The 254,175-nt window shown below is 39.6% G+C and overlaps 17 protein-coding genes and 2 long non-coding RNA genes across 32 annotated transcripts; 10 read left to right on the forward strand and 9 right to left on the reverse strand.

Annotated features, from left to right (window-relative positions):
• Positions 1 to 6,401: 6,401 nt before the first annotated feature.
• lipg (lipase, endothelial) lies at positions 6,402 to 12,089 on the reverse strand. Its single transcript, XM_044196709.1, has 10 exons — positions 11,790 to 12,089; positions 10,528 to 10,718; positions 10,214 to 10,393; positions 9,060 to 9,171; positions 8,728 to 8,946; positions 8,276 to 8,518; positions 7,940 to 8,060; positions 7,412 to 7,639; positions 7,217 to 7,321; positions 6,402 to 7,102 (listed from the first exon to the last, which is right to left on the reverse strand). The coding sequence occupies exons 1-10, from the start codon at positions 11,878 to 11,880 to the stop codon at positions 7,090 to 7,092; spliced, it is 1,503 nt and encodes a 500-aa protein (XP_044052644.1). The 5' UTR covers positions 11,881 to 12,089; the 3' UTR covers positions 6,402 to 7,089.
• Positions 12,090 to 15,543: 3,454 nt separating this feature from the next.
• LOC122876952 (E3 ubiquitin-protein ligase KCMF1-like) lies at positions 15,544 to 30,976 on the forward strand. The gene is made up of 7 exons (XM_044197959.1): positions 15,544 to 15,704; positions 17,634 to 17,801; positions 22,305 to 22,444; positions 25,423 to 25,524; positions 27,398 to 27,578; positions 28,629 to 28,947; positions 29,432 to 30,976. The coding sequence occupies exons 1-7, from the start codon at positions 15,689 to 15,691 to the stop codon at positions 29,757 to 29,759; spliced, it is 1,254 nt and encodes a 417-aa protein (XP_044053894.1). The 5' UTR covers positions 15,544 to 15,688; the 3' UTR covers positions 29,760 to 30,976.
• A 4,176-nt stretch (positions 30,977 to 35,152) lies between these two features.
• On the reverse strand, positions 35,153 to 91,108 carry slc20a2 (solute carrier family 20 member 2). Of its 7 annotated transcripts, XM_044197955.1 has the most exons (13): positions 85,996 to 86,193; positions 85,315 to 85,565; positions 66,187 to 66,261; positions 58,293 to 58,861; positions 55,523 to 55,663; positions 54,727 to 54,812; positions 52,621 to 52,717; positions 52,267 to 52,386; positions 50,814 to 51,047; positions 49,488 to 50,124; positions 49,034 to 49,219; positions 45,624 to 45,708; positions 35,153 to 40,849 (listed from the first exon to the last, which is right to left on the reverse strand). In XM_044197955.1, the coding sequence occupies exons 4-13, from the start codon at positions 58,579 to 58,581 to the stop codon at positions 40,685 to 40,687; spliced, it is 2,040 nt and encodes a 679-aa protein (XP_044053890.1). In that variant the 5' UTR covers positions 58,582 to 58,861; positions 66,187 to 66,261; positions 85,315 to 85,565; positions 85,996 to 86,193; the 3' UTR covers positions 35,153 to 40,684. The 7 variants fall into 7 exon arrangements, with proteins under 7 accessions (XP_044053890.1, XP_044053889.1, XP_044053888.1 ...); XM_044197954.1 differs by lacking the exons at positions 66,187 to 66,261; positions 85,996 to 86,193 and adding an exon at positions 90,988 to 91,108; XM_044197953.1 differs by lacking the exons at positions 45,624 to 45,708; positions 66,187 to 66,261 and adding an exon at positions 43,985 to 44,069 and having other exon boundaries at positions 85,996 to 86,199.
• On the forward strand, positions 90,306 to 103,896 carry mthfd2l (methylenetetrahydrofolate dehydrogenase (NADP+ dependent) 2 like). 2 transcript variants are annotated; one of them, XM_044197961.1, is made up of 8 exons: positions 90,306 to 90,525; positions 92,501 to 92,685; positions 92,924 to 93,046; positions 93,763 to 93,915; positions 96,260 to 96,367; positions 99,904 to 99,996; positions 102,773 to 102,898; positions 103,411 to 103,896. In XM_044197961.1, the coding sequence occupies exons 1-8, from the start codon at positions 90,308 to 90,310 to the stop codon at positions 103,524 to 103,526; spliced, it is 1,122 nt and encodes a 373-aa protein (XP_044053896.1). In that variant the 5' UTR covers positions 90,306 to 90,307; the 3' UTR covers positions 103,527 to 103,896. The 2 variants fall into 2 exon arrangements, with proteins under 2 accessions (XP_044053896.1, XP_044053897.1); XM_044197962.1 differs by lacking the exon at positions 90,306 to 90,525 and adding an exon at positions 90,558 to 90,677.
• LOC122876955 lies at positions 100,604 to 108,262 on the reverse strand. The gene is made up of 3 exons (XR_006378160.1): positions 106,769 to 108,262; positions 103,441 to 103,514; positions 100,604 to 102,917 (listed from the first exon to the last, which is right to left on the reverse strand). It is a non-coding gene; the product is annotated as an uncharacterized LOC122876955 (long non-coding RNA).
• Positions 108,263 to 108,428: 166 nt separating this feature from the next.
• epgn (epithelial mitogen homolog (mouse)) lies at positions 108,429 to 110,638 on the forward strand. The gene is made up of 5 exons (XM_044197963.1): positions 108,429 to 108,605; positions 108,959 to 109,090; positions 109,551 to 109,671; positions 109,917 to 110,069; positions 110,385 to 110,638. Exons 1-5 carry the CDS (start codon positions 108,572 to 108,574, stop codon positions 110,437 to 110,439), a joined length of 495 nt encoding a protein of 164 aa, XP_044053898.1. The 5' UTR covers positions 108,429 to 108,571; the 3' UTR covers positions 110,440 to 110,638.
• A 965-nt stretch (positions 110,639 to 111,603) lies between these two features.
• Positions 111,604 to 120,878, forward strand: LOC122876702 (proepiregulin-like). Its single transcript, XM_044197331.1, has 5 exons — positions 111,604 to 111,841; positions 115,373 to 115,456; positions 118,187 to 118,313; positions 118,430 to 118,576; positions 119,772 to 120,878. The coding sequence occupies exons 1-5, from the start codon at positions 111,802 to 111,804 to the stop codon at positions 119,836 to 119,838; spliced, it is 465 nt and encodes a 154-aa protein (XP_044053266.1). The 5' UTR covers positions 111,604 to 111,801; the 3' UTR covers positions 119,839 to 120,878.
• Positions 120,879 to 125,470: 4,592 nt separating this feature from the next.
• On the forward strand, positions 125,471 to 133,275 carry areg (amphiregulin). Its single transcript, XM_044195474.1, has 6 exons — positions 125,471 to 125,628; positions 126,497 to 126,673; positions 127,134 to 127,362; positions 127,501 to 127,671; positions 129,394 to 129,507; positions 132,929 to 133,275. Exons 1-5 carry the CDS (start codon positions 125,592 to 125,594, stop codon positions 129,485 to 129,487), a joined length of 708 nt encoding a protein of 235 aa, XP_044051409.1. The 5' UTR covers positions 125,471 to 125,591; the 3' UTR covers positions 129,488 to 129,507; positions 132,929 to 133,275.
• Positions 133,276 to 140,254: 6,979 nt separating this feature from the next.
• Positions 140,255 to 144,115, reverse strand: LOC122875866 (granzyme A-like). Its single transcript, XM_044195478.1, has 5 exons — positions 143,348 to 144,115; positions 143,010 to 143,151; positions 142,082 to 142,220; positions 141,099 to 141,374; positions 140,255 to 140,989 (listed from the first exon to the last, which is right to left on the reverse strand). The coding sequence occupies exons 1-5, from the start codon at positions 143,409 to 143,411 to the stop codon at positions 140,831 to 140,833; spliced, it is 780 nt and encodes a 259-aa protein (XP_044051413.1). The 5' UTR covers positions 143,412 to 144,115; the 3' UTR covers positions 140,255 to 140,830.
• Positions 144,116 to 144,592: 477 nt separating this feature from the next.
• On the reverse strand, positions 144,593 to 152,017 carry LOC122875865. 2 transcript variants are annotated; one of them, XM_044195477.1, is made up of 5 exons: positions 151,871 to 152,017; positions 150,399 to 150,711; positions 147,957 to 148,265; positions 147,256 to 147,378; positions 144,593 to 147,163 (listed from the first exon to the last, which is right to left on the reverse strand). In XM_044195477.1, exons 1-5 carry the CDS (start codon positions 151,955 to 151,957, stop codon positions 147,138 to 147,140), a joined length of 858 nt encoding a protein of 285 aa, XP_044051412.1. In that variant the 5' UTR covers positions 151,958 to 152,017; the 3' UTR covers positions 144,593 to 147,137. The 2 variants fall into 2 exon arrangements, with proteins under 2 accessions (XP_044051412.1, XP_044051411.1); XM_044195476.1 differs by having other exon boundaries at positions 150,399 to 150,767.
• Positions 152,018 to 154,620: 2,603 nt separating this feature from the next.
• Positions 154,621 to 171,130, reverse strand: LOC122875867 (cell division cycle protein 20 homolog B-like). 2 transcript variants are annotated; one of them, XM_044195480.1, is made up of 12 exons: positions 170,973 to 171,130; positions 170,565 to 170,624; positions 165,213 to 165,414; positions 161,482 to 161,591; positions 160,903 to 160,954; positions 160,036 to 160,152; positions 158,479 to 158,696; positions 157,220 to 157,314; positions 156,716 to 156,926; positions 156,202 to 156,327; positions 155,991 to 156,114; positions 154,621 to 155,029 (listed from the first exon to the last, which is right to left on the reverse strand). In XM_044195480.1, exons 1-12 carry the CDS (start codon positions 171,003 to 171,005, stop codon positions 154,932 to 154,934), a joined length of 1,446 nt encoding a protein of 481 aa, XP_044051415.1. In that variant the 5' UTR covers positions 171,006 to 171,130; the 3' UTR covers positions 154,621 to 154,931. The 2 variants fall into 2 exon arrangements, with proteins under 2 accessions (XP_044051415.1, XP_044051414.1); XM_044195479.1 differs by having other exon boundaries at positions 156,716 to 156,944.
• Positions 165,959 to 169,493, forward strand: gpx8 (glutathione peroxidase 8 (putative)). The gene is made up of 3 exons (XM_044195481.1): positions 165,959 to 166,562; positions 166,726 to 166,987; positions 168,809 to 169,493. The coding sequence occupies exons 1-3, from the start codon at positions 166,356 to 166,358 to the stop codon at positions 168,970 to 168,972; spliced, it is 633 nt and encodes a 210-aa protein (XP_044051416.1). The 5' UTR covers positions 165,959 to 166,355; the 3' UTR covers positions 168,973 to 169,493.
• A 3,199-nt stretch (positions 171,131 to 174,329) lies between the features above and the next one.
• LOC122875869 (multicilin) lies at positions 174,330 to 177,458 on the reverse strand. Of its 4 annotated transcripts, none has more exons than XM_044195486.1 (7): positions 177,307 to 177,458; positions 177,163 to 177,229; positions 176,943 to 177,022; positions 176,396 to 176,456; positions 176,003 to 176,229; positions 175,282 to 175,392; positions 174,330 to 175,142 (listed from the first exon to the last, which is right to left on the reverse strand). In XM_044195486.1, the coding sequence occupies exons 1-7, from the start codon at positions 177,394 to 177,396 to the stop codon at positions 174,711 to 174,713; spliced, it is 1,068 nt and encodes a 355-aa protein (XP_044051421.1). In that variant the 5' UTR covers positions 177,397 to 177,458; the 3' UTR covers positions 174,330 to 174,710. The 4 variants fall into 4 exon arrangements, with proteins under 4 accessions (XP_044051421.1, XP_044051420.1, XP_044051417.1 ...); XM_044195485.1 differs by having other exon boundaries at positions 176,396 to 176,471; XM_044195482.1 differs by lacking the exon at positions 177,307 to 177,458 and having other exon boundaries at positions 176,396 to 176,849; positions 177,163 to 177,177.
• A 920-nt stretch (positions 177,459 to 178,378) lies between these two features.
• Positions 178,379 to 181,692, reverse strand: LOC122875871 (cyclin-O). Its single transcript, XM_044195488.1, has 4 exons — positions 181,616 to 181,692; positions 180,385 to 180,994; positions 179,485 to 179,670; positions 178,379 to 179,390 (listed from the first exon to the last, which is right to left on the reverse strand). The coding sequence occupies exons 2-4, from the start codon at positions 180,736 to 180,738 to the stop codon at positions 178,758 to 178,760; spliced, it is 1,173 nt and encodes a 390-aa protein (XP_044051423.1). The 5' UTR covers positions 180,739 to 180,994; positions 181,616 to 181,692; the 3' UTR covers positions 178,379 to 178,757.
• tut7 (terminal uridylyl transferase 7) lies at positions 181,635 to 196,962 on the forward strand. The gene is made up of 29 exons (XM_044195487.1): positions 181,635 to 181,769; positions 182,570 to 182,984; positions 183,314 to 183,462; positions 183,910 to 184,026; positions 184,191 to 184,368; positions 184,552 to 184,640; positions 185,741 to 185,792; positions 185,929 to 185,998; positions 186,261 to 186,387; positions 186,518 to 186,637; positions 186,752 to 186,886; positions 187,522 to 187,699; positions 188,205 to 188,896; positions 189,530 to 189,680; positions 190,499 to 190,585; positions 190,749 to 190,849; positions 191,183 to 191,240; positions 191,479 to 191,582; positions 191,674 to 191,763; positions 191,872 to 191,985; positions 192,437 to 192,511; positions 192,631 to 192,808; positions 193,138 to 193,185; positions 193,317 to 193,408; positions 193,498 to 193,613; positions 193,733 to 193,932; positions 194,168 to 194,241; positions 194,365 to 194,431; positions 195,239 to 196,962. Exons 2-29 carry the CDS (start codon positions 182,588 to 182,590, stop codon positions 195,295 to 195,297), a joined length of 3,918 nt encoding a protein of 1,305 aa, XP_044051422.1. The 5' UTR covers positions 181,635 to 181,769; positions 182,570 to 182,587; the 3' UTR covers positions 195,298 to 196,962.
• Positions 196,963 to 197,813: 851 nt separating this feature from the next.
• Positions 197,814 to 202,698, forward strand: isca1 (iron-sulfur cluster assembly 1). Its single transcript, XM_044195489.1, has 4 exons — positions 197,814 to 197,963; positions 200,379 to 200,432; positions 201,229 to 201,334; positions 201,644 to 202,698. The coding sequence occupies exons 1-4, from the start codon at positions 197,883 to 197,885 to the stop codon at positions 201,790 to 201,792; spliced, it is 390 nt and encodes a 129-aa protein (XP_044051424.1). The 5' UTR covers positions 197,814 to 197,882; the 3' UTR covers positions 201,793 to 202,698.
• Positions 202,699 to 202,844: 146 nt separating this feature from the next.
• kiss1rb (KISS1 receptor b) lies at positions 202,845 to 214,957 on the forward strand. 2 transcript variants are annotated; one of them, XM_044197381.1, is made up of 11 exons: positions 202,845 to 202,953; positions 203,047 to 203,116; positions 204,751 to 205,243; positions 206,252 to 207,409; positions 207,510 to 207,604; positions 207,952 to 208,168; positions 208,924 to 209,048; positions 210,210 to 210,345; positions 211,209 to 211,447; positions 211,555 to 211,704; positions 213,192 to 214,957. In XM_044197381.1, the coding sequence occupies exons 4-11, from the start codon at positions 207,331 to 207,333 to the stop codon at positions 213,426 to 213,428; spliced, it is 1,278 nt and encodes a 425-aa protein (XP_044053316.1). In that variant the 5' UTR covers positions 202,845 to 202,953; positions 203,047 to 203,116; positions 204,751 to 205,243; positions 206,252 to 207,330; the 3' UTR covers positions 213,429 to 214,957. The 2 variants fall into 2 exon arrangements, with proteins under 2 accessions (XP_044053316.1, XP_044053317.1); XM_044197382.1 differs by having other exon boundaries at positions 208,978 to 209,048.
• A 2,858-nt stretch (positions 214,958 to 217,815) lies between these two features.
• psat1 (phosphoserine aminotransferase 1) lies at positions 217,816 to 226,144 on the forward strand. The gene is made up of 9 exons (XM_044196574.1): positions 217,816 to 218,013; positions 219,030 to 219,090; positions 219,475 to 219,544; positions 220,988 to 221,193; positions 222,489 to 222,661; positions 223,339 to 223,508; positions 224,294 to 224,422; positions 225,349 to 225,486; positions 225,721 to 226,144. The coding sequence occupies exons 1-9, from the start codon at positions 217,957 to 217,959 to the stop codon at positions 225,821 to 225,823; spliced, it is 1,107 nt and encodes a 368-aa protein (XP_044052509.1). The 5' UTR covers positions 217,816 to 217,956; the 3' UTR covers positions 225,824 to 226,144.
• Positions 225,842 to 235,826, reverse strand: LOC122876347. Its single transcript, XR_006378065.1, has 2 exons — positions 235,024 to 235,826; positions 225,842 to 228,145 (listed from the first exon to the last, which is right to left on the reverse strand). It is a non-coding gene; the product is annotated as an uncharacterized LOC122876347 (long non-coding RNA).
• Positions 235,827 to 254,175: the final 18,349 nt, after the last annotated feature.

Consider the following 254,175-nt stretch of genomic DNA (forward strand, 5'->3'; position numbering starts at 1 on the left):
GGTATTTAAAACTGAAGAAATGAACTTACAAATATTGTGACATTAAGGCAAGATACTGCAGGCAAAAATGTTCAATTCAATTGTGTTTTGGGCTATTTTTGCTTCCTTTCAGATGAGGGGACAGAAAACATTTGATAGACATTTGGATATAAATTCTATTACACTCTTATCTATTGGAAATCCAGGCATATTTAATCAGATAACACCTCCTTTGCTTATTTTAAATGTACAATTTGGGAAAATCTCGTGGTCATATCGGGTGGTGTGGGGGAAGTGAAAAAATAGCGCTTGCCCCTCCCTCATTACCACCACTGAGGTGCCCCTGAGCTAGGCCAGCTAGCTTAAATCCAACCACTCCAGTGGAGCTGCTCAGTGGCCAGCAGATCAGACTGTGGTTGTACTGGGCAGCTTCCAGGTGTGAATGTATGTAACTGTGCGAATGTGATCAGGGTGTTCCTGCAAAAGAGAGGCTTCCTCTCAGTGAAACCTACCTGAATAAATGAAGGTTAAAAAAAAAAGAAAAAGATATCCAAGAATAGATGGAGTTTCGACAGCTGAGAACCTGAAGCACATCTCAGCCAGTCATAACAGCATAACACAAGTCTGAGCTGACATTAGATGAGCTTCCATTCTGGCAAATGCATCTTTAATTAAAACCAGATAATCCCAAGATACACAACAGACCCCAAACTGTAAATGAAACAGAACATCAATATATATGAATTGTCATTCAGTTTGTTTTTATGACCTGTTTTCTCTGTTTTACCAAAAGTAAAGGATGTTTCACCTGAGACTCTCTCATTATGAACCTGACCTCATGAATTCTTCCTTGGAATTCGTAACAGATGACTTGATGACTTTAACAACAGCTGAGACCACGGAGCATCTCTCAGCCAGTCACAACATTGTATAACACAGCACTGATCCCACACACTCTTGCCAGTTAAGGTAAGCACAAAGGAAACAAATGCGACCCCATAACAGGGGTGTCAAGTTTTGACGTGTGCACCAGTTGCAGCTGAGGAGACTCATGGAAAATTCCCCGCTCTCACACTCCCACAAACACTCACATACATGTACAGTACAGGGACAAGGTGACAGTGTAATTATAGCTGCCTGTAAACAAACATGGTGTGTACTGTCAAAACATGAACATAAACCTCAAAGCATGTGATCTCTGATTGGATGTTCGTTTCATCTTGCTATTGGTTATGTCACATGATAATAATACTCACCTTCCCTCCTAGAAACAGCACTGTTTTCATGCACGTGAACACTGTTCTCTACTTTCCTTTTGACGTCATGACATCCCTCAGATATGTAACATGGGGCAGTGTACAACGGCATGACATTATGTAAGACAGGGAGATATTTGGAAACTATGTAGAACAGGTCACTTCAAATTTAAAGTCCACTGCAGCTTGTGAGTGTTGTTCATCTGCAGGCTAGTTTCACAATGAAATGCAGACGATGCAGATGATTGTTAGCTAGCTGCATGGCTTTATGGATGGCAATGTCGGAGGTTCGGTCAGTCCAACATGTTGGTCCAAATTGAAATATCTAAACCAATTTTTGCACAGACATTCATGGTCCCCAGAGGATGAATCTTACTGACCTTGGTGATCCCCCGACTTTTCCTCTAGCACCACCATGAGGTTAACATTTGTGGTTTTGAGTGAAATCCAAACGGCCCCTCGAAGGCGGAGTGAAAAGAGAGGGGGGAGGGGGACACGGTATTGTGAAAATATGACGATAATGGTGCATATTTTCAGGCAGTCTCTCTAATAGTTTATTCCATCAGTCTAATGCATTGTGACTGACACAGGTCTTCATCAAAGTCATTGTCAGCAGTATACACATTGCCATGTAAAATAAAGGCATTTCAATTTTAATTTTGCATAAACCCTACAGTGTGCCTTGGACTGTTTTTGAAAGAGACTTGCATTTTCCATTTTTGACTGAGACTATATTTCACCTATGCAATGAGCCCTTCACAAGATGGAATAAGCACCTGAAATATCCAAAGAGCACAAACATACAAAATGTGACAGAAATAGTTGTGTCAAGAATGACAAAAGAGAGCTTTAGAGAAAAGTTCAAACCATGCCAACTTTCTGATCTCCGTACAGCTGGCCAGTCATGGCCTGAAGATGGTGTTAATGTCGAAATATCGTGTTTGGAAAGTTACAGAAATGGTTGTGTACAGCCCCCCAGCAGCTATGACATGCACTTCTAAAGAAGCATACTGGCAGCATAAGTACATAAGTAAAGCCTCAGAGAGCAGCTGGCTGTAGAGTCTTAGTCTTGTTTTTCCTATTTGCAGTGGTGGGAACATTACATCAACATGCACAAATAAAATCATCTTATTTATTCATCTCGTGCCAATCTCCTCAAGACAAAAATATGCGATTGCCGTCCAAGAAAACAAACTTCAAGCAAATGGATATTTTGATATCCAGTGTAACCCTCCACCGTTCCAACCTGTTATTATCACAACACGTCTTCAACAAAAACATGATTCTCAGATCAAATATCCAATGGATTATTTGTTCAAATAATCATGTAAGAGCATAGTCCCTGAAAACAAAAGTCAGGTCCACCTTCGTCCCTCTCGCCTCTCACATTCCATCTTACTTGGAAACACAGACAGCCCATGTGACCTCCATGCTTTTAACTCTCGCCAGGCGCTGACTGGCATGCCACAATCACTCAGCTGGCATCACATTGAGTAGACCTACAGTACACGCAGCGAGTGTTCGGAGGTCAGCAGCCAGCTCTGATGAAAGTGTTTCCACTGTGACCACTGTGATGTCATAAAATGTCTAAGAAACACCCTTCAAGTGGCTCCTCTCTCTGATTTACATCAGTGTGTGCATGGACTGCTGGGATCATGTGAGTGGACCTGCCCCGCCTCCCCCTACAACTCTTTACTGTTGATCCGCAGGGCAGAGGCTGATGTGGTGCTTGAGCCAATATTCCAACATGTGGCAATGTGTGCACCACCACCCTTTAATCTGCGAGGCACGTGGCACCAGGGTAACCAGCAACAAAGAACTGCTCATGGCTAGCTGTACCAAACGATCTGTAAGGAATGATAGAGACACTGCATGAAGGACCTCGAAACAAAAACATTTAGATTTGAAACCTTATTCAAGTTTATTTTCCTTCTTCATTGCAAATGTTGGGCAAGTTTGTCTTAAATCTCATTCAATCATGTGATTCGACCTCAGAGGCTTTGTGGTAACAGTGGTGGTGCCTTCTCAGTAGTGCTGAAATAGGTCTTAGAAAAAGATCAATGTATGTGTATGCAACACTTGTTTGTGAATCCCTTGTTCCTTTTTAAATGAAAAGGAACAAGGGGGTCAGTGTAGTTGGAATACAAAACCCTGATGGGTTTTTGTCTACGAGGTTTCAGTTTTCATTTTTTTGTCAGTGGAGTTCCCCTGACTTTTGGGAATTGTCAGAAAGAATCATGAAGCATCAGCAGTTTTACAGTACAATTTTGATTATTTATAGTCTGGCTATGTTGCATACATTATAAGCTTATAGTGTGTATTTATCCTCTCAATACAAATCAGAACAGTTATAGTAGCCAGTGTAGAACAGTAGTCTTTTAAGAGTTAGTTTGACATCATATATTTGAAATACTTTCATAGACATGCAGTAATTAGTGTGTTATGCATGGGAGACCAGCATAGTATTTGAAATCATTAAAATATTGCTTTTATTCTTGTAACTGTGTTAGAAATGTAAACAGACCTCTATCAGCATCAGACACTTTAATAACGTAGATTTAGTTGTCATCTGATGGTAGTCTATAATACCTGTCAATCAAATTGGGAGCAATAGTGGCTTCCAATCTTGTGTTTTGAATTTTGGTTGTGGTACTGTGCTTTTGTTCACATTTTGATATTGAATCGTGCCCTTTAAATAAAATATGCAGCTCTGGATAATCTAAACCCAGGACCCCTTAAAATCTGGAAGGTGGATTGATGTCCAAAGACCTGGTTTTACTCAGCAAAGTTCCCAGAAACTGTGTAAATAACACCATCTCTTGGAACAGGCCTTTGTCCCATAATACATTAGGTTTTGATCATGTCACATTAAACCCCGTTAAACGGCAAATAGTTGTTATTACACTTTGATTTTTGTAGGGATTAAACAATTGAGATATGTGTTAATTGGTGAGCTGTAGAGGTGCTGATAGGTGGGTTTTGTCACCTCTGGACAGAGCTAGGCTAGCTGTTTACCCCTGTTTCCAGTCTTTGTGCTAAGCTAAGTCAGCAGTGGTAGCTTCAATATTTAGCGTACAAACATGAGAATGACAACATCAGCTGTCTGTGAACACCAGACCAAACCCAGGATCGTGTCTAGATGGTAACCCTAGATTTGTGAAACTCTAACGAGATTTGTATGCGTTGTTTCTTGCCTTCTGGGCTTTTCTGGCAGAAAGTCTTTCACAAACACAAGACTTTCACCCAGGAGGCCGCTGTTTGTGTCCCATGTGAAACCTATTATTTATTATTTTAACCCAAACCATGATGTTTTCCTTCACCTAACCAAGTAGTTTTGTTGCCTAAAACATTATCAGACATTATTACAATACAGCCTCACTATTTAATTAGTTAATAAGTCCCCTCCACCAGCTTTAAAGATTTTGAAACGGCTCCCAGTATATCTGCCATTGTTAGCGCGTGCAGAGTCAAGCGTGCATGTGTGAGACCCAAAACCAGTCACAGCGTCGACTGGGCAGGGGTCAAAGTCATCAACCAGGAGTGAGTGGAGAAGGCCATTTACATCCAAGACCATAATTGAACGGAGACACGGATTATGATCTTCTCCCCTAAACACCTATTATTTCATTGAAGCTGAAGTCATGCAATAACAACCGAGCAAACTCCACCCGCTAATGTAGACCTAGAGATGCAGTTGAAGTTCTGTAAAAAAAAAACCATTAAATTAACCTTGAGTTAAGATTTTCTTGTCAAACAACCATCTAAAGCTTTCAAAACACTTTTTAATACTCTGTTAGCATTGCAGTAATAACTAGCTTGGCATTCTGGTTAATACATGCAGAAGTTCCAGTTAAAAAGCTTTACTGGGCAGCCAGAAGGTGACTAAAGAGGTCGTGGTTTGTTATATGTGGGAGGTAGATGGCATTAAAATACTCCATATATGACACTGAAGTGAGTCACCAAACCAACACTGGGTGGTATGTTGGTTTAGGAAAATGGGTAACTGCTGCAATGAGTTTCACACAAGAGTGGAACAGAGTGTTAAAGATAATTACAACCAGAAAATGTACTGAGTACAGATAGCAGCCACAACAACTAAGAACTGGAAGTCAGACAACCACCTGATGTCAAGTGTAGTATGCCTAATCATCCTCTTATGAAACTTTCTATTATCCAGTTTTTCTGTGGAAGAGGAACATGAGGGGGGAGTAAAGCTTTATACAGTAGGTCAGGAATGTTGGTGGCATTCTTGATTTATTACTCACAGTCCAACCACTATATTAGAGAATTTTTACTTTGTTGAAAGACAGGATTACTAATGAACAATGTGAGTACATGTAAACATGTGACAACAAGTACTGTACAAATTAAAAAAAAAAAAAAAAAAAAAAAACTCCATTCAAAAGTTAGTCAATAGATTTCTAGTTAAGCCAAAAAGTGTTGTAACTTGCTGAATTTATTCATAAGCTCTCTAGTTTAGAGAGCAATGTTGAGTTTGGATAAATGAGCTTCTGTTAAATGAGAGCTGACAAGGAGGCAAAATAAATTAGATTTCCAAGTTGGCACATTATTCAAGCAAAATAGAAAACAAAACCATTAGATGTCTAACATTTACAAGTGACCGTCCTAATAAAAAGGTATCTAGAAAAAGTTGTTTTTAATAGTCCTTTTTCCCTGGTGAAACTTTTTAAAGAGCTAGTTAATTGAGATTGTGAGTGATTGTTTAAGGCTGGAACGTGTTTCTCAGGGCTGCATCAAGGCAAACGCTGTTTCTTTTGCAATTGTACAGAGTTTGAGTAACATTGACACGTTTTCTGTTACAAACCCTCGCCCAGACAGGAACTGGATCAACCAGTAAGCTTGCTCGATACTCCGGCAACAGTTTCCAAAGTGATTTGTAAGCACAGCTTACATGCAGATGGCGAACAGTGGCAGTGTCATGTTTCACAAATTATTGTCACTTACAATTTAAGTCCTACAGTGCTCTCGTCTGCTCATGCATGGGTTGCAGGTATTATGCAAATCGTGGCGTATGTATCTTTTGTGAAATGGGCGACCTATGATTACCAATAAACCCGACAGTTTACGTGCATCTCTACCATAATGCCATCTTTACTGAGGCAGATCACACTAAAGATGCTAATAAGTCTTTCAGACATGCAACAGTTTTTACAAATAACAGGTGATTTATTTTTCCAAAAAGTTATTTACATTATGTACATAAACACACCCAAAATAAGCCACATACAGTAACAATATGCACAAAAGCCCCAGAAAGAGGTTGTGCGCAATGAAATCCATATCTCCTTCAGTTACACAGTGTATCATTAATCTCTGAGCAGAAAAGGCACACTTCTCACACACACACACACACACACACACGCGAGAAATGCATTCATGCTTCATTATGGGATGTGCTCTGATAAATAACGTTGGTCTTGCAGTGCTTCCATTTTTATAAATAGAAAATATTCAAAAATGTACAGTACAGTGACTACAATTGCTGGTGTGCATCCACTGGCACAGATCTGTATTCTACGTCACTAGTCCACACAAAGGAACGTTCGGTAACTCCTCGGGTGACCTTAACACATCTAGGACTGCCCCTTGTTTCCAGCCTGCGTGTTGTTTTCCAGTCTCGTAGGCTGGACAGACCCCAGATTCCTTGTTGTTTCCAGAAACCAATTGAAACCTTCCAGGTGCAGTTAAGAGTTCAGTCAAGCACCTACCACCACATGCTGATCCATCTTCCTCCTACAAAAAAGTGCTTAAAGAGAAGCCAGTGCTTCTCGCTGATCCATGCTCGGTCCCCCATGGTGATGGTGGCATTGGTTGTTGAAGTGCTGAGTTAGCTTTACATGGCCAGCCTGTTGATCAAAAACCAGGTTTCATTTACTAATAATCACCATACAACAGCTTCTTCAAATGTCATTTAATGCTACATTCTGACAAGATATCCAACATTTTATCATGTTTCCTACCGTTTTCTTGGTTTCACTTCCCAGCCATCACGACATTTCACAAAAGTTACAGAGTCTCCTGGTGAAATTTCAGTTTTTGCTGGGTCTTGGGCACAGAACGTAAACCTGTGACAAAATAAAGAGATCTCAGTAAATGTTTGTCAAGAAAAACAAATCCTGAGGTGTGGCGTCTTAGACAGCTGCTCCGCCACTTACTTCTTCTGAGTTTCTCCAGCTTTCACACGAATCCGTCGGACTTCCAGTACAGGTTTGGGAGGCTTGGTGTTCCAGGCCCAGAATGTTTTCTTAATGTTCTTCCAGACGGAGTTCCAGGAATCAGATTCTCCTTCCCAGCTCAGACGGATCTTCAGCAGGTCACCAATATCCTCCTCAGTAAACACCAAGAAGGTGTTGGTCAGGTTCAGACCGACAGTGTTCTCATGGCTGGACAAAAAGGGAGGAGAAGTCAGGCCAGGTGCTCAAAACTATACACTGCAGTTTTAGCAGCTTTAAGTCAACCATTTAATTCCGCATTAATTAAAAACTTTAAAGTTACTAAAGCAGACGTCACATGCCAAACAATCTGCACTGCTGTGTCTGGTTGCCAACGTATTGCCAAGTCATGCTTTTACATCTACGGTTGTGACAAATACTTTAAATTAGTTTTTGCACCTATGGAAACTTGAACTGAAAGTTACTCGAGGTCCTCCAGTAAAAGCTTAAGGATTTAGATTTTGTACTTACACGTCGACAAATATGTTTGCTGTATCATTATGGGCTCCGTACAACTTGACGTGGAAGGTGGGATCTGCGTTGTCGGACTGTTTTCTGTTGAACACGTGCATCTTCATCTGGTAGTGGTAGCCTTAAGAAGAAAAGAAAAAAAGTTAATGTTTGATCCACCAATTGTGTAGAGTAGTAGTTTACACTGGCAACTGCGGAATCAGACATGTTAGATATGGAAGTTAAATGATAAGAAACGCAATGATTAACTGAGGTTACTGTAGAAAGTAAACATACTAGTAAGAGATCAAAGTGACTGCAACTGCATTTCAAGGTCACGTCCTTATTGTAACTCACCTCCGAAGGGAGTGTCAGCACGTGTCTTCAGATACATTTTACTGTTGCGCCTCTTGCGCATCTTTCTGGTGTTATAGCCGATGTTGTTGCAGCGATTTTTGCGGCAGCTGAGGCAGATGCCCTTCTTGAAGCGATCGGGGCCGGTGCACTGGAAGGCAAAGCTCATGTGGTCCTTGTTCATCAGGGAGTCTACAAACAAGTGCACGGCGCGCTCGTGCTCGCACTTCATCACCTCCATGAAATCTGGAGAAAGAGGAAGGCAGGTTAAGTATAATGTATACAGTCAAAACAGAACAAAAGGCTAGGTATAATGCCAGGACAGCCATGGTAGCTGAACAAATGAATGTCAGATGGAAATGGCATAAACCTAATAAACAAAAATATAAATAAAATTGAGTGCAAAATTGTTGTGGACAGCTGGAGAGCCAACACAAACCATTTAAAGAACTTACTTCCAGCCACTGCGAGCACGTCACCCAGTGCACAGCCAGGCTGCACGTCACCACCATTGGGGTAGATATCAATGTCCCCAATTGGCTGCTGGATCCCAATGCTGACACCCAAAGCCTCTCGAGTGTATGTGTGCAGAACGTCCACAAAGTCGGCATCATCTGGGGAGAGGCGCCTCCGTTCCTCTACACCTTCAAACATGGGTCCTGCTGGATCTAGACCTATTACAAAAAAATAAAAAATACAACAAAACAAATGGAGACAGAGGGTCAGTAAAATGAGGCAGCACCATCTTTGATGAGTGTTTATTCCCGATACATGTTGCACTACTTACCAGTGATTCTGCCGATGGTCCCTCGAACGTAAGTTCCTGCGTAGCCAGCTACGTGAGCGCCTAAACTGTAGCCAATTAGGTGCACATTTTCCAGAGGCAGCTGCTGCTCATCCTGTTAAGAGAAAAAAAAGTTGCAGCACTCACATCAGCAGCTGCCACCATGAACACTAACTCACACGGAACAAATCCTGGAATTCAGCCAGTGATCAGTTGTGCCTGCAGCTGAGCCAAGCTCAGTTAACCCGGACTGAATCTACTGACAGTCCCTTCCATGCAACAGTGCCTCCACCATCTGTCTCAGTTTGTCTCCATGAAACACTCTGTTTACAACTACGTGGCAGGACGCCTGAATCTCTCCTCACTTGCCAAAAAATAGATAAAAGAAAGAAATTAAGCTACTGCCTTGGGAGTTCTAAAAACTCCCAACATTTAGATATTAAATTGGATATTTAGCATACCATTTCACATCCTCAAACCTGTTTAATAGCTCTGTCATGCTCACGAAAGGCTGTGATCTCTTAAATCACCCAAATGGACAGACAGAAGGGGACCGGTTTTATGGATTTGCAGGTACTCAGCTGCTCTTCTGTCACTCAGCATCACTGGACTTAAACCAGGATAGCTCAGATCACACACACCATAAATCCCAAAACACATGATAATTTATGAGACCCATTTATACATTGCCCTACATACTAAAGATACCTTGCTTTTATAAGACCAAGCACAACACGTGCATGAGGGTATGGTGGTATGCCAATCCATTCTCATTTAGGCGTTTTGTCACGCCCCTCGGAGTTGTTCCCTTTAGCTTCTATTACTTGGATAGTAGTCACGTGACAAAATGTAAACTTTTGGTTACACACTGGGGAACTCCGGTCTAATGGGTGCAAGTACTGTGTTTGTGCCGTTCACCCGCACCACCACCTCTACAGGTGGGACTTTGTATGCATGCATGCATGCCAATGGAGTGTTGCTCACTGGTTCAGTGCCATTGTAGGTGGGGGGTTTTTTTATTTGGAAACATCAATGGAAACCCAGTGGTGCATTTACATTTGATTCAGTTTCAGCAGAATACTGAAGCATGGATTCATAAGAGGAAGCGAAATTGTTTTCACAAGTGTTTAAGGCGCACAAATAACTAGGCTACGCACCTGAAGCCAGTTGAGCATGGCGGCAATGTCGAGGCCCACGCTGTGGGTGTGGTTGACTGCATCGGGGTACAGCTGCTGCGCCATCGCTATCCAATCAACCACCACCACATTGGCCTCGCTTTCACGCCGCATCACTGCAGAGACCAGCTTCTGCATCCAGCTTTCGAACATCCCGCTCATCTGGTAGAGCGAGAGACAACAGGGGTCATTCATTCAGCCAGACTAGTTACCCTTCCCTCAGTGAGAGAGGGACCCAGAGAGAGAAAGAGGTCACTGCAACTAGATAGGGATGATTCAAATTAAGTTCAACTCACCGTCCAGCCGTGTATGATGAAGATGGTCTTGGCTGTAGCGTTAAAGCCACACTCCTCTAGACACTCCTTCTTGCCAGTCTGCAGGTAGCAGCCCTCCTGGTCCAGATCTAAACTCTTTCTCATGTTGTACTTGATGATGCCACTGAGAGCCTTGCTGTCTGTTGACAGTTCATCCAAACCACTGTCTTCACCTGAAGGAAGGTTACACAGAAAGTGGAGAAACGCTTACATTAACTTCATTTCTCTACTGCTTTTCTGATTCCTGCAATTTATTAAAGGGGGGGGGGAGAGAAGGAAAAAACAGTTCAGAAACCATTCAGCAAACAGGGAGCAGATGAAACAATCAACTTCCTTTTGCAGCAAAACATCTGCTACAATAATGCCGGCTGGGTTGCAAGTTGTACCGCAGGCGCAGAGCCAACATGTCACCGCCACCCTTCTCTTCTTTTAGTTCATCTGGTATAATTATATCTGACTTTAACACACCATACTCTCAGACCTGAGGCTAAAAACAGGCTACAATTAAAACTTACTGACGCAAGAAGGCTTTGGAAGCACTTGCTTACAGTTTATCCAAAATCATAATTATGGAAATGTTAATTAAAAAGGGTTATTCTATGACTGCGCTGATTTAAAAAAAAAAAAAAAAAGTATATATATACACGACATTCATTTGGTCTCTTTGCGTTTGATTCTTGATGAAGGGGTTGCATGTATTAATACCAGTCTGCATTAATCCCGCCGCGCAGAGCACACACGTCAGATCTTAATTTAAATGATGAACTCTACAGCCTTTGGTGATGGGCCACACCGACCCAAACCACTTCAGCTGTGTAGTAAGTACGCTGGTGAGCGGTCCGGGGTAAAACGCGGATTCAGCGGAACATCTTTCCAAGTAGTCCACACAAACGTGGCGTTGTGTGTCCTCCACTTGCGTCAAGGCTCCTGCTGCTCTCCCAAAAAAGGACACGTCGCAGTCTTGTCTTTCAAATCCATTCCCGTTTTTCTGGTTCACTCTCCCCGCCACACTTTAGCTTTTGTAAGGTATCCCTAATAGCCTAAAAATGCAGATTAATCAAGCGGGGATGTGAGGAAATTAGAGCTTTAGGCTGCTTATTAGATTGTTTCATTCATAGATTTTCACAAGCGCGTGTTTGCCCTACTTTACACATGTGATGTAAGATTTTGACACTTCGCTTTGAGTCTGGGAAAGAAATAAGTGATAGTAAAGAATGAACAATAGACACAAAGCCATTTCTTACCTTTTATAACAGCGTTTTCCCCAAGAGCGGACGGAAAGAGCGCAGCAGCACACTGTAGGAAAATCCACAGGAAAAGGGCTTTATGACTCATTTCTCAGTCACAGACGAGTGTGGAGGAATTAAAATCTTCCTGGGAATATAAAATGTCTTTTGGTATTGCCGGTGGTAGCGCGGTAGATGAGTGAGTGAGTTTAGATCCAGTGGTGACAAAGAGCAGCAGAGCCGGTGGTGCGTTTTTTGGTGTGGAAGCACCGCTAAAGAAATGTATTAACTAGCACCAAGTGTGTGATTAGAGATTTAAATAGTTTCCCCTTTTCAGTCATCTGATCATCGGCTGATCTATCGTGGATCTTATTGGTCAAGCCCCCATTTGTTTACGTTTAAAGGCGTGGCAATGCTCAATGAAGTCGTAGTAGGCTTCTCACGTTGCGCGTTTTAGCCCTTGTGTGTGTGTGTGTGTGTGTGTGTGTGTGTGTGTGTGTGTGTGTGTGTGTGTGTGTGTGTGTGTGTGTGTGTGTAGGCTTCGACTGACGCAAGCCGCCAGGAAACACTTCCAGTCGCTCGGTGTTGGTATGAAGGTCATCTAGCTCACGCCTTTGTTGCCTAACCGGATTCCAACAATGTGTGTGATGTGTGTGCAATAATCAATAATGCACAAACAGTGCATGAGCCTATAAGACGCACTGACACGGGGGAGGCGCGTCCATGCAGTCCGCATTACTTGTTTGATCTTACAGTAATATAAACAATACAAATATCTGCTTTGCTCATTATCATATATTATCAAACCCACAATCCCCCCTCTGTGCGCCGATGGGAAAAGGCTCCGACCCGTGTGTGGGGGGATGGCGAGGCTCCCCCAGAGCATCGTCCCCTGTGCCTGGCGCGCTGCCAATCCATCAGCTTAGCTCACCGACCGGCTTCAATTGATGAGGCGAAGAATGGGCGCACTCACGCATATGTCTCTGCTACAATTACACCACTGTTTTGTATATATACATCAGCGCCCACTACCCAGTAGGAAAGTGTCACCTGCCACCCCAGCGGCCCCCGGTGCCTGGTACCTAACCAGCTTTTACGCATCTCTGAAAACAAAGTCATGCTGCTGGTTATAATGTGCACTAATTCGGTGGGTTAAACGGCTCTGCGAGCTCAACAAGCCATAACGACATTAAACTATTCAGTGATTGTCTCCTCACGCTCTTTATCATGGTCTCTATTAGGAGCTATTCCTCAGGTTGATCAGCAGTGTATGTATAGTGTATATATTAAAGATTATGGTCCTTCCATTAGCTTTTATCTTATTTTTTCACTTTATTATATTTGTTATTTTATATAATTGGTGTTTTTATGGCATTTTGTTGTTACTTTTCTCTTGTGTGTAGTGTTTTATGTGATTTTGCTGGTGTAACAGTGCAATGTCCCTTTGGGATTAATAAAGTACTCTGTCAAAAGGCATTCTTAAAAAATGCCTTTTGATTAAATGTGCCATATATTATGAACGCATTCTTTATTGGAATTATTTTCTGTTCTTAATAAGTAGCCCCCACCTAAATCTAAGGACAATGACATCGACGCAACAACGGCATAGCGCTTGCCAAATGTGTCATATTGTGTATACACAGGATGCAGATGATGGTACATGTACTATACAACTTTGTCACACTGATAATGTCAAAACTGAATGAGTCATCAGTGTATTGAAGTGCGTTTTGTATCCACAATGTAAATAATGTCAAATGCAGATAAATCCAATCTCTTCCACATTACCAGCTTCATCGTGACTTAGACTGACTTGATTAGAAATGATGCATTTTTTTATCAAACTTTTTCAAAACCAGCACTGATAATAAAAATGTCTTTTTCAAAGAAGGAGAGTGAGGCTGTGCGTGATAAAGGAGCATCCAAAATAACTTGTCCTATTTTTACGCTAGTATTAATAGCCATTCTGTATGCTTGAGAAAACATAACAGGTAAGTGATACTGCATCTGGAGAGGGCACCAGAGGTCAAATGATGAGGTGATGCTTTGCAGCGTTGTGCGTAAAAATCCTTCCTGCTCACTCACTCTTGAAATGATTCCTTCATGGACATCAGTGATCTCTGGTGGGTGGAAGTCATTGCTGCATCACAGGACATAGTGTGTATTCAGAATTTTGAAACACTGGAAGATTTTTGAGGAGATGATGACATTGTACTGTACCAGTCAAGCACACAATTAATTGTAATTCACAAGGAAATATAATTCTAATTAACATTAAGATCTGCCGAACACTGATATGTACACCTACAGTAACACAATTTTAAGTTTTAGAAGGATTCAGTCTGGCTTGGGACAAAACTACTTGCATTTATGTCACGCCCTCCTTTTACTTCTGTTCTTTGTCTGAACATCAGAGTAAGAAAAAGTCTGTAGTTCTTCAAAAAAAAAAAAAAAGAGCCAAACTCAAAGACTTCCCAGAATCAGTCTGTTGGACTGACCTGATGACAGACATTGGCAGTTATATTTACTCAAAAGTTAAAGTCGCTTCTCACGCAGGGGTATTGTTATTCTTTCCATCCACACACCTCAGCCAGCTGACCTGTGTGAGTTCCAGTTTGATTCTGCACTGTGCTGACCTGTCCTGATTTTGCCCTACATGGTCTGTTTGGCAAGACCCAACAATAAGGCACTGTGAAATACTAAAACAATCTACGCAGGCTGCTCTGTGGTGAGAGCAGAAAGAGCGTAATTTAAACATCTTTGTATAACCTTGCTCTGACTCATTCCTCAAGTTATTGTCAAAAACTTCAGGTATGAGCCATGAAGTCAGAACAAAGTTTGCAGTGTCTGCAAACCATTGAGTTTCATATGTGTTAGCGGGAGCTGTTTCTCAAAAGGACTCACACAAAGCTTTTGGATGCCCTGTAATTCTTGGTTTGTGCTTAATGTAAAATCTTCCATAATCTTCCATAAACTTTTGAAATATTTAACTTTTTAAAGCCACTTACGTGTGCACCTTTCATCATGTTTCTCCCTTATCTACTTCATGGGTCAGCACCTGCATACACTTTTTTATAAAGTATCAATATCTCATAAAGAAGCACCCTGCATGTAAACAGCTGTGAATTTGACGAATATGACTTCAGTGTAAATTAACGCTTTCAAAGATGCTCTTAGTGCTATCTGTCTAAAATATTTATGTTATGATTACTTGTTAAATGTTATTTTTAATGTCAGTAAGAACAATTAAGCTTATTAAAGCTTAAGGTGTTTTTTTTAGATTAACAGGTAATGGGCATTGAGCTTATGGCATGTAGGTCTAAGTATTATTTATGTAGCCTACTCAGAGTATGACATGACTGTCATTCAGGTATATTTGTCCTATAAAGATCTATACGCTATTTTTTAAGGCCTGTCTCAATACTGCTTTCCAGTCAGTTTATTAAAACAAACAATAAAGCCTATTTTAGCCTATAGAGTAAGAGAATATGTTTAGTCATGTAGCCCCATCAGGTGACAGGGAAACATATCTAAGATATTCTATGCCTGTTCAGAAAGATGGAGAATTAACAAAATCTGGTAAGTACAATATTTTTTGGAAATTATTAATAACAAAATTACAACATTTTTGGAGCCATATCAATGTCCCTGAGGGGTCACTATATGTTAGCCACCCACCTGCAAAGGGCAACCTTTGCACCAAAAGTGAGACAACACCGCCACCGTGTGGACAGAGGAGCAGTGCACCGGACAGTGACACAGCAGGAGGCGGAGGGGGGCAGTGAGCCAGACCGGATCCTTCATGAGGGAAGAGGCCAGGGACAGCCAGCCAACCCCGGCATCTCTTCTCTTCACTGATATTATTCTGTATTGTACGCTAGGGAGCCCAGGCAGGGGGCTGCGTTAGTGTTTATAGGATGTCCCGTCATGAAGGTAAGAATATACTTCAACACACAGGTGTAAGCAAGTCGGGATTTATAATAAAAATGTTGACGTTGACAGAGCACCGCTAGCTAACGTTAGCTAGCCGAGAATTTCTTGTTTTGCAGCTCATCCTAGCTACCGTTGGCTAGTGTTAGCAAGGTTGCGGTGTAATTTCGTGGGGACGCATTATGGCGGCCACAAAATGTGTATCTAATCCAACGAACCTTGCACTTGACGTTTGTGTTACAGACAATGTACAACAGTCAGCGTTAGTTGACCAAAACAACGCTGACATATAAGCGGAAGGAGCTAGTTAACGTTAGCTAATTGTGCTAGCTAGACTGCTAGCTCACTGGTAACGTTAATAGGTTATATAGGTTAACGTTAACGAGCTGGGGAGCAAGGGGGAGTGCCGATAATAGGAAACCCAAAAGAGCAGCGAATCCCAGATGGCGTTGCAGGGTCGAAGCTTGTCATATCGTTAATGTTAGCAAGTTTTAGCTTTCTTCCTGGTAAAAGTTGGCCTTTAGATTCCAGTTTCGCAAGCTAACATTTAGCAAACCAACATTCACCTCGTCCTTGTGGTCAACCTTGTTGGGCTTGAAGTTCGTTGTTAGTGTCAAGTAGACGTCAGTTAACATTGTCAGTAGATGTTTCAGCTCACCAACCGTTAAAAAGTTGAGTTAGGTAAAGTCTACCACAGCTGTCTAGCTTGTCAGCTAACGGTTAAGCTAACGGTAGCTGGTTTATTCGTTAAATGGTTTGTCAGCATTGAAGGTTAGTCAGGCCTGAATGGCCTTTACTTTGCACGCCTGTGTTGTTGTTGTTGTTGTAAACTTTGCTGTCAGTAGTCATCAAGTTATTTATTGTCTCAGATGTAACACGAAGTGGTTACCGTTATTACTGCCATTAACGTTTCTGCAACAACTAGTCGTCAGCCGTGCACAGCAGGATCAGGTTGGCACTGAGCTTTCACAGCGTACTAGCTATGAATGGAGATATGAGAGAGTTTAGATAGCCTGCTGTCATACAATACACCGAGACTGCACGACTGTCCTAGTCAATCAAGAATAGCCTGGACATGAACACAAGAGGGTCCCCCTATACCCCATGTGAGTGCTGAGGATGGCTTTATTAATGAGTCTGGTGTTATGAGTTTAGTTTTATGAAAAGGTGACTAGGGCAGGCACTAGTCTTTAAGTCTGTTGGGCACTCCTGAGTAAGAGGATTGCCACAGGGGGTGGACACAGTAACATACCTGTAAAATATGATGTAATATCCCTGCAATAAATACACACTCTGTGACACTTAAGTTACATTTTGGCTGGACTGTGTCGAAGAAGTGTCATTTCTACTCCATGCTTATTGTGAAGGCATTTCCTTTTGAATGCATTTTTTGAACATAGCCTTCAAATTGTGTTACAATCAAATAACACAAATGAGACAACGCTGACATCCAATCCACCTCACCAATGTCCCTTCACCACCATGACAAAAGCAAATATACAGCCAAACCAACAAAATACAGAAAGTACTGTATAATGTATAAACAACAATATAATGCATGCCAGTACACTACCACAGCACCACAAAAAGAGTTGAATCAACTTCTGTCACAGCCTCAATTAAAACGTAACATTACTGTACACAGATGTAGTATTTAGTGCAGGACTATCCTATTGGATTGCATTATATTTTGCAGGTGTTCATGTACAATAATACCTTTTTTGAGGAATTTTCATCCTGTAGTGATCTAGGATGTCCCAACACAAAAATGTGGAGCAGCCAGCTCAAAATAGAAAATAATTTGTTCACCCTTTTAGCAGGATGTCCAACAAGACTCCATATTCTTCCAATGCCACTTTTCACCACCATTTATCTATTTTTGATATTTTTGTGTTTGCATTCTCTTATCATGTCTTATCTTTCTTCCTTCAGGCGTGAGCTGTGATGCATGTTTAAAAGGCAACTTCAGAGGTCGACGATACAAATGTTTAATTTGCTACGACTACGATCTGTGTGCATCGTGCTATGAGAGCGGTGCAACCACAACCAGACACACCACAGAGCATCCCATGCAGTGTATATTAACCCGAGTCGACTTTGGTAAGTAGAATTGATATTCACAATTCACATCAGGCTAATTATGGGCAGAGTGCCTATCCAGGTTGTGAAAATATGGAAAGAGGGAATTTGAGCCATATCAGCTCTCTGTCATTCAGTATTATGACATTTTTTGTTGTGATTAAGTGTTTGGTAACACTTAATTTCAATAGACAGATGTTAATAATCATCTGACAACCAGGCAAGAAAATATAGATGTTGAATACAATGTATGAACATTTGCTGCATCTCTACAGTTCAGTTCTAAGATTAACCCCAAAACAGACACACAATATCTATAAACTGATTCTCATAATGGTTTATCACCTGAATGTCAGTGTACTTCTGAGTCAGACATTATCGTAAGCTGAGTATCACACTAAGCTATCAAAAGTTTGTGCATGTGGTGTGATGGGCGATAGACCAGTTGAAAGACTGTCGTGGCAGAGTAGGCCAAAAACAAAGAGAACAAATAGCTTCGTAAACAAACAATCTATAATTTTTAGACCAGGTATTCCAACTTGGTATCATGATTTATTTTAAAATGTAAAGCTACCTTCACAAGATAAGAAATTTGCTCTGTGCTCACTGCGAGGTAGGGCGCAGCACACAGTGCAGACACTTGCAGAGGCAAAGCGCAGTGAAAGTAGATGTCAACAAAAAGTGCGCTAAGCTAACTTAAGCATTGGATTTAGCTAAATTTTGGAAACTATATGCCTATTCACAAACGTGATAATCAATGTTTTCATATTAACAATGACTACTATGTGTAATGTGAAAGGGCTCACTCGTATCCACGAAACTACCAGACTCTGCAGATCCACGCAGCTCTATGGAGCGTTTTTGCATCTTTGAGCCCACTGTTTCGGTTTCACAGCCTGCAATCATTACACTTTTGGTTCAGTCTCCCCACTGTCATCAACCTTGCAGATAAATCCACAGTACGTACTGTTACATACTAGAGATGATTTGTCTACTGCAAATATGTCTGCTCTGCAGTGGTGGAATGTAACTAAGTACATTTACTTTCTTTCTTTTCATGCCGCTTTCTACTTTCTAGTAGCCAGTGAAAACCATGTATCTCCAATTTGGTGATTGTGATTTGTTAATGTTTGTGATAAACTGAAGGATGAAGTGTCCCTTTTATGGGTTAAGAAAATTCTTCTACTTCTTAAGCTAAATAAACGATTTAAACCCCCCCACCCCATGGATTAACTGGAAAATGCATCGTCACAGAGATGAAAACAGGGCTGTTTTTCTGAGCTCATGAAAAGTTTTTTTTAGCGATACGTGGTTCTCACAGGATGGCAGCGCTACAAACAGATGATGATCTTATAGAATATGATGCATTGCTGTAGATTAAACTACCCACCAGTATATAAAGTAGTTAAAATTTGCTCAACCTTAAACATCTATAGCAGTAAAATGCAACATAGACATTAATGCAGCAGTAATATTAATCCAGACATCCAGACACAACAGTGACAGGGAGCATTTTACTGTATAATGAGTACTTTTTACTTTTGATACTTTAAGTACATTTAGCTGATAATACTAACTTACTTTAACTTGTCTGCTCTGGAAAACAGAGCAAGCTTAGCCGCAGTAAGACAGAATACATGTGCGTCAATGAGAGGGACCCAGGTGGAATGGTGAGGTTACAGGGAGCAGAGGTGAAGAAGGTGCAGGACTTTAAGTACCTAGGGTCAACAGTTCAGAGCAATGGAGACTGTGGAAAAGAGGTGAAGAGGCGAGTGCAAGCAGGTTGGAACGGGTGGAGAAAAGTGTCAGGTGTGTTATGTGATAAAAGAGTATCAGCAAGAATGAAAGGAAAGGTGTTCAAGACGGTGGTGAGACCAGCGATGTTGTACAGCTTAGAGACAGCGGCACTGAAGAAAAGACAAGAGGCAGAGCTGGAGGTAGCAGAGCTTAAGATGTCGAGGTTCTCTTTGGGAGTGACGAGGATGGACAGGATCAGGAATGAGTACATCAGAGGGACAGCTCATGTTAGATGTTTCAGAGATAAAGTCAGAGAGGCCAGATTGAGGTGGTTTGGACATGTTCAGAGGAGAGATTGTGAATATATTGGTAGAAGGATGCTGAGGTTGGAGCTGCCAGGCAGGAGGTCTAGAGGAAGACCAAAGAGGAGATTTATGGATGTAGTGAGAGAGGACATGAAGTTAATTGGTGTGAGTGAAGAGGATGCAGAGGACAGGGTTAGATGGAGGCACATGATTCGCTGTGGCGACCCCTGAAAGGAAACAGCTGAAAGGAAAAGAAGAAGAAGACTAACTTACTTTAACTTAAGTAAGGTTTTGAATGCAGGGCTTTTGCTTGTAGTGGAGTATTTTCACAGTGTGGTATTAGTACTTTTACTTAAGTAAAGGATCTGAATACCAACACTGCTGCTCTGGCAAAGCCAAGCCTTCAGCTACCATTCATCAGACTACCGCCATACAGTTTTATTTTCGTTAATGAGAAGGTTGGTATGTTAGCTAATGTGCACTGAATATTTCAGTTATTCAAGTTAAATAGAACTCAATAATGGTGTATACCGTAGTCTAAAGTCATTAAATTTGTACTTTTAAAAATTTGCATATACCCTGATCTCATTGGTTGCGCTTTGAAAGGTCAGTGGCAACCGAGGTCAAAGTTGAAATAATTTGAACTTTGAGTGCATCACTCAGTGGCAATTTTGAGCAGTGCGCCCCGCCAAGGGGCGCTTCCACCTAGTTGGGTGCCACCACTCTCCCCATAGGAAAACAATGGCACAGTCAGCGCAGAGTAGTTTTACTGCTGATCATGTGTGGGGGCCTTCAACAAGCACTGCACAGACACCAGTCACAAATAATCAAGAATTGGCATTTCTTGGCATGTCATAATTAGGATAAACTTCTAAAACTGGTAGTCTTTAGAAACCTCCCTTCAGTGGCTTTGATAAACCTGCACAAGTAAAACTGTAACAGTGTATGTTATTTTTTGCTGACACTGGCTTTTGTTCTCATATGGGAAGGGTGCTCGCAAATGGCTTAGCAGTGACTGATTTGACCCAGACAGCCCGAGGAGTTTTTGGGAGTGTGTTATTGGGCTTCTGGGTTTGATTTATCTCTACATAAATAAAACATTTTGTAGTGTCAGCAATGGGGATAGAGATAGTCCAACACTAACTAGACCATACTGTAAATTCAGTTGCTATTAATAATTGGTAAACTTGGCATTACTGTAGATGTGGTATCATCTCAAATGTAGTAAAATTATGGTTTTGATTGAATGGACTTTTTCTCTTGCTTTCGGGCAACCGCTTCTACTATTATTTCATGCTTTGTTGCTGTGAAATATGTTGGTATTCAGCCTTTCACACATTGGAAATGCTGTTTTACAATCTGTTGAAAAAATACAAACTGTTGCTGAAAACATAGCAGAAGGTGCGAGCACACAAAGAAGTCCTAATTTTTGGGGTTGTGGTTATTTGGTGTATTTTTAGTGTGCCTGTTGGTTCTCCACCAACTGAACCAACTGTTTTATGGTGGATCTCAGTATTTACACACACACACCTCAGTTTAATGGTAGAATTGGGAAAAAATTGTATTGTTTTGGTGGAACAAAATTAGGAAAAGCTGCCATGTTGTCATGAGCTGCCAATTAAATGTTAGAGTCTTTTTACCTGGACTGTAATATTAGCTGCAAGTAAACTCTTGCTGTAGACTGTTTCGGTTTCACAGCCTGCAATCATTACACTTTTGGTTCAGTTTCCCCACTGTCATCAACCTTGCAGATAAACCCACAGTACCATATCTGCCCAACACCAAATGGCAGCAAGACAAAGGCAGCACCTAGCTGGTGAACATAGTGGAGCATTTATCAACTAAAGAACCAGATATTTACCTCAGAAGTTGGTGGAGACCAAAACAGCTAGTGGGAAAGTGAAAATTGGGCTTATAGTCATCAGATGGACACAAACAAATGACTCCAAATGAATGCTAATAGTGCTTGTGTCTGCTGGATGTGTAAATAGGCAACTGTTTGCTAACACGGTCACCATGTCATCTTGTTTCGACTGCGGAAAGCCAAATGCTACACTGTCATCAAAGATAGTGTTGTAATGTCACCCACAGGTTAGCTCTGGCTGTAGACTACTCACAGGTGGATTTATGTGAGTAGACTAGGGAATGTTTTTATTATGAACCGTTTCCTGTAATGTGGGAAGTCTAAAAAATGCTGTGGTTAACTAGGAGGTGTCTTTTATCAACTTAACATTTCTGAATTGAACGGATTTATTAATTAATCTTGTCCAAATGGGATTTAACATGATGTGTGGTTACATCCTGGTAAAATACGCCTTCTGATGCTTAAGTTTTTTATCATGTATGATTCTGTGGCAGCTGTGATAAACCTTCAGTCCCATGTAGGAAGAACACTGCAATCCCAGCACCTGAAGTGGACTTGCAGTTAAAATATGCCAAAAGACTGACACTGAATGCCATGTCCATCTTGATTCCCCTCCAGACCTGTACTACGGTGGAGAAGCGTTCTCAGTGGAGCAGCCCCAGGCCTTCACATGTCCTTACTGTGGCAGGATGGGCTACACAGAGATCTCCCTGCAGGAGCACGTGGCTGCAGAGCACACAGAGACCTCCACAGAAGTGGTAAGTTGGTGCTGAAGCTTTCCACACAACCATCTATGAAACTTTGACTAGATGTTTGCACAGATCTTAACACCTGGAAACATTTACGTTTGTGTTGATTTTTCCTCGCCTGCCTTAGAATGTTTTTCTCGATGGGGTAAATTGAATCAGTGTCTGAGAATGTCCCTCACATTAGAGGACCCTGTTGGTTTTGAAAATATGTTGTAGTATGTTTCCATCTTATTCGTCGTCTTGCTTCACAATGTCACAGTCAAAAACCTAGTTCTGATGTCAGCTTCTGACTCTGCAAGAAAAACTGAACTGCAAGTGATTTCAGGTAGACTGTGCAGCTCTATATATAGATGCTCACTGTTTTTATTCCAACACCAAGAAAACACTGGTTGTTTGAACTGCAGAGAAATATTTTAAAGAACCTTAGCCCATGTACTGTACACTTTATTACTGCTGACCATTTTGACATTTTAGAACCATACGTAAATCAACTTGCAGATTCTTCAAACTTGCTTGAGAGAGGTCCAAACCATTATAATGAAGTGTGTTGGGGTGGCACATTTAAATGCTGTTATTCAGATTGGAGAAATAATGTACCTACTCTGAAATTAGTGTTCATTTTGAAATTCTTTTTGGTTAGTCAAGGCGTATTAATTTACCACAGTGTGACTAATAGTTCTTTTAAACTTTAGTTATTTATTTGGTGTAGTTAAGTTACTTTGAAAATCAAGACCATGTCCCAGGTTTCACTCGTGCATTCAAACACACTTCTCGCTGAGATGTTGTATAATGAACTACTATCTGTGAAATGTTTTCGTGCCTTCCTCTGTAGCGTTCAACAGAGTCATTGTCAGTCAAAGGTGTTGTCAAACTCAGTGAGTATTCATGAGTAAATGACTGTCAGGGTAGCCAATTAATGTCCAAGAGTGAATAACTTAGTTAGCGACTTGTTTCCCACTGCAGCAGACAGGCAGCAAGTGTCGTTTGAAAATCATAATGTAGTTCATGATCACAAATAGTCAAATAGTTTAGTTTGTCATGTTATGCTAGCCTTTAGGGTATGACAGTAAATCATTGTCCTTTTTTGAATGGGGGGGGAAAAAGGATGTTTGGCAAATACTACACCTTCCTGTTTTGTCAACGCGTTCAGCCTTTTAATACAAGAACCTAACAAAATCACATGATGCTTTTCACATGTCCATGGTACAACAGTACACCTCATACAGTGCATATGGAAAGTTTTCAGACCCTTTCAAGTTTTCCACATATTGTTATCTTTCAGTCTCCTCTTAAAATATATTCAATTAATTTTTTTTCTCATCAATCTACACACAGTATTCCACAATGACAAAGCAAACACAGGTTTTTGGAGTGTTTTGTTTAATAAAAATAAAAGACTGAAGTAACACATTTCCATAAGTATTCAGACCCTTCACTTAGTACTTGGTTAAAGCACCTTTGGCAGCAATGACAGCCTCAAGTCTTCTTGGAAATGATCCTACAAGCTTGGCACACCCTATTTTAGGAAGTTTCTCATTCTTCTTGGTAGAATCATTCAGGCTCAACCAGGTTAGACGCGTCGGTGCACAGCCATTTTCAGATCTCTCCAGATGTACTCTATTGGGTTCAGGTCTAGACTCTGGCTGGGCCACTCCAGGACTTTCACAGACTTTTCCCGAAGCAACTCCTGTTTTCTTGGCAGTATGCTTCGGGTCGTGGTCTTGTTGAAATGTAAACCTTTGCCCCAGACTGAGATCCTTAGCACTCTGGAAAAGGTTTTCCCTCAGGACTGTTCTATATATTTTTCTGCATCCATCTTTCCCTCTATCCTGACTAGTCTCCCAGTTGGTGTCGCAGAAATACATCGCCACAGTATGATGCTGCCACCATTGTGTTTGACTGTAGGGATGGTATAAGGTGATTCTCAGTGCCTGGTTTCCTCCACACATGTTGGGAATTGTGGCCAAATAGTTCAATCTTCATTTCATCAGACCAGAGGATTTTGCTTCTCATGGTCTGAGAGTTGTTTTGGCAAACTCCCAGCAGGCTATCATGTGCTTCTGTCTGGCCACTCCCCTATAAAGGCCTGATTGGTGGAGTGCTGCACTGATGGTTGCCCTTCTGTAAGGTTCACCCAGCTCCACAAAGTAACTCTGGATCTCATTCACAGTGACCATTGGGTTCTTGGTTACCTGTCTGACCAAGGCCCTTCGTCTCTGATTGCTCAGTTTGGCTGGGTGGCCAGATCTAGGAAGACTGTTGGTGGTTCCAAACGTCTTCGATTTGAGAATGATGGAGGCTACCGTGCTCTTGGGCACTTTAAATGCTGCAGAATTTTTCTTGTATCCTTCCCCAGATCTGTGCCTTGACACAATCCTGTTTCGCAGGTCTATGGACAGTTCTTTCGACTTTGTGGCTTGCTTTTCACTCTGACATAACACCATCAACTGTGAGACCTTATATAGACAGGTCTGTGCCTTTCCTAATTCTGTCCAATGAATTCAATTAGGCACAGGTGGACGCCAAACACGTTATAGAAGCATCTCAAGGACCATTAGAAGTAGGATGCGCCTGTTTTTGCTTTGTCATTGTGGAGTATTGTGTGTAGATTGAGGAAAAAAATTAATCAATTTTAAGAGTCTGTAACAACAATGTGGAAAACTTAAACTTTATGTATGCACTGTATGTCATTCTGTTTGGCAGCTGACTATCAAACTGTTGATGGCGAAGCTTCCACCAGCAAATTAACTCACCAAACTATCAAACATTTAAAATCAATCCGTGCATCAGCTTCACTTCATACCTGTTTTTACACACTCAGCACAGAGCTAGAGCTTTCCTGAGATTGCATCTCTTCATGTTTAAATACAGCATTTGTACAGTACATATTTACCATTCTCAGTGCTGAGGACCCAGCACCAACGTTGAATGTGCACTGTGTATGTGTGATGATATTAATGTGTCCGCTCTCTCTTCCCGCCCTCTAGATCTGCCCCATATGTGCAGCGCTGCCAGGTGGGGACCCGAATCATGTGACAGATGACTTTGCTGCTCATCTCACACTTGAACACAGAGCACCCAGAGACTTGATATCCTTTTCAAGTAGCAGCCCCACAGACATGACCATAACCTCGCTGCAATATTGACTAAGAGAATAAGTTGAATTTGTGTTTCGGTCAGTTGTGTGAAGAGAAGCAGATATTTCAAGGTTTCTGTGCTGAAACTATTCAGATATTTATGCTTATTCTACGTGAAAAAAAGTGATGCAGTTTGTGTCATCCAGATTGCTTTGTGATTTTGAAGATTAGCGCACCAGGGAGGCGTCTGTTCACTGAAACTGACATTTGTTGACATTTTGTTAATAACATTAAAGCCTCCTTTGGTAGTTTTCCAAATCACCATGACAGGTGAATATCAATGAGGTAAGAATATGCACAGTAATGATTTCATGGCTGTTTTAAACTAAATTATGTGTCTCATGTCATTGCGAAAAACTCAAGTAAGGGGGCTTCACTCAGATTGATCAGTTGGTTGCCACTGGTTTGGTGCATAGAGTGGAGGCTAAGTTGTCCTTATTCTCCTCCTTTGAGATTCACTTGTTTTTGGGCTATTCCCAAGGTGTTAAAGGTACCTAGTGGTCATATTGACCCCCTGTGTTATTGTAGTTCTGATGGATTGTAGGGATGTAGCAGTCCAATCTGGAACCAAACTGACGGTGATACTGACCTGATTAAGCAGATCGGGTATCGGCTGTGATGTGACCAATCCACATTACAAACTTCGTACAGTTTCTTCGTCATTATAAAATTTATTCTTTCCACTATTATATTTATTTAGTCACACCAGGCCACCAACTCAGTTTTAGTGTCTCAACAATCCCTGGCCCCATGCAGAGGGTAAAACTGAGTTTTACCCAGTGAGGTAAACATATTTTAGATTTAGGAAAAAGAGAGCATTGGTACTTGGTATTAACAGAGAGCTGACGTATTGTAATTGGTATCTGGAGAGAACAAGCTGAATCGGTGCATCCCTAATGGTTTGTATTGTTTTTATCACCTGTTCTACTGGTATGTCATAAGCACTGCAGTGAGGTGACGCACATTGCTGCCAACTGCAGAAGGCAGTAACAGTTGGCACAAAAAGTAGTAATGTACCAATAAAAGTGAAGACTGCAAGCAATGTAAACAATGCAGGCCAAAAAACAAACAGTTGGAGTGTTTTATTAGAGAGAAACACATTGACATGTGATTCAGTTTGAATCAAACCAGTTGGGAAGATGGCAACTCAAGCAGAGGACAATTTTCTAAGGGAAAAAAGAAAGAGGAATGGTCTTATATGTTACTAAATTACTATGGAATCTCATTAGAACTTCGGGCTCTGCTGAAGTGTATTAGTCAATTATATTAGATTATATAGAAATGCACACTTCTCCTCATTCCTTTTGAGGTTGAAAATACAGTTCATGTAGGAATTAACCTACATGTAATTACAAGTTGTTCCGGAGAGTGCTCAAGGATTTCTAAGGTAGTGAGCATTAAATTTTAATTATTTATCAAACTGTGTGAAGGGTTGAAATGACAGCATCTGCTTTTGCCTGTCAGGAGGAACCAGCTGACGTACTTTGTGTGAGTTGTACTCAGAGATAGACTCAGAGGACTGACGACAGTAGCCTGGCAGTCTATTTATAGAGTACTTTGAATGTGAAAGTGGAGAAAACAAAAGATGCAAAAATCCAGTTAAATGAAACACAGACAGAACAAGTGCATCTTAAGCTCCACAAAATGAGCTTTTGTTTGTGGGTGTACCCAGTGTGGTGTCTTATGTGTGGGTTCATGGTGAAATAAGAACATCATGCAGATATGGTACCAGATTGCAGCTGGTTCAGAAGGCCTGAGTGTGTAGAGTGAGAATGAGGTGTAGCACCATTGCGCTCTTGACGTGTTCCTTAACGGCAAGCATCACGATGAGTCCAGTGGGGTGCGGCATGTGAGGAGGATGTTTCACCCTGGGCGTGGGCTGGGGGGTCCCCGAGCCCGCAGGTCTAACATGCACTTCACCAGCAGCACCACAGGGGGGCTCTCCACCAGTCAGAGCTCTTCACAGAGCTCCAACTACAGCAGAGAGGCCATGGACCCCATAGCAGGTCAGTCACACAACACACATATATGGAGGAGTCATGGGTACATGGTAAACACATGTATGATACAGACTCCCTCTGAGGGACATAGTTGCAGAAGAAGAGGCTGTGGAGCCTGATGTAGGTCAGACAAAAATTAACTATATTCTTGTTATAAATACAGTCAGGCAGAAAACAGTGATTTTCTTGTTATTTATTTGTAATTCAGTATCACCCAGCTGCAACTACAGGAGGTCCGGCACACACAACACTGGTGCTCAGTACTAAATCAGGTGTGTAAATAGACACATTTAATAAGTTGGCTTCATATAAATTGTTTGTCACACAAACAGATAAATTGCCTGCAGTAGGATAAATATTAAACATGCCTCATCAGTATTTCAGTGTGCACTTACAGGTAGTCTGGGTAGTACAGGAATGTGTGGGCAGAGTTGTTGCTGTGGCAATTCCTCATTTATCCTGTTCCCAATTTTAATCTGGTTCAGTGCTTGGCATTCGCCATGTCAGCTCCAGCTGTGCCATAATGAGGGTCCCTGTTCAGTCTGCTTCACAAACAGGGCACCGGCCTCCCCTCTAGTGACCCGCTGTACCTGCTGGGCCGCTGACCCAACTGGTTGAGTTTTAGCCTAAAACCCTCTCTGCTGAGGGTCTTATCGTACTGTACATGTGTGTCTTTTGAGTTATAGTGCTGTATATTTTTGATCGTGGATCAGAGGCTGCGCAGCTACTATATTGTTCTGGTTTTAGTTCTGTGACAGTATAGCTCATAAAAGCTAGTTTTTAGACATAAACCATGTGACATGTTAATATTTCCTTCTTACTTTAAATTGACAAAACAAATTCTTAAAAAGGTTGTATTATTTTGAACTATCATTAGTTTGCATGATCTGCATTAAATATCGTTATCATGAGAGCCTACTGTCTGGTAAACTAGTGTACTGAGCCTTCTGGTTGGAGTGGAGGTGGTGCAGGAGTGTAGCAAAGGACTGAGTTGACAAACTCTTTGCTCCTTGATTCTGACATTAAGTCCTTGTCTTCTCATTCCTGTTCCTGCAGAGCTTCTGTCCCAGTTGTCGGGGGTGCGGCGTTCGGCGGGTGGCCAGCTCAGCTCAGGCCCCTCGGCCTCCCAGCTCCAACAGCTTCAGATGCAACTCCAGTTGGAGCGCCAGCAGGCCCAGGCGGCGCGTCAGCAGTTGGAGACGGCCCGAAACGCCACCCGGGGTGGCGGCCGAGCCAATGCAATCCTCAATACTAATTCAGCCGCCGCAAACCCCAACCTCAGCGCCAACCACAATACCAACCCCAGTCCCAACCCGGGTCCACCTGAGTCCAACACACAGCATTCTGCACATAGCTCCCAGTTTCTACTCAGCAGGTGGGACTGTAGCTATTATGTTTTGCATCTACTTTAAATGTCTTTACTTTAAAGATCCCCTCCACTCAAAAATGTTTTGTTTATTGCCAATCTCAGTTTAAGGTGTATATCTGCAAGCACGATTTGTGACATCACAAATTTGTGTGATGTGAAAGTTTGAAACCTCCACTACACATACTGAGAGTGGACCTCTCAGTGAAGTACTCATCTTGTGTCCAGCAGTTAAACTTTAGAAATTAACAATATTTGATAGATTGTGGATTTTTCAATGAGGGAGAAGTAGATGTAATTTCTAAAGCATTTTAAGAGTATTTTTATGTCTTAAAACATGTCTGGAGGTAATCTTTAAGCTGTTTTTTAAAATGTATTTTATTTTTTTATTCTCTGTCACCTGATTTGTCATCCATCTGTCTTCCTCTTATTATTATCAACTGTTCCACGTCTCACCTTTTTGTCTCATTACTGTTCAATCGCTCTCCCGCAGGCTGAGCGAACCGCGGCTGTCTGAGGCAGAGCGGCAGGCGTGCGAGGCCCAGTGGGCCGACAGGAGCCTGTTTGTGACGGAGCTGCTGCTGTCCACGCTGCTGCCCGACGAGGATGCCTCGGCCTCCTCCTCCGAGGACGAGGACGACTGTCACGGCTTGTTGCGGAATTTCGCTGACTTCAAGGCCATGGGCTGTGTTGAGGTCATGACCTTGGACGTGGCACTGGAGAACCTCAACCTCAAGGAGACGACCCCGGCTACCAAGACGACGAAAACGACGACTAAAACGGCACCAACGAAGAAAGAGCCTCCTGCACCGCCCCTTTGATGACATGGCCACTCCCTCCCCTCAAACCACCATTGTAACTGGCTGACTGCTGAGTCAGTCCAACTGCCAATGGATGACAAAAAAGACTGCAGTTCTTTTTGGCTTTGTTTTATTTTTTTTTCCAGTGATTGTCATTTCAGCTCTGTCGCTCCCCACTCAACCCCATGTTTATTGCGTTGTGTACATTGAATAAAAGTAGTGAGATGAGAGAATGTGAAAGCAAGCAAGCGTGATAGGTGCGTGAGAGAAAGGAAAAATAACTATATAAATATATTATAGAAAAATCTATATGAAAGTTGATAATCAATTCCACATAACCCGTGTTTCCTCTAGCAGATGAGCAAAGCGTAGTTAGCCATTTAAGAGACACGTCACACTTACCCAGGGAGAGGAGGCAGACAGAAACCTCTCCGATAAAACGCTGCTGTGTATTTATAGTTATTAATTAAAGAAGTGCTTGGATGGTTTACCACAACTTAAGCATGAGCTTAAATCACCATGTGCCCATTTTTAACTGCACAGTCACTATATGGGGAGGTCTTTCTCTTTTGTTCAGACACCTGAGTAACTGTAAATTAACGGTGCTGAGTGCCACATCACTGGCATTACTGCACCACACACACACAAACAGACTGATTGCTGCGTTTGGTTACATTCATGTCCAGTCTCAACCCCCTCCCCCTTGTGTGACATCACCTGTTTTGGGTCATGTGACCTTGCTTTATATCAATTGTGGGCACTTTGGTTTTGAATTGCATATCCAGTGTCCATTTGTGTACACTACAGATGCTCTGCGTAAAGGCGTTACACAACCCGGAGGCAAACAGAGATCAAACAATCTCTTCAGTGTGACCATTTTCAGGCCTTTTCTAATGTGGAAGAAACACAACACATATGGTTGGTTGTTAGTTTATTTGTTTTTGTTTTCCTCTCTCTTTTACGGAAGACCAGACGCTACTTTCTCAAGTTTCCCGTGAAATTAATCTTCTCTCCATTACTCATGAATGCAAAGATTACTTATCATGTGACTTGAAGGAGAGAATCCTGTATTGCTCTTTCCATTATTTCTCTCAGTCAAAAAGATCTTTGTATGCCTCCACTGCTACCTGAAGAAATGCAATGTATGTTTTTGGCTCAGCGAACAAGCCAAATCACAGGGTAAACCTTTCAGTTTGGAGGACAATAAAAATGTTTTGGATGGAAATGAACTAACCCAATCCTGCTCTCTGGTTTGTATTTTTCCTCAGTTGCTAAGTTCTTGGTGGGCATGTACAGCATATGGTACAAATAAACACTACCTACTATCCTACAGGTCAAGTTCAGTCTCAATTATAGCTGTTGCGCAGCTGTGAGTCGGGGTGGGCATTTTGAGGATGAAGATGGAAAAAAAAAAAAAAAGAGAAGACAAATGCCAGTTCATCAGCAGAACAACCCGAACCAAAGTTATTAAACTTTGTTTTTTATGCTTCACAGCACAATTAATTACCCAGGACTCAAACTCACAACCTTAAACACTAAGGGCAAGTCATGATCTTGCTGAGCTACCTGCCAAGCGGGAAATCATTTGTTAGTTTGGTGTCAATTGAGCAACAAATGTGTGAGGAAGCAGCTGAAGCTTGTCAAGGGCTGGATAATGAGTTAATAATCAGAATCAGGTGTGTTAGAGTGGGGAGCTACCTAAAACATGCACGGCAGTAGCTCTCCAGGAGCAGCGTTGACGACTACTGATATAAGATGTCATTGTACATCACCCTGGTCTTGAACTCAACCTTTGTCTCTAATGGCACGTCGTGATCACGTTGCTGCTACTCGCAGAAACTGGAGAACTTCAAGTAAAAAGTACGCATTAAAACTACTCCAAGTACAATTTACTCAAAAAAGTGACTTAAGTACATGTAACGGAGTAAATGTAACTCGTTACTACACGCGTCTGCAGTCCAACCACCATATTTCAGATGAGAGAAGTTGATAAAATGTTTGATATTGTCACTGGAGTCCAGTTATTGTCGTAAGCTCTACAAGCAGCTGCGAGTGGGGCAAGAAATGCACCGCGGACCCCGGGTTTCACCTCACAGGCCACATACACAGTGCCCTAACTTATTGCTGGAGTTTGTTGGGACCTCATGGAGACTGAAGGGAAGTACTTCACTACCTCTGCATGTTTTATTTTTTGTAACAATTAATAGCCTCCTAAAAAGACGCTAGAATTGAACGTCAGCCAGGGCTCTTTGTAGTAAAGATGCAGCATAGGTTTACATAGCTTTTTTTTTTGTTACTATTTACAGTAGCCAGTTTCATCATAATTTAGCCTACCCTCCTTGATATAAATGGGGTGGACAAAACAGAATGGAAACACCTGTAAGTATAACACACTGACTGTTTATATACAGTCTATGGTATATAGCATTACAATTCCGCTGAACAGTAACACAAACTATGAACTTTTACCCGAACTGCGCTGACCTTTGACGGCGCAGCCAATCGCTGTTGACCGCTGCTTGAACTGAAAGATGGGCGAAAAACTAAATAGCCTACTTGTGTTGTTGAATTTGAATTTCCAGAGCTGTACAATAACAAACAGACAAAAAAAGATATTCGGCTACCTACCAGGTTTGTTACAAAAACACTCCGCGAGTCTGTGAACGTAGCGATGTACTGCTAACAACATTAGCATTCTAGCTAAGGTGGCGCCGTTTAGTAACGTTACAGCGCCACCAGGAGTTCCGGAGTGGTAAGCTCAAGCTGTAATGCGCATACGCCTTTAGACATGAACCGAGCTGTGTTTTTCCTTACAAGAGGTACATGATGACTCATTCTTAAAAAAAATCAAGAGGTATATGTGATATGCCTCACTGTGAACATTTAGTCATTTATGAAAGTCAGATAATCAGTAACCTACCATATCACATAAAATGCCTAAATTAAGCAAAAATAACCATATATTTGCCATCCAAACAGTTATTTCAGTATTCCATATTTATGTAGTTGTGTCATGGAAACAGACCATCGGGCCTAAGAATCTCCTGGAATAACAAAACCTTTGTTGGTTTTTGAGCATGTTCAAGGTTCAATGTTCACGGGACATTTATTTGTCATTACACAACACAAGGCTGTGCAATTAAATTAAAGTTGTAAATTAAACATGTAAGTTATTAGTAGTTTTTAGAGATTAAAACCTCATGGTGTTTTTAAGAAGCATTTAGTCCAAATATAAACAACCCAGATAACCCAGTAAATTTATTTCTTTGGGTACAATTTTTTTCTCAAAGGGGAGGACAGAACTTGTGATTTACACAGCAGATATGTATATGCTGCAGCAGAGGAAGAAAGATGCAATTTAATTTCAGATGGACTTGAAAACATGCCGAAATCTCGCAGATTTGATTTTCAGTCTTTACAGAGTATGCCAAAAGGCATCTGACATCTGGATGGATAGATTTTAAGAACCTGCTGTCAGCAACATGCATGCTTGCTAAAGGAAGTGGTTCAGATTCTCCATGCAAGAGAAAAATCTGTCTTCAGTGGTTGTGAATGTCACTCAGAAAGAGAAGGGATATTACATTTGCTACATACTACAAATTACACTGAATGTTTAAAATTTAAAGAATGTAAACCAGACAAACTGCTGCATTAATTAGTATGGAATGACAACATACAACATTTTTCCTTTTTACATCCTAAAGTGAAGCTGTTTTTTCAAAAGTCACTATAAACCTTGAGCTTGGGTTTAAGTGGACTTCCAGCCTGATCCCTGATGAGACGTTTAATAGTGTGCAGGAGCCAGAGTTTCTCACAGCTTAAGGACTTTCTGTTGTCAATTAAGATGAACATCAGAACCACAAATAAAGAAATCAAGATGAACAAATACCTTTCACAAACCAACAGTATCACTGTTCCTGGGGCACTGCAAACCCCTGACTGCAGGGAGGTTATGGTTTCCATTTCTTGCTGGTTACTGATTCAACCAACATGAAATGGAAACCATTATCCCATTTAAATGGTGTCACTTGCTGTGTGCCAGCATCAAACCAACATTTTTCAGCGTTACCGTAGAGACGTCTTAAATTAAACCCAGCGCAGACAGCCACAGTGCTGGGAACTTAAAGGTGCGATCTGTGCCAAGTCACTGAATTATTATCTGAGCTCAAAACCCTAAATAACAGCAGCCTGAAAAGATGTGGCAGATTAATTCAGTCTTTAAAGAGGTCGGTCGCTGTAGGAAACCAAATGAATGCAAAGTGGGGTGGAAATGAGCAGAGACACAACCACGACATTAAATGTTGCAGGGCACAACAATATATTGCAGATATACAGTTACAAAACCAGAAAAAAAGTTAATAGTACATGTCTTGAAAACTATACAGGTTATAAAGCGAGTAAGAGTAAATATTTCAATAATAAGAGTCTCTCAATTGTAAAAAATGAAATAAAATGAAAATACAAAACAGCAAGTGCTATTGTCAGTAATTTAAGTTCTTGTTAAAGTAAGCCTAAAGCTCATTCAATCAAAGTACGTTTCATAAGAAAGCATTTTCTGGGAGTTACATACATTTGGTGCAAGTTTAAAATTAATCATTTTGATCAGGACTTTTAGAAGCATCGTTCAGGTTGTTCCAAACTGTTTGCCAGTCAATATGGTAAGTGTCATAACCAAGATGACTACTCTAGAGCTGGTGTAGAGAGATCTATTTCTGTGCACCAATCACGATTTTGCAACATTTGAATGAAGATGTGGCGACAGTCGTGGGGTTCTCCGCACTGCCAGTCAAGTCTCATCGAACGGCACCAACACAGTCCTGAAGATCAGCTGAGTTTTTGAGCGTTAAACTCTTTTTAAATATTACCTATCAATGTTTTTTTTCTTCTCCAAACTTTAATTCTGGTTTTTGCTTATTTAGTGATGAATATTTAATGTTATAGAGAAAGAATTTAGATCAGAGGTAGATTTGAAGTTTTCAGGCTCTTTTAACATCTAAATAGCACTGCTGCCTAAATATTTGCCATGCAGCCTTTAAAATATGGAAATGCTCCACAAGAACTTGGCTTCCCCATAAGTTCGAAAAGCCTGTCTTAGACAAAGATTAAAACAAACAAAAAATAGTAGTAGTTCTTGTAAAATTGTTCAGCATACACAAGTAATTGAACACTCAATCTTTGTCATCCCATATATCTGATAAGACATGGGTACATACAATATATATGTTGATAAAAGGCTAAATTATATCATCTTGCTGTGCCTGTACAGTGTGTATGTTTTAAAGGATGTAATAAAGCAATAAAATGATATTTTCCCCCCTAAAGGATATGGAAAAAACCCTTTCCAGCTTGCAGTAAGAATCATGTCTTCAGCTCACACACATCTTTACAAAAATAAGACACACAACTCAGTGGAATTTAGATATTCTTTGTAATTTTAATTCCCATAATTTAGTTTAAATGCAGACATTTTTTCCACTAAAATCTTAAATAAAACATTACAGTACGATATATGCAAATCAGAAGAGCTTTAAGATTTTGTAGAAGCAGGCTACAGTTTCTTTTGATTTTTTATTAATGTTATTATTTTTATTATTTTTTTTACTTTTGAAGGACCGGACATTTAAATAGCAGTAAACAGTAAAAAGACAACACAGAGCTGTAAAGCCTGCAGGCCGGCCAAGGAGCACATTCTATTACAAAACAGACCAGAAAACTAGAGACAGCACGCCACATCCAGATGAAGGTCTGAACTGATGCCCCTCCACCTCTGTGAGGTGGTGCTAGTTCCATAAACAGGAGAGGGCGCTATTACACCAGGGCAGGTGGAGCAACACGACCACTGGGTGAAAGCAATGGTAGTTGCACCCTCACAAGAAACAGCTTGTATTGCACATTCAGGGAGAAAGAAATGGCACGTTGTTTCTCTAGTTTTTCTCTACAAAACAGTTATAATGCAATAAAAGCACAGTAACTCCCTCAATGGCAATCACACCATTCATTGATTTATACTGATCAGTTGAAATGGACTGGTCTAAAATGCTGTCCCTTTCTACGGGGACGGAAAGTGTCAGACTCCGCCATCTAGTGGCTGCGTTCATACCTAATCGATTCTTTTAAAAGATCATCCCAAATTTTACCTGCACAATCATTGGAATTATTGGCTCTCAGGATACAATATAAACTAAACAATTAAACTCAATGTCTGACTCATTTAAAGGCCCTGAAAACTCATCTTGTCAATCAGCTTCTTACATAAACATAAATTTAGAACCCTTTTGGTTATTTCACCAGAGCGATTTCTGTATTTGTGTTTCTGTCTGCGCTCTCCACACTGGTTTGAAGTGGGCGGTGCTCTGTTGGAAAAAGGTGATGTCACATCTTTTCGTGCACCAATCAGGGTTTAGCAACATTTGAATACACACATGATGACATCACAGGGTTGTTTGCTGATGTCTGATTAGTGTTTAACTTAATAACGTAATAAATAATACCTACAGATGAGAAAACCAAGTTTTCAGGGGCTTTAATATATAAATAGCTATTTTATGCAATTTTAAATAAAATTTGACATGGGCAAGTTTGAGCCCTTACTATCAGATATGTTTAACGCTGCCACCAGAGAACAATTTTCACTTCCCCTCCCCAGCTTGAGCAGTGCATCCCTTTTGGCCTATCAGGACTGAGAATGCATGGAAAAACAAAAATGACAGTGTGAGTTACAAAGGAGAGCCTGCAGCGCACGGTGATACAACACAAACCAGATATCTGAAGTGGGCTGGCTGACCTCAGACCATTTACAAATAAACCTCATAATCCAACATGAGGAAAGTGGATTCAGTTTCATTTAATTGTTTACTTAATTACACACGAGCAACAAACGTCCACCAGCTGCAGCCAGACAATACAGTGCCTTTCATCAGTCCTCTAAAAAGCCGAAATATTTATCTTAAATGGGTTTCTACTACTGTCCTATACAGTAACACATGGATTTATTTAAAACATGAATAAATAAATAATATTCTGTTGTCATTTAACAACAGCAGCTACTCATGAGGTTTTAACTGTGCACTTACGGCTAAGACTCATGGTAGCTGTAGTTGTTACATGCTAACAAAATAATGTGCTCAGATATTACTGTTTAGTATAGTAGTACATGCCTATTTATTTTAGAACATGAACAAAATAAGTATCAGCTTTTTTTTTAGCTTTTTTTGAAGACGCATGAAAAATCCCTCTATGGTAAAATACATTGAGAACAGAAAGCTAGTGGAACAGAAGCTAACTTGGAAGTTCAGTTAGCTTGTTGCTCTTTAAAATGAGAAAATGTGCATCTTTATGTGTTTACTACTGTAAATTGTGTGCGATGTAGTGAGAGACTATGCACCCTGTAAAGTTTAGTGTCTTCTGTTCAAGAGGTGTGGACTGGGTTTACCTTCAAGCAACGACAATTCACCCATTAAAGCGAGATTATGTCACTTCTGAAAGTAAATAAACTAAATCTTTCTCCTACAAATTAAAAGTTGAGTTCATAATCAATAAAACACACTATTGCTCAAATCAGTACACTCAGGAGTTTTGTTGCTACAGTCTTGCTTGGTCTGGTCTGGTCTGACCTTCTGATATGATGCTTCTGTTACAGCATACTTTAAGCCTTTTGCACATTTACTACTATCTCGTAGTTGTCACTTGTGGCTGCTGTTCAGCAGTTAGTTACATTTGCTCGCTTAAAGACAATGGGGAAACACATCTTCTACAAGCTGTAGATCTTTCATGTTTTGGGAAACAAGGCCAGACCTCTTGTGCATCATGAGATTTCTTTTTACAATTTAATTCCTCCTGGCACCTTTACTGTACAAGACTACAAACAGAAATTGAAAACACCAGCTCTGTGCAGCCCCCTGTGTAACACACAGTGGAAGAGTAAAAGGGTATGAGCTTCAAGAGTGGTTACTTGCCAAAACAAGGAAGTTTTTCCAACTACAGAGATTTTGCTTCTACATTACGCCTTCAGCGAGCAGTCGTCCTGGTTTTAGCAAGATGCTGTCCTGCTCTCACAGCTCATGATCAAAGCAGTAGGGAAACAAAATTACAAAGTGTTTTCATCTAAAATTCAAAAATAAAAATGGTAATTTAAAAATCTGATCTATTGGCAACCGACACGTCAATCTACATGTTAGAGGAACACACTGGGTTTAGTGGAAGTGTGGCACATGGCACCAGCGAGGCGAGACACCCTGTAATAAGACCATTTCTCAGTATCACTGATCTTATAACAACTAGTCCATGTTTCCCAATTTCCCATCAACCCCACAGTGTGTCCTCCAAAGTGTCTGGAAGCTCGCCCAGGTTAAAACTCAGATATGGTAGAAAAATATATAGTCTTGATGAAATTTCTCTAGTCATTCTCTTCATTACGGAATTCCACCCATACATGTACTGTTAACACACTGTAGTAGCAGTGTAAAGTGACGGGGATCACGATTAGCACTACTACTAAAACAAAAAGTCATCGCACGCACGGTTGCTCGTGCTCTCTTTCTCTCTCTAGACACTTCAGGTTTTTTTTTTACTTGCACTTAAAAATTCATGGTTAATAGTTTGTCTTTCATTGGCATCATTAGGCAACAGTTTTTTTTCAGATACTCTACAATATGGTTACGATGTAAACACCACAGTACTTAATAATTTTACTGTATCTGCACAAAAGTAAAACACAATGTTACAAGGCAAGTGGCTACTTAAGCATAGATTTGTTCATGAGAAATAAAAATGAAATTAGGAAACACACCACAAGAAGGAAAAGAACTTGCAACACCTGGCATCGAGTTTGTTCAAATAAAAAAAGCTTTAGACTTTGTTCATCTACAGGTCAGGTGACCCTGTTAAAAAGCTGGTGATGATCAGTACTATCCCCCCCGATACCATCTCATTCAAACATAATGATCCTAAGACAAAAGTCTTGTGATATTTTTGTGACGTGAGCGGCCTCAAAACACCTGCTGGGCTTCGATTCAGCCCTCAACTTGACCCTATGATATCTATCTAACCTTTAGCACTTAGATTGAAACATAGCTGATCAATAGACTAAATGCTTCTACACTTCAAAACACCAGCCTTGAGGAGCTACACGTGTGGCTGGGGTTGAATCCCCTTTCTTTCCACCTCTGCATAACTGGCTGAGTTATAATACAACAGTTTGATATGACACATAATCACTGTCTGACATGACAAGGCTTTAACTTACCTCACAAACCTCAGATATGTCACATGAGGGGTATGAGACAGGTTCAGGGCTACCAAAACAGATAAAACCCTGGACTAAGACATCTAATCTGACCGGCGAACACGGTGGGAGATCTGAAATGACCCGAACATGGACAGTATAGAGGTCAATCATTGGCAGGGAGCCTTCAATTTGAGGAAATGACTCCAGTAATTGAGCTTTATGTATGAAAACAAAGGCATACGGATGAAGATATGTGAACATTTTATGGGACCTTAGTGTGTTTTTGTCTCTGTTCAGTTTTAGTGTTTTGGCTTCTGCTGCACCTAAACCTCATTCTACTTAAAATGCTCTCAAACGAGCGACCTCCCTCGAGTATCGCCATCTGAAACCCACCTAAACATTTTCTCAAGGAGGAAACATTGAACCGTCTGCCAATACTGTTGAATTTACTGATACGATAAAACCACAAGGAATGGAATATCTCCAGTTTCCTCTGTTGTGGACAGGTTCGATTAATTTCTTTAAATTTAAAATACTGTTTTCCAATCGTTAAACTTCTGCCAACCTCTGAAAAACAGCAGCTGTCAAGTGTGTGTGTTCCTCGAGTGTGTGTGCACTCTACTATGAGCCTGCAGGATGAAACATACTCTATATGTAATATGACATCTTGAAGAAGAGGTGAAGAGGCCGCCCCTTATGACGCTAAAAACAAATCCCCTTTCCCGCCCCCAAACTCTTTAAGGACAGTATTTACAGTACAAATTACAGTATAATACATCATTAAAAAATATGAGATCCATCTCTAAAAACATACAGGAGCTCTGGACAAAAATCATCTCTTTAACAAATCAGGTTTCTATGGTATCATGTGGAAAATAAAAAAGCAGAGTGACAGTCCCACCACCCCTCTCTGAAGCATCCTTTCCATTTGGCCCTAGTTGTACGTGGCTAGCGTGTTAAAAAGGGAGATGATGGATGGGTTGGTTGACCACACGCACATCTTTTCGTCTTTTTAAAAAAAAAAAAAAAGCAAGCCGCAATACAACAAATCACACTTAATCCAATATAACAATATGTACAGGTTTTTTTTCTGGCATTGTGGAACAATAATAATAAGTACTTGACCAACTATGCTACCTGGGATTGTAGGCATAATTATGTAGTTTTACTGCAGGTATGTTTGTAAGTTTAGGTGTGCGGAATTAATTATTTGATTATTTTAACTCGTGTGCCGTCTTTTTTTTTTTAAATAAATGTTTTTTTTAAATGAAAAGAGAGAAAATAACTGCCGCTGTTTCTCCAACAACAATAATTCTTGTGAAAAGTTACTGGAAATCTCCCGATTACTGTCATATGTACAGCAGATTGAACGGTACAGTGAACACAATGGTTACACACTTTCTTATGCACCCAAAAGGAGAATAAATAAAAACCGATCAGAAACTCAAATGAGTCAAAAAGATCTCTGGACTACGGAGCCAGGCAGCATATGAACCAACCCTCCTCACATCCACAGTACAACTAAGTCCATCTGTAAGCCATCTGCAACTTCCTCCCTCTCTTCTCCTTCTCTTACCCATCACCCTTGCCCTTTCCCTCTCTCCATTTCTTTCTCCTTTATCTGCAACCCTGACACTTGAGCTATGATTTTTTTACCGAAGTTTCCCTCTCTCTCTCTGACTCTCTCTTCCTCCTCTGTTCTCCCTCCGAGCCGAGCGCCTCAGACGAAGGGCAGGATGCCGTAGACGAACAGGGCCATGACGGCAGCGCTGAACAGGCCGGCCACGGGCACCGTGACGAACCACGCCAGGAAGATGTTCCTGAAGAGGCGCCAGTCCACCGCTTTCTGGGAGCGGATCCAACCCACGGCCACGACTGAGCCCACCTGGAGGCCGCAGCCAGGAGGGAAGAAAGAAAACAATCAGCAGCAACACAGAACAAAATGCTGGCAAAGTCAAAGACGCTGTGAAGAGCTGCAGGTTGTTCAGGCTTTCCTTATGATGGAGGGCTTTCAAGATCAACTGATCATTTTGTGTTCAGATAATGTCAGCTTGTTTTCTTGCCTACTTCTTATATTTACTGTATGTTTAGCCAGTATTTGTCCATCTAGCTCTAATGGACTTGACAGCTGAAAATTGCCATTGGAGAAAGTGATACAGTCTGTTTGTGGCCTTAACACAATAATAGTCAGTGGTGGAGGAAGTACTCGGAATCTTTACTTAAGTAAAAGTAGCCATAACAGAGTGTAAAAATACAGAAGTATTATCAGAAAATGTACTTAACATCAAAAATTAAAGTATTCATACTACTCATAGTACTCTTTTTCAGTGTGTGTGTGTGTGTGTGTGTGTGTGTGTGTGTGTGTGTGTGTGTGTGTGTGTATCTTTATATATGTACTCTCATCTATAGAAATTATAATAATATCTTATCACACGTATTATGCGTAAAATGATCTGGAAAGTAACTACAGATGTCAGATAAATGCAGTATCAAGTGGCAGAAAATGGGAATATCTCAAAATTCTACTTGAGTAAATGTACTTAGTTGCATTCCACCACTGATAATAGTTGAGCAGACCAAAAAGATACACAGGTAAGTGATAACACACAACATTAGCATCCGAACAGAAAAGCCTGTACACAGCCTTCAGCTCTTCAAGACCAGCTTGGTCCAAAATGTCTGTTAGTTAGAGCAAGCCGACTGTAAAAGTTACTACTACCTAAATTACATTTTTGGGTGTGAAGTCTGAAATTAGCAGTTTTGGTTGATCAAAAATCAGATGTTTTCCTCTTTATTGGGCTTTAAATCTTTAAAAAAAAACAACAACTAATTTTGAGTTTTTTTGTTGTTTTTTTTTTTAGAGTTTTCTCAGCTAATATAATTATTATTTCTGCTCATGTCAGACGTCCAACAATGAACTTTTCTCTCACCTTTATTTCAAGTAATGAAATCAGAATGGCGCTGAATAAGAATAAATTCTGAAGAAGACAAACATTTCAGACACCTCAGTGTGTTGGAGTGGCATGTGCAGTGACTTGTTTCAGCTCTGTTTGTGACGCTTCAGGTGGGCAGGAGTTAAACTGTGCCTGCTCTTGTGACACCTGTCACACTCACGATTAAATGTGGAAGGTCAGGTCAACAGAGGCCAGTCGTGTTTGTAGGTTAGTCTTACTCAAAGTTACACTAGTGCTAGACTACACAAAAGTCAGGGAAGGAGATGTTAGTCAAGTAGGCACACTGTCTACTTCTCAAAGTTCTGAGATTCTCCTTCATTCGGATAATTAGCATTATTCTAGAATCAGTCTTTCAAAAGCCTGTGTGGAACAATATCTAACTATATCTTCGTGGATAAAGATGTCTGTTTACAACCGACTGTTGTATTTCAGGCATGCAGCAGCAACGACTGAACTCAGTGTGACCTCACTGTTTGTGCTGCTGACTGCCTTTAGAGCTTTTGAAACAAGTCATTCTACATAATCACACCATAGCGCCCCACAAACCAGGGCTGGGCATCAATTCAGTTTGATCTGCACACAAGTAAAGAAGCCAAATACATAAAGAAAATGGTCACTCTGACAGACTGAACTGAGACCAGAACAAATGGATGCCCATCACTGCTCATACATACTCGCACTGGGAGATGTTTACAGAGGTTGTTGGCTATTTTCTGAAACCTTCAGTGTCACTTTTAAAAATTCTTAAATTGAGAAAAGAAATGGCTTAAAATGAAAAAAAATGTATTATGAGTTCATGAATATCTTTAAAATATTAATTTTGCATATCGTTCAGCCCTAATTTCGTCCAACAACATCTGTGGATCCCCCAGACACAATCAATAAATCAATCAAATCACCACCACAATTATATACCTCTAACCATCAGTAGATTTAGCATTTTGGCATAGCAGTTGATTATCTGAGGTTTTTACGGAAGAGACAAGGGTATTTGGAGGTGAGAAATGAAAATGGAAAATGGATGGCGATGTTGATGTTTAGTCAAATTTATCATTAGCAATTAAATACCAGTTTTGAGTCTTGAGCAGTTTCCCTTCAGCAGACATTTGTAAAGTATTTATCTAAATCATAAACACATGGTTGTTTTTTTAAGTCTTAGGTTACTTATTAGGTTATTTATGTTTTCGCAGATGCAGTTCTTACAGTAAAATCTTATCACTTGTTTTTACTTGTGTCACCGACATGATTTAACATCGTCAGTAAGATGCATGTGTTACATTTAACTCTCTCCCCCAATACAAGCTACCAATTTAAAAAGGTAAAAAGTGGAGGCTGCACAATTAAAAAGGCATAGTTCAACATTTTGGGAAGTTTGGTTTCTGGCAGAGAGTTAGATGAGAAGATCAATACCACTCTCAGGTCTGTCTGTTGAATATAAGGCTACAGCCAGCCAGTTAGCTTAGCTTAGCATAAAGACTGTAAACAGGGGGAAACAGCTAGCCTGGCTCCGTCAAACAAAATCTGTCTACCAGCACCTCTAAAGCTTGCTAATTGACGCGTTATATCTCGTTTTTTAATTCATACAAAAACAGAGGTGTAACAATGGCAATTTGCCGTTTTACAGGGGTTATGTGCTTTCCATAATCTCAATTCTGATCCATCAAAAAAATTAATCTGACACAAAAATGTGATGCATCTCATCTAATTAACAAAAGACAATGTGAACAAGTAGATCAAAATCTGGCTACAGGAAAAAAATGGGGAAAACCCCCCCCTGAAAATATCAGATAAAAACTCTCAGGATAATACATTCTCGAGTCTCTCTGCTTTCCAAAAGTACAGTTCAATAGCTATACTCGAATTCGATGCAAGCTAATTAGATTTAATCACACTGACTTAAAGTCCAACTTTGAGGGTTTTCTGCCGGAGGAAAACTGCAGGAGAGGTCAAAACAGCAACTTCGGGAGTTGTGATTGGCTTTGGCGATTGACAGCTACAGGTGAAGCAATGAAGTGGAGCTCTGAGAGGGCTCTCTAGCACGGCTTCACTACCAATGACTCCAATACCTTGCAGTGGGTGGAGCTTATTGGGATGCCCACATTTGATGCAACAAGCACTGTTAGCGCACTCATTACTTCAATGCAAAATCCGCTGTGAAGACAGATGAGTGGAGAGACACAGAGAAAGATGGAGGGGGAGAGGTGAAAAAGTGTAAAACATGTGTGACAAGTGGGGTCAGGGGAGGAGGCTGGTGATGGGGAGTCTGCTTGCAGTCAAGCACAGGAGGGTCGAGGACCCCGTACACCAAACCATGCCAGTGCTGAAAGGGCAAAATAAAAGAGTTGGTGGAAATGAAACAGAGGATGAGACAACATGTTGATGGGGAGGGGGCAGGAGAGGGTTGGGGCTGGAGTGGTCCACTATGTCTTCCAGCCTGGATCCGATGTTCCTGAAAAGAACAGGGGGGAGGGGCTGCACACTGCTGCGCGGGGCTGTCTGCAGCGGGCTGGACACGGCTCGAATCGTTTGATTGTCTTTTAATGTCTTATTTTCATATTTTTGGCAACCATTCCTAATTGTAATGCTATTGTACTCACCAAGTTAATTGCTAAGATCTGGAAAAATAGTGACATTGCACAATGAAGTCAGAGGAACCAAATTAATGCATTAACCCTACTTAAAATCATGTTTAGTTTCCTTGATAAAGACCAGATACTTAATGATAGATAATCACATATTGATAGATAATGATGCGTTACGATAGATAATGTTCCATCTTAATAACAAAGGGCACTGTCCTTTACATATCTTTGATTAATATTCCATTATAGCATGTTTTAGGAGAATTTAATAATATTAATAACTGTAATTAAAAGCACATGAGAATTTTTTTAATCGAAAAATCAGCATAAGTGGTGCTATTTTCAGCCCTGAGTAGTGCCTGCAGACTTTCCTCACATGCTGTTTACAGTCCCAACAATCTCCAGCAGTAAGGCAGGACAAGTTGTATGTTGCTTGAGAGGCAAAAACCATGGCAAAACTCCCCAAATCAATCCGTGCTGCTCGTAAAGCCTGCTGCTGTGAGCGCACAGTAAAAATTAAAAGCAGCTCAGATTAGTGTATCAACATTTTAACCAGCACCTCGTTTCTCTACTCTGTATTTTGGCAGCCAGACAGTCAAAGGACACTGTTAAGAGAGATTTTAGTGAGGAAACTGTAAAAGTTTGGGACAGAAATAGTATTTTGAAAAGTAAGGGGGGCATGTTCCTCCCATGCCCAGTGGAAATTACTCCCTTTCTTGTTTAACAACCTGCCTGATCGTAAGACTGCTGTTTCTTGCCCAGTCTGACTTTGTTGTAGACATTGTCATGCCATGTTCCCAGATCTCAGTAATTACTTGAGCTTGTACAATGTTATCATAACTGATAGAAATGATGGCCAGAACTAATCAATAAGACCCAAGTTGTATTAAACCAGAATGCTTTGCAATACATTTTATCAGGACATCTTTACAAACACAACCAGGAGAAAGAGATGGACACAGATTGCCTGGAAAAAAATGTGGTCATAAAAATTTGGAACATTTGGACTTAAGTGGTGTGTGCATTTCCAGCCCGGTGCCCTGAGAGGCAGTGTGAGCTCCCTGTCCCCTGGAAATGCCTGGAGGGAAGTTGAGAGGCCAGCTGGAGGGCTGCTCAGTCATACCTTGCAGTGTGTGGTACTGACAGGGATTCCGATATTGGAAGCCAACACGACTGTGAGTGCAGATGCCAGTTCTATAGTGAATCCACTGTGGAGGAGGGAGGGGAGAGGAGGGGGGAAGCAAAGAGACATCCTTCATTGTAATGTCTGGGATATGCAGCTGATGGCACGCTCTGACCATATTCCAGCATCCACACTAACCATAATAGAACATCCAATAGCTCTTTAAAGTATGTTCAACACAAACACACACACACACACACACACACACACACACACACACAGGAAAAAAATATGGTAATCACACTTTATTTCTCTCTGAAACACACACACACAATAAAGACAGCATTTTTAGGTCCTAAATGTTGGTAGGTATTTCATAAAGAGTAAGGGCGTTGTGTGAGTGTGTTTCTGTATTGCCTCGTGCTGACTAGGAGACACTTCGTCTGAAGCCATGTCCCATTTCCAGAACATTATTCACACTTTGACACCATACCAGTTGGCACACTGGAAGAGAAAATCATTAAAAAATACCCCCCCCCCCAAAGAAGCATAAAGAGGCAATTGGCCATTTGTTTGGGATGGAAAACTAGGGATTGGGATTAAATTATAAAAACAGAGCAAGAGACAGAGAAAAATGAAGAGAAAGTGGATGAGTGAGAAAGCAACTTGAAGTTAAGCACTAAATAAAAAAAATAGCAGCCAATAAAACTCTCAGCAACACTGAGGTAAAGCTCTGGGGACAGACACTGTTGAAATTTAATTGGTAAAAGTCAAACAACATTTCACTCCAATCGCCGTTGTGGCATTCATGAACAACAAGGGCCAATCTCTTTCACAGCAGTGTTCTAATAATTTGACTTAAGATAATCTTGAACATATCTTGAAACCATCTGTAAATGGGTGCTCGCCCTAACTGTGTGCGTAGAAATATTTAAGACTGCATAGGTGTGGGATGTGCTGGTGGCCGAGGGGTTTAAGACGCTGACCATGGCATTGCAACGTCGGGTCGGGGACGTCTGTTGCATGTCATCCCCCATTTCTCTCTATACTCATTTCCTGTCAGCTCGCCACTTAACGTTAGCTAGCTAAGGGGAAAAAATGCCCAAAAAGTGTTAAAAAAAAAGCATAGGCGCTTGCTTTGTGTTTTGAGTACAGCTCTTGATTTTCCAATAGTCCTTTTTCACAGCAGACATTTTGACATGTCATAGTAGGAAAAGTACAGGTGTTACTAATAACATTAACAATGGCTCTGTTCTATTCAGGTGTCTCAGTAAGCCACAGAACAATACCAGGACCCTGAAACTGAAGCAGCTAAATGGAAGTCGGCCATCATTAATTTATTATTTACACCTGTGCTTTTCCTACTGTGACATGTCAAAATGTCTCCTGTGAAAAAGGGTAGAAAGAGAGGTCAAATTTTGTCACCATCCCTGACCGCTGCACATAAGCAAACACCATTCACTCCACCTTTAATGGCAGCTATAAACATTTGTGTAGCTAGCAGCTACACAGGATCAGCTCATCACAAAGAGACAGGATTGTTTGTCCCACTGGCAATGCTTGGCGAGGCCAGTTAGGTCTGCAGCATTCTGTCCCTGTAGTGGTACAACAGGGGAGCTGGCTAGAATGATGAAAATCCAGTTTTTACTGCTGTGACACACTGCACTGTTCAAGTGTTCACTGTGCCTGCTAAAATATATGATCAGCCACAGACTATAGACACACAACTACATCTACACACTTTCCTGTCCTTGCTCCAAACAAACTTCTTTGTCAGATTGATACATGGAAACAGACACTGGAGGAACCAGAGCCTTTAGAATAGTGAACCAGAGCAAATTTGTCTTTGAGTCCTGGCAAAAGACTAAGCTGGTGATGGAAAGAGGGGATTATGAAAGAAAGAAAGAAAGAAAGAAAGAAGGCACACACAGAGAGAGGGGCCAAAAAAACAGGAAGAAGAAGAAGAAGAAAGAGGTGAGACACCAATAAAAAACAAGACAAAAAGATGCAGTGAGGAGATGAAAACAGGAAGGAATAAAGAAAAGGATAAAATGAGGGCAAGAAGAAGAAGAGGGTTAACCGCACAAACAGATATTTAGAGGAGAGGGTAGGAAGGAATATGAAAAAAAGGAGGACGACAGAGGGAAAAAGAAAAGTGCAAGAGGAGTCAGGCTGGCGTCCCTCCCTGCGGTTGGAGAAGAGAGGCCAGGGTTCCCACTGTGGCTTTGCCCCTCCCTCACCCTTCCTGCTCTACTTCTCTTCATCCAGAATGCCAAACAACTTCCTGAAACCCTGTGTGATGTTCCTGCCAGGAAACAGTACACACACACACACACACACACTCAAATAAATTGCTGGAGCAATTAGACCTTAATATGCACGCACGCACACACACATACAGTACATTCACCACACAACGACCTGCAGGCATAGAGCCTGGCTTCTTTAAGCTGACACAATACACACAAACATCCTTGAGGTATGCACGCACACACACTCTTCAGCTAATGCGTGGGAAGACGAGAGGGCGGCAAGAGAAAGAGATTGATCTCAAGGACAGAGGAGCAGCAGTCAGTGGTTAAGGATGCGTGATGTCTGCTGCTTAGGTTGTGGGATGAAGTGAGCCCTAGGGCTTTGTGTTGTGGTCCAAAAGACTACTTATTTTTCATAATTATTATGTAATAAGTCAGAGGGCAGAAGGAAAATAGAGAGTCTATCATTCCTACTTCATTCCATATGAACATGTTCCAAAGAAGTGAAGAATTAGTTTATCTTAACAACATTTTTTCACATAAACAAATCTTAACATTTAAGTAATGATATCACCTTCAAATCAGTCTGCCCTCTTGAAATATAAATATAATTCACATATAGATGCAACCAACATAGAAAATGCAAATACAACATGCTTGTGTAGTAAAAATGTGTTTTGCCTGCAGAAGCAGCTCTGTTTGGGAAGTAGAAAATGGTTAATCAGTGCATGCTCGAGACAAACACTTTTGATTAGTCAGATGTTTACTGTACCTGTGAATAGGAAGCACTTGAGGCAACAGAGCAGGCACTCTAACAGTGATTGCGCTGTTTTAGGTTTCTGCATTTTACTGTCAGTTGAGTTGCAATTACTTTTTAAATAACATTTAACAGTCTTATTAAAGACGTTGTGTGTGTGCATTCTAATACAGCTGTGTGCACGTAAACACTTACCAAGAAAGCTGTTGCACCGGATGGATTTGTGTGCATCAGCATGCCGAGGCTTTTTGGAGCAAGTAAAACCAAGCATGTTGGAAAGCTCATCTCTGCCACAAACAGTGTTTCTCTCTCTCTCGTCCAAATGTTTCTTTCTCACCCATTTCCATATATACAGACACACACACCCTTCCGCCCACTGTCCCATGCGGTGGCTTTCTCACCTTGAGGGGGTGATGGGAGTCAGGTCTTTCCCCATGGTCTGGATGACGCGGCGGCCCCACACCCACAGGCCGGCGCAGATGCCTATGCCACCGTAAAACAGCAGCCAGACGGGGGTGGGAGCGTCCTGCATCACACCGCCCTGCTCATAGATCATCCACAGCGCCACCAGGGGCCCGATGGCATTACTGCAAAGGTGAGAAAATAGATTATAACCTCAAGCATCTCTTCTAGGATTTATGCTAGATTGAACATCAAGGACAAAATTATATCAAAGCAGCAGAGTAAAGCTGATTTCTCTATTTGTGTTACAGAAACATTACTTGTATGTAATTTAACAGGGCAAAAATCATCAGGAATAACAAAATATATCATCAGGTACTAGGGAAATGTAATTTGACAAGTGAAATGGCTATATAGGATGTTGTATGTCCTGTAAGCAGCAGGAGGCAGCACCTGACATCATTGCCTCCGTGGGCAAAGGAGCCAAAGCAGGCGGTGAGGATCTGCAGGAAGTGGAAAAGCAGGAACACCTCAGGCTTATCCTTTTCTTCGTGATCCTCATCGGCCAAGTCGTCCAGAGGCACTGGAGCTGGGGCCCCTTCTTCCTCCACCCCCTCCAGCTCTGTGGCCAGCTTCATCTCCACCCCACCCTCCTCTGCCTCGATCTCAGCCTCCGCCACAGCGTTACAGTACGATGAGTAGCTATCATAGCGTACTCTCTTTTTGGAGTAGGACACGCTGTTGCTCCTGCCGCCGCCCTCTCCTACCAGCTTTTCACTGTCCTCGCGTGACTCTGTGCGGATGAGCGGCTGGACGGGCATTCCGCATATTGCTGCCGTGTAGCAGGTGTAGCTGTTGTTGCGGCGCAGCAGGCGGTAATTGTTGTCAGCCGGGCCGGTGTTGGAGCCTGAGCGGTCGTTGTCATCCATGCGGCCCAGGTGGATTTTATGAAGCAGGTCTTTATACAGACCTGAGTCCTTGTGCACTGTGTGGTACACCTGTCCATCGCTGCGCATGTGGCCATCGAAGCTGAAACTGCCATTAGAGACTGGGGACTTAAGGCAGCCGTTGGTCATTGAGTGGGTCCGGCCTGAAGTAGAACAGATGAAGAAATGGGTGTGGATGCATAACGTTTATGATAATCAAAACACCAAGCAGTATCCAATAATAGCATATTTACAGTTTCTTTCCCTAAATAAACAGATGCTGAAAAGGTATATTTATTATTTAAGAGAGACTCTAGAAAAGCTGGTTTTCTAAAGTGGGCACTTTACGCCCAAGAGGGATACATGAGGAACTAGACTTGAAGCCATTTCTGTAGAGTTCAGTTAATTTGAGACTCAATCTTTTTTACCCATTCATGGGTGAAGAATTAATTATTGCATTCTGTGTAAAAATCTGTCTAAAGTCAATATACTAAGTGATCCATTGTAAATAAAGCAACCAGAAACACCCACCTTGATGTGGACAAGATGGCTGTAAATAAAGCGTGTTATACTGGAGAAGAGTTGTGTGACTTGTTTTTAATGGAGTTGCAACAAAAAAGTTGTACCAACTCATGTTCACACAAGCCAATTATTATTATTATTATCACCATTAATGTTATAGTTTTGCTAAGCCCTAGTTTTTGTTTCTTCCCAATATCCTGACCTCAGTTACTCTCCTCGTCCAGAAAGATTAAACAGTGAATACAGTTTCCAGTCATTGTTTTTGTCCTTCGAAAACAGATCCAGTGATCTACCGGCACATCTCAAATCAAATATAATATTACAGTTTTACCATATACCCTGCCATTTGGCAGGACAGAGCCTCCATTAGTGAGGTTAGCGAGCTCTCCACTGGAGTCGCGGGTGCCCCGTTCACTGCTGCCGCCGGTGAGCGGCAACACGGCCTCATCTGTGCCTTTGGCCCCTGGTAGCTCCTTAAAGACGGGGCTCTCCTCCTCCTCTTCAGGTATCTTGTCCAGGCTCTCATCAGAGATCCTGGACAGAGCCTGCTCCTTCTTTAGACGACCTGGAGGAAATCAAGCGATGGAAGGTTTAGTTAAGAGAGCATCCTGGAAAGACAAACTATCACCACCAGATAAAAAACTGAATCTTCTTAACAATGCTAACATAGTATTTACAGGGCCTTGTATAAGAAAATACCACAACTGTATTTACATGTTAGGCTTATATTCTATTGTGTCTGAGGGATAATTTACAGTTTGATAGTGAAACAAAGAATTCACATACTGGTAGAAAAGACTGAGGTTTTACAGAAAAGCTATCTGGATGATTTCCAATTAGGACAAGCTGATGAAATCAGGACAGGAATTTCACAAGTAAATCAATAACTTGGCACACAGATCCTATTTTTTTAAATATATTTTTTTCATGCATGTTTTTGTTGAAACTGTACTGTTACTCTGCTCTAACATCAATATTAATCATCATAATTCGCCTGGTTTCAGGTCAGAAAAAGAAAGCTATGCAGCAACATTCCACAAAAACAGAAAGTACAGCCATCAGCTGATCCAAACTAATCCCAGTGCTGATAGACTTGATGCCCCCCTACTCCTCAAAACACCCCTCAGTACAAACACAGAAACTCAGCCATCGCCTGTTTCATTTTGACGGATGCAGTAATATCCAGATTAGACAGATAATCATCGTAATAATCCTCACAGGCATTCAGAGGTCATGACACGTTAAGCAACAGGTCAAGTCGGCCTCACAGGGTTGAAGGAAAGTTTGACCCTGCACACGAAACTTATCCTGCGTGACATTAAGTTGAATTTAACAGACTGGCTGCCTTGCTTATGTCCACCACTCTCTCAGATATTCCACCTACTGCTCTTTCCACTGTTTTATTTAATGCGTCATGTATTTTATAGTGTTGTCTGCTTTGCTGCAGGCTGATTTTCCCATTAGGGAAACAATTCCTAACCTTGATCTGAAAGCTTTCTACACTGCAGGCTATGATTGTAACCCCTCGCATCTGGCCAAGTAGCTATGCGCTTAAAAATGTAAGTGCCGAAGCAAAGCAAGTGGAGTACTACAGAGTTCACAGGGTTTTTTGGTGGCTTTAGTGGCTCTGGCAGAGGCCAATGCGAAAACATCCGCTGGCATCCTTTGTTTGGTGTCAGAGCACAGAGTGTGCAAACAGAGGCTGAAGCTCTGTTGTTAGGCCCGGGAAAGGCCCAGAGAAAGACTGAAGAGAGACACACACACACACACACACAGATACCTACTTGCTATTTTCCTCCTCATCCAGGGACAGACAAATATCCAGACTAGAGCTGCACAGACCAGCGACTCAGCTAAAGTGATGAGAAAGATGGCCCACACAGGTAGCATCTCTAACCCAAGCACTGCAATTAATGAACACACACACACAAGTATAAGAAAATAACACATTGCAAGTACTTTCGAAGTATTATAATCTACTTATACTCTTGTCACACCATCAAAAGGAATTTTGAGCAAACAAACCACATTGGCACTATTAGCCGTTAAGACTGAGATGATAATTTGATCATACATTGGTGTCAGACTGAATAAACAGAGAATATTTCCATTAGGAATAACTGCCGCCCAGCACTTACATGGGGCTCCAGTGTACATGATGGAGAATGTGTTGATCCCAATTGTGGTGGCATAGAAGAGGGGCAGTGCTCGCAGGCCATTAGGGACAGAGTCATCCTGTGTAGCAAACAGACATAGATTTTTAGTGGTTTCTGATATGATGGTAAAAGAGCTAAAACTTATGCACGAGTGATGCCGTTTTTATTGTTTATCAACTTTTAGTTTCATTTCATGGTGGTATGATGTGATTGCACTCATTGTTTTACAAAATGCTGCAAATGAATGATTCCAAGCAAATGTGTAAGTAAAAAAATTAAATGAGTTATTGTTTTGGTTTTATATGTATGAAGAGTTTTGCCGGATGTAATGCATAAGGCAAGGCAAGTTTATTTGTATAGCACATTTCAACAACAAGGCAATTAAAAGTGCTTTACACAAAACATAAAAGCAACAGGACAATTTAAAATGACATTTAAATACAATTAAAGAGTTAAATAGAAGATAAAAACAAGCTAAAACAGGAATGTAAAAGTTATAGTGCAGTTTAAGAAATAAATCCTTATTTGATTTAATAAAAAGGCAGCGGTAAACAGAAAAGTCTTCAGCCTTGATTTAAAAGAACTGAAAGTTGCAGCAGACCTGCAGTTTGCTGGGAGTTTATTCCAGATATGTGGTGCATACAAACTGAACGCTGCTTCTCCATGTTTACTTTTGACTCTGGGGACAGAAAGCACACCTGTCCCAGACAACCTGAGAGGTCTGGATGGTTCATTTTTAATACATATGCCATATTTTCATATACATAGAGCTGCTATGACTAGTTGGTTAATCAATTAGCTGAGAAAATACATACAATACAATTTTGATAATTGTTAATAGTTTCAGTGATTTTTTAATCAAAAATGCCAAACGTTCTCTAAACTTAAGTTTCTCAAATGTGAGGATTTGCGTCACAAGCTGAATCTGATGTGGGCTACATATATCGCACAGTCCTACTTATGCTAAATTACTTTTAAAATGTTCTTATCTGTCTTATTAAACATGCTGTTGCTTCCCTCATCTTTAATTTCCTATGTGTGGACCAACCTGCCATCATTGGCAGCTCTATCATGTAAAAGTGTCCCTGAGGAAGACAATGAACAGTTAACTTCTCACTAACTCTGGGCTTTAAGCTACTGGCTTTAAATATAAAAATGCACAATAGGTCGAGATGTACTTAAGTTAGATATGTCATTACAGTCGCCTTTTCTGTCAGAGCAAATTATCAAAATTATGTTTGAGTATCAAGTGTAAACAGGGCCATTTACTAACAAGTTCACTGACTGTATGTGTTTTTGTTGTGATGACAATGCTATACATACAGTATGTTACATATGCTAACATCTTATAAAACCACAACTTCTTATTGAGGTCAGGTCAGTTCAAAAGGTGTGGAAATAGTGAAAACAGATGATGAGATAAATATCCAACAATTCGCTCTTGCACAAAGTGTGGTTTATGATGAGTTTGATTTGATATGCAGTATGACCTGACCTATCAAGGTAAAAGTCTCACATCTACACACTAAACCATCATCTTGAGTGTGCATTTTGGAAAAGTAACAAATCTCAACACAGCATAGATATAATAGAAAGATTAATTATTCAGACATAGCTGATGCAAACAGCCTGCAGACACAGAGATGAACTCATCCTGAATTTGACCCAGCTATAAAGTAACTCCAGTCCAAATAACAAATCGTCCTATGACTCATTCATACATAATCCTGCAGTCGTGACCTTAGGATGATCTACAACACTTTTCTCTTCTTGGTCTGCCAGAGATTGCCTGTTACATAACAGCAGATCTGCGAGTGTTGCCAAATCAAACGGATTTTATCTGTGCTGAAGTTCTTTGGACAACTTTGTGTGTACACGTGTATGTCTGTGTCTAAATTCTAGTATTTAAACATGGAGCACCGACTCACTCTACATGCTGACAGTATGAATGTGGCAAGAAACTCAAACTGTACACAACATAAAACCATGAAAATTATACACATGACACCACTGGCAAAAATCATGGACGGTCATAAAACATTATTCAGTGATTCCTGTAAATACAACAGTACAGTAATGTGAGCCCACCTTGCAGAGGATGAAGTATCTGATAAGCATGAAGAGGAGTCCGGACATGAGTCCAGAGAGTAAGGGGGAGATGAACCATGATGCCACTGGAGAGGGAGGAGTACATTTCATCAGAAAAGAGCAGCAACACACTTCAGTAAAATCACCGACTGATACAGTATCATCAGGCAGCAATGATTAAGTGTTACAATTTTCTTTTTGTTCCAGTTTTTCTTTTCCAACATCTTCTGTTCTTCTGTACCTCAATTTGTAATTAGCTTCCAACACTTCCCAGAATGACTTTCATCTCCTAAGGAACAGGTATGAAATTTTTAAATTAAGCTGTGGTTTACACATGCAGGCAAAGGAAGCAATAGCTAGAGTTTCTTTCTCAATGGGTTTATTTTACTTTATAGTATGTCTTGTGACTGCATTGCATGCTGGCCTATTGAGACTTCTAATGGCGGGTAAATCGGTAACTCTGCCTCTTCTAAAATAGATTGCTCGCTGTGTAAAATGGATGAGGGAGTCATCCTTGCTGAGAATAAAATCTGATGATCACTGTTGATGGTTTGCAGAGTTAAAAAAAACCTTTCTGAAGTCAAACTGTAGCTGTACTGGGAATATCTCAGTGTGGTGATATTTAGTTTATTTTCTGTCAGTTTTCAAATCGGAAGGTGGCACAGTATGAGTAATATTACGTAAAAACTGTGTACTGTATGTGAACACCATAGATATACATATGCAAGCATGAGGATATACAGTAAGCGTTGTAAACACACACACACACAGGTCCCATACAGCGCCTAGCCATTACCAATCTTGACAAGCTGCATCCACTGCACGCCTCTGGTGCCGATGGCCACCATGGAGAAGCCGATGGTTGCACCAACAATGCAGTGAGTCCCAGAGACTGGCAATTTGAGGAAGGAGGCGATTAGCTGCCAGACTGCTGACCCTGTGATCAAACCAGACACACACACAGATCATTTTTAATTTGATGTTTCCATCAAAAATGTAGTTCTGGAGCAATCGGAAGTACATGCTGTGAACTCGAGAAAGCAATACCACATAAATTGATTGCATCATTGTGTAATTTTTGCGCTCAGGTATTGAGATTATGTTACTGTTTGTTGTTTACTTCACTGGATTTAAGACATTTTAATATTCAAACTGGATTATGACAGCATGCGACATCATAAGTGAGGGTCTGAGTGCTGTTTGAAATTCAAAATGATTGCTTTAGGTTTGTATTGTTCGTAAAAGTTGGCACAAATGAACCTGTATTTTAAGTTTCAGTATAATCTGATACACTGAAAGCCTGCTGCAAAAATGAATATGTAGACAGGCAGTGAAAATAATAAAAAACATGGGACTAATGGTTAATTTATCAAGACATCACTGATTTATCAAGACAAAAATCCCATAGGGTCGTTAACACAATCATTTCCCAAAGGTAAATTTATTTTTGTTATTCTCACACAACAGAGTCCATTATTTGAATAATAAGACCTCAACGTCTCATTGTCAGGCTTGGAAGCTTTTTTTCAAAGCCTTAAATTAGACATTGACAAGTATATACTGTATTGTGCTGTTTCTGTGAACTCCAGTGAAACATTAAAACCTGCTGGACACAATAGAGGTATTTTCCTGCTTTTATCTAATCAAATCAAGAAGTTACAACTTCTAATTCTGTATAAACAATATGCCAGTGAAACACATTTCCTGTTTGAGATGAAGAAAAACTGTTTTGTGTTTCCCCAACATTCACTTGTGGCGGGCTGCCACACCTGAATTTTCAACGACACAGGAATCCCCTGTGCATAATATCGCCTTATTTATCACCGTTTCCCAGCATCCTCTGTCATTAAAATGGCATTGTCTCAAAGGGAGCTCTATTGTTTTCTGTTCTGCGCCATTCATTTACTGAGGTAATCTAATGTTGATGTGTAAAGCTACTGTTGATCCTCAAAAATTCTTGCTTGTGCTTCACTGTAAATGTGTTTTAACGAGAGGATGTGTGGCAGGACTTTTCTGTGAAGCAACCCGGGAGATGTTTACAACGCTGCAAGGTTGGTTAGCATTGCCAAAACTTCACACCCTAAGGTTTATCTCTTGTAATTTCAATAAAGAAAAGTGGTTCTGAAAAAAGCACAGATGTTCTTCAAATGAACAAGTATGAACTTTTACCAACTAGAGTGCAAAAAACTCTGGTAGAGAAAACATTTAGAGCCACAAACAGGTTAGATGAAGAGTTGCAGAAGCTTTTTTATTTTGGGAAAACCTCAAACTTCAAACATGTAATGACGATGAGTGATCTTCCCTTTTGTACATATACTGTATGAGTGCAGTGTGGCTGCATCACAGACTCTGATCATAACAGCTCAGAGCATTTCAGAGCTGCTTTTATGGTCTGTATCTTACAGGAGAACGTGTGAATGTTACACGTGTGTCCAGATGACTACGACCTTTTCCAACCTTTTCTACGACAGAACACTCCTGGACGAACGAGGGACTACACCGTCTAATGTTACATGTATTAAAATAGTCTGACATGTTACTGTGTCTGCCCTCAGGCCAGGATATGAAAAAAGTGACTTAAGTTGAAGTAAATTTGCACTGGTGGTGTTTACAGGAATCTCCATTTCCATGAACACACATGAAAACACTTGTTCAAATTACTATTAAACGTGAATAGAGGTAATGGCAGAGCCTGAAATACAGTACATTAAACTATATACAGAAATACGTTAGAGCTGAAATGATTAGTTGATTAATCTATTAGTCGTTCCTCTGTATTATATCACTGTAAGTTGAACATCTTTGGGTTTTGGACTGTTGTTCAGACAAAACAAGCAAGAAGAGGAGGTTAGCATGGGCTGTAGGAAGTTGTGATAGGCATTTTTCACTATTTGCTCCTTGCAGTCCTAATATCCATCTATGGACCCCACCCCCCATCCTGGTTCTCCTCTGCTGTTATGGGGTTACGAGTTAGAGACTAAGGGTCTATCATCACCCATGCCACTAATGTCCCAAACAATGTCAACAGCAAATGTTTACCTGGAGGGAATAACAAAGCCCAACTATTATTGCATCTAAAACCTTTTCTCACCAGTTATCACCAGTCCATTTCACTTAATGATGGAGCCAAGAAGCAACAATAGTTCAGCAGTGCTTTCGGCAAAAATAAGACATAAGCAGCAACTACATGACTCACTGGATTAGGGCTGCGGCCAATAATCTGCCTGTTGTTTTTTTTATGATTAAGTGACTAATTGTTTTGTCCATAAAATGTTGTAAAATTGTGAAAAATGCCCACTATGACTTCCCAGAGCCCAAGGTGGCATCTTCAAATCCCTTGTTTTGTCCAACTGACCAAAGATCCAAAACCCAAAAGGTATTCAGTTTACTATCATATATTGCAAAGAAAAGCAGCAAATCCTCACAATTGTGAAGCTGATGCGGATGACTGAAATGATTAATCAATTGTCAAAATAGTTGCTGATTAAATTTCTGTTGATCAACTAACTGACTACCCGACTAATCATTTCAGATCTACACTGGATGTAAAATTCAGTCCAACTTACCGACCATGGCGCTGACCTCCCCTGCCATGAGTATGGGCACAGTTTCGTTGTACAGGTTGACATCTATGATGCCCTTTCGAATCGTCTCACCCACTTTGGCCCCCAGCAGCATCGAGCCCAGTGTCTCAAAGATAGATGCCAGGATGCAGGCCTGCTTCAATGTGACCACACCGGACCCCACCGCTGTGCCGAAAGAATTGGCCACATCATTGGCACCCACTGAAAAGGCCAGTATGAAGGCAATGATGAAGCCAACAATGACCATCCACAGATACGGTTCCAGATCCATCTTGATATGATTTCACCAGAAAAAAATCCAAAACGGAGAAAACCAAATTAAAAAACTAGCTTAAATATTCTAAAAAAAGAAGTGCTCTGTGCGTTTTTAGCAGAGGACTTGGTAAGCCCACTCCTTTTCTTCGTCCCCTTGTTATAAAGAGTTCGAGGGGAGAAGCACAGCTGCTAACTAAGCGTTTGGAGCTCAGTCCAGAGATTGGAGACTAGTGATGGCGGGTGCAGGGAGCATTCCATAGCTTAGAGCTTGACAGTTGGTCTGCACGTTCCTTCACCTGCCAGAGAAACAAGAAAGAAGAGACACATTAACAGATTAGCGTCATAAACCATGATTACTCTTTTTCAACAGCAGCTACCATCTGACAACACCTCCCTGTGACTTCCTCAGAAAACCTAAAACACAGGAGGGGAGGGGGCAGGGAGTAGGGGGAGCTTATGAGAGCAGAAGAATAAAAGGCAAAAAAAACCCAAAAAAACAACAACCAAAAAAAAAAAAAAAAAAAAAAAAAAAACAAAAAAACTGGATTCATGGGTGATGACAACGCAGAACTGCCGTGGATGAAACGGGGAGAGCACTCCAGTGGGGAAAGGTGAGGACATCTCAGATAGCCACAGTAGGAAATAACAGTCTGCACTTCAAAGAAATCAAATCAGACCCTTCGCTGCTGACAGCGCCGAGACTATAAAAAGACCACAGTGTCCAGAGTGAGATGTGAGCAATGCTCCCAACATTAGAGTAGATTATTAACACCTTTTACCCACACAACAGGGCAGCTGACGTCTCTGCCAAACCTGCTTTTATTTCACAGGTTTTCCCTTTGCCACACGTCCAGATAGCCTTTGACAGGAATATACAGTTTCCATATTAGACCACCAGACTATCTCAACCACTATCACTTTCATGTCTGACACAGCGATGATATTAGGCAGGACAATCAAGGATAAGGTGATGTTTTACATCACGATATTGTAGCACTTCCTGAAATGTCTGGAAGCGGTTTGATCCAGCTGATCTTAGTGAAACTGTCTCTTGGTTAACATTTCTATTTAAATGAGAGCCTGGTGGATGTTTGCATGGCAAATTACATTACTCTTCTAATCTTTGCTCTTTCGGCCTCAGCATGACGGCTACGGCTGCTCACTTGGTGACAGTCAAAAGGTACACACAAGTTTTGTAACAAGCTTTGGAGTACAAGTTCAAACAAAATCAAAGGCTTTGCTGCAGTAAAAAATGAAAAAAAAATCCCTCAGTGCATGGATTTATGTTAAGACTGCAATGCAGTAAGAACACCAGCAGTGATGTTTTACTGCTGCTAGAGGTGGGAACAGTTTACAAAACTGCACTTCTGGGGGTCAGGTTAGTAAACCGATAATACAGCAGAAAACATGCAACTTCTCTGTATTCTCTTGCATCTTATGTAAAAACTAAAAACATTATAGCTTTCAGCATTTTAATTTTCAGTGACAATGGATACAAATCTGGGAGAGTGACATTCTCAATTTTATTTGTAGAAATCCTGAGGGGGCATTTCTATGTAAAGTAGCAAGCCTGCTGCTTGTGTACACCAACCTAAACTGCTGTGACATTAGCTAATTGAGAGGTAACCTAAAAAAAAGGGGATGGGAAGAGAATAATTTGACTTGTAAATAACAACTATTAAGTCTATAAAGCCCCGTCTGACAATAAGCATGATTCTCCTGTGTGGCTGAAACAGAGCTGAAACAATTAGTTGATCGATAGAATTTAAATTTTTTTTTTGCAAACTATGTTACTAGTTGAATAATTGTTTAAGTCATTTTAAAGCAAAATACCAAATATTCCTGTGTTTCAGCTTGTGAAGATTTGCTGCTTTTCTCAGTTTTATATCATTGTAAACTGAATATCTTTCAGTCTTGGACTTGGGTAGGACAAAATAAGACATTGGAAGACGTCACCTTTGGTTGTAACATGTATATTTTACTATTTTCTGACTGTGTAGATGAAACGATTAATCGAGAAGATAATCTACATATTAATCAATAATAAAAATAATTGTTAGTTGCAGCCCTACTAAAATCATTTCTTTAGAGCAGTGATTGTTAGGTGATCCAGTGGCTCTGTTGTAATAAGAGTGCCGGGCTCTGCACTTGTTAGAAAGTTGATCACATCAGATCCACTAGAACAACCGGCAAACTGCTTCCCATGTCCCTGTAAAGTTCCACCAAGCTTATTTACAACAATGACAACATGCTTTAGAAACGGCTGATGAGGCCACCAACACTGAAACCTCTGGTGGTCCTTGAGAAACCTCTACACCACAAATGACTTGGTCTGGGTTCTTTCTCCTCTTTTTCTTTTGTCTGTGCCACATAATCAAAGTCATTTCATAGGGGTTAATGGCAGCACATTTCCTTCTATGGTTAAGCCAATTGTTAATGGGGAGCATTAAATGTAAACAGCTTGAAGGCCAGACTAGTGCATTTCTCTTGGCATGAACTGACTGTGTGCTCCTCATCGCGTGGGGGCAGGCAGCTCCTTTCTGAATCGCCTGCGGCAAGTTATGGCTCCCTCCTCCCGACCAAAAGCTCCATCTGGAACAGTTGAGGTCACATTCTGCTATCCTTTATCCTTTGCTGAACCACAACACACACATAAAAAGATGATAATAATTTGTCTCTTGATCAGGTCAGCGCAAGACCTCCCTGAATCAGGATCTAGTACCTTAAACCACACTGAAAATTATTACATTGTTAATGGTTAAAAATCTAAGAAGGAATCTGACATGTTTAATTTTCCTCAGATCCCAGGCCAGTTCTTTTTTATATAGAGGGAAAGAGAGCTCAGAGGTTGCCAAATCTCAAAGAGACTGAATTATGTGATACTTCACTGATCCCTGAGGGTAAATTCTCATTTCACCTTCTCCAGAGAGAAAGAATCACAGGATCAGAGTGAAGGATCAGTGCACCGGGACTTAAAGATTCAGAGTGTTCAGACAGAGGCTTGAGACTCTTGGGCTCAAACTCAAACTGAAGTCATGAACTGATGTCTATCAAGACGACTGCTACTAAAAAGGTTATAAATAAGTTAAGAATTCATGACCAAACATGACAATACGATCCTAGGTAGGATGTTATCTCTATCTGAAGCTCTAAAATTCAACTGATTCCTTAAGTGCTTCATGTCACATATAGTTGGCCCTTACAAGTAGAAACATTAAAATGCTATTTCATAAATCTGCACCAATGTGCAGGCATTTTAAGGCTTTTGAGATTTTTAAGTTATCCTAAATATGTTCTCACCTCAATTCATAATCATTTGAATTGAAAAAGTTAAGAATTTCATTTAAAATCCTTTGTGTTTGAAAACCTCTTTAAGACTTTTGAGAAGTGCTGTATAAATAATATGTTTTACAGTCGATGCATTGACCAAGTAGCAGACTTTGAAGGACTAACACAAGAACCCGTGTAAATGTTTAATCTGGGGAACACCTCCACCACAAGAGGACCACACAGTCAAACATTGCCCTCCACCAAGCAAAACCAGACTCCACAGAGGAAACCGTATGCACAATGGTGAAACAAGCACATCGTTCAAGTGTGTGTGTGCGCAAGTGTGAGAAGGAGGAAAGATCAGCATTAGTGACTTGAGTGTGGGCGTGTACAGGCAAGTACCAGGCCTTTTTAAATCAGGTCTACAATTTTCTAAACAGGGAAACTCAACATGGCAGCTGCACCTGACATTTGGTCCATTCGGAAGAACTCGACCTGGTATAATACATGAACACCAGCTCAGATACCACCACTCCCAGTTGTGCACATAAAAAAATATTTTCTCCAGGGCTGAAACTTGTAACGTAGAGTTGTCTAATGCTAACCTGTGGCACCCTCTTATTGACTGCTGTGCTACAGGGGAGATTTAAAACAGCTCCTCAGTCCTCTAAGAATGTAATGGGAATACAGTCAGAATATGCAGTGAAACACAAAATGACCCAGAGACCAATCAGACAGCCAGGTGTAGTACACATGTCCACCTTCACCCTAATAATCTGTGAAATTTGGAGTTTAATAGTTTCCTCTTTCTAGAGGAAATTAATATGGTTTTTAATATGATTCTACTATAGCATAAGTGCCTCATTAACATCCAAATTATTTATATAATAATGATAATAAACTTAACTTCATGCCCGTGGGTAAATTCCTTCTCTGCGTTGGATCCATTCTAACTATTTAGAAGCAGTGGGGATCCACAGTGCAGCACATGGGGGAGGGGGGGCAACTCCAGTGCCTCCTCAAAGGCAATGGCAAGAGTATTACTAATACTTAGAAAGCAATATATCGATATTTGGGGAAATATCTTATTTGCTTTCTTGCTAAGAGCTAGATAAGTAAACTGACATCACTCATGTCTGCAGTGCAAATGTGAAACTACAGCCAGCAGCCGGTTAGCTTAGCTTAGCTTCCAAATGTGGGGACTGCAGAGAAAGAGCAAGTACTTTAGCTTTTTCCTGGACATCCCTGTCATCTGCAGACCGCTCAACACCAACCTATGGACATTACCCAGACTGCCAAATATAGACACAAGCAGGCTGCATTCATATCCAAGCTGTGAGACAGTGTCAGCGAAAGGCTGGTACTTTGTAACCTCAGTGAGGAATCGGTCAAACTGTGGTCAAAAGTGCACAACACTTCTAAAACAAAAACCTGTCTGCTGCTCTCAACATCTGGTGTGTTAGCTGCCAGATTTTAAAACACAACAAAATGTCTATTGCACAGTTTGAACATGGAAAACACAGCCTGGGAATGTTTATGCATACTCACAGATGATGAGGTATATGACCTTGTGTCCTTGAAAGTCAACAACCCTGCCATGACTTGCTACATACATTGGTTTGTAAATACAGGAACCATTCAGAGAACACAGTATGTGCCAGAGATTCAGTTTCAGATTCAAAAATAAACAGAGCTCATATGAAATGGATTTCATGCAAATAGCTTGATATATGATCTTCAGTATGTTAGAGGAATCCTCACCATCTCAGGCTACACAGTCAAGTTGTGTGACTTCTGAGTGTTTACACTGCTCCAATGAATGATTCATCAGGAGCTTGAAACTTCAAACTTCACCTTGGAAAAGTGTTAAGTCCTCTAAAAGCAAAACATTATAAAAAAGCTTCATGAATTAAGAGTAAAATATTAAATGAGTTGCATAAACTGTAATTTTGAATTTTTTATTTTTTCCTCTTTATTTCTCCATACCAATAATAGTCTACTAAATATTTTATTTACCAGTTATTTTATGTAATTTATCTTCAAGGAGTATTACACCCCCAAATATAATTTAAACAACTGCTCAGTCAGGGTTGCCAATAAAAAAAGCAGAAGCGGCAGCACCATAATGCAGATTCAATGGCGGTGATCATAATTGCTTTTGCTACCTGGGTAAGAATGCACTACATGATAATGTTGCTGTTTTGCTGGTCATCGAGATGCGGAAAAATAACCAGGAGAGGAAACAATGTAAAATGCTGAATTTAATTTGAAAAACTGTCAGCAATTGTTACTTGAGCAGAGGGAAGAAATTACTTGTCTGCTCTAATAAACTATTTAGGAGTGATTTTAGAGATGATATGCAGGCAATTCACTCACAGAGGAACAAAGTATGTCTTGAATAGTCAAGGAAGTTAATGTATAGTTATCATTTAAACATGCACATATTGAATGGCATCTGCTTTCACAAATGAACAAGAAGAATTTTACAGTTAATTATCATTTCTAAACACACAACAAAATAGAGTTTGTTTAAAAAACCACCATGGAATCAAAATACTGATAATGAATCAGTTTCAGTTGGAGAGGTCTGTGCATATTTAAAAAGATGATGGACCCGCTTTTTTCCTTTTTGAGGGGCAACACCTCAGGTTAATTTGATTGTATCTGTCTGGAGGTTTCTGGATCCCAACAAGACTATTGTGAATTCAAAATCTTAACCAAACTAACATAATGTTCAGCTATGACAAAGGTTTGAGACAATCAATAGATCAGCCTACAGTGTGTAACGGACTGCCTCCCTATTCAGCTCAGGTGAATCTTTTATAACATTCTGCACAGTGTGACATGACTGCTGTCTAAGGTGCTTAACCTGAGACCACTCAGGGATGCGGGAGCTGTCCGAGGTGATTGCTGTTGTTCACACTTTGATATACTTTGACACCAGGAATTATATCCATGATGTTACGTTACCTAAGAAACATATTTAGAAATATTTTAGTGTGGATACCTTGGATAATACCTGCCTGAGTAATAAGATGTTTATAACAAGATTGTAACTGACAATTTATTATGATATTGTTTTGGTATTGTTAAAATGACCTCCAATCAAACTGGTTGCATCAGAAATACTATAGCTACCACTTTTGGAAACTCCGTCCTCTATGAAGGAATGCCAACACATGTCCTGGGACTCCAGAAGATGGGAGGTTGGTAATAGATAGATAGATATACAATATTTAGGTGATGTTTTCCTTTGTTAGGGTACACACTATTTGTTGGCGGAGCAATCCTCGGCTTCTCCTGTCCACATGTTGAAGTGTACTTGAGCAAGACACTGACCCAAATTGCTCCAAATGGGCAGGCCAGCGCATTGCATGGCGGCCGTGTGTGTGTGTGTGTGTGGCAAAATGAAAAGTGCTTTGTCCGCTAATGTAGAAAAACACTATAATTGTGCAGTCCATTTACCATTTACCATCTCATACTCAGCTTGAAATAAGCTGCTGTCCCATCTAAAGAAGCTACCCTAAATAATAACACTTGAATGTGACTGCGAGGCAACATGTTCTTAAGGATTATTTCTGGCAGACACATTTTCTTCCTGTGGGTGTCAGGTGGCAAACAGTACACATAATGAGGACACTGACTAAATTAGGTCTTCATGTTGTCTATGCTGGAATATTAAATCATGATGTCTAGAGGACAAATCAAGATAAAAAAAAAGGGACATTGTTAAATACATGTGGTGAATATTAACATTTTCATGACAATTAACTGAAGAGAATTTCAACTATACAGCTACAACACAACCTGAGCAGAGCATTTTACCTGTTACAGCATTGACCTCTGGAAGCATATGTTGTGTGACTGTAAAGAGAGGCCTGTGTGCAAACTACTTACTGTGATCACTTCTCTAATTGTTTGCCGTCATTGCTGTACAATGCTCATTAATCTGCCCGAGATGCCACTGCACCACAGCTGGTGCAAAACACTGTGTCACGAGCTAAAGTCTGCATTGACATGCGGCTGCACTATCCATGCACTGATTCAACCCTCCCCCTCCCTCCTCTCATCAACTAATCCTTCTTCTTTCAGCACATGCTGAAAGGACCAGAACTAGAACATACATGCAGCGTCAGATGATGACTCACAGCAGCATCCTACCAGTGCTGGCTAATTGTTACACCTGAAGCATACGCAACTACAGTCTGTGCTTCCAAGGACACAGGACACTCACATCTACCAGATGGCTTATTAAGTTAAATAAACACAGAGATATGGTTAAGACAAAAAACTGAGACAAACAGGCAGGCACGTAGGCAGACCTGAAAGCCTGGAAATCAACTCCACTCACCTTCATGTCTCCTCACATCAGTGGAAGATGAGAAAGTGGTGGAGATGAATGAATGTCAGAGACAAAATGACAGTACTGGGGAGAAACACAGACAGAGAGAAATGGTAGGTTGAAAAAAAATGGACTGGCAATAAAACGGGCGTTAGCATGTGATTGACGGGAAATAAAATTATGAGGAGAGAGTGGAAGAGAACAGCTGATGACAGGAGGAGAGGAGGAGTGAAAGGAAGGAGGGAAGGAGCAGGAGAGGCTTAGTGAGAAATCAGCAGGTTGTGGTGGTGTTGCAGGAGAGAGGAGAGAGCGAGCTAACAAGAGAGAGCAACAGAGAGAGAGAGAGAGAGAGAGAGAGAGAGAGAGAGAGAGAGAGAGAGAGAGAGAGAGAGAGCGAGCGAGCGAGCGGGCAGCACAGCCAGCTGAGTCTAGACTGCCTCTTAAAAGGAAAGTATCCGCATTCACAGCACACGCCAGCCAATGACAAATGTCGGAGAGGCCAGAGTGTACCGCTGACTGGCTGTCTGTGTGCAGAGAGGATGGACAGATGGAGAGGAGGCAGCCAATGACTGCGGAGGAGGATAACCAGCGAGGGGGAGATGAGAGGGAGAGGAGGTGAGCCTGTGTGTGGATGTGTTTTACAGCCGGAGAAAAGCATGCAGACGGATCAAGGGCATTCAGAGCGCTAGCATTCACTTGGTTACTCTGGTCACAGCACAATACAAGTCGTAGACTGATGAATATAATATGAACATTGTGGCACCTAAATACTGATACACATGTTCAGTAGGAAAGCAACAGTGTGACAAACTGAAGGAATGAGCTCTGGGTTACACAATCAATCTACGATGCTTGTTACTGCAAATATTCAGTATGATGAAATGAGCTGAGCCAGTTTGGGCCATTTTTCTTGGTAACACAGGAGGCCCATCACACAACACACACACACACACACACACACACACACAATCTCAACACTTATTTGGCTACGATCCACCCATCACTTTCTTTGCCACAATTGTCCCTTTCAAAGACATGCTGAACAGTATGTCTTTATGTGACTTGGTTTCAGCCAGCAGAGACAGGGGCTCTGGTCGACACAATGAAGAGTGCGGGCCAGAGTCACTGCAGGCTCACTGCTGACAAAATACAAATCAGAGCCAGAGTCTACGTCTCTTCAGCAGTTCCCCAACACTCACTGATAATGCTATAAGAAGCATGGCAAGAGAAATCCTACACACAGACTACTTAAGACATATTGACAGGCATTTCTAGCAAACTAGTCTGTGAGAGATAAGGCAAGAGATGCAAATGAGTTATGGAAGATGTTCTTTGATTTTCAAACTTTGGCATCTTTATAGATGTTTTTCAAACTTTGGCAAAATTTACCTGAGATTTGGCTCAACCACAAACGACCTGCCTCACACAATTTTTTAACCATATACTTAAAAACGCTCAATACTCACATACACCATTGAAGCTAAGGCAATGTCTAGTGCCACTGAGTAGTTCAGGTCCTGTTCCCTTCGTTCTCACATACTGTGCAAGAACTAGAATAGGGGCGATAAATTCATTTGTCCAGTACTGTTCAGTGGTCTGATCTTGTGTTTGCTTGAGTTCCTGTGGTTTCTCCTCTATCGTCTCTCACTCATTCTCTCCCTTTCTGTCCCCCAACTGGCCCTGCCTGCTAAAAAGCCTATCTGCGTCAGTTGCACCTGCTGCCTCTGACTCTGTGCTTCGCAGCAGGGAGGCGCTGTCTCCTAGAACCAAAACACACACACACACACTCTGTGCAGTTTTGAGATCAGTCAGCCTCCATGGGCAGGAGGGGGGTCGTTTAAGAATGACAACAACGGCGCGCATGACTGCAACACCATCTTCAAAGGCTCCTCACACAAATTTCCATAAATCCTCTAACTCATTCTATTTTCTCTCCACTGTGGGTCTGCATTGCAGCACTAAGTCAGGTTGTCAAGAAGCAAGCAACTCTGGTAATCCTTCAGATCGCTTCTGACGGCCATTACAAGCACACAGGCAATCTGTCAAAAATGAATGGGGGCCTGCAGCTAAATCAATAGTTTTTGGCTGGTTTACCCAGGTAGAGATAAGTGATCATCTTACGGTTTCCTTGCCATCACTAAAGTCCAAAGGAAGCAGTGAAACATCCTTTGAGACAAAATCGCCTTTTAACTACTGTTTTATGAATATTTATTTTCCCTTCATATCTTATTTAGGTTTGGCACAAGAACTGACAGCATGTGGTGTCTATAATAGTTTCAAATGTAATTTTGGGTGCTGCTTTCATGTAGAATTCAAATTCATGAAAAACATCTGAGCATACCGTTAACATGCTGTTGATTAAATAGATTGATGAATGGGTTTGTGTCACTGGCCCTCTCTCACCACCAACCACAAAGATAAACAACAGCCAATAGTAGTAAATCACTCAGAGTTTAACTATCTACATCAATTTAAGCACCAACATTCTACATGGCCATCTACTGTGGATTTCCACTGCAGAACGTACCAATTAAAGGAGTACTCCACTGATTTACTGTGGCATTGCACTCCTTACACTGTCAGACAATTAAAAAAAATAAATAAATAACTAAAAATCTAAATCAATACAGCAGAATCAGGAATATCATCTTTTTTATTCCACACATTCTTCTTTCTTGTCAAAACCTGGCACCTACATTACCCACAATCCAACTTGGCCACCGACAGTTCAATTGGAAATTTGGGTGTTCGCTAGCAGCGGGTAATGTAGCCTCGAGCAAAGATGAGGAGCGGGCTACAGTGGTCTTGTAAGCTGATTCCTATCTAACTCCACACCCCCGGATTTATTTTATTTTCATACTTAGTAGTCTTCAACCCGAACCGATGCTCAAATTTCGAGAAGCTCCCTCTAGAGCTTCTTACAACTTTTTTCACAGTAGTACTCCCCTATAAACACACTTCGACTTGTAAAATCTGCGCACTTCCTCTTGAAGTATTAAATTCCATTCCTAGCATACCAATTTATTTCCCACTGAATACATACATTAATTCATCACTATTTCTAATGAGACCTCTGTCACATTAGTGTTTGCTGTCTATGATGTGAAAGACTTTGCCACTCTTGTCTTAAATATTTCTTCTGTAGATTGATATGGCGGTTGGCAAGCTACCGTCTTCAATCAAGTTCGAGACATGTCAGTCTCACACTCCATAGACTGAACAAGTATGTTTTAGCAACGTTAAAGCAGGCCGTGTTACAGCAGCAAACAATTGGGCCCCCCTCTGGCTTTCAGTGTTGAGTAAGCCTTATGTTTAAATACTTTTAAGGTCAGCTCTCTCTGGTTTCAGTGGAGACTGCGCACGGGTTTGACTCCCTCACCCTGAAATGGCAGAGTGACTGAAGCGAATCATACCTATTAGAGTGTCTGTACAACTGTTTTAAGTAACTGAGAAAGACACACTCTACTGTCCGTACAATTCAAATTTATTTATATAGCACCAAATCATATCAATCAATCAAGTTATCTCAGGACACTTTTCATATAGAGTAGGTCTAGACCGTACTCTTTATATTATTTACAGAGACCCAACAACTCCCACCATAAGCCAGCACTTGGTGACAGTGGCAAGGAAAAACTCCCTTTTAAACAGGCAGAAACCTCGAGCAGGACCAGGCTCTGGATGGGCAGCCATCTGCCTCGACCGGTTGTTTGTGCTTGCGGTGGTTTAAAAAGGGTCCATAAAAAGGACACCAATTTACAGCAATAAATTCAGATAGTAATAAAAGAAAACATGAAACATACACAGATATAACTGCTCAAACATTTAAAAGACATGAAAAGTCATATGATTTCAACAAGTAGTCTTTTTTCTTTTAAGTTAATAAATCTGGGATTTGAAATGATTCTCTAGAAACGTCCAGTCGGACACACTCACACACGATGCATTAAAAAAACACTAAAATAACAACAACACAAAGGATGCAGTGCCCAAAATAAAGCTTTTAGGCTGGCAGAAACTATTAGTCATCTCTGAGAATAAACCATGCTCACAACAGGGATCCTAATTGACCAATCAAAATGTGCCTCAAAGATGAATATAGAGCCAACTACTTATTAGTTAAGGGGCCAGTTTTGTTGGCTAGCCTTCACATCATAGGACTACCGACACAATTAGTCTTGGTACCTACCAACAATTGTGGCTTTTTGAGGTTGCAGTCCAGCTTTCTTCTCTTTCTGCCACCTGTCTCCATGTTCCTGAGTGTAGGAGTCATCTTACCCATGACCCTCTCTCCGTTTTCCTCTCCTCTCTCACCCCCCTCCCACGCTCAGCCTTAGCCGGACAGTTCCAGTTCTCTTCCACAAATCAGCATAGGTACCCAATAGCAAAGCGTGTCCCCTTCACCCCTGTCCTTCCTCCTCTGTTTACCCCTCCCGATCTCTCCTCATCTTAGATGTGGAAACAGAGAAATGTTGATCTGGCTCTATACTCGCAAAGCACTGCGAGGACCTCCAACCGACCTACCTCTTTCTCGACTGCTGAGACGGGTAATCTACTGTTGGCTTGCTCTGTGGTATTAAAATGTGTTACTGGGGCAAAGTGGGTGCCGGTATTAGCGAGTGCTCAAAACGCAACACAAAAAGGGCAAGAGACTCTGTGAGAAAGGAGAGGTACAAACATGATTAATGATGTTTCTTACGTCCACACTAATGGGGATAAATGCATCTTGTCATCTCCATTTTGGCCATCCATCCGTACTTCGCTGCCGACTGACCAATGAAATCTTAATTAAAGTGTGGAGATCTTATAAAAGCTTTTAAAAAAGTATTCAAGTATTCATTCATGATTTAAATTTATTACAAATATAAAATACATTTCCAGGTACTCTGCTGTGCATTGTACTTGGTTTATTTTCATGACAGGTCTTTCTTTTTGAAATGACCACAATGTATGAAAAGACGAGAGTCTAATCCATCAATACATATTACATGTAATTTTTCATAGTACTAGTGTACTGCAGGTGGAACAGTAGGCGGTAAAAGGTTAAGGAAGGACACAATTAGACACAAACAGAGTTTAAAGCACCTGCATTGTTGTGGACATGCACTTACTATGTCTCAGCATTATTATTATTATTATTATTATTATTAGTGTTTGCGGACAGATTTCAGGAAAAAAGGAAATAATTCATCAGGTAAAGAAAAAAAACAAGCTGATACACGAACTGTGGATTTTTCTAGTATAGTAAAAAAAAAAAAAAAAAGAGAGAGAGAGAACGCTCCCTCCTAAGCTGGATCTAGTGGCCTGTGCCCTCCTGCTCTTAATCCTGGCTTCCAGCACATGACCCAGCTAACAGTATTATGGAGTGCTTTGATTAGACCTGCTGTTGTGCGCACGTAGTGGGAGATGTGGAGGTGGTGGGGGAACATGGGGTCCTTTGCTCTGCCACCACTTTGCAGGAATGCCAGGCCTCTGCACAGACAAATACATGTGCACACACACAATGTATTAACCATATATTTAACCTCAGTGTACATAGCCAACACACAGAGGGAGAGAAGACACGTGGATGGCCGGATTAAGCCTGCAAATCAGTGGATTACCCCAGCACTGTTATTCTAGGTGAAAACTAAGAGTAATGTTCAGAAACGTGCTAGCATTAGCCGTGGCTGATATGCTGCAGAATAAGTTGCGAGAATGGCACTCAGCGGTCACAACAGGGAGGGGAATTTCACATGACAAGTTCAGCAGCAGGCCTCAATCAGATGTTTATGAACCAATGGGGGAGACTATCTCAAGACTTATTTTTAAGTTTGCAATTGAGATATATATATATATATATATATATATATATATATATATAAAAACACAACTTTAAAATTAGGGCTTGGTATTCAATCAATCAATCAAACTTTATTTCTATAGCACCTTCCAACAACTGAAACTGAACCAAAGTGCTGTACAACATTAAAAACAAGATAAAAAAAAAAATAATGATGATAACAAATAATAATAAAAGTACATATATTAGTACAAGTATTGATAGTCATCTTGAATATCACCAAGTACCAAAAACTGTCAAATAAAAAAGTTGGCACTAAGTTAGTGGTCAGAATTGTCTTTGTTCAGATTTCCTGATTTAAATATTAATTTTGTTTATTTTATACTATATTAACGCAAAGTCTAAGTTTATCCTCACTAAAGCAAGGGTAGTGGTATTAGTAACTATACTGAAACTATACTGAAACTCAGTTATATTGGCTTGAACGATATGTGGCCCTGTTCAATATGCATTTATCACTCATTATTATAGAATTAATAACAATTTCTGCTATACTCTTACAATATCATGAAAAAGGGAGTGAATTAAAGCTGGTAAGACTTGAAAACAATACTGTAGAGTAAACTGTTGGGGAATTCAGCACAGCATGTCTTCACCATGGGAGATGAACAGAATGTTCATATTTCTGCTATGTCCTTACAATGTTTGTACAACAATGAATCCTACAGCAAAAGCGATAGAGGTAAACCATATAATACATCAGCACAAATATGCCAAACTAGTGACAATCTTACAAACTGAAATTCTCTCTGGCCAAATAAGGGAATTTGCCATTAATTGAATATCAAGCTGATTTTTGAAGCCATTGAGGATATTGTGTTGTGCAACAGCCGGATCCATTCTTGTTGAGAATTCAGAACTACAAAAACTAATTTTCCCTCCCAACAGATTGATGAAGATAGAAACTGAACAGTACACAGGCAGGTTCCTGACAGTGAACAAATTTGCACCAACAAAATCACAATCTTGAATCCAGGACTGTAAAAATATTGCCTGGCAGGAGAGTTGGATCCATGCTACTACTACTTCTGAAGCATGAATGAGTTAATCTTAAAATCACACAGTACACACTGTGTGACCAGTGTTATCTATCACATGTTTGCTGGTTGAGTTGCACACACAAAAAGACGTGGTGTTCATTTTTGCATTTGTGTGGCAAGTTTGCAAATCAGGTTACAGCCAGACGCACCACATGACACAAGTAAAACTAAATCTGGCAGTTTTTGTCCTCCAATACTCAACAAAAGCAAAGTAATGTCATCAAAGTTGATAAACAGGAGAACTTTGAAGTTAATTCTCTTCACAAACAAAATATCTGTATTATTACTCTAGTTCTATCCGTCAACTGAAATGCGTGCCCAAAAAACACCACCATTTCAGACTATGAAAAAAAAAACATTTAATACGGCTGTTGTACTGACTCCGGGGAGAGATATTTTTGGGGACAGCATAGTTTGCGGCTGTGTGTGGCATGTGCTACTTTCTTTGTGTCTTGAGTGCTGTCGCAGCATGCTCAACGCTGAAGGAAACTGATTGTGACAAGTGGTCTGCTGGTATTCCGGTGATGGAGGGTAGATGGGGAGGAGGGTGGATTTTGCATGGGTCGCCTCTAATCCCGCTGGGATAAATCATTTCCTTGAGACTTTTCCACCCATCACCTCAAATCAGAATATCATCTTGCCCCACCAGGAGGGGTCACAATGCAACGCTCAAATCCCCTCGTTTCTTCTCATGTACCACTAGAATTTTAAATGCATGCAGTAAGTATTTCCAGCTATAAATTAGGGCTGGGTTAAAATAAATAAACAAATAAATATAATATAAATTGATTTCAGATTCAAATCGATCATTTGAATTATACCATATCGATTCATAAAATCTGAGTTTGATCTTTTAATATATGCTTTTTCCGTGGATGCATGAAGCTTTAATCCCGTTGGCAGATCCTGGCTTCCAGTACATGACCCAGCTAACAGTATTATTATTATTATGCTTCGATTAGACCTGCTGTTGTGCGCATGTAGTGGGACATGTGGAGGTGGTGGGGGAACATAGGGTGAAGCGCTGGAGTGAAGCGCTTGTGCAGCGAGAAAGAAAAACGCTGCCGTGGGTTTTGTTTCTATGACAAGCAGATTGACATTAGCTAGATAGCTAAAAAGAGAAAAACGCCACCCAGGTCGCAAAGCGGTGTTTACCCATATTTCTTCGATGTATGTGGCTGGGATGTAGCCAGTTTCCCCCGAGCTGCAGCGGGATCCCAGCCACCAGTGTTAGTTGCTCCTCTCCAGGAGAAGCTTTCTGCAGCCACGAAGTGCAGCGAGTTGGACTCCGTGGATCGGAAGGTGTACCAAGGGTGCACTACTGGAATACTTGGGGACACTTTGCAGATTTGGCTGTTTTTACGTGTTAGCTTGATGAACACTTGATGAACATAGATGCGTTGAATGTAAGGAGAAAGAAGTTCACAAACAGTGCATATAAATGTTGATACATAACCACGAATAACACTAACATTCTACAACATATTATGCTAACTGACATGTATAACGGAGGTTTTGTGAGTCAAGTGAAAATATGCAATTCAGGTATACAGGTTCCCGGGTTCGCCTGTCTGACAGAGGTGAGCAGTCATCAAACAATCTTTGTCTAATCTTTCTAACAATCTAGCTGGAAATAACAGCACAACATTTAGAAATGCAGTACTTGATGATTAAGGGACATTATTTCAACCTTAAATGGTGTTTTTTTCTTAATATTTATATATTTATTTCTAATATAATGGTTGGGGATACACTGGGGCATCTGAGTGGAAAGCAGTGTTATAGGTGATTTAATGGGTCAATTCTTATTGTAAACATTCATATTTTTAATAATGCACCAGGTTAGAGGGTTCCTTGTACAATTTACAGCATTAGTTCTGAGAATCTCTATATATCCAAGCAAAATTGGTATTGTTACTTAAATATCCCTAACCGATATTGAATCGAAAATTGAATCCTTGTGAATTGGAAATCGAATCAGGAAATCAGTGGCGATACTAAGCTCTATTATAAATGCCATTTAAATACTAAACACTCCATGGACTGCATTTGCCACTGCAAGAGGTTGCTGTCTCTTTTAATTTGTCTTACTGCACCTCCTGCAAGCTGCTCATTGAAAACGTGTTGAGATAAACAGCTGCCACTACTAAAGTAACCGTTTTAAATATACTTGTATATTTTATTTTTCCCCCGACAGGACGTCATTACAACCCAGTCATTGCCGGCGTATGAAACATAGCTCCATTAAAAGCAGAACTGAATGTGAAGAGATCACTTCATCTCCAGCTAGATGCATCCTCTCCACTCCAAGTTTTAATTTGCCTCTTCACTGCCACACATGAGAATATAATGAGGAGCAAGATAAAGCTGCAGTAGAACAAACAGTAAGAGCTTTAGACGGTGGCAAACAAATCAGTGGCTTTTGCCTCTTCGTAGACATTAATGGCGATTTGAGGAAATTCTCTAACTGCAATTTTTCTGACCAATATTGTGGTTGTGATTTAAATTGCTATTGTTTTCTATAAATTAAACTACTCCTGTATTTGTGGTATATATAAACAAGATATGACTTGACTAAGTATAACCACAAACTTACCTTGTTTCTAAATTAATAGAATCAGATATAATCATGCAGTTGTTTGTTGCTGACTGTCTCAGCCTGTGCTTTAAGTGCATGGAGGGTGAGTTAAGTAGGTACATGAGGAAGGCAGAGTGTATTTGGTCTGTGACGTGGGAGATGATAAAAATAAATAGCACTTAGTTTTATTGTAGGCTTCTTTATAGGATAACCTGCGTGCACCTTTATAAGAATGCAGAGCAAAAATCCAAAAATCCTGTCGTAAAGACAAACTAGATTGTGTGTTGATAACTGACGACACCTACTGTTGACAGTTCTGCAGCTCCAAATTCTGGAGGTCTCAATTCAGACCTTTTAAGGTGTTGAGCTTGAAACAATGACATGATGTGCTTGAAAGTTTAACTGGAAGATTCAGACGTCTCTGTCCATCATGTCTGTCACTACAACTGCCCAGCTGCCTGCTAGTTTTATGTACAAAAAGACATGCCACTCTGTTGGTCTGCAGAAAGACACTCTTTAGCCTTAAACTTTATTTAACCTCCTTAAACTTCGCAGCTTATTAATACACTGTTAATTATGTAAGCTATAATTAAAATTGCAACATAATATGAAAATCGCACTCCTACAAATCACAATTTCAATATAAAAACGATTAATATTTTAGCCATAGGCAACAGGAAAAAGATGTACCCTATCATATTTTGCAAGCCACAAACATAAATGTTCCTGTGTAAAGATTATTTTGACAGGTTTGTTGACTACAGTTCAGACTGAAGCTGGGTAAGCCTTCTCAGCATTACTGGGGGGTCGTCACTTACTGTAAAGCCTTAGCTGGGCTGGAATGTGTGAAACATTATGAAGATGTCATCGCCTGTTCAGTACAGGGAACCCAGGAGATTTTCAATGATATTTAATCCCTGTCTCCCATAGTTTACTGGCCTGACATTACCCTAGAATAGCATCTTTGCTCAAGGATAGGACCTGTTTATTCTGTGTACACTCCACTTTCAGAGTTTTCCCCAGGGTTTCTAGTAGTACGTAAGTATTTTGGTGCCTGTGCATTTTCCAGGCTCCGTTCCAAAATGGTTCTCATTTCTATGTTAGGATTATCATGGATCTAAAGAGGACCAATTATACAATTTACTATTATTAAAAAGGTGGGCAACAAGACCTGTATTAGACCACTAATCATATCCTCCTCTCAGTTTGAATACCCTGATTAATTATTCTTTTAAAAGGAAAACAATTGCCCCCTAATACTGTGTTAGGCAGTTTCAGCTTGTTAAAGCGTAATGCCAATTAAATGTCACATAGATAAAATGCAGCCATTCGTGTTTTAACTTTCACACTATTGGACAAATCAATCAGTAACACAAAGTTGGTGAATAAGAATACTGTTTACATTTCAAATATGTTATGGACCAGTTTGGTCAGTACTAGAGATGTTATATAAATTGTCATTTAACACTTTAACTGATCCCACTGATTTGGGGTAAAAATAGCTTCTTAGATTTCTCCATAATGTAATTGAACATCTACTAGATTCTATCATATAATGTACTGACACATTGACACCACAATGATGGCATACCATCCCAGAAACCAAGTACCATGAGATGGTGAGAATGTGTGGACAAGTTACCTCTACCCTATCAATGAAATTACGTATTATCACTGATCAGCACACTGAGAAAAATGTGGGTTATCAATACCAAAAGTAAAAATTGCAAGGATCTTCAATTATAATATGGACATGCAGGAGAGCTGGGATGTGTATGGGTTTTATTTCTGAATCAAATGACATGTCACAGTAACTACACAAACCAATTAAAGTGTCATCTGAGATGAATGACAGTAAACTATTTCGAAAATTGGATTTTTAAATGGTTTGTTAAGTAAGCAAGAACTCAGAAAAACTCTACAACATCACTATCTCCTGATCTCTTGACATCCTGTCAACTGGCATGACGGATGTGTGTCAGCTAACAGTACATGTGTTTATTTTGAGTGTGTCACCTCAAAAATGTGCCAACGTTATTCGACAAATGACAGCACTCATAGCACATACCTTCATCTTCATTTCACTCTTCACTCTCACAGAATCATTTACATTCATACATGCCATTGTTCTACCTAGCTTGTCCCCACCCTGCAAAAGCTGGCCTCTGGAGAGATACCACTGGAATCTATCTGACAAACTGCCCCCACTTTCCAGGCTTGCTGCTTTCTGAGGTGTCACATATCCACCACTCGCTCTTGTTGCTAAAGGCAGTAGGGAGGAGGAATGATTTGGCTTGAAATAGCAGTGTCACATGAGTGTTTGCAGTGACCAGTCAGCCAGCTGCTCATCCTTACATGGAGCCCTGCCCCATCTGTACAATCAAATGCAAATAGGCAGTAACATTATCAACACAACAGTGTGGACCAGCGCAGAAAGGTCGATCATTCATCTCAGAGACTCGTCACACCCTTCACCACACTCCAGAGTAAAAACTAAGAGAGTGGAGTTAAAATGGACACGTGACCTCACATCTGTTCAAACATCAAGATTTCAACAAACTTAGAAAAACTTTCACATGAACAAAAGTAACCCTTGAGCCCCTTTTCCCATGAGAGAAAATGAAAAACACATGCCTTGTTTATAAGGTTATGTCTGTACAATTAACTAAGAAAATATTTACACATAAGTTTATGTTCTAACTCCATGAAAGTGCACATTTGTCCAGACCAACTCCTTCGCAAGGGCTTCTTGTACATCTAACAGAAAACAAAAACATGATAATCAATAAGTTCTTATTTTCACCAAACCTCCCACTCAAAATTAAGCATCACAAGGGGAGAGAAGCTATCCATACTGCAATATTTAGTTGTTAAAAAAATAATGCTAAAGATTTTTTTCGTCAATTTTGTGTAGCCCATCCACAGTTTTGCCAATCTTTTCCTGAGTGAAAAAAGCTCTTTGGAAATTTGGAGGTAGTAGAGGCATATATTTATATCCACAAGGCACATAAAACAACAAAATGAGTCATTTTAGATGACCTGACAGATCATCCCAAATGCCAAAAATAACTTCTCACAGTATTTCGTCAAGAGCTTTGCCATCAAAAGTTTTCCAAAACCTCAAACTGACCCCAGGCCTTAGTAGCAGAATTATGACTCATTAAAGTCAAGCAAGCCCTAGGTTCTCCTGAACAAATGTACTTGAGTGAGAGGAACAGGAAAATAATGTCCATTCTACTTCCCATAAATAAAACCACAATGCCTCACAGTTCAGCAGTAAGCTTGTCATTAGCATAGTTAACACCAGGCCAGCACCCAAACAAGAGACGCTCTGTGTGACAACTCTTTGATACAGACCCTGCCGCTTACAGAAGGCCACCAGAAACACTACAAAATGGCTCTCATGGCCCGAGTGGAGAGGACAAACAGCCAAAAACACACAATAGGTCAGAGAAAACGATGCAACTAGCATAAGCAGTCACACGTTAACTAGGGTAATAACTGGCTAATTGTTTTCATGTAAGTTGATATGAGTTTCCTTTCTATGGTAAGAATCTAGGGGGTTTTGTCTTTAAGGAGGCCATAACTTAAAAGTATAGAGGTTTTCTTGTATGCATCATCATTCCCAATTTAAGTGAGGGTTTCTTGCTTCAAAGCAATCAAGACAGGGAAACTACCAGGAAGCCTATGGCCGCCAGCGTGATTAAACAACTGAGTAAATGCTAACTGTAAATACTGATATTTGTCAAGAAGACAGAAGAAACCTTCAAAAACACCACAAGTATTCTGTGAAGACATGTCGGTAAAGAATCTGAGCATTATGAGCTATTAAGGCTCACTTTTGGGTCAAAGAAGAATGCAGGCCTACGTGACAGTGGTAACAGGAGGACAGACGAACATTATGGGATGCCAAAATTTTTATCGGTTGTAAGCTTGCCACTATACAGGACTTCCCTGAAACCAGCTGCATACATATACATGTGTACAAACCACAAATATTTAAGTGTATAAATGCAGCCTCAAGTATTTTTGTGTCCAGAAAACTTCGATCTGGTTAAATACTGAGACAAAACTGAACTAGTGGTTGTAAAGTTGTCTAATTAAGAGCTGAAATGGTTTTGATTACTTTCTCAAGCTTTAATGGTGCCCTGACCCTAAAGCAGTGCTGAAATTAAATCTTCAAGAGACTCACGGAACTGTGATGTCTGAAAAACAACTATTCTGAAGTTTGTACCATTTGTTTTCAGCATTTTTCTCCATCACTGAAAGCTAGCAGCTTGCTTAATGTGTGCTCTTCTCAGTTTCCTTTAACAACAACAACAACAACAACCATTGCATGCCGACCTTTCCTGCTCTCTTCTGTCCAATGTGTTCGTTTTGACCTATTCTTAAAATAAAAGATGAAAAGACACTTTATTAGCTCCACATGATCAGTGACATGCTTAACCAGGTTTTCATCAAAATGATGGAATTAGCAATGCTGGTACAAGCAGACATGCAGCACACACACACATACACAGTAAGAAGATTCCTACTCTTTCTGTGCTATCATGTGATGCTGCCATGGTGAAGGAGGGCTCAGACATAACAGAGTGATTGTGCTCTGAGGGCGAGGTGGGCCGATCAGAGAGACAGACTGTTCTCTGACTGTGACACTGCCAGCCCTGGTGCCAACTGCCCTTCCGCCCACAGAGACACAGACACACCCACTGGCAGAAGGGCCAGGCTGCACAGGGCCCTACCGTCATGGAAACCAGAACACACTCCAGTGCATTTTCCATACGTTTCTTTTTCTTTCTTCTCTTATGTTGATCTGCAAGATCAAGGTTATCTTTTCTTTTTTTTTTTTAGAATGTAAATTCACCACTAAATTCTAAATGTCCTTTGTATTTGGCAGCCGACTGTACTTAAAACTATTTTAATATGAAACATAAATCTATTCAAAAAATGCATCCATCAGTTGTGCTAGCAGATTTTATGTTACACTGTAGGGCAGCAACTAACAATTATTTTCATTACTGAATATTGATTAATCAGCCAATTGTTTAGTCTAAACAAGCCATGTCTACAGCCATGCAAGCAGTTCTGTGGGACTGTACTTTAGGCACAGTGGTGCTTACACTATCTTAGTTTAGCATGTTAGCATGCTAACATTTGCTGATTAGCAATAAACACAAACTACACCTGAGATTGATGGGAATGCCAGGTATTTGGTCATATACTCGGGTATTGGACATATTAAAAATTTGACCTGATGATGGCGCTACAGGGAAGGTTAAGGGATCAGTAAGTTATTGCAATCCATCCTCATGGGAACATAAATGTTTGTACCAAAATTCATGGCAATCCATCCAACAGTTGTCAAGATGTTTCACTCAAATCCACAAATGTCAACTTCATGGTGGTGCTAGAGGAAAACAAGCACACTCATAACTCCGATGCAGTTATTTCAACTAATGAAGATCAATGTTGTCTCTGCCTTCTTCAGGATAAAATACAGCAGTCACCTGACTTGCGTTTATACCAACTGAGATAGGTGCTTTAGTTAAGAGGCCAAGCTAAAGGAGGCCTGACTCCAAACACAAGTCCGCTAGAGGAAAAGTCAGGGGATCAACAAAATCATTAGGATTCATCCTCTGGGGATCATGGAAGTCTGTACAAAATTTCGTCCTAATCCATGTGATAATAGCGGAGATATTTCAGTCTGGACCAAAGTGGTGGACTGACTGACTGAACGACATCGCCATTCCTAGGGCCTTGGCACTAGCATGGCTAAAAATGTCAACAAAATAGTGAAAATCCCCATCACAATTTCTGAGAGCCCACGGTGAGGCCTTCAAATTGCTTGTTTTGTCTAACAAATAGTCCAAAGCTAGAGCTAGACTGATAAAATCGCACAATATATTCGGTATCGGCGTATACATTGGCCAATAAGTAACGACAATGCTGTGTAAGAATGCCAAAAATATATGTTTGAGGTTATTTAGAAACAGTGTCTCCATTACCTAGTTTGTCCACCTAACTCTAAAATACAGATATCAGTGTTGACCTTCAAAGATCCTGTATCAGTCAAGGTATATGTAAAATATACTGTATATCTTATCTAAGATATAAAACAAAGAGGTGGCAAGTCCTCATAATTGAAAATCCAGAACCAGTAAATATTTGAAATAGCAAATATGCCACTTATGTGATTACATTTCTTAAACAATTAATAAAAAAAGGTAATTGCTTATATAGACGTTTTTTCTATCGATTCATTGATTAACGAATAAATTGTTTCAGCACTACTACCCTGATAATGAAAATCTGGCTTTGGACTACATCTCTGTAATCATCGTAGAAAAGGTTTCAGTCGTAGACATCTGGACACTGTTTTCAGAATCAAGACGTTTCGGCTCCCATCCGGAAGTCATTCTCGAGAATGACTTCCGGATGGGAGCCAAAACGTCTTGATTCTGAAAACAGTGTCCAGATGACTACGACTGAAACCTTTTCTACGATAGAACACTCCTGGACGAATGAGGGACTACACCGTCTCTGTAATCATGTATCACACCATGCAGACCAATCTTGTCCTACTGTTTGTCTAATAAAGACAAAAATAGCATATAAAGTCTTCGAGAAAAAGGTACACACAGAGGGAGGCTGTGAAGTAATCTGCCCGCTCATGGAAGACATTATTGTCGTGGAGTAAGACGCCTGAGGTGAATTTAACATTGACCTGGAACTAAAAGGTGGAGTCATAGATGACAGAAAGTTCTTAGAAACTGTAAAGTCCCAGTGCATTTTTGCTGAGAAAGCACACCTCCACGAAAACTGGTTTGACTCTGCTCTCTCAGAATTTTGTTGAACATAAAAACATTACGCAATGTACAGATACTCCATGCATACGAGCAGCTCCTCTCTCCCCTCCTCCACTGACAGCCAGCTTCAAAATAGATCTTCCAAAACACAAGTTTAAGCTGCTTGACTTAACTGTTGTTTAAATATGCACTGCTATGTGTCTGTTATGAAGCATTTGGATTTATGGGTTAGCATAAAAGAGACTCTATGGACAGTGTGGTCTAAGCTGTGGCTGCACCCTGGCAATTTAGTGTGAATCACTCTGCCTCAATTGTTTTTTTTCCCCCGAAAGGATTACACTGACAAAGGGCAGGTCAAAGTACAGTCAAAATATAAATTTAACCTGTCCCCAAGGTTTCTGTGAACGCACCTTAATTCCACAAGCTAGTGATAAAAAAATGTAATTAATGCTCAATCAAAAGGACAGTAATACAACAACAGTAATATTCGTTTTCTCTCTCTGCCAAAGCTGTCTGATGAGACAGCATCACTGCGGCGAGACTTGCTGGGGTTCAACACAGAAGTTTAACAAAAATGTTTCTTGGAAAGCGGGTTCCCTTAGCAAATCAGACGGCTTCAAATGCAAAACAGGAGATTAAACTGTGTGGGTGCAAGCACATTTTTTATTTTTATAAATCCCTGCATGCTTAGAGGCCATTTCTAGGCAACTACAGGCTGGCTACTTTTCAAGAGTTCTACAAATAGTGTATCTAAGGTATAAACATGGGTGAAGGGTGTGAGGAGCTGCAAATAAATTCCTGTACCATTTCATTATTGCTTAAGCACTATTCATAGATAGGTAGGTAGGTAGGAATGTTTTTAAACAATGTAGGGATGACGGAGGCTGGCGACATGGTCCTTATCATTAAAGCTGGTCAACAAAAACCTCAGACAGTGCACTCATATGTTCACATAAAGCATAAAAGTGTGTAAAAATAGGGAAGTCATTAATCTGCGTATCTTTTTATAATACGCTTTCATATCTGTCCTGTAACCTTTATGGCTAGAAGAGATACAGCAATCAGTGTATATGGTTCTTGCAGTTTATCAGCCCCTGCTGTGTAAAAGCACTGATCAAAAGCAAATCATAATATGCAGATTAATCATTAACTCAACAAACCCCAATATGGATGCATGAATGTTATGTACATCCCCTGCCTATGTGAGCCATAGGATAAGATATCTTTAGTGTGGGGCATGTGTAATATAAAGAATATGATATGAAGATTGAATTTGACCTATTCTTGCTGAAAGAATAGGAACAAATGACAGTACCATCCATAACAATGGCCATACAATAAATATGAAATGTAAAGCTAATAATCTCATTTTGTTGTTTTCAGCGTTTATACTTCTACATTACATTTCAGAGGGAAATATTGTACTTTTTACTCCACTACATTTATTTGACACTTATAGTTACTAGTTACTTTTTACATAAATATGCTCATATGACATGATGCAGTACTATACTACTAACATACCCAGAAGTATACAAAGTATCTAAAATTGGTTCCACATTGACAAACTACAACATTAAAATGCTCTTACATGTATTCATTAGTGACTGATTAGTATTTCTATTTTATAAGGAAATATTGTACTTTTACAACATACATCGATTTGACAGCTATAGTTACTTCAGTAGTAAGAGGTTAAAATTAGCTCCACCTCCACAGTAAACAACAACAGTAAAATGCTTCTTACACACTTTAAGTAACATTTTCAATACACTTACTTGTAATCGAGAACTTTTTACAGCACTTTCTACTTTTACTTACATAAAAGATGTGACTACTTGTTTTTCAGGGTGCTCCTGTTATTCTTTACACTTCTCTATGTTGACTGTGCGCATGTTCCAGTGTTTGTGATTTTTCCTGTTGGAAAATAGTCATCTATCATGGCGACAAAGGAAGAGGCTTGCCCTGAAAAAGCTGGTGGGGCTTCAGTAGCAGGGACGTATGTCACAATAATTGTCTGGCTTGCCATCGCTAGATACTAGCCTATCTGTAGGTGAACAGATCCGGTTTATTTGCCTGTGCTGTCTGACTGGCTGTCTGTCTGAAACAATCACACCATCCGCTGTTAAATATCAAGTTAGAGCACAGTGACCATAAAAGCCTGAAGCGACCTGAGGCACTTCTGAGATGTTTGGGATAGGCAAGTCCCAACTACTTATTGTTATTGGGCAATGGAGCGGTAGTGGCAATGAACAGTGCGCATGCCCAGTTGTCGACCCGCCTTGTCGTCAAACAGAGTGTCTGATCGGCGCACCTAAAGCTCAGAGTGAAATGAACTCGCGTGATTAACAGACCAGTGTTTAGACGCTCGTGGAAAGCGGCGCTCTGGGTGCTTGTCCAGTTTCCCTCACTGGTTCAGACCGGTGGATCGGCCACCAGACACTGCATCTGAATCGGTGCTATTGTGATACTCGATCGGATGTGGAGTCACACACGTGTAGCAGCTCCATTCACTGATTTTGTTGCGTGCGACCATGGCAACACTATTATGAGCACGGTAAAAACAAAATGTAGCCACTTGTGGTGAAATGCAACATTTCCAGTGATTCCTGTCAAAAGCTACATAAATACAAGTCAAAGGCTGCGTGGATGGGAGCTGCAGCAGCTGATTTAAGTACACAGACATTTCTGTTTTACGTTGTGTTCACACTTACCAGGCCCGTTCCTCCTTAAACGCAGCCCGCACGGACGTTCGTCACAAAGAAATGCGCAGGGAAAGTAGTTAAACAAGACAGAACCCCGGTCTAAGGGTTAAATACACAGGGGCAGCGATTGTTTTGTGGGTTTTTTTGTCAGACAAAATGTACTTACCAACGAAATAGGACTCACGAAGGGAAATGTGCCGTTCCTCTCCGCCTCCACGCCTATATCTCTGCCTGTATTTTCCTAGAACCGCTCTCCGTGGGTTGCGTCGAAAATGTCACGGATTCCAGCAGTGGCTGTCGTCCCCCCCGAATGGTTGCCCTCGTCTCATGCGACCATGTTGCCCTCAATGTCGCCTGCTGCTCTCATCCGGGCGTTTAGGGATTGAGCCGTCGTCTCAACACAGCTCAGGATGACAGCTATGTGATGACGGGGGGGAAGCGTGAGACAGGGAGAGAGAGAGAGAGTTGGTCAGTCTGTTGAGGGCATAGTGACACCATATAGGGGGAAAAAAAACACACACTTAATGCCATTAATGTGTTTAGAGATATCGCTGCACTGTCTTCTTAATGCGGTGTGTAGCTTAAATCTGATTTTAATAGGCTATTCAGAATATATTCGAGTGGTCACCATATCTTACCAACATTACCAACAGCGGGGGTATGTATCCCCAGTGTCCAAACTTTGCTTTAAATGAGTTTTGCTCACATGTGCAGCGGCCCATAATTGTGATTTTTCTTTTCTCAGACAGCCTATAGCCTAGAAATAAAAGAAAGACCACTTCATGCATTTCCCCCCCCGGAGCAAAGATGACACAACCAAAACACACAGTATAGTAACTGAGTATACCTTCAGATCTACTTAAGAGCAAACACATTGTCCTGTTCCCTGCCCACAGTCTGCTTTCATTGTGGATTATTTTTATGGTACGGAAAGGACCCTTGCCGAGCTGAGGAGTCTGTCTTCGAGTCTGTCATTGTGGTGGAAAAAAATCGATTATTTAACCAGAATTTCCCTTGACCTCGCCCTTATTTTAACGCCTCAAAAGGTAAAATTGTGTGTTGCGTGTGCGCGTTATGATCACTGGGTCGATGGTATCGTTTAATGTCCGTCAAAATGTTGCCTATCTATTATGGCTGTGGCCACGTGCGCAAGGCATAAATGTGTTACGTAACCGCCCAGCCAGTCAACAACAGTGGGTGGGAGAGAGAAAGGAGGGGTCGCTTGGAGGGTAATTAAACCAGCCTCAACTGTATGATATAAAAGTAGAGAGCAAATGTAGATATTTGTTAGTTTCATTAAAATGTATAAAATAAGTAACCTCAAATGTTTCCAGTTTTCACCTTAAAATCCCCCCTAAGTGGCTCCAAAGTTTTAACGATAAGGTAGCAGCACTGGTGTGTGATCTGAGAAATAATTTCCCTTTTGAATTGTATAAACGCTGTCTTGTTGACACATAACTCTGCTCCATTCAGCTAGTAGGGTGGAACAACTGGCTCTACTAACTCTCTATACAGAGTTTCACCCACACCTAGCTGGGCCTACCTTACTATTCCACATTGGACTTAACAGCCTACACAAGACCACAACATATTACCAAACAGTATTCAGCCTGTTGGCCAACTCTCTCGGCATACACTCCTAACAACAGATCCAACTGGGCTTTTCCTGTCATCATAATCCTGTGAAATCTTGTAAGGGTCTGATAGCAGATTTATTTGTTTAATGCTCACCCCAGTGAGGAAAAAATAGCAAGTTAAATATTCAAATGTTATTACTGGGTTTTTAAACATTTACATATAATTTCAAAGTCTCAAGTTCCCGCATCCCACCTACCCCATCCTCTGAAGGACTGGCCAACACTCACAAGCAGAATAACACAATGTCTGAGAGCCATAATAATCTTGACATTGACAAAAAAAAGGGACTCTACAATGATTGTATAAAGTTGTGGTTAACAGTTACAGGCGTTTAAGGTCCACTATGTAACATTTAGGAGGAGCTATTGGCAGAAATTGAATATCATATTTATAAGCCATACTTTATGGAATTTATTAATCAAGCCCTGAGTAGTGTATTTAAGATATTCCAACTTCAGATGAACCATCACCTTATGTACTAAGTGTCTATGTACAGGAGAAGGGAGGGCTAGATTTCCAATTGTATTGAACAAGACACTGCTAAAAACAATGAGAAGGCTACAGCATCAGCCTGGGCTCAAGAGAAAGATTCAAATCACTGCGTGCCACACCAAAAACTGCCCAACTTGGTTTCTGGGTCTTTGAACTATGTTTGATGAACGATGATTCCCAGGTCTCATCTGTGATCTTCTCACTTAAGGGTCAACATCGTGTGCCTCAGATGTACTGTCTGCTCTAACAGTCACACAACAAATATCACAGCTTCATCACAGTTACGGGAAACTGATCGTCTTTGTTCTTGCTTTCCTGGAGTCTTCTCATACCATGCTGAGTTCTGGTTGGCAACTGTACTATTTACTGTACAGTGTTGGATCAGAAACGTTGTTTTGCAGCAGATCGCATGCATGGTAGTATGTTCTTAGTGACAATAAAATGTACACTATGATTATTTTTCACGTTACGTCAACATCCTACACTGGAATGCATCATCATCAATAGCATTGCTATGTTTCTTTGTTTTGTTTTTTTTAAAGGAAAGTTTTTGGAATTACAGAGTTAACCTATGGATTAGCAAACAGGCCATGTATGTGAAAGCCATGTATTAAGTAAACTGCAGTTAGCTTTTGTCACACAGGACATGCATACATTATCTATTAGTCTCATGTCCAGGCAAGCCTGGTTGGGAGTGGTGTTTACAACATTTTCTAAATACACTCCCACCACTCAACAAACCTTTACTCTAAATGTGTCATATGTACTATAATTGTTAGGGCAAAAATTAAATCAACAACTGCTGTCATGCTGAAATGATATGAACAGCTCAAACCAGAATATGATTCAGAATTATGTGATACATGCATGTTTTTACAGGTGTTTTTTGTTCTGAGCTTCATACATGAAAACTTGTTGAATCTGTATTTTATGTTTTATCGGTTGTTTATTATACATTGTTTTCTTTTTTCAGTCTTTTTCTTTACAAATTTTCCTTGGACTTTTTAACACCCATATGCTGGAATCTAATTACATAACCCCACACTACTGTGAGCTATATTGTTTAGTCCTTACTTGAACAGTTATAGTGTTAGTTTCTGTATGTATCTTGCTTACAATGGCGACTGTAAAGAGAGATTTTACATGAAACGTAATACATCATATGAAATAACTAAATTATGTAAAGTAAGTAAATATGTAAAGTAAATGTGGGTTATTGCCTGTAAAATAGCATTGCAAATGTGATGAATTCATATATTGTGTAGGCATATGGAGTTTTCAGACATTTCACATGTGAAATTTTACATTTGATGTATAAAATATTTCACATGTGAAATGTCCCAGGTGAATTCTCTGCAAAAGTTTACACTGGAAATATGAATTTCATGTGTTTTTTGTGTGTAAATGTGCTGCAAAACCTCTTGTCTTCTTATATTTTATCAATATAATGACAAAATGTGCTTTGCGCTCCCACCCAAGCATCCAACAAGCACCTTTCTCTTAGTTGCATATGAATGTAATTTATAGGAGACCGGCTTGTATAAGAGACATGTCTTCCCATGTCCCTTATACTGTTTACCCTGCCCCTATTTTCTCAATCGATTTGGTTAAACCAGCAAGCTTTGGGCCTTAATCCTGGTTCTTTTTCCTTTAATTTGGACTGCAGAGTCATTTGCTTTACATGTTCTCCCAGGAACTACTTGATACAGGTAACAGCCCACTGTGTAGCTCCCTTCTGGGCCTTTAGGTACTGTACATGTCCATCAGCGGCTCTTGATGATCATACCACTATGGTACCTTTATACAAGCTAATGTGGGCTGAAGTATCAACATCCAGTCAGATACTTGTGATTTGTACATTATATTCTGAGTGGACATCTGATGCTTATTTTCTGAAATTTCAAGCATTTTAAAGGGACCCTGCACAATTCATTTAAATGCACCAAATATTTGCTGCCATCTTGTGGCAAAATAGGACACAGCTGTGACACTCACTGCTTTTCATTTTTGGTTATCACTTCATCTACCTTAATATTTATATGGCTAAACTTTGATTTATTCTTAAATCTGCAGCTATGAAATAGGAACCCAAATAGAAAGAATTCATAGTCTAAATGTCCCTCAAAATATACCGCAACTGATATAATGTATACAACAGTATGTATACAAATTCTCCAATACAAGCCAATTTTATCAAATGTGATGATCATAGCAAAATGCATCTTCAAAGTTTGTTATATGTGTATATACATACTTAATTAAAACACTATATGTTGATTGTTTAATCTATACAAAACTGTGTAAAAATTACAATTTGTGGTTTTACAGTGGGTTATGTGCCGGACTATCTCTTGACTGGGCTCAGTGACTTTCTGAACTTAATCAGTGAACTTTAGAGATGCTGTCAGGCAGATTTTGTTACCTTTGGAATGAGCCAGGTTAATGTTTCTGATGTTTAGCTTTAGTAGCTTCCTTTTTACCATACAGACATGAGAGTGGTATGGATCTCTTCATCTAACTCTCAGCAAGAAAGCAGAATAAGCACATTCCCCAAAAATGTTGGAACTATTTCTTTAACTTTCAGTGTTTTGTATGCTGAAACTGTGACAAACTCTAACCTGTGTCCTCTCAGTGGTATCATTACACGTTTGGACGCTCCATTCAGAAAGTCTTTTTCCAAGGTGTCATCTTCCTTTCTTTCCCACACAAAATGCTATATTCATACAGCTTCGAAAAGCCTGAACATCACCTGAACAGATGAATACAGTAGGGTTAACCAAGCAGTTCTATTTTTTCTTTTCACTTCATTAATTTAAATATTTTTCACTTTAACTGTGAGTAAATGTACTTGAGAATTTACTGAGTTACTTTCCAACATTGGTTATATGTGGTATATGTTTGCTGTAACAGCTGTGCACTTAGTCTACTGCAGATCTTTTTTCATGAATTGATTCTATTTCATTCAACTTATTTAATGAATAATAAACAATACGAACATGTTCCCTCTTCTTCATAAACAAAAGGTATGTATGTCCACATACTGCCCTGCCCCCCTTTCTCCCTCTCGTGCACGCACACACGCGCTACGACACACACACACAAACATGGCGTCCTCTGTTTCACCGCTACGCTCCTCCTTCAGGATTTGTAGCCCGTTAACGTTACACCATCACTGCTGTCGGGCCAAACTGCGGATGCACAGAAAATGCGAGAGTCAAAGGAGACATCTACACCAGTCGGCGACCAGGTAAATGGCAGCACGTTTAAAACACCGCTGTTTTTTTCTTTTAATGACCGTATTACTTTGCCGAGGGATGAGCGACGCTTCAGCGCCGGTGAAGGCGTGTGTACCGTCACGTGCCAGAGGATGGTGATTGACTGCAGATTTCACCGTTCACGGTAGAGAGGGCAGGTTTAGCGGACATTCCTTTAGCTGGGAGGTTAATTACAGGTCTGAATAAACCGACAATGCTGTCAACAAATGTGTCACTATTACATAACTCGGCGCAGTTTCGCCGGTTGTAGCTTAATTTTTAAGAACACACCGCATTCGTACAATATTGGCTGCTGCTGCTAGAGTACGATCAACTACAGTTAATTAAAGGTCCAGTATGTAACATTTAGGAGGAGCTACCGGCAGAAATGGAATATAATATTTATAAGTGTTTTCATTACTGTAAAATCACCTGAAAGTATGTGTTTTCATTACCTTTAGAATAAGCAGTTTATATCTATAGAGAGAGCGGGTCATCTTCTACGGAAGCCGCCATGTTTTTAAAGTAGCTCAGAACGGACAAACCAATCACTGGCTCTTTATTGGGCCTTTCGCGAGTTTCGCGGCCACCGTAGTTTCTTCTACACGCGTGGAAGGGGAGAGTGAGGCGAGCGGTATTCAAATGGTTGCAAACTGCAATTTCACCGCTAGATGCCACAAAATCCCACATATTGGACCTTTTAAGCCATTAACGTGAAGCGCTGGAGCCAATAATGCCGCTTATACCACAGTGATTTAGGCTTCTTAACACAATCATAAATCCTTTAAGATCAAAATCAGACAAGAAAAGAGTATGTTATTAAACGCTAATTCGTTACTCTGGGAACTAATTTACCGTTTGTCTTTTCCGTTACAGCTTCAGAGCCAACGGTTGCAGTTTTTGTCTTCAAAAGTTGGCTAGACTGTGTCTGACCAAGGGAACCAAATAGCATTATTCACATAATTGTAACTTACTTGATATTATTCAAAATACTCAGCCTTAGTACTCACTTACATTTTTAGTGCCTACACTTTTACTAAAAAACAAAAAACAAATGGTCTTCAGCTTAGCTACAAACTGCAAATGAACATTTTAAAACGTGTTAAAAGTAAAACGTATCTTAAATGTACACAAAGAGTACAAAGGGAATGTCATTAGTTTTTCAAGCATTTAGTCATAAACTAATGTATTAGACAAAATGAAATTTAGACGTGAGGGTGGCGCTAGATGAAACATTAGGGATCACAAAACTGATCAGTGACAATTCATCCAGAAAAGGACATGAATGTCTGTAAAAAAAATAAATAAAAAAAATGCATGTGAAGCCATCTGATTTCATGATCTATAACCTTTAAAACCACTACTTTCAACCTCATACCCATGAGGGCTAGATGAAAAGTCAGGAGATCACCAATTTCAGTAGGATTTGTCCTCTGAGGACCATGGCAATCTGTGCCAAATTTCATGGAAATCCATCTAATACTTATTGAGATGTTCCTGGTCTGGTGGTGGACAATACCGACACTGCCATCCGTAAAGTGGGGAGGGAGTGGGACAGACCTCATCCCATGATTACAAATGTGTTGAGTTAATGTGCAAGTGTGTATCTTTTCCCACATACTGTGTAATCTACTGTATACCATACAAAAGGGCAGACATTCATAATGATGTGCCAGATGTACATTATTATTTTCATTATTGATTAATTTGCTGATAAATTTCTTAATTTAAATAAAATGTGAGAAAAGTTGACATCTTTAGATTGCTTTTTTTGTTTGACCAGCAGTCCAGAACCCAAAGATATTGGGTTCAATCACCTATCTGAAAATGACCAATAATATCACCTTTATTTAGAATAATGTGTTGGATAATGTGTTTTTGGTTTTATGTCTGTTTTGCAACCTGCGATGTGGTGTGTGTGTGCTGTTTATGTGCATTTATTCACGTCTTTATGATTTATCTCTTCAGGCACGCCGCCGTGGTGATTTCCGGGACAGAGTTGGCTCGTCAGCTCCACAGAGAAATCCAGCGTGATGTGGAAGAGCTGGTAGCTCAGGGCAACATGAGACCCCACCTAGGAGTGGTCTTAGTGGGGGACGACCCAGCCAGTCGTACCTATGTTAGAAATAAGACCCGGGCAGCCAGCATCCTGGGTCAGATATGATCATTACATGCATTCCTTAACAATGTATATTGTGTATCATGCAGATCAACAAACATACAGTAACATAGATCTACTTTAAACATTTCACATTTTTAGGCATGCATGGACATATAGATACACATGGATAACCACATTTTTCATAAGCAAATATGTGTAATGTCACACAGCTGCAAACTAACATGCACATTTTGAACATGGAGTGGGTGTGATGTGTATGTGCTCTCCAGGTATTTCGAGTGACACAGTGGTGCGGCCTAGCTCGGTCTCCCAGGAGGAGTTGCTGGAGCTTATTGACAAGATGAACCGCGACTGGAGGGTCAGCGGCCTGTTGGTGCAGCTGCCACTTCCCGGTAAACACAGACGGTGGAGCTGCACAGAGTTTTCCTCACTGAAATCGAAGTTAAACAAATGAGATGGGCTGTACAGTTCAATTTGCAGTGATCGCATTTATATAGTTCTTTCCTAACGTGAAAAATCATTGTGGAAGCTATATGAAAATTGGACTATGGTGGCCTTTAGTTAAATACAGTGGTGTGCAAAAGTGTTTGCCCCCTTCCTGATTTCTTATTTTTTTGCATGTTTGTCACACTTAAATGTTTCAGATCATCAAACTAATTTAAATATTACTCAAAGATAACACAAGTAAACACAAAATGCAGTTTTTAAATGAAGGTTGTTATTATTAAGGGAAAACAAAATCCAAACCTACATGGCCCTGTGTGAAAAAGTGATTGCCCCCTAAACCTATTATCTTTGAGTAATATTTAAATTTGTTTGATGATCTGAAACATTTAAGTGTGACAAACATGCCAAAAAATAAGAAATCAGGAAGTGGGCAAACACTTTTGCACACCACTGTAAGTACATTTCCACTACAGTAAAAGTTTGGTTTCTTACACTTGATTTTTTAAGTTGACTGGCGATATAGAAAAGATCCACATATTGTATGTTTAGAACAGAATTTAGTCCCATTGTATGATGTAGTGGTCAACAATTAGCCATTATGTTTTCCACGATATGATATGTAATGTCAGTGAGTATTTGTCCTACTCCCTCTCCTCTTTAGAGCACATAAATGAGCGAGCAGTATGTAATGCCATCGCTCCAGAGAAGGACGTGGATGGCTTCCATATTGTGAATATCGGAAAGCTGTGTCTGGACCAGAGATCCATGGTGCCTGCCACACCTGCAGCTGTCTGGGAGATCATCAAAAGAGCAGGTAAACCACAAAAACCTGTTGTTGTGCCCTGGTTTTCATAGTGTTTGTATTGTTCTTTTTTTAAAATTTTGCTGCAGACAAATAATCCTGCAGGGGGCATTGAAGATCTATTGAATTGAATATAATGAAGTTGAATATTTCTCAAAGTCATATTTAGTGCAACCTGTAACTTTTGTCTTAATCATTACTTTATGGTATTATTAATTCAATTTTCATCAATCTTGATATTACTTAATAGTAGCAGATTTACAGTAAATTACTAGTAGTAGCTGTTATTGTCAGCTCAGTTAGGGTAATTTGCCTCCGTAACTCATACTGTGTTCATATTCTACTCATCAAACTTCAGCACATGTTCGATCTTCAATTACAACATTTTTAAGTCGTTTCTGGAGGTAAAGGGAGGTGCAGGTATGTGCTGCTGTCTTTTCATGTCTGGCCCACTAGATGGCACCTAACAATCATTTTCCCACTCATAATTAAGAACCTGGGCTGAATGTGCTTTGCCAAATGTATATGAGTAAGAAAATGTAGTGTGGTGGCTCTTTTTCACAAACTGGTTCAAAATTTCCAATAGGAAAGAAATCTTTCTGAATGAAGTGACAATAACTGCAAATAAAGCATATAATGCAAATAAAGCATATAATATATGTATGTGTATATATATATATATATATATATATATATATAAATAAAATATATAAGTTCCCTGGAAGAACACCAGACATCTCAGTCGCAGAACCCTCAAGCTCCCAGGCCCCGAGGACCTGAGCTAGAAAGATGAGACCACCCGCAGAGGGTGAAGGACGAAGTTGGGTTTTTTTGTGTGTGTATTTAATGCAGGATTTAGATTCTGACTGTACTTGGAGATGCCATGCAAGTATTAAGAAATGCTACATGTAAAATAAATCATGATATGAGAAAACTGGCTGCCATGGCAGGTAACTCATTTTGTTGTTTTACTCATCAAACCAGATAGAGGGCGCTGTTGTTTATGTACAAGCAGAGCTAAACCTTCAATCAAAATCCACTGCTGATTTGATTAGTTCAGCTGAGGTAACTGTTGTTGCTGAGAGGCCTGACTGCTGAGTGGAAAAGTTTATACACAGTCTGTAAACGTTTAGATGGCTTTGTACCCTTTTCCAGAAATCAGGGATAAAGAGTCTGTGAGAACGTGGGGAGGCTCCTTGACAATGTTGGCAGTGTTTATGATGATCATGAGGGTATTAATGATAAGTGCCCTCTGTGGAGAAACGAGAGACCCTGATGGCTGTTATCAGTTACTATCTATCAGCCAGCAGAGAATTTTTGCTATTCCCATACGAGACAGTGTTGAAGCAGATTAGGATGCTTTCTGTTGTCCCTTTTTTTTTTTTTAAGAATGTGTTGTTGTGGATGGTAGGGTGAAGGTTTCTATCTCTCTTTCTGTCTCTGCACTACATGGACACACTACTGGGGTTTTTGGGCAGGGAGGAATAGAGGCAGTGTTGATCGTCAAGTTGACATAGTTTGTGATGTCCACTCCAGCAAAGCAAATCCGGCAGCGTAATCATCTTGTCCATCTGAATGCTCAGGATGTTTCAAAGACTCCAGGCAGTATGTATAGTATAGTTTGAGGTTTATCAGGTCCCTAAGGTGAGATATCCTACCACACCTGAAAAAAGGGTTTAAAGCATTGAACCATTATTTATTCAACATAATAATGGTTCAACCATTAACCATTAAAATGCCTGGGCTTGTAATGTGCCTTTTCTCATTGCTCTACCTAAGATTGCTTGACGAATGTTTTCGAAGAATATCAGCTTTTTCATCTTCAAGAGCACCTTAAGGTTACTTGGATTTCTGGATTTTAAATTGAGTGAGCATGTTGACTGGGGAAGGTGAGAGATATAATACTGTACTATTATAATATAATACTGACATATCAGACTGTCATGCGAAAACAATGAATTGACTAACGGAGTAAATAAATGAATAAAATCCACATACAAGTTTAATAGACTTTGTCACTTGACAACATGACTGGACAACATCCATATATTTAATATAAACTTTATATGCAAACAGAGGTATCAGTCACACATACCTGTCCTCCCACTATAAATCACTTGAATAGCTTTTGTGTCGGCTGGCAATAGATGTAGTAATTGTCACAGACATTGTGGTGCCAGGCTGTGGTGCAGTTGACATAATAACCTCCCTCCACATGCTTGTGTGATCAGGCTCTCTTTATGCTATTTTTGTTGATTTTCAGTATTTTGTGTTTATCAGATGATTTTGCTCCTTGCACACCTTGGTCTCAACTGAGCAGTACAGTCAATGTACAATCAAAAATGTGTTTGTGCAGGTATTGAGACAGTGGGAAAGAATGTGCTGGTCGCTGGTCGCTCCAAAAATGTTGGAATGCCCATTGCAATGTTGCTGCACACTGATCGCAACCATGAACGCCCCGGGGGTAAGTAAGTTTAAGTGTGTGTGTGTGTGTGTGTGTGTGTGTGTGCGCATATGAGTCAGAATTGTAATATGACTGGAGTGCTGCTGATATTGGCAAATTATATTGCACCATCTTGTCTTTCCCTGAAACATTTTTGATGCTTAAAGCTTTTGTCAGGACTGGCTGCTCACCTTTTTAGTCAAACATTAAATGCTGATGCACGTCCTGCCGGAAGAGTTCAAAGAGGAAAAAACAGGGAGTGTGAAGGAAAATTACGAACAGGGCGAGCCTTTTGGCATTGTGCACTGCTGGCAGACGGATCAACTTATAAGGGTGTAGGAAGAAGGGAGGGGATTTGGAAAGGCATAGATGGAATTTGCTTATTAGATGTAGCAACAAGATATGTTTGACCTGTCAAAGCATAGCAGTATTGCAGGTCAGATCAACACAAAGGTGTAAACAACTTGAAATTTGTATGAAATTGTCCTAACTGGAAGAACTGCTTATAATCAACAACATATAACTTGTAATTAGTGAGCTCTTGAGGTGCTGGTAGGTAGATTTTGTTACTGTACACACAGCCAGGCTAGCAGTTTCAAAATCTAAATCTCCGTATTTTCCAAAATTTCATACTATTCCTTTAAGAGTGCAGCATAGGAAATGTGCCAGTGACAATACGCATGGACATTTAAGGGGTGGGTGTTGTCTTACAATCTCTTAGAAGGGAGTCACACCGGACCTTTATCAGACATAAAGGTCATTAGACTGAAACATAGCCCTAAGAGGGCTGTGTCATAGTTTTGGGTTGCTTTGCTGCTGAGAGTGTAGACCCAGCCCATGGTGGTCTCACCCAACTTGGGTATATAATGCTTCTGATACATGCCATTCAATCAATATTATAACTAGCAGGTCCAAGATAACAAACCAGAACGTCCCTTTAAGTTACCACAGGATGTCTAGCAGAGAATAACGAGGAAGATATGAACACTGTAGGAAAACCAATGACCTGCCCTTCTCAGCTTTCACACCTCAGTCCTTTTAAGTGTAACAAAGACCAGTGAATGTAATAAAATTGTCGCTTTTCTGGAGAGTTGATGTGCATTGCCACTGGGAGAAATAACAGTGGAGTATCCTGATGCGTTGATGCTGCCAGTGTGTGGGCTTACAAGCAAAACAGTTGGTGTGGGTATTTTCATGCACATCATACACCATGCGTGTGGCCTATAGCGTATATGGGACGAACTGCAGAGAAGACTCACACAAAGCAACCGACATAGCATATATGAACAACCAACACATCTGATAACTAAATGTGTGTCTTTTTTACATTTCTGGAACATTGCCCTAATAATCCTTATATTTTGTTTAATGTATGTATTTTCATTTTCTTAATGTGGCATTTCCCCTTAGTTAAATTCTCGACAGTAGAGAGCGACAGAAAACATGGAAGGAGAGAACAGGATGAAATACTCATATGAATATGAGTCCCTGGTGGAATGCTGTATGTTATTTACCATTATTTTTTAGGATTTAAAAAAACTTATCTGATCCTTAGCAAAAAACCTTTTTCATTTATTTTTTTTAAAACCTTTGACTTGCACTGTTGAAGCTTATAAGCTTGTACACACAGAGTATCCAGGGGTATTTGCCAGTTGTCAACACATCAAGTTTACTTAGATAATATCTGACAGTCATGTTTTTACTCAGAGCTTCCTTTGTATATTTTATTGAACCGGAAACTCAGCAAGTGAAAGCATGTCAAAATATAACCCAGATACACCTTAAAAGATGTAGAACTTGGATTCTTAGCAAAGCAGAAGTAGAATTTTATGCATGTTGTAAACTTGGGCTGTTACATTCTACTATTCCTTGAAATACAAGGCTGTGTAAACTGACTGTGCACCAGCACACAATGACAAGGTTACAAAGCTGAAGAAGCTAAACACAAACACTTGGTCCCAATTTTATGAAGTTTTAATGAGGTAATATTCATTGTGGGGTCAGTTCTCTTCTCCCCCCCCCGCCCACACACACACATCCCATGAGGTATGTGACCTGGAGGCTTGATGTGCTGCGACTTGCCTTTCCTTCCCTCTCATTCTTGTCTTCCTAGAAGCCCTTCCTGTGCAATCCTCTTCTTCCTGCTCCACACCTGTACTCCTGGTCACACTCCAGTTATAGCTATGCAGGATGTCTTACACATCTTAAAAAAAGATTAGGATTACTTTTGTCATGTTACTTTCCCTCATTGTGTAATTACTCACTACATAAAGTGTCTTTACTCCACCATTACCTGCTCTGAGTTTAAAGACAATTCCAGGCTCAAGAGTAATATAATAAACAAGATAATAATAAAAAGGCTATTATAATAAATACATTTAAAGAGTGTGTGCACATAAATTATATATATAATTTTTTCTCTTTCTCTAATCTTTGTCTTATCTCTAATGCTACTGAGCCATGCAGGTAATCTAGATTTTATGTGGTTTTGAGAGATCCTCATCTGAAACTTGTGCCGTGAACTCAATAAAATGGAGGTGAAAGGAATTTTGCTGCTCGCAGCACTAAGAAATTACATACCCTGAGCAAAAGCTGTTTGCTTAGAGTTTGTACAAGCTTGGAAAAACTATGACTCTTTTTTTACACTGCAGCATGCTTCTCTGACTATTTACTGCGGAGTGAACTTGCAGTGTGATCAATCAATCATTGTTACCTCCTGAGCTGAGGCAGACAGATAAAAATAAATAAAAACAGTTAAATGATAGACTGGATTAACTTTCTTGCCCATAATTGTGAAAATTAGCAGATCAAATAATGCAGTTATAACAAATCCTAAATCATAAAAACGTACACATTTCATGTAGTCCACATGAAATATTCATCAACATGTTCTTAAAAGTTTAAATGTTACCTAATCTTGATTTAATTTCAGTGTTTTATTTGAAATAAGGGACTGCTTGCTCCTGGTACTTTAAAACATGTACTGTCTGGATGGCAGTAAATGAAATAACAGCTGAAAATTAAGAAATGGCAGCTATATTATGAACTGAAGCTTGTCAGATTTAGAAAATATTGATAAAGTTGATTAACTTCAGGTACGTAGATGACAGCCCTTACTCATTAAACAAGAGGCGTTTTTGTGTGATATAATGCCTCAGCTCTTTTCCACTGAAGGTTAATGTTATATTTCATGAAAGTGTAATACGTTTTTCTGATGTTAGCAGGGGTGGTCTTTATTTTAGGCAAGATACGCCTCAGGAAACCCCTGAAAAAATTTAATTCTTAGCTAGGACAACTGTCAGCAGTTTTCAGAGAGACTGTTGCTTCAATAGTAAGAAGTTCCAAGGGAGACCTTTCATAGTAATGTCTGTGAATTATCCTGAGTAACATTGTTTCTGTTGAGTTTTTGATATGTATTTGTCACTACTTTAAGCACCAGATATGAAATTTAATCCACCCACATTGTATGTGGCAGAAATGTCAGAGACAGATATCTCAAAATTTTGTGTGTGTGTGATTTGTGTGAATCGACCCAAAAAAGTCCTGTTTCCTCTCAGGTGATGCCACGGTGACCATTGCCCACAGATGTACGCCGAAGGAACAACTGAAGGAGATAACCAGCCTGGCTGACATCATTATTGCAGCTGCAGGTAATTACACCCCAGACACCATTTTTTACCCTTTAAAGGAGCAAGTGGCAAGGAATGTAAGCGACATTCATCGCCACTAAATGTTGCACTAGAGCACCAGCATCTCAGACCAAAACAAATGGGCGCTACGGCGCACCAGACTCCGTTGAGAAAAACTGTAACTTTACCTCGCAGATCATCGTAAAACACACTTCTTTCAAACTGGACAGAAACAAAATAAAACTCACCAAAACCCATTGCAGCCGCAAAAATGGCTGCAATGGGTGCTGTGGACAAATGTGCCCGTCAAAGTACGTCCACTAAAAGTGCTTGTTTTTGTCACTGACAGGCTCAGATTGTTATTCTAAGTGTCTGACAACATTATAAAAAGGATCCCTACAGAGAGAGACCTTTTTGTCAAACCAGAAACAGCCGTTTTATTGCTCTCACCCGTCGCCAGACTCCATTGGGAAAACAATAATTTTACCTCGCAGATTATCTTTAAACACACTTCATTCAAACTCTACAGAAACAAAATAAAACTCACCAAAACCGTCTTTGTTAGTCCACTGTTCCAACAATCACCAACTCTGGTTTGGTCGAAATAAACCCCTAAGTCACAGCGTTAGATGAGAAAAAACAGCTTTATGTCCAACATGATGTCAAAAATTCAAAGATATCCAGTTTACTATCACATAAGGTAGAGAAAAGCAGCAAATCCTCATAACTGAGATCCTGGAACCCATGACTGTTTGGCCTTTTTGCTAAATACAATTCCTTAAACAATAGCATGATTATCAAAATAGTTGCTGAGTAATCTTTCTGATCGACTAATAAATGAATCAATTAGCCACCTTTTTATATGCAATGTGTATTGTTTAATTATGTTATTGGTAGTTGGGTGTGGGGTTTTATATATTTAATCCGTAATAGGGTATTTCTGTTCAAATCTGACAATGACAAGCCAATTTTGAATGGAGTCAATTAAGTTAATATAAATTATTTTTGAATCAAATTTTTGCCTTTTTGATTTTTTGCAAAAACTAATTAAATTTTCACGTGAGGTTGCAGTGTGACGGTCTGTGCCTAACAGAAAGCCCAGCAATGTCCATTATAGTTGTCCACTCTTTTGTAAGCACAACTACAATAAAGACATTAGGTCAAAGATGAACCACGTGGTCACTCACAGAAAATCAAATTGACACACACAGTCTGAGTAATAACTTCATCGTTCATCGTTGTTTTCACTTTCAAGTAACTGGATATTGTTCAACTGGAGAGTTTAAAATGTGTGAGTGTACACTTCTTAAACCAGTGTCACGTGTCATTTCATTATATTGGAACTGCCACAGAGGGAATTATGTAGGCTGGTAACGCAACCAGCAGGAATGATTGTGAAAGTGCTCACCAGCCCTTACTTGAAGTGATCTCACCTGAAATAATTAACACTGAATATTCAGTATATATACCTGTTACTCTGCTCCAACTGTGGTCACGGATTACAGCTTTCTTGAAGAATAGTGATCTGTGGCAGCTGTAATGTGAGACAATCAGTCAATGCAGGGCAGGAGTATCTCTGATGTATCTGTATATGCCTTAGTGGGTGCTGTGTTGTACGTCCTTTGTAATAAATAGGCTTTTCCCTGATGACTAAAAGCAGCTCTCTGGGAAGGGCATCTCATTTTCTGGTCATTCAACTGTTAAGTTTGACTTTTGGAAATCAGGAAGTGCATTTACACTGTGCTGTATATTTAAGTGAACCCCAGACATCCAGTGTACAACTATCAAAAACTGTTTTCATGTCACTTGGGAATAAGCACGCATTTGGGTTTAGTGAAAATCAAGTGTGTGTTGGGGATTTAAGTGTTGTGGAACTTGTAATTGCAGTTAGTGGGAAATTAGACTAAGGGTGTAGTTTGAGGTTAGCGTGTCACTGAGCTCCTCTGATGTCTGTGTGCCATACTGTACATGAGCAGTGGTATTTTCTAAAGTTTAATCTGGTTCTTAATTGTTATTTGACTCAGACTTGATCCCATTGTAGCACCATAATTACAGTCTGAGGAGTTCAAATTTACATGTTTCTGACAGCCAACTTCAAAGTGGAGAGGTTATCAACATAAATATACAATGCTTAGTTATTTCCTTCCCTGTAGACAGTCAGTTGAGGTATCATCTTATTCTTCTATGTTGCCTTTTAAGTCTGAAGTGAAGTAGTAATTCTCACGGTATTGCACTAGAACCTGTGATTAAAAGGAGATGACAAGCATCACTGCAGGAATGAAAAGACAGCTCACCGTTCAGTGACTTTGATATGAACTTAATGGACGCAGAACCTTTATCTCTGTCCTGATGTGGGGTGGCTGCAGATGCCTTTTAACTAACCGACCAAACAGTAATGGTTTTTTCAACTTTAATTTCTCGTTGTCTGAGTCAAGTCAACATGTTCAGCCTGACCAGCAGCAAGATTTAGAGAGACCATCCATCAACAAAGTGACGCAGGTCTGAAATAAGTGTTTGTAAACATCTATTCACTGATTTGGCAGTATTTAGTAATTTGATTAATTGTAACTTTGGGAATATGCAGCACTAAATCACAATATCAACAGACACAGTAAGGGACCAGTGGCAGGTTTGCCCTGTGTCAAAATCTACTTTTAAGATCTAAATCTTAAATCTTAATCTAGCCATGATGTATCCATGGGTTGCAGTCTGATGTTCTCAGCCCCATGTGGTAGTGTAATTGAAATAATTTTCTAGGAACAATTCACAAAGCACCCCCCCCGCTTGTTGTGCATAGGTGTTCCTGGACTGATTACAGCAGACATGGTGAAAGAAGGTGCAGCAGTCATCGACGTGGGCATAAACCGCATCCAGGACCCGAAAACAGGGAAACTCAGACTCATCGGTGACGTGGACTTTGAGGGTGAAGTTCATTAGAATGTCTAAATAAAGAAAGCAAGGTTTCGGTGAAACTGTGTTGTATTATGTCAAATTCTTTATCATTTGTTTTACCTTTTTGTGCCTCTGAGTGCTAATTTGATTGACACACACTTAACACTGACAGAAAAATATAGGATTCCTGAGATCCAGGCTCAGTCTCAACTTATAAGTGATTCTTTCCATTTCTTGGATCACTTCGACTGTTTGTATCTAGGTGTTAATAGATGGTGATGTAATGTCCAGCCAATTCCGATTTGTTTTTATGTGGCTATACATATTATTGTATATTGATATTTATCTCCTTCCCTCTCTATTTCTGATGGAATGGTACATGTATAAATATAAAACATTTTTTTGTAGTTTACTGTATTTAATGTTGTTCCACAGAAATAAAAGGTTAAAAAGAGATATAGAGATATGTGTCAATCTTAGCTCTGGTTCTTGGAATAAAAACAATGTAACTTGACTCCATGTCAATTGTTTGACTTGTTGTAGGAGTGAAGGAGAAAGCAGGTTTCATCACACCTGTTCCCGGAGGCGTGGGTCCGATGACAGTTGCCATGCTGATGAAGAACACTGTGACTGCTGCCAGAAACGCACTGATGCATTAAACACACACATTATAAAGCCATTTGTTTTGTTCAATGATATACAGTACAAACAGTGTTTGCGCGCGCACACACACACACACACACACACACACACACACACATCAATTAATTTAGGTTTATGCACACATACACACACTTTTATTTAAAAATCCATGAGCTCAATACTCCATACCTGCTGGCAAACTTACTTGATATGTACTTTGTTTATATTTTGAATTTGTTCATTTATTTATTTAAATTATTTATTTCAGAGTTCACTTTTTAAGAATTTAGATTAATATTTTTTCTACTGAAGTCGTTTTGGTTCATTTTTGAACATCCAGATTCACTGGAAAATGAATATTAAATAAAAAATATTGCTGTGCCAATACTACAATGTCTTTTTCTGATTTACAGATGCCTCTTTTGGAATTTTGCCTTTATTGGACAGTCGACACTGTAGAGAGAGGGGTATGACATGCAACAAAGGTCCTTGGCTGGAATCGAACAGTGGACATTGTGGTCATGTGGTATGTGCCTTAACCATTAGGCTGCTGGGGCACTCCTTACTGTCTCCTCGTATCAAAGAAGACATTCAGTCCACAACACAGCACACACCTAATTTCATCTCCCTCAATGTGTCTGATCCAGGAAACTTAGAAGAAGCGCTGAAAGCAAAACATAAACTATGACAATTTTCCCTAAGGTTGTCTTGTTTTCTGACCAAAAACTTCAGCCATCAGAATAATTTGAAAGATACTATGATCACAGAAACATTCTGCACATGAGGACTTTCAATCAAGACAACTTTACTGTAATTTATAAAAGCTTAGAAAAAAAATCCTCTTTTTTTCCTTTTTTTTTTAGCCATTCTAATGGCGTGGCTCTAGAGATGGCAGTGTTGATTGGCCGGTCCACTATTTTGGTCCAGACCTCACCTATTGGATAGATTGCCATAAAATTTGGTGCTGATGTCCATAGTCCTCCGAGGATGAATGCCCTAAGTTTGTCTATGGAGACACCACCTGGCTGAAATTTCAATTTGTCCAGTGCTTTGGTACCTGCAAAACTAAAGACATTCCCATCAGCTTCAGCTGCCAAATAGCAAATGTTAGTTTGCTAACACACTTGATGGAGACCATAGCAAACATTCCACTTGCTAAACATTCTATGTTAGCATTGTTGTGAGCATTTTATCATGCAGATGTTAGCATTTAACTAAGTACAGCGTCATAGAGTCGCTAGTGAGGCTGTAGACTCTTACGCAGGGGACACACAGGAGGCAGAAACGCCCCGAAGCGCTGCCCACTTCCTTTTGGGGCCCATGTTAATCAATTGGGCTATTCAGAGCTCCGCGGTCAGCTTGCACTCAGCAGCGACAGTTTCGCTGTCTGATCTATTTTTTTTCCACGTGCTGCACGCGACTCTGGAAAGAAAACACACTGATAATCTATTATAACCGATATACATTTATATTATATATGATTATAAATGATCTGCTTACTGGAAATCAGTCTTTCACATTGCTGTGGAAGAATTTTGGCCCACTCTCCTTTGCAGAATTGCTTTAATTCAGTCACATTGGAGGGTTTTCAAGCATGAACTGCCCATTTAAAGGAACTGTATGCGACATTCACTGCCACTAAATGTCGCACTAGAGCACCAGCATCTCAGACCAAAACAAATGGGCGCTACAGCCCACCAGACTCCATTGAGGAAAAACAGCAATTTTACCTCACAGATCATCGTTAAAACACACTTCATTCAAACTGGACAGAAACAAAATAAAACTCACCAAAACCATCTTTGTTAGTCTTTCCACTGTTCCAACAATCACCAACTCTGGTTTGGTCGAAATAAACCCTTAATCCACCTAGTTAGATGTGAAAAGGCAGCTGCGAAACAGGCTGCAATGGCTGCAACATAATCCTTAGGGACAAATGCGCCCGTCAAAGTACGTCCACTAAAAGTGCTTGTTTTTGCCACTGACAGGCTCAGATTGTTATTCTAAGTGTCTGACAACATTATGGAAAGGATCCCTACAGAGAGAGACCTTTTGTTAGAGTAACATCCTTTTTGTTTAACCCGAAACAGCCATTGTATTGCTCTTGCTCGCCACCAGACTCCATTGATTAAAAACATTAATTTTACCTCGCTGATCATCTTAAAGGTGCTATTGATTACATTGATAACATCCAGCCACTAGATGACACACGCCCCCTCCCCCCTCCCATTCCATTCCTGTGCCAGTTTGTTGCACAATCTGCATATTTCATGGTCGAGTGGAGTGAGACTCAGAGTCAGCCATATCAAGTGATGAATCTTTCGTGATAGAGTAATGAATTCATTTTGCAACATATAACTATATATTAGCTATAGATTTAGGTTACTTTGTGCGGAGTGTTTCATGTAACGTTATCTATGGTAATCTTAGGATATGGCTAGCTAGCTTTAGGTAACCCTTTTTTCCCCATCATTTAATAATTATAGGGGCCCTATATTGCAACACTTACTGTAAAATGACATTTCAGTCATCCTTACACTATAAGGAGTTTGGTAAATATTTACATTTTAATCCAATCAAAGAGTACAGTACATTGTAGGGATGCTATTAAAACCCACAGCGCTCGACATTAGACAGACAGCTAAAGTAAAAGCTGACGTTAGGTAGCGCGTAGTGTTGACCTAACATTAGTCTAAGTGTTTTCTTGCTGAAAACAAATCTCATAGCGGATTATAAAAAACTGCTGAGTGCCACATAGCAACAATGGTTACAGGGAGAAAGGATGACTGTATGATCATGTCAGTATTTTTAGATTTTTATTTTAATGTGAGTACTGTAGCTGCCACAAGTACCTCAGCAAAGTGTCTCGTAATAGGGCTAACATTAGACTGCTATATGAGATGACACCCTCAATAACAGTCACGTTTTGGGTCTAAACAGTAGTAGTAGTTCTGAACTATTTACCTTCAATATGACTCATCAGTAATATATTGGGATCCCACCTCCACTCCGTTCTTAAAGAGGAGCAACCGCCTTTTCATAAGCGGATCAGTCCGCCACAGGCCCGGACGGATCAGTGACTGATAACATTCTAGTGAGAAAACATTCATTTTGGACCCGTCAAATTTTTTAAAATGATTAATTTACAATCATAATATATTTTTTTAGGAAAAGTGATACTTTTATTCCGCACCACCAATCAATATAACCTTTTAAAACACACTTCATTCACACTGGACAGAAACAAAATAAAACTCACCAAAACCGTCTTTGTTAATCTTTCCACTGTTCCAACAAACAGAAATTAAACGGCCGTTATATCGCTCTCCTCATAGACGAACAGTTTCACAGGGAGGGACTCACATGCACTAACATGCGCGAGTGGCCAGACCGGCTACCAAAGCAAAGAACAGAGAACCTCAGATGACAACACACACAGAGGGAGTGTGACTTTTCCTTTTCTGCTCAGGACGCCATTACTCCACTATATCTTTACATAACAAATAGTTGTTTGCTGCTATAATAATGTTCAAAATCTCATATACAGAACCTTTAAGGTCCTGCCACATCATCTCAATTGGATTCAAGTCAGGACTTTGACTGGGCCACTCCAGAACCTTAATTTAGTTTCTTTTGAGCCATTCAGAGGTGGACTTGCTCTTGTGCTTGGGATCATTGACTTAAGATCACGGACTTCACCCTCAGAAATCACCCTACCACTACCATGTTTGACTGTTGGTATGATGTTCTTATTGTGGAATGCTGTGTTAGCTTTACGCCAGATGTAACAGAACCAATGTCTTCCAAAAATGTCCACTTTCGACTCATCAGTTCACAGAACATTATCCCAAAAGGCTTGAGGGTCATCAATGTGTTTTTTGGCAAATGTGAGACAAGCCTTTATGTTCCTCTTGGCCTGCAGTTCCTTGGATGTTCGTCTGGGTTTTTTTGTGACTTCCTGGATGAGTTGTCGATGCGCTCTTGGAGGAATTTTTGTAGGCTGGCCACTCCTGGGAACATTCACCACTGTTCCAAGTTTTCTCCATTTGGAGATAATGGCTCTCACTGTGGTTCGCTGGAGTTGCAGAGCCTTAGAAATGGCTTTGTAATCCTTTCCAGACTGATATATTTCAATAACTTTCTTTCTAATCTCTTCTGGAATTTCTCATACTGCATACTGTGCTGCTTGTTGAGACCTTTTAGCCAACTTCACTGGAAAGGTTCTGTTTAAGCGATGTTTAGATTCAACAGGGCTGGCAGTAATCAGGCCTGATTGTGTTTAGTCTAATTGAACCCATTTATCAGTTCAGTTTGGTTCATTGGTTGAATGAGTAACTAAGGGGGCAATTACTTTTTTCACACAGGGTCAGTTGGTGTTGGAAAACTTGTTTCCTTCAATAAATTAAATGATAATTTAAAAACTATATTTTGTGTTTACTCAGGTCGTCTTTGTCTTATTTTAAATTTTATTTGAAGATCTGAAATCTGTGTGACAAATATGCAAAACAGAAGAAATTAGGAAGGGGCCAAATACTTTTCATGGCACTGTAGGTCTATCTTTTTTTAAAAATCTCTCTTCACCTGTCATACGTAAAGTTAGAGGCAGCCACAAAAAAATCTTGCCGAAATCTTTCTTCTATAATCACCCCTGACGAAATTGAGGCTTTCGCAACACCTGTAATCATCATCTAAGCAAATTTTTAAAACTGTAAAGGAGGCCTTTGAGTGAAACTATCTATCTGCCAAGGGATTGCGTAGGTTCAGACACTTCCAAAGAAGAAACCAGATTTAAAGTGCTTGTGGGCAATCACATGCCCCCACCACCATCATCATACTTTAGGCTTTGCCTCTGCATGCAGAGAGTCGGTGCAAATAAAGGACATGATGCAAATAATTTTTTGAAAGGAAATGCTTCTCATTTTTCAAAAAGCCTCAGTTCATTGATTGCATTTTCAGTGGTTGGGAGCTCAGTATATAAGCTCAGCAAAAGGCTGTTGATCACATTGCATAGGCAGAAGGAGTAGAGCTGAGAACATCAGACATCACACAGACAGAAGACAAGATGTTTATGCAAAGACAGACATACCTGGAGAAGGGTAAGTTTCTAGTTTACTCTTTGATGTCAAATTTGAAATGAGTATGGGGAGAAACCAATTTTTTTGGTTTGTTTAAATTAGTAAGTCCTTGATTATAGCAACACTATTGAAATGTGTGTGTGTTTTGCTGATGTAGCCCTTTTCATAAAAGTAGATAAAGGAATGATGTTTGACCAGGTTACAGCCAGTTGTTGTCTCGAATTTGTGATCACACAGTGAAATAAAGATCGTGACTAGAAAACAATGGGTTTTTCAGCACAAAGACCAACAAGGGAGCAAAATAAATCCTTTACACAGTAAAATCTAATAATTGAAATTCATATTTTCTGTTATTTCCCTCCCATGTTTTCCAGCCCTCCTCTCAGCACTGACAGTGTTGCTTCTACTGACTACAGCAGGACAATCTGCAGTGCTGGGTGACAACCTCCAGACCACAGCAGCTCCTGCTCTGTCAAACTTACCTCTGAGCACACAGCTCAACAACAGTAAGTGTCTTCAAAGCTTGGTCAATGTCAGAAGACATTAAACTGTGCAAAGGCGTTTTATCACTGATTTAGCTGATTTAGCGGAGACCCAAAGTTCCCAATATTACATACTGTAATGTTTATCTTGTGTACACAAATTATTAACTTGTGTACACAAAATTTAAGATTCATCTTGTGCAAATGAACAAGATAACTATTGAAAAATATAATTTAAAAAATAACATCAAAAGCAACTGACAAATTAAAAATATAATCATCACTCACTCAAAAATCTATATTTTCGTTTTTCCATTGTTTTATCATTTATCCATCATTTTTGCACCCTTGTTAATTGATTCATTAATTGATTATCACTTAATTTATTAATTAGTCAGTTGACTAAGTAGTGGCACAAATGGGCCCCCATACTTTTGTGTTAAAATTTAAAAATTGATTATGAAGCTACTCTCTCTCTCTGCAGGCAGTATGGAGGAACCTCAGGTTCTGCGCTCACACAGATCATGTGGAAGTGAACATGAAAACTACTGTGAAAACGGTGGAGAGTGCATGTACCCCCAAGACAATGACAAACCTTTTTGCATGTAAGAAGTGTTCTCTCTCTCTCTCTCTCTCTCTCTCACTCACTCACTCACACGCACACATGCACACATGCACACACACATGCACACACACATACAATATGTTAAAGCCTTGCCTATAGGTTCCTGGTGTATCCTGAATATGTTTTAGTTATGATCAGTAAAAACACTGCTTCATATATACATGCACATGTTGGTTCGTGTTCATCTTTGGAATGCACTCACATATTTCTCTGTCTGTTCTGCAGCTGCACGTCTTCTTACAGCGGGCCTCGCTGCCTGTTCTTCAGTGATCACACTCGCACTCTTCCCGAGTTGGAGGAACTGATTGGCATCAGTTTTGGAGTAGTCATGCTCTTCTTTGTCCTGGCCATCATAATTTACTGCTTTGCCTATAAGAGGTGAGTATCTACAGACTTTCAAATTTTTTTTTCATATTTTTGGGGATTTCTTCATACCACCAAAAAAAATGACGAATTGACCAAATTGAGTGTTTCCTTTTTTTGTCTTGTGGTTTACAATTGTTTACGTACCTTTTGATTAATTTATAAAAAAATACTTTTCAAATTGGTAGCTTTGGTATATTTACAGTTATTAACAAGTTTATATTTTTGACATTTTGCTGTGTGTAAAAGACAATGGTCTGCTTAAAAATGTCTTGAATGGTTACCAAGAATATGAGAACAAGTTCTAATTATGATGATTTCTTTTTTCAGGTGTATAAAATCAGCTCCGCTAATGAAATCTGCACCGTCTGAGTCATCAGTGTGACCCCCACAACTCACTCTTCATCATCTTCATCAGTGTCGCCGCCATTTGCCTTTTTTGTGTTAAATGGTCAGATATTAATCACTTCATTGTCCTTTAAAGAATGTGAGTGAACTATTGACTATTTATTGTAATATAGCAATTAACTTATTTAAAGTGTTCGATTTATTTAATTATTTTTAATAAATGTATAAAAAAATAATTTATGTGTTGCTTGAATTTCTGTGGGTGAAAGGTGAATAACCACACACACACACACACACACACACACACACACACACACACACATCTTACTATTAACTTATCACCTAAGGAGATGTAGTTTTTGTCAATAATTTATTGGTTGTCTATTTGGGAGGCTCAAGAAGCATTTTTATATATTGGCAGGAAATACTGTAGTTACCATTATGGAATATAACATTTAAAAATCAATTGAAAAATGGAATAGTAATTTCGCTGACACATTAGGGAACAACTATTATTTAAAAAATGACATATGCCTGTTTGATTCTCATTTATTACTCCCTTGAAGGGATAATACCTTTTAATCCACGAACTGTAAAATAAAAAAAAGCTGTCTATTGACCCTAAAGGCTCCCAAAAAATGAATTAAATAACATTTTATCACAATATTAACATGTGAAAGAGCCACAGGCATAAGACCACAAAAAAGATGATACATTGTATAAGTCTAAACTGGTGGATGACATAAAACTGGGGTGTTGGGGGAAGGGGGATGAAACAATCATGTACATGTTTTTGCATCAGTAATATTAATCCTTAAATATGATATATAATAATAAAACTCGGACAGGGGCCATTCTGCTGCATAACAACTACTTTTACTTTTGATACTTTTAAGTATATTTTTGCGGATAATACTTCTGTACTTTTACTTAAATAGGATTTTGAATGAAAGACTTGTACTTGTGATGGGGTATTTTTACATTATGGTATAATATACTTTTTCTTAGGTAAACCATTTACTGTCTATCTGTTGTAGTAGGCTGCAAAATATGAGTAAAGGCCGGACTTCCATCTGAACTTCAAGAAGTCCATCAGTATTAAAAGGATGACGGTGATAGAAGCAGCTCCTCCTTGTCTTTCTGGAAAACTGGTGCCTGCAGGGTCTGTCTTTTTATTTGGACCTTTGATGTGTGAAATTATCTAGCCTAAATTAAAGGAGTCTGTCACCACACCCAGACCGCAGGATCGAGCCCATTGGTTTCCAGTTTGTCTCTGCCTGGAGAGGCATCGCCTGCCCCCTTACCTAGTTATTTCGACAAGTCGGAAGCGTCTCCAACCCAGACTGGCTCATACCTGCGCGCCCACAGAGCCTCCTGTCTGCGACCTGCCGGCTCTGAAATGGAGAACAGCAAACCTTCAGCGCTCCTCTCGCTTATCGGTAAGTTGGGGTTTCTTTGTGTTTGATAGGAAGACGTCAGGTTCACACATTGTACTTAATTAGTATCAGTTAAGTGTACTTGAAGTATCAGAACTGAAAGTAACCTACTCTTTATGCAGCAGAATGGTCCTGTCATTATTATCATATTATACATTGGAACTGTGTACCTGATGCATTAATGGTCGGCTACGCAGTATTTTAATGCAATAGTTTGCCAAGATGGAGCTAATTTGAGCTATTTATGTACTGTTGGGTAGTTTAATACAAACAATACAGGTTTTATAAGCAGGTCATATGTTTTGTGTGTAAAATCTTAATTTTCAAAGTGACCATAGTAACTATAGCTGTCAGATAAATGTAGTGGAGTAAAAAGTACAATATTTCCCTCCCAAATGCAGTGGAGTATAAAAGTATGAAATGGAAATACTCAAGTAAAGTACAAGTACCTAAAAATTGTACTACTTGTATTTAAGTAAATATACTTAATTGCTTTCCACCACTGGTTTTGAGGCATTGTAGGTTAATAGAGTATTTACATTTTGCACAACGTCGTATTTTTATTTCACCACATTTTAGTGGGAAGTGATGCAGCTACTTTCACTTTCAAAACACGTGATGAACTTATAAAATGCCACTAGTGGGAAAGTAACTAAATACATTTTCTTAAGTACAATTTACTACTGTCCTTGAGTATTTCCATCATGCTATTTTATACTTATTATTGTACTTTTTACACTATATTTTATTGACAGCAGTTACTAGTTACTTCAAAGATTAAAGTCATATAACAAATTTAAGAAGGAAACAGTATATTCTAGCTTGTATAAACTGAGTACCCAGTAGTGGAGGAAGTACTCAGATCCTTTACTTAGTGGCATCCTGCAGTAAAATTGCAGTTTGCAACCATTTGAATACTGCTCGCCTCACCCTCCTCCAACATGGTGACCTCCGCTGAAGGGGACCCGCTCCCTCTGTAGATATAAAGGGCTTATTCTAAGGGAACGAAAACCCGACTATTCTTATTTTAAGGTGGTTATACACTAATGAAAACATACTTCTAAATATTAAATTCCATTTCCAATGTACAATGTAAAATACTGCATTACAAGTAAAAGTCCTGCATTTAAAATCCTACTTAAGTAAAAGAAGTATTATCAGCAAAATGTACTCAAAGTATCAAAAGTAAAAGTACTCATTCTGCAGAAAAAATGTCCCCTGTGACTGATATATTCATATAAATGTCATTATTAGATTGTTATGACAGAGGCATTAATGTGTAAGCATTATTTTACTGTTGTAGCTGGTTGAGCTGTAGCTAGTTTAAAATACTTTATATACAGTTAGGTAGTCTAGTGGTTCTCAACCTAGGGGTCGAGCCCCCTCCAAAGGATCACAAGATAAATCTGAGGGGTTGTCAGATGATTAATGGGAGAGGAAAAAATTAAAAATAAAGTTCTGCTACCTAAATTTGTATTCATGTTTTGGACTTTTCTCTAATGTTTGCTTTTTTCGAAATATTGAATAAATTTACCCCGTTGTGCATCGAGCAGATATATAAAAGGAACCACTGAGAAGTTTAGAGGGTAAATTCACAAACATAAACAACTCACAGACATCTGAAACATGTCAAGGGGCCCAACTAGACACTACTTATTCATAAGGGCTCACAAGTCCAAATGTTATAAACCACTTAGTTATAATGTGCGAATGACCAGCGTGGGGTAAAAAGTACAATATTCCCCTGAAATGCAGTGGAGTAGAATGGAGATACTCAAATAAAGTACCTCAAAACTCTACTTAAGGGCAGTACTTGAGTGAATGCACTTAGTTAGTTTCAAACACTAAACGTCCTGGTAGGAATATTGTAATAACTTTTCATTAGGATTTTTTTGCCTTCTCCATTTTCACAACTCATAGAAATCCAAAACAACTCATAATAAACCAATTCAGAGTTTTGTAGTAATTCCATGCAACTGTCGCTGTTATTCCTCTCTTTGTTTATTTTAACTGTGTAGGCACACGTGAGTTTTTCCTATTAACCAGTTATCCATAATGATATTAGTTTACCACTGATAACCTTCCCTCCTGTTGCTGCTCTCGATTATGTGGGTCATATAAAGATAAAAGCTTATTGTTGCCCTGCTCACCTCTACCCTAGACTAAACATTTGTGTTAACCAGCTGAGTGTTGTATATTCAACTTTTCACAAAGTCCAGGAGTCAAATTTCCTTGTTATTAAATGCAAACAGTTGGAAAAGCACAGGTGTAATTCTTGTGTAAATGAATGCGATCAGATAAGATGGGTATCGGGACCATATTGGCGCTTGATGCCAGATTAGAGTGAGTCATTGACTAATGATATAAATGGGCTGATTGATCAGTGATTAATTATTAATACAGAAAAGTTGCTTCGTCACCACTTTACACCAATCAGCCATGTCAGAAACACCCAACAACCAGCCTGAGTGCACTCACAGAAAACACAGAGGAAAATATCTCTACAGCCATAACAACAGACAGAAACCCAGAGAGAGTACGATGCCAGGCTTTTATAGCGAGTATAACCAGATTCATAACCAGTCACAACCAGACACATCCAGTGTTTTTCTGTCCTGCCTGCAGGAATGTGGGCGTCTGCAAATTCTGTGCATTATAAAGTTGAGCATGCTGGTACAGGCATGTGGGCTAGGCAACACGAGCCACACCACATCTCCTACTTTGCATAGTTTACACAAAAAAACTGGCAGGAAATCTGACGTTTCTCGCAAAAAAATGACTTATGACTTTTGAATTTTTCCTTAATGCTAGTGTGGTGTCTTATCTAAACGCACTCACTTGTGGGCTAAATGATCAGGATAACAATCCTGTTGCTCACATACGATATCATGTTACAAATGCAAATTCAAAGCACATGTAATTTTTTAAACATGTTGATAGTCATTGTTCAATGTGTAAAATGTATTTATAAAGTGTTTATATGGGAAAACAGTTTTAAGTTATGAATTTAGGGTTTTATAAACTGTCACATGTGATGTCAAAAATCTAACGTGAAAACAAAATGTAACAGTATGTTAACAAACATGTCTAAAAAGCGATTAAGTGATCTTTTTTTTGGGATTTCCAACCATGAGTCACAAGATGATTAACAGGATCAGAGACAATTTTTATTTTTTTTTTACACAAAACTATGTTTATTTTTCTGGCTTTTCTCCAATAATTCCCTTTTTCATGTGAAATTTTGGATAATTGTATCTTTTCAGGTCCCTAAAATTTTCCAAATTGAACAATTTGAAAAGGGAAAATCACCTTTTTAAACTGATCACAACTCACAGATATATTAAACCAGTGACGAGGGGTCACACGTTCGTTTTAGGGGACTCAAGCCAAAAAGGTTGGGAACTAGTGCTTTGTGGGATTGTTCAACTCCAGTAATAATAAAATAAGTTTGGATGGCACGCTACAGGGACATAACAACCTACACAGGGCTGGTAAAAAGTGTAATTAATGAGCCAAATATTCTCTGTTCAACAGGTGTCATGCTGCTCTGGCCGTATGTGCTCACCAAGAGTGTCTCATCCCGACTGCAAACTGCAGACAGCGGCTCTCTATCTGCAGGTAATCACACTGACAACTGATAACAAATCACTTTATTTGGCAAGTATAATAAATGTGCAGGGATTTGTCTTCAAAGTAATAATATGAGCACAAAATGCCAAGTATTGTAATGCATTTGGATAACTGGAAGTAAGCTCATAATGGATATTATAGTCTTGATACTGTAACTGTAGATAATATAATTTGCATTTAGTGTCATGTATTTTGTTTTTGGTGTAGCGTGGCATGAAGCTGTAGAAAGCACTAGAAATAAGTGTGCGTTGTACAGTGATGAACTCTGCAGTAGTCCAACATAAATGAGGCATATAAAGCTAGGGTAGGTAATTCAGAAGCATTTTTTGTTATATTTGTTGAAATTCTCTTTACATCTCGACAGCAATCAAATCAAATGCTCTGAAATCGGCGGCCTGTAATAAGCCCATCCAATGCTTGGCTGGCCTACCTGCCTGTCTATCTACCTACCTACCTACCTATCTTTTCGGCTGGATACTTTCAAAATGTAGCTGTTTCTTGCTAGTTTCTCCAGCGTTACCTATCTTAGCTTTAAAGTACCCTTTCCTAGATTTGGGACGTCACAAATTTGAAAGCCAATTGCAATGCCACCGGCAAAGAAACCTGAAACCTCCAGCGCAGAGCGGACTTGCCAGTACAGAGAGCGAGAGTTTGCACTAAGTTAGCTTAGTGAAAGTTTTGACAGCAAAGTGAGAGTGTGCAGTTTTTGGATGTAAACCAGACCCTGGAGCTTCCTTCCACTATCTATTAACGTTACGTAATTACAATGCTAACAAAATAAGACGGTGTAGTCCCTCGTTCGTCGAGGAGTGTTCCATCGTAGAAAAGGTTTCAGTCGTAGTCATCTGGACACTGTTATCAGAATCAAGACGTTTCGGCTCCCATCCAGAAGTCATTCTCAATTGTGAAAATGGAAACAAAAGAAGGTCAGTTTCAGGTGAAACTAGGCAGGGTAAACAGCAGACACTCAGGAAGACTCTTCCCTGAGGGCAGGGCTTAAGCAACACAGATTAGCTTAAATTTCTGAGTTCTCAGACGATTTTCACAATTGAGAATGACTTCCGGATGGGAGCCGAAACGTCTTGATTCTGAAAACAGTGTCCAGATGACTACGACTGAAACCTTGTCTACGACAAGCTAACAAACAACATAAACAAATAAAAATGCTAACCACACTTACCATTCTGATACGTCTGCAAGTCAACAATTTTTGGTGCACAATAGACTCCTCATCTGGGTCTGACTGAGGCTCAAACAAGTATGGCTGAATCTCTGATGTTTCCTCTAACTCGAGCCATCTTGACATGCACCGCTCTCTCACCATGGATGTATGTCTCTCCCACACATCCATGTTCTCACCGGCACCGGTCAACCTAATGTGCAGCGGTGTTGGGTGGGGCATTGAGAGATCCAGAATTTCTCAAAGAGGGAGAAAAAGTTGTTTTTTTAAAAACTTTTTATGTGGGATAACCATGTTAAACAAAATATCAATCATAGCAGAGTATTTTTACATACTTTAAAACGTGTCTGGAGGGGAACTTTAAGGAGCTTTTTTAATGCAGCCACAATTAGTTGACTCTTCGATTAGTTGATAGACAGAAAATTATTATTATTAGATTATTTTTTGGGCAATTCGGCTTTATTAGATAGTGTCAGTATAGAGAAAGGAAAGGAAAGGCAGGACAGACAGGAAAGGCTCGGGAGAGAGAGGGGATGACCTGCAGCAAAGGCTTCGGGACGGATTCGAACCCGCAAAAATGAATTCCACACTGTTTCCCCAGTATGGATCTGATCACCCTCAGACACCCTTAAAGCACAAAGTCAACAATTTAAGCTAAGCCTTTTTTTTCATTTCACATCAAATGTGCTGAATTACAGATCCAAAACTATGAAAAATATAATGTGTAATATAAAATCCAATGTGACACATGTTTTTTAAACTTGACTTATACAGCACCTTTCAAAACTAAGTTACAAAGTGCTTAACAATGGGGATCAAAAATAAAACACCAATAATGTGTGACTAAAACCAAGCAAAGAGAGGTACAGGAAATGAAATCTAATAAAATACACCACAATAAAATAAGGCATAAGAGTAAAATAAACAAACTAGAGCTGCAACAATTATTTTTAATATTGATTAATCGGCCAACTTCTTTTTGGTCTATAAAACATCAGAAAACAGTGAAAAATGTTCATTACTATATCCTAGGGACCACGGTGACATCATCAAATGTCTTGCTATGGCTGACCAACAGTCCAAAACCCAAAAAATAAATTAACTATCATGTAAGACTTAGAAAATTAAACGACTGATCGATTATTGAAATAGTTGCAGATTCATTTTCTTTCTATCGACTAAATGTTGCGGCTCTAAAACAAATGAGACAAATCAAAATGGGCTAACATTAATAAAGATTTTGTGATTTAAAAGATGTTATTGATCCTGCAAGCCTCAGATCCTAATGATTGCACTTCTATAGCTGCAAAAATAAAATGGAACAACACAGTTGAAAGTAATAAATAACTGTCACAGCAGTACCTTTATACTCAGATTTGGGGCTTAGTTAACAAGATATGTGAGGGTCTCTAAACACAGGTCTGTATGTTGAACACATGTTTATTCATTCGAGGGCCAACAGAGTGCGACTCAGTGAAAATGATGCAGAGTTTCCTATGAAAAGGTTTCCAACAGCTGTCTTGTTGTTGGTGTTTCAGGGCAGGGAGAAGAGCGCCCTCATGCGGTGAAGCGGTCGACACAGAACTGCGAAAGCACATTTGACAAGTACTGCCTGAACAACGGCCAGTGCATGTTGCTGGTGGACATCAACGAACACCACTGCAAGTACGATCCTGTGTGTGTGTGTGTGTGTGTGTGTGTGTGTGAGAGGAAGTGAGTGTGTGTCTGCTGCATTTAATCATCATGTGTGATCGTGTATGACTCGTCTCTTTGTTTTGCAGGTGTGATAGGGGCTTCTATGGCCCCAGGTGTAGCAACCCAGAGCTCGTCTTTCAGCCAATGGGGGAAGAGCAGATAATTGTCACCATTTTCTGTGTGAGTCTGCTGATTATAGGTCTGGCTGGAGCTCTGTACTTCTGCTGCAAATGGTAAGGCTTTAGTCTGTGAATGAATGTGTTAATAACCACTGTTATTGTTAACGTTGATAATGATGTGGCTTGCTGTTATCAAAACCTGTATTTTAGAGATGTAGCTGGGAATTCTGGGAAACCTGACCGTGTTCCAACTTTGACATAAAAACATTATATTTCAATTTAAAATTGGCCTTTTCCAAATGTGGGTCGCCAGCTTTGTTGCCACCTTTGACTCCTTCTGCCGTGTCTTTGCAATGTGCTTGGATGGCAGAACATTATCAGGAAGTAGTAGTAGTAGAAGGAAGTGTTTACATGCTGCAGAATCATCTTTTTCTGTCGGAGTACTCCAAAAACAAGAAACAAACTTCAAAAACAGAGCATAAAGAGAGTGAATATTGGACACACAAGTGGCCAGACACATGACTGACATGAATGCTAATGTTGCTCTGTGACTGCTGGATGTGTAAATATGCAACTGTTTGCTAACAAGTTCACCATATCAACTTAAGAGGTGATGATTTGTCAATGTTGTGTTCACAACTTGTTTACATTGAACCCAAGTGGCCAAGTTGCAGGTTTAAGTACAAACCTGATAAAGTCAACCTGTTGAAATAGAAGTCACCTGGTTTTGTGAATTTTATACAAAAAAGTGACTTTTTTTCTTGATTCAAAAGCAGTGATCCTGTCTTCTTTCAAGATTCCCACGCTCATTTCTAAAAAGTTCTTAAAACAAGTTGATTTCTGTCGGAAACAGGTTGATCCAACTAGAGTGGTAGATTTGTGCACTTATTTGAAGAAAAACAGACTTTTAGGACTCCATAAATAATTTAGTAAGATGTGGATTTTTTATCATATCAGATCAGATGACATATAAAGTAGTTTTCAAATTGGTTTCACCTTGACCAGCTTACATTCAAATGCTGCTTACACATTAATGCACAGGCAATGATAATCCATTAGCCTTTTCCAAATGTGAGCTTTGTTGATGTGTTTTGACTCTGCTGTTTCTCCAAAATGTCCTTATTTCAAGTGCTATGAAAAATAGCTTGTTTAAAGTTCTTGTTAAATGAAAAATGCTGTCATGTTGTTGCCTTTTGCCTTTCATTATAAGCCAAGTATAAGTTACACTGATTTTTTTTCTTCTTTTTTGCTGATGCATTTGGTTCTTTTTAAATAGTATAAATTCTGTTCTGTCTGATGATTTTTACAGGTATAAGAAAAACAGATTCCAACGTCAACAGAAGCGGCAGGGTTACAAAGGAGTCCAGGCTGTTTAGAGTGCCACACACACACCCACTGCGTCCGCCACTGGAAAAGGAAAACCAGGATTTTCTCAGCTTTCTAAATTAAAATTTTCGTGGTTTACTGGATTGTTCATACGCCCAACACTGTACGTCACGCGGCTTTGGATCACTTTATCAAGCAGGCAGATCGCCACAAAGAGATTAAAATGTTCAAAAAGAAACAGCTTTGTGTGCAGTATTGTTGTTTCCAGCTGCGCTGGTTCTAGTGTTTCAGCACCTGCTACCCTCATGTTTGAAAAGATGAATGGTGAGACACACAAAAACAGTTTCTGATGTCGACACCACCCACAACGGTGATGGGTCATGGAAAATTCATGGAGAAATGTGAAAGTCTAAACAAATATTAAGGGTAAGAGTGCATCGATGTGACTGTGGAACATTTCTGACCGCTTGTGTGATCTATGCTTAAAGAAATTTAGGTCTGTAAACCAAGAGGTAAACCTAATCATGTGCTTTTTAAATTTCTAAGGCAACAAGCCATAACTGAGCACCAGATTTTACTGCATTTGGCTGATAATGGCCATAATAATGATCCTTACCATTAAGCAATTTTGCTATAGTGTCTTCACGTAAGGCTCTCTTTGTTGCCAGTTAATTTCAGAGAGCTCATTTTTGAGGGTCAGCCAGGTTGCAGATCTTGTCACATCTTTTAAATCAGCCTCAGAGATCAAAAAGTAAAACTTAATTCCTACAGTGTTTTATAGTTTTTAAGCCTTGTTTTTAATTTATATCTAACATTTCTGCCTGTTTTAGCTTGTATTTATTGTGTTGTTGTTTTTTTTTACCTTTGTAGCTATGATGAATATTAAAAATAGCCATTATTATCATTATTACTGCCATTAAAACTGGCCACTGAGTGCAACAGTTCTGTGTTTTATTATTTGATACTTTGTTTAGTCAGAAAGTATTCTCATTTTGATAATTTATTATAAAGTATTCATGTATGCACTGGAATCCTGTCTGTTTTGGAATCTCTGTTACTGCTACAAAAATGAATACAATTTGAATTTTTACGCCTGTATGAATTTCTTTTTCCATTTCATTGACTTTGGTCTTACTTCATATAACATCGTTTTCTGAAGGGCGAGAGTCTTCACATTCTTCTCAAGTCTTTTTGCAGTTTTCACATTTTTCTTCCATGTGATAAATAGTTCTCTTGCAAGAAAATATCTCTCTTTACCAACACATGAACAACCCCCCCTCATTATGATCACCAAATGCTGCACAATGACTCTAACTTTTTTTTATTTTATTTTTTTTACACGACATGACATTTTTGCAATGGCAGTATTAGCTGTACATGTGCCAGGAAAACCTTTTTAATAAAACATAAATAAATTAAAGCAAGCAAAGCAAATACATTTCAAATTTGCAGCTTGTATTCCCTTAATTTAAATACCGACTTTCAACTTCCAACTGGACTTCAGATTTATGACACAAGTGTGAATATTAGTACTAAGTGCATATTCACAGGTGCACAGGTGTTTTGCAGCAATAATACTTTCAAAATGTAGGTCTACTGAGTAACATTATACAGTAAGTAAAAGTGAATCGTCTGATAAGTAGGATGAGTTTACAAATGTAAGTTTCTGCAGTGGGACAGTATGTATTGTCTTAAACTGTAGCTCCTTTATTTAGAGCTCTACTTCAAAACTCAAAGTGTAGCTTCATATATCCTAAAAGCCTGTAAAGACCTGTTTCACAAAGGACATTATGACAAGTGTAATTACTTAAAATAATAACAGCTGCATTTGACTGACAGTTTCAGGGCCCTGGTACTGTGCCACTGGCTAAAAATGGCAAAAAGGAAACCCTTTTTTGCTTTACATTTGATTCACTAACTAACCAATTACCTTTCGAATAAGACTATGATGTTATCATACCTCAACCTACAGTAAGTGCATTTTAAGGAAATAAGTAAGTAATATTAAGTAAAAAACAGAGATCAGTGGTTTATTTGGACGTCAGCAGAACTTTGAGAAGATGTATTTACTTAAAAGTTTGTGCATTTGGTAACTATCGTTAACTCCTGTAGTTTGCCACCAGACGTTTTGTTAATAGCAGGTTTAGAGGATTTGTAAGCAAACCATTTTATAATGACAGTAAGTTCTTACTGTTGCACTGTCCACATTTCTTGCAAACACATACACATTCCTAATTATGACTCTACATACTTATCAGACAGCAGACTTTTACTGACCCTTGGATACAATTACATTACAAGCATCAGTACTTAATAGTTTGTGTTGTTGCACGTTTACTTTCACATGAGAGTGATGCACAGAAACTTCCTGCAAAACAAAAACCATGGCACATGCGTTGGTCCTTCCAATGAAACTCTACTGAGAACTTGTTAATTGTTAAGATTTTAGACCAGTTTTGCTTTTATCTGATTTGTGAAAAGCAAGGACTACAAACAATTTCTAAGGACTTTGCAATTCTTTTACTATAATTAAAACATGACAGATATTTCAATTGAAAATGGCAAGGTCACGCTACACTTATATACTGCAAAGAAATAGGTATGTTTGTAGTATGGCATCGGCTGGCCTACTGAGGACAGTATCTGGTATCAAGTTAATCAGTAAGACCATTTTACTCTCTGCACTCTCATTAGGGCTTCAACCAGAGTCAATGAGCCATTTTAACACCTGAATGAAGCATCTTTATATGTTAATGTATGTTAATAAACAACAATGATCACACATAAACATTAACTCGCCTGCAGGCGCTGCTCTCTTTAAGACATTCTTAAAAACACATAAGAATGCACCTACACACACACTAAGACCCACAAACACACTCTCTCAGTGGTGTCCATTTTGTTCTAAATATAAAACCTGTGGATAAACATATACAAAATTCAGGAAATGCTGCTCTAATCTCCACATTCTGCTCATTCTATGTAACAGTTATTACCTAATTATTGTACTAAGTACTAGTAGGTTGCTAATGCTGTGAGTAATGTGGTTGGTGGAAGCCCTTTTAAGCTGCATCCTTGCGTGTCCTTGACAAAACAAAAACTTCCACGTGTACCACGTACACATTTGTTTTGCAGCTCAAGGCTGATTCATGTTATATTTTCACTGTTATTTTTGTTAGCCACGCTAGCAGCATGGCTCTGTCGGTCCACCACTTTGGTCCAGACTGAAATATCTCAACAGCTATAAGATGGATTGCCTTGAAATTTTGTACAGGCATTCATGATCCACAGAGGATGAATCCTAATTATTTTGATGATCCTGTGATTTTTTTCCTAGTGCAACCAGCAGGTCAAAGTTTTCACTTGTCCAGTGAAATATCTCAACATCTACTACATGAATTGGCACAAAATTCTGTACAGGCATTTATGGTTCCCAGAGGAGGAATCCTATGACTTTGGTCCCCTGACTTTTCCTCCAGCATCATTATGAAGCTGACATTTATGGTTTTGAGGGATATGTCTCAACAACTGTCGGATCAATAGCCATGAAATCTGGTACAGACATTCGAGTCCCCTTCAGGATGAATTATAATAACTTTAGTGATCCCCTAACTAACGCCATGATCAGGTCAAAATCTGCCCAATACTTTGGTTTGACAGTCCGATCAGCCTCAGCTGTACTTTGTGTTTAATTGCTAATTAGCAAATGCATGTGAACAATCAGCATGTGAGCATGTTGGCATTTAGCCCCAAAAAGAACGGGAAAGCTGCACATTCATAACTACTGAAGATCAACACCAACTGCCTTGTTCAGGATAAAATACAACCATCACCTTTACACCAACTGGGACAGGTGCTACAAATCAGGGCAATCAACTTAGGAGGCTAGTCGAAGGGAGGCCTGAGACCAAACACAAGTCCATATAATCAAGTAATCAACCAGTACAAACCAGAAAAATACAACAGCACTTGTCTCAAAGCACCGCGGTACCTAAGTACAACCTCATACAGCTGTTCTGTATTTGTAGGTGTGTATGCACACTTAAAGCTTTCATCTAAGTCTTAATGTTATGCTTCATGTGGGCAATAATCCCTTTTCCAGAGAAATGGTGGTTTAATCGTGACAGCTTCTGAGCTTGTAACTGTTTTGTGAAAATGCATGATTCAGAGTTTTATCCAAATAGATACGGCTGCACTTGCGTGTCAGAAAGTCATCAGTCGCCTTCATGCTGTTAGCTACTTCGCAGTGTGTTTACAGTGGGCGGCTGTTATGAGGCGCTTCTCTGTGGGCTTGTGTCAGACTTTCCACACGTTCATATCACATATCCCCAATGCCATTACACATAATCAAAACAATTTAATTCCACAGCTGTTATAAACAAAATGTGTCAGGAGCTTCTGGTTGTTGTTGAGGCTGAGGAATGAGAGAGTTCCCAGCATTCCTAGCAGGTCTCTATTGAATTCCTCTGGAGCAAAAAGGATGGGACAGCCTCTCTTTACAGACACAACAATATAACCAACACACCCATCAGTACAGCATCCACACCCAAGCCTTAAGGTCTCCTCATTGTTGCAGTGGAAAGAAATAACAACAAAACATACATGGAATATTAAAATATGATAACAGATTTGGTGCATTTTCACCAGGGACTGAATAAAAATAGAAATAAAACAATATATAATTAAGAGTGGACGTTATTCTTGCCTGCTGTTCACTGTTAAAAACACAATTAAAAAATTATTTATCTTAAAAACCAATACTTATCTTGCATTCAGAGGTGAATTTGCTTTCACGTTGCTCACAGTGTAATATTACCATTTCTAGACCTACTTCTCACCATTTGCCCATATATGTTCATGATATTATTAGTCATGCACTATCATAAAAACTTATTTTATGATCCATATTTTTAACATCAGCGTCATGTCATTTCTTTCTATTGTGTATCTTTGTACCTTGAGTAAAGTGCAGCCATCACTCCAGGTTTCAGTTTATTGTGTGTTTATCACTGTTGCCAAGTGAGAACCTTGCATTTCCATTTTTTTGGGTTGATTTTCATGTTTATAACTCCTTAAGCTCATTACACCCTCCCATAACACACTGAAAAATCCCCAAATAAAGTAAAATACCACTATAAAATTAGCTTTTTTAAGTTTCTGAAAAGTTGACACTATGGAGATACAAGGTTTTCACCTGGTAACAGTGTTATGAGTATGTTCGTATCTGTGTCACTAATGGATTGACGCTGTAATTATGGCCTTATTTGTGACCATAGAGGGATATGTGCGGAAGCAATAACAGTTAAAGAAGCAGGAACGATTGTTTCTGTGTGTGTTTTAATGGTGAGAAACAAGCCAGAATACATCAACTGTTCAGTGTCTCAATCTCGTCAGACTTATTATTCCCCGACAGAAGCCTCGTCATGTGTGAGTAAATGAGGTTCAAAATGTGTCGCCCGAGGCATAATCATTACACACACACACACACACACACACACACACACACACACACACACCATGAACCTCTCTTGCTTCTTCTGGGATGTAACTGTGTAAGTGTGTGTATGTGTGTGCACACTTAAACACACACACAGTTACACACACACACACACACACACACACACACACACACACACACCCTTCTTTCTTTCCTTGGAGTTGAGAGGCAGGCGTTGCTCTATAAAAGCTGCACCCAGCAGAGGTAAAGAGAGCAAAGCACAACCTCTATCAGGGACAAACACACACTTCAACACACACAGATTAGTGCAGGCCTGTCATACACACAACACTCTCTTCCTGGGATATGAACCCTCTCGTCCTCACCTGTCTCCTGTGCTTCGGTAAGTCTGGACTTGTACTTATATTCTGTGTGTGTTTGTGTGTGTGTGCTTGGAAAGATGGAAAGAAGAGAAATGTAAAATGGTATGAGGACAGAGAAGGGGGCGAAGGAAGAAAGATATGTCTCTGCAAGTGAGGACTTGTCAGGCAGGAGAGAGATATTCAGGTGTTTTAGACAAAATAATTAGTGTGAAGTGCAGCACCTCTGGTTCTAAAAATCTATCAATAGACCAAGTTATTACCAGGTCAAGTCACTGTACAATAGCACCACATGCTGAGAAAGGTCAACATGTTTCAAATACTTCATTGATTGAGTCTTATTCATCATTGTTCTGGTGTGTCTGGTGTGAACGATGCATTCAGGTACAGTGCGGTTCTGGATGTGGACTGGTTGTACTGGTTTCAGTGCTAAGACAGTATGTGTCTAATTTGCAAGCTCAGATTGCGCTCAATGTTTTAAGATGACTGGATGAGTCAGATGTAAATGGACCAGGAGTTCTGAACACAGTGCCTATAGAAAGGTACTAAGCAAGTTCCTGGTCACCACGGAAGAAGAATAGACATTGCCATGTCATCAAGTTCCAAATTTATGTCTTCTTCCTGGTTACTTTTTAAACAAAAAATGTAATTTCCTGGATAATTGTAATTCATTTAATCTCTTCATGGCAAGAGGTTCTAGTCTTAATTTGGTTTCTAGCTTTGAAATAATGTTCTCCAAATAGAGTGTAGACATAAAAACCACATTAAACTGCATCATATGACGTAAACTTTGACCCTAACCTCTCTTTACTGCATATCATTTTCATATCTCTATATAGATTTGATGTAATCTCACTTATGCTTTTTTTCTGTGTCCTGTTGGTTTTACAGCAGTCTGCAGTGCTCTAGGTGCTCAGGGATCGGAGGCCACATTCTCTAGTGAACTAGCTGGTGTGACTGGGGGTCCGGCCTCTGGGGAGGGCCTCCAGAGTTTGCTGAGCGATGATGACGAGCTGGAAATAGATGAGGAACTTTCAGGGGGAGACAATGAAAATTTCAGCCTTCATGGTATGACAACAAAAACAAAATCTTTTCTTTCTTGACCTTGATTTTTTTATTCCACTTCAAATGTTGTTGAAGCTCATATGTTATTGGTAAAAGAAATCTGTGACTGGTGAATGTTGGCTGACAGAGCTTGGCTGACGATAAAGTTTATCTAATGAATACTGCAGCCAGTTGGCCAAAAAGTTGTCAATAATTTGACAATGACAGTCAATGACAGATACAATTTTAAGGATGGCTTTGTTGATCATATAATAATTTTCTTGACTTAGAAATCTTGAATTGAAATTTTGTTTTACTAAAAACACCTAGCCAGGCTACTCTTTAAGGATGATTTTTGGTTTAGAGAGTACATGGAAAACTCTTGTCTCTATGCCTGAAAATTATCTTAACCTTCAATCTAGAAAGTTTAAATGATACCATAAACCTTAGCTACAGTTTCACCTGCAAATTTCTCCTGCTACAGAGGTGCATCCCAGTAAAGATGAGAAGAAGAAAAAGAAAGGCAAAGGCAAGAAAAGGAACAGGCAAAAGATCAAAAGCACGACTCCTTTAAACCCCGAGCACACATTCTTCACCAACGGATACATGTCGACTCTCAGCACCACAGAAGATCCCTGCACCTCCACCCACCTGGGCTACTGCATTCACGGTTACTGCAAGTACATAGAGGGCCTGCAGGAACCAGTGTGTATGTGAGTACAGCATCAGTTCACTTTGTTTGCATGTTCAGTACATTTTGTACGGGTTGCACCACGGTACACGTTCAATATCAGATGTCACGTCTCCTTACTGGCTGATTCAATTTATTCTGTCTACTCTTCACTCTGCAGATGTATGAAGGGTTACGACGGGGAGCGCTGTGGGATCCAAACTCTGGAGACAATTAAAACCAAGTCCGATCAGAGCAACAATACTGAGTTGGTGCAGACGGTCTTAGTGATCATTGCTGTGGTCCTGTCAGTCATCAGCTGCACCGCCATCCTGCTCATGACCTGTGCTCAGTGAGTATGCAAGTGGCACACAGCCATATACACACGCACACACACACACACACACACACATACACACATTTTGATTTTAAAGCTGCACTAAAGGTTTTCTCAGAAGGAACATTAATGTTTGTGGATGGGAAGCCAGTGAGTGATCTTGTGGTAAAACTGGACAATGGTAGTCTAAACCCTGCTTAAGCTAACAGAGGTGGCAGTGAGAAGCACTGTGGTACACATGGGGAATTTTCCAATTCCAAAACATTGGGAGATGAAGAGGAAAAAATGAGGAAAGCAAATGTCAAATGGAGCCCCAAAGCTGATAAAATGTAATAAAAGGTTATCAGACAACTCAAAAATATAACTGAATATATCCATAAATATTGTTAGTTAAATAATAAAAATAGAGTGTAAAAAGGAATATAAAGCTTTCTACTCTTCCTTTATCCACCAATTAGTTGATAAAATATTAATTTATTTAAAATAAAACTTAAATTTATTTAGTCTTTAACTTATTTTACTCTTCTGTTTATCTTTTACTAGTTCATTTTATATTTTTCAACTCCTTAGTTTTCCTATTTTGTGAGTCTCTGCACCCATTTAATCATTGACATAGTTTTCCCAAGCACCATTTCCCATTTTCCTCAGCTCGTTTCCCATTTTTGTACATGCATGTTTACATAGGGATCAAAATGCTCCAACTTATCAGCCTAAAGCATGAAGAAATACTTCTAGATTCCCCCTGTTTCCCAGAATGATAAAGAAATATATATTATTGTTATCAGTGTTACCTTCTCTCTTCTGCTTTGGTATCATTGTTCACAGTAGTTGGAACTATAATAAGACAAGACCTGATGCCAGTGGTTTGGTACAGAAGCCCTCCAATTCTTCTTTATTCTTTGAAACTCTTATAGGGCAGATTATTGAAGTTTTAAGCGAATACGCATGAGGGCAACCATCCACACCCTGGCAAATCTCAACATAACTCCCATAACTGCCCAGAGACACTTCCTGGCATATGAACACACTGACACATCAGAAAGCACATTAACACACCCTAACACACCCACACTATACAGGTATTGCTCACCACCTTGACAAGATGGACTCTAGGACTTCTCCAGCTTTCATGTCTCATTCTTACATTTATTGTAGACTTGTAGTGAAATCTGTAATTTCACCATAAATTGTGTCACGTCAAAGAATGTATGTATTACTCATGCTTTGTTTTAACCTATCATCTATTACTTACTGTAGCCTAACGTTGCGACAAGTCTATTACTGTGTAATCACTGTTCCTTATCAATATGTAACCAAATCACGGCTATTGTTGGAATGTGGGACAAAGTTTATAGTCCAATAACCAGCAGCAGTGCAATTATAACTTTACAGCCACAGATAGACGAAGTACTAAAGTGAGGAGGTGGAGAGAAAGTAGAACGTATTACTTTGACAACGAAACTACCTCCGATTTAATTTCTAATCAAAACAGCCAGAAAACCAATAGTAATGTTGTAACGGTTAATTTTAATAATTAATGCACTTTATGGGCTGTAATCCATAGAAATCCCTGCTAAAACAAAACAAAAACATGCCTTGAATTTCATTTGTCGAGACAGGATCAAAGCCATGTAACTGACCCTGCTCTCCTGCCTTTCAAAATAACTTTACTGCGGTCATCTGATAATCACGAGTGCTGTAGTCGACTTTTATACTCATGTTGAATGTCTTTTGTAGTTACAGGTCACATAAACACTTCCTGGCATCCTACCTGGGAACTGGGACAGAGCAGGAAAAGCTACAGAAACCCATCGGTGACGTTGTGGTGTGAGGGCGTCAAGTTACGATGAGGTAGGTGTCCCTAAGGTTTTGACCTACTTGTGTAACGTGCACTCACTGTACTTCTTAATGACTTCATACTGCATCAAGTTACTAAATTCTGTGTGTAACTAAATTCTGAGACATTGACCTTCATAAACATCTCAATACCTCACAAACTTGAAAACTTCAATTGTGAGTTTGCTTAACTTCTCCCCTGAACACAGATTATCCAATCATAGCTTAGCAACCGCAAAGCTGTCAAGCTTTGGATTTCTTCTGTTAAAGGGATAGGGATGTTATAGGGATTTTTTGAAGTGGGGTTGTATGAGGTACTTATCGATCGTCAGTGTATTACCTACAGTAGATGGTCGGCACGCTGCCAGTTTGGAGAAGCAGACAGCTGCTCCGCCACAGAAGCTCAGCTCTGTATTATTGTGAATGGGGATCAACAGTAATTCATATTTTAACCGCCAAATAAAGTTCGACCTAAAAAAATATCAGTATAAGTGTACGCTATAAAAGTATTCCTATGCATACGCGATGTTTCGCAGTACACTGTATAACGCTGCTCATAAATCAGCTGGTAAGAGAGTGCTGTTGCTGGATGAGACTACAATCAAACTTTTCTAAATATTTCAAAGATGGTGCGTGCTTGTGTTTTTCCGAGCTGTTCTAACAAACAAGCGTCTAGGTCGCCATATACATTTCACCGTGTTCCATTGTATGACATTGGCCTCCCTAGTTGCACTGAATATAGACATCAACACTCCTTTGCAGTGTTCATTTTTCTGAAGAGGATTATGTTTAGCCATACAGACAAATGCTGAAGAGCACGGCTGTACCCAGACATCAGGTAAGATAGCACTGAATACCACATACCACAGGGTGGTTAAGCAGACTGTGTGTGAGGCGCTGGCATCCTCGGATTCAGAAAGAACCTCAAGCTGATTTGCTAACAGCATAATACAGTGTGCTGCGAAACATCGCGTATGCATAGGAATACGCAAGTCCCGTGGTTGAGAAAATGTAGTGCCAAAGGAAAGGGCTGTCTGACAGCATGGTAAAGCAGTGAGAATTTTACTTTTATAGCGTACACTTAGACTGATATTGATTAATTTAGGTCGAACTTTTTTTAGCGGTTAATATACATATTACTGTTGATCCCCATTCACAATAATACAGAGCTGAGCGTCTGTTGCGGAGCAGCTGTCCGCTTCTCCAAACTCCAAACCCCCATCTACTGTAGGTAATACACTGACTATCGATAAGTACCTCATACAACCCCACTTCAAAAAACCTGAACCATCCCGTTAAAGTAGTGCCCATGTATAAAGAGTTTGGATGGTTGTTTCCTTTTTTACCATCTCCAAAACCAAAAAAAGCAAAGGTGTAATAATTAAACAGTGTGTTTGTCTGCTCTAACGTAAGCTGCAAACCTTAGCATGTCCGGCTAACCAGCTTACTACCTACAGTAGTAAGCGAACGTTACTTCCAATGCCGGGGACATTTCATACTACATTATTTTGTGGGGTTACAGGTTACGTTATAAAAAATGCACCTATCACAACTACCCAGCCACTGTGTCTAGTGTTTCCCTGCTGTGTAGACTAGACACTAGTGTTAGCAGCTCTGTCCTGCTCTATTGGATTTGGGGAAGTTTGCATGCCAGCAAGCCCAGCCAAACTCATTTTTTGAGTATAGCATTACATTCGGCAAACACATCAGTTAGTCCTCCCCCTAAAAGTCTTTTGTGTTGGAAAGTTAAAAGGGAAACATACTGTTTGAAAATACAAACAATAAAGCATAAATCCAACCTCAGTCTCGCTTGTCCAAGTATGTTAGCTAAGCAGCTAAACAGGGTTACCAGTTTTTAAAAACTACCCCCAGCCGTTGTAATTGTAAACTGCCTGTGCAGTTCCTGAATGGACAGACGTAGCAACAATAACCAAGGGGGGCGGGGCTTAGCAAGCAGTCAATTGCTGGGACTCAAAATGGAAACCCTAACCTTCACCAAGCTGATGCTATATTAATGCCATTTGTGCCAGCAATGTTGTGATGCTGTAAAAGGACATGTTATCAGGAGCTCCTGTATTTCCGGTGGTGTATATTTTGGTGATGTAAGTCTTGCTTAAGACCTCAGAGGGCGGTGTCTGGCTGCTGCTCACGTGAACCTTAAGCCAAACAGGAAAGAGTGGATTCAGAGAGTGACCAAAGAGCCCGTACGCCTGTTGTTGTTATTGAATAAAGTGAGTTGCGTCACGTAAAGAGGAATCCTCACTAGAGGAGTTAGTCTGGATAAGCCTGAGGGTGTCTCGGCCTGTCCTATCTCTGCACTGCATACCAGCGTAAAGAAAAACCACACACTTGATCATACACATTCACCTGTGTGTCCAAATAATAACAGTACTGACACACTGACTGTACACGTGATGACCTTATTGTAAGAGCTTAATTACACCACTTACATGTGGTCAGATCTCGCTAAGCAACACCATGCACGCATGCATGCAGACTTCACGTGTTTAGACACCCAGAAATTTTAGACTTGAGACAAACAATGTGGCCATGCAGCATTCTCCTCATAGCCTGCGTTACACTCAGTGTCCTCCCTGAGAAAAGCAAGTCTGGCTCACACATAGATTCACTTCATAACTGTAAGAAAATATCTTTCTACTTATAACTTGTTGGCTCAAAATTGGGATCAGTGCTGTAGGTTACAGTCTCACTCACCAACTACATGACAATGAATTAATTATGCTGATTGGTCTGCAGGCTTTAAATACTTTTATTAACGTATTTAAAGGAAAAAGATTTTTATTTTTTATGGCTTGGGTCTTATTTTCATCGTTTTGGCCATCATTTCTATCAGTTATGATAAGATTATGTTCACCAAAGCAATTGCTGAGATATGGGAACTCAGCAACATTGCTACACCGAAGTCCGACAGGACAATGACAAGAAAGGAGTGGTTAGACAATTAGACCGGTTGTAAACGAGCCAACCGTTTAGCCAGATTATTTAAACCACTTTATTCATTATTTGGAGCTAAAACCAAAAGTGAACACACCCAAAATATTGCTAACAACTCAACCCTGGCACGTACAGTAGGTCAAAGTTGAACCGGGATGTTGGTCTGTGATCTATGTATTTTTTTTTACAAACACAGACTTAATCCAAGATGCTATAATCACATACAAAATGTACAAATAGTGGCTTTAAAAACAGTACCTGCATAAATGATTTTACTTTGAACTGACAATCTTTGAGGAAGCAACCAAAAGTGCCCAAACAGAATCAACAGATGTAAATGATTGGCAATATAACTTATTTGTGTACTTAAACTATTGCATGGTTGATTTCTTAAAAAAATCATTTTACTTTTACATAAAATACTTGTTGTTTCTATTTTTACATATTGATTGACTTTTGATTTCTCTCCGTCTTTCCTCAGCCAGCTGCACGACTCAAAGACGACGTAGACCAGAGGAGTCTGAGGACCTGAGAAAGCAGTGAATAGACTGCTTCATTAGATGCTGTGGAAAAAAACACTGTCCAGAACTTGTTAGAATGTAATTTATTTAGTGTGATTATTTATTGCTAATGACTGTATGAGTGTTTGTATGTTGGACTATTGTTATGATGTCTATTATGTGCGACTGACTGAGCATCCAGTTCTTTGATGTTCTGTATGTTCGGTTTTATTTATTGCACTGCTGTTGTTATAGGTCAGAGAAGTGCTCTTCATCTCACTCTGGAAAAGGGATGGAATGTGATCACCAATAAAGCGTCTCAGTGTTATGTGAAAGTGTTATTTGTTTACATTCCCATCTGTGGATGCATTCCATACCTCAGCAGCCTGCTCACACAGACACCTCGGCCTTTTAGCCAAACACAGATTCAGCAGACAAGAATAACCCTGAGAGAAGCTCTCAGAAAGCTCTCTGACATCATTAGGAATTCAGAGAATCATGAGAGCAACACAAAAGCATGAGAGACTGGAAAGTCTTTTTAAGTGTGTGTGTGACAAATGGGACCATCAAATTAATTTATTGTTTTAGCACTTGACTCTTGGAAGATAAATCAACTTTTTTATAGAAAAACTGAAAGATTTATACTGTACACTGTCATTAAGCCACCGTGTTGCTATGGCACTGCAGTGTTTTCAAGAGTGGAGTGACGTCTAAAGCTTTGTGAATGGGTCGACGACGTACTGTTGCACAGGTGGACTGGGAAAAGAAGCGGGGGCGTGTCTGGTCTGAGCTATGTTGGGAATGTCTAGGTAACTTGAAGTTATCTCCTAACACAAATACAAACAAAGACTTGAACATAATTAGATGCTTCAGGACAAAGGAGCCTAGAATAGACTGTGCACAGTTTCACATAAACACAGTGAGACACAGGTGTGTTAAAATGCAGCACAAAGTGAAATCAAGAAAAGGAAAAATGTGACACAAACTTTAAGGCCATAACTACAAGAAGAAGATAATTAGATTTCAAGCTTAACGTGGACCTTAAAAGAAGAGTGTTAATAGCCAAACAAACTTCTGTCTGCCCTTTTTATGGCCCTGCAGTTTGAAGGTATGAGGTTAGCCTCGCTTCACTCTATTCCTGGAACTGTATGGGAGTGATTAGCAGAGAAATATTCATCTCCAAAGAAAGCTGGCAGGCGTCACTACAGTTTATGATTTACGCACAGTATTTATGAAGTCACCAGTCCATATCATGTTAACATGCATCTACATATTGCAATGACGGATGCATATGCACAATGCATAATGCATATTTTGGAAAAAGTAGTTTGGAGATTGTCAAGACAAGTCAAATTTATTTACTTTTATTTTTTTAAGTGAACGCCACAACAATAGCGAGTAAAATGACATCAGTAGCAAAAAGGCACAAATAGTAGTAAAAAGGCACAATAACAACAATAAATGGCAATGATAAAATACAAGGCAATATCAAAATATGTAAAAGAGAAAAAGAATGAAACATAAGTTCAATGTAGTAAAAGATTATAAAATACTAAAACCACCAAGAGCAACCAAAGGCCATTGAAAACATGTACGTCTTGAGTTTTGTCTTATTAGTGTCAACATTTGATCGAAAGCGGAAGGATATTCCAAAGCTTTGGAGCTGCCCCCGCTGCCCCCCACTAGCCTTGATCGTGGAACAGAAAAAAAAATGGTTCTGAGAATCAAAGAGGCCTAGAGTTGGAGTAGGGGCAGAGAAGTTCTGAAATGTACAGGGGTGCCAGCCCACGTATGGCTTTAAAGACAAATAAAAGAACCTTGAAATCAATCCGTATCTGACGGAGGAAGGGATGCTAGTACCGGTGTAATGCGGTCTCTTTTTCTGGTACCAGTTAGAAGTCTCGCTGCAGCATTCTGCACCAGCTGCAGGTGAGACAAAGAGGACTGGCCAACACCCAGTTGCAGTAATCTAGCCTTGAGATTAATGCGGCGGCAACAGTCTTCATTTTGTTGAGAGAGAGAATGGACTTAAGTTTAGCAATATGAACAATGAAATGTGCCAAATTTAAAAAGATGGGTAATTTGACTCTGCAAAGGATATGATAATCACATGCCATGGTAAAAATAAGGACAGTTTTGTACAGTACAAAGCTTAGCTTCACTGCATGACTTGCTGCTAGGAGGTCAGTGAGATTTCCAGTAAGAGCTTAAGAAAACTGTAAATGGTACAAGTATGAAACCTCAAGAGCAGCAGGATAACTTTGATATCTGAAAATAAAGTCAGAATTCTGACTTCACATGTTGACGTTAGGATTGTAAGACTTCAAGAAGAAGTCAAACTATTTTTGGTTGCACTTTATTTTACGGTACACTAATAAGACATAACAAGCCGTACTTTGTATCAATGCTGTAATTCTGAAACTTCATATAATGCCGTATTAGACCCACAATAAACCCTAGGGACTTTATTACTTACTTTAGGGACACTATTATACCAAATTCAAATGAGAAGGGTCCGGCTGCGGCCTGTAGACCAGGGGGCACACCGTGAGGGGGCGCACCGTGAGCATCCAGTTAAACCCTTAAACCCACAATAGGCCAATGCAGGACCGTGACGTCGCTATTGGGTCTAGGTTCATTAGAAAGGAAGATGGCATTCGAGCAATGTTATTTATTGTTTGATGTTAGCTAGGTTAGATGCAGCATCTTGTGACGACAGTAAGCTAAGCATGGCATGTGTGTGAGAGAGGCGTACTACGTATGATGATATTGTAAAAATAGTAAATGTTATTTGGCGCAGTGTAAAGCAGCCACTCTCTTACCTTTGTGGAGGGCTCCAATCGCCCACTGAACTCACATGAAAAACCACAGGTTTATTATGTTGTGTGATTTCACTTTAGTTTTTGGTACAGTTCTTTTGCAATGTGTCGTAAATTACCCTCTAAGAAAGTCTAATAAAGGTCTAACAGTGGGAAATAAAGATGGATTTCACTTTAGTTTACGGAACAGTTCTGTAGCCTGTGTTGTCTAATTAAGCTATCATAGGCCCATGTTGGCAGCATTAAATATGGTGTCTAATATAGCATAATTTGGTAGTAATGGTAGAATAGCATCTAACTGTAGCATATTTTGGATCTGATATGGTATTATATTTGATTTAATTAGACTATGATCTTGAATCTCTGTAAAATGGTGTCTAATTGTGTATTAGGATCTAATTTGGTTTCTAATATTGAGTAATTATATGAGTATAATTTGGTATAATAATGTCTAAGTATAGTATATTTGTGTCCACTACGGCATTATATGCAGTTTTTAATTACATTATAATTTAGGTGTATGGTATCTAATTAGGGTGTAACTGTGTTTGTTTAAAACAAATTATTTCTTATTTTTTCATTTCTGAGAACAATTCAGACTTTATTCTCGGTAGTCAGACTTCATTTTCATAATTCTCAGCAATGTTTTACTTGGAATTGTTTTTAGTTGGCTCTGACTTCCTCAGCTGATTCCTGATCTCATAAAGAGTGTTTTGATGATGACACATAACTTCATAATAACGAGTCCCAGAGATTTCAATAGAATTTTTGCATTTGACTTTGGATGAAATAACAAACCAAACAATGTAGCAATTGAGGGTAGTCAAATCAATCGGCTCCACATTGTCTCAGATAAACTCTCTGTATCTCTGATCTGGAGAAAGTCATCCATGCCTTCATATCCGCAAGCATTTCACACCTTCAGAGTTTATAGGTGTCCTGTGTACATTCAGTGTTACTCACCCAAATGCATTGTGTGTATCCTTGAGCTCTAACAAATGTGTTGAATGCATTTCCTTCCCCAAAACGCTTTTTAGTAGTATTTTAAATCCTGCATTGTCCGCATCCATGTTTATTGCAGGTTGTCTTCTACTTCTTCTCTGCCTTTGCTGGAGCATTGCAGCATATCTTGGCGTGTCACTGCCACCTGTAGATCAGTGGAGTTAGTGTGAAACCATTGGGCTCATAGCACTAGAGGTCAAAAACTCCTTTAAGGCAGGGATATTAAAGGCACCATCTGTGATCCAAATAAAAAAGCACCGCCCCATCAACCCCACAGGTTTTGGTAAATAACTCTTAGTAAAAGAGAAAATTATCATTTTTACTCTTCAGTTCTTGTATAAGATATAACGTGTTAATTAGTGACCTTTAGAGGTGTTAGGCTAACTGTTTCCCCCTGTTTCCAGTCTTTGTGCTGAGCTAAGCTAACCATAAAATGTGAAACTATTCTTTTAAAAATCTGAACCTTTCCTCTAAGTCTTTATCCAAAAACAAATGTTGAAAAATGGAGAGTTGTTTTACAATCTTATAATAGGGCCAAGGTACAAGGCAGACATGCACAGCATTTGCATATAAAGATGACTCTGACTCACCTACCAGGATACAATAGTTTTACTCTGTGTTTGTGTGTGTGTGTGGCGTTGCGTCACTAGTGACTGAAGGAAAAGGCGAGGCAAGGTGGGCAGCTCATCCAACACATACAGATGATGCAAGCCCAGGTAAACATTTACTCTTGTGTGTGTGTGTGTGTGTGTGTGTGTGTGCGCGCGTGTGTGAGACGGTGATCTCCATGGCAGAAATGGCTATTTAAACACGTCAAAAACATTCATAAACACCATTCATGCATTCATCCATTTGACAAAATAAGTTAATAAGGGTGTGGTAAGCTTTGATAGTTTCAGAGGTGCTGAGGTGGGCCTGTGAGCTTTTGTGGGTGACCATGGAAACAGAGTAAACACAGGCAGATGGTTGGTCAGTGATAATCAAGCTCAAATAAAGGACATGCTGGAATTTCCTGGGTGTGGTATCGTTTTTTTTACTTCACCTTTACAAGGTCAGTTGCCAAGGTACGCATTTTTTATTTTCTTTTGTTTTTAATTCTAATTTCCTACACAGATTTCTATTTCAGCAAAATGACACAGGTTGCCAGCACTTTGGTCCAGACTGAAATATCTCTTCTGTTGAGAAGAACATAGGTATTTTTCTTCATTTGTGGTGCAGATGTTAAGGCAGACAATAGGCAGACATTAGGTAGAAAGTAATTAAACACTTTTGACAAGAAATTGAGTCGCTAAATAGGACTTGCTTTGACCGTAAAAGACATGATATTGATCGAAAGAGCTATAATCCCGATTTAATTTGTGATTAATGTGTGTAAGTTGCTTTACTGATGACTTAATTTTCTCTAAAAAGTGATCATATTATGTAGAGCAGCGTTTTACCAACCTGGGGTCTATCTTGTGACCCTTTGGGGATCGAGACCCCAAAGGGTCACAAGATAGACCTGAACGGTTGCAAGGTGCCTAAAAGGCATACAAATCACATTTCTGCTTCACAAACTTATGTTGATCTTTTTGGACTTCCCACTTATCTTTGCATTTTTTTATCTTGTGAATTACTTATCAAAAGTAGACACTTTGTTATGGTCTGGACCAACTTTAGTTTGCAGTTGGAATGGGATCTTTCTCACGCGCTTAAACAAATGTAAGAAACAAACAGGGAGTTCAAAAACATATGTGATTAAATCATGTTGAGCCAATTCCCCAAATATATCTCTGCAGCTTATAGCAAATTTGCTTCACCGATACATTAACATTTTCTCTAAGAGATGATACAATATCATGTAGAGCAGTGTTTCCGAACCTGGGTTCACAAGATACACCTCAAGCGTCACGAGATGATTAAGAGGATAGGAAACATTTTTCTGCTACACAAAATGATGCTAATATTTCCTCCAATCTTTGCTTTTTGTAAATTACTCATCATCATTTTATGTCTTCAGGCATCTAAAAATTATTTGAATAAAACAAAGAAAAAGTCACTCTTGGGTTGATCTGGTCACAACAAATGTAAATACTTAGAGCTATGTTTTTGTAGTCTTTAGATGTAGGTGTTCCATTTTCACTGAGGTATTTTAAATGTGGACCCCAGGAAGAGTAGGTATTTCTGCTGTCACAATAGCCAATGTGGATCAAAATAAAAAAAACAATAAACATAGCATTTTTCTGTTCATCTGTATCTTATTAACAGAACTTGTTTTTTATAAAGTTAGAATTCATTTTTAGACTTTTAGCTGAGTGAAATGATCTTGACCACCAGCTGAGTGAAATCTCCCTTCTGTAAATGATTCTGTAAATGACTGCACCACTAACTACAGCAGAGAGCACCACCTAGTGATGTAGTATGAGTGTCAGTGCTACTTTACAGTAAGTCCCAGGTCATAATGAGTGGGTGTATAGATGTAATTAGCTGACATCCGTGTGACACAATAAACCCACAAGAATTTAAAGTGGGGAGCAAATATTGCAGAGAGCCAAATGGGCTCCTTCAGCTCACAGGAATGAAAGAGAACAACTATTTAAGATAAGGGAGACAAAGAAACGGATGAATAATCCTTCCAAAAATGTTACTGAGCCAACTTTGATGACAATGGCAGACTGGAAATGGACATGTTTGATGTGTATTCATTGTTAAGGTCTCCAGTATTTGAATAAAGGCACTTGTGCAACATTGCAACATTTTGCATGTTTCCTGTATGGGGTCTTAAGATATGAATGTGTGAATTTGTCTGTTGTGGTGTGGTCTCAGTAAGTACACGATCATGAAGATCTTTTTTTTTTTCTTCGTGGTTCAGATCTTCATGTTCTCTCTGTTGACATTACTGTAACCGTCTCATACAGAAACACTTTAGGTGGCAGAAAGAAAACACAACAAAATGATAAGACGACAAAGATTTTTAATTTGAAAACTGATTTCACAACCTGAAACCAGAGAACTGAAACACAAACCCGTGAGGAGCTACTGTACTGTAATGAGTAGTACAGATAGAAATAAAAAAATATTTATGTCTCTACCTTTAAGACAGTAGAAAATGTAATTGGTTTTTGGGTTTACGTACAGTAATAATATGGATCACTAATGATGAAATAATGAGGCATGGCTGAGAACCTTTATCACAAAATATTATTATATATATAAAATATTATAACCACAGTGAAGTTTTGCTTTCATCTTAAAAGAGATAGTTCTTTGGTGTACAGCTAAAGAAAATCACTTTTGCCTTTGGCCTGATTTTATTGCTGCAAAGTCACATTGCAGTCATCTATAACCACCGGAAGTACTCGTATCCCCGGGGGTATTTCTGTTACCAGGAGGTATATGGAAAGACTGTGGTGTATCTAAGTTATTTGGAAAAAATAGAAATTATGATTTGATTTTAAAAATACATCCACATATTTGTGTTAAGCAGGAAAATAAATGCACAAAAGCTTTTTTTTTTCAGCTTTTTTTATTTATTTATTTTTGCTCCTTTGAAAGTAATGCTCAGTTATTACTGTAGGTGATAAGCTAGTTAGCAGACATGCAAACGATTGCAGCTTACATTACAGCAGTAATGTAACACAAATAACACAAAGTTTAATCAATTTCTTACACTTTTGCTCACATATTTTTAGTTTTGAAAGGCTAAAAAAAGGCACCACCCTCCAAACTCTTTAAATGCTTAATGCTTAATACAGCCTCATGCACACTACTTTAACATGCAGAGAAATCCAACGCTTGCCTCACGTGCCTAGTTTACCTTTTCTAAACTACAGTATGGCTGGACAATCACTATTTAGGGGAGGAGTTCAGCGAACAGTAAATTCAAAGGCCTTCTTGTATGGATTCACATGTGCAGACACAGATCCACCATAGCCACTGTGCTTTCTCCATGGTGAAATATTATCAAACAATATTATAACAATGCAGTATATCTAATTAGGATAAAGTGAATGCAGCATAAAATAAGTAGGCTACAAAGATAGTCATGGTTAAAGTGGTTAACTAATTAACAGGGAGGGCTCATTATATTTCAGACTTCTTCGTTGTCTTTTTGATCCAGATGAGTTGTTTTTCTGTGAGAAAAGTGTACACTCCAGGCCTTTTAAGCAAGCCACACTTTCCTCCAAAAGAAGTGACTCCGGCTAGCACTCCATTGCACAACAGTGGGCCTCCTGAATCCCCCTTGAGAGAAAATAAATGCATGACATGTCATTTTTAGACACATACATAGTAGTTAAGGTGGTGATATGGTGGTGACAAGCTGTTTACTTCCTGCACAAAGCGTTCTTACCGCACAGGTATCAGCCCTGTTGTTACCATCTGAACCGGCACATATCATGCCGCTGGTGATAACAGGCTTAAGGTTGTAATATTCAGGAGAGTTGCACTTCACTCTGTCGATCACAGTCACATTGACAGACATCAGGACATCTGACATTTGCTTGACAGCATTGTTCGTTGTCCCCCATCCAGCCACCAGACAGCTGGTGCCAGCTGCTGGTTCTTTGACGGTGTTACCCATCCTGAGGCATTTCACCGTCTTGGTTTCCTTTACCGGTTTGTCGAGCTGAAATTTAAAAAAGGAACATTGCTTATTGATGCTGACTCTCTTCACGTTGCCTTTATAGAGTTTGTAAAACACACACACACACACACACACACACACACACACACACACACACACACACACAGTTGGATGGCTTAATGGATTGATGGATGGACATAAAAATGTGAATTTTCTTATCTAGCATTCTTCTTGACTACTGTTTCTACTGTTTCTTAAAATTTGAGTAGTTTCAAAGTGTCTATAATAACACGGGGGCTTTGGAGGTTAGAATTTGTGTGGTAATGCGTTTATTTGGCTACATCTTGGGTTTGTCACCTGAATAGACTTAATTCAAGTCGAGTCACTTTATTTGTAAAGCAAATTTAAAAACAACACAAGTAGATCAACGTGCTGAACAATTTTCAAGGCAAAGTTAAAAATCAGCTGTGTGAGAACAAGTTACAAAGATACAGAACATGCACACTATGGATATACGTAGCCCATTGAGTGCCTTAAAAGTGAGATGAGCAGTTAAGATAAGTAGCTGCCTGACTTTACATTGTCAATTATTTGATTGGGATCAAATTTGGTTTGCAGTTTGCATGACATCTTTCTCTCCTGCCTCAAAAAACTTAAAAAGCAAATATTGAGTTCAAACAACCACTTTCCTTCTTTCTTTCCTTCATCTAGGCGGTAATTCACTACTGGTTGCTGTAATGTCAACTTACCTTGAGCAACATGAGGTCATTGACCTTATCTGCTGCATCATAGCAGGGATGAGGAACACTGCGAGTCACCTTTCGCATCTGCCTGGAATCCTTTTCCTTTTGTTTGATGGAGTGCACCCCCAGCACCACCCTCTTAATGCTGCGAGAGCAGGAAACAGGTTTTCATTAGATCAAAGTTCACATACACTAACACAGGAGTGAATAAACTAATGATAAAATGATGACTTTATCACAGTTGTCTTACTATATGTGCATTTTCACATATGATATATATAATAAGGTCAGGATATGGCTTTTATTGAAACTCAGAGAAACATGCACAGCAGTTTTTTCCCACTGTCAATAAGTGTTGGGACTTCAGTGGTAGTTGACTAAGTATTGAATGGAGAGTTTGCCTCCTAACAGAGCTGATATGACTATGTGGTAGTTGTTGAAAGAGAAAAATTGACGCTCATGGGTGTGGACTGAAATAAAACTGTAACTGTAACTGTCTTTCCCAGAGTTAAATTTATACAGGCAGAATTTTGCATTTATAGATCTACTTTCGTATCCGATAGTAGGGGAATTGTCCTCTGACAAGGCTGAAGTCTCTGACCTGAAATATGTCTGCCTCCCTCAGTCTGTTCTTTGTGAGGTGTGCAACAAACATGAGTCTAATTCAAAAGAAGTATTATCTATAATAAATGGCAACAGGACCACAGTGTAGACATGGACTCGTTTAGAAAGTGACATGCAGTACATCAGTGCAGCATACTGACATATACTGAATTCAAAACACAAATAAATCAAAGTGTGTGGACATTTTATTTGATTTTTTTCCTCAAAATTCCAACTATTGTAAGATTTGAAATAACGAGTACATAATATATTTTACATCATCAGTAGAAATTAGTTTTAGTGCATATTCTGAGATGTATCTTGTTCTTACTCAGCACAGTGGGCAGCAGTCAGGACCCATGTTGGATTGATCAGTATCCCTCCACACACTGGTTGTTTGCTCTCCAGCAGAGCCATGAAAGGCAACGAGTGGGGCTGCACTTCGTTCCCCCCAATAATCTCAGAGCCATAACCTAAAACAGAATACACTCAGTTAATTAATTTAACAAAAAACTAGATAAATTAAAAAACAATTGGTCAACCTAATAAAACACAACACTCTGCATCAGCTGCACTGTAATATTGAAAGCAGCATTACTTTGCATTCTGCATGTTTACATGAATGAGCAAGATATCAAATGACTGCAATATACAGAACACACTACTCACTTGATTGGACAATGAGGAGGACTATACAAGAGATAAAACCAGTGAAATCTCCCAGGCAGAACATTTCTTCTTATCTCTCTCTTTGATGTGATGTTGAATGTACTGAAACCCACCTCGATGCACACACTTGCCTTTATGTGTTAAGCTCAAAGGATGTGGTCTGACCATGGAAATGCACGAGTCAGCTAAATGGACGCAAGCATATGAGAATGTCATTTAGAAGCCTGTGGTAACAGTTTTTGTCATTTACCAGTCATCGTTATATATATATGCGTATTCACAGGCCGTGTGGTGGTGGCTTTTGTGAAGCAGCTCACATCATCAGGGTGCAGACATTTCCGTAAGGGTGGTCCCAGTGTGGAACAGCTAAAGCTGGGGGCTGTTGTCAAACCATTCAGCGACACATATGAGGGGTTTTAATAATGTCATGACACGATTTAGAGGAAATCATGAGAAAGTGAAACATAGTGGCTGATGGGACACCAGGCTGGTGGAGGTGAATGATCAAGAAAAATAACTCAGAGGAAGGGTTGATTACTGGAAGAATGTGATGCTATATTTTATGTTACCTTAAAGCAATAGTTCGACATTTTGAGAAATACCCTTATTCGCTTTCTTGTTGAGAGTTAGATAAGAAGATTGAAACCACTCTCAAATCTGTCCGTTAAATAGACCTATTGTATCAGGTGACACCCTACAGCTTGTTAGCATAGCTTAGCACAAAGACTACAAACAGCTATCCTGGCTCTGTCCAGAGGTAACAAAACCACCTATCAGCACCTCTAAAGCTCACTAATTAACATGTTATATCTCGTTTGTTTAATCTGTACAAAAACTGATGTGTAAAATTGACTATTTGCTGTTTTACAGTTTACAGTAACAACCTTCTCAGCTAGTTGCCTGGCACCTCTTAGAGCAAAGAAATTGTGTGGCACATAACATCCTGTGGCTTTTGTAATTACAAAACAACAACATATAATATGTTAATTAGTCCGCGTTAGAGGTGCTAGGCAGATTTTTCGATCTTTGGACAGAGCCAGACTACCTACTTCCCCGTTTCCAGTCTTTATGCTAAGCTAAGCTAACTAGCTGCTATAGCTGTAGCATCACGTTCATCGTAAAGACATGAGAGTCGTAACAATCTTCTCAACTAACTCTCTCGCAGAAAGCGAAGAAGTGTATTCCCCTAAATGTAGATCTTTTTCTTTAATTTTCCTCAAATGAGCAAAAAATAGTCAACCATCTTACAGTATTTATTTATTTATATGACTCTTAGTTACAGAGCAGCCACTGAAGGAAGCAACACGATGCTTACAGTGCATTTCTATTGTAGAAAAAAATATTGTTCAACACCCAAAACAGACAACATCTGCACCACAGATCTTGAAAAATGTAATCGAAATGCCTGAGGCACATGAGAACGGCAAGATTTGTGGTCAAAAGTACTTTCCTTATATAAAACATGTTCATTGGCCAAATCACCACTACGTGTTTTAGACTTAGCTTAGTATTAAAGCTGAGAAATATTTCATTTTGAATCACAATACTGTAAATCTTATTTTCCTGCTTTGAAATGTGAATTTTTGCTTTGGATCCAAAACATCCAAATAAGTGTAATACCACCAAAGGCCCGACTACATTTCACACATTACATATGAATTATCAACACTGTCTCCTAAAAATTATGTTTATATACTGCAGCAGAAAATAAATTTTGAAAGAAACTGTAATGTAAAATTTGACTTGATATAGTCTGCATGCAATTAACGGCCCAAACTTAAAATACTATATCAAGACAATTACTAAAAACAAATAAACAAATAAAAAACAAAAACAACACATTTCACATTTACTGGCCTTGTGCCTTTTGAAATAAACTAACTAACTAACTAACTGGGTAATCCCTGTGTGAAGTTGTATTTGTCATATTATGTGTCAAGAAAAAAAGGTTAAAAAATGTAGTTAATACTTGCTGATTCAATCTCCAAGTGAATAGCATGCATGACTGATTCTTTCTTAGCTGCAGTCACATGAAGTTGCAGAAAGACTGGTGCAAACTCTACCACCACAGTTTAACTATTAAACTAGAACATGTTTCTAGTTAGCTTTGTTGAACCTACAGTACATCTAAATCTTGAGAGGAAGAGAGCCTCACAATACAGATTGTTTCCCAGCTTGAAGTAAACCTTCTATGTCCACATTACAATCATCCATGTGTCCACTGAAGATCATTTGCTCCATTGCTCCATGCTAACACATTAGCTTAGATTATAATGAGTGAGGGTATGACACGAGCAATATTTCAGAAATAAGACACTGAAGCAGCTACTCTGCCAGTTTTAGTGGAAAAACTGATAAGATGATAGTAAATATGACACAAAAATACCTCAAAATTTCCATTGACTGATTTTCTTGTTAATAGGAAATAAACACAGTGGGTCATCACAGGCTGTGTACAGCTAAACATCATAGTTGCTCATCAGAACTAGTTCAAAAAATGAATAAATAAAATGTATTGAGGAAATAATAATTTTCCACTACAGATACTATACTAAAGATTCAGTTTTCTTACTGTGGATCACCCACATTCACATCTCTACTGAGCTTGGTACATGTAGTACAGCGCAGGAATAGACATTAATTAGGCCAACACATTTCACATGGCCACATGTTCTTTTCGGAATGTTTTTAGCGAATTTTACTTACCAATCACACTATTTAGCTGTTTCTGAACATAGAGGTCTCTGTTGTTTGGAAATTTGTTTTACTTCTATTATAGTCTACTGTTTTTACTATGCTTGTAGCATGCATGGTGTAAACTCCATTCCCTTAGTTAAAGGTTTCAAAGTAATCTACCAACAAAACACAACAAAGCACCCAAAAATGTCCAAATAATTCATTTATACCAACTGTCAGTGGTGCCTCTGAGCAACAAGTTAATCCTCAAGTGTGCAACTGAAAGGCTTTTACTTTGATGCAGCTGCAGGAAGTGTTACATTTGCATTGACATCACAATCCTAAAAAGCAACGCGAACCAGATCTAACCGAAACAGATCTAAGAACAAGGCTCCAATCTGTTGGTGAATACAGCAACTGGGTCGTTAAAAGTAAAACGAAATCTAAACAACAGCAACTTGCAACAGACATGGCTACAAAACTACTGAAAGATGAACGCAGCAACTCTTCCTGTCAGCTTGTCGTCCATAAGTCTGACACACTAGGTCTTTAACTCTGCTTGTAAGCAGAAGGTAAACAACACAGGTCAGCCCAGGAGACATCAGCAGGGTTAAAGTATATGCTAGTAGAATTACTGCAATGGTTTTGCAGTAAAAAAACAACAACAAAAAAATAGAGGAGAATGGAGCGGTGAAGTACATGATCTACGAGGACACATGGATCGTTTTTAATGCCTATGTTCTCATCACTTACCAAGTGAGTTGACCATCTGGTCAGTTTCTCAAACACTTGTTTTCCTTAAACTGACCAGTTATGTCCAATTCTGTGTTTTTCATCCATGTTTTGCCAGGTTAGGAAACTCATCTCTTTCCATTTGTTATATATACTTGTTCAGGATATTTCATGTTTACATTTGTGAACAAATCATGCCATTGTGAACAAGGTTACTAAAGGATTAAATAGCCTTTCCTGGTCATCTACACCCCAATCTCAAGAATTATTCTGTTGATGTCTAGAATAAGGTTTTTTTTCCCTTTTTAAACCAATTCCTCTGGTTTTCTCAGGGATCAGGTCAACAATTGTGTCTTCGGTTGAGAGCTCCACTTGTGAGATGTCATGATCTGACTCCTTGAAAAAAATCTGGAGAAGACAAAAGAATGTCACATGAAGGACACGTGGAGGATAAATATTTCACATGCTTGTATGTTATTTTAGTGTATTCATCTTCTTACACAAGAAAGGAGACTTGCAGTTTTTCAGGATACAATAAAGAATCCACAGTGGAGGGGCTAGAGACACAAGCTTGAGCAATTTCAAAATTACAATGAAGACTTTGTTCTGCCCACCAGAGTCCACTAGGGAAGAGAAAGACAAATATGCATCACATACAAATACATGAGTTTCAAGACCATCATTTTTTTAAAAATGTTTTTATTCTTGACCAGCCATTGGTGTCTAGACTTTCATAAAAAAGGTGGTTTTCAGTAACACAAATAATACCAATTAATTCTTTGCTTTTTCAGTCATTTTAGTTTAGCTAGTCTCTATAGCATCCCCAAGTTCCGAGTGTAGGAGGCCATGCCCATTTAGGTACAGCTGCAACTAATGTTTATTGTTTTTATCAATCTATTGATACATTTTATTTACATTTAAATAATAGATTGTTTAGTTCAATACAATGCTAAGAAAATATGGATAAATTCCCATAGCAAATTCTCAGAGCCCGAAGTGTCTGAACAGGGATTCAGTTTAGAATAATATATCAGATGGAGAAAATCTGAGCAAGTTTGGCATTTTTGTTTGGCAAATTTCTAAAAAACAATGAATCCATTATTAAAATTGTTGTCGATATTGAATATATCGTAACGTAAGAAACCTGCCTGACTTCCACACAAAATTCACAGCACATAAATTACATTTAAGTCCTTCCTACCTGTTTTGACTTGTAAAGCCGTAGGGTTACTTTGAAGGATAAGTTTTCCACCAGTAACACTGTCAGGCTGATCAACAAAAGCAGAAATCTCTATGAAGTATTCTGTGGCTGAAGTTAAGTTGGAGATGTTGATGTTCATGAAGGCCGAGCCATCAGTGTAGGGGTAGAAGAGTGTATAACATGTGTTGGTGCATGCCGTCACGTTGTAACTGTGTGGTGTCATCTGCATAAAAGCAGAGATGTTCCAGCTGAGAATCACGTGATCAGAGCCCACTGAGTCCACCATCACTGGCTGCGGAGATACTGGACCTGTGAGTGAGAGTGAAAATCTCAGAAAAGTCAGAGAAAAGTTTTCTACACCTGTAGTCCGGTTTTTTGTTGAAGTCTGTTGCCCCTTGGAAAAGTATTTCCTGTGGTGTTGCCCCCCGCGGTTGGGGTTAGGTTGTTGTTATTAGGCATCACAGAGATAACTGGTTGGGGTTAGGGCTGGCTCCAGGCAGGTAGGGGGAAACAGACTTTGACACAGTACCGGACCAAAGAAAAATTATTATGAGATAACATTTTAAGGTAATAGAATACACATAATATGAAGAAGTTGCCAGGGAAGCAGTAAGGAACAAGTTCTGGTCTGTTTTGTGTTCACACTAACTTACTACAAACAAACTAAGATGAAGTCTAATGAACTGACAGATAAGATATTTATTGGACAGTTTTTGTGATTGTCATGCTGCATCATGGGCATTGGCCAAAAGAAAAAAGAAAACAAAGTTTAAAGCAGTGACTGACAGCAAGTAATGCTGTACTGTACCTTATTACCTTCTCTGGTTGCCACAAAGAACCTTTTTCACAGCAGACATTTTGACTCTACTGCTTTTACCAGGCGCATGTGGCGAGGCCTATAGCAGATCACGGACAAGGGCACCACCACCGGAAAAAAACAACACTACCATCTCCCTACAGCAACAGCTTTATAAATTCTATTCCCGCTTCGAGACCTCCAACAGTGAAACACAGAGGAGGCTCTCACACACTCAGAACCCTCACTGACTGTCTCATCAGCTGATGTACACAAAGTCCTGAGAAGAATTAGCCCCCGCAAGGCAGCAGGCTCAGATAACATCCCAAGGCAGACTCTCAAGACGTGTGCTACAGAACTGGCTGAGGTTTTTACCTTCATCTTTAACCTGTCTCTTGCACAGACCACAGTCCCAACCTCCTTTAAAACCACCACCATCATCCCATCCCCCAAAAGGAGCCCAGTCATTTGTCTGAATGACTACAGGCCATTTGCACTCACTCCAATAATAATGAAGCGCTTTGAGAGAGTGGTTCTCGCCCACATCCAGAGTGAGTCACTGGACCCCTTACAGTATGCGTACCGCCCCAACAGATCCACTGAGGACACTATCTCTGCAGCTCTGCACATAGCTCTCCCACCTGAAAAACAAAGATGCTTACATCAGAATGCTCTTCATCGATTACATCTCAGCCTTTAATACAGTCCTCCCCCACAAACTCACAAACTGTACAACCTTGGCCTGGACCCCACACTCTGTGAGTGGCTGTTGGATTTCCTCACTGGCAGACCGCAATCTGTCAGGATCTGTCAGATGTAAAAACAACAACCTCTCTCTTAACACAGATAAGACCAAGGAGATGATAATAGACATGAGGAAGAAGAGGAGACTTCATCAACTGCTCACAATCTGCTTTTGAGTCTGAGGTGGCGAGGGTCAGCAGCTTTAAGTTCGTGGGCATCCACATCAGTGATGACCTCACCTGGACATCACCCAGCTGATCAAGAAAGCATAACAGCGGCTGTACTTTCTAAGGAGACTGAGGAAATTTGGCATTTCACCGAGAATTCTCAGCAGCTTCTACAGTTGCATCATAGAGAGCATCTTGACCAGCTGCATCACTGTGTGGTATGGGAACAACACTGCCGTGGACTGCAAACGCCTGCAGAGAGTGGTAAAGACTGAGTCCACATAAAAGCCTGCAGCAGCATCAAAGACTCCACCAACTCCCAACACAGGTTTTTCACATTTATGCTCTCTGGCAGGAGATACAGAAGCGTGAAATGCAGGACCTCAAGTCTGAGGGACAGCTTTTATCCTCAGGCCATCAGACTGATCAACAGATCTAATCCACTGCCCCCTGCCACCACCCTAACCCACCTCACCATACAGGAAGCTTCACTTTGCCCCACCCCCCTACTGCACCCCCCATACTGTATATTGTACTATATTCAAAATAGTTTTAGTTTTCCACAGCAAAATTTCATATTATCATTATGTATCTGTGTTTTTCATGTGATACATGAACAGAATGTAAATACAAATCTGCCCCTGGGCCAATAAAGGCTTACTATTACATTAATGTCATATAGAAGTTACCATATTTACCAGTTTCTAAATTGTACAACCAAGACGCATTACTCACCCTGACAGACAAACATGTGCGCCTCATCACAATAGTGAGCCAGCAGCTTCTTGTCTTTCTCCAGTATTGCCTCCAAACTTGCACAGCGGCCTTCATAGTTTCTCCTGTACCAGTGTTCATATCTCAGCTCTTCCCCGATCACCCACTTCCAGCCACTGAAGATGCTCTGACGCTGCAGGCCCAGCCAAAAGCTGACTTTGTTTGCACCAGTGGCATTGAGGAAATTGAAGTATTGCTCTTCTGTGCTCAGGACAGCGAGCTCGACATAGTGCCTCCGACAGAACTCCCGGGCTTTGAACCAGGACATAGGTCTCTGAATCGGAAAGTAACATGAGATGATCTGGCCCATTGCTAACTGATGGCACACCACTGAGTATGGGGATATTAACAGAGAGGAAAAAAAGTTATTATAGCTTCAGAACACTGTAAACCTGCTTCTGGTTTGATTCGCTCCACCCATGGATGGATCTATGATCCTGATCAGTCTTTTAATATTGAGTATCTGCCAACAAAATCCAATCCAATCTAATATTTGTTTTTGTAGATTTTTTCCTTCAAATTACAGCTGCACAGCATACTGAGGCTACAATAATATTTCATAAAAATACAATAAAATTAGTAAAGCCATTTATATCAGAACAGCAGAATAGCTTTGCTTTAAGAAATTATAACCTGCATCTCAGGCTGTCTCTTTATCATAATAATTTGTATAATGTGCTGTGGTATTTAGTATAATATCTGTGCAGAGAAGTGTGAGTGTGTCTGTTGTGACAGGCAGCTTTGGGCAGGAGTCAGACAGCCTCTCTTCATCTCCAATGTGAACTAAATATTCAAGTTCAGCTGCAGTTTTTGAACCAACAGCAACACCTAAGAGTTCTGCTTCACCTGCAAAATGTTACTGAAAGAGACCCCAATGACTACAAAGAAACGCAAAATGACCACAGAGAGACGCAAAACAAGCACAAAGTAACGCAAAACAACTACAAAGAGAAAAAAGACAACCACAAAGAAATGCAAAACAACTACTAAGAGACACAAAACAATTACAAACAGATGCAAAACAACCACAAAGAGATGCAAAATGACCACAAAGAGACACAAAACAATTACAAACAAACACTATAAAAATAAATGGTTGTATTGTGTCTTGTATTGGAAGTTTAAACAAGATCCTAGTAATGTACAGAAGGTGGCATTGTGTTTTTCTTTATGTTATCAAATTGTATTGCAGGATATTAAATTATCCTGTCATTACGCCAGATCTTCTGAAAACAGCAATAACCTCTCAGGTGGTAAGCTGTGATTGTAATATGTAGTTCTAATTTAAAAATAACACTTAACTGATATACATTTTGTCAGTTGTTGCACTTTGCATTACAGTGTAGGATTTCTCTAAATGATGAAATATAATGACTATTTAAAAAAACAACAACAATGTCATAGCTTGACTTGAAGTTAAGTAATACAGTTACCCAGAACAGCCAGTCGCTGCAGAATCTGCATCTCATAGGCAAACATACAGTAGAATCTGTGATATTGTTTATGATGTATTTTTTCATTCCTTTTCCATCAGCTGACCATGCAGTATGTAACCCCCTCGTCTCTCCACCCCATCTGCCTAAAGCTCCCTCTGCTTGGGAGGTTTATAAAATTGGCTCACACTGTGGGGTGGGGAAAATGGGAGTGGCCATGTTGATTGCTCACCTGTATCAGGATGTTTTCATGAATTATTTTCGAACAGAAATTTTAGATGTCACTTGAAGAATGTGTCAACCCACTTACTTTATTCGTGAAATACTCCATTTCTGTCTCATCTGCTTGGGCATCACTAAACTTTTGGACCGCATTTGAAAAAAATGCATCTTTACTTCCTGGTTGTAGTGGTGAACAGAAAACAACTTGCATAGTTTGGCAAACCAAAGAGTCTGAACAGGCTGAACAATGACTAACTGGACACCAGGAGAAAAGTGTTGACCTTTTAAAGAAGGTACTAAAAAAAACTCATATGTAGCTCCACCCTGAAGTCTATTTTTAGAGCTAGCAGTTTGGAAAATTCTAGTTTCAGTGTACTTTGTGACTTTGAAATTTGAATCTGATAATGATTTACTAGAATAATCCACACCTTCTAAAAATGCATGAAATGTGTATAAAGATGAGGAAATATTCGAGGACAATGAAGCATGGCTGATCTCAGCCTCCACTCTGCGTTACCAAACTGCTTGAAAACTGGTTTGGATGTGAAAGAGAAGTGTTCACCAGAGTAATTGTTAGTGAAATCTAGACTCGAAACAGCAGCAGTGAGGACACACACTTGTTTAGGAGTTCTTGTTTAGCCAGTTTGTCCTGACCTAATGCACAGTGTTTAGTGTATCTGTCACTGATGAAGAATTACTCTCTCTATCCTGTTGGTAAAGGTTACAAACATCATCCTTAGATGATCAAGGTGGAAGCGGTTCAGGAGTTTGTCTGTCTAATAATGGCATAAAATGCTTAAACAAAACTCCACCACAGTTAAAAATTAAGAGTATACAGCCATGCTAGCGGCTCTGTGAGGCTGTACTTAGACACAGAGGTGCGTTGAACTAAATGCTAACATCAGCATGCTAACACGCTCACAGTGACAATGCTAACATGCTGATGTTTTACAGGTATAGTTTTGACTATGTTCACTGTTTTAATTTACCGTGTTAACATGCTAACATTTGCTGGTTAGCATTAAACACAAAGTACAGCTGTGGCTGATGGAAATGTCATTAGTTTTTCAGGTATTTGGTTACAAACCAAAATGTTGGATAAATTGAAATTTTAGCCTGATGATGGTGCTAGAGGAAATGTCAGAGGGCCACCAAAGTTGTCACAGTTCATCCTGAGTGAGACATGAATGTGTGTACCAAATTTCATGGCAATCTATCTAATAGTTATTGGGATGTTCCACTCAAAACCACAAATGTCAACCTCATGGTGGCGCTAGAGAAAAAAGACTCTCCATGGTCATTAGGATTCATCTTCTGGGGACTATGAATGTCTGTACAAAATTTCATGGCAAACTATCCAATAGTTGTTGAGATATTTCAGTCTGAACCAAAGTGGTGGACCGACCGACCAACGAACAGATCAATATTGCCATCCCTCGAGCCACAGCGCTAGTCGTTTGCAGGGATTAACCCCTAGTTAGTTACAAATTCACAATTTTGAGTTTCCTGTAGTTTTATGGGCCAATGTAGATTGTGTTTAGTAAAATGATTGCATATAATAAAGTAGTTAAGGTTGACTTTTGGTTTCACATGTGACACGAACCCCGGTTTCCTTGGTGTAAGTACCACCCATCCTCTCTCCTCCCTATACGGACTTTCTCGCTCTTATGTCACCTGACTTCCTAAAGGTTTTCTGGCAGCCCGGTGCATCTCATACAGACACTATGAGATGCCGAGGGCCATGACAAAACGTCTGTAGGCCTATTTGATGACCTGGGATGAGAGTATGTTGTTTCTACTTCTGAACTGCTAACTAGTTTCATGGCAGGAGGAAATGATGGATCCAGGAACTACGACTTTTCACTCTGGTTCTTTTCACTGTCATGACATGTCATTATCTATATAATATAATCAAAAAAGACATACAGCCTTGGGACTAAAGACTTTGGAGTATAAAGTCAGTATTTTAGCCAGACTAGATACTGTACAGTATGTTATATGGTTGGAGGGATGGTGCACCTTGGTGTTTCTATTTAGTTTTTCATGTGATGAAAAGTCTCATGATGTCATGTGAGAAACAGATGTCTGTGGTGACAAAGTCTAAACCTCACAAATTGCACCATCTCTTCAGACACCTCTGTGTCTGTGAACATACGTGTTACCCATAAGACGTATCACATTCGACGGTGGTCTTACTTTCCTTTCCTTTTCAAGAGAAGTCTTCACCACATGTAGCCTACGTTTGTTCTCTCAAGTCTAGTCTGGTCACATTCTTGCAAGTGAGACATCTTTGAACACACAGGTCTTTGCCAGGAAGACTTTACTCTGCATTGTACTGATGTGTAACTTTAGTGTGAATGCTGTCACTACCTAACTTTTAAAATAACACATGCACTCTATTTAACTGTTAAATAAAACTGAAGAGTGGCAGTTCGGGCATGTAAAAACACATAAGCCTGATAAAAAGGGGGCCAGAACACAATGAACCTTAAGCTGACAAGCTGTAAGTGAGAATAAAGCCCCCGCTGTTCAAAGTGCCACATATAACAATGTTTATTGGGTTACATATCTCACGAGGTTACATTTAAGGTGTAGGCAAGACAGAGGAAGGATAACATACATGAAACAAAACATTAACATCATTTTACAAATTACATGAATAAATAAATAAATGGTAATTAGTTCCATGTGGACAGTATTTGATTTCATAGAAAGCGTCTTGCAAAATGATAGCTTCAACAACAACGAGAAATTGCATTCAAATATTATCCTGAGCCGAAACACAAAGTCTAGCTTCTTTGCACTGAACTGTAGAATATGTGTTGAGTGATGTTGATAATTACATGTCCCAGATGTGAAAGCGCTGGTCCGCTCCAGCAGAGAAAATCTGAGTACTGTCAGGGTTTAAGGCCAAGTGCAGGACTCGATGAGAATGACCTGAAAAAACAACAACATGATTGAACTTTGACATTTAAATACCTTCTTTCCCATATAAAACAGAGGCGTCGCAATGTAAATTTTCACCGCTATAATGGAGTAATAAAGAAGTACTAACTTTGAGAAAGAATTCATATTGAGAAGGGATAAACACCTGAACACAATGCTTGCTGTCATTGTCTTTTTTTGGTTTGATTTCACTTGCATGCCACAATTTGCGTCACGTCAAAGATTCTTAACTATAGCAACATGTAATATGCAAATTTCAATGCAATGCTGCACATTCACTCACTTCAAATGTTAAGTCAACTTCTCCTAGCAACCACAACTGCATATCAGATACATCACTCACTCATCACTCTGTTAGTGTAAAAGAACCTCCCAAACAGAAAACTGCCAGGATGAACACAATGTCATGAATGAATAATGGCAATTCATCCTGATTTTCAGGTTAAGATTCACCACCTGATTAACTGCAATTTGTGAGTAAATGAATAACACAATTGCAGCCTATTCTGAAGCCCAATGAGTCTATGCATGTCGTATGAAATTTGCTATATAAATAAACTTGACTTGACTGAGCATTTATGTCTTTTAGTAAGTCATAAATGTATTGAAAATTATATTTATGGGATCTTTTAAAATGATGTTTTAGGTTTTACTTTTTTTCTTCTGCAATTCACAATACCTCAGGAAACTGTGGAATCTCATATCAAATGTAGTGACTTTTGATGTGTTTTATTCAGTTTCACACTCACTGAAAGCCCAGGACATGAATGAATCAACACAAAATGGCTATTAAATATCTCAGTGATGGATGACAGAGCTGCAGCAATGGTCCAACTGTCACACTGATGCTGCTATATTAATATTACTCAGGATGTATATGAGTTTTGAATGTGTTAAACAGAAATTGTTGTGGGCAGTAGTTGTACGTTAATCATATTTCCCGTTTTCTAACCTGTGAGCTGGTAGATGGGGCTGAGGGAGGGAAGCTCCCAGGTCCAGCAGGTGACTTGGTGCTGAGGAAGGCCGTGACCTGTGACCAGATATCTCTTCTCTTCAGCCCATCGTAGAGAACAGATCTACAGATGGAGTCAGTAGGAATAGTCTATCCGATATACAGTATATACACAGTAAAAATACCTCTGTTATATATGTACTTTGAGCACCTGTGAATTTGTGTTGGCAGAAGTCACACAAGTCTTTGACTCTGTGTCCCAGATTCTCAGCTCTCCGTCTTTCCATCCCCCTCCAGTAGCGATCATCTTTCTCTGCCATGGACACCATGCCATCGCCTAAACACACAAACACAATGAATACACACACATTGGTCGGCAGATTGTCCGGTTGTTTAAGCTGACCGCCCAGTGAATAGCTGCAGGATCAACTATTATTTTTAAACCTCTGTATAATAACAGCTAAACCCTTAAGCATACCAACCAGAAACATGCCACTCGAGTTTGCACGAGCCAAGATTAGTCATCATCACGCCATACAACATAGCGTGCAGTTGCTTGCAACAACATTGGTTGTGGTTGTGTCAATCCTAAAAAAACCCTTTAATGTCAAAGTGAAAATAGATCACTCAAAGTTATATCAATTAATTAAGAATACACAATACAAAATACATGTAGTTGTGTTTTAATTTCCCAATAAAGTCCCAGTCATGAAGCATACACTGACCTTAACGGCGCTGGGCTGTTTCATTGTAGTGATTGGCTGGCGTGACCTTGTGACCCCTGCGACATCACTATCCCATATACAGAGAAGGCCCTCTGTGGAGCCGCTGGCCAACCAGTCGTCTCCTGGTGACCACTGAAGGCTGCAGATCCCATCCTTCTGGACGGCTGCGCCCACCAGAGGTGCAGGATCCCGAGGGTCAAGGTGGTGGATTCTTCCGAGAACAGAGCCGCTGTAAGATTGTGGAATTCCCCTGCATGAATACTGCATACTTCATATTGATACTAACTGTGATGCCCTTTTTATACCAGCTACATGTATATACCAGTCTAAACAGGTGCTTTTGAAGAACCTTGAATTGGATTCTTGTAAACAATCCAGGGATGCTTTGCTGGGGCAGGTGAAGAGGGAGTTACAATAGTTGAGATGGGATTAGATAAAAGCGTAAGAATGATACTAAAAGTCTTTTTTACCTTTATTTTGTGTCTAGTATACTGAAACACATACCTGCTGAGTAACTGCTGTTTCCAGGAAAGAGCTCTGACCACAGACAGATGTGATGGCAGATACCTCATGTTCTGCTTGCGTTCAACATCCCACAACTAAAGAGTCAAAGAGAGAGAGAGAATCACCGCAAACTGTCATCCTGCTGATTCAACTCTGTGTTACACATCCCCTCTCACAGACCCCCCATACCACAGTTTATATGAATCAGTTTCCACCGTCTATGTACTCATTTACAGTGGTGTGAAAAAGTGTTTGCCCCCTTCCTGATTTTTTTTTTTTTTTTGCATGTTTTTCACGCTTAAATGTTTCAGATCATCAAACACATTTAAATATTAGTCAAAGATAACACAAGTGAACACAAAATGTAGTTTTTAAATGAAGGTTGTTATTATTAAGGGAAAACAAAATCCAAACCTACATGGCTCTGTGTGAAAAAGTGAATAACAGGTTGGGCCCCCCTTAGCAGCAACAACTGCAATCATTTGTGATAACTTGCAATGAGTCTTTTACAGCACTGTGGAGGAATTTTGGCCCACTCATCTTTGCAGAATTGTTGTAATTCAGCCACATTGGAGGGTTTTCGAGCATGAACTGCCTTTTTAAGGTCATGCCACAGCATCTCAATAGTATTCAGGTCAGGACTTTGACTAGGCCACTCCAAAGTCTTCATTTTGTTCTTCTTCAGCCATTCAGAGGTGGACTTGCTGGTGTGTTTTGGATCATTGTCCTGCTGCAGAACCCAAGTCCGCTTCAGCTTGAGGTCATGAACAGATGGCCGGACATTCTCCTTCAGGAGTTTTTGGTAGACGGCAGAATTCATGGTTCCATTTATCACAGCAAGTCTTCCGGGTGCTGAAGCAGCAAAACAGCCCCAGACCATCAAACTACCACCACCATATTGTACTGTTGGTATGATGGTTTTTTTTTTCGGAAATGCGGTGTTACTTTTACGTCAGATATAATGGGACACACACCTTTCAGAAAGTTCAACTTTTGTCTCGTCAGTCTACAGAGTATTTTCCCAAAAGTCTTGGGGATCATCAAGATGTTTGAACACTATTTCACACAGGGCCCTGTAGGTTTGGATTTTGTTTTCCCTTAATAATAACAACCTTCATTTAAAAACTACATTTTGTGTTTACTTTAAATTTGTTTGATGAAACATTTAAGTGTGACAAACAAATGCAAAAAAAATAAGAAATCAGGAAGGGGGCAAACACTTTTTCACACCACTGTTTTTTAAGCGCCAAAGCATTTACCTGTACCTCCCCTCGCCTGGTCCCAATGCAGAGAGCTCGCCCATCTTTGCTCCAGCACAGACACGAGATGGATGGAGTCTGAAGGCGTGATCGTCCTGGTTGTGGACTCTGGTCCAAATATCCCACCAGAGCACGAGTTTCTGAATTCCAAAGGTAAACAGAAGAGCCCAGTGCTAATGCAATCATACCATTACAACTGCAGTCGAGAAGATTAGTGTCTGAAAGGGAACAGATGGAAAAGAGAGAAGGACTACAGAGGCTACACACAGAATACATTGGTGGTAAAAAACTATATTTTTCTGCTGGCTTGCTATGCCACATTTGATGTTCAGTGATGTGGTCATTAATCAAAACAGCAGTATGAGGTGTTTTTAGTGGATTTTTCCACAGTGGGGTCGTGTGACCTTGTGAAGGTCAGAAAAACAGATAGTAGAAGCTTCTGACTGATTCTTTCAAGCTTATAGGCAGTAGGTTCAGGGCTGTAGACAGGAGTCCCCCCCAACCCCACCACCATCATTTTGACCAGAAACCAAAGGGTTTTTTTTGTTATTTAAATTTTATTCAGGTAACTTTGATTATACTACTTATTTCCCAACATGAAGCTCTAAATCCTGTTTCAAAGCCTTCTCCACAGTGAGGAATAAATGCTGGTGGCTTTTTTTAATTTTTATTTTATTGGCCTAAAATTTGTAAAAATATTGGAATAAGCTCATAAAGTACCCACCGTGTATATAGTTTGAATTGTAGATTTTAAACGTTCCCCAAATTGCTAAAACTCACAAATTTCTAAATAAATACAGAGGACATGACTGTCGATGGCAGGTGGGTGACCACTTCGGGTTGATGAGTCAATGTGAAGCTTGTACATGTACTGATGCTTGGAATGAACCTACACACACTTGGTCCTACACTGGAAAATTAAAAATTCTGTGTGTTTTGCTGATTTATTTTTATAGTGCAATGAGAAAGACATACAAGCACACACATTTAGACATGCATGGGAAAGTATCATCTCATCTAAAGATGATTATGTGTATGTGTTTATATATTCCAGTTACAATTGCAGTTGCAAGATCACAAGGGCACAACAATTTACACTCTGTGTGTTATTACATGGTCCAATCAAAGGATGAGGTTAGCAATATTCTATATTTTTGTTATTATTAAAACATCCCATGAAAAGACCAAAACCAATAATAAATTGATCCCACTAACAATGTTGCCTGTGTATCCATAGCCTGTTTCTTCCTGTTTAAATAGCATTAGTTCAAAAGTACAGCGTCCAGCTGTTTTAGGAAATTACTGAGCATTTTATTGAAAAGAAACTATTTGTGACCTGTTTGTAAAGATTTATGTCTTCAGTAGAAACAAATGGGTTTCGAAAAGTACTGAGACATGGTCAAACACACAGTTGGTTTGGTCTTTTCAGGGGATTTGTTGACCATAGAAAAAAATACAGAATAACACCAGCTTTATCCTTTAAACACAGAAAGAGAAAAAGAACATAGGCTCAGTTTTCTTTTGGGAGAATAATGCAGGATTTGTATCTTCACTTACAGTAGTCGTTCAGCAGTGACGGTGCTGCCATCTTCATCACTGACTTTCCCTGCAGACTCACAGAAGCTTTGTCCAGAACAGCAAATGGCTGCAAATCATGTCTTCTCTCATCAGAACCTGCAATGGGAAAATATCACATAAAAACACAGTTACACAAAACACATACACAAAGTTTCACACCCAAAGCAATACAGCTTTGGTTTACTGCTGATGATGTCAATTGCATTAATTTTCACTCACTGAAACTAAAATAAAGTCACTCAAGTGTAGCTCTGTGTTCTCAGTGGGCATTATTACAGTGAATTAATGGTTACTGACCATTTACTGCTGCCCTGAGGCCAGGAGAGACACACAAGTTAAAGTACACATGGAAAGGCTGAATAAAGCTGAAATGTATTGTGTTGCGAAACCCTTGGCATTGTGGAAATACAGTGTGTGCGTGAATGTGTCTCGGAAAAAGAGTTGTCCTTTGACGACGTGGTTACGAAGACTTAAACAATGATTTCATCAAACTTTCATATCTTATGCCGTTCAAATGTCATGTTCTTTGTACTAAACCTCCATAAGCTTAACAAAATGAATGCCTGATAATCCCACTAGAGATAACGTATTAATACAATCATATCAGCAAACATAAACATAAACATAGACCTCCCACAGTCCTCCAGCAGCTTATGTTGCATAAAAACATTTCTGCAGATTGTTTAAGTCATTCATTCTCATTTCCTGGTGTGACATCATGCAGTATTGCGCTACATATATTCAGATGATCATTTCTCCTTGTGTGTGTGTGTGTGTTTGTGTGTGTGTGTGTGTGTCCTGGAGCACTGTAAGAATGTAGCAAAAGAAAACACATTCATGCCGTACCAGCCTGTTGAACATTTCCATCTTCTTGAACTGCAGCGCTCCACACCCATCCCTGCAAAAAAAGTAAATGATTCCTTTTAGATTCAGTCTTTCACATGAATGTTGAGATTTCATCAAGAGCGTTAGAAATGATTGTGCCAAATTTTTCCGACAGAGTTACGCTATGTTTTATGTATTTTGTGGCATAATGACACTAACCTCCTTTAGTAATAACTGGTGTTATCCTTATTTTAGCTGTGTGGTTACAAATGGCTCGTGTTTTTGACCTTAAGTGATTTCAGAGCTTTTCTTAGTTCACCTCAAGTGATCTTGCATAAAGAAACTACAGATAAAAAAACAAACAAAATGCTTTTCTCTGCCATTTTTAACTGAAGCTTCCAAAGAGCCTGAAGAAACCTTTGTTGTGTTTCTCATTTGTCTTTTCACTTTGCAACATTATTATGGATATAATAATGTAAGAAAGAAACACCTAACACCTAAAACGTTTTTTCACCTCTTTGCACATTCTTCATTTTGTTTTCGTGTGGGCAGATGAGAAATGTAACTACAGTACCACAGATACAAGTTCCTTAAACAAACCTGTTCTGGGGCATTTTCTGCTGCAGGCCGTCCCCTGGCAGTAATGCTGCGTGGTGTGTTCGCTGGTGTAACACCACCACAGTGGGACACGCCTCCTGCCAATGCCGTCTCTGATTGGGACAGATGATATTACAGAAAACATTACATTCACCTTCTCAAAACGGTGCTGCAATGAATCTACTGCGTGAGACAGCTGGACATAATGGTGAAGATAACAAAGAATGGATGCATGAGGGGTTGTGGCTGTGGCCCTACAGGGAAATGTTACCTACACTTGTTCAGTAATGAAGTACATGTAATAATTCTGTGTATTCTAACAACAAAACAAAAATAAATCTTACATTTTGACTGATATTGGATTTTGGGGCCAATGCTGATATACCGTTACAGGAGATTAAACCAATTCTGGTGGTGATTTATCAGCCTATGTTTATTTATTCCAATAAAAATGTATATATATTTTAGCAATCAGCCCTCAAATATGGTAGTATTAGAGTTATGCCTATCATATATATTGGAAGCATGGTATTTTGCAGTTGAACCACAAATATGTCACTCTGCAGCACCGCCTGCTCAGCTGTGATATGCAACACCTGACAACTTGACAACAATGTATTAACACATAAATTCCATAAACATTTACCTAAATTTCACCTTTATCAGGCCTTTCACATATAGCATAGTTGGAACTTTAGTTAAGTATACCTTTACGCCACATAAAATAACAATGTAGTTAATACATCTGGGGACTAGTTAGATGTGATGGTGAAAAACTAGGAAACCAGTGGCAGGCAATATGTGTATGTATATAGCACAACCTTAAACATCTACAGCAGTAAAATTCAACATACACATTAATGCAGCAGTAATATTAATCCAGAAACATCAGATATAATAGGAAAACACTGACAGGGAACATTTTACTGTATAATGAGTACTTTTACTTTTGATACTTGACAGTTATATCAAATAAAATCAAACCTGAACCTCACAGCAGCTGATCAATATTAAAGTTCTGACTTTTTGCTATTATCTAATAGGAGTGGGTGATACAGATAAAATATAATATATATATATATCAAGATATAGTACATTTCCCTTAATATGGGGACAGATCAAGATACCTCGTCGTCACAAGATATTAAAGTGACAGCTACCACAATATAAACGGTTTGACAAAATGTCAGACGGATGGCACATTTATTTGGTCTGATGATATGTATTGCCATAACGCCGACATAACTGATAACATTCACACACTGGATATTACTACGGTTCAAAACAGATGAGAGAAAATTCTTACATTTCTGAAGTAACTAGGATGTACAATCAGCTGCTTCATTATCATAAGAATTGGTATTTTAGCAGAGCTGTAAGGTGCTAAACTGATTTGTCACACCAAAAGTAGGTATTTAAGAAATACTAACAGGTATTAACCTAAATTTAAACTCAATTTGGATGCAAGAACTAATCACGAGTCAACACATTTACCTAAATAACTATGTGTTTACAGTTTCTTTCTCTGACGAAGCATAATTATAGTGGTATATTTTGTTTGGGACATGACAGTTGTTTCTGGAGGGCAGGTTTTGGTAAAAAAAACAAAAAGTTTTTTAGTTTTATCAAGTAAAATATCAAACATTTGCAAACGCAAAGACGTTTCATTATAAACTGAATACTGATTTATCAGCCTATGTTTATTTATTCCAATAAAAATGTATATATATTTTAGCAATCAGAGATGATAAATATGGTAGTATTAGAGTTATGCCTATCATATATATTGGAAGCATGGTATTTTGCAGTTGAACCACAAATATGTCACTCTGCAGCACCGCCTGCTCAGCTGTGATATGCAACACCTGACAACTTGACAACAATGTATTGACACATAAATTCCATAAACATTTACCTAAATTTCACCTTTATCAGGCCTTTCACATATAGCATAGTTGGAACTTTAGTTAAGTATACCTTTACGCCACATAAAATAACAATGTAGTTAATACATCTGGGGACTAGTTAGATGTGATGGTGAAAAACTAGGAAACCAGTGGCAGGCAATATGTGTATGTATATAGCACAACCTTAAACATCTACAGCAGTAAAATTCAACATACACATTAATGCAGCAGTAATATTAATCCAGAAACATCAGATATAATAGGAAAACACTGACAGGGAACATTTTACTGTATAATGAGTACTTTTACTTTTGATACTTGACAGTTATATCAAATAAAATCAAACCTGAACCTCACAGCAGCTGATCAATATTAAAGTTCTGACTTTTGCTATTATCTAATAGGAGTGGGTGATACAGATAAAATATAATATATATATATATCAAGATATAGTACATTTCCCTTAATATGGGGACAGATCAAGATACCTCGTCGTCACAAGATATTAAAGTGACAGCTACCACAATATAAACGGTGTGACAAAATGTCAGACGGATGGCACATTTATTTGGTCTGATGATATGTATTGCCATAACGCCGACATAACTGATAACATTCACACACTGGATATTACTACGGTTCAAAACAGATGAGAGAAAATTCTTACATTTCTGAAGTAACTAGGATGTACAATCAGCTGCTTCATTATCATAAGAATTGGTATTTTAGCAGAGCTGTAAGGTGCTAAACTGATTTGTCACACCAAAAGTAGGTATTTAAGAAATACTAACAGGTATTAACCTAAATTTAAACTCTATTTGGATGCAAGAACTAATCACGAGTCAACACATTTACCTAAATAACTATGTGTTTACAGTTTCTTTCTCTGACGAAGCATAATTATAGTGGTATATTTTGTTTGGGACATGACAGTTGTTTCTGGAGGGCAGGTTTTGGTAAAAAAAAAACAAAAAGTTTTTTAGTTTTATCAAGTAAAATATCAAACATTTGCAAACGCAAAGACGTTTCATTATAAACTGAATACTGATTTATCAGCCTATGTTTATTTATTCCAATAAAAATGTGTATATATTTTAGCAATCAGATATGATAAATATGGTAGTATTAGAGTTATGCCTATCATATATATTGGAAGCATGGTATTTTGCAGTTGAACCACAAATATGTCACTCTGCAGCACCACCTGCTCAGCTGTGATATGCAACACCTGACAACTTGACAACAATGTATTAACACATAAATTCCCTAAACATTTACCTAAATTTCACATGCATTTTGTTGCATTACTGTAGTTTTCATATCAACCAGAAAAATTATATAATGCAATAAAGGATATACGTGCAATAAGCCTTTATCAGGCCTTTTACATATAGCATAGTTGGAACTTTAGTTAAGTATACCTTTATGCCACATAAAATAACAATGTAGTTAATACATCTGGGGACTAGTTAGATGTGACGATGAAAAACTAGGAAACCAGTGGCAGGCAATATGTGTATGTATATATAGTGCGACTGTGGCAAAGAAGGAAAAAATATTTTAATTACTTGATTAAAATCTGTTTTTAAAATGGTGTTTGCATGCAACAATGAATTAAAAGCATATTTTTCTTTTCTTCCCTATACTTCTCAAACATAGCAAAGTCATTTAAAGTGAGCACTGCAGCTGAGTTTGGGTAACTCCTCACTGACCACAATTTTGATTAGATGACCGTTTTGGATGTTTTGTGTGTGGGTGAGATCAGTTTCACAGACAGGCAGTTTCTTCTACATTCTTCGCTGATGTGGTGTGTTGTTAAAATAATACCTTGAAGGTTTCCCTGTAGGACTCCCTTTGCCGGTGGAGAATCCAGCTCCAGTCTCTGACAGACTGTATCAAACTCAAAGCTTGGATCACACTGCCGCCCAGTGGCCAGCGGTGTACTCGCAGCAGGACCCTCACTGCTGCTCCTCTGGGTGATCCGCCTCCTGAACCGCTTGTACGACACCTGATGGGCGTCGTTTTGTCCCTGAGAAGGCAGAAAACAAGAAATAATTTAACAGCCTCAAAATTGTTGAAATAGTGAAAACTGACACAAACTTCATATATCTACAAACTTCAAACCACATAACTTCCCTAGTGTCAAAGCAAGCAACATAAAGAGCTAACTTCCGGTTAAAACTTTAAAAGGAAGAGCATTGTAAAGGCCTTTTTTGGAGGGGCGGGTTATTGGACTGCAATAAGATCTGACCCTTATATTTTCCCTCTTTAATGTTCCAGTCTAGAGGGCTGATATTATCATATTACACTGTACGTTGTATTTTGAAAGTACACTTTTGAACAATTACACAAAGGTGTTTTATGGAGATGATTTAAATGTGCTTTCTGAAGCCAAGCTTACTATAGTATTGCTGATAGCTTTATGACATTTTCAAAGCAAACATGTTCTGAAATGGGCCATTCTGCATAACGAGTACCTTTTCTTTAAATAGGCCTACTTTGAGTATATTTGAAATACTTTTGTACTTTTACTTAAGTAAGATTTTGAAAGCAGAATTTTATGCTGTAGTATTGCTACTTTTATCGAATCTGAGTACGTCTTCCACCAATGCTGTTAAGTGGTTGCTAAGAAGGTCACTAGGTCATTTGTGTTTGTTCAGTGGTTGCTAAGGTGTTTGGGATTGTTGCTAGGTGGTTGCTGGTGTTGCTATGGGGTTGCTAGGTTGTTTGGGTTGGTTGCTAAGTGGTTGCTGTGAAGCACTGAAGCACTCAGAAACCTAGTAGGCTACACAACAGGAAGGCTACAAGGTTAATACTTTTGAGTTTTAATTTCCCTCTTATTTTGAAGGAAGTAGCACCTAGCTTCCGGTATTGTCGTAGTGTTCTCTGGCGAACTTAACTCAGCTCCGTTCACCAAGACTTTTGGCAGGAGCCCCTCAAACGCCCACGGTTTGTTCTTCCCCCTCCAAGATGGAGGCCTTAGGGGGCTACCCTGCCAAGTCCTCCAACCCAAAAGCTAAAAAGTTAACGGTCCTGTTGAGCATGACAGTCTGCGTGGGCTGTTTATTCCTCCTGCAGACGCAGCTGATGAAGCCGAGAAAACCAAAGGATTTTTATTCTTTCGAGGTCAAAGACGCGAGGGGGAGGACGGTTTCCCTGGAGAAGTACCGAGGAAAAGTAAGTCCACATCATCACCAGTCATTTCAGTTTGAGAAGAAATCTGTGCAAACTTCGTCCAAGTTATCCGGTGGCATTTGAGGGTCGGTTTCATAGCATAAGATGCATTTCTTCTAGGATTTCTTATAGCATAATTGGACCCTGTTTTTCCTCCACTGTACAGGCGTCTTTGGTTGTAAACGTGGCGAGTCACAGCGAGCAGACGGAGGCGAACTACATGTTCATGCAGGAGCTCCACCGGGAGCTGGGCACCTCTCACTTCAACGTCCTGGCCTTCCCCTGCGGTCAGTTCGGGGACACAGAGACCGGGACCAGCCGGGACATCGAGGCTTTCGCCAAGTCCACCTACGGCGTCACCTTCCCCTTCTTCAGCAGGATCAAAATAATGGGCTCAGAGGCTGACCCTGCCTTCAAATTCCTCACAGGTTGGCAGAAAGACACCTCACCGCATCTGTCTGCTGTACACTTAAGTTATATTTTACATTAAGACATGACTCAGTCACACACATATTTGAAAGGACAGTTCACGATCACTATGATTAATCTGCATTTTCTTTAAGATAAAACGATGAGTCCTGTATTTATGGCTACACTTAAGCAGCTGTCTGCCAGTAAGTACAGTCTGAACTTCCACTGCATCACACTTTGCCATAGGGCTGCGACTAAATGTTATTTTAAAGATCACGTAATCTGTCAAATTCAAAATCAGTTATTATTTTAGTCTATAAACGACAGATGCCCAGTTAGCGGGACCTGGGGGTCAGTGGTATTCATTTTATAATGAAACGTCTTTGCGTTTGCAAATGTTTGATATTTTACTTCATAAAACTAAAAAACTTTTTTTTTTTTTTTTACCAACACCTGCCCTCCAGAAACAACTGTCATGTCCCAAACAAAATATACCACAATAATTATGCTTCGTCAGAGAAAAAACTGTAAACACATAGTTATTTAGGTAAATGTGTTGACTCGTGATTAGTTCTTGCATCCAAATAGAGTTTGAATTTAGGTTAATACCTGTTAGTATTTCTTAAATACCTACTTTTGGTGTGACATCTCAGTTTAGCACCTTACAGCTCTGCTAAAATACCAATTCTTATGATAATGAAGCAGCTGATTGTACATCCTAGTTACTTCAGAAATGTAAGAATTTTCTCTCATCTGTTTTGAACCGTAGTAATATCCAGTGTGTGAATGTTATCAGTTATGTCGGCGTTATGGCGATACATATCATCAGACCAAATAAATGTGCCATCCGTCTGACATTTTGTCACACCGTTTATATTGTGGTAGCTGTCACTTTAATAGCTTGTGACTACGAGGTATCTTGATCTGTCCCCATATTAAGGGAAATGTACTATATCTTGATATATATATTATTATATTTTATCTGTATCACCCACTCCTATTAGATAATAGCAAAAAGTCAGAACTTTAACATTGATCAGCTGCTGTGAGGTTCAGGTTTGATTTTATTTGATATAACTGTCAGTTAGACATAAACAATGATCGGCAGTGGTGGAAGAAATATTCAGATCCTTTACTTAAGTTAAAGTACTAATACCACTACAAGTAAAAGTCCTGAAAAACCTTACTTAAGTAAAAGTGTGTAAGTATTATGAGCAAAATTTACTTAATTCATTCATTTATCAGTGTTTTCCTATTATATCTGATGTTTCTGGATTAATATTACTGCTGCATGAATGTGTATGTTGCATTTTACTGCTGTAGATGTTTAAGGTTGTGCTAATTTGAACTACTTTATATGCTGATGGGTAGAAAAGAGTTTAAAGAGGTTAAAGAGTCTATTTATCTTACGAAGTAGGAGAATTTTCTCAACCCATAAAGGAACACTTCATCCTTCAGTTTATCAGAAAAATCTAATTCAAAATCACCAAATTTGGAGATACATGGTTTTAACTGGACACGAAGGGTTTGAAAAATTGTAATCTGAAAAGTGACTAAAGCTGTCAGACAAATGTAGTGGAGTAAAAAGTACAATATTTGCCTCAGAGATGTAGTGGAGCATAAAATGGAAATACTCAAGTAAAATACAAGTACCTCGAATTTGTACTTAAGTACAGTACTTGAGTAAACATACTTAGTTACAGTCGACCACTTATAATCGGTGTTTACAAGTTGATTGATAATAAGCTCTGGACATGAAAACATCGTCAGCGTTTCTGGCAAAATTTAGGGTATAAGATGTACCATTGATGAGTCTACGGTAATGTGTTGTGTTTCAGATTCTGTGCAGAAAATGCCGAAGTGGAACTTCTGGAAGTTTCTGGTGAACCCAGAAGGGAAAGTGGTCCGGTTCTGGCGAGCGGACGAGCCCATGGAGAGCGTTCGACAAGAGGCCACGGCGTTGGTGCGAGAAATCATCCTGAAGAAACGGGTGGAGCTATGATGGAGCTTATCGATAGATGCTGGACACATCTGTGTTATATCAGTGTTTCAGTGTTTCCTGTGCTTTGGCAGCAAAGGAATGACTGGGCTCTGAACTGTCACAGTTAGTGTGGTTGGGCGATGTCTCGCTCCAGAAACATGCAGGATGAAAAGATCCACCAGTTTTAGCTGCAAAGGCAATGGAAGTCATTCAAGGCTAGTGGAAATATGTGTGCATTTGTGAGAGTACGTGTTTGTCTGTGTGTATGGGGACCATCCTGTGGTTAATAATGACAATCACGATCACGAACATTCCTTATAATGACCACTGCTGCAGCTGAAGGATTGTTTAGCCACTGAAGTGTTGGATTTTACAGATGTTCAGTTTGGCTCAGTCTGTTCTTTGTACCACGTCTTTCTAATGTTTACATTAAAATCTATTTCCTAAGGTGAAGCACAATATTTTGGCCCACTTTTACTGATTTGAGCCCAGCAAATTGTGAAACATCCATCCAACAATAAAATTATTTCCTAATTATTTGATTTAGGATCTGTTGTTCAGATTTTTTTATGTTTTAAAAGAAAGAAAAATGCCTAGAGCTTCTTAATTAGCTGATAATTGTAAGTAATGCAACAAAAATATGGTTGCATTACTGTTGGTTGTTACGGTTGGTGCTGATATTCTGTATTCTGAAGTTGATTTAGTTATTTCAGTTATTTTAGTCTCTTTGGTATAGGTCACCTCTCAGTCTGAATATTTGTATTATAAATTTCATCAAATGTCCAACCACAGCTCTGAAACCCAACTTGCTGTTCATACTTGGTAGAAGTGCATGTTAATTGCAGAAGTCCACCTGGAGCGCTGGGGTGGATTTAAATGGACAGTTGGAGGGCAGCAGCAGGTAAGCTGGCACACACAGAATCAACCAGCTAACAAGACACTGCCTACCAGCCACCCACGATAAGAGAGCTGAAAAACTACGTCACCTTTGTAATATCAGGCCATACTAACATCAGCACTGAGAAGAAGTGTTTTAAAGACCAGCTGCCTAAATCGGACAGCCTCTACTTCACAGTAAACCTCATTCTCTCCTGTGTAAACTTCATATACATCTCAAAATCCTGTAGGATGCTTGTATCTCTTGATCCGAATGAGTAATGAACGAGTTAAGTGTAGTCAAATGTAACTGTTAAGGTAGCAGAGCAGTGTGAGCTGGGTAAAAGAAACGTCAGCTAACATTACACTGCCTCCCAACCAGCCACGACTCACAGGCCTACTGTACATGCAAATGCATGGATTTGACTATGCTGAACCGATGTTGAGCTTGATGTTTTTCCTTGTGCTAAATGTAGAGTTGAATGTTTTTCCATTCATTCCCCTCCCAGCTTTATTCGACTGTTGGCTTTTTATTTTACAGATGAATGAAGTGTGATGCGCGGCAGCGTCAGCAGGATGTTTGAGGAGGCAGCAGTGAGGAGTGCATCTGACAGCTGTCAGTCAGATAGCACAGCCAGCAGCAGTACACTGCCACACTGTCACCACCGGCTCAGGAGCTGGAGGGGATGCAGCCAGCACAATTAACTTTAAAGTGTTCCCTTTATTTCCCCTCTTACCTTGAAGGGGCAGTGTCTTCTCTTTCCTACAACATCTCTCAGCATTCTCCTCATATCGTCCTGGTTATGAAAACAAAAAGACTTTAGTCAAGGTGATCCTCATTATCATCAAAAAAATAACTTTCCCATAGGCTAAACTACTAAAAAAATGAAGAGAATCTCTCTGAATGGGATATTTTAATTCATGTTATAGCAGTAAATGGGTGTTATTTTCATTTATTAGTCTAAAAAGGTAACATATTTTGCCACAGCTTGCAGTAAGTGTTATAGCCTACCAAAGAGACACAGCCATGTGTTTAGAGTTTGAAGTGGTTGCCTGGTAGCAGCAGAAGCAGCAACATCATAAGTGATACAAAGGAAATAACCTATTTAAATGCAATTCTTTATAATATTTTAGAAATTACTCACCCAGTCATTTGAATGTCCACTTTTCAGACCCATCTTCAGTTTCTATTAAATGAGTAAAACACCGTTCCCTTCCCTCTCAGCCTGTTGGAGGACCCGGCCATGCCCGGTGCACCTGTTGTGTGCTCTCCTGGACGGGCTCCGCTCCTATATACTCTCCCGGGGCGGACCGCGGAGCGGGAAGCACTGTCCTTTGCGCTGCTATTGGCGGTTAAGTGGAGTTTATATTTCCTTTATTAAGTAGTCTAATCCTGTTAAGGGATTCCCTCCGCGTCCTGGTTTCTACTGGAAACAAACAGACTGAGTAAAAAAGAGCAACGCGGTAATGCGGCAGCATGTTATCAATAACTCAGACAAGGACAGACTTTTATTTCTTTAGGAGGTGTGAGTTTACACAGTTCGTCATATAACTGCCAGACTCAGCCTGTTATAGCCGCTGTCGTTGGGCTGAAGAATATCTTATTCTGAAAATACTAATGATGATGATTAGCTTATTATTAGGAATTATTTAAAGCAAGAAATCACGTGTTAAAACATTTTAAAGGAAATAAGAATGAATATCTATACTCTTAGTAAAAATAATTAGTTTTTTACTTCAACAATAGGCAGACAAAAAGACATAGCTAATAATAATAGATATAATAGACATTTTAACAATATAATTTAGGCTATTACTATCATAGTAACGGTAGACCTATATTGTTGCTGTTGTAGCAGATTATACATGATGTAAACAAAGTGCAGCCCCTGGCAGTTACAAGTTCTACAGTTACTGCAAAATGGGCTATATATTTCCTTTTATTTTATTTGTTAAGTAAAACAGGTTATTTTAACTAACAAACTGACATTAAAAATTAAATAAAATTAAAAGATACTAGAGTTTATGTAAAATGGTTTGTTTTCATATCAATAAAATAAAATATTTTAATATAGTTTTCACAGTAAAAATCAACAAACACCAAAAAAAAAAAAAAAATCAATTAAATGCAATAAATATTTTGGATAAACGTGTAACTGCTGTCATTATCCCGGAGTCTACCCGGAGCAGCTCCCCTGTTTTGCGGGAAGAGGCCGCGTGTCCGCGGGCCGCCGCTCTCGCGCTGAGTGGGCTGAACGGCGCGAGCAGCGCACGTTCTCGCCACCTGCCACCTCCATATGCGCTCACACCCCGAGCACGCGCCCGAACTGTGCGACAGGTGCGTGCTGTCAATGACACGCAGCAGCGTTCTATAAATCCAGTATCAGGGTAGATCTGCCATTCACAAATGAACTATATTTAAAACCACATATGTGCTTATAAATGCCAAGAAATGTTGCTGTAATCATTATAGTCTCAGGCTCTTTCTGCGGGATATTCATTAGGCTAAAAGCGGGTAATTAAACTGAAGTAGGCTGCCTTATTATTGTGTGTCTGTGTGTTGTTAATGATATAGTGATGTTAATGATATAGGCAATTTTATTTATGCCTTTGTGTTTGTTGGTTGTTTTTTTTTTTGCACGGTTTGTCTTTATTGTTCCTTTGTCTCACGTTCTCCTCATTGTATTACTTCAGAGTATTGTAGCTCGCTTGAAAGTGTACCATATGATCACTTGCACAAGAAAAAGGCTCAAATAAAATCCTAACTTTGTCTAAATTAGGCCTACTTGCCCAGAGGCCTTGCACCTCTGTTATTCTTCCCACCAGGCCACATCTCACCACAGGAAAAATGTTTTAAAACATCCCCCACCCTCTTTCCCGCGGGACTCTGGGCTGGTTTGCAGCCTCCCTCCAGGTTTGGCTTTAGTCACCTTAGAAACTCATTGTGTCCGTATTTTCCTTTCCCCTCCCGCAGTGTCCCCCGCGGTTTGGCGGTAGCTTAACCGGTCAAATGTGTCACAGCCAGCTTAATCAAAGCTTCGCCCTCTGTGGCCACTCTCCCCGGCGCTGCTGGTCTCCGGCAAACGGATTTACTCGCAGTAACAGTGCTTCACGCCGCGCCTGGGTGTCAAGCTAAGCTGACGTGAAGGTTTGCGCGGTTACAGGAGGGGCTGAGGTCTGACAACAAGCGTCCTGTTTGATTTACGTTGGCAGCAGGAACTGAAATTGTTAACGGTGATCAAGTCTGTGGGCAAGTCAGAGGGGTCAGGGTTAGTTAGGTAGCTATGGTACCTCGATGTATGGTGCATGCCGAAGGTGTCTGTGTGATGATGTGATATAATATAGGTTATCAGTAATAAGCCAAATTACAGGTTGCAAAGCCATCAATCAGTCAATGGACTATCACCATACTTTCTTCTGACATAGCTGAATGTTATATGTCTATCTAAAGATAGATATATAGATAGAATGGAAGAATCTATGTCAGTGTGTAATATACAGTATTATACTTGTTATAGCTACTTATATTGTAACAACACAACATCAGGATAAACACAGCTCGGATTCTGGATGTACTGTGTTTTAGAAAAGGAGGGGATGCAGGCATGTGTATACACACTGACAGCACTGACATAAATATCACCATTTCACTTGTGGAGGCATAAAAACAGTGCAAATCCATCACGAACAATGAAATATGCATATCATTAGTATTGTTGTAAAGATAAACTTTTTTATAATATGAATCCAACTGTGGACTTGTCTGTGGAGTCTATAATTCACAATCCAAGTTTCCCATCAATTGTTTATTAATTAACACAAATGTACCCAACTTCCCTCTGTGATGTAGCTTTCCATGATCTCCATCTCACTGTCAGCTTCTTCTTATCTTCATTTGTGTTGTTAAAGCCAGTGTTCATGACAGCAGCAGCAGCAGTACTGTAAATTATCCCCAGCCCAAGGGGCTGCAGTGCCGCCTTCACTGCTCTAAAGTAAACAGGCCCAGGTTTGGGAGGTTTAAACAGATTACATCACAGATACCCAAAGGTCAGAAGGCCACATTCTCCTAAGATAAAATCATCTCTTCTTCCTATTTTCAGTTTTTTTTTTCCTTATCCAAGTTTAAAAAAAAATATATATAATAAAATATAATTTATATGAAAAGTTTCTGGGAAAGATGTGACAGCATTAATATGTAGAATCTTGGTCCACTGGGGAATACAGCTGAAGTGTTACCCGCATGGTTTAGAAGACCAATAAATCATGCAATGGAGGGGGGGGGTCTATTTCAATTTCCAAAAAGAAGGACCGAATGCCCGTTTTGAGACCACACAGTTACTCAGACAGAGACAAAACGGAAGGAAGTCCTTGCCTCTTAAAGAAGGTCATGGGGTCACATTTGTTTCACTGCTCATACAAGGAAAGTTCACGTTGAAAACTGTTTCTTTCCATTTGTTTAAACATCACCTAAGTCCCCTTTCCATAACAAAAATCTGTCCAAGTCAGCTTTATAAAATATGACTTTTATTTCCAAACTTGTAAAATCATTTCAGTTTTCCAAGACAAAACATATTCTGAGGTGTAAAAATAAACACGACATAGCTCCATTGTTTGGCTAGAACGTTACATTTTGAGGCATGTAAACAGAAACACAATGAAAACAAAAGCTCGGGCAGTATCATGTCCTTTGTTAGGACTGATTAGCTTACAAGCTACCAGAGGAAGACACAACTTAATCATTCACAGATATCACTATAGATTATTAGTTAAGCATTAACACTGCCCAGACACACTTCCTTCCAGTCTTGAATAGACATATGGCACTTTCAAATCACTAGTTAGAAGCACTAATGGATCCAGTTTTACATTTGTTAACCCTGGTTTCAGCTGTGGTTGGGAACCCAGCGAAAGCGGTATCCTCCTTGCTGAACCCTCGAGGTGAAGGCTCGTCCATGAGGAAAAACCTGAGTCTTTATGGTGCAGTGTTCTCTAATAGAAGTTCTGAAAGATGAGACTCTGTCTTCAGGCTCTGCTCCATCCGCCGTCACGCTGCTGTCTTTGGAAATAGAAGTCTGTAGGCCTGAGAATGCACCGTACATGCGTACAGTCTCTGATTCCTGCTGTAGTCTTGTTCCAGTAGCAGCGCTGTGCAGGACAGCATTGCAGCGTGTGCTAATGTCCCTCAGCATGTCCTCCACTGAGTCAGAGGACTCTGTTTCATCCAGTCGCTGCCGCTTACAGGGACTCAGTGAAGCTTTATCACAACAAGGCATCACTGGCTCTCTTACATGTGGGCCTCTGACTGTCATCAGTTTCTGAAAAGAAATGGTGCAAGTACAAGACCAACAGAAATAAAGATTAGGCGTAATTTATGACAATACAGGCATAAGAGGTTATATTGTATCCAGGATGAAACTGTGTGTGTATGTGTGCTTGTCCCAGTCTTGTACTCACTTCAAGCACTGAGGCCAGATGCTTTGCTCGGCTGGCCAGCTGCTTGAGGTGAAGGTTTCTCTCCTGAAGGGAGTCGATCTCTTCCTGCTTTCTGTGTAGCGACTCATGGAGCTGCAGACACACAGAGACAAATGTGTTAAATCATGCTGACAGAGGACACATTGCTCAAACTGAGGGTTCTTTCCTTTACCTTGGCATGACCAGTTCATGCACATCTTTGTGTTTAGATACTTTATGAATATGCATAGTTATTTCAAACATAGCCCTATTGCACCTGTCACATGACAACCACAAACTCCACTTTTGGTGACGTTTACTATTTTTCTACCCTAAGAATTGCATGTTTTACTGGTTTACACAAACTCTCCACTATACAACTTTTTTAACCAAACTCGATTAAGTGAAAAAAAAAAAAATTCAGGTTTTCTGAGCATCATTTTGGAGATTCAGAGTCTTGACACAGACGATGAGACGATGACTGGGCCAGTGAATGACCAAAAGTGTCTATTAATTTGCCAAAGGTCGTTAGCAGGGATTTGGGATTTATTGTATAACTCTAACGTGTCAAAAATATTGCTACTGCATAATTTAGATCCATCATAACACAAATCACATATAAATATTGCTTTATCATGTGCACCACAGTCATCAAGTCCAGATAAAAAAAGAGACCAGACTTTCACACTGTACATAGGTTATAAATCTAACAGTAAGGATTTACCTGATTGTTGACTTCCATGGAATCTCCCAACGCAGTGCCTTGGCACTGGGCGATGACCTTCCAGAGAGCTCCATCTTGGGCAGATGGGTTGCCTGTTTCTGTGGAAGAGTGAACCAGACTGTCCTCTGAAGAGAAGTACCGCTGAGGGGTGAGGGGAGGTATGACACATCCCTGAAATGGTACCAGTTCAGCTGGAGACAGACTGCTCTCCAGTGTGGCAGGAGAATCTGACAGACGACACAAACACCCAGGGGTTCAGTCAACATGTCTGTTTAGAGGGTTTCTTCATTGTTAAAAAGATGGCGATGATCATGGGGCATAGCACACACTACCAATGCTTGGATGTAAATGTTGCCTCTCTCTATAGTAGAAGATTTGGTTTGCTTTACCTACCTGCCATGAAATCCAGCGCGTAATCTCCAAAGTCTTGGTCATCGACATCAGACTCATTCACCTGTGGCGAGTAAAACTGACGATTAAAAGACATATGTATTAAAAACTCAGTCGACAAAGAAATCATAACTGCCCAGACCCGAAAATCCCACCACGACCAGGCTGCGTAATGTGGTTCTATGGCAGAACATGTCTTGGTGGTCATTTCAGTGGGTGTGCCGTGTTGGGCACACGGTGAGCTGTGCCAAAGAGGCAGCTTGAGGACAAAACTTGTGAGGTCCAGCCAATTAGCGGTAGCCTGCGTGTCACGAGTAAACAACAGTCTCATTCGCGCAGAATTCCAGCACATCGTGTCAAACATTAACAGCCTGGGAGTGATGCAGACCCGCCACCATACTGTCTCTCTCTCTCTCTATCTGGTAGATAGAAATTGTTGGAAATGCGTGGATTTAGCCTGCATAAAAAAAAATCCTGTGTCACAAAAACACGATATGTCTTAATAAAAATAAGACCTGTCTTTCTGGTACTGACGAGGTTTTTTCCTCACCTGAGAGCCGAGGGAGTCGCTCTCCCGTCTCACCACAGACGCGCAGTCTTCCAAATCATCCCATGCAATTGTTGAAAAAGCTGTAACACACGAAAAGTGTGCCTGCATGATTCAACCCTCCAACTGTATTCATTCACACACGTGCTGTCTTACTACTATACATATACAGTATATCTATATAATGCATGAAGTTCAACCATAATGTGTCAGATGCGCACACCTTGTTCAATGGGGAGCTCCACGTACGCAGTGACTGGACTGCTGCTTCTTGGCACAAGCACTTTAACCTGCAGGCAGAAAGTCTGTTAACACCACTATACAGAGCTGTGTTGTGTGCATTGCTTTAAAGAGAAAGATTTCATACCTTTTTGCTTACTGCAGCTCTCCTCCCCGGTTGGCCCATTTGGTTGGGGCAGATAGCACCAAACACCTTTCTGTCTCTTTGCATCTTCATCAGCTCAGCTCTGGCTGCAGGACTGAAGGATCATGGTTTGAATTAGAGCTGATATAGACGAAATTCTCGCGGTTTGAGTCTCTCCATGCCGCGGCCTCATTGTTTTGGCCCAATCAAATGCACTTATTTGGTCTCCAGGGACTGACAGCGTCCTCGGAGATTAAATTGGTGCAGACCAACGGTTTTCTGGTCTGAGGTGTAAAGTGGTACCGCGCATAACGGCGCCATTACAGCAGGTGCTCTCTGCTTCAGACCTACCCTCTTTCCGCCTACGGCCAAATATTCCCTGCGCCCTGCCAGAGGCGCACGTAGAGCCTGTCATGGCTTCTTCCAACCATTTCTGTTTTATAAAATCGAACACCTTAGCTTATGTCTTCATGGGCTTCATCAGGCAGACCAGCCCGAGACAGTTTGTGTAGCGAATTATCTAATTTCATATTGTTATCAATAATGCTTTGTTTCACACGGCCACACCATTCAGTGCGTAATTTCTTTCCAACTGTGCGTAAAATATCTACCTGAATCAGGTCAAGGCCTATTTGGAAAGAGAAAAAGAAAAGGGCAATTAAGCAGACAGCTCAGTAAACACTAGTGGCAAATGACTCAATTAGTAAGCAACTAGAATAAGCCTCCAGGCAAACAGCTACAATAGCCTATAAGCTCCAAAAATCACTTACTTCTACTTAATACTGTGAGAAAAGTCTTTATTTCTATTATCCCTAAAGATGGTCTATCCTTACATTTAGATTTATGTCAGTCTGAAAGGATGGGCTCTTGTAGTCTACGTTTCAGCAATCTTATGCAGTTGTCAACATAGACAACATTTAACTGTGGTTAAATAGGTAGGGGCATTTTGTGATTTCTTATTCATGTCATCTAGTCTCCATGACATCTGGACAGACATATATGGTTTTTCATCAAACATCGGCCGAGTTTTTATTATGGCTTCACATTTTATTGTCCATTCAGAGACCAACACAAATTCATTTAGTGATCATTTATTTCATAATTTAAAAAAATCAATTCATTACAGCACATTTTTCCAGGTCCTTCCTTAAAGAGGTTGCAGCAGTAACGTAGCTCATACAGTAAACCTGCAGCAAGTCAGTGCATATACAGTAAATAATGACTTTGATTTAGAATGAATTAAAATAAACAGAATTTATTAATATTCTTCATTGATAAACAATAACCTACTATCAATAAATATAAAACAAATATACTAAATTGTAAAACATTCAGTGGGTGCAAGCAACTGATTGTCTATGAGGTAAAGATGAGATACGTCTTCTGAAGATCACCTTAAAAAGTGGAGGGGAATTTGGCATTTTGCTGACATCTGAAGGGTGGCACACTTGTAGTCACATGGTAGACATCACTTCCAATGTCTCCTGGTTTAATGACACCAACAGCTTCAGGTTGTCTTTGCATTCTTGGGCCAGACTGTGGTTGTAACTGTCCTGACTCACAGACAGGAAGTGGCCCTTCTCTGCCAGAGAGTCGCCCTCAGAAAGCTCAGGGCTCTCAGATAAATGGGCAGAAGCTGGTTGGGTACATAGTTCATCCACAGAACGGCCCCACTGGTTCTCCTGTGCCTGGATGGTTGCATGCTCAACAAGCCCTTGTTCAGTTTTCAGTAACTCACTGGCTAGCTTCAGTGCGCAGCTAGCAGTCAGAGATGGTGGGTATTTGTTGAAAGCATAGTCTGCCAGACTCAACTCGCACACCTTACGTGCAAGGTTGCTGCACTGCCCGCGTCTTTTTGTGTCTGGATTCCTTCTTGCAAACCTGTCACCACCTGTGTTCTCAGACACAAGCTGGGCAGCCTCAATGCAGTTGGTGTAATAGCTCAGGAAAAAGGCCAGGTTGGGTGCATCGAGGCAGAAGTTGAGACGGAGGAGGATGAGACACTCCAGGTTGCACAGCTGCTCCTTAGTGAAGGCATCACAGCAGAAGGACAAGAGGTGGCTGATCCGCGGTGAGCACACCTCCACCTGGGTGACACAGAGAAAGGGAGTGAGTTATATTGCGTGAAATCCAAAGTTGCAAACTATCTGTCTTAAGCATTTACCACACTCAAATGCACACCTGTTTACTGGCTAGGAGGAGGGCAGTTACACCCAGCAGCTGGAAGCAGTCAGCAGCCACCGGTGTGGATGCCAGGAACCTGTCCATGATGTTCACCGCCAGGCAGCAGCACTCAAAGGACAGACGGAAATGTTTGTTTACAGGGATGAGCCAGCTGACGAGCTTACACCGTGCCTCGGCAGTCAACTGAAGGTAAAACACAGAACTCGTTAGCATGAGCAGCAAATTTAAAGTAACAACCTACCTTGTTTTTAATAAATGAAAAAAGGAGGATTTTAGTGACAGTTAATAAAGATGGCATGTGTTTGTCCCCTTTTAGAAAAATATAAGACCTTTTCTGTAGCTTGCTACTGCAGGGTTTCACAAATGTTTTCATGTAATTGATCCCCAAGTATGCATGCATTCAGCCACTACTCATATGTTTCTTTAGTTCCACAATGACACGATTTTTGTGTCAATTTCAGGAGACATGAATTTTATTGACAACATATGGAGAGATATTCAGAGGTAGATAGTATAAACTATCTGATCTCTATTGGAATAGTTGGGGCCACCATAAATATAAATATAAATATATTTGGAAATATTGGCTGTGCCTTAAAACACCAAAAGCCAATGTTACCATTTAAGTCAGAGGTACAAATAAGCCATTATGTTAGATGACAAAATTTGATTTTTGGATTGCAGATGTTGTTCTCCTAATTAGTGTAAAATGTGAAAAGTAGGCAACATTTTTGGCAGGCAATAAATCAAAATTTTGGCAGGCATGTAGCCTAATTCATACAAAAGGTGGAAAAAATGACACATCTTTTCACATTTCTAATTCTGTGGTTTCCAATCAGTAACTGGCTACATTTCTCTGCCTGACCTAACACTGTATGAAGTGTCCCTATAGCCTACTTGTGGCTGGCGTGCCAAGCTTTTGCAGGGATGAAACTGCGCCTCTTTCTCTCTCTGGATCTTGTAACCGATGTCCCCATACTGGAGGTACCAGTTGGACAGCTGTCCTGCAGGAGGCTCGTCTGAACGGAGCGGGGACACATCTATCCGAGCCGGGGACGAAACCGGCGAGGATCCCAAGTCTTCCTCGAAACCGGAGTCACTCAACTTGGACGTGAGTGTCTGTTTTCTGTGCCGGGCGGTCTGCCGCTGCTGGACCGGTGTGAGCGCTTCTGTGGCAGGAGCTGCGCCGGTTGTCCGTCTCCGTTTGTGAACAGTCTCGGAGCCACATTCAGCGGTCACAAATGACACCATCTCCGGTCTCTCTCACTGGAGCCTAGGCTACCGGTCCGCTGGCTGTGTACTACTGAGAGGTCTTACACAGCAGCAGTCTGCTGGATGTTGGTTGAGGGTAATGGGAGTTCCGTCTGGTGACGTCAGTTTTCCCGGGGTCTTCCCCGCTCCTGCAGCTCACCTTTCTCCCGTCGCCCGGGCAACCGAGGCTAAACAATCATTTGTCCCATGTAGAAAGGAATTATCCTAAACCTTGACATAGCCTACCTGTTGCTGTCTGTAAAATAAATATATCCATACAAAAAGAATGTAAACGTTTTCATGTAATATATATATATATTACATTTCCCATGTCAAATGTCTCAGTATGTGTATTCACCAAATTGCTGTTTCGCTTGTGATATTGTATGTGAAATTGCTGTTTTCACACGTCTTATTTCACATGAAATAACGGGAAACCACATGTGCCTACATGTGCATTTTTCACATGTGAAATGGTGTTGTAAGCCTAGTTGCACATGTGATAAACATGTGAAATGGTGTTCCACATGTGAGGAATTAAAATGTAGGCCATTTGTCTGTAAGGGTCTATACGGGTAGCCTATTTCTTAGGCTATATGATTGTTTTTATACGAAAAATGTGTTATTGTTGTTATGATTGTGCAAAATTAAGGAACGTCTCAAAATAGTAGGCCTAACACATGAGAAACAACAGTGGAGATGGGTTATGTCATTGTTTATCCATAAGATAGCTCCAGTTTTAGTTTCAGAAGCTTTCCCACCTGACTTTGTTCTTTGTTTCAAATTGTCACCTAGATGCAGTTCATAATAATATAATAATATTTTATACTGTTAGAATGATTTTGTCTAATATTAAAAATTATTAGATTAGAGTGACCTGTCCTGTTTTTGCGGTGGGCGGAACTGGAACGCTGAAGACTACAAAACAGACAAGCCGTACGTCACCTTTCAAACTCCAGTGCAAGACAAGCGATCATGCCAAGTCAGACCTGAACAAGACTTCAAGTATGCCCTCTGTACACGAGAAAAAGGTATTTTAATGGCCGTAATGTTCTTTATGGGTAATTATCGCTGCCATATTACTGATGATTGTCTTTACCGCAGCTGCAGATTGAACAGTTTAACAAAAACTATAAAATAAACAGTTACGCTAGCTGTTGCTAGCTGGTTAGCTAGCTGTTAGGCGTCCTTGCTAATAAGCTAAATAGCAGGTAGCTAACAGTAACGTTAGCTGGGCTAGCTATATGTGGCGAGTTAGCGAACGTTAAATGTGGAGATTAACACTGATTTGTTGACGCTGTGTTATCTATACGCGTGATAAAGTTAAACGCCGTTCACTCGAGGAAGAGGAAGAAGTAACGTTAGAGGCAAATCAAATTGCAGCAGCTAGTAAGCTAGCTTACGCTAACACCATGACAGAACAATGTTAACGTTAGTTTGTCCACGGGGGTCAGATTTACAGCTTAGAACTGTCAACGTTCATAGCCAATAAAAGTCGGTTAACGGTTAACCGGACTTTGCAAAAGTCAGATAACTGTGAAACACGAGACTAAATTTACACAATTTATCGCCAGCTGTCAGTTGGTTCAGTTTAAGCAAGCGCTGAATTCGAATAGTGGCTGTCTTTTATTCAGCTGCAAAGTTCTGCAACAGTCCGGTCTGAGTTACATGACAAGCAGTGAAAGCTGTGAGCAATTGCAGCCAATGAAAGTATGCATATACTTTCAAGGAATACAATCTGCAGATGATCCTGTTGGCATACAGTTTGTGTCAAGGATGTTTTGATTACATAATGACTATTTCCATATTAACTGAACATTTCATCCTGCAGTTTTAGTTTAAGTGAACCATGGAAAACTCGGGCAGGCCTTACCGGGCTAGGCAAGGCGGCTGGGAGAGGGGAGCAGCAGCAGCAGCAGCAGACAAGGCAGAAAGCTGGAGGATCCAGGACCAGGGTCGAGGACAGAACTTCAGATCAGAGGGAGGTCAGCAGGGCAAGAACCAGGGAGGGCCCTACCGGGCCAGTCCCAAGAAGGGAGGACTGGGGCCCATGAGCTACTCCCCTGGTGGATTCAGAGGTGGTCACAGCCCCTCGCAGAAGGATGACCTCCGGTGGTTCTCAGGTCCTGAGAACAGTGGTGGGAGTCGAGAAGATAACTGGAGAGAACGTTCGCAGCAGCACTGGAGGAGGAGCAACCAGGGAGAAGGTGCAAAGGAGGACAGTGATGGCAGTGCTCATACATCAGGTGAGGATTTGGAAACCAGACTCTGGGGAAGGAGTGGAACACTTTTAGGATTATCCCCACCAAAAAAAATCCAGGGCAGTCTCCCTAAGGCCACGGTCTCAATGGACACCTTTTAAAAATGGGGTACACCCCCACCCCCATATTTACTCTCCTACAATTGCGATCCTGATCACAGCGATGTAGTCTATATTAAAATCTGGCTTGAGTCTGACTGTAAGAACTGGCTGTGCTCCATCATCCATGACATATAGCTACACATTACTGGTTGCCACTATCTCCACGAAAAACAGTCAACATATTTTTGACACATGTATTTCTTCTTTCCAAAGGGAGAAGACGGAGAAACAGAAACAAGAAGAAAGCTTTTGCTGAAGAGAATAGGGGCCTTGAAGAGTCCACACTCTCAGCCACAGAGCTGCGCAGCCTACGGCAGGCAGAGAAGCGGCTTAACAGAGATGAGATCTACTGCCTGAAGAAGGTACAGGCTCTCAGTGTTGTCGTAGCCCAAATATACAGCCTTATGTATATTTGCTTTAGAGCTGCAATGATCTATTAATCATTTCAGTCATTTTTTTAAAGCAAAAATGCTGAGAAAATGTAATATTTTTGGTTATTGGACAGTTGGTCAGACAAAACAAGGCATTTTTCTCTATTTTCTGAAGTTTTATAGACCACTCGATTTTTAATTGAGGAAATAATCAGCAGATTAATCAATAATTAAAATAATTGTTAGTTGCAGCCCAAATTTGCTTTGATATGTCTTTTTATTGTAGGTAAACCTGACAAGGCATGATTTCTGGAGTTGTTTCAGTGAAGCATTATTTGATTATGTTTAGGATTTAAGAACATTCATAAGAGTATAATTATTGCAGCTGTTGTCTGATGTCTGTGCTTTCCTCCTTTATTTTGTTTTAATTTGCTTCAGAGGTCCCACAGCAACCCTGGTGCACTGTACACCTGTGCTCTGTGTGATGTTCTCCTGGAATCTGTGTCTGATGCTTACAGGCATATCAGAGACAAACGGCACAAGAAGAAGGCCAGGGTGAGGGGTGAAAAAAAAAATAAAAAAAGCAACATCGCCATTTACATGAATACAGTAAATGTGTAGACAGATGATACTACTATACCGTCCTTGTACAGTAATAGTCTTAATGCATTAAAAACTTGGATTAACCCCTATTTGCTTGTGTGTTTATGTGTTTATAGGAGAGGCAAGAGCAGGTGATGCTGACTGAGATTCTGCCTCCTGGTCCAGAGCAGATCAGTGCAGTGAGTGCTGCATTAGAGGCTGTTGTCAAAGAACATGGGCTGAATGACCAGGATGTTGAGAGGAGACAATGTGTTGTCTCCATCATGCAAGACCTCCTTCTGTCCGTCCTGCCTGGTAAGTTTCCTAAAGATGAAATATTAGTTTGTTGACCGATACGTGACCTAAATTCCTCATTATGGTGATATTGCTTTGTAGCAGACAGGCTGCTGGCTCTTATGCTTAACATCAGTTGATTATGTGAGTTATATGTTTTAATGTTCAATAACATTATTTTTTCTCTCTTTCTCTCATCTGTAGAGATCAGGCTCAGGCTATATGGATCATCTTGCACTAAGTTTGGATTTAAGGATTCTGATGTCAACATTGACATTCAGTATCCACCTCATGTGAGTAGCCTAGTGTGAGTTTGATGGTGTGAATACTGGGTTGTTGTGTGTTTTTTTTTTTTTTTTTTTTTTTTTTTGGTGTATGTGTGTGTGTTTTTAATTGGGATTTCTCACTCATAACATATTTGAGGTTCAGGATAATTCATATTGGTGATAGATATTTAGAATGAATCAGCTTGAGTATGACTTCATGGCAGCCTTTTAAAGGGAGAACGAGTAGGATTTGTCGGTTGCGGTTTGTAAACACAACACAAAATGATTCTAAGCTCAAACTCAGCACTACAGACCTCAAGGGTAATTTTCTCAAAAAAGTTATTTGCATTGGTTGATAGTAGGACTTGTGTGTACATACACTGCTTGTATGCACACTGCTAGCAACAATTTTTTGAACGTTACATTTGTTGTAATGGAAAAGCCAATACTTTAGCAAGCTAATGAAGCTAACCCCCGACACCTACCTGTCCAACAGAAAACAAGCCAACTCCACATCCCTCTTCATCCTCATCCTCTCCTTCAGTGCTCACCAGCAGGTGAAAGCCAACCCCAGATTCACTCTCGTTTTGGAACGAGCTTTGTCTGCTTGGCGTTTCACCTCGCTATATTTGCGTGTCCGCAATTTTCATAGCTTCCTCTTGGCTGCGTGCTTACAATCTGGCACCTAGCCGCCATCACACCCTGCGCGCTGTTATTGGATGAGGGCTACACACCCACTGCCCAAAGGTTGACACCCAGAAATATCCCGAACATCGCAAAATAAAAATAAAAAATACAGGCAGAGGGCAGTCTCTGCAGATACAGACCACCACCACACACTCCTAGGTCATAAGTGATGATTGAGAGGGACTATTTTTTGTCTGAATCTATACATTGTTTTTAGGAAAATCCTACTCATTCTGCCTTTTACGTAGAGAAGGGGACAGTTATGACATTATGGTTGGCAAAATATTTCCATTGCAATTATTTTGTGTTCGTTATATTATAAACTTTAATGGTGATTGTTTTGTGGATGTTGTTTGTAGGACACACCACATTCATATGTCCTTTTTTTTTTATATTGTATTTATGTTGTATGAAGGCTTTGAAATGGAATGTATTCACAGATGCATCAGCCAGACGTCTTGTTGTTGGTCAAGGAGAGCCTCTCTATGAGCCGTGAGTCACCTCGCCACCTCTTATTCATTTAACTGCAAGATTTGTTTTCCTTGTTAAGAAATTCCACCATAGAAAAGTCAGTCATGTGCTGGATTGTCATGGAGGTTTTAAATGTAATGTCTTGTTGTGTCCTCAGCTCTCTACGTTGAGCTGGAAGCTGATTTTCATGCCAGGGTGCCTGTGGTCATCTGCAAAGAGGAAAAGAGGTGGGTATCTTTGACAGTTGTTCAGTTACTGGGTTATTTGAATGACATATTTATGAGTTAAACTCTATGATTTAGAGAATCTCTGAAGTCATTATCTCTGACATATTCAGGTTGATCATTAATCAAGACATTATGAAACAACCAGAATGGGTTTTCTTACATGCAAAGAGAGAGGAAAAAAAGACAATTTCTCATATCAGGGTTACATTACCACATGCACAAGACCAGTAAACCACTAATGAACTGTTACTTTTCTCAACAGTGGCCTGATCTGCAAAGTGAGTGCAGGGAATGAAAACGCATTCCAAACCACCTCCTATCTTTCTGCTTTATCCAGCTGTGAGCATCTCCTCCTCCCACTGGTTTTGGGCCTCAGACGCTGGGCCCAGGTATGTTTCTAGTTGAGACCCTTACCTGTTGCTCACATTAGCCAGGCAACTAGTAAAAGGACCTCAGTATGCCTAAATTGTCTTTGTAAAACATTTTGTTTTCAACGTGTTGTTTCTGCTTCTGGCTTAGATCTGTGTGATCGACCGTGCAGAAGAAGGTGGGCTGCCACCGTATGTCTTTGCCCTCATGGTTATCTACTTCTTACAGCAGCGCAAAGAGTCCCTCTTGCCTACCTACCTGAAACAAGAGGTATGTGTTTCTTTTCATCTTGAGCCTTGAATGAACTATACAGTATTCATTTCAGTATTGGTCCTGGGTAGTTGATTTCAATTGAAACTAATCTAATCATCTGGTTGTCTTTAGATTAAGGTGTTTTCACTCAGCAGGCTGTCAGACTTCAATCTCATGCATGTAGAGGATGGATATTTACACTGGGCTTACACCCCTTCCTCCAAAGAGTCATCACAGCCAGCAGAGGGCTCCTGTATAAAGGGAAAGGTAATCATGAAGACACACATGTAGTTGTTTTGTCTGAGTGTGTGTTGGGTCCTTATTTTTGGCAGTTTGATATATTGCTTTATGATTTTTAATGTGCTTTTCCTATATCAGATGCTTTCTTTTTATTTTATTTTTCATCACAGTGAAAAAAAACAAAACTTGGACTTACATCATCTGCAGTATCAGAAGGTTCTATCATTCTGAACATCCTGCCTAGGTTTATTTGTGTCAAAGTTAATTGATTTGTCATGCTCCATCACTCAAAATACATTAGAAGGCAACCAAAACACAGCAAATGGTTCCTGAAGAAAAGATTGATTGTGTTGATGTTTAATGAGGGAAAAGGAAAATGTGTTGTTTAAATAGAATTTATATTTAAAAGAAAATCTGGCAAACAGTCATGTATGCTTTTGGAAACTGGTAGTTGTGTGTGTGCCTGTGTGTGTGCCTGTGTGTGTGTGTGTGTGTGCCTGTGTGTGTGTGTGTGTGTGTGTGTGCCTGTGTGTGTGTGCCTGTGTGTGTGTGCCTGTGTGTGTGTGGGTGTGGTTTAGAAGAGGAGCAAAGGTATGCATAAATGGTCTTTCAATCCACTATCCTAACTACTACCTGAAAGTATGTGATATATTTCTGTGCAGGTTCCGCTGGTGTTTCAGAGCCCTCACCCACCTGTGGAAGTTGGGCTTCTCTGGGTTGAAATGCTTCGCTTTTACTCACTGGAGTTCAACATGGCTGACAATGTGATCAGTGTGCGGACCAGTGCTGTCCTCTCCAGAGAGATGAAAGACTGGCCGAAGAAACGCATTGCTGTGGAGGGTCAGAAGCTTTCTCATTTGTAGTACGGATTTGAAAGTGTTTGCTTTTGGGTACTGAAAAAATCACACATACTTTCATGCACTGATGCTTTTGTAAGTGAAAAGGATCACAGGGAAAATGAATTCTATTGTCACTCTCATGTCTTGGTTAGTTTTGACTAGTGTTGTTTTAACAATACCCAGAGTTAGTGGACCTACGCCCAGGTTGAAACAAACAAACAAGCAACAATGAAATGCCACTTTTGCAATTCCATATTCAAAGTTTATTTCCGTCTCAGCCATTAATGGACATGTTAATACAGTTGATTTTGTCGGTGGTATTTTGTTGATAGGCTGACTTGCTGTTAAGTAGTACTGAAAAGCTCCAAATGCCATCCAACCAAAGATTTGTTAGTATAAGTCTATTAGCTTTTTAAATGATGAGCATAGTCACATTTATGTTGAATACATAGAGATTAATTACTCTTACATGGTTTAACCTCTAATGTCTCTGTTTCTGTGTTCAGACCCATTTGCAGTGAAGAGAAATGTGGCCCGCACGTTGAACAGCCAGCAAATGTACGAGTACATCCTCCACTGCCTCAAAACCACATACAAGTACTTTGCACTGCCACTCAACACACCAGCTGCTAGTCACAAGACAGAGGCACAGCGTGGACCCATTAAAGGGGCAAAGGCTAAGGCTTTGAATGAAGATATTGTGTCAGATTTCAGTCAGCTCAGCATTCACTCACAACATGCAAATCAACCTAAAGCTGTAGAAAATGGTCCTGAAGACTCTGATTGCATTATTGAAGAAGAGGAGGAAGTTGAAGACTACAGTGACTCCGATGAAGAGAGAGAGAAGGAAAAAGTGGACCTGGGCAAAAGCAGTCTCTCTGAGGATGAGGAGGATGAGGATGTAGACATTGATGTGGACACACATGACAGACACCACTTGGACAGCTTCACCACAGAAGATGAGGAGATTTTCCCAGTGGATGAGATCTCAGGGGAGGAGCTTTTGTCTGATGAGGAAGGTCCAGATTTGGATACACCTGGTTCAATTGATGAGGAAGAGGAGGTGGAGTTGGCACCTGTGAGCCTCTCACCTACATCTTTAGAGGATACAATTAAAGATGAAAGCCCAGAAAATAAAAACCAAAAACAGAGGCAACTGTCCTATGAGTTCACCAGGCAAGCTTTCACCAGAGGAAAAGTAAGTATAGCCTCATGTTTCTTTTCACTTTACATGTAATATTTGAGTAGTTCTTTGGAAAGCAAGGTTCTGAATGTTTAAAGTACTCAGAAATGTGTTTTTCTTATGTTTAAGTCCCCTAAAATGTCAGTCACTGCCAGTTACAAGCTAACAAACAACATAAACGAATAAAAGATGCTAACCACACTTACCATTCTGATAAGTCTGCTAGTCGACGATTTTGGTGCACAATAGACTCCTCATCTCACTCGCACCACTCTCTGACCATGGATGTATGTCTCTCATTCACATCCATGCTCTCAACGGCACAGGTCTAATGTGCAGCATTGGTGTGTGGGGCATTCAGACATCCAGAATTTGTCAATGAGGGAGAAAGATTAGATGTGCTTCCAGCCTTTTTTTTTTTTTTTTTTTTTTTTTTTTTTTTTTTCAAGAGTTTAGCAGAGTATTTTTACATACTTTTAAAACATGTCTGGAGGGGAAATTTAAGAAAAAAAACAACAAATTTCAAGCTTAAGTGAAGGTTTTAAAGTTATGTGTTAATGATTTTGGTTGTAGGTGACTGTAAGTTAAACTAGACAAGACATTGTGTGAAATTGCTTATGTACATCATCTTTCCTTTGAATCTCTTAGTCACACCTGGTCGTGTGCAGCTTGTGCAAGCGTGATGGACATCTGAAGAAAGACTGTCCGGAAGATTTCAAGAAAGTGCAGCTGGATCCTTTGCCGCCAATAACGCCAGAGTTTCTCAGTGTCCTTGACAAAGTCTGTGAGCAGTGCTACAGTGAGTATTATGTGATTGCATAAGCATTTGGGTCCGAGGTAATTTCATTAACGGCAATGAAATATGTCACCTACCTGTATTTTGTTAACTTCAAATGTATAAAATTTGCCAGTTTTGCTTTAAGCCAATGTTGAAAAGTTAAGAGGTATCACAAGTGAAATGCCATTACGAAAGTAAGAGCATTACCTTTTGGTATTTTTTTTTCTTTTTATACAAAAAATGGTTAAATTCAATTAAAATAAGCTTTGAAGGCAATTGGTTCGATTTATCTTTTACATGTTGCATAAACATATTGAATGAACAGTGGGGCTCGTGTGAGAACATTTCCATATTCTTCTCCTAAATCTCTTTTTTTTTCCTGTGAGGTTTGATTATTTGAGTGCTCCAAGTTTGATTCAGCAAACTCTTGATTGCACAATATTACTTGTTTCAACTTGATGAATGCCATCTGTTCATGAGTAGTTGTGCATTTGTGAGATTTAAACATTAGCATAAATGATGCCCTCAAGTTTCTATAGAATGCTTAAAAAATTTTTAAAAAAAAAGTCACTTAACAAATGTACCAGTGTCAGTAGTTGCTTTTGGGGTAACTGAAAACATTTAAACACATTACAGCTGTCACTGACGTGTTATCAGAGCAATACTGTGTTAAAAATAAAGAGATGGTTTAACATGAATTTAGATGAAGAAATGTCTCTCTTAAAGCAGCGCAGTTCCTGACTTGGATTGGGGGGGGGCATCATTACAGTTTGGGGAAATCATTAAAATGAAGTGTATGACTTTGGTCAGATCTGAGTATGGGTCTGTTTCCTTTTTAGCTGACTTCGCCCCAGATGAACTGGAAGTGGGTGTAAGAGAGCACATCCTTCAAGACCTGGAGATCTTTGTCAGACGACAGTTTGCTGGTGAAGTAAACCGCCATCTTCACTGTTTAGCAACTTTAAAACTTAAACTAGCATAGTAATGCATGATATTGCATTGTATTGACTTGCCCCTTAACCACTAAGATGTTAGAACAGAGTGCACATTTATGATGATACTGACAAATCATGTTTTTGTGATGGACAGGAGCTCAACTAAAACTATTTGGATCATCCAAAAATGGCTTTGGCTTCCGACAGAGTGACCTAGACATCTGTATGGTGCTGGAGGGGCGGGACACCATAGATGTAAGTTATCTTTTTATCTTATTGCAAGGTTTATTTGCTTACAGTCACCTAAGAAGGCTTTCATCTGTCATTGTGGTCAGGTATGCTGTTGTCTAGCATAAGCCTTCTTTGCCTATTTTCAAATTTCTTGTACCGCACTTCTGTGAGTTTTGTTTATTGTTGGATTGATGGAAAAGATTTATGTGTTGGTAGTCAGTGTTTCTGCTACAATCATTTGGCATTAAATGACATTCTGAGGCATTTGTAGTTATTGGTAATAGTGATTTGTTAGTGTAATTGATTGCAGTCTCCTAATCCATAAATTATAATTCGGTTCATGAATTTCTTCCATAGGATGTTGACTGCATCAATATAATTGAAAGCTTGGCAAGACTGATGAGGAAACATCCAGGTTAGTAATAAGCCAAGGCAGTTTTATTTATGTAACCTAAGATCACAAATTTCCCTCAAATGACTTTACAATCTGTGCAGCAGGCGACACCTAACAAGCCCGGCCAAGTAAAGCTAATGGTCAAATAATAGTTAATCCGATAATTTGACAAATTCCAAAGTAAGATGTAGAGTAAAAATGTATAAAATGTAAATGCATCCCTTTTTAACCTGTTTCCACATCTGCACCCTGTCACCAGTTCTGAAGAACATCCTGCCCATCACTACAGCAAAAGTACCCATCGTGAAGTTCTACCATGTTCGCACCGGCCTGGAGGGAGACATTAGCCTCTACAACACTCTGGTACGCCCCAACTTAATTTTGTCTCAAATTGGCTGTTGAATAACTTATATCGTCATGCTTTAAGACAAACATCAAACATTTTCCCTTTCAGGCCCTGCACAACACACACCTGCTAGCTTCGTATGCTGCCATTGACAGGAGAGTGAAGATCCTCTGTTACGTCATGAAGGTTTTTGCCAAGGTGAGTCTGCTCACAGCTAAGGTGTCTTTGTATGTCTCCAGTGTCATATGATACTGTATATTTATATTGCATTGCCGTATTACCATATTTATTTTTATCCCATTACAGATGTGTGATATTGGGGATGCTTCACGTGGCAGCCTCTCGTCCTACGCTTACACCCTCATGGTGCTGTTCTTTCTCCAGCAGAGAAACCCACCAGTTATCCCTGTGCTGCAGGAGGTACAAATGACGTGTTTTATAAAAAAAAAACAAAAAAAACCCAAAAGGTTCAAACTTTGTTTCTTTGAATTTCTGGTTTAGGATTAAACTATCCCAGAAACTATATTTTTATCTCTCCTGTCTAAACAACCTTTTAATTTAAACATGTAAAAGCAAACTAAGATTGACCTTACATAATCTCTGTTCTTGCCCTCCGAAAACCCAGTTTTTACTCAAAATTTTCTCTATGATTTTGATATTTTACATTCCAAACACCACCTGGTTGGGGGCCTTTTCGGAGCTATAAAGATTAATTTATTACTTAAATAGATTTCACTTTGTAGTATATATTTTATTTATTTATTTTTCCATTTGGGATGTTGAGTTATCTAATAGCAACTTTCTATGTAGACAGACAATATTATATTCCCAAGTGTACAAATACACTTCTCTCAACTGTTGTTTGTTGCAGATTTATGATGGAAAGAAGCCAGAGGTGCTAGTTGATGGCTGGAACGTGTACTTCTTTAATGACTTAAAAACGCTGGTGAGCATTTTGTAGTTTTACATATTGTGTGCGAGTGCTCCTGTAAACATTTTAGTGAATATGCATGTCACACCGTGTCTTAATAACACGTCCATCTTCACGTCGTCTTCCACCTGCAGCCCAGTCGCTGGCCACAGTATGGGAAGAACACTGAGACGGTGGGGGAGCTGTGGCTTGGCCTGCTCCGCTTCTATACCGAGGACTTCGACTTCAGAGAGCATGTTGTCTGTATCCGTCAGCACAGCCGCCTCACCACCTTCAACAAGCAGTGGACGTCCAAATACATCGTCATTGAAGGTCAGCTTTTGTGACAAACTCTGGGTCCAGACTTGTACAATAAAAAGATAAATAGATAACACAAAACACAGAAGCATGTAAGGATTTTTCCACTGGGTAGAAGCAACAGATTGTTGTGTCCGGGTTTAAAGTAATCACCTATTCAACAACACAGGTTGTCAAACTTATTGTTTTGGTACTTTGGGAATCTTTATTATATGCTGCTGTCCATCCATCCATCAAATGCATATCACTCTTAATGATCAGCATAGTTGGATTGTTTTCTGAATCACAATGACTGTGAATGGCTGCTTGTAAATATTTTTCATTGTTGTTCTCTTCTGTTACAGATCCGTTTGACCTGAATCATAATCTCGGTGCTGGTCTGTCCAGGAAAAGTACGATTATTTCTGTCTGTTTTTATATGTCTTCTCTTGTCTCATTGCCTTTTGTTTTTGCCTCTTTATTTTTCTGTCTTTTCAAATGTATTTTCTTGTCTTCTCACATTTCCTTGTTGTCATCAAAACAGTGACTAACTTCATCATGAAGGCTTTCATCAATGGCAGAACAGTGTTTGGCACACCAGTCAAAGCTTTTCCTCCCGTGTACCCCAGTCAGATGGTTAGTAGTTGCTGTCTAAACACTCCATTTGCATATTGTGGTGGAATTATCTAAGCATTAAAATTGTGATTTGTCTTCATATTTCCCAGGAGTATTTCTTTGATCCTGAAGTTCTCACTGAGGGAGAAGTTGCTCCCAATGACCGCTGCTGCCGCATCTGTGGCAAGATCGGCCACTTCATGAAAGACTGCCCCTTGCGTAAGAAGTAGGTATAATCACAATACATGTCTGAATTTGTCACACTGTTAACTTACAGATAAATGTTAATCTGCACCATGGGTCAAGATACATGTTTGTATTTTATTGTGGATAATTTTGGCCCAGGTCCAAGCATAGAAGGGACTCGGAGAGAAGGCCGGAGCACCTGCGAGACAAAATGGATACAGCGGAGGACGGCAAGGATCAGGTCAAGTACAAGACTGAGCACTGGAGGAAAAGAGATGCACTGGAGATGCGCTGCTGCTACTTGTGTGGATCAAGTGCCCACATCAAAAGGGACTGTCAGCTGTACCGAAGCCCTGCAGGTTCACACAGAGTTTATTTTATTTAATTTAATTTTTTTAGTTGCATTGTTAAGCCCTTCCAAAAGATACTTCTTTGAACTCCATTGTAGAACTGGCAGTTTTGTTTCTTCTTCTTGTTACTTTCTATTACATTAAAAATATAAAGCACAAAAAGCTATTTTGCATTGACGTTATAATATAAATGGATGGAAGACGTCAGTTGCTTCCTGTTGAATCTTTAATTGTCATTTGGCAGGTAATGTGAAGATGGAAAGCTTTTCTTCCCCCTCTTCAGCCCACTTGAGGAATTTGAGAGAAAAGGAGAAACAGGTATGATCTCAGTTTTGTGACAGTCAATGAAAAATATTCTTTTAAAATGTGTTTTTCTGACACTGTGGTAGACAGCTATGTACACTGCTACACCTGTGCCCCTGTTTGTCTTCCTTTTTTCAGAGTTCACCCATACAAGAAGAGAAGAAGAAGAGAAAGCAACAAAATGTGATATTAAGTCCACAAGCAGGTATGTAAACTTAATGTACTTTTTGCTTCATTGGAAAAATGAAGTACTGTCCCAATGAAAGATTTAGCGCCTAATTGTCAGTGTCATAGTATAGCTGATTTAACATTTAATTTATTTAAAAATGTATTGTTTTATTTTAAATTACTTCCTGGAACATATGCTCCACCTCACCTATCATAAAAAAATGTATTTTTTCCCCCTTAAGGATGCAGCTTTCCCTTCAGTATACATTGTGTCTGCCCATGTTTGAATTATTTTTCCCCGTATGCCCAACCCCAACAACTTATTTGAACCAAAAATATGTTTATAATTTATGGAGACATGGTGTTCTGTATATTTTCTACAGAATAATTAGTCTTAGTAAAAACTGTTGACAGTGTTCTTGTGTATTTTGGGTCAACTGTCTTGTTTAGGGCTGGTGAGGAGAGTGAATGAGAGCAAGAAATATTTGCAACAGGTTCAGGTTCATCCATCTTTCTCTGGACTCTGGAGAGCACGCTTACTGATGTTTTGGCTAAAGTTTAGTATTTTGCTCATGTTTTTGTCTGTTATATTCTATACATTCCAAGAACATATCTTGTGAGTGATCATACTTGTAACCTGAAATGATTTTGTGCAATTAAAGCAGCAAATAAATCAAGTACAGCGGTCAGTTTATCAGGATGAGGCAATCTGCTCTGTTTTGTCATTTAGCCTGATAAGAGAGGTAGTGTTTACATTACAAAAGTGTGCCAGTGTAGGTAAAAAAAAAAAAAAAAAAAAATGTTTTGGAGTAAATTTTGACAATTGCATTCTGGTTTGTTTCAGGTAGTATAACCTGCCGAAATTTGGGTCGCTCTGGTCACAGGAAGAGCCCAGTGGAATAAGCAGCAGCTGTGGCTACACAAAATCACAAAGTTCTACTCTTGTCCAGGCAGACAGCAACCCAAAGTCCAGAGATCCTTAAATCCGAATGGGACTTCTGGGCCAATGGGAGCCCGTTAAAGCCAAAGCCAGGACGCCTTGACTTGAAGCCAAATAGGGCCTTTTTATGTGTGTGTGTCCCCCGCCCCTCCAAAGTGCTCCTCCTCAGAGGAGCTTTTTAAAGCTTTTTTTCATTTTAACAAGACAAGCCATTATGCATGCACCTCATGTCTTTGTTTACCTACACTGCCAGTCAAGTTGTTTTAAATTCATTACATTTCAAGCAATGCCATTACAGATTCAGTGTGAAATCAAAAAATGTGTCTGTTACAAGACTAACAGTAAATAGCTTAGTGATCACCATAATAAGGTATCTTTTGCAGGCAACATACTATATATTTGTCTTTATACTTGATGTTAACACTCTTCGACACTGCATAGGCACAACTGTCCTTACAGTAAGGTAAGACCTAGTGTTTGTATAAACACTAACACGGCTTTAAGACGAATGGACATGGCGATGGCATGTTATGTTGTCTGCTACTGAAAGTGACTTGAGATGTGTTAAAATCAAGGTCAAAGCCATTTCAAATTAAACCAAAAAGTCACTTATCAGTTAACTTATTCCTTATTTTATAATTACAAGGTTTTTAGGATGAATTCACAATTATGTTTGAGATTTTACCCAAAAAAATTACAATGTAGGTTGTCCAAAAACTTTTGAATGGCAGTGTATTTTTCATAATGGCCAGGATCTTTTTTTAATAGAATTTCTTTTAAATCCTGTTTAATTTGTCCTCTGCACTGACGTCCCATCAGTCCATCTCTCCTTCAGGCTTGAAAGCAGCTCTACCTACAGTATGTCTCTGTGTGTTTGTGTCTCTGTGTTAGAGAAACCACCCTGTAGATATCTTTCCAGGATCAGTTTTATTTTTTGAGACTGCTGATCTACCCCTATTTCATAGATACATACTGCCTTTAAATGTGAACGGTAGGACAGTAAAACTGAACTGAACCGCTAACCCTGGCCCATATCTGTTTCCACACATTCTAGGAAGGGTCATAACTATATTGCAAGAATATATAGTTGAGAAAGTTGAGCAAAATGTTTCATGCTTGCACTCAGTGGTAAGGTTTTGGAAAAAAAAAACAATCATCTGGTCCAGCTGATTGCATACACTGCTGCAAACACTGTTGGCTTATTCGTAAATTAGAGGTAATCTCAGTTCAATGGAGAGATAAATATATTTATTTGCCACAAAGGTTTCATTTTGTTGTAATGGTGCCACAGATTGGTAGCTGCACTGTGAGGGTCCACACCCTTAAATTATGTTGCTGCTAGTTGTCATAAAGACCTGCTTATCAACTTCATATATGGACTGTCTGGCTTTATTGTTGTCCTAATATGGCTGAATTTTATAAAAACAAATGTAGTGTTGATGGTATTGTAATCAGATTTCTCATTTTAAAGTAGCTTTGTTTTAATGCCAGCCTTATTGCATATCTTTTTTGTTGGACTCAAATGGGAGGTTTAGTTTGTTATTAAGGAACCCCGATCCTGCCAGGAAAGGTTGTGCTGCAATCCATTTTGTGTCTCAAAGAATTCATTAAACAGAAATCAAACACCAGTGTGGAATACTTCTTTGAAAATGTTATTTTTCAAAACAATGTATAGATATCAAACTGCATTTATAAAACACCAAAGTCAGCTGTCTATCTAGGTATACTGGAGTTTCTCCATGGTACATTACATACTGCAAAACCCATAGGTGTGACCAGAAACTGTTGGCAACTTAAGTGGCATTAGTGATGTGTGAGTCCTATAATAGAAGTGGCAGCTGAAATTATGGATGGATAGTTAACTATGTTTTCCCAATTTCTCTATGCTTAATACATTTTAGCCAATATAGTAGTTGCTAAACACAACAACGGTACTATTAATATAGTATTTTACAAGAAACTGGACTTGCTGTGTGTAATTACACATTTTATTATTTATAATTCTGTTAGTAAAATTCAGGAATATTAAATCAGTCCACCCTGCTCGCTAGATGTTGTGTTTTTGTTAAGATCTTTGCAATAAGACTGTGTGCCACACAAAATAGAGCCCAGTAGAGCTGAAAGTTAATTATTGGCCTTGGAAACCGTGGTTTGGCCAACAAAGCTGATTGATGTTAATGTGGTTGAAAGTACTGGAAAACTAGTAAGTGTACCTTGAGTTCATTTTTGTCCAATAATTTTTTTCAAAGTAATAAATTAGACAAGAAGAATGGAACGAAAACAATCCTCCCAAGAACATTCCCAAATCTCACAGGAGCACAAATTACTTACTGAAAAGTTTAACACTGTACAGTACTTATGTAATATTATTAGTTACATAACAGAAGCTGATGGGCAGCTATGTAGACTTTTATCCGTGAGTCCACTGGCTGTCGCGACCGTCCGTCATGATATTAGCCTATCATTGACCGGGCTGCTTATTTAGGGCGGGTAGCAATTTTTGTTACACGCTTGCGCAGTTCAATGTTGTGATTTTAACTGTAACAACATGTCGGCGTCCATGGTGCGAGCGACCGTCCGAGCGGTCAGCAAAAGAAAAATATTGCCTACAAGAGCTGCACTGACACTGGTAAGATATAAACCCATGTAAAACACGTTTCTGTCCGTTCAGTATATGTTAATTCAGAATGTGTGGCGTTAACACGTTAACAGTGGCCGTTATGTAGAGTTAGCGTTACATGATCCAAAGTTAGCTAAGCTAGCTAACGTTACACGCAGTACAACACTGTTTCTATTTTTACGGAGCTTTCCCTTGACATAACAATTTTCACCGTGTTCATGAGCTTATACTAACAGATTTTCACATTAGGGGGGTTATACAAGTATGAAGTTCGGTCGTAAAATCGTAATTGTCTAGATGTTAACGTATATTACTCTCAGGCAAGGTTGCTAACGTTAAGGTAAGCTGTTGCTTACTAACGTGTTATCGACTGTTCTGTTAATTAATTCCGTAAACTGCACATTAGCAATTAAACACAATGCAGAAAATAGTGTCACGCCGTAACGTTTAAACGTTAAGTGAGTACAATTTTGAAAACAGTAACGTTACGTAACGCTACGGTATGACGTTACTCTAATGATTTTGTTTTGCACATCCGTATAGTTGAGGGGCTCACAAGAGACAGTTTTAGAAAGTGGTTGAAATCGATGCAGTAGAGGCCGAAATGTTGGCCTTTTAGTCCCTAGCAAGCTCCAAAAATATTTGATCCCTCATTTCCCATAATGCAACCAATAACGTAAACATCTTTTTGTTTGTTCCGTAAAAACCACACCTTAAAACCTCCGATGTCCGGACATTAGACATTATACATCTGTTTTCACAAGGAGAGTTTCAGCCCTTGTGACTAGTAAACTGACTTGTATGTTTGAAATTGGTAGATTGCCCCTTTATTTTTAAGTATGAAACTAGCTGGTATTGTAATTGAGTTAGTAATATAATGTAACGAGTATTTAAAAATTCTAACTTAAATACACTTTTAACAACAGTTCATTATCTATGAGAGAATCAAATACCAGACCGGAATCTGTGTGCATGAAAGAAGCTCTAATTTAAAGTAAATAAAAAATCGTTTTCAGCATTTAACATACATTGTGTACTGTTTTGACATCAATATCATAAATCCTGATTAAAAAAAAAAAAAAAGTTGAAGGGTGGCATCCCAGTGAGGCAGAGGTCTTGGATGTATACCATATACAGACAGGTGACAAATGAAAGGAACAATTTGAATAAATGAATGGAGAAACAGTGGAGGGCTTACTGAATGGTTGGGTGAGTATGGAAATGATGTGAATCATATGCTATGGCCTTCACAGTTACCAGATCTCAACCCAGCTGAACATCAGTGGGCGATTATGGAGGCTTGAGGTAGCCCAACACCTTACTAAAAAAACTTAATGTTGGTTTCTCCTTTAATTTGTCACCCATCTCTATCTGTGACATCTCTTCTTTGATTATAATGAGACATTTGTTGCATGTCACCCTCTTCAACCTCTCTCCAAATTCACTGTCACTCTTTACTCTTTAGCTGTCTAATAGAGGCAAACATACCAGAAAATAATCAGTGTGATATGATGTGATATTAATATAAATATAATAGACTCTCAATGTAGCAAGCTGTCAGTGTAGAGTCACTGTTAAGGGCGGTAGAAAAATGTTCTGATGTTGAATATCCGCCTAATGAACTCAGCTAACAGTGCAGTTGAAAGATAATGTGTGCGTATGGTGGTCTGAGCTGATAAAGGTTGTGTGCTGAAGTAAACGACTTCCCTCAACACTGAGGCAACTGCTGATTATATTTCTTTACTTGTCAAGGACTAAGGATTATGATAAACATAAATGTTATCAAATGATGCATTAAACATGATATAACTTAGCATCTTAGAATAATAGCCTAATTAATAATAAGTTGCAGAATTTGTGTGTGTAGCCATTCAACCCCTTATAAATTAAGAAAAAGAAAAAAGAAATAATTTTAAATCCAGTGCAAAATACTTGTATTGCTATTAACTATACACTCTACAAGGACCTACAAATTAAGTTTTGGACTTCTTGATTACATTTGATTGACAGTATAGTTACGAAACAACTCCAGGCTGTGACACAGTTGGGGGATTAGCACCATGTGGCTAATGTAGTTCACTTTAGTCTCCCAAATGCCTCCACGTGAGAGCCCAAACACTGGGATCCCTCTTTGCTGCACCTACATCCACTCAATTACAGCAGGAGCTACATGGGTGCAGGTTATTTCATTATACCATAGATACTTGCTAATTTCAGACAAGTTGAAGTGTTTTCACAGTGGGGACAATTAATACCAGCCATAGAAACTTAAACCAGCACCATAGTCATATTCTCTGTTGTCATTCTTTGCTCAGTATGTTCAGAACAGTCACAGTTTTGTGAAAATACACTGCTTCCATCCGAATGCAATGTAGATTGTAGCTGTGTGTCGTGACCTTTTATCTTCTGTTGTCGTTTCTTTAGACTCCATCAGCTGTGAGCAAGATCAGGTTATTGTTGCAGAACAAGCCGGAATATGTGAGTAATTGATACGGTGAACATTCACTGAAACATCATATCAACAAGCAGGCAGTGCTTTTCTTTTGTAATGGCAGCAGGGTGCTGTGTTGTTTTGAGTCTTGAGTTTTCAATCATTTGGGTAGTTCTCCTCTGCTTTGGGCGGTTAAAATGTTAACTTTTATCAATGTTCTAGGACATTTTATCTTTACCCAAAATGTAAGGCAGGGATCCAGACTAACTTTTTACATTGGTGGCACTGGTGCGCCCGTCTTTTTCATTTAGGTGCACCAGCACATAATTTAGGTGCACCCAATAATACATTTTAAGCGTTACCTTTTTTTTCATTTCTCAACACATTATGTAAATGATTGTAAACAGGAATAAAGGTGCAGATAAATGTTTTCTTAATGGCCTTAAAATTATTTAAAGGTAGCTCTTCTTTGGCTATATAATGAGTAGTGTTAAATTTTATTATCATTTCTGACTCCTCACTGTGTCGGTTTGCTGCTGCCTGGCGCTGAAACGCTGCGGGTCATGTCAGAGCCGACTCGCGCATCACCACTGCACACCCAGTTGGTGTTTGTTAAAAAATATTTTTACACATTGTTTTTTAATCAGACCTGCTAAATTTCAGGTGCACCAGTGCGACCAATGAAAATGTTTAGTCGCACTTGACAGATTTTTGGTTGTACCTGTAAGGGTAGATGTATTTATTTATATATATATTATAATGGCAAGATTGATGAAACTATCAAGTAGCGAGTGGTAAAAGGTAAGTCACACTGAGTGGTAATGTCCGTCTGGCTCTTTCTAGATCGGTTTGAAGGTCGGAGTGAGAACACGTGGCTGTAATGGATTGACTTACACACTGGACTACACCAAGGAGAAAGACAAATCTGATGAGGAAGTGCTGCAGGATGGTAAGCTACTGGTTATGAAGACAGGTGGAACAAAGATCAAATATATATGCATTTTTATTTTTTTGAGAATGATTCACAGCATGCATTGCTGTCTACCACAGTAACATTTCTTGATATTACCACTAGGGGGTGCTGGACATTTTCAAATTCAACACGTGCTGGCTTTAATAAAAATATGTTTTTGTAGTGTTTTAAGGGTTGTTTGCAACTGTTTGCAACATATAATCAAAGCCACAACATTCTGGCCGTGTATTGACGCCAAGGTTAGAACTTGGGAGTAGTGACGGCTCTACTGTGACTCCCTTGCAGGTGTGAGGGTGTTCATAGAGAAGAAGGCTCAGCTGACCCTTCTGGGAACTGAGATGGACTTTGTGGAGTCAAAGCTGTCCAGTGAATTTGTCTTCAACAATCCCAACATAAAGGGCACATGTGGCTGTGGAGAAAGCTTCAACATATGAGCATCATGGAGCCTCCATCCTCCCGCACCCTCCCTGCTCCAAACCCTGTCCCACCCGTAAAGACTGAATGTTGACAAGGAAGTCGGACATGAGGAAATCTCTAAGATGTGGACGTGCCTGCGTTCCTACCACTGCTCTTCCTGCTGACCACTCATATACGCACACTCGTGAAACTCAAGTATGCATGTTCATGCTTAGAGGATGGTTTTAATACAATCAGTGTAGTCAAAACTATCTCAACATATTGATTTTAGATTCAGGTACCTCTTTTTTTAAATTCTGGGCTCTGCATAAAAAAAACCTTTAGAAGGACCTCATAAGCAAGGTGTTTTTAATTCAGTGACTGGCTGCTGTCTTACATATATGCACATTATTTTCAGAAATTACGTCATGTATGTCAATGTACAACATGACCATGAACATGCTCACTGAAGTAGAAAGTTGACCAGGTTTAAGTTGGTAAAGCTAAGAGGATGAAGCGTGATACTATTAAGAGTATTCTGTTTTCAAGTTTGAAGCTATCCACCAAAATCCATAGACGTTAAGGTCAACATCAGCTGTTTGATAAACACACTGAAAGACAGTGTATTATAATCCAGTGTCATGTACCAGCAGTATGCAAAAGAGGAATTTGAGTGTCTTGAAACTGCTTTATTAGTTTGTAAAGTGTATATTTATCTCTGTGTGTAAATATAAAGAATGTAAATCTCCCTTGAACCACACAAACGCACAAAAAACCCACACCAAACATGTATCCCTCACATAAGAGTACATGAGGTTTGTTGGATTACTTTGCTTGAACAAAGGCAGGACTTTGTATAGACTGTGTGCTCTTAAGATTTGTAACCTGTGCAATATGTCTGTGTACATATGAAATAATAAATAGCTAAATCCAGTAATATGAAATTGTGTGGCCACTGTTTTATGTGTCAGCAGTTTGACTGTAGGTCAAACCAGGAAGATTGTTGCATCATAACTGAAATGATGAACTTACACCAGTTGTCATGGAGATGGCACAGTTGTGAGTAGAATCTTCATCTCGGTTGTCATGGTGATCACTCACTTGTCAGAAACAGATGAATTCTGTGTCACGGTTACATCTTAAGTCTAAAGTTTCCGCAGTGAGCTGTCATCACGTCTTTCAGGCAGAAGGAGAAGGAGGTACAGCCATATTGAAAGATTTATTTTAATAATCTGTATTTAAGGGTTTTAACATTACTGAAGTAACAAGTGGTTACTTGGCTTTTTTTTAAGGTCCTTTGGGGTCATGGACAATCAAAACAAGGATGGAGTTTCTGACAGCAGAGAGTCTTATGGACTTAAGGTAGTGAAAAATTATAGAGTATTCATTGTTAGATTTACTAATAGCCTTTTCAGCACAAAAGGCCTGTCACATTTTCACTCTAAAAGAGCTTGTTGTTTTTCAATGCTGTGGTTCTGTAAGGGATGACAAGGGACAAAGGAGGGATGCATAGACATTACAGTTTTAGTTTTTCACTTTGTATTTAGAAATCATATAAACTATGACTATTATGGTGAATTATAATGAAAATACACTTTCAAACTGCTTTAGTTGATTTTTGGGGCCACTGGGGCAGCAGGACAAGCTGTAAATACAACTTTGACATATCGCCCAACAAAGTTGTTAAGGCAAGTGTGTTAGCAAACACTTACCTATTTACAGCAGCAACTGATGACTGTTAGCATTCATTTGGAGTTAAGAGACTGAGCAACATTCTCCACCTGATGCATGGTAGTCCAATTATCACTTTCCATTTAGCTCTATTATTGGTCTCCACCAACTCCCGAGGAAAATATCTGACTCTTAAACAGCTAAAAGCTCCACTATGTTAGCTAACTTTGTCTGCCATTTGCCGGGCAGGTAGTGTATAAGCGGTTATCAAAACTTTTTCGTTGAAAACAGCTGCTTGCAGCATCTGGAAATGACACTGGTGAAACTGTGAGAATGAACCATAACAGCAACGTTGCGGCTGGAAAACCAAAAAAATTAGCTGAAAGATGCTAAAAAAGCTTTGATGAGCTGAGGGGAACTGCAGAGTCAGGTGATAATTCCCTGTCGGTTCGTTACTACGAGCAACCCCTTTTTCATTAATTTAATCCATCACTAAAATAGAAATATTGATTAGCGCAGCTTTAAATGTATTGCCGTTGTGAACATTAGTTTTAAAGGAGCCGTGTGCTGCAACCATTTGAACACCGCTCGGCTCACCCTCCCCTTCCAAGTGTGTAGGAGAAACTACGGTGGCCGCGAAACTCACAAAAAACACGAAAGGCCCAATCTAGAGCCAGCGTTTGCTTTGTCCGTTCTGGGCTACTGTATAAGCATGGCGGTACAACATGGCGACCTCTGTGGAAGGGGACCTGCTCCCTATGTAGATATAAATGGTTCATTCTAAGGTAATGAAAACGATTCTTATTTTCAGGTGATTATACACTAATTAAGACATACTTATAAATATTATATTCCATTTCTACCAATAGCTCCAGTGAGATAGTGTACTCATTAGTGTAGTGTCATTTTCTTCCTGTACTTCCTTTTGATTTTATTCTGACTATTTGGGCTATGAAGTGCAGTATGTTTAGCCTACAAAGAAAATATGGCCAAATGTTGGCTAAAAAACAACCACAACCACCCACTTAAACTGGATTCATACCATGTAGGCTACAGTAGTAAAGTCAAATTATTTATATAGCACATTTCATACAATGCAAGCTCAATGTACCTCACACACAACAAATATGAACAAAATGAAATAAGACATGAATACATATTAAAAGAATCATCAGGCAGTTTGTTCCAGAGAGTGGGTCCATAATAACTGAATGCATCAGTACATCTAGTATTGGTTGTTGTTACAAAGTCACTGAAGATATTTCATTCCTGTCAGTTTTCTGTGAACCCCCCCCCCTCTCCTACCTGTCTCTGCTACTTCTCAGATTTCAGAGTTATTAAAGGCTTTGGCTGAGAGGAACTCACCACCTTGTGACACCCCACGTATTGACCCCCGAAACATCAGCACCACCCTCTCCATCTTTAAGCACACAGGGACAGGCACTTCTAACACCCATGGGACCTTTAGATCCAGAGCCGTCCTCCCTGAAAACATCAACCAGTTGTCCAAGTGTCAGTTTAAAAGGCGGGATCAGCTGAGTGAAAGCTTACCCGCCTCAGTACCTGTTCCTGCCCCCATCGCTGCAGTGGCCTCATCTGGGGCGGGACAACCGCAGCCCAGCTTAACATCCTCAAATCCCCCCATCGTTGCACACCCGGTAGACCAGTCTAAGACGCTGCCCTCTGACTCTGTCTCCTCTATTGCAGAATGGCTTAAAAAGCACGAGATACATCCACACATCCTGGGTGTGCAGGCTTGGACCAAACAGCAGTCCTGTGAACCACGGTGGACGCTACCTAAACAGTTCCCCCAAACTGGTCAATAAACAATTAGTCGCTACATTCACAAATACACATAGTTCCCTTATAGCTCTCCTTTCGCACAACTAGACTAGTGAGGCCATAACTATTTTACAGTTAGTTTTCTCAAGATACTGTATTTAGTTTGTGACATCTTTTGATGAAAATTAGATAAATGCGGTAACAAAGTAATTATTTTGAGATCAAGATATTGTACCACTTTTCCTAAGGAATAGGCGCCTTTAAAGGGGTTATAGGGCTTCACAAGGTTCAAGTTGTAACTTTATTAATGTCTAACTAATTTATTAATGCTTTTATCAGGAATAAGTCATTGTTGTGAAAAATCCCTTTAGCAGGTGTATGTCCTCATAAAGATGTAATGTCAAGGGTAATAAATAAATAACCTCTTATTCTCCACCTTTTTAATGGTTTGCTACAGATAAAGCATTAATAGTTTAACATTACTAAAACTATTTGTAACTATTTATAAACTAAATAAATCATGGCTTATATGGCTTTCAGCCCTATCTGACAGTTAATGTCGGTCCTGCTGAAGTGCCCTTTAATAACACACTCGCTGCAGGAGAGCTGTTTCATAAGTGACCTTATGTAGTAAGCCGGGTAAAATCGAATATTTTCTTGATAATGAGAAAACTAATTGAATCTGAAAATTAGCTTGTTTTGTTAAGATCTTAACTTTATTGCTTCTTCTCAATTAAATGACGATTTATCTTGAGGTCATAATAAACACGTATAGATGAATGAGATGTGAAATGTTGATGTCACCTCAATAATATTATGACATCACATAAATAATAATGTCATGATCATGGCAAACAAAGCTTGTTAATTTAAGCACAAAAAACGTTTTGTGATCACAGGAAAACATTGTTAATGCCTTGTGTTCTTACTCACTGTGGAGTATAGAACAAGTCAAAATCTCATCGTTTTGGTACATAGACAAACCAATCAGTAGATCAATAGTGGAACCTTCACTAATTGTTGTAATGCTTGATCCTGATCCAGGTCCAACCAATAAATGGTTCTTTGAGGACTTGACGGATCTCCAGAGGAAGCTGTTTTTAGGTGCCTCTAAGAAATCCGGAGTCCCGAGGAACTCTCAGACAGCTCGGGAAACTACTCGCCACAACTAATCATAATCCACTTCTTTACCACCCAGTTGCGGAAAGTCAAAGACACAGAAAAGATAAAATCCAACTGAAGCCAGTAAAGATAGTTTGCCTGTTTTTTTTTTTTACACAGCATTTGTTTGTGACAGACTGATCATTGTTGCAGTGCTTAGACTCGTTAGACACAAGATAACTTATATTTATTTAAGGAGTCGTATGTTCAACCTTCAGCAAACACTATGTACAGAAAGGAAATGTTCCTTCTCTTTCACCATAATGCATTTAGAAAAGACAAACATTTGGAATCTACAAATATGAAACATCCAATGACGCTTCAAAATCCTGTTTTTGTTGTTTTTCTTTTTTACCAAGAGGAAAAATAGGAGGAACTGTGATGAAAGTATTCAGGAGCCCTGAACACATCTTAAAGATGCTGATTTGTGAGGACATTGTAGCTCTCAGCACTTTCAAGCTCAAATCATATTTGTTTGTTGCACACAGGAGCATAACTCCTCTAAAATACCAGTTTTCATTTACTTCATCTCAAGCAAAAAAAACATCAATAGATCTTTATATGTTTGATGGCCAGGATAATGTGTCAAACAGCAACTGCAAAGTCAACAAACATCACCTTTGCACTTAAACACTTTATCTACACTTGTGTCACGCTGCACAATTGGCAAGGTTTGCCACTTGCTACTTTGCAGCCAAGGCCATGACGGATGTAATGGCAGCTTTAAAAAGTGTTTGTTGTGCTGGAAGTGGCGGGAGATCAAGCTGTACTGTCACAACGACCCCCAGCTGCCTGCATGATTTATTCATTTTCATTTTGGTTTGCAGGTCACGTCCAAGCTGAAGAAAATATCCGTTTGGTTAAATTTCAGATTCTACTCTTCCAGACTTGGCTCAGCTGTACTCAGGTTCAGCTGCAGTTTCAGCAGCTCACACTGACTACAACTTCTGTATGTTAACGTGATGAAGAAATCAAATAACTTTATTCGAATCCAGCTGCAGTCAGTCATTTTAGAGGGCACTCAGTCCTGGGTAATTACAGGTGATGATGCAGTCTCTCTCTTGCCCTCACATAAACGTTTACAAAGTAAAATGACTCATGCCCCCAGTTATGGTGGTCTATAACAGTGCTTTCATCTCAGACCTGCAGAGAACAGAACAGCAGCCCATCACTGACCGACACGGGACTAAACCTTACTTTACAGAGCAGAGAGGAACACAAACAGGCACAACACAGGTAAGAAAAGCTTATTATAAAGGAAGAAACGTAATTTAATATGCTTAGATGTTCAATTTAACTATGTCTGATGTCACAATGTTTTAATAAGCCGTTAAAATGTTACAAATACTCTATTAACTTTCTGTAGACGGACTATCCAAATAAAGTGTAAACAAGTTTTTTGTTGCAAGTTAAAACATTTTTTAATTCTTTGATTCTTAATGCTTGTCATTTTTCATGTTTCATTTGCAATGTGTGAAACAGACATTTTCAGGATCAAAGACAGACACTGCAGTAACATTAGCTGAGATACTACCAAATTCAAATATGTGCCACAGAAATATTTCTGACTTTTATTTGTGAAGATGGTGGAAACAGCAGCCAATCACGGGCCAGACTGTGGGTCTGTGTGCAACAAGTCCGCAGCTCTGGAGGGCCAAGGGCCACCGGTGTTGGTCGACGCCTGGCTGGTCCCCACTTTCTTCGGCTTCATCATGCTGGTCGGCCTGGTCGGGAACTCGCTGGTCATCCATGTGGTCACCAAGCACCAGCAGATGAAGACCGTCACCAACTTTTACATAGGTAACATTTGAATAAGACCAACTCTTTTTTTGGTATCCTTTCAGTGTGTTCAATGAAAGAAATGTGTTTCTGAAATTGCACAGCTTGATAATGTAGAAAGTGAAAAAAGGAAATTCCTAAACGAAATTAGATTTTTCCAAAGTAAAAAGAGAAAACATAGATGAGGGGACTCTTTCTGCAGAGAGATGTAATAAATCAATTTAAAGGTGCCCTTTGGAGTTTTCTTGTAAACAAACAAAAGTTATGTTTACATTCAGTGTTACTCACCAAAATGCATTTGCAAAGCCAATTTTTATTTTATTTTTAATTGTTTACAATTCTGGATTAAGGATGACGTCATTATGGGAGTTATGGTTAGGGTTAGCATCACCTGTCAGATTGAGGAGGACTTTGTAGTGCTCCAGACTCACAGAATGACACTCCGACAGGTGAGTACAAACTCACTGATGGCTGTCACTTTCTCTCCAGAGAAAGCAACATATCGTCGCGTGTGCGCTAGGCAGTGCAGTGTGTGCAGGCTTTAATATGTGTGTTTGTGGCTGTAGCTGCTGTCATCAGTTTACATTGTCTTACAATTGCAGTGGATGAGTGAGAACACAGGTTAGTTGGTGAGGTCAGAAACCTCAGCACCTACCAATGTTATTGGTATTGATACAGTTATTTATGGTCTTTTTGCCCCTTTGAATGCATTTCACCTCGACATTTCTTGAATTACATTTCTGTGTTTAGGAATCACTGTTCTTGTTCTCTTCCAGTAAACCTGGCTACGACTGATATCTTGTTTCTGGTCTGCTGCGTGCCCTTCACAGCCACACTGTACCCACTGCCCAGCTGGATCTTTGGAGAGTTTATGTGCCGACTGGTGAACTACCTTCAGCAAGTGAGATACACACATATAAACACATAAACAAACAGGCCTGGAATTGCTGGAAAAAATCACACTGGTAATACCATTAAAAATGGCACTGTAACCACGCCATCACAGTCACTACTAAGCCAGTAATGGTTACGGTATCATGGTACTCAGCGGCGGGCTCTGGCTGTCTGAGGGGCAGGGGCGAAAATAATCAAAAGGGCACCGGCTACATGTGGTGCATGTTCTAGCATGTAGGGCAGCCTATATGGCACTGCCTCACGTTTTCTCCATTTTAAGGGCAACCTAAAGGGAACTTCATCACATTTTCTCCACTGGAAGGGCACCCTAGAGAACACTTCATCCGTTTACATGCACACTGGGCCACCGTAGAGGGCAGTTTATCATGTTTTATCTATCATAGAGGCATCGAAGAGGGCACTTTTGCTGCGTTTTTCTGAACATCGGGGCACCAGAGAGGGAGTGATTGCCACCCTGCCCCACCCCTGAGTTCACCAGTGATGGTACTAGTAATATCATGGCATAGTGACCAAAATACCACGCTATAGTATTGCAATAATAATAATTAAAAAAAAGTCCCATGAGACATTGTAGCATTTCAACATTATACTATGTGCTATTAGATGAACAGCTACCCAAATAATGTAAAAAACCGACACTAAACTTCAGAAGTAAATATGATTTATTAAATTTAGTTCTTACACAAAAATTGAAACAACCAGTTGAATCAGACCACATGGGAGTATCAGACAGGGAGTATGGGAGTATCCAACTCTACACTGATTGGTCCAGTCTGAGAGTACCAACCCAATTGGTCCTTGTGTAATAACCTGTCTACAATCTAATAATAAATGTTGAGTGAATGATGTAACGTGGTTGCGTATAATATAATAACAATGTTTTATGTGTGTAATTCCTGTAGCACATGCAGTTGAAATGTTTATTAAATAAATTATCCATGAAACTCTTAAAAAACACTTATTCAACAATACACAGTATGCAAGCAACTGTGTTCTTCATTGAAATATTTGCCACCATTATACACAAAATGTTTCTGCATCAGTTTCTGCAAATCACAAAACATAAAACTGACTTGAAAATGTACCAGAGGAAAAAAGTACAAAGTGTCAAACAGAAACAAACCTACCTTGTGTGCATGTGTTCCAGGTGACTGCTCAGGCAACATGTATCACTCTGTCAGCTATGAGTGTGGACCGCTGCTACGTGACCGTCTATCCTCTGCAGTCACTGCGACACCGAACCCCACGCATGGCTCTGGCCATTTCTGTGTCTATTTGGATAGGTATCACACAAATACACCGCGCACACACATTCACAACCTTATACACACATTGGCAGTGAGACAGTGGTAACAACGTATTGCTTCTGTTGACCTTTCAATAACCCTCCCTTTCATGTTAATTATTTAATGCATTAAAGAAGCATGAAGTCAGAAAACCTGAAGCAGCTTCTTTTTGCAGATTTTGCTGATGTGATTAAAAACCATAAAACAATTAACCAAATCAGATCAAATTAGCCATTCTTTCTGCAATTTACTGGGATTATTATTTCTTTTAAGAAATAATCCAACAGAACATCATCTACATGTTATTTTATTTAAAAAAAACAAAAAACATTTTGGATTAGTTATAGCCCAGATTTCTCCTTTTGCTTTTTTTTTTTTGTGTGGCTTTTTCGGCTTTTCCGGCCTTACTGTTATGTAGAAACTGTAAGAAACTGTACATTTCTGAAAGGACGTTTTGAAGCTTTGAATTTGGGTTTAATCCTTGTCACCATCTTGTCAGTTGTCTGGAGTCGCATGATTCAAATTTTGGCAACAAGACAGATCATGGATGTAGCTCAGGCATGCAAGCAGCAACCACCGTAGCTCAGTGTGATAGAGATACCTGCCAATGACAGAAACATGCCTTCATACTTACTCCTGTTTAAGCTTCTTAATGGAACAATACTTTTTAAAATCACCACCAAATCACACATTAGAAGAAGTGAAAATAGATATTGATACTGACATAGTAACTCTAGATAGCGGTTGCTGTCCACACGGTCTGTTTTTTGGTTTGGAGCCATCTATCTAGTGGCAATAAGTGAAACTTATTATGAACATCATGCTCTGAGTCACACAGTCGTGTCCTCTGTCCTCTCCAGGCTCCTTGCTTCTGTCAATCCCTATAGCTGTGTACCAGCGTCTGGAGGCAGGATACTGGTTTGGTCCACAGACGTACTGCAGTGAGGTCTTCCCCTCGGCTCGCCTCCAGAGAGCCTTCATCATCTACAGCTTCCTGGCCGTCTACCTGCTGCCCCTGCTCACCATCACCGCCTGTTACACCTTCATGCTCAAGCGCATGGGGCAACCCAGCGTGAATCCCATTGAAAGTAGCTACCAAGTAAGAGAAAGATATGGACTTGCAAAACTTATTTTCACTTATTAAATCCACAGACAGAATATGTTTCTGATAATTACAAAGACATCACAAAGCCTCCCTAACTCCAGCTTCAGGCTCAGGCAGAGCGAGCAGCAGTGCGGGCGCGAGTCTCCCGGATGGTGGTGGTGATGGTGGCCCTATTCCTCATCTGCTGGGGCCCCATCCAAGTCTGCATCCTCCTGCAAGCTTTTGGCCTCCGCAGTTACGTTCTATACAAGGTGACTTACTGTCCATGATGTTTGATTTAATGAGCCTCACTGTCCTGCAGGTAGGGAGGCAGTAAGGGTGTAACTGAATGCGAATGCATGATTTGGATATGCACAAATAATCTGTAGTAAGTAATATTTGACTCCTGCCGCCACACTTCCCGGACCTGTCACCTGATTGACACAATTTACCACAAACAACACTGCTTCTTGTCAGAGTCACAACTCTTATTAACTTCAGATCCTGCCTCATAATCATCAGATTTAGACGTAAGAGTAATCCAGGTGATTGTTGTCTTGTTTCTACGTTACACTGCGAACAGGAACTGCTAGTAGTCAGTGCAGCTTGACTTTTCATGTTGCAGATGTGCCAGAATGTAAATAGGCTAGAGGCTGAGAACACAAAGGAGTACTGAGGTTTGAATTCAATATTCAGACATTCAGCGATACTCCTCAATAACTTTTCATCACTTTTCACCACTGGATATGGAAGCCTATAGGGGACTATATTAAAATGATAATGTAAACTTGAAAATGAATATTTGATATATATTCAAATGTTAAATAAAATTTAAAAATGATGCAATATAGACAATGTAGCCTAATTTTCCTTTTGTGCAAGCAATATTTAAGTCACAATTAAAATGAAAATGCAATTTTATAACAATTTGAAAATGAAAACCACAATGACATTTCATTTTCAAAGACTTAACCTGCTGTACAGTGGACAATATTCAAATGCAATAAGCGAAACAACGCCCCCATTCTATTGCATTTACTTTTACATGTCACCAGCTCTTTTGGTGTCAAAATAAAAATGAAAAGTCTACATTATCATTTTAATATAGTCCCCTATAGGCTTCCATAAGATTAATTGTGCTTTGAGGAATAAAGATTGACTGATGTTCCACAGATTATTTTTACCTCATGATCCAATATTGAAGCCTGACACTGTGCACAACTTGACAGAGGATGGACACAGAGGGAGATGAAGTTAGGGGCCGTCTCAAAAGTGCCCGCTAACTTTTAAGAATAAACATTCAAAACTAAATTCATTTTCATCTGGATCTCCTCCCACTGCATGCACAATCTCCTTTTCTTTATGCAATAGGGCTCCATGAGCTACTGTATTATGGCCTGTTTTTTGTCAATAGCTTTTTAATTTTTTTAATATAGACACTTCAGACTGGCTTCTTCAACATGGCAACAGCGGCCGAGGCTTGTGGGTGTTGTAGTATTTTGAGCCGTCTGCCATGCCAATATGATGGACAAAACATGATTTCTCATAAACGAAAACATTTGAACAAATTGACATACCCCGGGAGACTTTTTAAATATTCTTTGAGATGAGGTGTGGATCTACAGTCTCAGTTTAGCTCTTCCAGGGAGTGACAGTGACTGACAGGACTGTTGCTGACAGAAATTGATGCTCTTGCTTCTAAAACTGTGACACGGATCGATGCCTTTCATTTAAGTCTGTCTTCATTTTGCATCCACAGCTGAAGATTTGGGGTCACTGCATGTCTTACTCCAACTCCTCCGTCAACCCGCTGGTTTACGCCTTCATGGGCAACAACTTCAGAAAGGCCTTCAAGCATGCCTTTCCTGCCATATTTTTGTGGCGCACGAGGGGGAGAGTCAGGGTGGGAAACATGGACGCAGAGGAAGGGGGAGAGATGGTTCGCCAGGCACCCAAAGCAGAAGCAGAGATGCGCTTTCTTTCATCTGAGTCCTAAAGGCCATGCTGGGCATTCGGACACTGTGCACTCATTGTTTATTTAGAGTTTGTTCTGGAGATGAGAGCAGTCTGCTCACCCTGGTGTATGTGTGCATGGTTTAAACACACACACACACACACACACACACACACACACACACACACACACACACACACACACACACACACACACACACACACATAAAGACCATCCTGGCACAATCTGGGCTCAAAATAGAAAGTACTAAGAACACCAGTAACTGACAGGTTTAAACACACACACACACACACACACACACACACACACAGAGGAGCAATGGCTGCCATGTGAGCTGTCAGGTGCCTCTCGTGACGTTCCCAAGCTGCTGAAATACAATTATCTTTGTCACATTTTTCTAGCTTAACTGCACTGATGCAATCAGTTTACTGGATGTCAAAATGTTTGAGCTCCTGGTTTTATCTTCTTCACAATTTCTCAAGGAGGAGAGGAAAATTGTATAGGACAACAATTGCACTGTTAGTGACTGCATCCTTTGTGGACAGCAGCCTTGTTGAATATAATTATGTAAAAGTGTTACAGTAAGAATATGGGAAGAATAAGTTAAACACTTATTTGGTTTGAGTATCAGCAGGTTGTTCTGCACTGTATGGTTTATTCTGGGACCGTTAGTGAGCTTTATCTTTGAACTGCATGGTTACAGATAGCTAGTAACAGAATTCAACAAATTCAGCATCCTTTGTGAACAGCCAGCTTGGAAAGGTGTTGAAAGGTGCATGCACACACACACACACACACACACACATCTTTTAATGTTTCTTGCAAATGTTCCTAATTCAGTTATTTAGGCAGTGGTGAAATGTAACCAATGTACATTTACTCAAATTTGAGGTACTTGTACTTTTCTTTTTATTATCTTTTTGTGCCACTTTATACTTCTACTTCACTACAATTCAGAGGGAAATATTGCACTTTTTACTCCGCTACATTTATTTGACAACTATAGTTACTAGTTATTTTACAAATTAAGATTTTACATACAAAACGTATGAAGAGTTTACGAAATATGATGATTAGTTCTGGATTGAACTACCCAGCAGTATATACAATTAGAACTGAAATGAATAGATTAATTGATGAGTCAATTGACAGAAATTTTTAATTATTTATTAAGTCCATTTTCATGTAAAAATGCCAAACATTTCATGGTTCCAGCATCTCACATTTGATGATTTTTTTTAAATAATAATATTAATCAAGTGGTGTGAAGGTGTCACTTAGGGCTCTGGCTAATTGTGATGACGGGCCTTTTCTATTATTAATATTTCTATTTTCTGTAGTTTTACAAACCAAACAATTTATTGATTTATCAAAAAAATCATCAGCAGATCAATCCATAATGAAAATAATCATTAGTTGCAGACTTAAATAAAAAGTAAAAAATTAGCTCCATCTCAACCAACTTTAACAGTAAAATGCTACTTACACATTAATGCATTAGTAATAATAATCTAATGATATATATGAATATATAATAGTATAACAGTCACAGGGGCCATTTTTCTGCATTGCATACTTTTAATTTTGATACTTTAAGTACATTTTCCTGATTATACTTACATACTTTTACTTAAGAAACATTTTCAATGCAGGACTTTTACTTGTGATGGAGTATTTTTACAGTGTGGTATTAATACTTTAACTGAAGTAAAGGATCGAAATAATTCCTCCACCAGTGTATTTAGGCTCATGCTGTGCTGGTCTGTCCTCCTGTGCATGTTGGGAAAAACATGCTCAACGGTGGGATGCAGCCCATTTGCTTCTAAAGCCTAAATCATGATTCTTTGTCTGCGAGTCTACACACTTATGCAGGTAATCCGTACTATCAGAATCGGGTTTATTGCCAGGTAGGTATTCACATACAAGGAATTTGTTTTGGTATTTTAGTGCATAACAAAAAAACATAGTAAGAGAAAATATAAAAGCTAAAAAACAAGTACTGCATGTCAGTTTTGAGCAAGTATGAACATTGGAATGATTATAGCAACAAAAAAATGTTTCACTGTACCTATAGACACCTGACTATTGTTTTAAGACTTGGGGGGGCACCCTAATAGTTGAATCCAGCTGTTATGACCTGTGTAGCATGTGTTTATGGTGGCCTCTTATGTAACCTATGTTACAGTCTCTGTTTCAAATGTGGCCTACACTGCGATTAACAAAACTCTCATTGCAGGTGGCACTTGTATGTACTTAATAGTTACATGTTTTATTTTAGATGTCAGCCCGGCTACTTGCACGTAGAATTAAACATTGTCATAAAAATAAATCAGAAAATAAATGATATTAAGAATGTGTATGTTTTCACTTTTTGTTGTTTTGTTAACTTTAGTGTTGGCTGCAGGCTTGTCACAGTTTGTCTGGATTTCATGTCCTCTCAGTGTTTGTTAGATGCACAGGCACAGATAGGCACATCGTGATTTTCCTCAAATAGGCTACATGAGATGAGATGATGGATTTATTGGTGACTGAATACATGTGATATTGTGAAAGAACAGCCAAAGGTTATTGCTACCGTATATTACCTAAATTACTTGTAAGAGGGAGACCATAAACAAGCAGACTCATGTACACAATAGCCTATAGTTTTCCTTGGCTGGTGCATCTGCTGCAGAGTTTCATCAATTCACTTACGTTGATTTTTTTGTCTGTAAGGTTATTTTAATTGGCCTACAGTGACAGAAGGGTTGCAGTTTATTTATTATTTAACAGTCTTTCATGATACTACATTGTTAACTGTGATATTGATAAATGAAAAGCTGTGTTGCACTGAAGTTGTCTGTGCGTGTCTGGCGCATGCACATATCTCTGTGATGTGAAGCCGACATTAACCAATGATAGCCGTTTACCAAACAGACATGTGACACTAGTCAATGGAAAGTCCAGCTGAGAATTTGGGTCCTTGTGCTGCCTTCATGTGATGCCTAAAATATTTGTATTTCCACAGAGAGCACATGAAGAATAAACACGATGCAAAATGCGACAACTCAATACAAGCCTGAATTATGGTTAAAGCGAGCAGCTGCCTCGGGGTCCCAGACCCCCATAGACCCCAAAAGTCCCACTGCATTGAACTGTATCTAGAGAATTTACACCACAGTAGCCTACAATATCAAATACGGGTTCCCTGTCTTGCAGAGGGGCCCTGTGTTAAAATGTAGTTTTGAGACTTGTGTTCACATGGTGCATATTCCTAAAGTTGTGATTAATGAAATTATCACTAAGTAACTGACATACAGCAAACATGGAGCCAAGGAGTGTTACTCCAGCACGGGAATAGGCTACTGGTTGGTAAGAGATCCCTTCATAATGTGCTAAGTGGAAGTTATGGGGGACAATATCCACAATATTTCAAAGTTTATCTGAAGTTAATATGGGGCTTCAGCAGTCAGTTAGACAAATCATGTGGGTGTCCTTACAGTCTTTTTACAGTTTTTAGTTTTTGCTTGCTGCAATCATCCCTGCTGTTCATACTGACTGTTAAAATGTCCCTCTTTGTGTTGCTATCCTTCCACTGCAGGGAAACACTGTAGCCTCACATTAACTTCGGATAAACTTTGAAATGTATTTTTGCACAGAACAAGGACTGCAGATCGTGTGCCGCATCACTTACATTAAAAGCATGTTGGAAAGGGATCTTTTAATGTCCAGTGTGAACAGGAGGAATGCAAGAAAAAACACTTTCATCGTACCTATGGACATCTGACAAATGTTGACTTGAAAAATTGTGAAGCCCCAACTGCAATTTCTGCCCTGGGGCACACACATAGGTTAATCCAGCTGTTATGACCTGTGTAGCATGTGTTTATAGTGACCCACTGGGTGTTAACAAAACTCTTTGAAGGTTTAAAAAGTAAAATATAAAACATGTCGTGTCCCCTACATAAAGAGACATGCATACAAAAAGCAAAAAAGGAAATACAGTCATTGCCTACAGGTTCCTACAGGTTCCTACAGGTCTAAGCACAGTATGTGCTTAACATAAAAACATAAGTCTGTCTATAGCATTGTCGTGTTGCTACTCTAATTTGTTGATGATGATGTTGATGTGTTTTTTTTTAATAAATTCGGCTAAACATTTGTTACAGTTCTTGCTCTTTTTGTTTTCATATTTGGGGATGATGTAAAAAGAAAAATCACGAAAACAAACCCACAATATCTATTAATATGTGCAAAATTACTAACTTATCAAACCAATATGTTGTACGTTATGTTTACGTATGTATTTTTTTTTAGCTTTATTCTTATTTAATAGTCTACTTACACAGTAGGCTATACAAAGTCTACCTTAATTTGTTAGTCGAGATTACGAGTTTACGAGGTGCACTTGAACGCAACATTTTACACACAGCTAGCCTACATAAATTGCATCAACGCCGAGCGCTGCAGGAGGAGAGTACAAGCCCAGCAGAAGCTGAGGGGGAAGTCAGTCACATCGCTGAATTAAACGGAGGAAGCATCACTTGAACACAGGAAGTCGTTTGACATCATGGAGCAGAAACAAACCATCAACTTTGGCGCTGGACCTGCAAAACTCCCCCAATCCGTAAGTTTAGAGGACATTTTGCTTGTGTAACGTTAATAATATGGCAAAAAGCTGTAAAAGACAAGCTAACTGTGGTAAGTGAAGTACCGCAAAGAGAAACGTCACTTTCATGAAGAGATCTTCTGTGATGGAGGCTGTTTCTGCAGATGCACGCTTCAGACGGCTTTTTTGGGTCTCATTTCGAGCCTTGTTATTTAATGTGGTTGATTAAAGCAACGTTCAAAACACAGCATTTACATAATCACGGTGAATCTGTTGGCCCCCGGCATGCAGTTATGTGAGAAAATGACTGTTGGCTTTAGTGCTGCTGTCTCGGCTTGGCATGTGTCCCCGCAGCTCCAACAGGCTGAAAACAGTGCGTTGAGTTGCATCAGCCTCATTCATTCATGTGGAAACCTGCTCCTTTGTGCTTCACTGGCAGCTGCAGCAGCAGATCCAGCCTCTAGATGGCAGAAAAACACACCACAGCTCTCACTTATCAAACTATATATACATTTTATGGTAAAACAAACACCCAGATAAAAGCAATGTTCTCCCTTTTCTGTGTTTTATCAGTTAAATAGAGCAGTCCCAGTGTTAGACTTGGGTTTGACAGGCACCTTCTGCTAAATTCAGTTACATTCAGGTCTTTGTAGTTGGCTGAGTCATTTGTGTTTTGGTCCTTTTTGTAGAAAACTTATTTTTTATTAGGTTTTGTGCAGCTTAGACACATTGCTGTTTTTTTTTTTAAATGTAGTTTCTCACCGTTAACCAAATGTCACTTAGCTTCGTAGTACTGGAATGAGCCACAGTGGTTATGTCTAAGCTCTAAACAAATCACATCTGGATCATTTTGGTCTGGATAAAATAAAATGCAGATAAAGAGCACTATGAATAATACGAATACTAATAATACATTAATTAATTTAATTGTGTTCAGTGGTAAAATGTCCCTGTTAGACTGACTGTACCATTATACCACCTTTGTTAATGACAAAATGTTTGTAGTCTTTGAAGAAATACTTTATATGTTGCAGGTGCTGCTTGAAGCACAGAAGGAGCTCCTCAACTACAGCGGCGTTGGTATTAGTGTTCTCGGTGAGTAGAACTAAAGATGGGTTGCATTTAAGTCATTATGAGACAAAACTACTGTATTCCTCGTGATTTGAAATGAAATATTTGTTGTTTAATACATAGCTGTAGCCCATAGCTGACGTGATTAATACACACTGTGTGTTTACCATATGAGTTAAAGAGACTCTGTCCAGATTTATGATAACTACAGTGATCTACTCAAAGCAGCTCATCAACAGCATCATCTGCCCTCACAGCTGATCACTGCCTCCTCACGTACTGCAATATGTTCTATAGATGTGTGCCAGTGTTAAATGACCCAAATATAATCGCAATTTGCTAAAAAGGTGAGTAAATGCCAATGACAGTGAGATTAAATTCAAATGTGTTTGATTCTGTTCAAACCAGAGATGAGCCACCGATCATCAGACTTCAACAAAATCCTCAACAAAACAGAGAGTCTCCTGCGAGAGTTGTTGTAAGTGCTTGTTTCACGTGGCTTCTACTGTATTATCCTCCTCCTTCAGCCTTTCCTCAATAAAGGAAGGGACAATGGTCATATTGTACTGCAGCACCATCGTAACACTTAATTGTTAATTAATATTCTGTTCTAGTTGCATAAAACCATCACACTCAGAAATACACAAGAGTAAAATAAGATTAATGCACAGGTAGAATGATGGGAACACTAATATTGCCACATTAATATTTACCTGTACGTTCTCGCCCATGTTTTTCAAGTCCTTCTAGTTTTGTTTTGTTTTGTTTTTTTAACATGGTCTGTTTCTCTTCAGGCTCTTCTGTGCCCAGGCTGTTGATGGCTGAATGCCAAAAAAGTTTAGGGTGTGCAAAGGTAGTGTCAGCCAAGTAGATGTGTTTCTCTGCATAGTTATTAACGTAAGATTCAAGAGGAGGAGTTGAACCTTGCTGTACTTTTACAGTATTTCAAAAAGTTTGTCATTTTACAAACCACGTGTTTGACTTTTCATGTTTTATGAGTTTAAGTCCTTTTTTATTGTTAAGGATTTTAAAAGTTTGGATTTAATGCGGTCTAAACCAAACACACAAACTCCTAAAATTGAGTTGAGATAACTTAATGCCATTAACAGTAAGCTCATAATGCAGGACAGACAGCACACCATTCAACATAGCATACTAATAAAATCATCATATAAATAAACTATTAAATACATAAAATAGCATATATCTTAATTTGCCAAAGGTTTACAATTCTAAAGTTGAATAACCTAAACACCAGGGCTAAAGGAAAACCCTGAATGAAACATCAAATACAGACTGCTCACTGAATGGTTTGACTGTCACCAGATCTCAACCCAGTTCATTTTGGACCAACATGTAAGACTGTCGGGAAACAATTTCAACCAGGAAATCATGAGATAAACCAAAGTAAAGAAACGGAAATCTGTTAAGATACAGTATTTAGATTTGCAAAGATTTTGCGAAGATTTAGATTTACCACAAATAATTACAAAGATAACAGTAAGCTTAACAACAAAATGTACATACTATTATTATATTGTAAATATATGTTATTAAAATTTCTTTCATGCTAAAATTCATGCTAAGGTTGCTTTTATTTTCTCAGAATTGGTCAGAATGGACTGACTCTAGAAATCCCTTCTGTAAGACTTGATGGTTGTGTGTTTTTTTCTAAGTCATTCTTAAAGAAACAGACACCATACAGTCAATTCTAATCTACTTTTTAAATGGTGTCAATAACCTTGGTTTTATACTGACATTTTACCATTTCCATTAAATGCACCAGAATGTTTAACTGTGAAGAAACAAGACACAGTTGCACGTTTTAATTGTAATATTTCATCCACACCTGTGCTTCACCTGATGACGGTCTGTCTCAACTGTACACAGTGTTTAATACAGTGACCTTATGTCTTCACAGAAACATCCCAGACAACTACAAGGTGATGTTTCTACAGGGCGGCGGGTCTGGACAGTTCAGCGCTGTTCCTCTTAACCTGATTGGCCTTAAAGAGGACAAGTGTGCCGATTACCTGGTGACCGGCACATGGTCAGCAAAAGCAGCAAAAGAAGCTGAGAAATACGGCAAAGTCAACATTGTCCACCCGAAGCTGGATAGTTACACGAGTGAGTCTGTGTGCATGGGGAAATGTCTTAATGCGATTTGTGTTAATACAGAATAATAATGGTCTTCTTCGCCTATTCTAACAAAAAGAAGAAGAAGAAAAATCAAACAATAACTGCCACCACCACCATTTTTACAATAGCAAGCATGTATTAGTGACAAGGTTTAGTCCCAGAATGGAGGTTTTGTTATTCAAGTCATTTCTTGGATGACACAAAGAATTTAAAATTTAGTTTTGTTTTTGTTTATTTGTTTTAAAGTTCAATTTAAATGCCATCACCGCCCACATCAAAAAATAGTGTTCAGCTCTTATGAGTTGGTCATTGTCATTCAAGCTGCATTAGGATGGTCCCCCCGCAAAATCTGGCTGTGTGTTCAGGCTGTTACATAATGAACAATAGAGCCAACTACCAGTGAAAGACTCTGGTATGCGAGCAGCCTTTTCCACATGGTTGTGTCTGATTGGTTTTCAGTGGGGTTCTGCTTTATCGAATGTTTGGAGGCAATTTTACAGTGTTTTTGGAATTACATTTAATTGGAAATGTAAAATAAATTTTACACATATGGAATAAAAGATAATGTAATACAAAATCCAAATCCAAATATGTTGCTCCTTCTGTCTGTTCTCAGACAGGCTGAAACCTTCACAATCTTTCATCACCAGGAACAGGAGTCTCTCTTTTTTTTTTTTTTTTTTCTGAACACCTGGTCCTGCAGACAACAGGCACACCTAAGAAAAAGATCTAGAAAGATAAAAATATCCACCCCCTAGTTTGAGAAAGGGGCTGTGAGGTGTATTTGCACAAGCATTCAGGATGACATACTGTATATATTACTGTTTTTAGCAATGTGGCTTTATGGATGGCAACGTCGGTTCACCGCTTTGGTCCTTTTTGAAATATTTTAACTGCTGGATGAATTGCCGTGAACTTTTGTAAAAACATTTATGGTCCCCACAGGATGAATTCCTCTGGCTTTGGTGATCCCCTGACTTTCCCTCTAGTTCCACCAGCAGACGGACATTTTTGTTTTTTTTTAGGGGAATGTCTCGACAACCATTTGATGGCTTGAAATTTGGCACAGATATCTATGGTGCCCAGATGATTAATCCATTCTCAGCTGTACTTTATGTTAGCACGCTTGCACGCTAACCTAAGATCATGAACATGGCAAGCTTTATATAAATATTGTCATTGTAGACATGTTAGTATTTACACAGTTCAGTCTCACAGAGCTGCTGGTGTAGCTGCAGACTCTTTAGTCTTGTTTAACTATGTTCTGTTGTTGCTCCTTCCAGAAATTCCCGACCCCAGGAGCTGGACCCTGAACCCCTCGGCCTCCTACGTGTACTACTGCTGCAACGAGACGGTCCACGGTGTGGAATACAACTTCACGCCTGAAACAAACGGGGTGGTCCTTGTCAGCGACATGTCCTCCAACTTTCTGTCCCGACCTGTGGATGTGTCCAAGGTGAAGACAAGAATGACCTTTTAAAAAAAAAAAAAAAATTCAACTCTTTTGCTTCTGGGCCCCTTTTCCCCAAATGTCCATACTGATTGTATAAACAGTCTGGAAAACCTTTATTGTCCCTAAACTGTGAGTGAAATTTCATTGGCAACAAGAGCACCCATCCAAAAGCCAAAACAAGACACACAAAATGCTGATGTTAAAAACATATACAAGATAAAATAATTTAAGTAATAATAAGATTGCGTAAGGTAAGATATTAGAAAGAGAAAATAAGAGAGAAATCATAGAAAAATAAACGACAAATGAAGATCTAGCCTTGTTAGCATGCTAAGATGCTGAATGCTACATGCTAAACATCAGCATGTTAATATCAAATACCTGTTCACATGTTAACATGATAATGTCAGCATGGTGGATTATCATTTAGCTCTAAGCAGCCCTAGTACAACTGAGCCTGCTAAAGTACGTACAGCTTAGACTGAACAAAGCGGAGCCAAGTCTGACAATGTAGAGCTGAGTCTGAGATGTCGTAAAATAGCCACCGTAGAGGATAAACCCTTTTGACACTGCCTTTCCTCTTGTGATCCCCTCAAGCCAAATGTAACAGTTTTTGCTCCCCAAAACGATAACGTGGTTATAGAGAGTCATATTTTAATGTGTCCTCTTGCATGGTTTAGTTTGGGCTGATTTTCGCCGGGGCTCAGAAGAATGTGGGCTGTGCCGGGGTAACTGTGGTCATCGTGCGAGAGGACTTGTTAGGCCACGCTCTGAAAGAGTGTCCCATTGTCCTGGACTACAAGGTGCAGGCTGAAATGAACTCCCTCTACAACACACCGCCGTGTTTCAGGTACAGACTCACCTCTGTTTTTAACGTTAGAAGCTCCTCTGTTTCCTACAGATGAAGGATTATCTATATATTAGTAGCTAGGTTAAAGACATTTGTAAAATGTACATGTTTCACAATTTTAAAAAACAAAACATGCTGAACTTTTTACTGATTTCTATGTGTGTCTCCTGGAATTGCTGGTTGCATTTTTCACCAGACAAGTTTTAAAGGAATAATTCAACATTTTGGGGACTCGGATTATTTGCTTTCTTGCCGAGAGTTCGATGAGAAGATTGATACAACTGCCATGTCTGTCTGTTAAATATGAAGCTACAGGCAGCCGCTGGTTAGCTCTTAGCTTAGCATAAAGACTGGAAACGGGGGGTGGGGGGAGCTAGCCTGGATCTTTCCGAAGGTAAAAAACAAACAAAAAAAACCAGTTTTTTACATTTTGTTTTATGGATGGATAAGGCAAACAAGACAATATAACATGTTAAATAGTGAGAATTAACCTTATTTCCAGTCCTTACTGTGTGCTAAGCTAAGCTAACCGGCTGCTGGCTATAGCCTTATATGTCTTTGAGACTCTACATGAGAGTAGTATTGATTTTCTCATCAAACTCTCAGCAGGAAAGCAAACAAGCGTGTTTCCCAAAATATTGAACTATTCCTTTTTAAGGCTATATAAAAACATTTCACTATCATCCTGTAAAAATGTTTTCATAACTTAATTTTGATGTAAGGAAGGGAAAACACAGACAGTAGCAACAGTAATTCTTACTACTTTGTGTGTTTTGTCGGTTCAGTATCTACATCATGGGTCTGGTTCTAGAGTGGATTAAGAACAATGGCGGCAGCGGTGCCATGGAGAAGCTCAGCAAGCAGAAGTCCTCCATGATTTATGACCTCATCAACGCCTCTAATGGTTTCTATGTGTAAGTATCACAAAACTTCAGCAGCAGATGTTAAGGTCAAAACATAAAACTCTGGGAATGTTATATACTGTGAACCATCAGTGTCAGTCCAGGTCCACAGTCTATTTCACGCTTTACTGTATCTGCAACAACAAGCTTTAAAACTTGAATCCACCTGTATCAGCATGAAATACTGTACAGCATGCCCGGCTGAATGATGGTCAAACTCTTCAACTGATGGTTCACAAAAGGTATAATGAAGAACGAAATGCACAATACTGTAGCTCAAAGAGCTAAAAAGGAAAATAAAAACCTTACCATCATTTGGTATCCTAACACTGTAGCTTTATAATCCTCCAGTGACATTAGACTAACAAGCTTTTAAGATATTGCAATATAAATCTCAGACTGATGATGAATTACTATTTATACTTCAATCATGAATTACTCTTTATCTTTAACTTGACAAAATGTCAAGCTCTAATAGAGGGCTACATGTCAGCATATTTAACTTAATAAATGGTCACTTTTAAGCTACAATCAAGACAAACATAACAGTCTCGATGTTTTCACTGTGCATTTACACTTCCAACAATTCACCTTCAAAATAAGAGCTCTCTTTCATAATATAACTATAAGGAAAAATAACGCAGCCTCAAGAAAAATACCTAATGTAATGTGTACACATGAATAACAACAAATTACTTGAGTATAGGCTACTAGACCAAACTAAAGGTGATTTACATCAAAGCCTAGCCTATTACCGGATAACCCCCCCTTGAATTATTTTATTATTAACATAATCTTTTTTTTTTTCTTTTTTGCCTTGCAAACGATGCTTTTTACAGTTAGACAATAACTGCACACACTTTATAGTCTACAATGAGAGTAACTAAGTAAAATTAAAACTAGAACTACAGAACCTCCATCTGTGCCCACCTGTCCAGGTGTCCTGTAGACGAGGCTTGTCGAAGCCGCATGAATGTACCGTTTCGTGTGGGAAAGAAAGAGGGAGATGACGCCTTGGAAAAGAAGTTTCTGGACGGCGCATTCAAACGTGGCATGATATCGCTGAAAGGACACAGGTTAGTTTGTCAAACACATGCCTCCTTTAATTAATACCTACTTTGTTGCTATATTCATGGGTTAGTAGAGAGAATACCGGGTCCTGAATTTTTTCACAAGTTATGTAAAGTTAAACATGAACACCAGTAGCTGGATGCATAATGGATTTGTTTTCTTGTAATGACTCTGTTACAGAGCTACTTCTCCTTTTTTTGTAAACCTTTGCAAACATGACGGTTTGTCTCCCCCTGCAGGTCAGTTGGAGGAATTCGTGCATCTTTGTACAATGCTGTAACAGTGGAGGACACTGAAGCCCTGACTGCCTATATGAAAGAATTCCTGAAAGAGCACCAATAAAACAGGCCACACTAAAAGTCAGCTGATGTCACACAGTGGCATTTAATTACTCCAGTACAGTTACAAAAAAACCCCTCGTGTTTACCTCTAGTTGAGATCCATGTTGGATCTGTAAGGTGCACCTTTAGACACTTGTCTCATTGTTGCTAATAAGCTTTAACCACTACTGTTGCCAGAAATGTCTTAATTACATCTGTGTTTCATACAGTTACTCTTTTGAATGCATTTATTGACTAACAGTGCTTTGATATACATACTGTACGTAATTCCTATTACTCGTTCAAAATATATTTACATTTCAGTAAATCTAACTTGGCAATACTTTTTTTTGTAGCGTCATTTCTTCGAGTGCTGTTTTACAATGGACCACATTTTGTAATTTAAAACCGTTATCAACCAATATCAGTGAGTGATCATTTCTCACTTCTGAGAACAGAGGAGCAGTGCTAAACAACCAAACTGCTGGCCTGCTCGTGAAAAACCTGTGAAAAACACGATTTCTCACTTATCTCTATTATTTAGCCATGCAGACAGTTTTGGTGTTGTTTGCCCAGGTTTTTAAGATATCAGTGTCCGAGATTTCTGCCTCCACAGCAATACAGTGGAGGTGAATGGAATTTTGTCTGTGGCGCTCCCGTTAATGAAAATATAATAAATCAATATGCTCAGCTTTGTTTTGGTATGGATGGAACAATGTTACAAACACAGGAGTGCTGTTGACATAATGAAGCACAACAATGTAGCCAAGAGGCGGTACCATATTCCAAACAGTAATCAATAATGAATATTGTAGGCGCTTGCAACATCAAAACAAATCTTGCTGAACATAATTATTATCACACAAAACACATCAGGTCACAAGGTCACATCAGTGGAACAAACATTCACCTCCATTGTATTGGGGTGGAGGCAGAAAATCCCAGATATGGATATTCCAAAACCAGGGCAAATAAAACCAAACCTTTTACAAAGAAGGTCCAATGTACTTGTTTCAGATAGAGACAGGGATTATGAACTCATACATGACCAGCTGTTATCATGTGACCGCAATTCCATACTTGGGTCACGTGATAACAACCTAACTATCTCCACGACAACTGAGCAACTCCATCTGCTAACGAGGGCCACGAGATGCGATTTAAAGCTTTGGAAACAAAAAGTAAGTTTGACCATGTTGAGGATTTTTTTTTTTTGTCAACCTGCTGTTTCCAAGGTCAAGAAGGGACCTGCAAGCTAAAAACCAAAAATATCTGCATGGCTAGATGCTGATGGCCAGTGGTAAGCGAGAAAACATTTTTTGTAATTTGGGTGAACTGACATTTTAACCAACAACAATCATCTACCAATTGTGTTAGCCAAAGATAAAATGTGACTTTCCTAATAACTCTTAATTTGCAGATTGACACCCTCTGGACTCAAAATCCTTCTGGCTTTTAAAAAAAACAATTTTAGCAGCTGAAAATCTTTCTGCAGTAATGCAGACGTATTAGTGTACTGCAGGTGTGGTTACAAGTGTAACAGAGTATGCTTCTGGCCACACACAACCAATTCCATCAGTCATGCTGTGTGGCGCAACAGACTTGAAACTTTCAACCAGAGAGGGCAGTGAAAATTTGCTTTTTAGCCTGGTGTTAAGTTACTCTTAAATAATAATATGCAGCACAACTATTTTACAAGCACAGTTAGTCTTTTCCATGTGAGGTTAAGCAGTCACGTCCTACTGCTTCATTGCCCACTGACAGCAAAAACATCCCGGTATGTAGGAGTGAACAGGTCTATATAACATCAGCAGGGCGGCAGGATGGCTTCATGGTGAGAGAGACCGTCCTCCATCTGGATGTCCAGAGGCCAGGTCCCTGCTGCGTTCACCCCGCTGAGGCAGCTCTTCAGCAAGACACTGCAGCTGTGCCAGCTCCAGGAGCACTTGAGTGCGTCTGACCCTGACCTTTGACCTCCCTGGAGGCGAAGCAAAACAGGAAGGGCAGAAGGTGGCAAAATGAGAATTTCATTACAGGGATCAATGATGTAACATATCCTTACAGGCTACTAAAAATACAAAATTATTATGTAGGTTTGGTTCACAATGACTGAAACATTTTTTGAGAAAATGTCTGTTGTGAGGGGATTGTGTGAGCTGTGGTGTGTGTGTGTGTGTTTGCTTTATTTTTCTGACTCTTTCCTACTTCGTATGGGAGTGTCATGACCGACCCCAAACCTGCCAACAGCTCTTCTCCAGTTCCTCACTGTCTGTTTCATCACTCAACATCACTTTATCTGTGATAGGCCTCTGTGGCTTATGCAACCCTTTTAAAGCCCACCAGACTGAAAAAACAAAACAAAGCCGACTGGACAATGCTAGAATGAATGCGTTCAAATTAAAAGAATAACTAAAAACAAGGTTGTTAAACATTGAAAGACATCGCATTCAAAATGCATGCAAGTAGTTGGATATAGCAGATATTTATCTGAAAACATAATAAATAAATCAACATAATCATTTTTGTTTATAGAGCACTTTCCAAAACCCAGGTTCCAAAGTGTTTTACACAAGGCAGAAAATAAAAATCAACAATTAGAAAATAAAATATAGAAGACAGAATTAAATAAGTAAAACAAATTCCAATGATGTAAGACAAAATAAATAAAGACACAATTGAGGTAAAATCAAGTTCAAAGAAAGAAAAGCTCAGTTAAAATCAAGATAAGCTTTTAAATAAAAGTTTGTTTTAAGAAGAGATATAAAAGAGGATACTGACTCATAACTCATAAGATGCCCAAATATTTAGAGTCTCACCCACATTGCTGCTAACAAGCTTGAACATAAATGAAACTAGAAGATGTTTTTGCTGCAAATGACCTCTAGGTGGAAGTGTTCATCAAGAAACTTAGAGGTGATCAAATAGGTGGTATGACTAATTTCATAGTGATGTCTGATGTTGGCCAACCCATTAAATGAGGCTTTACTGGCATATTTCGATTAAATCATGTTGCTAAAGCATAAACAATAAATAGCATATAATAGACAGCATATAATAATAGAATAACAATAGTGTCTGATAATAGACAATATGGTAATACACAAAATACCCAAAAACGATAAACAAAACATGGGTTGAAACAACTAATTACTGATAATTACTCACTTCAGAAAAAGAGAGAAGGAAAATTAATTGTATTGTATTCTCGCTCTCATGCCTGCATGCACAAACACACACACATGCATGCACACACACACACGCACGCACACTGATGCCTGTGGTATCCTCTGATAAGGTCAACTCACCACCACAGGCAAAGGTTCCTCAACTAAAGAACAAAATCTGTATCCTATCCGAAAATACACATCTCTGCTTCATAATGTTTCGACAGAGAGACAGTCTCCAAATGATTAGAACTCAGTGTAGTTGCATTTCACTTTCCACTGAAAATATATCCATATTAGACGCAGAAAATCATGTTGTTTACAGTTATTGTTGTAAGGCACATGATATGATTCACTTTCCAGGAGCTGGACATTTTAGGTGATTAGCAGGAATAACTCTCCAGATGACTGCCATCCTGATGTAGACTTGTGTAAAAAGGCTATTAGTGTGGGGTGGGCATGGTGTTAATAGAGCATGAGATGCACCGTTATGTCAGTGCTTTTATATTTCATGCTTTACAACTCATAACAGTGCATTAATGGTTGTATGGGTGGAATAAGTGGGAATTGAGCTATTAACCTGGAAGCCTCTCAACATGTTTTCAGGCTTAGCATCCGTGTTATGTTACAACCTGCTTTTTTTAGAAGCAAGATCCTTTAAGTGATATTTCTCATTAAGTTCTTTTCCCCCCTCATAGATTTAATGATCATGATCATGAAGTGTAACCTCTGAAACTACTAGCGACTAGTTGGTGACCACAGAAAAAAAAGCAACCAGCTACTTTTCTTACTTTCATTTTGAAATGTAATGAAACACAAGGTAAAGTTGATCCAGGAGTTATTATTTTATATAACATCCCAGATGATTCTTTTCAAAAAGTAATTTTGGCTGTTAGCAAATATCAATACCAAGAGCAGGGGAGAAAGTCTGAATGCTGGTGTTGACTGTGGATCCCCCGGGTGGGAGATGTTGGACCTGCTGCGAAGGTTTGTGTGCTGATAGGTAAAAATCTTCTGCCAGAGTGAGGTATTGCTTTAAGCCAGATGAGTTTTGTGTTGGTATGATACATTTCTACCTGCAGCTTTCTAAGGCTTAAGTCTAGCAGCTTGTCTTAGTTCATGGTCATCTTCAACGGTGGCCTTGGTTGCCTTCATGCTCCCATCATCTGCAGGAACTTCGCTCATTTTTGTCTAGTCATCAGTGAACCTTTCTTTGCCACCTCCTGTTAGAGCCACAGGGGCATAAACACACATCTGAGCTCCTTTACTTCCATCTTTAGCTTTTCAGCTTAATTTGGTGGCTACTCTTCAGCGTACCAAGACCTGAGGCACTCTGCATTTTCAGCAAGTGCACAGGCAGTTAGCTTATTCCCTGTGTGTGTTTTTAGCTCAGCTCCTAGTTTATCTAACCTCTCCTGGCACCCTTCATGGCCATGGTGCTTCAGATCATGGGAAGAGGATGTCTATTGTGATGATGTACAAGATGGGAACTTGAAAATGTGCAATTCTGTGTTTGGATCAAGGTGTAGTGCAACTTTGGATATTGAAACAAGACTAAGAGTCTTCAGCCATGCTAGTGGCTCTGTGAAGCTGCATTTAGGAATAGCAGTGCTTTGGGTTAAATGCTAACATCAGCATGCTAACATGCTCACAATAACAATGTCAATATGTTGATGTTTAGCAGAAATAATGTCTACCATGTTCATCATCTTAGCTTAGTGTATTAGCATGCTAACCTTTACTATTTAGCACTAAACAGAAAGTACATCTCAGGCTGATGGAAATGGCATTAGTTTTGCAATTATTTAGTCATTAACCAAAGTATCTGACAAATTGAAATTTTGACCTGATGATGGTGCTAGATGAAAAGTCAGTGGATCATCAAAGTGATTAGAATTCATCCTGAGGGGAACATACAGGAATTCATGGAAATCCATCCAAGAGTTGTGGAGACAAGATCGCTCATTAGAGGTGTTGATGATGAAGCTGTAGAACTTGTACAGTCCATTAAAAAAAGCCTGCTGCTGTGGGCTGCAACAGCCACTGGAGGGCGCTATTGGTAGCAGTCATGCATTAATTGGAACAAGCCTGTCAACAATTTGTGCATGTTTGCAAGTGCATGACTGGGTTGAACAAACGTTTCTGTTTGTGCTTGTGGCTGTGAAATGGACTGTGCAGTGTGAGTTTATGGCAGTCAGGAAATAACATAAAGGACAAAAAGGATCATGTTTGGCAAAGAATGCTTGTTAAGTTAAATTGAGCAATTTTCAACTCTATATTTGAGAAGAGGGATATTTGGAGGAGGTATGAGAAAATAGTTTATAATTTTATGCATTTCAATCTTTCCAATGGAGAATTTGCTCTTGTGTCTCTATCATATGTACAATGACAAGTTCTTTATACTCTACTCTCTTCCTAAATGCAATTTGGATTCTGACAAACTGCCTAACGTCTCAGCAATTTCCCCCAAAATATTGTCCATGACCCTGCTGCGGATCCACCTCAAAGCAGAAAAAAACCCGTGAAAGATAAGAAGAGGCAGAGGGGCTTTGAAATGCGAGTAGGGTTACAGCAGAGATGGGAGGTTGTGACAGGATTGTGTGGTGATTCTCGTCCTGTCAAGCCCACTAATGTTGCGGTAATGCCACTGGCAGGCTGCAGTAAGACGGTGATAATGAAAAACACCGGGGAAGACAATATCAAATGGCTCCTCTACATCCTACAGTGGAGATTAGTCGACACAAAAGTAGGGTGGCAGAGGCAGAGGAGGCAGAGGCAGGCTTTAGTGCTGCTGATTGAGTCTCTTGTCAAGAGCTCCATGCTTGCAGCATGAAAAGTTACTGTGACTGACATCCTTTATACAGTCTTTTTCAGAGAGACACATACACACACACATGCACACACACACACATGCACACACAGTTTGCATTTCCTCAGAATCTGTTTTCTATAGATACTGTATATGCTGTCTGCTCAAAGAAGATCACTAAATTCTGAATTTATCCATGAACTAGTTTATTTTTTCCTGGGAATGCTCAGTTTGCATTACAGAGCATTTAGTACACTTTTCCCCAAAAAAAGAAGAAAGAATGATTGTGTTTCGCCCCCAAAACTGTGTTGCCACACTGCTGCATACAGTGCAGCACACACGGGAAAATGCATAGTTTAAGTGGAAAATGGTGGCTTCATGTGGATTAAGTGTACCCTGTGAGATGATAGCGGGTACAAATAAGTTATCCAAAATATATAGTATTTCTGTTATATTTTTAAATAACTCCCTAGTGGTTTGATCCTTAAACCTGTATCAATTGATTTTTTTTGGCTTTAAACACAACATTGACATATAAATGTGTTATTGTGAATATGTTCACAAATGGTTGCTTATTTACACATGTAGCAGACATGAAGCAGCATTAGCATTTATTTGGAGTCGTGCTAGTGCCCACTTGCTGAATGTAAGTCCAATATTCACTCTCCATCTAGCTCCGTTTAGGTCTTAACCAGCTCTTGAGGAAAATATCTGGCTCTTTATCTGGCTCTGCTGACTCCACTATGTTCAACAGCTAGTCGCTTGTTTGGTGCTGAGCAGGTAGCGTACAGTGGATTTATCAGAGCTTTATAAATACAAGCTCCTATCTAAAAATATGAATTAATGCAGCTTTAACTTGGTCAAATGAGCTCTTCCAGAACCAAGAGCCCAACGTGCTTGTAGTGGTCATGGACAGCATAAAATTGAAGTCCAGGATGGCCCTCGGTTTTGAACCTTTTGTTGCAAGGCTTATTATTTATGAACACGCTAGATTGTTTTGTTTCAGTTTCTCATTATTGCTTATGACAGTACAATTGCCACAAAAAAGCAACAGAAAGGGAAGACACTTGTGCCAGAGAATGTCTGCACACTGTAAATGAGCTAGTTTGTTAAACAGTGCCACACCGAGGTCGGCACTAGCACAAAACACAGATTCATGTTTTAATTACAAATTGCAAAGTTTAACATCACAGAAGCAACATGCACAGAGAACCACTGGCATCATGATAATAGATCGCAACTGCAGTTTTGGAGAAGTTGAAGGGTGAGTTCACCAAAAAAAAATGTTTTCACTTGGTTGGTAAATGTATTTTTGCTGCTGTCGGCACTCACCCTCAGCAAATTAAACCAGTTTGCTAAGGGTGAGTGGGATTTTCCTTTTTAATGTGTGTCGCTTGGTTGCTCCACCACTTTGGTAGATCAAAATATTGTATTCAAACAACTATTGGTGGATTACCACGACATTTTGTACAGACTTTTCTGGTGTCCAGAGGATGTGATCCCCTGGCTTCTCCTCTAGCGGCATCATGATGTTGACAAATTGTTTGTTTGAGTGAAACGTCTCAGCAACTATTAGACGAGCTGCCATGAAATGATGTACAGACATTCATGTTTCCCTTGAGATGAACTGTAGTAACCCATGTGATCCCTTAATGTTTCATCTAGCGCCACCATCAGGTCAAAAATGGTCTACTTTGGTTTCTGGCCAAATACCTGCAAAACTAGACATTCCCATCAGCCTCAACTGTACTTTGTGTTTGGTGTTAATTAGAAAATCTTAGCATGCTAACAAGCTAAACTAAGATGGTGAATGTGGTAAACATTATACATGCTAAACATCAGCATTTTAGTATTGTCATTGGGAACCAAGCGGCAACCTCTGGGGCTGAAAAGTGAAGCCAATGTGGAAGTACTTAATTTATCTTACCTGTATTATAGCGTATTATATTTTAATTTGCTTAGTACTTCTATTCCTTCTATTCTCAAGTGTGCTTTGACGTGATAGTGAGCAGCTGTAATGACAGAGTTTCACCTCGGGGATCAATAAAGTATTTCTGATTCTGATTCTGAAGTGCCTTAAACCTGCATTCGTTCTAGTGACCAGCAGGGGGCGACTGCACTGGTTCCAAAAAGAAGTCTGATTGAATAGAAGTCTATAAGAAAATGACCCTACTTCTCACTTGATTTATTACCTCTTATTACCTTTCCTAATGAGTTTATGGTCTCAATCGCTAGTACCAAGTCTTCTTCAATACAGCATGATATTCATTTAGTAAACTATGGTCACATTTAGAGTAAAATAGACGATAAAGCAGGGTATGCTTTAGGGCAGGGTTACCTCGCTGCCACAGCGACCTGTCAATCAGGATAGAGGCGACTCGGTATCCACTGCACTGTGCACATTTAACTAGCCTTGAACTTGTTTTTGGGTGCTGTCGTTGTTTTCGTTAAGGGCTTTGACCCTTGTGTTTTCAGTTCATAAAAGTTAACTAACATTTTCGTCGCCTAAAAATGTCTTGTTCAGCATTCGGTTGTAGCCTACTAAAAGACACTCAAGGAGTCGGCTGTTCATTTTTTCTGGTAAGTACATTTTGTTTTAAGACTGTTTTTTTCGCTAGCCAATATTAGCATCCCAATTAACATGACAGTTAATGTGAATTACAGATGCACCTTGCTAATCTAGCTAGCGCTTGCTGATAACTTAGCGTTTGCTATGCTCCCTGGCTCCACCCCCTCGTCTAAATATGGTCTCTGCCAGTCCCTGGTTGCAAAAAACCAAGATGGCGACGGCCATTATGCCAATCTCGAGGCTTTAAAAACCAATGGGTGACGTTACGGTCACTACGTCCACTTCTTTTATATAGTCTATGTTGGGAACATGTTAGTGTGATCTCTGTGATTTGGCCCTGTTAATTAATCTTGCAGAGCTGATCAGGTTTGTGGTAACAGCAGTTTATTCCCATCTGTATTTCTGCATCTGCATTTATGACAAAGGACAACAGTGTAGAATGGTCATCTCAACAGTGCATGCTCTGTCTGGAAAGACGGCCTCATCTTAATGTTAGCTAGCTAACTACAGAGATTTTTACTGGCAATAAAACACATATAAATGAACGGTTGACTTAATAAAAACATGGCAAATTTAATCTCAGACAAATAAAATCCAACCAAATAAAGCCAGCTCAACTTTTATGTGCTTTTCAAGTTGGTTAACATTGTTTTGTCCACAGACATTCACAGACACATTACCTTATGGCAAATCCTCCGTAGCTTTACCGCTCAATGCAGGTATCATTTTACAACAGCAGGTTGCACCGTTGTCCCGTTTAGCAGGATTTAACTTGAACCTTTTCAGCTATGTTACCAGAGTATCTTTGATGCTACATTAGCATGCTGACGTTAGCATTTAGCTATGCCTACATACGGCATCACAGAGACGTTAGCATGGCTGTAGACTCTTAGTCTTGTTTGTATGTGCCCAGGAGATTCAGTTAAACTTAATCCTGCTCCAAATTGCTCAGGCCCCTAATTTAGTTTATCCTATTACTTTATTTAGTAGTAAAGGAACCCCTTGAAACCTGTCGGCCTACTTTTTATAGCAAATCACAGCCATGTGACTCATTGTACTGGCGATCTAATTCCATGTACTGATTGTTGTACCTTCTTGTAATAAACTGGTGCCTGAGTGTAAACATAACCTACATAGGCCTACTGCATTTTTTTTTTTTACATTCTGAATGTTTATTTATTACCTCTATATTATCTCTCTCACACATGCTCAAGTATTGTTAATTAAACACTGTCACACTCGGAGGTGCACTCTTCCCTGCCTCTGTTATTATTCAGTGAGCTCATGAAACTAAATGTCCTTTATGCAACAGCCCACTTAAAGGCCACTCTGGTGATTCATGCAGGACAATGAAAAAAAGGTTCTGTTTGAATCAGAAGCACACAGTTTCTCTCTATTTTTACTATCCTGTCTTCTGTCCCTTTCTTCCTCCTTGTCTGCACCTTCCTCGTCCTTCTCTTCCTCATTTTACTTAATTTGCCTTTTCCTTACTACCACCTCTTTTCTCTGCCTCCTTTCATCCTCCTTTCTCTTCACTCTCTTTTCAATTCCTTACATCCACACCATCTCTCTCCTTTCAACGCCTTCTAATATCTTTCTTTCTTAATTGAATCTCTTTCCCAGCTTTATCTTTCCTGTTCTGTGTGTGTGTCTGTCTGTCTCGTAAACTCATTGCTCCATGAGGCTAATCTTGTTAGCACCAAATGCACCATGTTCCGCTAGCTCCTCTTAATTGCTGTTGTGTTATTAATGAGTGGGGAGCGGGGAAATCACTCCTAATTAGCTTGTCTCATTCTGCAGGCATCTCGAGTGAAGCGGTGGCGACAGCGCTCAGGCACAAACACACTGGGGATAATTAAAGCACTTCACTTGTTGGAGTATTTATCTAAACCAAAGAGCAACAAGCCGTTCCCGCAATTAGCCTTGTCATTCATTAGCAGCAGAGTGCCATTGATTTGAGTGTTACATTGTCATTTTGCCACCGCTGACACTCATTCATTCAGCACTGCTGTGGTACAAGTGTGCTTAACTTACTCATGTGGTAAAGTCATGGCATGGAATCGCATTTGTTTTTTTTATGGTTTTGCTGCATCAATGACTATGTTTACAAACCAGATTACTGTGATAAATCAGGTTATAGTAAAGAAATCAGGTTTTGCATATATTTTATTCTGTTTATGTTCTGTCTATTTTCCTTGCTGTTACTGTACAGAGAAACATTTCTTAATAACTCTTCAAACTCCTTCTTTCAATTAGTCTCTCCTGATTGATATTAAGCTCAGCGAAAGACTATCTTAATGCTTAATTTTTCCTTTCTGTGTCCAACTCAATCAGCTGACTGAGGGCTTTCACATTTTTTTTTAACTTCAACCAATCAGATTTTGCCACAAACTCTTGGAGCCAATCATCTCATTACTGTCAAATTAAATAAATGCTTCCTTTCTTTGCTGTTGTCAGTTATCATTGTAGTCTTAAAGCAAACTGCATTTTTCTTAATAGTCTGATTAATGCCAAATGCTGTGAATAATCAGATTACTTAAGAGCTTGTAAACACTGTGATCAGATGCTGTCATGTGGGTTAAGTCAAAAAATATATTAATTTCTAATTTTCAGTGGAATGAGAAAATCATTTATGGCTTAGAAATCAGTTCAGCTCTTTATTTTACAGGTATGTCATTTCAGCATAATTTCCTTTAAATTTTCAAGATGTTTCCTGGAAAGAACAATGTAATTTGACAATAAGTATAGGGGGAATAAGGGCAGTGTTTAATTGGCACTCTTGACTCTAAAGAGTCCTTTGATCACACATGCAAACACAAATATGCAAAATGTTACATTTGTATTCAGGCAAGCATAGAGTTCAATATTTATGGAGAATAAAGTTACCGATAATAACTGAACAATGAATTAATATAAAATGTTACCAAGTATTCTGTTTTGCTTCTTTAAATTTGTTTAGGATCACAGTTAATAACATTATTTACAAAAATAAATAACAGTATAATTTATTTCTCCTTTCCTCTAAAATGGCCAGTTGTTACTTCCTTGTTCCCCATAGTCTTTTTTTCTTCCTCTGTGCTTACATTTAAGTAGAATTAGGAACCAGTTGGTATCTTATTGGTAGCTAATTTACACAATTACACTGTAAATCACATGCTATATCATCACTTTTTTTCTAAATGTAATAATAGTTGCTTTTATCTTGAAGAGACATTTACATTGTGTCACTTTAGATTAATATATATACACAATTTCCCCTTTACAGATTGCAGCTTCAGTATAAACTCAGTTGTGTGATCAATCTGACACTGTTGGTCAGCTCTCTCTTTCTCACGCACAGAAACCGAATTAAAATTCTGCAGCTCTCTTTGAGATTCTACCTTTCACAGCAGGAAATAAAAAAATCCTGCCGTGAGTGAGCGCATGTGTCTTTGCCTCTGTGTGACTCTGACACGTTCATGTTATGATGAGAGACCAGTGTTAGTGCATTAAGACTAATTTCATTTGCACCTACAGCTAAGTGAGATGAGGTATGGAACTCTTATGGGGCAGGACTAATTGCTGCCTGGGGGATCTGTGTTCATGTGTGTGCAAGTGAGTGCACGAGTGTGTTTGCCTGGCTGTCTGTCTGTCTGCCAAAATAAACACTTTAGTGAATATTTAATGCACATGTTTATCTGTGTGTCTGTCAGTGTGTGATAACAGAATGTCAGCAAAGACACAGGGGTTAATGAGGCCTTTTTTTGCCACCAGGAGTGGATTGAGCAAAGTGCACACAGCTCTGTGGGCACTATTTCTGTTCATAATCATGACTCTCATGAGTAATCTGTGCAGCCGTAGTGCAGCGTATCAGAACGGGTACCCAAATTCATCATCAGTACAGTAAACTATCAATCCACTCGCCAAACATAAAATTGATACCAGACGATTCTGCAACCCCAGTAACATCATTCATCAGAGCACAGAAAGAATAGTATCAGCCTCCTCTTATCATGATTAAGCAATCATCGCCATCTTTATTTCTTGGGTGTGTAAGGGAAGATAATAGGGAGTAATCACACTATGATAAGAATGGTGTGATCGTCTGCTTTTTTGAGAACAAAGCTTTGAAACGTTTCAAATAGCGTATATTAACATGAAAAAATTTGAATCATTTGTAAACCGAATAGCAGAAGAAAAAAAATTCTAGAAGCCTAAAGTCTCTTAAAGTAACTTTAATAACTACTACTGCCACACTACTGTACATACACTTATCTGTACTATATATGCTTTCTCATATCCATACATATCTATACTACTGTCCATACTGTATATATCGGATCTATAGTGTATACACTGTACTGTCATACCTCCAGCTGTCTATAATATCTCACTATTGCTATTATTGTACTTATACTATATTTAGCCTAATGTAACTGCTGCACTTGTTCATACTGTGTATATCTTAGCGCATTCTTAACTACCCCTTACTGTTTAGTCTATTTATTACCCCTATACATATATATATATTATATTACTGCTTTTTGCACTTGTTGTTTTTTTCATGCTTAACCTGCAAAGCTCACTCATGTCTTTGTGTTGCAATGAGACTTTTAATAGGAACAAGGAAGATTGGCCATATCCTTGATTTTAGAATCATTGCTAACTGATAACCTACAAAGCACTGAATTATTATGTCCCAACACACCAACTCTCTATCTCAAGTCTTGTTTTCAATTTGAAGAAAATGTGACCTTGGATTTATTTTCTCTTATTTGTTGGCTGTGTAGTTTTACAACCTGTTTTATATTTTATAATTTATAACTAATTATCTACAAATCTGCTTCTTTTAATGGTCCAGTGTGTAACATTTGAGAGGAGCTATTGGCAGAAATGGAATATAATATTTACAAGTATGTTTTCATTAGGGTATAATCACCTGAAAATAAGAATCGTTGTGTTTTCATTACCTTAGAATAAGCCATTTTTATCTACTGAGGGAGCAGGTCCCCTTCCAAGGAGGTCGCCATGTTGCCCCTGTCATGTTTCTACAGTAGCCCAGAACGGACAAACCAAACACTGGCTCTAGATTGGGCCGAGTTTTGCGGCCACCGTAGTTTCTCCTACATGCTTGGAAAGGGAGGGTGATGCGAGCGGTGTTCAAATGGTTGCAAACTGCAATTTCACCCTACATGCCACTAAATCCTAGTGGTTTTAAAACCTGTTTTCAACACACAACATATCATCATTACTGGATTAAACAAATGATGATAATATAGTCCTGCAAATCATAATGACTTTGACACTTTAGTGTTATTTTGTCTTGTGATCCTACTTCTATAAAAGCATATTAAATTGCTTTAATTAAAAGCTTGGATTTTCCCATGAATGTATGATGATAGGAACATCTTTAAGTTAGCGAGCTGATCCAATTCCTTCACTTCTTGCAAGAACAGTCTAACACAATGTCTTGTGTTTGCATTTCTGAATAAAGCGAGAGAAAAAGTGCTGTCAGGGGTAAAACTTTTTGTTCTGTGTAATCTCATCTGATGTAGTGCTGCAGTGTTTCCTCTGTCTCTGCACGCTCATGTCCTCAGCAGGCAGGCTCATAAATTGGACAGCTAAGCCTTTCATAAAGTTTAATAAAGCGCTGTTTGTGGCACAGGGGAGCTGGTATTAGTGACGAGAGCCGCTGCTGCCATTCCAGCAAATCACATCATCATAATGAGGCTGTACTATGGGAGTAAGACACCTCCCTTACTACCCACACATCCACCTACCTCCCCTTCACCCCCTTTGTTTTCTTTATCATTCCTCTGACACAATACGATGTCTTCACTTCACAGCATTTTTCCAAAGGGAATTTGGGGATAGCGTTGTTTAAACGTCACGGCCAGCTTGGACAGGCTAGGGTTATTTCTCATTTAGTAAAGATCACAGACACTGTAAATGCTCCGGCGGCATGCTGTGAATGCCAACACCGGCGTGATTGGCAGCTTGACGGCAGCGGCAGCATTTGCATGGCATTTAGCTGGCCACCCCTAACACCAAGGTGGGTAAATAAGATGACTTCTCTGTTCACACAATGTACACATGCACAAACACACACGCTTATGCACTCACGCATGCAATCTCACTCCTCAACAACCCCCAACCATCTTGGCCTGTCAAACCTGGAGCCACTCATAATTGTGTGGCATTTAGGTAGAGGAAAGGGACATCTAGTCGTGTGGGCGAGTGGACCACTGAAAAGTCTGAGCCTCCCAATTCTGCATTTTAGGCAGTTATTTGAGAATGATTTGGTACAGTTGCAATTTTCCTGAGCTTAAAAAGGAGGACTACAAAGATTAATGCAAGCTTGGATAGAGCACCTTTTTGTTTTGGAATGTTTAGAAAATGGAAATTAGGCAGTTGAGTGCAGCAAGAAAATAAGATGCGCCTTATTATTGTAAATAAACCTGAAGTCTATTAAGGATGCACATTATCAATTGAAGGTGCATTTTCCAGTCATAAGGCACCATGAAAACAGCAGACACAGTTAGTGACCAGCTGGTGAACATAGTGAAGCATTTAGTAGCTAAAGGGCCAGAAATGTCCCCCTAAGAGTTGGTGGAGACCAAAACAAAGCTAAAAATATAGGACTTAAATTCACCAGGTGGCCAGAAACACGACTCCAAATGAATGCTGATGTTCCTCCGTGCCTGCTAGATTGTTTGCTAACATGTTCACCAACTTTACAAGGTGCTCATATCCGCTGCCCCCAAGTGCCCAAAAATAAAAATAAAGAAATGCAGCTTTAATCACTTTTTCTTCAGTCACAAACTCTGTTTATTAGCTATTGAAAATTTCCATTGTGAAGAGATCGGCTCCAGGCCTCAGTAACCCTGAACAGGATAAGTTGTATGGATGGACATCATGGGAGAGAAAACACACTAACTCCAATAAAATCAAACATCTAATTTTGATGTTGCCACTTGGGATTACATGAGAAAGATAAACGTTTTAGAGTGATACATGTGAACATTGAAAAATGTGTCTTAGAATTTGTTCAGCGCCCTCTAATTTGCTTTTTAACTTGACAACTTTACCGACAAATTTTGACCTTATTTGGTGAGTTAGTGAGTGTTAATTCGAACTCTGAGTGTGACGACCCCGGACTTCTACACGTTCACACTATCTCACATTTTTGTTGAATCATTCATGCTAGTTGTGTTGTCTGTACTCGGTTTAAAAGGAAAAATATGGTTTCAGTCCACGAGACTGCACAGATAGCCATGCCTTTATCCAGATAGTAAAATCTGACAAAGACATTGAAGGATATTGCGGTCACTGCAGAGATGACTTTAAAAATATTAAACATTTCACAAGAAGCAACCCTACCTCTGGTGGAATCTATTTGGGCTTTTAACATTCTTTGTATTATCAGGCTCTGATGACAACCTCTATGATCCAGTGACACAAGTGCTGTTTAGACAGTTGCTTTCCCTGGACAGGATGAGCAAAGCAGACAAACAGCTGGTTGTATAAGCACAAAGCTGACTAGGGGCAGAGTGCACAGAGCCTCTATTCAGTGGATGCAAAAGTATGGAGGGAAAAGAGCTTCTTGGTCAAGAGACAGGTACCAAATGAAGTGTATGCTATGGTGCAAAGTGACCTCAAACCCTGCAGTGCAGAACGAGAGTGATGAGAGCTAACACTGCATACATACTATCTGTTCATACTATCTATTCTGGCTGATGAGAGAGCTTTAGTATAGATATATTGTATAGAAAGCATGATGAAGAATTGTAGAACTAAAGGCAAATCTTTATGCACATAATAGATTTTAGTTTCTTTCATTTGTTGTAATTTAGACTTTCAGTTTCTTCTTTAAGGTCTGCCTATATAATACAATTTACAATGTTTCTGAAATGTGATGCCTGTTATGTATAGTTCAGTGGCTTTTGTGGTCAGTCTCTCTGTCACATGAGCAATGACTCATTTAAAACAATTCAAACAACATAGCTCTCAAACTCAAGACAGGATGATTTCTGTTTGTATAGTCTTTTTGAATTTACAAGATAAACATTATACATTTTATAAATGATCTTAGTATATATTGTAATGCAAAATACCTCACATTTGTTGTTGCCATACAGTATAGCCTAATGACATTTCCTGCTATTCATTTGTTAGCATCCCGTCACACAACTTTGCCTTTTCTGTAACCTTCAAAGCTACATTTACTGATTTTTTTTTGACCACTTGGGTGCAGCAGAAACAAGCTGTAAACCCAACACTGACATATTATGTCTTTTATGGTGATCATATTAGCAATCATTTGCCTATTTACACGTCCAGCCGGTACATGTCTGTCATGTGTATGCCCATCCGACCAATGTGAGTCCGACATTTCCTCTCCTTTAGCTCTGTTTTGGTTTCAACTCCTGATGGAAATATCTGGCTCTTTAGCTGCTAAATGCTCCACTATGTTCACCAGCTAGTCGCTGACTGTGTCTATGTGCTGTTTTGTGCTGTGCAGGTAGTGAATAGTGGCTTTGTAGAGCTTTTTCAACAGCTGCCTTCTCCGGCCTTAACAATAGAGTTGAGAGTGAACCAAAACCGTAACTTTGTGGACCCTAAAACCAAAACAGTTAGCTGAAACACTCCGTAGAGCTGAGGGAAACTGCAGAGCTGGGTGATTATTCTCTGTGGGTTCATCATTATGAGCAAAACTTTTCACATTACACATAGTCATTTCATCCATTGTTAATTAAAACATTTTTTATTATACCAGCTTTAAGAAAAGATGCTGTATATTTGTCTTGCATTTATACAATAAACTTATTCTTAGCAAGATCACTAAATTGACAGCATCACAATAAGTTGTCATTGATTTTACTGACTTTATTAATGGTTAATACATTTTTAAAAATGTTTTACAGATAAGTTATAAGCTTTTATAATATACAGGCTACATAAAGAGAACCTTTGCGTTTGTGAGCTGACATTTAGGTAAACAATCCCTTTGGTTTGTGTATATCTCCTGCCAATGGCTTACTTTGGTTTGGTAACCTTCTGAGGTTTTAATTAATAAGGAAGGACACCTGCACGGACTGTTTGACCACCTACTGAAGAGCATCTGGGCCAAAAGCCATTTTACTCAGTAACATTTACACATGCAGTATAACTGTAAAAAAAATGTAGACTACTAAATCAGTTAGGTTTCTCACTTTCAGCTGTCATGTGACGATGTATTTCTTTATGCAAGTAGATTTATGGAATGATATGTTATCCTCCATACTTGTGTACAGTGTGTGTTGGAGTTTGTAGTAGTAGCAGCAGTAGCATAACTGGTAGTGGTGTGGTGGCATTAATGGAGGTAAAATGAGTAATTATTAGTAATTAGGTTAGTAATTAAGACTTGTTACTTCAACGTTCCATATCCTTTTTTCACTTTTTTGCCTCTATTCTGAATCCCTATAAATTAAAATCTTGCAAATCTTCACATACCTATTCATTTTCCCAGTGCAGGAGATCTGCTTATGTGTCAGAAGTCATATTAAGCTCTCCAAGTCATCTTATGTTCTAATATTTTATCCAGCAGCAGAGCAATCACACGCTCACATTTAAACACCGTCCCTCAACTTTTATTCACCTGAAATAATTCTGAAATGACATTGCCGGTGACAGCCAGGCAATAATAAAAGTACAAAAACTTCTTTGAAAAACAATAAATCAATAAGCCTCGCCAACATATCCTGTTACATTCCCGACTCCTTGACACCTGAAGCTCATTAAACACAGCCTAACGTCAACTTAGAAGAAGGAGAGTACACAGAGGCTCGCCTTTTCACAGCCTATCACAATAAGAGCTACTGAGCAACCTTGATATATTGTATATACTAGAAATAAATATGATTGTCCTTTAATCTGATTTTATTATATTGGGGACTCCCGCTGGCAAATCTACTGAGGGCTGATAGCCTGTAATCTTATTGCAGGGAGCGCAGTGTGTTTCATATCCCCTTCTTGATGGTATTTTATCATGTCAGGACTATTATTGTTCCTATTGGTATATGTGTTTCTGCATTTATATGCGCTGGTGTATATAACCTAATAAATCGAGTTATTGCACATTCTTGAGCGTCTGTGTCTGTTTGCATATGTATGTGTGCATGTTTGTGTGCAGCCTGAAGTCCCTTCCAGCTCGGATGTGGGTGCTAATTTTGCCCCTCAGCGGGCTGGGCTACTTTGAGGGTTCTGCTCTGTTTATGAACCAGGCATATTGACCCAATTTGTGGCCTTGGCACTCTCTCTCTCTCTCTTCTCTTTCTCCCTCCATCTCTCTCTCTCTCTTTGTCCACCTGCCAGGGCATATTGTGAGCCTGCATGGCTCGAGAAATGGGCCCACTCAGACTGAACTAAACGCCATACGCATCATTGAGCAGCATTACCAACCTCTCCCCACTCATCACTCTCACTGGATGCTGCAGGTGTGTGTGTGTGTGTGTACAGTATGTGCCTGTGCAGAGGGCTCAGTTAACTAGAAGGTCTAATAAATCAACCTGTCTGTCCACAACCTCCTCCCTTCCTTCGCTCTTACCTATTCCCCCATTACTCCTCCCTCCCCACTCATATTTTCCCCTCCCTCTTTCTTCCTCCATCGCTCTCTCCATCTCTCTCCTTTATGTCCTGTAATTCTTCTTTTAAAGCTCAGGGGGTGGTGTTGGAGGCATTACGCGCCTCCTGATAAATCACTGTCTGGGAGCAGGTCAGAGTACCATGGCCATCTGTAGATCAACTTAGTGTCGTGTGTGTGCGCGTGGATTTTCTGGCAATGCATAGTATCGCCCCAGTGACTGTACACTTTCATAACAGTGTGTATTTTTGTGCATGCATGTGTACGTGTGTCTAGGTATTTGTGATTGTATATTATGCGCAGTGTGTGTGCATGCATGCACTACAAAAAGTGAATGCAGTTTCTGGCCAGTACTGATCTCCCTGTCTTGCTGAATGGTGGCTGATTGAGACACATGGACTGCCTTTGTGCCCTGATCTAGTTGCCATTGATTACCTATCAGGGTTTTTGATTGCATCCTGGAAGTAATTCTTTTAAATAGGCCCTAATGGCCTCCAATCTGTGCTGATGACGACCTCAGAGAGTCCAATCGCAGATCCATTTAGGCCCTTTCAAACCCCTCCATGTACACTCTGAAACTCTCGCTCATTGCTCACATTCCCCCTCCACCACCAGTACTACCTCTTTTCCTTGTGTCGTGTCAGCGCCACATCTCTACGCTCTGTTACTCGCTTCCAAAAACACAGTGACAACAAAAATCTGCCTCAAACATAGATATAGAGATCTTTGTAGCACATCCTTTCTAGCAGGGACCAGGTCTTGGTAAAGATTAGAGAAGCTGATGATGGCAGGGGGTGAGCAAAGTAATTGAGAATGACAGCGAGAAAGATAGAGTAAGGCTGAGAGAGACATAAATAGGGCGTAATCCTGCTTTTAACCGAAAAGACGAAGTAAGCGGGGAGAAAGTCCAGGTTTCAGATCTGCGAAAAGAGGAGGAAAATGAAGCCAGGGAGAAAGAAGAGGTATGACAGATCTGTTAGGGATAAGGGGGGTGGGGAGGGTGGGGGTCGTCAGTATGTCAGGCTGTGTTATTATAGTCTGAGGGTTGGATGGAGGCATGAGAAGGAGGAAGAAGGGGAGGGTTGCAGCAGACAGGAAGAGGGCTCGCCGTCTAATCCTTCAATTTTCTTACATTACTGCTCCCCCTCCTTCTCTCCACCTCCATCCTTCTCTCCGCCACCAGCCCCACCTCCCCTCCTCCCTCCCTCTCTCCCTGCTGCCAGACCTGTCGACAAATGAAACTGGAGATAGCGGCAGCTTCACTGAGACTGACTTGAAGGAGTAAAACACACACAGAAAAGAGAGAGTATGACAGAGACCTCCTGCACCTCTAACAACGTAAATGTACCTAGAAAACCCCAGTGGCTCTGTCATCTATTGTTCTGTGCTGGACAAAAAAAAAAAAAAAACACTGTGTAGGTTCCTACATGTGCTATATGCTTTTTTCAAACTTTCCTCCACTTCAGTCAAATAATAAATCACAGCCATACGAGCAGGGAAATGTAAATGTACCTACTGATTTGAATGACGCGCAGAGAAAATGCAGCTGTCTTGTTGTGAAAGCAGCCCTGAGCATGATCAATAACTTCCTGCTGATGAGGGGAAAAACCTGATGACAGAATATTAAATTAAAGAGATTGTTTTACGCCGGGAATGTATTAATGGCTCACTTAGCAGAATTACAAAGCAATGATGACAAACAAGGTTCCTTTGCCAGGCAATGCTGCTTGTTAATATGCTGAACTTTGTTTATTTATTGATAGATTTTATTCCAGGATTGGTTCATTTTATTTAATTCAGAGACATACTGTACGTGGTTGGCCTGGCACTGATTTGATGAATGGCTGCTGTTTCAGCTGATTCAATCTGGGCTTTGGTATTGGGAATGAAGCTGAGCTTTCAGGGGAATTAAACTCAGAAATTCAGAGTAATGTTCCTACAATTTACAGTCGATTTCCTCAGAATAACAACAATCAGACAGCGCATGGCATCGCCCTTGAATGTTTTTTCTCTCAGGTAAAGGCCAAAAACACTCTTCACCCCCCTTTTCTGCTAGTAACAAACTCATGCCAAATTGGCTCAATCTTGACCTTTTCCCCTTTAGTCTCTAATTTCCAGCAAACAAGCCGACTTCATTTATCTCCTCCAAAATAAAAGTTTACACAATATTCTCATCCTCCCCTCTTCACCACAATTTAGGGACTTCCATTTCCCCGCCCTCTTGATTGATTTGCATTCCAATCACTTCTCATTGGGCGAGGCAGAACCCTGACTGAGTGGGACTAATTTGCCATGCTAATGAGATGGCTCCGACAAACAGAGCCAGCTGGAGACCAGAGTAAACGATCCTGTCATCAGTCAAGAACACAAACATGGCTAACAGCTAATTAGCTCGTGGCGGTTTGTAGAGGTGACATTCTATCTGATCTGTGCTGCAGCGGACAAGAAGATGACAAAAAAGGAGGGGAAACAATAAAGGAGAGAGGAATGGGGGAGGAGGGAGGTCTGGCTTGGTGATGAACTTGGCTTTTTGTTTTTCCAAACACACTTATGGCTTGCGATGTAAAACAAACACACACCCATAACTTCCCCTGTTTCCTTTGCATTATGCCGTACAATGAGGATAAGAGCAAGTATGTGAGGGGAGAAAATATGCTAAGCAGACAATCAGAGATGTACCCCCTGGTGCTAAACAGCCAATCATGGCTATCCCAGTGTGTGTCACCAGCCAGCAGGAGGCAGAATTAGTCCTGGTTAGCAGCCAGAGCCCTGCCGAGTGGCTGATTAGTCTTTTAGACTGAAGAGGAGACAGAATGTTAAAAGTCCAACTGCCTATCTGAGATTCTTCTCCACAGCAGACAAAGGCCTTTCTATATTGAAAAGAAAAGTTAGTAGCCTCATTGTTGCCCTCTGAATGTGATACACTAAACTGAACAAAAAAATGTATTTACCAGTGTTCCACACATTTTTTTAGCATGCATTTAGTGAAATTGATTTGCTACAATTGAGCAAACACGGGTGAGTTGAGGTGGACTTTTAGTCCAGATATAAGAAGTCTTTATTTCACAGTATTTCTTTATTTCTTTTCAAAGACATTGATCCACTGCGGTGTAAAGCTATGATAAGGCAACACTTTATTTCAAGTCCCCCATATTTAGCATTTATAAGGAGTATATACATTTTTAATAAATGGCTTATAACACACTATAATGTAGTTTTATACTATAAGTTTTTTGCTATAACTCCTCGCGTGGACACCCATAAGTGGAGGCTGGTATTATCGTAAAAACACGTAATGAATGACTATCGTAGAAAAGGTTTCAGTCGTAGTCATCTGGACACTGTTTTCAGAATCAAGACGTTTCGGCTCCCATCCGGGAGTCATTCTCAATTGTGAAAAATTGAAAACATTTTCTACGATGGAACATTCCTGGACGAATGAGGGACTGCACCGTCTTATAATGAATGACTATATAGTAAAACACAATTGTAATAATATCAGATTTGTCTTCATAGGAGAAGTTATAATTGCTGACAAATAATTCATTAAATGTCATTATGTCTGTTCATAACTACATTATAGTGTGTTGTAAAGCATTTATTAAATGTGTACATGCTGCATATAAATACTAAATAGTTGCACGTGTTACCCATGATATCTTCTTCTAAAATGTCTTCCATAAACTAGTGCCATGTATGTTTTGGGATGTTGTAGCTCTGATTAGCTCGCTGCATTATTTAGGCCCTTGGGATTTATTTTTTCAGCCGTTCTCGATGTCACCACTTCCCTGGTAATTAATTGTTCTTCATCTAGGCCTGTCTCCCGTTTTCTGCTTTCAGCGTCTCGGTCTGTTTGTCATCTGGTCGCTCCATGCTATTTCGTTTTTTATCAGCACAAACACTTGCATCCATCCATTTGTAATCTAATAAAGAAATGGCAGCAATCTGTATGTTCCTTCTGGGGAACTGGATGACTTTGAGCACCAGATGCTGATGTTCCCCCAGAGTCGTTACCGTGATGGAGCTGATCCTTAACTGTCTCCAATAAAGACACACACTTCCTCACACACACACACTGCCTCCCCTCACTCACTCAGTGTGGAGGCAGGATTAACCTGCTGGTAGCGGAGTAAATCCAGCGCTGCCTCCGCCTCTCTGTCTCTGTGTCTGAGGAGGCCTGGTTATCCCTTCACTCAAGCTCCCTGTTCAAAGGGGCGGCCGCCGGGGATTAATGACGTGTTAAAGGGGCGAGCATGGGGGATTTAGACGCAGCTTGCTGTAAGGACAGGAGATTTAAGAACACCAACCAGTGGTTAGTGCTCACTGATGTATGATTAGTTAGGCACTGTGCCCCCAACACACACACACACACACACACACATACACAGACAATGACAGACAGGTGCTATATTACTATTCTATATACCCAGAGGATTATGAGGTGGTGAAAGCACAATACCATTGTGCTCGTCTTATAGTAAATATACCTATGTAACTCTGCTGACCTATGGGACAACAGCATAAGCCTGCAGGATCAGTGTCACAGCAAGAAGAGCATCCACAGTCTTATGTTATATTTCTTATATATGAAAAGCACTGTGAATTGCGTTTGGCCTATACAATTAGCTATATAAATAAACTTGCCTTGTCTTAGCCTGACGTGTGTCTGCGAATTTTTAAGTGCTTCAAAGTTTAATTGGCATGTTAGGATGGAAGTGATATAAGTGATATAACTTGTGACATCTCAGGTGATAGAATAAGTGTAGGTCATTTATGCTTGTGACGGAGACAGAGTATGTACTTGTTCATAAAAACTGCAGTATGCATGCATTTTGTGTCCATATATGTAAAACAGTTGAAGGTGCTGTTAAATACCACTGCATAGCTATGTAGCATAATGGATAAGATGCAGTTTGTCATGATCAGGCAGGGTTTGTGATTTATGTGACGGGAATAACAAGAAAATTGAAAAGGCTAGCTTATGAAAAATAATTGTGAAGTAAAGTGCAAAGCAGGCTAATAATTTGCTTTGCTTTTTTTTTCCAAAATGAATGATCTAATAGACCCATACCACATCCGACTTTCCTAAGGCTTTGGAAGAAATTGAGAGCATCCATGATGTTAAAGGCACTATGTGTAGGATTAGAACATTTGTAATCTCTTTAAACAGATATCTGCATATGAATGCATAATCTGTAGGCAAGGGACAAGATTTTGGTATCGGAAGCGTTCTGGTTTCTGTTTCTAGTAGTATTGACCAATCACATTTGAGCGGGATATGGTTGCATGCAGGTAAACAAAAGAGGTGGAATGCATTGGTGTAGCTGCATTCAAATCGTCATCAGATGATAGCCGATGGGTTCCGAGATTGCTAATTGGACTCTAATCAATGACCGGCGAATGGAAGAGGATGTCTTGGCCAGGAGATCTGTTATCCGTTGTACGGATATCCGCTGGCTACACCGGAAGCCCCAAAACATTGACCGTTGCCCCTAGAGACTAAATTGTCGTCAGACGATAGCCGATGGGTTCCGAGATTGGAACATTTGTGGCTTTGGCTAATGGTAATATTAAAAAAAGACAACATGCCACCCATGAATTGGAACCTGGGACTCTGAGATGAATGGGCTGAAAGCAAAACCTGTTTTTTTACCAGGATTTTTTCATTAATCTACAAAGGAAAACTTATGCCATCTGACTAATTTGAACATTCTACACAGTTAAATGGTAAATGGACTGTACTTGTTCCAGTCTTCTGACCACTCAAAGTGCTTAAAGGTCTGGGAAACTAAGTAGCCTTATCAAATTGCCTAATGACATTTGATTCATTTATTTGTGAAAATGCTAATACAAACTAACATAACAGGAAAGTCTACCTGTACTGTATCAGCCCTGTTTGTGTCCCGTTACAGACGTGCAATTAACGTTTTATTTACTGTAACCACGATCTTTCCCGAACCTTAACATAACGTAGTTGCCGTGAACAGATATTGTAGAAAGCCAGGATTATAAAAACTTTGTAACTGATACTGTCATATCCCCTTGTTATAAACTCTCTCCCATGCTGAAATGCACCCTCTGCATTTGAATCTGGTATGACACACTTTATAAAGCAATGCGTTCAGCTTTTCTGGACTTGTGGTGCTATTGTGCTGCAGTTATAGGGGAACTCTATACGTATTGCATACGTATAAAAAGTTGTATGAAGCCTTTTGTGGCTCTGGACAAGCTGCGCAAAATCTGATACATTGCCTCCAGTGATGTCACTTGGGTCAGAATCATTTTGAAAATTAAAAAAATCTTGTGGTGTGGAGTTAGAAAGAAGCAAGCTTACCAGACCTCTGTAGCCCGCTCATCTTTGCTTGAGGCTAGCAGCTTGAGGCTACATAAGCCGCTACTGGCACAACACACCTAAATCTCTGTCCACACTGTCAGCTGTTGAGTTGCATTTTGGGTAATGTAGTTATCAGGTTTTGACGAGGAAGAAGAATGCGTGGAATATAAATCGACAATAACTCTTGTAGGAGTGCAATGCTAAATTGGTGGAGTACTCTTTTAAGGCCTGACAGAGGGTAAATGTTATGACCAGTGGGCTGCGAGAGTGAAACGAGGGAGGACTGCAAAGAGAGAGCTGCAGCGAGATTAAGAGACATATGTAGGCTACAGGTGCTGATAACTAGCTGGGATCAGTACACTGAGCAATTGCCCCCCCTTTAATCCCCCCCCTTCGATAAGCCACTCGCCCCCTCCCCCATACACAGACACACACACAGACACACACACACACACACACACACACACACACATCCAGCTTGCTACCCATCTATCCTCAAAATCTGCTCCTGTGCAATCTCCCGCGCATCAGCTGCCAAATGAAGTTCCTCTTTAGAAAAAAAAAACTAGGCTGTCGAATCGTCTGAGGCATCGTGGCTGGCGGCAAAGGCAGCCCTTGTGTTGAAGCCAATAATCCGGCGTCAGGGCTTCAGGTGCGCAGAGGGATGTGATTGACAGGGCTCGATATGAGGCCCTCGCCTCACTTGACATTTGGGTTTCATAAGGTCTGGAACAAAAGGCAGGGGCAAAATAATCTGAGAGGGGCGCAGGCAAATAAATCTGTTTATTCCTCCTCACCTGCCCCCCTCCCTCACCTCTGCACCTCCCTTGCTCGCCAACATCACGGCTCAACCCTTGGAGGGGAAAGAGGGAGGGCACGATATTACCTTTTCTGAGCCTTAGTGGATTCACTCACCACGACAGCAGGTCACTTTAGGCCCTGTGCTTACCTGAGATATTAGTTTGTATGTGTGGTAGATAGAGATGTGTATTTGAATGGCTGAGGCGGTGTGTATGTGTGCACAATCCCATGTATGTATGAGGGAGAGGCAGAGACAACAGGAAAGACAGAGAGACAGAGGGAGAACGACTGACTAGAGTGGTGTCATATTGTGGATAACCATTGGTACGCCTGGTGTGTGTGTGTGTGTGTGTGTGTGTGTGTGTGTGTGTGTGTGTGTGTTTGAGCAAGACAAAAATAAAGAAGTAATATATAACGATGATAGAACTCCTCCGCTTTAACATGATACAATTAGGCACACCTATATTATAACAGATCTGAGCCTAAATGTAGCTATAAGAGGTGATAACAAATTCAAAGAGAAGAAATATTAAGTGTAATGCAGCAGAAGATGATTAAGATTTTCTCAGTCAGTTAGCGCAGCTAAATGACAAACAGCAGTGGTTAAGCGAGCTGCTGACCCAGTAACACTGTGTTTCATCTGCCCACACTAAACATCTACTCACAGTGGCAAATGTGGGCATTCATGTATACACCCATTCCCTCACGCTGAATAGTATTTCAGTTTACTCAGCAATAGGTGTCTGAATTGGATAGTAGCATTTATTGACAAATAATGCAAAAATTTAAGGTGGGGTATGCAATTCTGGAGAAATCCAGTACCATGACAAATACCATGATATAGAGCGAACAACGACACAGCAAGTAATGTAACTAACGTTAGCGAGTTGTCGGTTAGCTTAGCTAGGTTATGGGTTAGCAAACTGCCGCTACAGTTGCTGCTGCGAAGCTAACAGCCAGAGAGGACGAGACGGTTTCCCAGCCATGCAGCGATGCTCACAGCTCTCCTGCTGCTGTAGCTAACATCACGACAACAGCATGTCTCGGCAAACTAGAGAGTGAGCTGAATGTTCGTGGTCAAGTCATTGAACGTTACCTGACACACAGCTCACGGCTGGAATAGTGTTGTGTGGCCCGGTCCGAGCCACTTTGTCTATTTCCCATTTACAGAGCCAGGGCTGTGCACAAACACAGGATTTTTTTATCAGCGCACACACTGAACGGACAGCTAGCTTTGCTAAATTTGATAATATGACATGTATTGGATTAGAATTGCATACCCCACATTTAAAGTGGCTATAATCAATATTTTTTTATAATAACAATGTATCAAATGACAATGTTAAAACAATGTGACATTGAGAGGGGTCTCTCTTAGTGATTTAATTATCACCTGAATCTGCAGCTCCTTTATGGAGCATTATAGTGAGTCTCAGCTCATTGTTTAGCTGTCTGGCCCACAACTCAATTCAGAGGCAAACAGCAGTACTGTATATTAAATAAATAAAATTAGCTCCACCTTTACCAGCTGCAACATTGAAGTGGTTTACAAATGAATGCATCACTAATTATAATTAAATAATATAATATACATTATTCCGAAAATTGCCATTCTGCATAATGAGTATCTACATTTGGTACTTTAAGTATATTTTGATGCTGATACTTTTGTACTTTTACTAAAATTTGGAATGCAGGACTTTTAATTGTATTTCTACACTGTGGTACTTTGACTTAAGTAAATGATCTGAGTACTAGTCTTCATGTCATGGGGAACAATCTAAAAAACCTTCTAAATATTTTCCAACACATGTCCTCAAGACAGAATAAAGGGGGTTGAGAAAGTGCTAATGAGCATGCAGCCTAATACTACCCACCTTTGTAGCAGTAATAATAATTCAAAATGAAATTCATTAGGCCTAAGTGTTTCCAATAGTTTGTCAACCGACCCCTATATGATTTACATCCTATACATGCAGGCAGAGGTGCCAGGGAGCTCAATGAGAATTTAATTGCAGGGTTGTAAATGCAATCTGTGGACATAACAGGAGACTGTCTTAATAGGCGATTTAATTAAAAAAAAAAACAGGAAAACAT

The sequence above is a fragment of the Siniperca chuatsi genome, linkage group LG5, assembly GCF_020085105.1.
Source record: "Siniperca chuatsi isolate FFG_IHB_CAS linkage group LG5, ASM2008510v1, whole genome shotgun sequence".
NCBI lineage: Eukaryota > Metazoa > Chordata > Actinopteri > Centrarchiformes > Sinipercidae > Siniperca > Siniperca chuatsi.

Bases quoted from the DNA above. Each gene is read 5' to 3' on its own strand.
- lipg (XM_044196709.1), bottom strand. From the start codon at position 11,880: ATGAGTCATAAAGCCCTTTTCCTGTGGATTTTCCTACAGTGTGCTGCT. The intron at 10,394-10,527 runs GTGAGTTGAACT...TCGCTCTACCAG, and splicing joins TCATCATACACGGCTGGACG to ATGAGCGGGATGTTCGAAAG. The intron at 8,947-9,059 runs GTAAGTAGTGCA...TTTTTGTAATAG, and splicing joins GACCATCGGCAGAATCACTG to GTCTAGATCCAGCAGGACCC.
- LOC122876952 (XM_044197959.1), top strand. The intron at 17,802-22,304 runs GTAAGTAGAATT...ATTCCCCTCCAG, and splicing joins ATTAACCCGAGTCGACTTTG to ACCTGTACTACGGTGGAGAA. The intron at 27,579-28,628 runs GTCAGTCACACA...CTGTTCCTGCAG, and splicing joins GGCCATGGACCCCATAGCAG to AGCTTCTGTCCCAGTTGTCG.
- slc20a2 (XM_044197954.1), bottom strand. From the start codon at position 58,581: ATGGATCTGGAACCGTATCTGTGGATGGTCATTGTTGGCTTCATCATT. The intron at 49,220-49,487 runs GTGCTGCCTCCT...TCACCTTTGCAG, and splicing joins CACGGAGGCAATGATGTCAG to TAATGCCATCGGGCCCCTGG. The intron at 45,709-49,033 runs GTGAGAAAGCCA...CCTCCTCCACAG, and splicing joins ACTCCCATCACCCCCTCAAG to TGGATTCACTATAGAACTGG.
- mthfd2l (XM_044197961.1), top strand. From the start codon at position 90,308: ATGTCCACATACTGCCCTGCCCCCCTTTCTCCCTCTCGTGCACGCACA. The intron at 99,997-102,772 runs GTAATTACACCC...TGTTGTGCATAG, and splicing joins CATCATTATTGCAGCTGCAG to GTGTTCCTGGACTGATTACA. The intron at 102,899-103,410 runs GTGAAGTTCATT...GACTTGTTGTAG, and splicing joins CGGTGACGTGGACTTTGAGG to GAGTGAAGGAGAAAGCAGGT.
- epgn (XM_044197963.1), top strand. From the start codon at position 108,572: ATGTTTATGCAAAGACAGACATACCTGGAGAAGG. The intron at 109,672-109,916 runs GTAAGAAGTGTT...TCTGTTCTGCAG, and splicing joins AATGACAAACCTTTTTGCAT to CTGCACGTCTTCTTACAGCG. The intron at 110,070-110,384 runs GTGAGTATCTAC...TTCTTTTTTCAG, and splicing joins TACTGCTTTGCCTATAAGAG to GTGTATAAAATCAGCTCCGC.
- LOC122876702 (XM_044197331.1), top strand. From the start codon at position 111,802: ATGGAGAACAGCAAACCTTCAGCGCTCCTCTCGCTTATCG. The intron at 111,842-115,372 runs GTAAGTTGGGGT...TCTGTTCAACAG, and splicing joins AGCGCTCCTCTCGCTTATCG to GTGTCATGCTGCTCTGGCCG. The intron at 118,577-119,771 runs GTAAGGCTTTAG...TGATTTTTACAG, and splicing joins CTGTACTTCTGCTGCAAATG to GTATAAGAAAAACAGATTCC.
- areg (XM_044195474.1), top strand. From the start codon at position 125,592: ATGAACCCTCTCGTCCTCACCTGTCTCCTGTGCTTCG. The intron at 125,629-126,496 runs GTAAGTCTGGAC...TTGGTTTTACAG, and splicing joins CACCTGTCTCCTGTGCTTCG to CAGTCTGCAGTGCTCTAGGT. The intron at 127,363-127,500 runs GTGAGTACAGCA...TTCACTCTGCAG, and splicing joins CTGCAGGAACCAGTGTGTAT to ATGTATGAAGGGTTACGACG.
- LOC122875866 (XM_044195478.1), bottom strand. From the start codon at position 143,411: ATGTTCTGCCTGGGAGATTTCACTGGTTTTATCTCTTGTATAGTCCTC. The intron at 142,221-143,009 runs GTAAGAACAAGA...CTGCTCTCGCAG, and splicing joins ACTGCTGCCCACTGTGCTGA to CATTAAGAGGGTGGTGCTGG. The intron at 140,990-141,098 runs GTAAGAACGCTT...TTTTCTCTCAAG, and splicing joins ACAGGGCTGATACCTGTGCG to GGGGATTCAGGAGGCCCACT.
- LOC122875865 (XM_044195476.1), bottom strand. From the start codon at position 151,916: ATGTTTGCCTATGAGATGCAGATTCTGCAGCGACTGGCTGTTCTGG. The intron at 150,768-151,870 runs GTAACTGTATTA...CCCCATACTCAG, and splicing joins GCAGCGACTGGCTGTTCTGG to TGGTGTGCCATCAGTTAGCA. The intron at 148,266-150,398 runs GTGAGTAATGCG...TCTCACTCACAG, and splicing joins GCACATGTTTGTCTGTCAGG to GTCCAGTATCTCCGCAGCCA.
- gpx8 (XM_044195481.1), top strand. From the start codon at position 166,356: ATGGAGGCCTTAGGGGGCTACCCTGCCAAGTCCTCCAACCCAAAAGCT. The intron at 166,563-166,725 runs GTAAGTCCACAT...TCCACTGTACAG, and splicing joins TGGAGAAGTACCGAGGAAAA to GCGTCTTTGGTTGTAAACGT. The intron at 166,988-168,808 runs GTTGGCAGAAAG...GTTGTGTTTCAG, and splicing joins TGCCTTCAAATTCCTCACAG to ATTCTGTGCAGAAAATGCCG.
- LOC122875867 (XM_044195479.1), bottom strand. From the start codon at position 171,005: ATGGGTCTGAAAAGTGGACATTCAAATGACTGG. The intron at 165,415-170,564 runs GTAAGAGGGGAA...CTGCCTTCTCAG, and splicing joins GAAGACACTGCCCCTTCAAG to GGACAAAACGACGCCCATCA. The intron at 160,955-161,481 runs GTTTGTTTAAGG...CTTTTTTTGCAG, and splicing joins CAGAAAATGCCCCAGAACAG to GGATGGGTGTGGAGCGCTGC.
- LOC122875869 (XM_044195482.1), bottom strand. From the start codon at position 176,756: ATGTTTGACACGATGTGCTGGAATTCTGCGCGAATGAGACTGTTGTTT. The intron at 176,230-176,395 runs GTAGGTAAAGCA...GTCGTCTGTCAG, and splicing joins CGCGCTGGATTTCATGGCAG to ATTCTCCTGCCACACTGGAG. The intron at 175,393-176,002 runs GTAAATCCTTAC...GTGTGTCTGCAG, and splicing joins CCATGGAAGTCAACAATCAG to CTCCATGAGTCGCTACACAG.
- LOC122875871 (XM_044195488.1), bottom strand. From the start codon at position 180,738: ATGGTGTCATTTGTGACCGCTGAATGTGGCTCCGAGACTGTTCACAAA. The intron at 179,671-180,384 runs GTAGGCTATAGG...TTTTACCTTCAG, and splicing joins GCTTGGCACGCCAGCCACAA to TTGACTGCCGAGGCACGGTG. The intron at 179,391-179,484 runs GTGTGCATTTGA...TGTGTCACCCAG, and splicing joins TCCTCCTAGCCAGTAAACAG to GTGGAGGTGTGCTCACCGCG.
- tut7 (XM_044195487.1), top strand. From the start codon at position 182,588: ATGGAAAACTCGGGCAGGCCTTACCGGGCTAGGCAAGGCGGCTGGGAG. The intron at 182,985-183,313 runs GTGAGGATTTGG...TTCTTTCCAAAG, and splicing joins TGGCAGTGCTCATACATCAG to GGAGAAGACGGAGAAACAGA. The intron at 184,027-184,190 runs GTGAGGGGTGAA...ATGTGTTTATAG, and splicing joins GGCACAAGAAGAAGGCCAGG to GAGAGGCAAGAGCAGGTGAT.
- isca1 (XM_044195489.1), top strand. From the start codon at position 197,883: ATGTCGGCGTCCATGGTGCGAGCGACCGTCCGAGCGGTCAGCAAAAGA. The intron at 197,964-200,378 runs GTAAGATATAAA...TCGTTTCTTTAG, and splicing joins CAAGAGCTGCACTGACACTG to ACTCCATCAGCTGTGAGCAA. The intron at 200,433-201,228 runs GTGAGTAATTGA...GGCTCTTTCTAG, and splicing joins TGCAGAACAAGCCGGAATAT to ATCGGTTTGAAGGTCGGAGT.
- kiss1rb (XM_044197381.1), top strand. From the start codon at position 207,331: ATGAAGAAATCAAATAACTTTATTCGAATCCAGCTGCAGTCAGTCATT. The intron at 208,169-208,923 runs GTAACATTTGAA...GTTCTCTTCCAG, and splicing joins CGTCACCAACTTTTACATAG to TAAACCTGGCTACGACTGAT. The intron at 211,448-211,554 runs GTAAGAGAAAGA...CCCTAACTCCAG, and splicing joins CCATTGAAAGTAGCTACCAA to CTTCAGGCTCAGGCAGAGCG.
- psat1 (XM_044196574.1), top strand. From the start codon at position 217,957: ATGGAGCAGAAACAAACCATCAACTTTGGCGCTGGACCTGCAAAACTC. The intron at 222,662-223,338 runs GTGAAGACAAGA...TGCATGGTTTAG, and splicing joins GACCTGTGGATGTGTCCAAG to TTTGGGCTGATTTTCGCCGG. The intron at 224,423-225,348 runs GTAAGTATCACA...CCACCTGTCCAG, and splicing joins GCCTCTAATGGTTTCTATGT to GTGTCCTGTAGACGAGGCTT.